The following is a 203482-nucleotide window of genomic DNA, read 5'->3' as shown; positions in this document are numbered from 1 at the left end:
GTGCTGAGAAGCCCAGCAGAACCTTAGACTGGATTACCTCATTCTTGGTGACCTTAGTCATGTTGACAAGGCTCATTACCTGGCAAGGCAAGAATAGGTTGAGAGGTCAGAGAGTATGTCACTGACCTGATGGTCCAGAGTTGCCTTTCCCTCTCCTTTATGCTGTGGGGAGCCAAAGTCCTTTGGGTGTCTAATTACTTAAATAACATTTACTGCGTACATATAAGATACATGTGCAGTGCTGGCAGCGTGTGTGGTGGTGGTGGTGGTGTAGATACATCAGTGAATAGAACAAACTCAATTTTTGTGCTTCAAGTCTTACTTGCTTAGAAATCCTGACTACAGTGCACAGAATCAGGAACACTGGTCGGGGGTGGGATGCATGAGTTAGAGGTGTTAGAGGTAGAAGGAGCACCCTAGCAGTGCTGGGTCTCTCTCATTCTGACTCCAAGGCCCTTAGCTTTTCTAGGGTAGAGTGTGTGGACATAGGATTTCTTCTGGTTAAGATCAGGGCTCTGATTCACTTTAGCTTTCTTCTCCCCACCAATGGCAAGAGTCGAAGAAATAAACGCACAGGTTAGGACAGATAAGCTACTTGAGGTTTATTTATAAAGTAAAAGAATGCACTTACTGGGTTTGGCCTTTAAATTTTTTTTTTTTTTAACTTTTCCTTTGTCTTTTCACTCAGCTAATTTTCTTACTTGTTCTCATCTGACAATTTTAAGCAGACTTCACTACCCCTTCTGCTCTTGGCTGTAACAAGCCAAAGGCCAGCATATCCTTCCCTGGACCCAGGGGGAGGGTTTATTTCCAAAGGCCCGAGGATCCTACGGAAGCAAATGACTGCTCTGGTCAGCTCAGGCCACTGTGGAGCAAAGAAACTGGTGTCCTTCTTGGAGTACTGCCTTCATCTCCTTGAACTGAGCCAACTGGCAAGCCTCATCCAGCCCCAGCCAGCGGTAGGCTTGGTGTTCATTGGAGAGGCGTATCTCCACATTGTAGTCCTTCACTTCTGCCAGCCAGTAAATGACTGTTTTAGGCTTCTGCCAGGCAACATAATTGAGCTCTTTTCTGAACCCCTCAATAATGGTCAGCTGGTCAGCTTCTATGCCTGCTTCCTCCCGAGTCTCCCTCAGGGCTGTTTCCAAGTCATTCTCTCCTGGGTCCACATGGCCTGGTTAAAAGTGAGAAAAGAAGGGAATCTTCAATAGTACCCAAAGCTGGATTTTTCCAGGCTAGATGACTTGAAGATAGGGTCTCAGGGAGCTCCTGGGCTAAAAGAAGTCTAAAGATTGGTAATACCCTACCATGCCTGGGAAGGGGTGCAAGGTAGGTAGGGTCTGGTTCTTGGGATCTGAGGAATCCCCACTTCCCACTCCATTTTCTCTGAAGAGAACAAAACAAACTATGTGTTTGACAAATCAGGTTTAGAATACTGCTTTTGGATGGTAAGCAAGACAGTCTCTCTCAGCTCTCTCTCCTGTGCTCTCAGGGACTCTTCCCTTAGAGACCTTGAAGCAATTTCCAAGGGGCAGTCCTGTTTTGGCAGGATGGGGACTAGTAACAGGGAATACTTCACCTATATTCCAGTGAGGACATAACACTATCTACAGTTAGACCCCGAAGTTCCAGGGCCAACAGACTCAAAACCCTGAAATGCTATACCAACAGCTGTTTCCAAGTAGCCATTAAGGCTTTTTTCCAAATTGTTTTCATCTTTCTTACTGAGCAAGGCCAGATTTCAGTTTCATAGAGAAAGTCCTGATGGGAACTTACACTAAGGACAAGTTGAGAGCCAATTCTAAGAAAATTTGTTGGCGAGACTGAAATTCAAGCAGACAGCTGCCAAGAAACTGTTGTAGGAGAACTTGAGGCTCTGCAGACCAGAGTGGCCCTCAGCTTTATGCCTAGGCCTTTCCCACAAATTTTCAGCTTGCCCCGAGGGGCCCGGAAACACTGGGGAAGGTTCTGGTAACCTGTCTATTCATGGTTCTGGCAAGTTGCTGGGGAGCCTCCTGGAGCTCAGGGGAAGCAGGAACTCTTAGCTGTCACCCTCTTGGCTTGGCGATGGAGCTATACCCTAGTACTTCCCCTTCCCAGGGTCCACATAAAATGCTCATAGTCATTTGCTGCTGCTGCACAGAAAACCAGGAACTTGGCACTTGAGGAACCCATTTTAGCTCTGTACACAAAGACAGATAGGTAATGCACTGAGGGAGCAAAGTGGGAGGATGCTGGTGATTACTGGTGACACTTATTCAGGTTGCTCTACCTCCCCTCAGGGGTGTGGGAGTTTGAGCACATTCCTTCCAGAATTCAATGATATTCAATGATAATAGGATAACTTCTCCCCACGTCCAGGCAGGAAATTATTAGGAGAGCTGTTGGCATACTTTAATGAGAAGATCATGCAGTGTGACTGGGTAATCAGGAGATAAGTGTGAAGATTCCTATTCATAGTATTTGTGACACTTTTCTTTTCCACCTTGTTTCTTCCCAGTGGAACAAAAATGTGCAATTTATTCCTTGTTATCATTTCCTTGTTTCCTTCCAACCCTAGATCCTTGTCTACCCTTCCCTATCCCATACCCTGCCATCTTCTGCCTGGGGGCCATTGACTCGGGGTTCCTTATCCCACAGGGGCCAAAGCCAGTCTGTTCCTGCCCACATGGACCATTCCAATGGTCTAAGTCCCAGATGACTTCTTTCCCCTCTTTCTCCCTACATACACTGGCTTATTTTTCGGGACCATATGAGGAAATGAAATCTCTTACTCTTAGAAGTGAGATCAGGAATGCTAGTGGATAAAAACCAGTCAGCTTACAAACAGATCTTGGCCTATTGAAGATCCCAGACCACTAATCTTTACTGTTCAGCCTTTTAGATAACTGACCACTCTATCCTAGATGCAGAGTGATAGACCCAGGCCATAGGTGGCTGTTCAAACAGCAATCCCAAGGTCTCTTCAAAACCTCCTGGTCTAAGAAGGGCCCTCTGATTCCCTTACTCCTCCACTTCTGTCAGGGACTGCAGATGAATACATAATCAGGGAGCCCACCTTCTCTGTGCTTCTAACTCAAAACATAGCTAGGTTCAGAAACACTCCAGGAGCCACACTCTCTGGATGTTTAGCTCAAAAGTAAAACCTAGTGAAGGAGACACTGAACAAGTACTCAAAGGAACTTGATCAAATGAAATCCAATACAGGGCTGGAATAAAACTTGGAATTTTCTAGTCAACCCCTTCTTTGACAGATGAAAACTCAAAAGCCTAGAAAGGTGGGCACATAGCCCAGTCATGACTCAACTCCAATACCCCCTATTCCCAGTCCAGTGGTTTTCTCCCACACCATCATTCACCACAGAGATCTGGTGAATGATACAAAAACACCAGATGCTGCTTCTGCCCTGAGATGTAATCACAGAGTTCTATTTTCAGCTTTGCTTTGGCCTGCAGACCTTGTACATAGAAAGGATCAAGGCCTTCTGCTTATCCCACCAGTTCCTCCTGCACAGTCAATGGGAAACAAGCTTTAGAGGAGGCCTGGCAGGGTGGATTCCTAAGCAACACTTGGCATTTCCCTAAAGGCCAGGCCCTCTGGTTTCACACCTTTGGGAGGAGTCCAGTGATGAATGCCATTTGATGCCTGCAGCAGTAGAAATTCAATTGAATCGTTGTCCACCTTGGGAATAAGGCGTCTTCGGAAGATGATCAAGCCACATGCTCTCAGGGCCATGATCTATCTAAGAACTTAATAAAGAAAATATAGGACATTGGGAAGTTACAACAGGAGGACCCACAACTGGAAGGTGGCACTGTGGTGCTGGAGAGTAATATACTAACAGTGATCTTATAACTTAAAGAAGCAGCATGCCAAGGGCCAATGGTAGGAATTCAGAAATTAGGGACAGACCTTTGTGTTAACTGCAGGATCCTGGAAACTACTCTTAGTCAATGTAGCCTCTACTTCTAGTCTTCCAGGTGTCCCCATAACATACAGGGCTCATGTGTATTTATGAGTCTAAAGATTGTTAGAAGCAGATCCACTGAAACAGTGATAATGGGAATGGGAAAGATGCAGTGCAAGTATCATCAAACCCACAATCCCATTTCCTTCACACATATCCTAAGCCCCTGAAGTACAGACACCCCAACAATGATGACTCAGAGGGGTCACCTAAGACAGGTAGCTTGGTGTACCATAAAAACTTCTTGTTAGTTTTTTAGTTTTTAATTTTATCCATGTTTTTGAATATGTTATACATTTACATGGTCCAAATTCAAAGTACGCAAGGCACACATGTAGTAGAAAGTCTTTTTTCCTACCTCAGCAGAAGCTAACAGTGGTCAAGAGGATGAATCTGGAGCCTGAGTTCAGGTTCTGGTTCTGACACTTATTAGCTGTGTGACTTCCTGTTCCTCAGTTTCCTCATCTTTGAGATGGGATTATAATAGTTCTATATGAAAGGGTTGCTGTGAGGATTTCATGATTTAATTTTTTATAAAGTGCTTTGGAATAGTGCCTTGTACACAATAAGCACTCAATGGATTTCTATATGTATAGAAAAATGTCTAGAGGGATAGACCTCATTAATAGTGGTTTCTGGAAAATACAATTATGGGGAGACTTTAATTTGCCACTATATATATTTCTGTGTTATTTGTAATTTTACAAAGAATCCTTATTAATTTTAAAACCAGCAATCCAATAAAGATTTTTTCATTAAAAAAGTCAGTAACAACAAAAAAGATAAGGAAGGGAGAAAAGTAAAAATATCTGCACAAGTGAATAGAAAATTCATTATCTGAAGGGACACATGTAATCAAGGTAACAAAAAATACTGAAGATCTTTTACATAAGGCTCTGCTAAAGAAACATTTGTTACTCATTCACTTCACCAATCCTGAGCACCAATTATGTATAGGCGCATCCCTTGGTATTGAAGGGAGGTTGGATCCCTACCCTCAGGGATACCAAACTCTACAGATGTTCAAATTCCTTATATAAAATGCCCAAGGATTTGCATATAACCTATGCATTTCCCTGCATGTTTTATTTTTTAAACGTATTTATTTAATTAATTTATTTTTACTAAGTGGTGTTGGGGATTGAACATAGGGCCTTCAACATGCTAGGCAAGTGCTCCATCATTCAGCTCCCTTCCTCATACTTTAGATCATCTGTAGATTACTTATAGTACCAAATACAGGGGTCAGAGTTGTGGCTCAGTGGTAGAGCACTTGCCTGGCATGTGTAAGGCCCTAGGTTCAATATTCAGCACCACATATAAATAAATAAAATAAAAAAGATCCATTGACAAATAAAATAACATTTTTAAAATACCAAATACAGTATAAATGCTAGGTAAATTATTGTTATACCTTATTGTTTAGTTAATAATAAGAAAAAAAATCTGTACATGTTCATGAGACATAATTTTGAAAAAAAGATTTTTGATCTGTGGTTGTTTCAATCTGTGGATATGGAACCCCTGGATACAGAGTCAACTATACTAGGCACCTAGTAGCTGCCTTTGCCCTAAGATAGCTAATTATCACATGGGAGAGGCAGACTTTAATCAAATAAATAATTTTAAAAACCTGCCAATAAATACTACAAAGGAATAATATATAATGGGTAACCTGACCTTGTATGAAAGATCATGGAAGGTTTCCCAAAAGGGATGTTTCAGGAGCAAAGGATGAATCAAAGGTAAATTAGCAAAGGGAAGGAGGGGAGAGAGTATGTTCCAGGGGGAGGAATAGCAAGGATAAACCCTAATGAGGGATGGCAGAACTGAAAGAAATCCACATATCCCAAATATAGTGAAGGCCTGGGAGAGTGACCCAAGTAGGATAAGACTCATTTTGTGTCAGCAGGGCAGAAAAGGCAGCTGATGTTCAGAGATAGCAGAGCTGATGCACAGAGGGCTGCTGGAGTAGGAGTGGCTATTCTCCATGGCTCTCTTGATGGTGCTCAATGAAGATGAGCTGGAGGCTGTCAAAGGCATAATAAAAATCAGATCCAAACTGAAACCTGTTCTAGGGCAACCCTCAGGATTGCTAATAGATGATAATGTTACTTTAGGGAAGATCAGTTTCTCACCAAAAAACAAAACAAACAAACAAAAAACCCAATGTAAAGACTTTTCCAAATCTTTCTCTCTTTCTCTTTTCTTGGTGGTGCTAGGAGTTGAACCCAGGGCTTCAGGTACACCAGGCAAGTGTTCTACCACTTAGCTAAATCTCTGCCCCTCCCCAAACCTTTCCAAATGTGTAAGTTTTTAAGGATTGGAAATGAACTCAAAGGGGGTTTTGAAATGGTCTATGTTCTCTCTCTCTCTCTCTCTCTCTCTCTCTCTCTCTCTCTCTCTCTCTCTCTCTCTTTTTGGACCAGGGAGTAAACCCAGGGCACTTTATCATGGAGCCACATCCACAGCCCTTTTTATGTTTTATTTTGAGACAGGGTCTTGCTAAATTTCTTAGGGTCTTGCTAAATTGCTGAGGCTGGCTTTAAATTTGCAATTCTCCTGTCTCAGTCTCCCAGGTCGCTGGGATTATAGGCACCACCACACCTAGTTATTCTCATATGCTTTTGGAGAAAGAATAAATTGGCATATCTCCTCAGTAGGGTAGTTTTATAATAATGATCAAGATATAAAATGCACATTTCCTTAGACCTAGCAATGCCATTTTTAGGCACTCTCACAGAAATACATATTTAGGGTGTATAGATAAAGTTCTGCACTACCAACTTATCTTCTGTATCAAAAAGAAAGGACAATATGGACATCATTAAATAAAGTATATTTATAAGACAGAATATTGAAGGCATTTTTAAAAATGGGTTAGAACTAAATGTACTTCTTATAAGAAATTAAGATATTAAGTAAAAAATATATGATTCAGAATAATAAGAATGAGATCTTTTGAGTTAAAAATTCATATGTAAAGTAGCAATAGGTGTCCGGAGCCGGCAGGTCACGCGCCCTGCCTTGCCTCATGGTCACGCGCCTTGGCTCATGGTCAGGTGCTTTGACTCATGGTCACGCCCCCTGCTGCGCCTCATGCTGAGCTAAGATGGCGCCTGCCAGATGTTGGTGGGGCGTGCCATTACCTGTTTACACACCTGGCACTGTGTTCGTTTGTGGAGGTAATAAGGCTTTTACTCAACTGCCTATCAACTGGACTGGACTATGTGTCTTAGCTGCCTTACTCCCAGATGTAGACATTATTCCAGGAGATGAGCCTGTCCCCATACCAACAATTGACTACATTACAGGGCGACCTAAACGCGCTGTCACTTTCATTTCTCTACTTGCAGGACTTGGAATAACTACAGCAGTGGCCTCAGGTACTGCTGGTTTGGGGGTCTCTCTTACTCAATATACTAAATTATCCAGACAATTGATTTCTGTTGTACAGATACTTTCAAGCACCATACAAGATCTTCAAGATCAGGTAGATTCCTTGGCAGAAGTGGTCCTACAAAATAGAAGAGGTTTAGACCTTCTAACTGCCGAACAGGGAGGCATTTGTTTGGCTTTGCAGGAGAAGTGCTGCTTCTATGCCAACAAGTCAGGAATCGTTAAGGACAAGATCAAACAGCTGCAAGAAGACCTAGAAAAACGCCGACGAGCACTGGCTGATAATCCACTATGGACTGGATTCAGTGGACTCCTTCCCTATCTCCTTCCCTTCTTAGGTCCTCTCCTTTTCTTGCTGCTAGTCATATCTATAGGTCCTTTGATATTCAACAAGATTATGGCTTTCATCAAAGCTCAAATTGAGGCTATACAGGCAAAACCTATTCAGGTTCATTACCATCGGCTGGAGATGATGGATTGTGATGGTGCAACATTTGATCAATATTAGATCGCAATAGACCATCACCCCTGTGCGCTGAACTGGTCAGCCAATGACGGGTAAGATTCGTGGGAGCGCATACCAACCTAAGACAGGAAATGAGGGCAAGAGCCTCATTATCCAATGACGGGTAAGGATGCTGCTCTGGCACGGACAACCTAAGACAGGCGCAGTTTCCAAGGGATTGTCACTCCAGCTCTATAAAATAAAAAAGGGGGACCTGTCCGGAGCCGGCAGGTCACGCGCCCTGCCTTGCCTCATGGTCACGCGCCTTGGCTCATGGTCAGGCGCTTTGACTCATGGTCACGCCCCCTGCCGTGCCTCATGCTGAGCTAAGATGGCGCCTGCCAGATGTTGGTGGGGCGTGCCATTACCTGTTTATACACCTGTCAGACTATACCAGGTGCATCAGACTAGATTGCGTGGTGCTTCATGATTGGACCACTACACTTCCTTATTAGAGTTCTGGCGCGAGACTAGTCTTGCCTTCGCGCGCTTTACTCTGATTGGTTTCTGTACTTTATATTAACTGTGTTTATTCCTCTAATAAACGAGACTTGATCAGGCTTTTGTCTTGTCTCCATTTCTCGTGTTTCTTGTCTCACTCAATCCCAGCACCCCCCACCAGGTACCCGTTGATGTCCTGCGGGCAAATAGGCTTTTATTAAACACTTGTGTTCTATTTTCCTGGACTCCTTATTTATGTTGAGAACTTTCCTACTCCAGAAGCTGGAAGTTACTGTTACTGCAGAAGAAAATAGATTTCAAAATTACTGGTTCACAGTTCAGGGTGAAACAGCTAATTGATCCAATGCTCCTCCTACAGACACTCAGAGAGTATTAGAAAGTGAGAGATGTAACATACCTGGCTCTTGCCTCAGGTATAGTCCCACAGAATGATTGTTGGAGCCCATAGATAAGTTTAGGGATCCAAGACTAGAGGATGCAGTGCCTTGCCTGGGATAGGAAGCCCCAGAGTACTTCTCCACACCAATACCATCTCCAGTACAATAATGGTAACATAAATATGCTTGAATGGGAGACTAGATAGATAGGCATTGGGTGGTCATGTGGAACCACTGAAGAGGACAGCAGACCAATATTTTCCTATGTGGTGAGTTGTGGGGGTGGGGGAGAATCTTAGGGCAGCAACAAGGGTACAACCTAGCAAGATGTATCTTGGTGGATGCCAACATATAGGGGTGACACAATTAAGAACCAGACTGTCCAAGTTTTCATCTAAATGGACCAGAAGACCTTGAATTAAATGTTCACTCTCCACCTATGCTTTGGACACACGGAGAGTATAATGCTTCTAAAGGGAGAATTCCTCATTGCCCTTTTCAATTACTTGGCTTAAGCCAGATGTTTGATAGAATTCCTCCATCCCCACACAGGCCATACTTACGAATTCATACTTACCCTTTTGAAGTAGCTCAAATGTCACCTTCCTTGTGAAGCCTTCTGGTTTCTAATCACTTGACAAACTTCTACTATAGAGTTCAGACAGAGAAGCAGAGCTATGAGTAATGGAAGATTAAGAATTTATTATAAGGATTATTCCTTGTAACAATTTTGAAGACTGGTAGAGAAATCCATGCAACTTTGCTAACTCACATCTGCTGTGGGCCTGAAGTCTCTATAGGTGATACCAGCATTTGGAAAGAAAGAGGATGTGAAGTGGAGGAGAGAAAGGACGAACTGAAATCTGTGAGAAAAAATTTAGATCTGAGGACAATTGCAATTCATGAGAACCAACTGACACCTGTCACTATCTCTAAGCTCAGTGACACAGATGACCTGCAGAAGCTGGACCTCCTCTGCCACAAAGCTGAATGCACATGTGACTCAGGATTCAGAGGAGATGAAGGGGAGATTCCATAGGATCTGAGAGAGTCACAGGTTTGGATGTGTCCTTTGCCAATAAGGTGAGCCAGCAGATCAGTGTCAAAGTATATGTACTGACCCTATGCCTGATACCCAGATCTGTCCTTCAGTGTACTAGATGCTACTTTACCTCAGCTTTCCAGATCTTCATAGACTTGTAATATTTCCCTATTCCACATCTTTAATAGCCCTCTGTCATGGTATTCTAAATACAACCCCCACCTCCAGTACTAGGGATCAAATCCAATGGCTCTCTACCATTGAGCTACATCCTTAGTCCTTTTTATTTTTTTAATTTTTGAGACAGGGTCTTGCTAAATTGCACAGGCTAGACTCCAACTTGTGATCCTCCTTCCTCGGCCTTTCCAAATCTTGCCCAAAATTTTGGGATCAATACTGACCTGGAATCAGACAGGAAAGGAATGCTGGGAAATGTAGTTCCAACTTAACTAAAGTAACAGAACAAAGCAATCATAAGTGTGCATACCTCGTACCATAAATCTCTTGTTGGTAAATCTTCCTCTGGCAAGGAAGAGACAAACTGAGCTGTTTCATTGGGATGCAGCACAGCAGCTCTCAACAGATGTTCATTGACTCAACAGAACTTTCTCCCTACCTCCCACTCAAACAAATGTTTGAGTATGTTCTGGGGCTCTGGGAAATAGCCCAGTGTTTTCCTGAAGAGTGCCATTTACATAAAAGTCAATGGTGCTATTGTTGGGGGGGTTTCTGTTTTTCTGGAGACCAGGGAGCTGAAACTGTCCAGGGGTTTGAAAGGAGCCAGCTTTCACACACAGACTCCAAGCCCATTCAAACCTCAGGGGGTTAAAGAACCCAGCATCCAATATGCAAATATGCCTGCAGCCAGGATTGCAGAGGTGAGAACTCCAGGCTGACAGCAGGCAATTCACACTTCAGAAAAGTGGCAGAGTGCCTGAGGTGGTTAGAAAAAACCTGAACAACAAAAACAAAACCAAAAAAAAAAAAAAAAAAACCCCTCAATGTCATCAAAAGATTCCAGAAGCTAAGGAAAAGTGCTTTTGGCTTTATCTATACGTGCAATTCACTGACAGCCTAGGAGGTTTAGAACCTAGGTGCCAAAAAAGAATTTACAGATAAACGGCTAAGCGGATGTGTTCCAATGTTTTCATCAAATTAATCAGAGTGCTACTGCAAGCATAGTTCAACCCCAAAAGCCCTTAGAAGTATACCTTTATTTATTTATTTAGTGGTGCTGGGGATCGAATTCTGGGCCTTGTGCAAGCTAGGCAAGCACTCTACCACTGAGCTACACTCCAGCCCCACAAATATGCCTTTAGATAGAAAGAGCTCCCCAAATCCTCCTGATTTTTTCTCCATAGTCTAAAATGCCTTTGTACAGTGTTTCATGCTACCACGTTGTCAATTAAGCATCAATACTGTGTCATATACCATACAAGGGTTTGACCATTATCATTTCTAATGCTCAGGACAACCCTTCAAGACAAGTGTTATTATCTCTTTATGAAGAAACTGAAATATTAAGAAAGGTTAAATAGCTGGCCTATAAATGAATTTGAATCCAAATCAATCTAACTTCGGTCTGTATTTTTTCCCCTCCCCTTTAAACTGCTCTGCTTACCATGAAAGAATAGGGCTTAGCGCACAAAAAGCCCTGTCAGAGGACATACAAATGATTTATAAAAATCACTTCCAGTTTTGAAATTTCTAGACTTTAATCTCTATTCATCTGGAGGTTGCTTAAGATGCCTCATTGAAATCTTTTCCACCAAAAAGGCTGAAGGTGGGAGAAGCAGTAAATGCAGGTCCTAGTGCCCAAAAAGACTCTGGAGGGGGAAAGTGTAGCTTAAGGTCCTAAAAATGCCTGTCAGTGAAGGGTTTCTATGTCTCTATTGTTCTTTTCTGGAAAGGAGGAACCTAAAACCATATGCTCAAAGTCATAACCAATAGCTTTGGGATCAGAAGCACCAAGTACCGGGCACACCTTTGATGTTACCCTTGGATAAGCACATAAGGATCTAACATAGGGCCCCGATGTCCAGAAAATTATCCCAGGCCACTTGGGGAGGAAGGCCAACTCTGGCAGCTTACAAGCAACCCCATGTGATTACTGAGATTTTTCTCACTTTCCATATAATTGTCTTCTCTGCAGTTCTTCTCTTTTTGGAATGGACAGTAATAATACACCCACATTCATTAATAAAGTTCTCTCTTATAACAAAAACAGCAGCAAAAGAAGAGAAAAAGAAAAATCCTTAACTACATGAGTAAATTTAAACAAAGAAAGTATTTCTTCAACTGTACCTTTCCCTGGACATCTGTCACTTCCTTCTTCTCAGAGACTAAACTGCTGAGTCATTTTGCAATCTTTGCTATCTGGCTAAGGGAGGAAACAGGAGATTCCACCTGTAATAGCATATTGGCTTCTAGGATGAGGCCAAAACCAGACAAGATTGGGATAAAATTTTTTCTAGATTTGTTAAGTGGCCTATTAGTGCCATCTGCTGTTCAATTCTAGAAAGCAGACTGGGGAATTTCAGTATTAGAGCCTGAAGGGATTCCTTTACTGTCTAATGTGTGTTGAACATGTCATATGTGACAGGCAGTGTGACAGAATTGAAGGGTAGATATAAAGCTGAATACGACAAAACACAGATTTGCTAGAGGTTTACAGCCTAAAGTGGAAGGCATTCAAATGGACACATCAGTATGTTTTGTGCATCATAAGAGTATAAGTAAGATGGAAAGATAGCCAAGAAGGATCTTTAGGTCCAAGGAGTATACTCCATAAGCATTTCAAGATGGACAGTTTACCAGCAGAATAAAGGTAGAGGCAAGTGGCACTCCAGGCAAAGGAAGGAGTACAAAGACCCTTAAGCACAAAATATTCTATTGATAGTTTAGCTTGTATTCTGTAGGCAATGAGGTCTTTGAATGGTTTTAGGCAGGGCTGTAATTTGGTCAGCTGACATTTTACAAAGACATTCTGACAGCAAGCAAGGTGAAGAACACTATAAGGAAAGCCTTCAGGCAAAGGGACCAACCAATTATGAGCCTATTTCAACAGTCCAGCTAAGGTAGAGGCTGTGAGAAAGGAAAAAAGGGGATGAACTGGAGTGATATTTCAAATAAAATTGAAAAAAAAAATGATGTTTCATTGTCTAAGAGAAAGAGATTTTATAAATCCAAAGGAAAGGAAAGAGGTGTATGGTTTCAGTGACTGTGTAGAGAAAGGGGTAGAATGAAAGCTAATAATTTCTGTTTAGAACAAGTTGACTTTGAAGGGCTGTAGACTGTCCACAAGGTAACTGGAAAATGGGTCTAAAGTTCAATGATTACTTCATCCCATCTCTTCTTTTCCCAACATGAAAATTTTCTATTAGAAAAAGAAATTGTTCCCATTATAGGTACTACTGCAACCCACTTCCCTTCAGTTTGGGTAAGTTTACCTTTTCAACCTGCCCTTGCAATCTAGTATTCCAAGCATTTCATCCTCTTTCAATCAGAAGCAGAAAACCACAACACAGAAAAGTATGCTGGCTTTGTAATGAGAAAGAGAGCTATTGAATTTAATAGTTGTTACTTAGAGCAAGATACTTCTTCTGTTGTAAAATGAAGTTAACATCTACTTTTCATGGTTGTAGAGTTTAAAATTATATATATATGGTATGACATATCAGAGTACTGAATATATGTTGAGTCATTCATAAAAGATCAAGCTGAAAGCTTCTCTGTTTTAATGGGATACTCTTAGTCTTTGATTGTTGGGAAATGTATTTTCATATTTTCTGTAAAACAGTTGGTATACACTATGTATACTCTTTAAGGGTAAGGACCAACAAGAAAAAAATTTTTTTAATATATATACAAGGAAAAAAATTCTTTTAAAGAATGGATTTGTTTCCTTATTAGTAAGAATTGTCTTATTTGTTTAACTGACAATTTTGAGCTAAACTGAGAAATCAGTTACCAAGTACCATAGGTTGTATACAAGTTGGCTAGTGTATTTATTCTTTTTTTCCCCCTTCCACTGGTACTGGGAATTAAACCCAGGGAGAGCTCTACCACTGAGGTACATCCTCAGTTTTTAATTTTATTGATTTATTTTTATTTTGAGACAGGATCTTGCTAAGTTGCAGAGAGAAGCCTTGAACTTTTTTTTTTTAAACTGGGAGGATAATAACTACCATTTTTTGATAAGTTACTTCTTGCCAGGTATTGTGCCAAATGCTTTACCTTCATTGTTTCACTTAATCTTTGCCACAACCCACTGAGGTATTACCGCCATTTTTCAAGAGAAAAAAAAGAAACTATAGCTCAGAGATGTGTCTGGGTAGCCATTCCAAAATTAGGTCTGCCTGACTCCCAACATCACTGCACTTTTTGTTTTCTTTTTGATGTGATACTGGGGATCCAACTTAGGACTGAGTGCACATTAGGCAGATAACTCTGTCATTGAGCTATATTTCCAGTTCTTTTTATTTTGGGACATTGTCTCCCTAAATTTGCTGAGGCTGGCTTGGCACTTGAGAGCCTGCTTTAGCCTTTCTAGTAACTGGGATTACAAGTGTCACTGGGACTGGCCTAAAACTATAGTTCTTAACGTCCACTTCCATTTTAGTGTTTTACAATTGACCTTGGGATTTCATTCAGTTTTAAGCTGTTAATGCCCCCGCCTTGGTTTTTTTTTTTTTTTTTTTTTTTTTTTTTCCTTAAGGTAGTGGAACTGTCTTGTTGTTTGGTTGTTTTTTAAGATGCTGGAATTGAACTTGGGGCCTCCCTCATGCTAGGCAAACACTCTACCACTGAGGTATACCCCCAGCGGCCCCCGCTTATTTTGCTTTTTTCATTTTCAGACAGGGTTTCCCAAATTGCCTCTGAACTTGTGGTCTTCCTACGTCAGCCTCCAGATAGCAGGATCACACATGCACCACTGCGTCCGGCTTGAGTGATTTTCTCTACTTCTGCTAACATGACCATGATAATATTCATTCAAAAAACGAAGCAATTAGAAAACATAAAACCTCATCTGAAAGCAGGCGAGGTTTAACGGGTGACAACAAAGTGAGTTTGAGTCCCAGGGACTAGAAGGTATAGCGTCCGGGCTGATAGGTCCTAAACTCAAACCTCGCCTGTCTCTGGGATTCTTTTTTGATTCACTGAACACAAATGGGGTACAACTTTTCATTTCTATGGTTGTACACAATGTAGATTCACACCTTTCATGTAATCACATATGTACATAGGTTAATACTTTCTGTCTCATTCTGCTATTTTTCCTTCCCCCACCTCCTCCTGCTCATTGTCTCTGGAATTCTGACCATGCACCCCTTTTTTGCACGCTGGCAAAAAAGGCTCACAGGCCCACTAAGTACCTCCTTCTCCCGGTGCAGACAGGCAAACAGGACCTGCGAGCGGCTATCTGGCCTGCCAGGTCGAAAAAGACCCTGTCCACATCTGACCCTGCAGCGACGACAGTTAGTGGCTGATGCCCATCACTCCAAGACCCAGTTTCACCAGGGAGAACTAAAACTAGATAGCCCTCAGGGTTACTCACCCAAAGCAAGAAGGAGGCAGGAAGTGAGCCTCAACTGAGGCCGGGAGTATGCCGGCCAATCAAGACAGCTCCGTTGCACTTCGGAAGACCACAACATTGGGTAAAAGGAGCTGGAAATGTCGCGAGATCTTTGCTCAGGCGGGCTGATTGGTCAAAGGACAGATTTGGGCGTTACTCCCTCTGACTTCTCAGATCCTCGATTGGTTTTCTAGAGTAGAAGGCAGTGAGCGACAGCGGGTTCCCTGCATGCCCATTGGTCGACCGTGCGGGACTGCGGGTGCGCGGGCGTTCGAACTGGCGTTTGGCGGTGTTGCCATGGGGATGCGGCCTGGCTGCAGCTCGAGGCTGGCTGGTGACCCGACGCTCAGGTCGCTGGCCTTCTCGTTCTCACCAGACGGCGTCGTTTTTTCCTGTCCTGAGATAGGGCTGACTGACGAGGAGGCAGGAAGCCCCCACGGTGAGAATGGCAGGGGGAACCTGGGCGGGACAAGCTTGTGGAGAGCCGCGGTGCCTGCCCTGCCGAGAGGGTGCGCCTGACGGCCGCCGAGCATTTATGAGGGAACTGGGAGTTGGTTCTTCCTGGTTCTTGCGAACGTTTGCCCACTCTGCCTTTCATCCCCATATTTCTGCTTTTTCTTTAGCAATGATCTTGAACATCACCTCTCTCATGACGTCTTTCTTAGTTGCAAATTCCTCTTGCCTTTGAACCCTTACTCAGACTGGAACCTTTCTTAGGTTCGGGTTATTCGGCTTTAAGTTATTTGTGTAATTCGTGAATCCGTGTCCTCCCTTTTCTCATAAAATTTTTGAAATCTTTGAGGTAACGAAAGCTTTTTCACAATGTCTTACACGTAGTAGATTTTCAGGAAATATTTGTTCAGTTGAATTTAATTCACCACATACGGATCGGATTCCCCTTTATTTTTATTCTTCTATAGAGAGGCTCTGTGGTCTACTTCAATGCATGTAACAGCGCAGTTAGCTCCTGTCTTATCCATTCAACAGGTGTCCATGGTAGAATTGCATTACCAAGACTGTTTTGTCGTTAGCTCATGACCTAATTCATTCTCTTGCTGATTCAGTATTCAGTCTCCTTGCTGATTATTCTCATATCAAATTCATAGCTCAATGGTGACTTTAGTAAGAGGATTGGAAAAGTCAGGTTATAGAAGCTCTTATTACCCTCTTATTAAAGTTTGAAACACTATCTTGTAACTAAACTGCAGATCAGTAACGTAGTGGAAACTGGATTGGGGATTCAGAACTTGTTCTTGGCTCTGTCTTTAACTCATTAACTGTAGATGGCTTTGCAAGTCATTTACCCCTTCAGACCTTGCTTTTTCCATCTGGAAAATCAAAGGGTTGAATTAGATTAGAACTCCTGTGACTCTATCAATTATCTGTCAGTAATTGATATTACACTCCCAGCCTTCCAAAGATCGTCCTGATTTCTTTTAGCAGTTGAAAGGAGAAGCTACCATTTATTGAGCATTTTTCCTATACAAATTATTGTATCAAGGTCTTTATATAAACTTCGTTTTTCTTAGCATAGCACATAAATATGCCTCCTAGATAGCATTTCATTAAAAACTTTTACGTCATTAATGAAAATCTTAAAGTTATTTCTAGTATGTTTTTGGGAGAAACTGTTATGATCCTCTCATCTTCTAGTTTAGGAGAAACAGCAGTTTGTTTTTCTGGGCTGCCATTTTGTTATTTGTAAAGGGAAGGGTTGAACTTTTTTCAGATCTCTTCCAAATCTAATGCTCTGTGATTGATCTGTTGATCCAGTTTCTTTATGCTCACTCAGTAAACCTATTTGTAATTTGTGCAGAGTAGATTCTCAACAAGTTTTGTTAAATGAGTAATAGAGCCAGATGCTGTGACATGTGCCTGTAGTCCCAGCTAATTGGGAGGCTGATGTCAGGATCACATGAGCACCAGAGTTTGAAGCCAACCTAGGCAACACAGCAAGATCTCATCCCTTTTTGAGGGAAAAATAAAGAGTTATCGAGTTTTATTTCTTATACTTTGAGTGTCATGATCTTTGTAAACTTTTTGAGTTACTGTCTCAGGGGTTTTGATATTTGTGTCCTGTTCAAGACATCCTTTCCATATGTATAAATGAATTGTAATAGGTACCATATATTGAGTGTTTATCACACACTGAATGTACTACTTAATTTGCATTATTCTACATAACCCTCATGGAAGCAAACATCATCATTATTTTGTGCTTCCTAAATGATATCCTTCTTTCCATTTTTACACACCCCCTGCAGTGCATTCACTGAACTGGCCCAGTGATTTTTAAAGATATATATCAGACTATATCTCTTTCCTTGCTTAAAGTCTTCCAATGACTTTCTGCTTCCTTTAAAAATAAAATTTAGACACCTTTGCATGGCCCCAAAATGCTACCTAATCTGACCCCAACCTTTCTGTCTTCATCTTTCTTCACCTACTATGCTAGCCAGACTGGCCTGTTGATCACTTTATCATACCATGTTCATTTCCACCCTAGGGTTGACATACTCTCCTGGAATGCTTGTTCTCCTGATCTTTATCCCTTACTACTATTTCAGGTTTCACCTCCATGTTCCCTTCTGAATGAGGTCTTTTCTGATCATTCAAGTTAGGCCCTTCCACTCAATTTCTTTAATTTCACTTATCATTCTCTGAAATTACTCCGTTTACATGATTGTTATCTCCTCCCACTAAGATAATAATTGTACAAGGCAGTGACAGTTCCTTTGTTTTGTTCACTGCCATTGTCCAGGACAGGGCTAAGCTCATAAAAGGCTCTCAAAACATATTTCTTGAATGACTGGATAAAAGTTCTTGTTGGAATTGTGACCATAGCTGTGTCCATAACAATTCATTGGAGTAATACAACCTTCCTTCATTTTGTTGCCAGGAGTAGTGAGTCAACTCTGCCAGAGTTTTACTAAGTAATCACGTTAACCTGATACAAGTTTCTATCACCCTGATTACCACTAGTATCAAATGCTTTTGTAGAGTTTTAAATAAAGTGTTAGGAATATTTGGTTTTTTAAAAAAAATTTTAGATATAGATGAACACAATGCCTTTATTTTGTTTATTCATTTATTTTATGTGGTGCTGAGGATCATACCCAGTGCCTCACACTTGCTAGGCAAGTGCTGGACCACTGAGCTACAACCCCAGCCCCAGGAATATTTGTTTTTTAAACAATCTTTGAATGTTTATTATTTTTAGATACAGTTTAGATACTGGGGATAAAACATTCCTTAACCAGAAAGAGATCGTATTGTAGAGGAGCACATAGAAATGGTCACACATAATTGTTACAGAATGTAACTAATGATAGAGATTATTAAGGTATAATGTGAACACAAAGGAAGCATCTGATCACATCTGGGGAATTCAGAAAATACCTCATTTGTATTTTAATCAATAAGAAGTAACTAGGTAAAGTAAGACTTGATGAAAGTGGAAGAAAGCTATTTAGGAGTACATGAACAGCCAGACATGGTGGCACATGCCTATAATCTCAATGGATTGGGAGGCTGAGACAGCCTCAGCATCTTAGTAAGGCACTTAGCAACTCAGTGAGACCCTGTCTGTAAATAAAATATTAAAAAGTGTTGGGGATGTGGCTCAGTGGTTAAGCACCTCAGGGTTTAGTCTTGGGTACCAAAAAAAAACCCCACAAAATACACAGAAAAAGGTTGACTAAACTGGAGAGAGAGAGAGAGAGAGAGAGAGAGAGAGAGAGAGAGATAGAGAGAGAGAGAGAGAGAGAGAGAGTGAGAGAGAGAGAGAGAGAGAAAGAAAAGTTTTAAATAAGGAAGCAGCATGGTCATATGGTACTTTTGGAAGAGTGGTCTGACTCAGTCTGGAGGATGGCCTAGAAGGGACAAAACAGGAGGTAAGGAGAGTAGTTAAGGAGTAATGATCTAGGTGAGAGCAGTGGGGGCCGAATTACTTAAGCAGTGGTGGTAGGAATGAGACTAGGAGAGGGGAAATTTGACAGATAATTAGATTTAATTGGATTAATTTATTGATTAGATTTGGGATTAAAGGGGGTTCTAGGATACTTCACAGTTTAGCTCCGAGTGGCCCCATGAATAGTACTGTCACCTAATCCCCACCCAAAGAGAAAGGTAGAGGAGCAGAGTTTTGTCAGGAGGTAATGAGTTCACAAGTAGTTCAGATGCTTAATCCTGGGATTCTTAACTTTTTTTTTTCCTGTGCACTGCTGGGGATCAAACTCAGGGCCTTGCAAATGCTAGGCAAGCTCTCTACCACTGAAATCTAGCCCTCTACATGTTTTTTTAACAAGACATTTTTGTGAGAATGTTTTACTGTGAAGAGAGGTTACACTGGGATTCTGGAAGGTAACCCACTGATATTAAAGGATATCCAAGCCAAAACAACTAGATGAGATTTCACCAGCATTTAAGGGGCAGTGCTATGTCTATTATAGTCTTAAGTTAGCAATGTATTTATGTTGAAATTTAATTAGTTAAAGGTAGTGGTATAGAATTATGTAGCCAATATGTGGCTATCCATACACTTTCTAAAACAAATTCATATGGCTGTTTCAAAAAATTATGCCTCAGTTTCTTAATTTTTTAAAAAAATAATAATTGCCATCTATCATAAAAAGCCTTGGAAAATTGAGTGGTACAACTAATTACATATTAATTATATGGAACACAACAAATGGAATTATTATTGTTTAAATTGTTCATTGCTTTTTCAACATCATTCTTTTGGAAATAATTCCTGGTGCCATAGTAGCAACTGTTTCTAAAGGGTTATAGTTCTGACTGAAAGAATCTATATATTAAAAAACAGATTGTGCAGGGCATGATGGTCCATGGCTGGAATTCTAGCTATGCTGGAGATTGAGGCAGAAAGATTCCAAGCTCAAGACCAGCTGGGCAGTTTAGCAAGATCCTGTCTCAAATTAAAAAAAAAAAAAAAAAAGACTAGGGTTGTAGCTCAGTGGTAGAGTGCTTCCTAGCATGTGCAAGGCCATGGGTTTGATCCCCAACTCCAAACAAACAAAACAACAACAAAAAACTCTGATCATTATTTTTGCAGTTAAACACAAGAGATATAATTTGTTGAAGTATTTAATAACTGCAAAGTAGTAAAAATCTGCAAATGACAGCTTCCTGAGGTTGAATTAGATCAAGACTTTAAAAATAAAGCAGTGAATTTAAACCGAGTACTGGTCACCACCTGTTGCTAGGAATTCTTTCAGCATTGAACCTCTATATTTAGAGTAATGCTTGGACTGTTTTAAGATAACTGGGTTCAACAATTTTTTTTGTTTATTTTTAGGTAATTGCTCCCAAGCTTTTCACCAAACTTAAGAATGCTAATAAACCCATTGGAGGGAATTTCAGTAATAGCAAAGTATTAGCAATTAAACCATAAATGAACTTGAATTTTTTTTTTCAGTTATAAGCAGAAATAATCTCTTGAAAACCACTTTTTTAAAAAATTGGAGTAACTCACAGCTTGGTATTATAAAATCTACATCTTGCCTTAAAAATTCCATTATCTAGGTGCTGTGGTGCATACATATAATCCTAGCTTTTGGGGAGGGGGATCACAAGTTCAAGGCCAGGCTTGGCAATTTAGCAAGATCCTGTCTCAAAATAAAAAGGGCTGGGTATGTAGCTCAGTGATAGGGCACCCCCAAATTCAATCCCCAGTCCTGCGGAAAAAAAAAAAAAAAAAGAATTCCAATAAGCATATTCAAATTTCTTTGCAGCTGTTCTAAGCAGTTGTCCAGTGTCATTTGTCTTCTGTTGAAATCTGTGGTCTGAATTTCTTAAGTTCTTAATTAGGGATGTAATATTTATCATGAGGTACAAAAACATTTGGATGAAAGTTGAGTGTTGAGTTTATATTGTATCAGTTTCTTTACTTTCCTTACCCCCTTCCCTCTGGTACTGGGGATTGAATTCAGGTTTTTTTTGTTGTTGTTGTTTTGTTTTGTTTTTTTATGACTGAGCCACATCCCTATCCCTTTTATTTTTTTGAGACATGGTCTAAGTTGCTAGAGCCTCACTGAGTTGCTGATGCTTTCTCAAACTTGAGATCAACCTGCCTCAGCTTCCTGAGTTGCTGGGCTTATAGCCATGCACCATAGTGCTCCAGGCAATTTTATCTGTTCTTCAAGGTACAATGGACCCAATGATTTTGTGCGTATTCCATTAACAAGTGACCATTATTAGTTGTTGTCTAGGGCTAGATGGGTTTGGGGCAAATGGGTTTCTTTTGGGGGATGAAGAACATGATCTAAATTGATTGTGGTGATTTACAACTCTATGAACATGCAAAAAGCCATTGAATTTAAGTGTTTGTATGGCATGTGAATTATATAAAAAATCACTATATATACTTTTAAAAGTGATCACTGACAGTTTGATAGAACTCAAAGAAACATTCTTGACAATTAGAAGATATTTTTATCCTTTTACTTTCATACTTTTACAATAATGAAAGTAAAGCTTGATTTCACCTTTGGACTTAACTTCTTAGGTGGACCAATTTAAAGAATTTTCTCTAATACCTGCTAACCTTCCCATGTAGTCCCTCATTTTCAGGAATGGTATATTCATTTAAAACATATATAACTGTACAGTTAGTGGAAAAACAGAAAAATGTTTGAAAAGCCACGTTTACCAACCAAAAATGCATGATATTGGGTAAGTAGACTTAAACCATTCATAGTTCTAATTACCACATAAAATGATGGTGTTGGACTAAATCATGAATCTCAAACTCTAATGTCCACAGGGCTAACCAGTTAATATAAATGAATAAAGTTGATTTCTATAAATCACAAGAAGAAACACAAATACCAGAAAATGTGGGACCATTGAGTGTATAAGACTATATGTTCATTTTAAAGGAGACACCCACTACTCAGTTTTGATCTGTTGTTGCCCTAAGTTAGGCCCAGTGTTGCTATACATTTTAATTTTCAAGAAATGCAGGAGCGGGGTATTTTTATTTATTGAAACTAATTTTAAAAAGTTTTAAACACCATTGAAGCTGAATTGTAAAATATGAAGACAGTCCTCATAGGCCAGATAGTATGAAAAAATTCAGCTATAGATTATGATCTGTTTCCCTGGCTACTGTAGGATTATCTAAAAAATTTATGTGCCAGAAATTTAATGTGGTACATACCAAAGAATATGGCAAAACATATGTGAGATATAAAACATAATACAAAACTAATAAATATCTAAGACCTAGCATACAATTTCCCTATGTCCTTTTCCTGTTCCCTCTTTCCCTGTTCTCCCTTCAGAAGTTTCCATTATCCTAAATTTTGTGTTTAGATACCTTAATTATATATTTTTTGGAATTGTTTTTGAACTTTATGAAAAGGAAAACATTTTCTGGTATTTGTGTTTCTTCTTGTGATTTTTCTGAAATTTGATAAATTATTGAATATAGCTGTAGATTATTCTTTTTTAACTGCTGTATAATATTATATTATGTAAATAAAACCAAATTTCTTCTCCAGTCAGTGGATATTCAGATTATTTTCAGTTTTGTAAATAGTTCTATTATGAACATTCTTGTGTACCTCCTGAAGTACTCATGCAAAAGTTTTTCTATTGTATTTATCAAGTAGAAGCATTTGGTTGTATGATATATAAAGACTACTTCATTAATTAAGGTTGAACAGTTTTTCAGTGTTGCTGATTTAGCATTATGATTTTTACTCTGAAGGTTCTCCATAACTGTCTTCTCTATAATTTATCATGTTATCTTCCACTCTTTTTTCCCCCTTGATGGAAATAATCTGCTTCACTGTACCTTTGTTCTTCTAGTTAACCATGATTCTGCCATTTCAGTAAGAATCTTTTCTTTCTGCCAGGTGCACTGGTGCACACCTATAATCCCAGTGACTCAGGAGTCTAAGGCAGGAGAATCAGAAATTAGAGGCCAGCCTTGGCAATTTAGCAAGATCCTATTTCAAAATATTAAAAAAAAAAAAAAAAAAAAGCGGGGGAGGGCTGGGGATGTGGCTCAATGGTAGAGTGCTCCTGGGTTTAATCCCCAGAACTGCAAAAAGGAAAAAAAAAAAAAAAAAGATTTTTTCTAACATAATAAATAGAGTTGTATTTAAAAGCAGACATTAGCTTTTTACTTTTTGTAAATGTAATTTGCTGAAAGTGCTTTTTTAAAGTTTTTCCAATAAAGTTTCATGGTAAGCCAGGGGATAGCGAGTGGTAGACTGCCTGCCTAGCATGTGTAAGGCTGTGGGTTCAATCTCCAGCAACTCTAAAAGGCATGATGCATAAACCCTTTCAGGTACGGCTATTTTTAATGCTTTCCAAAACCATATTTTACTTGTTCACTCTATTCTTTGTAATAAAAGTAAATGTACCTTTAATGAGAATTGTACGTGTTAGAGGATCAAACCCAGGATCTTCCACATGCTTGGCAAGGTCCTACTACTGAGCTAAATTACTGCCTTTAAAGAGGGATCATTTTAATTAACCTTTATGAGAATAATGAATATTATAGTATTAGATACTATAAAATCCTTGTACAAGTGAGTAAAGCCTTTTTCCTTTTTTTTTTTAAACAGGCAGGTTTATTTAAAATAGGGATAGGGAGTCCTAAGCATCTTAATAAAATGTAGCAGACTTTGGTTTATGTGTTATTATGTTGAATTAGTTTTTAAAACCTATGGTCACTGCACACCCCCCTCCCCCAGAACATGTTCATTTTGCTCTTCTAATTTGTCCAACTGAAGCTCTTGGGATTTTCATTCTGTTTGAAGAGTCTAAAAATCTATTCTGCGTGTGCTTGCTTGACAATGCTAACCACAGCTTAGATTTCTAAGGAAAATGTCAATACAATTTTTCAAATTTTTCCATGGTTAATTTTGTTTTTGATAATTATAGAGTTGAGTTTTAAGAGAGTCTCTTTTAGATGCCTCTAAAATGTAATGCTAGATTTTTTTTTTAAGTGGTAAAAATATTCTAAAATTGGATTGTGGTGATTGATGGTTGCACAACTTTGTACTGAAAACTATTGAATTGAATAAATGGATGAGTTTTATAGTAAGTGAATTATCTCATAATAAAGTAGTTAAAAATGTAATGATATCCTAATAAATTCTAGAAGGATTTATTGATCTTTTTTTTCTAATTCCTTTTTTAAAATTGAAGTATTTGGGATATTGCATGAGTCTGAGACATGAAAAAAAACTTGAATGCCTTAGAACTTAGACCATTTTCCCCTATTTTTTTCTGATTGGACCTTAGAGTTTTCCTCTCCCCATCTCCTTCTCCTGACTCCTCTTTCCTCCCACTTCATTCTTCATCCTCTTCCTTCTTTTTCCTCTCCTCTTCCTGTTCTTCTCTTTGTCCTCCTCCTCTCTCTCTTCCCTCTTCTCCTTCAAAAGTGCTCTACCACTGAGCTATATTCCTAGCCCTTTTTATTTTATTTTGAAACAGTCTCACCAAGTTGCCCAGGCCATCCTTGGAGTAGCTGAGATCACAAGCATGCACCACCATACCAGATAGTTTTTTACTTCTTTATAGTGAAAAAATATTTTTATAAGAAATATTTATGGTAGTTATATGAGTAGGCAACAGATTCTGATATCTACGTTTTTGAAATTATAATAACTGCTCCTGGGTTCATGTTAGTTAGTAAATTGTCTCATACTAAAGGTGGAGACTAAACTTAGTAAAAATATCTTATCTACCCCAAGGACTGCTTCAAACAATTTTTTATAAAGAATACTTTTTCTGAGTCATTGACTATATGTAATTTTTTTCACTAACTTTTTCAGATTGATATAAAAATTTTTCACCGATTTAAATATTCAAATATTTCTTATTTTTACTAGCAGATGTAATTTAGCTCAGTGGGAGGGGGAAGCTATGAAAAATAGTATAATTTTAATTTTGTTCCCAAAGACCTAAGAAAGAAAAATCCATACAAAGTAATTTTTCCACAAAATGGAAACTTTCTTTAGTATCCATATGTTATATAAATTTAGAATAGTGACTATGTGATTTTATTTTATATGAAATTCTACAATTTACAAACCCATCTCTAGTGACAAAAAACAGATCAGTGATTGCCTTGGACCAGGACAGAGAACAGGAGAAGCATTTAAGGAATGATTGATAAAGGTTTTGTTTGTTTTTCTGGGACCAGGATCTCACTATGTTGCCTGGGCCACTTTTAGACTCCTGTATTGAAGGAATCCTTCTGCCTCATACTACTCAGTAGCTGGAACTATAGGTTTCTGCCACCAGATGATACTGTTCTGGTTATAAATTTTTGTTTTGTTTTTACACAGGTACATATTGGTCAAAACTCAGAGAACCATCCACTTAAAATGAATAGTTTATTGTGCATAAATTACATTTCAGTAAAGTTGATTAAAAGAAAATTAAGACCACACACAAGACTTATAATTGCATTGTTTTTGCCTTTTGAGATGTAGCATTTTCTAATATCTCCATGTTATAAGGCATTTGCATCAATTATGCTAATTAAGGGGGGAAGCACTTTTAAAATAGTTTAGGTGATTGATGGAGACTTTGAGGGAGCATGTTATCTGGATTTTATCCATATCCTATAACGTGAATAAACTTTTAAAATTTTATGTAAAGCTGCATATATTCCCCTTCCAGTTGATTTTCTCTGCCATTCGGATAAGAAAGTTTGAATTTCTGCCTACTTGAGTTCTTCCAAGACTCTAATTCTTTCTTTAAAAAAAAAAAAACTTAAAAGATTGACACATAAAACATATTTATAGGATATCAATTGATGTTTCAATACATGTATTCATTATATAATGTTCATATCAGGGTAAACATTTATCTCCTTTAACATTTATTATTTCTTTGTGATGAAAACATTTAAAACTTTTTTCTTCTAGCTTGTTTGAAATGTACATTAACTATATTTACCTCACTGTGCAGAACACCAGAACTTATATCTAATTGTAACTTAGTAACCATTAGGAACCTTTCCTTATCCCCACTATTTTCCTCAGCCTGTGGTAGACACTACTCTACCCTTATCTTCTATGAGATTATCTTTTTTAGTTCACATGAGTGAGATTATGAGGTATTTGTTTTTCTTTCTTGGTTTATTTCATTTACATAATGTCCTCTCCAGTTCCATCTATGTTGTTGCAAATGACAGATATCCTTCTTTTGTAAGGCTAAATAAAATTCTGTTGTGTACATAAACATTTTATTTATCCTTTAATCAGTTGATGGGTTGTTTCCAGTTTTTGATTATTGTGAATAATGCTATGATGTTTCTTCAGCATACTGATTTCATTTTGTTTGAATATGTATATAACCAATAGTATGATTGCTGGATCATATGGTAGTTCTATCTCTAATTTTTAAAAATGTACAAATTTACATTCCCATCAAAAGTGTGTAAGAGGTTTCTATAAACTCACCAGAACTTAACTTTTCTCTTCTTTTATAATAACATTATAACTGGGAAAGGTAATATCTCATTGTGGTTTTGGTTTGCATTTCTCTGATTGACTAGTGATGTTGAACATTTTTCATATACCTGTTGGCTATTTGTATGTTGTCTCCTAAGCCTAATTATGTTGTGAGATTGACCTCAAACTGTCCTAAGTAGCTGGGGCTACAGGTGCATGCCACCATACCTAGCTTTTTTGTATGTCTTCTTTTAAGAAATGCATATTTAGATCTATTGCACATTTTTAAAATCAGGGCCATTGTGGTTGTTGCTCTGATTCCCCTATTTCTCTAATGCCCTGGTCCTTTCTGCTTTAGACTTACTGGGAATGCATAACCTTGATCTGAATTTAGGACTATGGACTGCTACATGTCAAACAGCCATGTTTTCATTGGAGGAAAGCTGAGTTTAGGGTTGGATGGGAAATATACAAGATGAAAGTATCAGAGCCTAAGGCAATTGAGTGAAAACAATGGAATATATAAAAACTCTTAAGTTAATAATGAATTCGACAAACGAGCAAAAACACAAAAAAATCCTAAAAGAACTCATCTGATACCATTTAAAATAACTAGGGCACTAACACTTTGTGAATTGAAAATTAAAAGGAAAGACTGAAGCATTTATACCTATCTTTGTGTACAAAATACTTTGGGTAATCAAATAGCCCTCATTGCCAGGCATGGTACACTGTAATCCTAGTGACTAAGGAGGTGGGAGGCTGGGACAGAAGGAACTCGACTATGAAGCCAGCCCTGGCAACTTAGTGAGACCCTGGCTCAAAATAAAAAGGACTGGGGATGTGACTCAGTGTTCAAGTATCTCTCAATTTAATTCCCAGTACTAGAAAAAACAAAAAAAGTCAAATAGCCCTAGTTATTAACATAAAGTTTTTCTTTATAGGAGAATTCCACAAAGAATAGATAGGATCTGAAAATCACTATTTTGCAACTCCTAATGAAATAATTAAGATGGGCATTGATCATCAGTAGATGAAACCATTGTATTAATTTGGTTGAGAGAATTTCACATCTAAGAAATCAGGCTGTAGTTCTAGCTGACATTCATATGTATTCTGAATCAGATGTGTATGAAGCACCTGCTAACACCTATAAAGTATTTTTGCCAGAATGTAGAAGTTGATTCTAATATAGAATGGCCAAATATGTTATTGCCATATTTGGCCAAAACAAAATAGAATAGTTAAATTTGAATTTCAGATAAACAATGAGTGATATTTTTAGTTTAAATATGTTCCATGCTGGATTTAGAGACAAGGAAAAACAACACAATTATGCTGATGCTTCTGTCGAGTGTAGGGTTGTAAAAAACTGTCTTGCCCTGATCCATTAAATTATATATACTTTTAGCACATACAGAGTTATAATAAAGTTACACCTTTCCATCTTCTATGAGATTAGGGTTCTTCCCAGACAGTATCATGATATTTTAAAATTATGAGCATTTTGTTATTTTTGTTGTGTGTCTTTATAAAATGTATTGTTTGCTTTTGAAAAATAAGATCAATATGTACCATGCTTAGAATATACTGTAACATGTCAATAGAATAGTGAGGGGAGATGTGGGACTGCTTTATTTAAAAAAAGATAAGAAATATAACCAAATATGTGGTACCTATTTGGATTCTGATTTGAACAAAAAGGTGTTTTTGTAAAAAGATATTTTAAAATATTTATTTAAAAATATAAAGATTCTTGAAATGGTTGAATAAATTGGATTAGGGTCTAAACACAGGATATTAAGGAATTACTTTAAATTTTATTAGATGTAATAATCATGGTTATATAAGAAAATATCCTTTAAAAAACATTTAGAGATGAAATGACATGTTATCTAGGACTTACTTTAAAACATTTCAGCAAAGGAAAGCAAGGATTAGAGGAAACAAGTGTGGCAAATTCTGATAACTGAAGAATATGAGGGTGAATTACGTGGGAGTTCATAGTACAATTCGACTTGTTTTTGCAATGTTCTAATTTTTTACAATAAAAGAATTTTACAATAAAAATTTTTTACAATCAAAATACTATAGGTAGATCATTGCTCCTATTTTGTCCCAGGCTGAGTTGAATTATATTGCTTTTGTCTTTAAGAGTTCATACCATACTACAACATAACCATCTTATATCATCTCTGGAACGAAGCTGGCAACAAATTTTAAAAACCCTATCAGTTTTACAACAAAGGCTGTAGAGTCTGGAAAGAAGTCACAGCTCCCTGGGGTACTTAATCTATTCAGTAAACATTATTTATGATAGTGTGAAATATTGTTTGTGATAATAACCAATAGTATGTGAAAATGTTTATGTTAAATTAAAAAGTAGATTGCAGTATTGTTATGAGTACAGTATTATATACAATGAAGAGATGCTTTTTTATTTTTTCTGAACTGGGGATTAAACCCTCAGGGGGTTTATGGCTGAAATACATCCCCAGCCCTTTTTATTTGTTTTATTTGGAGACAGAGTCTCAGTTGCCCAGTCTGGCCTCCATCTTGCCAATCCTCCTGCCTCAGCCTCCCAAGTAGCTGGGGTTACAGATATGTGTCATAGAACCATTTTAGCATATTGAATTTTAAGACAAAAGGACATAATCTAGCTATGGGACTCAGAACTTACGATACTATGTGATATCTAGGCATTGTAAAATGCTTGTTAGTCTTGGAGTTACTACCGATTAAGGGATGTAGTAGAAGCAATGATTTTCACAGTTGAGTTGGGGAACATTTGGTATGTCACCAAGGGAATGAGTGTGTAGATAACAGGATCTTGAAGAGCCTGTGGGAAATAAGAAAACCACATAACACAACTTATTCCTGTGGGTTAGGTGGAGCCATTTAGGGAATACAGCTCCTTAGAAATAGCTTAAAACATTGAGGTCTTATTCTATTTTTGGGTCTGTGCTAGGTAGTGAAGGTTGTAGAAACATAGAAATAGCAATAGTAATTAATTGCCACAACTTACTGAGCATTAAATATGTAGCAGACTTTATGCTGGTTTTATAAGTATTTTCTCCTCAAATTCTAACCCTGGGAACTGTGGGGTGTCTTGCATTCCCATTTTACAGTTAAGAAATATGTGTTTCAGAGACATTAAATAAAACCAGGCATGATGGTGCATGCCTATAATCCCAGTTCAAAACCCTGTGTCAAAAAATAAAAAGGGCTGGGGATGAAGCTCCATAGTAAAGTACCCCTGCACTCATTCCCCAGTACCACTTTAAAGAGAGAGAGAGAGAGAGAGAATGCTAAGTAGGTAACTTGGCAAAGGTCACACACTTACCTCCTTTATAGGATTGTTTAGAGGTTAACAAATACAAACACTTAGAACGGTGCCTGGTATGTATTAAATGCTCAAAAAATACTAGTTGCTATTATTATTACTGAAATAGAAAGAGACATTTATTCCCCTGTAGGGCTCACCTCCCTCCTTGAAGAAAAATAGGAATAGTGTTTTTCCTGGGAAATACCAGTACTGTAGGTAGAAGAAATAGTAGTAAAGGAATTGGTGACCTAGTTTAGCACTACGTAGGGTATTGGGGGTAAAATAATAGAAGAGGCTGAGAGATTAAAGAAAGCTTAATGTTGGGGGGAAAGCTCTTGAGCTATCTTGAAAGGATGGGCATAATTTAGTAGGGCAAAAGAAGGAGTGGGGAGCCAGGTGCGGTGGCACACACCTATAATCCCAGTGGCTTGGGAGGCTGAAGCAGGAGGATCAAAAGTTCAAAGCCAGCCTCAGCAATGGCAAGGCACTAAGCAACTCAGTGAGATCCTGTCTCTAAAAGAGAAAAAAAAAAAAAAAAAAAAAAAAGGAATGGGAACATTTCAGCAAAGGTACCACCATTTTAAAAGACTTCAGAGAGACTGGGGGTATAGCTCAGAGCACTTGCCTACTATGGGTGAGGCCCTGGGTTTTATTCCCAGCACCACAAAAATAAAATGAAAAGGCGCTTGAAGACAATGAGATACTACTTCACACCTAATCAAAATGACCCAAATCCAGAACACTGACCATACCAAGTGCTGACAACAATGTGAAATAACAAATTCTCATTGATGGTGGGAATGCAAAATTGCAAAGCCCCTGTGGAAGACAGTTTGCTGGTTCTTTTTTTTTTTTTTTTTTTTCAAAAATAATTTTTCTTTTTTTTTTTTTTATTGTAAACAAATGGGATACATGTTGTTTCTCTGTTTGTCCATGGCATAAAGGCATACCATTTGTGTAATCATAAATTTACAAAAAAATATGGAACGCTTCACGAATTTGCGTGTCATCCTTGCGCAGGGGCCATGCTAATCTTCTCTGTATCGTTCCAATTTTAGTATATGTGCTGCCGAAGGGAGCACAGTTTGGTGGTTCTTATTAAAGCTAAACATACTTTTTCCATGTTATATAGCAATCACGTGCCTTGATATTTACTCAAAGGAGTTGAAACTTATGTGCATACAAAAACCCATATATACATTTATAGAAACTTTGTTCATAATTGTTGGAACTTGAAAGCATCTAAGGTGTCCTTGGATAGGTGAATGGATAAATAAAACTGGTACATTTAGATAATGGAATGCTTTTAAGCAGTAAAAAGAAATAAGCTATCAAACCATGAAAAGACTTGGAGGAAACAAATTCATATTATTCGGTGAAAGAAGCCAGTCCGAAAGGCTACATACTTTATGATTCCAACTGTGACATTCTGGAGAAGGCACTATGGAGGCATTAAAAAGATGAGTAGTTGCCAAGGGATCAAGAGGCAGGAAGGATGTGTAAGCAAAAATAACCAAAAAGGGGAGCAGACCTCTCGGATTTATTAGACAGCCATGGAATGGCACATGGCACTTTTTCAGGGGAGAAAGTGGCGACTGGTTACAAGAGGGGTCTGCTTTTTATAGGTCTTAATGAGAGTTAATCATAGAAGAATGTTTAGTGTGACTTAATCATTAGAGACTTGGGACTTGCCAGCTGGGCAATGAGGAAACTAGTTGTGCAGGTTAAAAATCTATCTCAGGAGAACGGCTGTAAAAGCTCATGAAACTCATTCTAACTCAAGGAAACAGTTTAAAAAGTTCGAAACTTATTGTTACTGGGATAAAAATCCAGAGCTCAGAGCTCATATGTTTACCTTCTCTCTTCCAGGACATATCATCCTTTGTAAAGTACAAAAGCCCATAGCCCAGGGACTAATGTTTGCCTTCCCCTCCTCCCCTCCTGGATCATGCTGTCCTCCTTTTCTCCCTGGAGTCTGTCATTTTCCTTTTCTTGGGGGATGTTATCTTCCATATCCTTCAGGATGAATAGTCAGAACAGCAGGTTTTTAGGGCACTGAAACTACTTAGTATTTTACTCAGATAGTAGATATATGTCATTATACATTTGTCAAATCCATAGAACATACAACACTAAGAGTGAAGTCTAATGTAAAATGGGACTTTGGGTGATGATCATGTGTCACTGTAGATTTATTAATGGGGGAAGCTGCACATGTGGGTTAGGGGATATTTAGGAAATCTCTGTATGTTCCACCCAGTTTTGCTGAGAACCTAAAATTGCTCTAATAAGTTAAGTCTAATAAAAGAATCTTAAGTGGTACATACCTGTAATCTCAGCAGCTCAGGAGGCTGACGCAGGAGGATTCCAAGTTCAAAGCCAGCCTCAGCTACTTACTGAGGCCCTAAGCAACTTAGCAAGACCCTGCCTCAAAAAATAAAAAGGGCTGGGGTTGTGGCTCAGTGGTTAAGTGCCCCTGAGTTCAATCCCTGATACCAAAAAAAAAAAAAAGGGCACAGAAGTGGTATTGTTATTTATCTACTGCTATGTAACAAACTACCCCAAAACTTAGGGCCTTAAAACAATTACCATTTTAGGGGCTGGGGAGATAGCTCAGTCGGTAGAGTGCTTTCCTCGTAAGCACAAGGCCCTGGGTTCGATCCCCAGCACCCAAAAAAAAAAAAAAAAAAAAGCAATTATCATTTTATTTGCTCAGGGCTCTGTGAGTCGCATATTTGGACTGAATTTAGGTAGTTCTTCACCTGGGGTCACTACTGTACTGTAGTCATCTTGTGGTACCACTGGAACTAGATAATCTAAGCTGACTTCTAGATTTGGTGATGGTGTTGAGTGGGCTTCATCACATAGCAGTGGAAAAATTCTAAGAGAGCAGTAAAAACTGCAAGGACTCTTGATATGTAGATATGGAAGTCACACAGTGTTGTTTCCATAATATTCTACTGGCCAAAACAAGTTAGCCGGCCTAGATGCAATGAAAGGAAAAATAGTCTCCACCTCTTGATGGAAGGACTGCAAAGAATTTGTCTTTTTGACACAATACCTTCATTTTATTTATTCATTTTTATGCAGTGCTGAGGATCAAACCTAATGTCTCACACATGTGAGGCAAGTGCTTTACCACTGAGCCACAACCCTAGCCCTGTCTTTTTCTTCACTTTCCTTTTTTTTGTTCTTTTTAATCTATCACAGGACAGGTTGAGTTTAGGATGTGTTTCTCAGTCCATTTAGCTTTTCTTTTTTTTTTTTTTTTTTTTTTTTTAGGGCCAAGGACCGAACTCAGGGCCTTGTATGTGCTAGGCCAAGTGCTCTACCACTAAGCTAAATCCTCAACCCCCCATTTAGCCTTTTCTTTACTCTAAGTAGTACTTCCTCCAGTTAATTATTTGAGGTTCTTTGATTATATTTATTGCTCTGCCCTCTGTTTCACCTAGAGAGAAGACAAAATATAAATTAAAATGAAAACAGTAAAGTCTTACCAATAACTAATGAATTGACTTTTTAAAAACTGAACTATAAAACCATTTTAAAAAGAAAAAGTGCTTTAAACTTAATATTCTCATGAACTTGAATTTGATTAACAATGCTACGGAAAAGCCAGGCACAATTGCCGCATGCCTGTAATCCCAGCAACTCCAGGAGACTGAGGCCAGAGGATCACAAGTTCATAGCCAGCCTCAGCAGATTAGCAAGGCACTTAGCAACTCAGCGAGACCCTGTCTCTAAAAAAAATATAAAAAAGGGCTGGGGATGTGGCTTGTGCTTAAGTACCCCTGGGTTCAATTTCTGGTACCAAAAAACAATAACAACAACAAAAAGAAAACAGGGCTATGGAGAACTACTCAGAACTTGGCTTTAATAAGAGATTAGAATTATTACATCATTTGTATTTAATAAAATATCTGTTGTTAAAGTCTTTAAACATTTTAATGTGCAACCATTTAAAATCTTGACTTGTATTAATTTCCTAGGTAAATTATTTGATTTATATTTTGTACAGATAGACTGTTTAGAATGATCTGAAATACTGAATTAGTTGATTCCAAATTGATGATGTTTTTACTTCTGAATAACATTTGTCAGTTCTCAACAGATACAAATGCACTTACCTCTGAGTTGTATTAGTATAATCCACTGTGGTCTGCTATTTAATTCTGCTTTCTATTCTGAAAGAGTTCTTAGCCTTTGTTCATTAATCATGGGAAACAGTTGTGCGACATGCCTTGACATTAAGTAGAACATCTAAAATTAGTCCTGCTACAATCAGTGGTTGAGAACAAGGTTTCAGTAGTTTGTGGCATGTGTTAAGTAGACATCGCAAGGTTAGAAGGAACTACCAAGAAACAAGTAAGTGACTTGTGTTATGTGTATGGCCAGATACCTAACTAAATATATAATGGATGATCTCTTTTTATTAAGTAGATGAATAAATTCCATTTATTGCTACAGTCTTCATATGTTATACAAAACTTCTATGCTATGCTGGTTAATCAATTTCAGAAGAGATGTATACCTATTAAAAACTTAAGAGCCACATACAGTGGTGCATATCTATAATCCCAATGACTTGGGAGGCTGAGGCAAAAGGATTGCAAATTCAAGGTCAACCTGGGCAATTTAGCGAGATTCTCAAAAAATAGAAAGGGCTGGGGATGTATCTCGGTGGTAGAGTGCCTTTGTGTTCAATTCCTAGTACTGCTAAATAAATAAATATGTAAATAAATTAACAAAACTGAAAAAATATAACTTTTTCTGCATGTTTGTTTCAAGTTTTAATTATTAAATTTTTTTTGTAGTTGTAGGTAGACAGCATGCCTTTGTTTATTTTTATGTGGTGCTGAGGATCAAACTCAGTGCTTCACACATGTGAGGCAAGCAATCTGCCACTGAGCTGCAGCCCCAGCCCCTTAAGTTTTAACTTTTTAAGTGAATTATCCTGTTTTAAAATATTTTTTAGTTGTCAATGGATTTTTATTTAATTAATTAGTTATTTAATTTATATACGGTGCTAAGAATTGAACCCAGTTCCTCACATATGCAAGGCAAGCTTTCTACCACTGAGCTACAACCCAAGCCCTCAAGTTTTAATTTTTAAAGGAATAATTATACTACATGTCTTCTGTCTTCAGTGAATGACTTTTTTCCCCTTTCTCTTTAGAACTTAAAAAAATTTATTCACAAAAATGGCATCCTGTTTATATGAATGTCTTTGTGAAGCTGAACTTGCACAGTATTATCCTCATTTTACGGCTCTTGGCCTTCAGAAAATAGAAGAATTAGCCAAGGTTACAATGAAGGACTACTCCAAATTGGGAGTGCATGACATGAATGACCGTAAACGTCTTTTCCAGCTTATCAAAATCATTAAGATTATGCAGGAAGAAGATAAAGCAGTCAGTAGCCCAGAGCATTCTGTTCAGACAAGCAGCCTTTACATCAAGCCACGGAAATTCAGATCTGGCCCTCGCAGACAACTGCATTTTGATTCTCCTACTGACAACAAAACCAGGACTACCAGCAACAATGAGTTTGAAATGTGCAATATGTCAGATTCCTCTGGAAATGAACAGAAATCCACTTACCTAAAATTGCTAGATTACATGCTACCAGATGATTACCAGTACCATGCAAAAGCAAGAACTCTGAATGCCACAACTGCTGATTCCTATGTGCAAACAGAAACTAACACTTCACTCTTTTCATCAAATTTCTTTTCTCCAATAATGGGAAATTGTGATATTCCCATTATTCAAAGAGTCTCTCATGTTTCAGGGTATAACTATGGAATCCCTCGTTCTTGTATCAGGTAATAATTTGCCTTTACCTTTTTTTTTTTTTTTTTTTCTCCTTAAGTGAAGGTAGCCTCAGGCAAGGAAAAGTTTCTCCTTGGCCAGAGGAAAGCAACTACTCTTTATTTACAACAGATGTATGTAACATAAATGATAGTGAACAGCTTTTGCATCAATAATAGAAATACCTGTGGGCTGGGGATATTTCTCAGTTGGTAGAGTGCTTGCCTTGCAAGCACAAGGCCCTAGGTTCAATCCCAGCACCGCAAAAAAAAAATAATAATAATAAGGAATTGGAATTTTCCATATGGGAGGAAGATATTTTTCATGTGCATCAAAGAGCTACTACTTGCCAGTATCTGTTGTTGTTCTTCTGGCGGACCCATTTTCATTATTTATTATAGTGTAACATGATAAATCTAGTGCATCTATGAAAGTTAAATGGTTAACTGACCTTCTTCAGTAGCAAAAAAATATTATACAACTCAGGATTTTTTAGGGAATCAAATTCCCTTAAACCAACCAGGAGACTTACAGCATAGTTAAAGATAAAGAACAAATAATTAAGTCTGTCTTTGGAGCAGTTAGTTCATCTGCGCACATTGAAATATCCTGATTTTTTTTTTTTTTTTTTAATATTGCTGGGTCTTGAACCTAGGGCCTTGAGCATGCTAGGAAGCACTTTTATCAGTGAGCTACATCCTCAGTCATCCTGATTTTGAGTGCTTTTTATGAGTCCATTCCTGAATTTTTTAGTGATTTTAAAGAATAAGATACTTTGGGGGGAGATTAGTTTGAAAGTCCAGATAATAAGAAGTTATTTTCACCTAGTGCTTCAAGTTAGAGTTTAAAATAAGATCCCTAAGAGGTGAAATATTGAGTAATCCCTAATATTAAGAATGATATAGGGCAGGGGAGATAGCTCAGTTGGTAGAGTGCTTGCCTTGCAAGCACAAGGCCCTGGGTTCAATCCCCAGCACCGCAAAAAAAAAAAAAAAAAAAAAAAAAGAATGATATAATAGAAAAATGTGTTCTTTAGAAAAATTATATTCTTGTTTTGTAGTTTTAAAACTAATATGTGTGAATTATAGGAAAACAAAATTCATTCATTTTTTTGCACCAGGGATTGAACCCAAGGGTACTTAACCACTGAGCCACATTCCCAGTGCTTTCTCAGCCTTCCAAGCCACTGGGATTACAGGCATGTGCTACTATGCCCAGCTTAAGCCATGTTTTCTTTAAAAAAAAAATGCTGTGCCAGGCATGATGCCATATGCCTGTAATCCCAGCTACTTCAGAAACTGAAGCAGGAGGATTGCAAATTTGAATCCAGCCTCAGCAACTCGTTTTTTATTGAACAATACATAACAATCTAAATTTAACTTATTTATAAATAAGAATACTACTTTGCCTTAGTTAATATCATTGAAGATAGAATGCATATTTTAGTTTAAATATTGCCATTACATTTATTTGACAAATATTAAGTATCTGCTAAGCTTGCCTCTAGATATAATTAAAATATTTGAAGACTCTTAGACTCTCAGGGGACAGGGTGAATGGGAAGTATATTAGAAAATTGAAGGTAAAAAAGTATTTCCTCAATAACCATCAGTATTCTTTTCTCACCCAAACCCTAAATAGTAGTCAGAATTCTGGCACACTGAAAAACCACCTTATTAAGGCTTGCTGTTAGGGAGTCATCCTATCCAAAGCATTCTCTTTGGTTACCTCAAATCAAGTTTTTGCTTTTCAGATATTCCAGAAGTTCAGAATAAATTGCCAGGCTGGAATTTTAATGAAAGTCTAACAAAATTCAGGAAACTACCCTGACTCATTTAAGATCTTGAACTGAGCATGGTGGTACACACCTTTAATCCCAACAACTCAGGAGGCTGAGGCAAGAGGATAGCAAGTTCAAAACTAGCTTCAGCAACTTAGCCAGGCCCTAAGTAACTTATTGAGATCCTCTCTCAAAATTTGAAAAAATTTAAAAAGGGCTGGGAATATGGCTGTGTTTAAGCACCCCTGGGTTCCATCTCTTGTACAAGAAAACAAAAAACAGATCTTGAATAGACCTAACTTCAGTTATCTTACTCTTTTCATGTCAAATAGATAATTTACTTCCCCTAGGGAAGATTGGAATTTCAAACCAGTGCCTAAAACCGTAGACCTTTTGTCTATATGACAAAAGAGTCATAGAGTCCTAGAGTCAAAGAGTCCTAGAGTTCCTGTACAATTTAAAAAAGACTAAACATTTTCTGTCTTCTTTGATTAGCTTCATATGCTTAGATTATTAATAGCAACAGCTAGAGATTTTGACACAAAAACCTCAACGATGCTAAAATAATGTTAAAGTATTATTTTTTCTTCTGAAAAATTAAACATATGCAAAAGAAGAGAGAATAGGACAATGAATCTCCCATATGTCTGTTATCTGGTTTTAATAATTGTCAAGATTTTCCCATATTTGAAGCCAGGCATAGTGGCGCACACCTGTAATCCCAGTAACTTGGGAGGCTGAGGCAGGAGTGTTGCAAGTTCAAAGCCAGCCTCAGCAGCTTAGTGAGACCCTGCTCCAAAAAAAAAAAAAAAAAAAAAAAAAAAAAAAAAAAATATATATATATATATATATATATATATATATATATATATATAGGGCTGGGGATGTGGCTTAATGGTTAAGCACCCCTGGGTTCAATCCCTGGTACCATAAATGAGTGAAGGGGAAGGAAGGGAGGGAGGGAGGGAGAGGGAGAGAAAGAGAGAGAGAAAGAGAAAGAGATTTCCCTAGACTTACCTCAAAATCATAATTCTTCCACCCCAAAAGTACCAGGGATTGAATCCAGAGCCTTGCAAATGCTGGACAAGCCCTCTACTACTGTGCTATGTCCTCAGCACAAAATAATGCTTTTTAAAAAGTCTATATGTTGGTTAAAAAAATTATTTAAAAGATGCCTTAAAAGTAATGCCTTATGTGTTATGCTAGAAATTTTATTTGCTATTTTGTTTCATCAATTGAGATCCTGGCAAAAAAAAAATTTTTTTCCCCTAACCAATTAGAGGATTGAGAAAATCAGAACTGATAGGAAAAAGTTACATGGTATAGTATCTTATGTAAAATGTATTATGAGAGGCTTTTTAGGAGCTATCAAAAGAGAAATTCTAAAGTGTAAAGGAGGGAATAATTTGCCTTGCTAAGGCATTCTAAGCACATGGATCAAAGGCATTGATCCTGGTAAAAACATCTGTTTTCAAAAACCCTGTTTTTGCAAGGCACATTGGTGCATGCTTGAATCCCAGCTACTTGAGACTCTAAGGCAGGAGCATCACAAGTTGGAGGGCAGCCTGAGCAATGAGCAACTTAGACCCTGTATCAAAATTTAAAAAAAAAAAAAAAAAAAAAAAAATTTTTTTAAAGAGTTGGGGCTCAGTGGTATAGCACTCACCTAGCATGTTCAAATCCCCAGTACCTACAAACACACAATTTTCTTGTTACTTAGTTTTTAAACAAGTAAGTGGTTAGTTCTTAGATATATGCACCACCATGAGACTCAGCAAGTAAACCTGACAAATTTTGTATTCTAACTCCAGGAATATTGCCTCATATGTTGGGTGTTAAGTATGAAGCCAGTGAAGGAATGCATCTGAATAGAAGTTTGAATTAGTGATGGATAGGACCAGTCATAAAATTCCTAGGAAGAAGAAATATATAATTGTATTCTAACAAATGAATAAATAGCTGTCAGGATGGGGCAAAAAGAACAAAGTAAGAAAATGGAACACAGAACAGGGCATAATGTATCCACAAGGAATAGGAGAAAAAGTACATTGAAACCTACCACCTAATTCAAGGAATTTAGTAAGCCCTGGTATGATAAAAAATAATTTAGGGGGTCTGGGAATATAGCTCAGTTGGTAGAGTGCTTGTTTCACAAGCACAAGGCCCTGGGTTCAATCCTACCACCACAAAAAAAAAAAAAAAAAAATTAGATTAATGGTCAAGAAAATGGTAAACATATAAGAATAATTGGCTTAAAAGGAAACAAGAAACATAAATTTGGGTTTTGTAAAGACCTTGGAGGAGTAGTGACAGCATATTGCATTAGATTTTGAGAATTCATCATCCTGAGTTGGGACAAAAAGAGAGCATAGACTGTTAGGAGACCACATCTAGAAACAAAACACACGTCTTACTGCTAAAATAACTCTCAGGGTTTTGTTTGTTTTTGAGTTTTTTGTTTTGTTTTGTCTTTGTAGGGCAAGAGGTAGATGGGATACAGATAGAGGTGAAAACAATGAGGATTGCTAATAATAATTTTTGTTATTTTTGACACTTTGTAATTTTAAAAAATACCTTATGCCCAATGTACAACAAAATGTACTGGTGCTTTAACCTCTTAAGCAAACTTAAAAATTAAAATTTATTTATAAACCATGTATTAGACAGAACACCTTAGAGAAAGAGAATCCTTGGACTGAGTTGGAAAAAATCAGAGTCTGTGTTCGAAAACGCCCCCTGGGTATAAGGGAGGTTCGTCGTGGAGAAATTAATATTATTACTATAGAAGATAAAGAAACTCTACTTGTACATGAGAAGAAAGAAGCAGTTGACCTCACACAATATATTTTGCAGGTATGACTTTTTTACCTTTTGTGTTTGGAACTTATCAAGTATGTCTATTTTCTGCTTTTTGTTTGAGTGGTAGCATACAAATTGTAAAATCCAGTTTTGGTTTCAGTGTTGATATTTGTTCCTGATGTGATATTTCAGTAAATCATTGATACCTTAGACTTTCATTTTTTTAAAAATATGGTGTGATGGGGTTTATGAAAACATAATTCTTCTACTCTGTGCAATGGAGCTACATTATACATATCTCAACGCACTTTATGTACTTTTCATTATATATACTTAGCAAAGAGAGGGGAATGAGAGGATAAAAAGAATTTAAATGAGTGACTGTGACCAGTCACTGAACTTATGTATGCCCCAGAGTGATTATGAGATGGTCACTTAGTTGATCTCTATTCTTGCCTGCATCTTGCAATGTGTATCCACTCTGCTGATTTTGAGTTTAATAATGGGCAATGTCTTTTTGAATAACAAGGCACCAGATTGCCAGCCAACTTCTTACTTTGGTTCCCAACTGTCTTGGACTTAGACCTAATTGGTGGAAATTGGACTCTGAGAAGGTCACTGTGTGCAGGGTGATTGCAATGAATAAATACAATCCAGGGATATGTTTTCATATCTAACAACATAAGGGTATAAATAAAACTTTATTAGCTCAGATACATAAAAAATGTTCACTCCCTGTTACAATGATTATGAAGAGTGTTTGGTATTGAAAGGAACTTATTCCAAGCTAATAGATACCCTTGCAGTCACTCTTCATTTTCATAGGGAATCAACAAACTCCTCCAATGGGGGAAACCATACTTTAGTTACTTTAAATTGTGGTGAAACGATTGTGAATAATCTGCCATATGTTAAGATTTTTAAATTCAGAGCTCTCCTTAAACTTTTGTATTATTTTCATTCTCTCTTCCTTTCTCTTGTCTCAAAACCCAGTGACTGGGAGAGAGGAAAAAAAAAATGGTGAGTAATCTGATATGCTAGCAGTTCACCTTAGTCAGCTGAGTTCTTACTCTACTGGGATAAATCCTTTTCAAGTTATTAAGACTTTCTTCCTCTTTCAAACTTGCATTGTTCTTCTTTTTCTTTGGTAACCAAAATTGGTTTTACAGTGACATTCAGCTTATTCCACCAAGTCTTTCTATGGGCAATAAATTACTAGGCCACTGTACAATCAACCCAATCACTTTAACAGCCTTATCGATTGCTGATCAATGCACAGTCTATTAGGTTTCAGTGGAAGGTATTTATTTTGAAGATGGTCTAAATGACCAATTCGTTGTAATGCTATCTAGTTCTGTAACTACTTATAGCCATAGTAATAGCTCTACCCAATCACCATCTACCCAAGATTTCCTTAATGATGCTTCAGTCACAGTAATTCCCTCAAGGAGGCATCATCTTATCTTTGTATTTTTCCATTATCCCCAAACACAATAACCTTACTTCTTTGTCATTGCTGTTGATCAATATTTATTGAATGCCCTTAGTTTCTATGGCATTTTCTCTGATGTTTGAACTTTGGACCTTTGCTCTCATAGGTCAAAGTTCTTACCTGTCAATGCTGCAATATAAAAATATTGGGAGGACTTTTTTTTTTTTTTTCCTCTTTTACTTCCTCAAAGAGCAAAGAAAAGGGAAGTTTGTAGCAAATGTGGTGCTAAATAAATATTGATTCTAGATTCTTTGTGTTTCATTTTTTAATTTATTCAGGGATTAAAGCACTAGGTTTGTGCATCTAATTAAATATAGTATCTTTTCAAATCTTGTTACTTTGTAAATTGATCATATACATGTGGTTGTGCTAACTGATTTAACCATTATGTTTTATGATAACATAAATGCAGACAAGAAAACAATATGAATTGTGTATATATATATGTTAACTATAGTAGTATCTTTCATATTTACACATCTTTCATGAAGAATTTTTATAAAAGTATTAGAAAAAGCAATATCTAAATCATATATATATATATTTACACACATGCACACAAACTCTTTCCTATTGAAAGTGGGGAGAGGCAGGGAGAAATAAATCCTATGAAAGGAAAGATACTGATACTGATTCTGTTAATAAATGCTTTATCAGGTACTTACTTAAGAGTTAAAGTTATTCATGAGCATTTATTGAACGAGGGGACGAATTTCCATATTCTCAGTGAAATAAAAGGAAAGAGAAATATTCCTACATTTACTTGTGTTTTTTTTTTTTCTTTATTTTCTTGCTTAGAGACCAGATATGAGTTAGGTATAAATAATGTTCATTAAAGCCAGATTTTACAAATATATTTAACTTTGTTATTGATCTTTTAAAGTTTACTCAAGGGCTGGGGCTGTTGCTCAGTGGCAGAGCGCTTACTTGGCACATGTGAGGCACTGGGTTTGATCCTCAGCACCCCATACAAAAATAAGCAAATAAAGGCATAATTTCCATCTACAACTACAAAAAATTTAAAAGACTACTCAAAAGTATAATGAACCCTGTGTATCTACCACGCAGCTTTAATAGTTGTTAACATTAGTATTTTTAAAATCTTAGTATTTTTAAAATCTTATCACATTTTTTCCTTTTTTTAATTTAATTTTTTTAAATTCATTGTACACAAATGGGGTACAGCTTTTCATTTCTCTGGTTGTACACGATGTAGAGTCATATCATTTGTGTAATCATACATGTACATAAGGTAATGATGTTTGTCTCATTCCATTATCTTTCCTTCCCCCCACCCCCTCCCCACCCCTCATTTCCCTCACAATCCAACATTCCTCCATTCTTCCCTTACCCACCCCCATTATGTACCAGCATTTATCACATTTTTCAAAAGCCTAAAAGTTCACAGATCTTTTTAGCATTCTTCACAGTTTCATTATTCTCTTACCACCTAACTTGGAGTTATTTTCTAATTGATGAACTTGATTTTGTGGTGTCAGTTTCTTCTCAAATGACTTAGCAAGTTTCCTATGTAATATAATGAATGGCACACAAAGCAATTGAATATGGAATAGAGTGACCCACATTAAATTAGTCCAAGGCCAGTTTTCTGGACCTGCCCTTTTTTTTTTTTTTTTTCCCATTGTAGATGGACACAATACCTTTATTTATTTGTTTGTTTTTATAAGGTGCTGAGGATCAAACCCAGGGCCTCACACATGCTAGGCATGCACTTTACCACTGAACCACAATCATAGCCCCTACATTTTTTTTCTTAGCTGGATATTCAGTGCTATCCTCAAAGGTAGCAGAACATAGGGCCTTATCGCTCATTCATTGTGTGTGGACTCATACTATAGTCAGGCTGGAAATTATTAGCATTTTTAACTCAGATATGGTTGGGTTGCCAATATGGTAAGCTGCTAAATTATGCAAATAATTACAGCTGCTGAATTAAATCTTTCTAGATTCAATATAACAGGGTCTCCCATCTTTCCTTTTCCAGATTACCATGATTTTTTATTCAAAAGTCATCTTGAAATCCCATATCCAGTTGACAGGTTTTCATCTCCTTATTTCCATTATCATCGCCTAATTTAGATCCTTCTACCTTCCCACTGAATTGTTTTGGTCTGTTTTGTTTTTGGTACTGGGAATTGAACCCAGGGTGGTGGGGGAGGCTTTAACAGAGCTACATCCCCAGCCCTTTTTATTTTTTATTTTGAGACAGGGTCTCACTAAGTTGCTTAGGACCTTGCTAAGTTGCTGAGACTGGCCTCAAACTTGGCAATCCTCCTACCTCAGCCTCCTGAATGGCATCACCATGCTCAGAACCACTGAATTAGTACTAGAGTTCCTGTTCCCATCCATTCATATTGTGAAGCCAAATTAATCTTTCAGTAAAATGACTTAGATTATCTTTCTCCTTTGCAATGTTTTTTACTGTCTTCCCCATTTACTGAATTGAATATAAGCATTCTGTTACCTCCTTTAAGGCTGATATTCTAAGACCTCTATAATATAGTCATAATTTTTTTTTCTCTTTCTGTCTTACTTTTCTACTTATAAAGACTCTATATTTCAGACTCCTTGGATTCTTGCTATTCCTTAAACATTAATTAACTGTTAATTCTTGAACTTTACTGCTTTGACTCTTTGCTCATACTTCCGCTGTGCCTTGAATACCTTCTCTCCATCTCTACCTCTCAAATTCTTCTTCTCTCCCATGGCATATTCTTAGTTCAGTCTTTTTTCATAATATCTTTCCCAGTCAGAGACTGTTTTTCCACTGAATTCCACACATTCTTTCTTTTAAGTTTCTTTTACCTTACAGTCATTTGTATGTTTGCGTTGAAGAACTTCTTTAGGAGGTGATCTATACCTTTGGGCTCCTTCAACTACTTATTGCTGTATACATTCTACCAGATGAACAATAAATGTTTATGTAACTAAAATTTAAGCTATATAACCTACAGAATGGAAATCTTCCTAGAATTTCCCCAAATTTTCAAATATACTGACCTTAACTGGATTATAAGAATAATCCCCTGTAGAATTCCGTTCCTCCCCCAGACCTAAAGAGAATTGACTCACTCATTTTCATTTTCATTGATTCACTCACCTTAAATGATAACAGAAATTGTATGTTTTAGTTTTTGTGTTGTAAGAGCATGGCTACAGAGATCTCAAGTAAAAGAAAGCACTATCATTTTTTTTTTTTTTTTTTTTTTTTTTTTTGCGGTGCTGGGGATCGAACCCAGGGCCTTGTGCTTGCAAGGCGAGCACTCTACAGACTGAGCTATCTCCCCAACCCAGCACTAGCATTTTAATAATTATTGATTACTTATTTTTCTGAGTTTGTCATGGTCAGTTACTATTATTTAAAAATGTATTTAGACCTTTATTATATGTTAACTAGAATAGTGGTTAAGAAATTCCAGAAGATGTCTGTTTCTTTAAAAATCAAATTTATTTTTCAGCATGTATTTTATTTTGATGAAGTCTTTGGTGAGGCATGTACCAATCGAGATGTATACATGAAGACTACTCACCCACTCATTCAGCATATTTTCAATGGGTGAGAAAAATTATTTGCTTCTCTTGCTTTTTGTTTTCTATTTTCCATAAACCATATTACTATATAAATATCACTTATGCTTTTCACTTCTTTTGACTGGAACATGAATTTTGTGTTTTGATCCAACTCAGATGCTTCTGGAAAAGTATACTGTCTCAATTTATAGGATTTACCAAGCATTCAGAAATTTCCAGCAGAATTTCCTTTTACACCAATGATATTGTTTCTCTAACAATCTGTAAACAACTTAATTTTATCAAAGTTTTCATAATTAAAAGGCTTAAGTGGTTTGATAATAGAAATTAAGTATTCTGGCTACAGTTCAGTTGATTTTTTTCATCAGAGTAGGATAGATAAGTAAATATCATTTACCAACTTCTCATAGATGTATTTATTTGAAATTGTTATTCACACTTAGTAAACATTAAATGGGGGAAAAAAGAATAGACATTAAATGGGACAAAAAAAGATAGTAGAAGCCTGTTGTATATTTTAAATGTAGGTGCGTATAGAAGAAAATGTGAAATAACCTTATAGAGTCACTAATTCTGCACAATTTTTACCTTTAATTTTATAATTTTTATTTATGTATTTATTTTGCAGTGCTGGGGAATCAAACACAAGGCCTTGCTCATGCCATGCAAGCACTCCACTACAGGGGGTACATCTCCAGCCCTGATTTTTTTTAAATAACTTTGAAAGTAGAGATATGATTTGCATACAATAAAATGCACATATAGTTTTCAGGTTTGATGAAGTTTGATTGTTGTATATACACAAGTAACTAATACCCATACAAGACACAGAACATTTCCATCATCCCAGAATGTTTTCTTATGTTCCTTTTTCCCACCTTCATCTCCAGGTTTTATGTAACTATCAACTTGCTTTCTGTCACTATCAATTAATTTTGCCTATTCTAGAATGTCATAGAAATATAATTGTTACAATACATATTCTTTTATGCCTGGTTTCTTTTTCTAATATTAGTACATTTGTAGTTTTTATTGCTGAGTAATATGGCCTTCTATGAATATATCACAATTTATGTATTGATTGTTTAGTTCACAGATACTTGAATTTTTTTCCAGTTTGGGGCTGTTATGAATGAAGCTATAGGAATGTTTTTATGCAAGCCTTTTTTTTTTTTTAGTTGTAGATGGACACAATACCTTTATCTGTTTATTTTTTATGTGGTGCTGAGGATCAAACCCAGTGCCTCACACATGCTAGGTAAGCGCTCTACCACTGAGCTACAACGCCAGCCCTATGTAAGCCTTTTTATGGGCATGTTTTCATTTACCTTGGATAAAACCTAGAAATGAAATTGCTGAGTCATAGGAGAGCCCTATGACTTATAAATGTTTCTAAGAAAGTATCAAAGGAGTTTCTAAAGTATTGCACCATTTTATATTCCCAACAGCAGTTTATGAGAATTGTAATTCTGCAACCTCACCAATATCTGCTATTAAGATAGGGATTTGGGATAGAGAGAGATGCTGAGATACAGAAAACACTGTGGTAAATCTTGAGTGATGTGCTTGTGTTCTACACTCTTGTAAAATGAAGAAAACACTTAAGTACAGGGAAAACTGGCATGAAATTGTGCAACTCCACCCTGGCCCTACTTTCAGTCCAGCCCCTAACTATCGCCTTTCTATTAACTATTGGACCCCTAGCCCAAGAAGTGGCTTCTTACTCTCAAGATAGCCCACATTCTCCTTTGAATGTGTATCTACCTCCTAATAAACCTTTGTCTATACTTTTGTCTGGCTCTTACTGAAATTCTTTTCCATCAGGAATGCCAATAATCCAACTGGTCCTGAGTTGAATTCCCCCTTGTCTGGAAATCTCTCTTCTCCATGCCAGTATTGTCAGTCTTTTTTATTTTAGCAAATCTTATCATATCTTATCGTGATTGTAATCAGAATTTCTCTAATGCCTAATGGTACTGAGCATCTTTTCATGTGCATATTGGCCATTTGAATATCTTCATTTGCCTATTTTTTGTGTTATCTTTTTATTGTTTTGTAGTTTTTAATTTAAAACATTTTTATAAGCAGACAAATAAAGCAAGATATCTTTCATGTTCAATTTCTTATGCTCTAAAGAACTTGCTTTTTGAGAGAGCAAGTTTCTAAAACAAGTTTGAATTTGAATGTCAAGACTTTAGTAAAACATAAAAATACAGTTGCAAGTATATCCATTCTATAAAATGTAGTAAGATTTTCTTGCCCATATTTGTTGTTTTCTAAAAAGAACTCATCCCTAAAATATTCAGAAGATAGATACTATACTTTCATTCTGCTGGATCTTCTTTAATAAGTTTAGATTTTTTTCCTGTTTTCCTTTTCCTGACTGCATCGATGCCCCTATGCCACTGTGTTTAAACTACCGATGCTGCCAGGTGTGGTGGCATATGCTTATAAACCTAGTGACTTAGGTGACTGAGGCAAGAGGATCACGAGTTCAAAGCCATCCTCAGCAACTTAGCAAAGCCCTAAGCAACTTAGTGAGACCCAGTCTCAAAAAATAAAAAGGACTGGGGATGTGGCTCAGTGATAAACACCCCTGGGTTCAATTCCCATTGCCAAAAATGATAAGTAAAAAAATAAACTACTTATGCTGCTGGGATCCAGGGTTCAAAAGACAAGGAATAATTGATCTCTGTTCCAAGCAGCTTAAATCTGATTAGCTCTCATCTCTTGATTCTCACCCTTCCAAGGTTTCCTTGCACTTCTCAGTTCATTCTTTATTTTCTACCTGACTTCAAGTGCCTTTCTGTGTACTTGTCTCTGCCCACCGCTAGCTTCCTTTTATTCTTACCCATACATAGACTTTATTTCTTTTGCAAGCATCTACTTTTATCATTAATCCATATGATGCATGTTCAAGAGTCTATAATAGCTCTTAATACTAACAAATGTATTCACTACTTAGCACTGTATAACTGGGTCCCATAATACTCAGATAATCTTGGCCTCCTGCTCCTTCTAAAACATACTATTATTGGCAGTTTGACCTCCTAAACTTCCTTCTCTACCTCTTATTCTGCAGTTATTCACACTCATATAGGATGTGTGCACACACATGTACCCACATATAAGAATAGTGATTTTTTTTTTTTCACTTAGTATCATAGGACATCAGGGCTGAAAAGGATTTTAGAAACCAAGAAACTCATAAATTTACTGATGAAGGTGAAAATTCACATTCAGAGAGAAGTAAGGTGACTTTCCTAAGGCCTGTAATTAGTTAATCGCAGGACAAAGACCAAAACCCAAGTTTTTTGCCTCAATATTTGACATGTCTGCCACACCAAATCTATTCTACCACTGTAGTCTGCTCACGTTGTTCCTACTCCACAGTAGCAGCTCACTGCCTTCTTAGTTGGCTTCAAGACCCAGCCCAGTTTCTGACTCCTGTAGTCGTCCTCAGAGAGTTTACTTACACAGATTTTACTTTTGTCTAAACTGCCATAATTTTCATGAGTAGTCACTACTATCCTATTCTATTACTTATTATATTTAATTCTCTATTACTTATTTTGCCAAATTAATCTTTCCAAAGTAAGATGAAATCTTTGCAATTCTCTAAAGCACCTACCATTGGGTCAGAACTCAATAAATGCTTGTTGGCCAAGTGATTTTTTTGTTGTTTTGTTTGTTTGTTTGTTTGTTTTTGGTACTGGGTATTGAACCTAGGGGTGTTCTACCACTAGGCTATAGCCTCAGCTCATTTTTTGTTTTTATCTTGAGACAGGGTCTCACTCAGTTGCTTAGAGCCTCACTAAATTGCTAAGGTCAGCCTTAAACTTTTAATCCTCCTAACTCAACTTCCAAACCACTAGGATTATAGGCATACACCATGCCTGACATTGCCAAGTGATTTTTTTTTAAAGTCCTCATTTCCTTATCATCCAGAGTTATTTTACATAATTGTATCACTTCTGTAAAAAATTCCTATAAGAAAACTCATTTGTTTGAGAATTTTTTGCCTCTTCCTATGTTTTTATAATGTAAAATCTTTGTTAATTATGTTTATAGGATTCCGTTTATACCTGACTTGTCATTAAAAATCTATATGTAAATTAGGACTTCTTTTAATAAAAGTAAGTGATTGAAATTATTCTTCTCCCAGAGGCAATGCTACTTGTTTTGCATATGGACAAACAGGTGCTGGAAAGACCTACACCATGATAGGAACTCATCAGAACCCAGGACTGTATGCTTTGGCAGCCAGAGATATCTTCAGGCAATTAGAAATGTCCCAGCCAAGAAGGCATTTCTTTGTGTGGATCAGCTTTTATGAAATCTACTGTGGACAGCTTTATGACCTCCTAAATAGAAGAAAAAGGTACTGTATATGAAAGGGAAACTGTAAAAAAATCTAATTCATCACTGTTTTAAGCCAGACCTCCACATGAGATTTAATGAGAGGCTTTGGCACATTAGTGCCCTTTTGTGAAATGAGAGTCTCCCACACCAGATACATATTTTTTTTAATTGTTCATTCAGCTAAAGAAAAATATAAAGTTAGTCTACCATTAATATTTTTTAAGTGAACAATATCTTAGTATCTATCAAAAGACTTTCCCTGAGGGCTGCAGGTATAACTAAGCAGTAGAGCACTTGTATAATTATATAGCCTAGGTTTGATACCCAGCACGACGGGGAGGTGTGTGTGTGGGGGTCACATGACACACATTCCCTTTAATTTTGTTCTGTGAAAAAGGTCATAATTCAGATGGTCAGAAGATCAACATGTATTTAAATCTCTTCTTAGTCTTTTGATCTGTTATAGTAGAAGAATGATAATGATATCTCACTTTTTATTGTTTTTTTCTTTTAATAATTTTAGGATAAACTTAATTTTCTGAAATCAGTAAAATGAAAAGCAAATCTTTTTTCTTCACATTAGACTTTTTATTATTTTTTTAGTTGTCAATGGATCTTTATTTGTATGAGGTGCTGAGGATTGAACCTAGTGCCTCATGCATGCTAGGCAAGCGCTTTACCACTGAGCTACAACCCCAGCAACACATTAGACTTTTAACTGTTATTAAATTATTGCCCTTAGAACATAATACAGTAATTTAGAAATGTATTCAGTAGCTCCCATTTTAGGTCCCTATTATGTGTTTCTGGCATAAAGTTTTGTTTAAGTTGAAACAGACAACTTAAACTGAGTAGGAGGCAATAAAGTTGTAAAGGAATTGACTAACTAGAGAATAGGGTGGTGGTGGGGAGGAGGTGGAAGGATAAAAGATTGTCATTACAAAATGAACCAGACCTGGGGCATGTGGGGAGGAATGAGTTAAGGCTGAGCATGGTGGAAAACTAGGGAAACCTAATCAGCTTGAGACTAGAATCCCAGCAAAGGTATCCAGACCTCTACAGAGCTATCCAATAGAATGTTCAAATTTCATATGCTTTATGCAAGCAGTGGAAGGGGTTCCTGTTGGGGAAGCCATGATATGGCAGGCCCTCATCAGAGAGGGGCACTAGGGTACTGAGTAACATAACTGAAGAAGCCAGTGATTAGGCTTAGACCATCATCCTCTGGACTACTCCACCAAAAAAGGGGTCTTTGGGTATGCCACAATTGAGAGAATGTTTAGGTATTTAGGATTCTGTCTAGGCACACAACTGCCAATAAAAATGGTTCTAGTCTGGGGATGCTTTTTACCAGAGTTGCTTTCTTTTTCACCTTTGGTGGTATCAAAACCTAATATTAGCTCAATCATGGCTTCTCTTCCAAGCCCAATGCCCCCATTAAAAACCCTTTCCAGTTAGAATGTTCACTTCTTTTAAAAAACATTTGGCATGAGAGTAAAAGTCACTGTTGTGCTCTGTGTGCCGGGGTCGGGGGTGTATGTGCTTCTTTGGGCAAAAGGACAATTAGGATACCTAGGTTTTTCTGAATGCAGTTCTTTAATGAATTACCCAGATTATCTCCCTGTATATTTACATTCTTTAATTATAGACGGGAATGGGACTATATTAACTCCTGGGTTTGAAGCTTCTCTGAGGCTTACTAGGGAAGAATCACACTTACTACTCTGCAAGTGTCTTGAGCTATGGGTAATTTTGTTTGTTTGATTTTATATCTCTGTTAATTGCCAAATATGATTTTTTTTTCAACCCAGGGGTATGGTACCTGTGAGCTATATCCCCAGCCCTTTTTATTTTGAGGTAGTGTCTCCCTAAATTGCCAAGGCTGGCCTTGGACTTGTGACCCTCCTGCTTCAGCCTCCCAAGTAGCTGGGATTACAGGTTTGCCTCACTGGACCTGGCTTAATATCATCTTTTTGTTTCCTACCCAGTGGGACTTCTGAAATGTTCTGGTCCACTGATGACACTGTTTCCTATTTTTTACAGTTATACTTTATCTTGTTTTTTAATAAGATACATATTTTTCGTAATGGAAGAGCTTTGACAAGGTTTATATACTAAGTCTGGTTTGTAAACTGGAATACACAAAGGTAAAGGATAAGCTGTTTTCAGAGCCTTGCATAAAAAGTGAAGAAATATACCTCTAGCTTTTTGGATATGACATTAGGGCTCTGAAAACTAGATCCTTCTTTCAGAAGGCTGACTGTGCAGTAGTTGCTTTCCAAGAGATCATGGGCATTGGAAATACTGTTTGCAATTTTGGGATCAAGTATAAATTGAGAATTTTTTTCTGTTTTCTCTTTTTGGTAATAAGGACTGAATTCTGGAGCATCTAAAAACTGAGCTACATTCCCAGCACTTTTTAGTTTTTGAAACAGGATTTATCTAAATTGCTGAGGCTGACTTTGAACTTGTGATCCTCCTACCTCAGCCCCGTAGTAGCTGGAATTATAGGTAGTCCACACCCAGCAGGAAAAGAAAAAAAAAAATTTTTTTTTGAGACCGTCATTCTCTACTTTTCTTTCTTTGTGTGTATGGGGCGGGGCTGTAAAGTAGAATTCCATTATTAACCTTAATCAGGATCTAATTAAGGGAGAAAAGTAACCTTTGATGAGTCTTTGATGCTGTTGATGTACCTGGTTTAATGATAATGGCAGTTCATAACCTTTTGTGCCTTATTCACAGGCCTGAGGCATCCAGCACCAGCTCTTCCCTTCTTCCATGGAAGATGCTTCAGACTTCAGGGTTAAGTTATTCCAGCAACTCTGGGATGTTCGAAGGACCGAGTTTGCCTCTCTGTTCTTCAATGGTGTTTGCTTCATCTTAAAACTAGCTCTCTTTTTAGAAAAAAAAAATGTCTGCCACTGCTCCCAGGACCATATGCTTTCACTTTTAGAGAGAAAAGCAGAGCACCTTACCACCAGGCACCAAATAACCAGAGACCGGGACTTTATTTTAACTGGACAATCACTATAGCTGGGAATACACCATCCACTGATTGGCATAGGTCTGGGTCATTATGCTCATTCTTTTTTCTTTCTTTCTTTTCTTTTTTTAACTAGGGATTTGAACCCAGGGGTGCTCCACCATTGCCAGTCCTTTTTCATTTTTTATTTTGAGACAGGGTCTTGCTCAGTTGCCTAGTCTGGTCACAAACTTGCAATCCTCCTGCCTTAGCCTCTGGAGTAGCTGGAATTACAGGCTAGGATTACAGATTATGGAAGTCTGAGGCTGAGGTCAGGAGGGTAGGATTGGGGAGAAGAAGCTATCTATTCCACCCAAGCAGCAAAACTGCTACTTAATGGGGAGTGGAATCATTTCTGGGGAGACAAGAACAAAGTTCGTTACAGTATCGCCATCATACCAACCACATTTTTGCATCTGCAGGCTCTTCGCAAGAGAAGATAGCAAGCATGTGGTACAGATAGTGGGACTGCAAGAGCTCCAGGTGGATAGTGTGGAGCTCCTCTTAGAGGTAATTAATTCTTCTTTATTACTCCCCTATCGCAGCCTAAGTCCAGCAAGGAATTTAGATCTAGGCAAAGGGTAATGACAAGCACACTACTTCAAAATTGTGAAATGTCAGTTCTCTTCTCAGAGAATAGCTTGTTTCTTTACAAGGTTGATGTTCCAATGCTGTGGACTGGGAAGTAGGGAGTAGGGCATGTGGGAAAAGCTAATTCATGGCAAAGTTGCTCCTGGGCTAGTTTCAAAGACTGCTTTTCTGTGGCAGTGACCTCTGGGGAAAAAAAACTTGCTTTTTTTGTGTATGCTGGAGATTGAACCCAAGGGCACTCTACCACTGAGCTACATCCCAGAATTTATTTATTTATTTGTTTTTTAAAGACAGGGCCTAAGTTGCTGAGGCTAGCCTCAAACTTGGATGGATTCTTCTGCCTTATCCTTTCAATTCCCTTTTCCTGAGACAACTAATTTTATTAGGTTTTTGAATATCTTTCCATAGATTGTTTTTCTTTCAGAGCCTCTCATATACTGTGAAGGTACTCTACTCCACAGAGCTACAACCCCAACCCTTTTTGTTTTCATTGTGAGATAGGGTCTCACTAAGTTGCCCAGGCTGGCCTTGAATTTGCAGTCCTCTTGCCTCAATCTTCCAAGTAGCTAGGATTATAGGCATATGCCTCCTTGCCTAGCTAAGAATTTTTAAATATTTTATTAAAAATTATCCTTTTATTATAACAAAAGTAATACTTGCTTATTATTAAATCTGAACGTTATAGAAATACATAAGAAAATAGAAAATAAAGATCTTTTTAATTTACTCTATACAATCACCCTCCCATCCAATCCCTGACTTGTAGTCCTCCTGAAATATCCACTGTTCTAGGCATTTATTAACTTTTTTAAAAAAATATTTTTAGTTATAGATGGACACAATACCATTTATTCATTTATTTTTTTAAATTTTTATGTGATGCTGAGGATTGAACCCAGTGCTTGCTAGGCAAGCACTCTACCACTGAGCCACAACCCCCGCCTCATTTATTAACTTATATATAAATACATTTCCGATAAACTTTCCTTTAATGCAGTGGTCCTCAACCCTGGCTTTACATTAGATCACTTGTTTACCATTTTTTCCTTACTTAGAAAATGATTTAACCTTTTTTAATTGTGAAAGAAATAGAGTACTTAGAAAAATGCATGAAACCTAAATGTGTATAGTATAAAGAAACAAGCACCCCTGCAATCAGCTATGCAGATCAAGAAATAAAACATTGTAGTACCTCAAAGGTCTCCTGTGAAACTTCCTAGTCATACATCCCTATTGCCCTGACTTTTATACTAATCACTTTCTTGTTCTGTTAGTTTTATCACCTATGTATTCGTCCCTAAACTATATAACTTAGTCTTCTCCTTTTTTTTTTGTTTTCACCTGTTTTTGAGATTTGCATGAATAGAGATTTGCACTGTATATACTTTTTTGTCTTCCTTCTTTTGTTCAAATTTATGCTTTTGAATTCCATTTATGATTTTACATATAACTGTAGTTCTGTTCATTTTTATCTGCTTTATAGTATTCCATCATACAAAAATACCACAATTTATTTAACCATTTTGTTAATGGGCAGTGGGGTTGATTCTGTTTTGTGGTTATTTTGAACAGCTGGGAATGTTCTTATCTTTAACATGTATTTCAGTACAGAGCACATAGGTCGTCGGGTTATGAAATGATTGTATCAGAGGACATGCATATCTTCAAATTTCACTAAATGATGCCAACTGTTTTACAAAGAGATGTGGGTGTGCATTCCCACCTACATGGCCTACTTATAGCCTATTACATGACTGTGCCACATTTTATTTATCCATTAATCAGTTGATGAACATTTGAGTTATTTCCACTTTTAGCCATTATGAATGGCTATGAACATTCATGTACAAAAGTTTTTGTGTGGACATGTTTTCAGTTTTATTGTGTTTATGCCTAGGAGTGGAATTGCTGGGACATACTTTTTTGAGGAACTGCCACACCATTTTCCATAGTGTCTATACCGTTTTGGTCTCCCACCAACAACATATGAGGGTTGGTATTGTTGTAGAATCTCCTCAGTGTACCACCTAATAGTCATTCTTCTACTATATTCAACATGTCTGGCTTTGAGTAAAAGGGGGATGGCTAGGATACGCAGGGACCTGACAAGATTTACGTTTAGTACATCTTCAAGTATGCCACTCCAGGGAGAAATATCTGAGACTTTGACCAAGCTCAAGGAACCAGGGAAAGCAGATAGGTTTGGCATTGTAGAATGCCTTCAATTAGCATCAAAATATATAGCTTTTCTGACTTTATCTTTCCTGCTTTCTTTCTCTCTATGTCTTAATAATAATTTCAAATATTTACTGAGTACGATCTACGGAAAACTTGGCTAAAGATTTTTGCAAGTATTATTCCATTTAATTATCACAACATAAGGTAAATATTGTAAAATTCATCTTACAGATGAGAAAACTGAGGATGAAATTGACGACTGACTATCACATAGCTAATGACTGGCAGAACCAAATTCTGACTCAGATTAATCATAGTCTAAAGCCCATATCCATACTCTAAAGCCCTTTTCACTATACTGTACCACCTATGGTGGTATTAGATTATTGATTAGAGATAAATTTTTCTTAAGAAAGTAGAAAAGAAGACACTTACTGAATTGATTAATGTGTTTATGCCAATATCTCCTGTGGTTATTAGCTTAAAATTGAGTATTTAAAGGACTGTTTAACCTCAAAATACAGGGTTTATGGAAATTTTTATTATTGTTTTTTCAAAGCTAAGAGTTGGGACTTGGGTGAGTGATGTGAAGGTTGGCTCATCATTGGTATATTTCTCTTTCTAAGTTTCTTTTTTCCTGGGACAAACAGGTAAGTTTTGCTTACCTGGTGAGAACTGAGACCTCATATTTTGTGATTATCAGATTCCTGTGTCTTAGGATCCAAAACATGAAGATAGCACCTGATGGTGGTTGTTTTAGAGGGTCACTGAGGATCCTTTTTTGTGATTGCAGTGGAAGGCACAGAACAAAAGTGGATGGGACATGTTGTTGGGGCTTCCTTGAGGCTGAGAGCATTCTTAAGTTGTCTGCATTCCCTCCACTGTGGAATCCTAAGAAAATTATTTCTCACACACTTCACTGTGGTTGTTTTCTTCCTACTTTTCCCCAGTCATTCCTTCATTTGACAGGAGTTTCAGGTGAGCCTGGTCCTCATGCTTTCTTTGTCCTCTGGAGATTACACTAATTAAATGGGCCAGGAGTAAACACTATAAGGAAATCCCTTTTCCTTGTCTATGAACCATAATTATGCTAATGGACTGTGTATCTCAAGTCACTCTCTGTATCCTGAAAGAGTTTATAGCATTTTCCTAAAGTATTGTTCCTAAGAAAAGCAGAAAAAAAGTTTGTATGTCAGCAAATTATTGTTTTATCACTCACGACACCCTCAGTCTGCAGAACTTAGTGTTGTATAAGCAAGAAGATAGCTAAGATCAAGATGGAAATTTGATATAAATTATAAATGTCTGACAGTTACCCTCATAAACATTTATTGCCTTGAAACAACACTTGCTAACTCAGATGTCACTGTTTGTGCCCACTCAGGTATTGCCCATATGTTTGCCCAAGTGTCTTCTTCAGGTGGTACTCTCAGATCACCCCAGGCCCACTCAGGCATGGCCACTTGTTGCCTACCTGTGCAGTGGCAGCTTAATTTTTCATATAAGATTATCTTTTCTCTAGAAAATTTCTCCTTTCTTATGTATTGGATTACCCAATCTTACCAATATAGGGACCAGGACTTCCATGCCTTTACAAAGGACTCACTGCTTCATCACATTTCCCAGATTTGGGATCAAGATTTGTGTGTGTGTGCGTGTGTTTTCCAATTTATGCAACTCAGTCATTTTTACTGCAACTGGAAGACAATACATTACAGAAATTTTATGGTAGTCTGGGGGAAAGTGTTATTTCCAATAAATGATGAAATAGTTTGTCTTTGGCAATGTGATGACGTATGAAGAACGCAAAATGCAAGTAGGGTTATGCCTCCAAAGCAACACCAAGTCCCTAAAGTTCAGCTAACTGCACCTATCTGCACACTGCTTCTTTAGGTTAACACAAACACAAGTGAACATCAACTTATTTCTTTTTGGTTCTCCCTTTCTATTCATAATATTGGCAGTTGCAAACAGAAAATACTGGGAAAAAAATTGGCTTCTGAAAAATTATTACTTTTGAACATTAATTTGACTATGTAGGTCTGTCGGCCAGCTAAGGCCAGGTGACTCTACATGTCAGTCATAAACCCATAAACCTCTTGGTCTTCTGATTGCTTTATCACTGTTTTTTTTTTTTTATATTTTTTCTAGTTGTCGATGGACACTTATTTAATTAATTTATTTATATGCAGTGCTGAGAATTGAACCCAGTGCCTCACACATCCCAGTCAAGTGCTCTACCACTGAGTCACAACCCCAGCCCATGCTTTATCACTGTTAGTTTGTTTTTTGGTAGGTTTGTAAGTCATTCTTTATAACTATTTTACATAATCTTAGGTATCCATTCCTAGGACTTCTGATAAACCTGTTTCATGTTTTATCATTGCTTTCTCTGTAATTGGTAGCAAAGACCCATTAACAAGAGCCTCCCCTAATTGAGGCTCAGTTGTATGAGGATGGTAGAAGACTATACTATATATACTATACTACTGAGGTGTACTTAGCAAAGCTGAGTGATTAAAGCCTTATAACCAGATGGAGCTAGTGCCAGTGCTGTGTATCCTTGAGCTTATCCTTTATCTTTCTGAGTTTGAATCATGGATAACAGATAATTGGGTTGGATGATAGAAGGAAATGAGATAATGTACAAGAGATGCTTAATTAATATGGTAGTCACTCAGTTTGTCACATGTATTATTCTAAATTCTCTGAATATTTCCCAGCACCAAAGAATTCAATAGTTGTCTCTACTTTCTATTGCAGTAGGTTCTCATTTCATTACTCATGTAACGTTATAAGGGACCTGGGTACTGAAACTTGTCCAATAGACCTTAGTTAAGGAAGGAGTTTAAGAAGGAAATAGAGGAAAAGGGGGCTTCATAATTTTTAAGGTATTAACTTTGCTCAGTTCCTAGACTTGTATTTCTCCCAAATAAATTGTCTTTTCCTTCCTTCCTTCCTTTCCTCCCTCCGTCCTTTTCTTTCTTCTTTCCTTTTTCTTCCTTCCTTTTTTGTTTAGCTTGTACTGGAGAACTTGTGATAGCCCATATTAATCTATAAAGCTGTATTTTACATTTATGGAAATAAATCATTTAAGTTAGGGAAGTTTACACAAAGATGTTCTTTAGTATCTTTTAAAAAATTAACATTGAGAATTTAGCACATGCCAATTATAGTAGTACTGAGTGCTTTACATATATCATCTTTTGTAGTCCTCATAACTGACCTTTGAGATTCTCATTTTATAGATGATAAACTGAGGCCCTGAAAAGCAGGTGGTTTGCACAAAGAGTAGAGCTGGCATGTGAACCCTGACAATCTAATATTAGATTTCACTTAACCACTGCACTTCAGTTGTATGTCATTTACAAAAGTTTGATGATGTTTGATATTCACAAACTACCTCATTTTTACTCCTCAGAGCTTAACTTCTTTATTCCACAGTTTGCTTTTTTATTTTTTTCCTGGATGTGGGTATTGAACTCAGAGGGTGCTTAACCACTGAGCCACATCCCCAGATCTTTTTAAAATTTTTTATTTTGAGACAAGGTCTCACTAAGTTGCTTAGAGCCTTAAATTGCTGAGACTGGCTTTGAACTTGTAATCCTCCTGTCTCAACTGCTGGGATGATAGGCATGTGCCATCACTCCTATCATCCCAGCAGTTCCACAGTTTCTGAAAGGCATGGTGATAACAAGCAATTACTAAAACTGAGAAAAACTGGACTAAGAACCAGAAATTCCTTCACACCTTCACTGAAAGTCATTCAGCCAGAAAAGTTCACCTCAACATGTTAGGCTTTCTGATACATTTTACAGTTAGTCTTCATTCCCAATTGTGAGTGGGGGGATTCATCTCAAGGGAAGTTATGGGCTTATGATAATCAAAATAACTCATCACTTCCCTGTTCCTACATATCACGCCTCTTATCCTTCATGCCTGCATCCTGATAGAACAGGTAGATGTGATCACTCATTCCTTGTTACATATTTCTGTCCTTCAGTTACTAAGATGAGTATTATGAGACTTTGTTTTGGAGACAAGTATGCCCTGGGAATTTTAGTTAGGCTAAATTCATTGAAGCTATTAAAAAGAGTATATGAGATCAAGAAGTAAATTAGCTCTTGAACTATTGAATGTTCTCCCACAAGATCAGTATTCCACATTGTTTTCATTGCTGTTGAGTACTTATTCTATATGATTGGGCAGCTTTCCACCTGGACAGAAAAAACTGCATCATACTGACAAAATTATATGTCTGGTCTGTATTGTTTACTTGCCAACTCTTTGGAGCCAGAGAGCTTGTTTGCTCCTTGGGGAAGTCAATCTATGGATTTTATTTTCAGGTGATCTTAAAGGGCAGCAAGGAGCGCAGCACTGGGACCACTGGAGTTAATGCGGACTCCTCCCGCTCCCATGCTATCATCCAAATTCAGATCAAAGATTCAGCCAAGAGGACATTTGGCAGGTGAGCTGGAAATATGCAGGGAATTGCATTGTCTCCCTTTTCTTAAAGTGACTTCAAAACATTCGTTATCAACAACAGGACGCCATGCCATCATGGAAGTCTTCGTTTTGGGGGATACAGAAAAGAGTTGTTAGCCCTGAAATAAATCATTGTACTAAAATGCCATCAGTTGATTGACCATGAAATAATGACCTATTGTTGGTCAACCCTAAGTTATTAAAAGGAACATTGATTGCTTCTAACGTAAAACACAGTATCAGAGAAATAGCAGGGAATGCATCTCAGAAAGCTTACAAGCCATAAAAGGAGGTTGGGGGGGACTTAATCCATTCTTCTTGAAAAAGCCATAAGACAATTGGATACATTCATTGCTTCTCTTAGTGCTTAGCAAACACTCTGCCACACTGATGGATGAGCCTATCTCACCTCTGAGTAATGAGTCTTTCTCTTTCTCTCTCTCTCTCTCTCTTTTTTTTTTTTTTTTTTTTTTTTTATCCTGGAAAGCAACCTACAAAAGTTTCTATTTAATTTTGTAAGTGATAACCCAAGTGATTTGTAGTATGGTCATTTAGCCTTATGGGAAGAATACTTTATCAATTTTAGTCATACTTTCTCACAAATGATTAGAACCAACGAAAGTGCCCATTTGGAGTGCCAACAGCAGCTGACAGATCAGTGCTTTTGGAAAGCTGACAGTAATGTTTTTTCTTTCCTGAGGATGGCCAGTGTTAATTACTTCCTGAGGTCACAGAATATCAACTAATGTAAAAATAAACCAAAAAAAAACCCCAAACCTCAAAAAAAGTCATTCTTGCTGTGTCTTTTCTCTAGGATCTCCTTTATTGATTTGGCTGGCAGTGAAAGAGCAGCAGATGCCAGGGACTCAGACAGACAGACAAAGATGGAAGGCGCAGAAATAAACCAGAGTCTTCTTGCTGTAAGTTGTTCAAAAATCTAAAAATCCTTCTTGAGATTTTTGCCTCTTACGTGCAGCCAGAATGGGTGTGAGTGGAGTGAAAGCAGAGCAACAGGCATGCTGTCATCTGGCAAAGGAATTTCTGGACTAGAGAAAAGGCAGGCTCTCAGAATGCTAGGCAGCTCTTCTCTCTCTGCCTTCTCTTCTCTGGTCGATCTCTGCCAAATAGGAATAAAAATATTTCTGCAAGTTGCTAACTGGTTACCTTAGTAAGCTTTTCCCCTTTCTCCAAATTTTAAAATTGTATTAATTCCTCAACATGCAAAAGTGAAATAAATAGCATAATGATCTTCCATATACCTGTTACTCAGCTTCACTAGTTATCAACATTTGAAAAACTAAACAACCCTAGCTTTCCCCTGGTCAAATTATATTAAAGGAAATCCTAGTCATCAAGTCATTTCTTCTACAAATATTTCATTATATACCTCAAAAATAGGATACTTAAAAATATAACCATAATACCAACATCATACCTTTAATGTTATTGACTTTTCAGTAAGTATTGTAATTTCTCCAGATTACCCATAAATATCTTTTTACTGTTGACTTGTTCAAATTAAGATGCAAACAATATCCTATATCAGTTCTCCCTCCCTCTTATTTTTTTTCTGTATCTACCTATTTGTCTAAAAAAAAAACCTGGATCACTTGTATCCCTATGCTGATATTTAATATGTTATTCTTCTCTCTATATTTCCTATAAAGTGGTTAAGATCTCTCTCTGTGCTGTTAAGTGTAGCCAGCCTGGATTTTGAAGACTTAATTACCAAAAAAAGTATGCAAAAGATCTCATTATTTTTTTTATAATTTTTGCATACAAAATTGTATTTTGGATATAGTAGATTAAATATGTGAGTACCATTAATTTCACCTGCCATTAACCATTTCTCCAAGGAACCAATATATTTTTAGCATTTACTAAATGCCAGTCAGTTTAGTTTTCCCAACAACTCTATGAGGCAAGTTAAGCAAGTTCTCTTATCCCCACCTTATAGATTAGAATTCCCAGGTTCAAATGGATTGAATGAATTGTCCAAGGATCTACCTCCTCTAACCAAAAATCTGATTCTCATAATTAAACAATGGTCTAGGAATCAACTATAAAACATGGAAAGAAATATCTATGAAGTCATATAGCCGTTTGTGATTTGACTTTGTCTATTTCACATGGGGAATAAGCAAGCAAAGGGGCCTGGGAACAAACCTTCTAGAATAGTATCAAAATGTTGTGCTTTGTAAGGTATACAAAGATAGCTTTGTTTCTTTCCTGGGTATTTCCCTTGGCTTCTTAGTCTTCAGTAAAGTTTGTTGACCATTCCATTTTGATTGAGCAGGGCTAAAAAGGATCCAAGGACTCTCATAGGTATTGGTTGTACCACTTGGATTTGATTGTAGGTAAGGGATAGGTATAAGAGGCAGGGTTTGGTTATTTCTTCCTTCCTTCAGGAAAATCTATCCAGTGCTAAAATTGGGGGATACTGAATTGATTTTTAATAAAGGAAGATATTGCCTTATACTTTATATTCTACAGCTTCTTGGATAGAGGTGGGGTAGTGATTAAACCATCTGCTAATAGCAGCCACAGCAAATTCTTGAGGCTAAATTCCTACTCTTGGCAGAATCCCTCACTGATACTTCCAAGGGATTACTTCCTTCCTCTTCCCTCCCATCCTTCTCATTTATTGCCTTTTAACTTAGATGCATGACTCAGAAATAGAAGGTCTCTCCTTCCTCATCTTGCTTTCCCACCCTCCCCATCATTTCTTTTATATATATATATATATTTTAGTTGTAGATAGACATAATAACTTTATTTATTTTTGTATGTGGCACTGAGGATCAAACCCAGTGCCTCACGCGTGCCAGGCAAGCACTTTACCACAGAGCCACAGTCCCAGCCTCCCTGCACCATTTTTGATGGGCATTTTGCCTACACATCCAGGTGTGTGCTGACCCTAGTAATGTCCAATGAGCTGTTCTTACTGAGGGCCATGCCTAGGAGCAAATGACAGTTTCTTTCCTTTAGGCCACAGTCCCTGCTCTTTGAAAATAGGAGTTAGCCCTGTTTCTCACTGCCATGCCACCTCTGACTTTCTCTGAATGTCTCCTGCCTTACTCAGACAATTTATTTACAAATCTGCACTTCAATCTATACCTGTAAGTATGCATGTATGAGCAAGGTTGTCACAGCTTCTCTATATATATTGAAAGGCACCTAGCTAGGCAGCCCAGGGTGGTGGTTTCCAGTCTCACTTGGTTTTGTTGAACAAAAAATTACACAGCATTTTGACTTCCCTTTGGAGAATTGCATAAATGGTTTTTATTTAAGAAAAATAATCATCTCTCACTCGTTTTGTGATATTTGACAGTGCTCATTATTCTACTTTGCAGCTGAAGGAATGTATCCGGGCACTGGACCAGGAACATACCCATACTCCCTTCAGGCAAAGCAAATTAACTCAGGTACAGTTAAATGTGAACCTCGATTTTTTTCTGGTCCATTCATTGTTCCTTCATCCATTCCTTTGTTCATTCAGAAGAGCATCCACTGCCAGCAAGGCACAAAGTTAGACATAGTGGGGAGAAGAGAAGTGTCACATTCCTTCCAGGAACATTCAAACCTACTAGTCCTCTAGTGAGGGCAGACCGTGTGCTGAGATATCTTCAGCACAGGGCAGCTGGGGCGTTAGGAAAGCAGCTGTGCCCCTCTGGTTACCACCTTTTTGTTTATTTTCAGTGTAAAGAAACATTGTTGCTCAGTGTGGTGACAATATGCCTATAGTTCAGCTACTTGGGAAGCTGAGGCAGGAAGACTGCTTGAGCTCATGAATTAGAGGTTAGCCTGGGCAATATAGTGAGACCTCATCATTAAATAAACTAACAAAAGAAAAGAAAACATTAATTTAGTGGAGCCTCTGAGCCCTTAAAGAGGGTGGTGTAAGCTGTACTTGGTAATTTCTTGACTGTAAGACTTAAGCCAGTGTTTATAGTACAAAAAAATAAATAAATCATAGCTATGGTTTTAAAAATGAGATTTTCTACATGTACTGATAAGATAGATAACCAAGATCTATTATGATGTTAAAAAGCAAACTGTGGAACACTATAATAATCTGATTGCCCACGTGATCTTAAAGCATTTTTCTACTATATGTGTAGTCACACAGGGGAAAAAAAAGTTTTAAAAAATGCAGAAGCACAGCATTGGATTATCTGGAGAATAACAATGGGGGTAAAGATGGAACTGTAGCTTTTCATGTTATGAGGGTATGTATGATTTGACCATTTGGTGTTTTTATAGTTTTATAGAAATAGGCAATAAGAAAAAAATGACAGCTGGGCATGGCAGCATTTGTCTGTCATCCTAGCTACTCAAGAGGCTAAGGCAGAAGGACCTATTGAGCCCAGGAATAACAACAATATAGCAAAACCCTGTCTCAAAACAAAAACAAAACAAAACAAAACAAAGAAAAACAAAACAAACTACTACAAGCATTAATTGTGATTATTCTTATTCCAAGTGGAGGAAATATTGGTAATTTTTTTCTTGTTTATTTTTCTGTCACGGAAATGTTTGGATCTTAAATTGGCATCCATAATAACTGCAGAAGAGCTCCATAGGGACAGATCTGCCTAGGTACAAACATTTGTGAAGATAGTTGTCTTCCCTGATTGCTTTCAGCACCCTGTATAGTACACATTGGAGACAGACAAGTAGGAGAGGATCTTGGTATGCTACAGCACCCTAGAACATGGGACAGAATCTATAATAACACAACTTCATGCTAGTCAGAATTGGTGTTCTGTGAATTTGATTGTGTCTTAAATATAATTTCTACCAGAGACCCAGGAAACCCTTCAAATAATACTTTAAACAATACATACAAGTACAAAGAAGGTAAAAGTAACCTTAAAATCCCACCCCCAATGGTAACCACAGCTACATTTTAGTAACATTTCTTTTTTTTTTTTTCCCCCCTTTTTTTTGGTACCAGGGATTGAACCCAGGGGTGCCTAACCACTGAGCAACATCCCCAACCTTTTTTATTTTTTATTTTGAGACAGGATCTTGCTTAGCTGTTCAGGCGTTCACTAAGTTGCAGAAGCTGACTTTGAACTTGTAATCCTCCTACCTCAGTCTCCCAAGTCACTGGGATTATAGGTGTGCACCACCATGCCCAACTTTAGTAAACATTTCTATGCCCTTAACTGCATATGTTGATCTAATTATAAGCATAGATGCTTTGTTACTCAAAGATTTAGGTTTATGTGACGCATGCCTTTAATTATAACTACTTAGGAGGCTGAGGCAGGAGGATTGCAAGAACAAGACCAGCCTAGGCAACTTAACAAGACTTTGCTTCAAGATAAATATAAAAAGACCTGGGTGTATAGCTCAGTGATAGAACCCTTGATAGCATGTGTGAGGTTGTGGTTTCATCTCTAGTACTGCCAAAAAAAAAGGAAAAGAAAAAAAAAAAAGATTTACATTTTAAGTATTTTTTATGTGCCTAAGTACAGATATACATAATCATTTGTAATAGTTGTATTCAATTTGTAATTATTTAGTTTGTTTCCTACTTATTTACTCCTAGGGTTGCTTTAGAATTGTTATTATAAGTAATGTTGTAATGAATAGCCTATGTATACTTTTTTTGGTCAACAGAGAAGTCCCTCAGTATAAAAACCTTGATGTGTGACTACCAAACCAATAATGTACATGCTCTTTACCTTTTGTTTCATATTGCTGGACTGCCCTCTGGAAAGCTTGTGCCAGGTCATGGTATGTGGCATATGGCAGAATAGTAGAGTGCCCATTTACCTGGACCCGCACCAGGACAGGGTATTCATTGGTCTTTTTTTAATTTTAATGGTAAAAATACATAACATTTTAAATGGCTCATTTGTATATCTTAGGGGTGAGATGAGTCCTTTTTCTGTGTTTATCGATCATTTTATTTCTTCTTTTGCGAGTCACCTTTTTTGCCTCGGTGTCCTGCACACAAGTAGTCAATATACCTTTTGTTAGTAGACTTCATTCATTGACCCACCTTCTGGTTTGGACAGGTTCTGAAGGACTCTTTCATTGGCAATGCCAAAACTTGCATGATTGCTAACATCTCACCAAGCCATGTGGCCACTGAACATACTCTAAATACTTTACGCTATGCTGACAGGTAAGAGAGAGAGAGAAAGAGTGCATGCATGTGTGTGTGTGGGGGGGTGGTATTAGTGCACATGTCTCCCACATAGGAATCTCACTTTGTGTTCTCCAACCCTCTTCTTGGAGAAACTAGTAATTTGAAGAATGTGACCTGCTAGGCCCTGCTTTTACATTTATGACAGAGGAAGATGATAGATCCTCTTACTTGGGGAGTTGACTCTATCAGTGTCTTTACAGTGGCTACTGGAAAGTGAAATATTAATCTGAGTTGGTCAGTTCAATGAGTTTTTTTGGTTTTTTATTTGTTTTTGTTTTGTTTTGTTTTGTTTTGTTTTGTTGGCATTGGGGATTAACCCAGGGGTACTTTACCACTGAGCTACATCCCCAGCCCTTTTTATTTTTTGTTTTGAGATAGGGTCTTACTTAAGTTGCTCAGAACCTCACTGTGTTTCCTAGGCTAGCTTTGGACTTGTGATCCTCCTGCCTTAGCCTCCCTTGTTGCTAGGATTACAGGTGTGTGCCACTATGCCTGCCTGACTCAGTGAGCTTTTTTTCCTGCTGGCCTCAGCCCTAATTGTAAGAGGTAGAATATGTGTTACTTCCAGGCATGGTGGCACACATCTGTAATCCTGGCATTTCAGGAAATTGAGACAGGAGGATAACAAGTTTGAGACCAGTCTGGGCAACATAGTGAGACCCTGTCTTGAAATGAAAAATAAGGACTGGGGATGTAGCTCAGTGATAAAGCACTCCTGGATTCAATCCCCAGTACCACTCGCACATGGAAAAATACACATTACTTGTCAAGGCAGAATCACTTGGAGCCATGGAGGTCCAGAAGGGAATAACCTGGACCTATATAAACTGAGACCCAGAGAAGGACAGGAACTTTTCAAGAGCTTATTGGAAGTTGGTGGCAGAGCTAGTACCTCTCCCCACCGCCCATCTTTGAGTACTGGGGATTGAATCCAGGAGCTCTCTGTCCTTTTTATTTTTAAAAAAGTGACTGACCTCAAACTTGCAATTATTGCCAGGCACAATAATCCCAGAGACTCAGGAGGCTGAGGCAGGAGGATTACAAGTTTGAAGCCACTCTCAGCAACTTAGACCCCTAAACAACTTAGTGAGACTCTGTCTTAATATAAATATAAATAGAGGGGCAGGCCGAGGATGTAGCTCTGGATTTAAAGCACCTCTGGGTTTAATTCCCAGTATCCCCCACACCCCCAAAAAAGTTTTTTCTTAAACATGCATTTTCTTGCCTCAGCCTCCTGAGTCACTGGGATTATAGGCATTTGCCACCACACCTGACTGATCAGGACTCTTTCTGGATGACTTTCGTATCTGTTAGCATCCCTCCCCTCTCTAGCCTGTGGTCACTTGTGTCTCTTATAGTGGGTAAAACTTTTTTTCTTTTTTCTTTATTTTGGTGCTGGAATTGAACCCAGGGATGTTAACTACTGAGTTACATCCCCAATCCTTATATTTTCTATTTTAAGACAGGGCCTCACTGAGTTGCTGAGGCTGATGTTTAACTTGCAATCCTCCTGTCTCAGCCTCCAGAGTACAGGCTTGTGCTGCTGCACATGGTTGGGTGAGACGTTTTTGATTGTCATAACTGGAAAGATGCTACTGGCATCTAATAGGTAGAGACCAAGGATGCTGCTTAACAACCTACAATACACAGGGCAGCACCCTACAATAAAGAATTAACTAGTGCAAAATGTCAGTAGTACTAATAGTTGGGAAACCTTGGAATAGACAGTAATTTTTCCCTTAATGGAATTTGCACAGTCCTGCTTATTTTTTGAGGTTTTGACTTCTGAAATGCCTAACTGATTTGAGGGAACTCATTTTCCCAGAGGAGCCTGCAAGGTGGTAATTTTCAGAAAAATAGAGCTCTATGGAACTGCAACTGAGTGGTGCATATGAACTCCTGATTTGGCCAATCTTCAAGAAGCACAGCATGGGCCCTGTGTGAACAGTGTAGTTCTGAGACTTGCATCCCTGGCTTGTTCCTTACATGGGGCTGTGTCAATTTCCAAAATTCTTCTAATCATGAAATGTTGGGTATATGCTTATATCCTCAGAGAAGATTTTTTTTTTTTTTTTTATCAAAGTACAGAGGGGTATCTCATGCTAAAATCAAATGTACCAAATGTACCCTTTTCCTCTTATTCTCTCCCAGATCAAAAAAAAAAAAAAAAAAAAAAACTACCAATCCTTACAATTATTTTCTTATTTTGTGTTTTCCCTGAAAACTATAGAAAAGGAATTATAGAATATACAAGAATATACATTTAACATTAAATGTGTTATTATTCACAGGGTCAAAGAACTAAAGAAAGGTATTAAGTGCTGCACTTTAGCTACCAGTCGAAATCGGACATCTGAAAACTCCTCCCCAAAACGAATTCAGAACTCCCCTGTGGCCCTGCCAGGGGACAAGTGTTCTCCAAAAAAAGTCAAGCTGGGGCTTCAGCAGTCAGTCACAGTGGGACCTGGTTCCACAAGGGGGAAGACCCATCCTCTGGCCAGCCATACCTCTAACATCCCTTTTGTTTCTATACCAAAAGTCCCTGGTAAAAGGGGTGGCTCCAGAGGGAGTCCGCCCCAGGAGTGGCTCATGCAGACAAGCCCTGTCAAAGGAACCATGCGGTCTGGACATATGGTCAAAAAAAGGGCAGAAGAGTCAATTCCATTGTGCTCTGAGAAAAATCAAATGGGCAACAAGACCATCCTTGAGTGGGGAAGCAGAATACCAGGCCCAGAAGGCCCAGGGCATGGAAAGCTGCCCGCCAAGTGCAAGAAGGTGCAGACAGTGCAGCCAGTACAGAAGCAGCTTGTGTCACGCGTTGAGCTCTCCTTTGGCAACAGCCATCTCTTAGTAGAGGGCAGTCAGGATGGTAAGGTGAGCATGCCCTCCAGGCCTGCCTCTGAAGCTTGGACAAACATCCCTCCACATCAGAAAGAGAGGGAGGAACATTTGCGTTTTTATCACCAGCAGTTCCAGCAGCCACCTCTCCTCCAACAGAAGTTAAAATACCAACCACTGGAAAAGTTTTTATACCAATACAGGCCCCCAGAGGGTCAGCTCCAGAATGAGACCCCTCCCCCATTCCATTCTTTCTCTGGGAGTCAGGATGGAGCCCAGGCTGAGGACCTTGATGACAGTGATTTCAGTGACGATTCTTTTTCACATGTGTCCAGTCAGAGAACCACAAATCAAAGGAACATCCTGGAGAAAAGTGAAGGCTCATTCTTCCTGCATCAGAAGGGAGGTCAAGGTCCTGAGGAGCAGGTAGCAGAAAGGCAGCAGAGCCTGCTTTTTAGTTCCAGGATAGATGGTGAAGAAAAGGGTCAAACTGAGAGCTGGGTGTACTCCGAGGACCCCATAAGCCACAGAAGAGCAGCGCTCAACCGTAGCCAAAGCCCAAATAAGGTACACTTGGACCGGAACAGAGAGAACTCCACCTCCTCGGGGCCTTTTAGAGACAACCCAGCAGAGAAGCCTTCCTGCTCACAGGTAGATTTTGTGTACAGTGAGAAAAATGGTGGAGACCTAGCCTTAGACGTAAGACAGGATACATTCAGAAGTAAGGTTCCCGGGCAGGCTGAGGACAGCTTGCCATCCCTGGAAGATGATTTCTCTTTCTCACCATCCCACATTGCAGTTTCTGGATCCCCAGACCTAAGAGACACAGTCACCATACCACTGAAAGAAGTCAGTGAAGACAGCCCAACTCAGATGACCAGAATGGTCAAAAATAGTACTCCTTTACAAGAAGTCTCTGGAGGGCAATTAGGCACATGCTGTGAATCTCCTAGACTAATGGCTCCCCTCACTGTGTCCCTACTAGAGACCCCAGATGATAACAACCCTTCTCCTTTGAAACAACTGGCCCAGGGTACTGTGCATAGTCTAGTGGCAGAGAGCACAGGGGGACCAGCTGAGGGCTACATGGCATCATCCAATGATCGAGAGGCAGCCTTGCCAGTGTCTTCAACCACTGGGCACCTGTGGCTCTCCTCATCTCCCCCTGACAATAAGCCTGATAGTGGTCTTCCGGCCCTGTCCCCATCGCCCATCCGTCAGCACCCTCCTGACAAGCTGCCCAACAGGGAGGCAGACCTGGGAGAGACATGCCAGAGTAGAGAGCCTGTACTCTTCTCCCAGAAACATGTGGGTGGCAAGCAGTGTGATACTGATGCCGAGGAGACACAGCTGGATGGTTCCTGGGGTTTCCCAGGAAAGTCCTTCTCCCCCATACATATTGGGGTACCCCATTCTGGACTTGTACTTACTCCACGAATAGGAAGCAGTGATGTGGCTGATCAGCCCTGGACCCAGGAGAGAAAACATCCTACAGGGCTTAGTTGGCAGGAGCTTGGTTTGTCTACCAACTCCATCAAGGTGCCCTGCTACAAAGAGGACATTACGTGGCTCAAATGCAGGCCAATCTCAAGGTGCTTAGCATCGCCAGATTCTCCTCTGGTCCCTACCTGCCCTCCTGAGACCACAGGGACATTCAGTCAGCCCACCCTGGAGCAAGCACAGTAAGTTGGTCTTTCTGCCTAAAACTTGAGCTTCTTTGGCACGTTTACTCCTGCCCCACCTAATGGTTTGTCATGGAAAAAGCTAAGGCCATGCAGAGATGCACGGTGAGGAGCTTGCCTCCACTTTGATTTCTGGAGGCTGCTCTGTGGTCTCTAGCCATCATTAGAGTGTGACAAAATGCAGATCCTTCAGCTTCTGTCTCCAACCTCATGCTCTGGTCTTGAACCTTCCATAGGAAGTAGAAATGAAAACAGACTTGTACCAAGTATGCCAGCTGCAGTGGTCATAGCCTTGAGTCTCTCAGGGAAGCCATGGGAAATGGGCAGCTCCTGTGGAGAAGCAGCACCCAGCCCTGCCCCTAACTATAGCTGACGTGGCAAGGACAGCTTGAGAAGCCCATCTCTCCTGTTATTTTGTTGGTCTCCTTAATACCTTGACTAGTCCTGAGAAAATAACAGGGGAGATGGGAGGGGTGGGGAGCTGGCCCAGGTCAAAGCCTTGACAATTTTAGGCAAGAGGCAGTTCCCAGCTTGGAAGTGAGGGTAAATTTCAGAAAGCTGCCCTGAGAAAATGGGAGGCCAGGAAGATCACAGTTTCCTCTCTGGTGTTCCCAGGCAGGTGGTCATCCGTGCACACCAAGAACAACTGGATGAAATGGCAAAGCTGGGCTTCAAGGAAGAGACCCTGATAAGCCAACTGTCTTCTCATGTAAGTAGCCTTGGTTAGACAATCAGGGGCTGTTGGGCAATTAGCCTGTGGCTAGTTTGATGTGGTACTTGTGGGTAGGGGTCTGCTGCCACACACTAACCACCATCAAGCCTTGTGCCTCCTCTTGCCATTTCTCTGAGACTACTCGAGAGGGCCTGGGCACTGGTGGGAGATGTTGCTACATTTCCTACTAATAGACTAAAAGTTTCCAGCCTCTGTCCTTAGTCATTCTGCCTTCCTAGTGGCTTTTTGGAACCCTTATGACTGAACAGTGACAAGCCTGCTGCCTACAACATACATACAGACCAGAGGTACTTCTACCTCAGTACCCTTCTGCTCTACAAAATACCCCTCTACCTATGAAGTGTCTCAAATGCAGAGAAGTAAGCCCCATCTGGTGCCATAGCAGGTCTCCTACAGGTGTTCCAGCTGGAGTTGGACCCGAGTTCTGAGTTCGTGCAGGAATAGGGACTGGAAATGATCTTGTAGAGAACCAAGAAAGCTCCACTTGTCCTGTGTTCCCTTTTCAGGATTTTGAAGATTTTGTGACCCAGCTGGATGAAATCATGGCTCTGAAATCCAAGTGCATCCAGAGTCTGAGGAGCCAGCTGCAGCTATACCTCACCTACCACAGGCCAGCTGCAACCCCTGAGAGAACAGCAGTGTCCTAGAGAAAAATCTTATACCAAATAGTAGAGGTGGTGTAGGAGCCTGTGTTGGGCTTTTAGGGACTGGTGGAGGCCTCTGCTGCATCCTCCCTGCACATACCAGAAACCACTTGCTGGTCCCACCTGTCCTAGCCTCACATGACCTTAGATGGGGCCCAGTTCCCTCAGAATCAGGCTGAAGAACTTAATGCTCCTCCCTTTTCTTTTGGGTACCAAGAGCATTTGCTTAATGACCCACATCTGTGGGAACACATGGGTCTAAAAATTCTATAGGTGTTCCTAAGTTTGAGTATCAGAGAGTTGGGTGGTTAGTGGTAACCTGGAGGTCAGAGGTCATGAGTTAAGGAAGACAACATGCTGAGTCCAGGGAGAATGTTTATTAGCTGAATTCTGTGCCTTTTGGTCTTCAAAGGAAAGAACAACAACAAAAAAACCAAAAACATAGGTGCTAGCAGGGCAGCAGTAGGGTAAGCTCTGCCCCATTGGCCTTTGGAGATTGGTTTGGAAATTTACTTTTGAAAATGTAAAATGAATAAACCTTGATTTGATGATGTGTTTAACAGTAGATGTGGGGCAGGCTTTGTGTTTAGTTACCCTTTCTTCCAGCACTCCAGTTCTGAAGCAGAAGAGGGTACCCATGTCATTGCATTTTCTGTCCCCATTTCAACCTTATGCTTAGGTGTTTGACACCTCCCTGGTCCTACCTGTGGTAACCCTTTTGTTTCAGTGGCAGTTCCTGGGTGCCTAGCTGTGATTCCCCACTCGTCTCATAGGAAAATTGAAGAGCTGAAAGATCTCAGGCACCCATCTCCTAGGCTTACCATCTTCCAGGACATGCTGGCCAGCTGGTCACTCTTAAGGACTTGTTTTGTTTTAAAATTTTTAGATACACATGATGTGTATTTTGACATTATATATACATGGAGTATAACTTATTCTAATTAGGATCCCATTTTTACAGTTGTACATGATGTGGAGTTTCACTGGTTATGTATTCATATGTGAACATAGGAAAGTTATGTACCATTCATTCTACTTTCACATCCCCTCTCCCTTCCCTTCATTCCTCTTTGTCTAATCCACTGAACTTCTATCTGCCCCCCCCCCCCCAACCCCCATGTTGTTAGCATCCTTGAATCAGAACATTCAACCTCTGGCTTTTGGGATTGGCTTATTTCACTTAGCATGATAGTCTCCAGTTCCATCCATTTACTGGCAAAGGTCAAAATCTTTTTTATGGCTGAGCAATATTCCATTTGTGTGTGTGTGTGTGTGTGTGTGTGTGTGTGTGTGTGTGTGTGTGTGTGTATATAAAATGTTTTCTTTATCCGTTCATCTATTGAAGGGCGCCTAGGTTGGTTCCATAGCTTGGGTATTGTGAATTGTGCAGCTATAAACACTGATGTGGCTGAGTCACTGAATTATGCTGATTTTAAGTCCTTTGGGCATTTATCAAGGAGTGGGATAACTGGATCAAATGGTGGTTCCATTCCAAATTTTCTGAGAAATCGCCATACTGCTTTCCAGAGTGGTTGCACCAATTTACAGACCCACCGGCAATGAATGTACCATTTTATCCACATCCTCATTAACAGTTATCATGACTTGTATTCTTGAATTGCCATTCTGACTGGAATGAGATGGAATCTCAATGTAGTTTTAATTTGCATTTCTCTAATGGCTAGAAATGAACATTTTTTTTCCATATATTTGTTGACCATTCGTAGCCAAGAGCCTATGTTTAGTATCTTGGCACTGAGAGCTGTATAGTTAAGTCTGAGGTATCACACACACACGCACACACACACCCTTTCAACAGAGTTCTTCTTGTGTTATCTTTTTAGCAGGAAGAAGCTCAAGGCAAGGAAAATAAAGTAGCCGCCAGTTGCCCATCACTTCTAGAGGCCACACTGGATAAAACAGATTCATGCCACAGCCCTGGCCTTGAAGCCCATTACCATATGAACAATCCCTGGTAAAGGGTAACTTTGAGGTTTTAAGAGGACTTAAAAGACCAAGAGAAGAGCTAAATAGCAAAGACTGTAGCAGGCATCCTTTGTCAGCCTCAGGCAGGGCTTGATCAGACCACCAGAGGGCATCCTGCTTCCAGCATAAGGCTCTGAAGCCCCTCACATGATTACTAAAAACACTGACTCCCAGCCAAGATCTCCAGAGACTTAGTGGGGCAGTATCAAGTATAAAGGCAAAAAATATTAGGGATGAATTCTGTCAGATACAAGAACATCACTGAGAGCTGGGAAGCACTTAAAGTGAGTCCTGCCAGTGGCACAAAGCATATAAATGCCGGGTGCTGCTCACAGGAAAAAAGGACTTATTTCCTGAGGGACTTCCCTGAAGACCCAGCCTATCCCTACCTCCACAGTCTACCAGGAAGGCATGTTGAGCCCTTTTCCAGCCCCAGGAAATCCCTATCACTCATCCACCATCCACTCTTCTCAGTACAACAGTTCTTGGCAATAAAGAGGTTAACACAGCAGGATACCTTTTAGATTTTTATTATTAGTTCTCTCTGAAGAATCAAAATAGTTAGCAAATTATTTTAGATTCATCAAGACTGTATATCCTTTGTATTTAGATCTTTAATGATGTACAACATAATACAAAAGAAACCAAAGAGTGATTTCTAAACCTAGGTGTTATTCATGTGTCATCCTAAAGAAGGGCTAGAGGGAAGAGGTTGTTCAAGGAGAACAGGGGAAGGTTAGTGCTAGGCCACTGAGTTGTGGCCTGTTTTCTCAACCCATTCAGTGTGCTGGGAAGGGGCCAATGATTACTCAAACTGACAATAGGTTTCCTAGAGCAGGGGCTCTGACACCTTGGGCAGCAGAGGATTGTGCTCCAAACCAAGCTGAAAGAAATGGGCTGGACAGAGAAGCATGATGACTGCCTGGCAGAAGAGGCAAACTGGGCCCCATGGGGAAAAGTGCTTTCTTTGCACCTCAGAGACATTACAGAACCAGTGTAACACTAAAAGACTTTGTTAAACGGGAGAAAGAACAAAACCCTGGAAGAACCTTCTTGTACTCAACTTGGATTAGAATTCAACCCACCAGTGCAGGTAGTGGGAGAAGTATCTAACCCCAAAGCAGCACTAAGTCTAGCCCTCCCCTTTCTCCCCACTCCTGTTGGCAGCTAGACCAGGTTTCTACTGAGGATGAGACCCCAGAAAGACCAAGGTAGTCTCTCTGGAGGGCCAAAAGTGGGAAGGACACTTCTCAAATACAAATACATTTAATATGAAGGAGCCAGGACAAGTCTGGGGCATTCATATGCCCAAATCTTCCCCACTTTCTCCCCAGCTCAGGGCCTAGGCTCACAGAGACTGGCAAGCACAGTCTCCACACCTGATCTTCTAACCCCCCAAAAGAAAATCCAGAAGTGTGCCCCTTCTTCCCCATATGTGGGCTCTGCAGGGCCTCTGGGGGGTGGTGGTTCCGTGGCAGGGCCTGGACAGGGCCTGGTCTCAGCTGGCTCCAGCCCGAGCCATGAGGTCTTCCAAAGCATTGTCCTGGTCATTGTTGTGTAATAGCAAAACTTCCTTAATATCTTTCAGTTCAAAGCCCATTTCCTTAAATTTGCTCATTAACTGAAGGAACTCCATCATCTAAGGGACAGAAGAGAATACAAATTAAATAAAAGGGTCCAGCCACACAAAACAGCTTAGTGTGTACACAGGAATACTTGTCAGGAAGGCATCTGCCTCCTTTAACTGTTGCTTCATGAGCCTCTATGAGGTTTCCTAGCCAACAGAGGTGGGCTGTGGAAGAAGCCACGGCAGGCATATTTGATGCCATAGCCCATCATCCGTCAGGAGCCAGGCCCAGTCCCAACTCATTTTTGCTGACCTCTGTCTGGATCTCACTGCCCCCATCCATAGCTGCTCTCTCTAAGGACCAAGTAATCAGACTAACAATGGCCAAGTCATCAAAAAGGTTGGCTTTTAGCCCAAATCAATCTTCTCTTCCCTGGAATTCTGGATAGTCTTCAACCCAAGTCTAGGTACTTGGGAGATTCTGCCTCACTGCTTCTGTCTGTAGTCACTGTGGCAAGGAAAGGGGACTGTGGGTCAGGGGCAAAAAACAGGACAGACTATTTTGTCCCTCCTTTCCAGAAGGTTCTCATGAAGCATAAAGGTTCCCACCTTTTCTTCTGAACACTGGTGCATTTCCAGAGCCTCTTCCACTAAAAGAGGGTCGAAGCCCTTCTCACAAAGCTGTCCATGTGCAAAGAGATAGTCGAGAATCTAAGAAAAGAAACAAGAGTTGAACACCCTACTGCCATGCCTCTGTGTTTCCCAAGAGTCTTAAACTAGCTAGTGTGAAGTATGCTCCCTGCCACACCCGAGCCATCAGATCCTAAACAGAACTTGATTTGTGCCTTGAATTGTGTCCAATACAGCTCCTTTCTGAATAGGCAGACATGCCCTTATAAACATGAGTAGCCATTTTCCAAAGGAGATGCTGCCAAAACTGACACATCTCCCAGAATGTCAACTCCATACCTGGACGGGAGAGTTCTCTAAGAACCAGTCCAAGTCACAAAATATCTCAAAGGTGTAGGACTCCAGTACCTTGTTTAGAACAACCTAGTTTTACCCCTCAAAAGGGGGGTAACCGGATAAGAGTCCAACAGCTTCACCACTCCCAAGGTTTTCCCTCAGCCTAGGCCTCAGAGCAGACCCCAAGAAGTACTGCTGTTGAAACAGGTGGCTGCCCTTATATAGCACTCTGTCAGTCCCCACAAACCCACAGGAGAAGAAGTGGATGCTACAAGCCTGAGAGGCTCTATGACAGAGGTACTACCCAGTTCTAGGGGTCAAATGCTCTCTTGGTTCACTACCCACTCTTCTGCAGACCAACTACTCACCTGCTCGATATTCTCTCCTTTCTTCTTCATGGCTCTCAGGACATGCTCATATGAGTAGCCCATGTTAACCACTGTCTCCACACACTGCCGCTCACTGGGAGACAGTGTTTGCAGTTCAGAATAGGCCTGGGGACAGCTGGGCATGTTGGGCACTTGTGACACTGAGAAATTTGGAGGGGTGACCTGGTGGTAGAGAAACAAGAGGATCAAGAAAGACAATCTGGGCTCCAGAAGACATACCAATGAGGTGGCCTAATCCAAAAGTTTTCCATTTCTGACACTAATCAAGCCCCAGGTTGAGCAGTCAACTTGAACAAAGTACCAGACATCCTGAAAAGAGATGAGGGTACCAGCCAAGGGAGAGAAAAGCTAGGAAGACACCTGCAACTGTGGCTGCTCTCGTCCCACCTTATAGAATGAGAAAGCACAACAAACAGCCATATGCCCTTCCATGTCCCAATGGGTTTGAGACGAATAAAGTCCTAAAACTACTCACAGGACTGATGTCCAAGCTAGCTGCAACAAATCCTCTCCAGGGCTCTCCTAGGCCACTGTAACTCAATGTCCTGAAGACATCACTTACTCCAAACACTCCCACTTCTGGAGCTGACCCTGTTCCACTGGTTTGGGCAGAGGCTGCAAGTCCTGTTCCCATGCATGGCCAGTTCAGAGCCTCAGAATTTTGAGGGAATTCTCAGAGCCTGAGAATTTTTAGTGTGTTCATTTCCTACTACAGCTGCTGTCCTACAGAGCAGGACAGAGGGAGTATTAGCCTACCTGTCAGGACCCCAAGAACAGGAATGTGCACTCCAGGATCCTGTCCCAGACATCTGATTGGTATACAGGCTCCTTAGTGTAGATCCTCCTACCACCTCTGTTAATGAAGTCCAGGGCACAAAGACAGCTCACTCCCAGGACAAAGAACCCATCCCAAGAATGAAAGAAATATTAGTGTTTCAAAGCTCCTCAAAGGCCAGGTGTGGTGGCACACACTTGTAAACCCAGAGACGCGGGAGGCTGAGACAAGATCTCTAAATGTTTTGTAATTTTATTTTCTTTTTAGAAAAGGGTGAGACAGTAGAGAGTTCTTTGTCTAGAAATAAGTCCAAAATTATATTGCTATAACCAGATGTTCTTAAACTCTGCTAGGGAAAGCCAGGAAGACTACAGCCTTCAAGCCCAGTCTGTTTCCACTTACCCACCTCACCCACAACACTTAGTAGCCTAATCACAGGGTGATCGATAGGTTACAGGAGTCAAGACATGGCATGGGCATGGTATCATGCCAATCTAGCCAATCTGTGTGTCTTCAGGGACAGCCTTTAGTTGGGCTCAAGAATGCCAATAGCAGGGGCTGGGGTTGTGGCTCAGTGGTAGAGCACTTGCCTAGCATGTGTGAGGCACTGGGTTCAATTCGTAGCACTGCATGTAAATAAATGAATAAAATAAAAGTCCATCAACATCTTAAAAAAAAAAAAAAAAAAACTGGGAAAAAAAATACCAATAGCACATGCCTGTAATCAGGAGGCTGCACAAGAGGATTCCAAGTTCAAGGTCAACCTCAGTAACTTAGTGAGGTCCTAAGCAACTTAGTAGGATCCTGTCTCAAAAATTTAAAAAATTTAAAAAGACTGGAGATGTAGCTCAGCAGTTAAAGCATCCCTGGATTCAATTCCCAGTTAAAAAAAAAAAAAAAAAAAGAAAAGAAAATCCAAAGAACAATGCCATCTCTCACAAGAGGGGCCCAGTCAGGATTCAGGACTATTTTTCAAATACCTAACTTTTTCAAAAAGTCTCCTGAAGGCCTCAAGGCTTCTAAAAAATTACATGTTACACTTTTTGAAAGATTTGTATCTTATTTTAAAATATGTATGGTACTCTCACATACCTTGCTCGCAGAAATGCTATTTAGTACTCCAGATAAAATCTGGCACGTTACTAAAGCCTGAGAAATGTTCATATTCTTTGATTCGGAAAATAATAAAAACAAACCAATAATGTATGTATAAGAATATTTATCACAGCATCATTTTACTAAGTATTAGGGGCAACTTAAATATCCAACATAGGGTATTAGGTAAATAAATAATGAACAGCCATACAAGTACTAGGTAGTCATTTAAAATGAGAGTTAATGGGGCTGGGAGGTGTAGCTCAGTGGTAGAACACATGCTTAGCATGTGCCAGGCCTTGGATTCAATCCCCAGTATCACCCTTCCAACCCCCCACCCCAAAAAAGAAACTTAAAAAGCACTGAGTGAAAAAAAAAAAAAAATAGAAGGGTGGTCAAGGAAAGGGGGGTGTGACTGTACATACTGCTCTATGATTATAGTTATATATTTTTTAAAGCTGCATGGAATTTCAAATGTTAGGATTAATGATACTTTCCTGGAACAGGGACCAACAGAACAAATGTGTCCTTCACATAAATGTTTTATCCAAGTGGGCGCTGGACTAATATAGCAGACTCCAAATGGACAATGTTTAAAAGGATCCCTCATTAAAATTATAATACAGTAAGTACTTAGGTTCTGGGGTCATTTGCCAAACCTATTTAAATCCAGGGCACTATTTCAAATATATATAATGCTCTTATAATTAATGTGGATACAACTGTGTGTGTGTGTGTGTGTGTGTGTGTTGCTGGGGATCAAAGCTAGGGCCTTGTGCATGCTAAACAACACACTCTACCACTGAGTCCCAGATATAACACTAAATACCATTATTGTATTCACGGCAGACTTTTGTCATTTTTTCAGTAAAAAGATAAAAAGTTAGTTCTTGGAGGGGGCAAGGGCTGACTCCAGTATAAAATGGCATTTTCATATTCCTTGACTAAAATGTTTAAAAAAAAAAAAAACTAGAAAAAATGAGATTTAGATACATTTCCAAACATTAGTGTTTGAGAGAAAGCCAGCTATTAGGAGGATATGAATATTAGTGTTTCAAAGCTTCTCAAAGGCTAGGTGTGGTGGCACACACTTGTAAACCCAGAGACTCGGGAGGCTGAGACAGGAAGATCTCAAGTCCAAAGCCAGCTACAGCAATTTATTGAAGCCCCTAAGCAACTCAGTGAGTGTGTGAGCCCCAACTCAAAATAAAAAGGGCTTGGGATGTGGCTCAGTGGTTGAATGCTCCTGGTTTCAATCCTTTGTACATTAAAAAAAAAAAAGGTTTCTCTAAAAGTCTGGCTACTAGGCTTCAAAGGTGGTAGTCCTTTTTATAACCCTGCAGCCTTCAGGTCCTACCTCAATCAAGAAGGTTCTTCTGCCAAATCTTCCCAAATACCTCCTTGTAACCCCACACACTACCGGTACATTCCAACCTGTGTTCCTATAGCATTCTGGTCACACTACTGGTGCATAGTACATTAATATAAGTTCCTAGAGATTAGTTAACCATGTCACACACATGTTCAAATTCCCAGGGCCTGGCTTTGGACTTCGCACTTACTAGCCCTAACAACAGTTACAGAATAAATGGAAGCTGAATAGAATTTCAAGGGAGGAAACTAAAATAGTAATAAAATAATTAAAATTGCATTTACCTTTAAGGTCAAAGATATAAAGGAAAAGCAATGGATAATAAGTTTCAGTGAAATCTTAAAATGTGGAAAGCTCATGAAGGGATGGTACAAGGAAGTATGAAGTAAACCAGTAGGAAAGAGGAGAGTCAGTTTAGTGTCCCTCAGTACTCACGAGCTCTAACAGGACTCGGACTTTGAAAGTACCAGGTACTATTGGATAAGTCAAAGGTTCTTGATCAGAGCGGTAAAACCCTCAGGGCAAAACCACCTCCATCCCATCTGCCTCACTCTCTGCAGGAGGCAGGAAGTTTATTTCTTAGAAAATATGAACCAGAGACAAAAAGATAATAAGGACACCATGCACAGTGTAGAGCAGAATGAGGACTAACTAGAAGTCTACATCAGCCACCTTCTTTAGCCCTCAAGAAGAATTCTCTGGAGAAACTAATTCCAAAGACTCACAAGTTGACATTTTGGGACATTCCCCTTAAAGCTCTTTCTCTAGTGAAGCTTTAAAAATCAGGAGCATGTCCCCAACACACATCTTTTTTTTTTTTTTTTTAAAGTGCCTCCTTACTTTTAAACATCAACAGAAGGTCATAGCAATCAACATGAATGACACCAAAACATAAGAGGAAATAGACATGGGAATTTAAAACATGATGAAGGTTTTAAAACAAAAAGATTTTATAAGATAGTCAAGGACAGGGCTGAGGTTGCAACTCAGTGGTACAGTACTTATCTCGTATCCTACGGCCCTGGATTTAATCCCAAGCACAAGATTTAAAAAAAAAAAAAAAGGACGAGGCTACATCCAGAACATAAAACACAAAGAGAAAGAAAACAGAAAAGGACAGAAAATGAGAACCTCAGTCGAGATACAAACATCTAGCTTTTAGGAATTCTAGAAAAAAAGAAAACACAAATAACAAAGAAATACCAAGGGAAAAAAATTTCCAGAATTTAAAAACTCACTATGGAAGAGAGGGTCCAGAACAATGAATAAACAAGCACATCATTGGTAAATTTCAGATCTCCAGAAATGAAGGAAAAAATTCCCAAAGCTTCCAAAGGTACAGGTAGAGAAGAACAAAACAGACCTCAAAATAGCACTGAAATGCTAGAAATCAGTGGAGCTTTTATACTTCCAAGTAAAAAGTCAAACTATCAGGGTACAGTAGCATATACCTGTAATTTCAGTGGCTCAGGAGGTTAGGGCAGGAGGATCTCAAGTTCAAAGCCAGCCTCAGCAATTTGGTGAGGCCCTAAGCAACTTACTGAGACCCTGTTTCAAAATAAAAAAGGGCTGGGCATGTGGCTTAGTGGTTAAGCACTCCTGGGTTCAATCACTGGTATGCGGGGGGGGGGGGGGGGGGGGGGGACGACGACACAGTTAAGATAATCCAGGTGCAGTGGTACACTCCTATAATTCCAGTTACCCAGAAGGTTGAGGCAGAAGAACTCCAGATTCAAGGCCAGACTAGACAACTTAGCAAGACCCTGTATCAAATTAAAATAAAATAAAAAATAAAATAAAATAAAATAAAAAGGTCTGTGTGGATGTAGTTCAGTGGTAAAGCGCTTGCCTGGCATGCAGGAATCCCTGAATTCCTCAAGGGCAGTGGGGAGTTAAATTTAAAAAAAAAAAAAAGGTACAAAAAACCTGAATTTTGGTAAGGGGTTTGAGAAAAAGGAAAAAGTAATTATACCTCTGAACTCAGTAATACCTTGTTTATTTGTTTTTAGTGCTGGGGAACTGAACCTTTGGGTACTTTACCCCAATCCTTTTTACTTTTCACCTTGAAATAGGGTCTCAATAAATTGCTGAGGCTGGTCTTGATCTTACACTCTCTTGCCTCAGTCTCCCAAGTCATTGGGATTGCCAACATGAACCACCATGCCCTCAGTAATACATATTTACCCAAATTTTGTATGAGAATACAGCGGAGGATAAGGGAAGAAGTGAATAGAGTTAGACCCTCAACTACTGTAACAGGAAGAATAAGACCTTCTATCTTTAGAAATGGCAATATAGCATTCTATTTAGAAATATAAAGATAAATCCCAGGAGAAATAGTTCAGCAAAGAGCTGGATGCAATGGTGTGTGTGTGCTGATAGTTCTAGCTATTATGGAGGTAGAAGCAGGAAGATCACTTGAACCTAGGAGTAGAGACCAGCCTGGGCAATATAGTGAGATCCCATCTGAAGGAAGGAAGGGAGAGGGGGAGAGAGGGAGGGAGGGAGAAAGAAAGAAAAAGAAATAGCTCAATGAGTTCAAAATACCTTGGGAAGCAAAACTGAAGAACAGGGTGAGGTACAGATCTGCTATTCTTTTTTTTTTTTTTTTTTTTTTAGATCTGCTATTCTTCAATAAAAGCCTTTTGGGTTTGAGGCTTTCTTTTGTCTGTGTTTGTTTTATTGGGAGATCTTGCAACGTTGCCCAGGCTGGTCTGGAACTCCTAGGCTGAAGTGATCTTCCTGTCTTGAACTCCCAAGTACTTAGAATACAGATGCATGCCACCACACCCAACAATATAAGCCTTTTAAAAGCTACTTCAATTCACAAACTGTGTTTGTATTACATTAATAAAAATAAATTTGTTTAAAAAAAGAAAAAGATTCTATATTAAAGTAATGGCAAAATACAAATGATAAATGGGATATGACTACCTAAAAGCTAAGGGAGTCTATATGTCACAAAGAATATTAGGGCTGGGGAGATATCTCAGTTGGGCCTTGCAAGCACAAGGCCCTGGGTTCAATCTCCAGCCCGGAAAAAAAAAAAAAAAAAAGAATTTTAAACACAAATTTAAAGGCAAATTAGTGCTACTCTTCAATAGTAAATTCAGAATTTAGAAGTATATAGGAAAGACAGAAATATTCTCCTGAAATAACTGAAAGTTTAAGGAATGTATCCATACCTGGGAAAGCAGAACCCAGTAGCAGAATTAGCCTAACTCAAAAGCAGAGCAAAGCCTCTGAAGGGCTGAGAGGCAGTAGGAAGAGACACTATCAAAATCAGGCAGTTCTAGGTTAGATTCCGAAGAAGGGCAAATTTCAAGATTGTTCCTCTCAGCTGGGCACAGTGGCGCACACCCTGTAATCTGGAAGTTTAAGAAGGATCACAGTTCAAAGCCAGGTTGGGCAACTTAGCAAGATGCTGTCTCAAAACAAAAATTTTAATATACAAAATGAAAAGACACAGTGGAAGAAAATATTTGTGGGGCTAGGGATATATTTGTGGTAAAGCACTTGCCTAGCACATGTGTGGCCCTAGGTTCAATCCCCAGTATATGATGGGCTGGGGCACTTGTTCCTCTCAAGATGAGCCTATGAGTTTCTCAACTTCTAAAATCAAAATCTGAAAAATGAAACTGAAATACCGCACCTAAAATAGTTAACAAGAACTCAATTCCACTAACACTTCCCCAGGATTAGTACATGAAGAATGTACATAGCCCAGATGACCATTACCACCCCTCCGATAGGCACTATTCTCTCACTAGTGCTTCTCTCACTAGGAAAGGTTCTCACTGGGGGCTCCAGGTTGCACACTAAGAGGGCCAGGATGAGAATCAAGCTCTGCTCCCCAGGGATAGGATCATGACTTCTTTAAAAGAACTCCAGCTCTGTTTATATCTGTACATTCAAAGCAGCAAGAAGCAGGTCCCTTCCCACCTAGAGAAAAATGGGCCAGAACAATCAAGTTAATCAAAGAATGTAAAAAGTGTTCTGGTTTAAGAAAGAGCTTTGCTGTTATTTCACTGGCTTTGATCTCTAAATGTTTAATCTATCTTTAAATGGGATGGGAAGTATTGGCTGAGGATCCCTTATCTTTTCCAGGGTACTTATAATCCTGTCTAAAGCATACAATAAATCATGAAAAGAAGTATAGTGCTGACCAGAGCCCAACAATGACTAGGAGGAATTAGGATGAAGTCCACTCCAAGGATATTAATATTGATATTCTGCAGTCTATCATGTTTATCTGGGTCAGAGTCCAGGAAGTTTATAAGCAGCAGAGAGTTCTATGACAATGAAAGCACTCAAACAGATGATCATATAGCATGAATGCTATTGCTGGAAACTTGCACTTGTAAAGCAAACCAAAGTTTCATCTTTTTACTAATAGCACGACTGTTATGATATCTGACAGACATCACACCAATACAATTATAGGCTCCTTTCTGGCTCTAAATAGTATCTTGAGGTGCTGTCATTTTAAAAAAAAAAAAAAATCTATGAGCTAATATAGTAAAGTTCTTTGACTTCTATGATTTCTATTCTAGAACGCAATAGTGTGTTCTGTGCTGTTTAAACAACTATATCAAGAGGTAAACCTATACTTTGTAACAATAAAGGAACCTCACTGCATCTACAATGTTTTTGTGTGGCAAAATCAGATTTGATTTTCTTCAAGATAATACAAGTTACAATTTTTTTAAATCAATCCATTCCAAGCTCCTTCCTCCCTTCCTTTGATGAAAACTGCACAATTCTTAATAGAAAGAAGAAAAGAATTACATGATTAAAGTCTTCATACTTTTTGAAAGACCTTTCAAAAATTTCCACCTTGTGCTTCAACTTGAATACAAACTATCTGCTGGTTACTAAGGAACCCAATATGAAAGAATGTAACCTCAAGTTAGCCAAACTATGATAAAAAGAACTATGTAAGAAAGAAGAGGAAAAAGAGGAGGAAGATAAAGAAGGAAGAGAACAGTAATAAAATGAAGTTAAAAAATATAAGACAAGCCATTAAAAAATTTTTACAAGACATGACAACACACACAAAAACTAAGTGATCAGACAGGAAAATACCATTTGCAAGATCCACATCATACCTTATCTTTGTGAAGGAAAAGACCCAAAGATGCATGGAGGAACTAGTGAACATTAACCAAGTTCAGGCTGGGAGTGGAATTCAGTGGTAGTATAGCTACTTGTCTAAAATGCTTGAGGTTCAAAACTCATAATCCTGGTCCTCAGAAAAAAAAACAGAATTTTACATGAAGTTATATAACCAATCAATCTGCCATACCACATCTTGCCCTAAGCCTTAAAAAGAATATGAGGAAGGCAATTGCTAGACAGAATTTAGAAATCTTTGGAGCTGGAACCTAGTAGAGGCATGGGATTTAAAAGACTTACTGTGGGACCTGTATTTGGAGGTGATGATTCTTCTGTGCACACAGACAAGACAGACAGGGAAGGCATCTGGGAGGATGTCAGGGTTGGCACCTCTGTGCCACTGTCCAAGTTCAAAGCTGAAAGCCCAAGAGTATGGTCCCCATTGAGCTCACTGGCACTGCTTTGGGTGGAAGGCTTTAGGGAATTCCGGAACATGCCACTGCGGAGGCAGGATGTGCTATGGAAAGTGCTTGCCAGCTTGACTGTCTTCTGATTGCTGTCATCAGAGTCAAGTTTCGGGAAGGACAGAGATTTGATATTGCTTACTGCAGGGATAGGGGGCAGGGACACTTTGGAAGACAGCGACATCTTTTCACAGTTGCCCAACTGTGGTAAGGTTATAAAGCCATTGGGTTTATGAAGAGGCTTGAAATCTAGGGTTGCCCGCTCCAAGGATGCCAAGACCTCCTCATCCTGTAACACAGACCCAGAGCCTCCTCTGGGCAAGTTATTGTCCAGTAACTGAGCCATAATGGGTCCAGTGGTCCCTACCAGAATATTTCTCAGCTCTTCCTTCTCATCAATAGTTTTCAACTCCAGATTATCAAATGGGTCCTCTTCACACTCGAAATCAGCAGGATTGAAATCTGCCTTTGTGTGGGGTGGGCTGAGAACTTTCTGTTTCGTGGCACTACTGCTGACCCGAGTTGGAGTGAGGATGCTGTTGTGCTGTAAGCTGGCGAGGATAGGGTTAATAGGAGGTGGCATTGTGGCTGTACTGTGAGTTTTGGAGAAACTCATTTTACTATCACCCTCTGGGCCACTCTTAGAATTCATTTTAGCTTCTGCTTCCTCGGCCTTGCGTTCTGCTTCCTGTTGGGCTTCTTGGATTTTCTTAATATCTTCAGCCCACTCAATGGTTTTCTTTTCCAAGGAGAAGTCATACTGCAAAGATACAGCAGAGAAAGAAGATGTGAACCCATGGGCTGCCCTTTCCCCATCAATTCACTCCTTCCTCACTCTACACAAGGTAAATAGGCCAGCAGTATTTAAGTATGTGGGGTGATCCTTGCTCAGGAAGAGAGACTTCCAATGTCTTTATATGACTTAACCAAACTACACTCCCAAATCACTACAAGAAATTAACAGAAAGGATTCCCACCACCCCCTAATCCTACATACTAGGCCAAATGAATTTTGCGACTTCCTTTGCCTCTCTCCCATCAGGCCATTTCTTTCCCTAGAATTTTTTGTGGCTCCAACAGAGTTTAGTCACCTCCTCTGTGAAACTTGCCTGGTGGCCCATTTTTATTCTAGAATCTTATAACATTTATCTCCATCAGTCATCTGATTTGGAGAACATGTGACTACATGTAGCTTTAATCTGTAATCCCGAACACCCAACAATATCACAAGTCTCCTATGGGCAGCAATCTAGCTACAGACCCTCTTTGGGTCTCTAACTATCTAGCACAATATCCTAAATAGATCCCATTATCAGTAATGCCTTCTAATATTTAAGAACACAGTGGCATACATGATTCTAAGCACTCTATGTATCAACTCTCTAGATTTTCTTAACTAATTATTGTTACCCCTTTCTTAAAGGGGCTATGCTTAAGGTCATAAAGCTGGTTAAGTGTTGAAGTCTGGATTTGAACCCAGGCAGTATGACAATTCTATTCTCTTAAACCACCATCAGATTATAATGAACAAGTTATACTCAAAATGCAGGAAATTTTCTTTAAGAATCCAGAGGGCTGGGGTTATAGCTCAGTGGTAGAGCACTTGCCTAGCAGAGCAAGTCCATGGGTTCAGTCCCTAGCACCTGAGAAAACAAAAACAAAACAAAACGAAACAAAAAACCAGAAAGTGTAAGAACTCTAGATAATAGCCTGGGGGTAGACTCAGTGGTAGAGCATACATTCATGAAGCTCTAGGGGAAAGATGGGAAGGGTTTGAAGAAAGGTAAGAAAGTGGCTGGAAGAGCAAGACTACACGTACTCAGATTGATTATACAGAAACAAACTGAAAAGGAAATCTGCTTCATAGTTCCTTAACAAGATCTTAAAGTAAAGCTCAATTTTTAAAAATTTCATTTACACACTTAAAAGAAATATACTATTATATAAAGCAAAATTCACACAGAGCAGAAGAAAACAAAATCTTTTAAGGTTGGAGACACATGAAAGATATAATAGGAGAAGAACAAAGGAAAGCATGCTAAGACAAGCATTTCAGACTAGAAGAAACCTAATGAGCTCTGGCCATCCCCAACCCTTTCAGCTTCAAATAACACAAAAGAAGCCTAGAAATGCACATGTCAAGAGGCTAATTTGAATCCCTGAACCAGGTGTTGTGCCCCAGAAAGACATGGGGGATCACTGTGCTTCATTTCTATTAGTTATGGAATAATGAGAAAAGAGCATTGGGCAAAGATTCTGCAAAGATTCTGCTGCATCCATCTGGAGGAAACCCAATTTTGCAATGTTTCCTCTAATAAAAACTGGCTATAATCAATTTACCTCTGCCTATAAACACAGTACTCTGAAGTTTAACTCGAAGAATAATTGTAAATGTCTTTCCTTTTCTAGCAAATCTTCACTGGGAATTTGTTTTTTAATTACCAAAGTAATGTAGAATATATGGAACACAGAGGAAAACATAATCAGGATTTTAAAAAAGCAAAATAAGAACATTGTTTGAGAATACAGTAATAAAGATTCTAGCATTTATGGAGTACCAGGAAACAGTAAGCATTATAAATGCATTACAATCTTACAGTTTCTGCAGTTTGCCTTTTTGTAGTTTTAGTTACTTTTAATAAACTACAGTCCAAAAATATTAAATGGCAAATTCCAGATATAGATAAATCATACATTTCAAACTGTGTGCTGTTCTGGGTAGCACAATGAAATATGGCACATTCCCTCACTCAGTCCTCCTGGGACATGAATTGTCATTTTGCCCAGCATATCTACACTGTATATGATACCCACCAATTAGTCACTTAGTAATTATCTTGGTAATCAACTCCACTGTTTTGGCACTAGAGTACTTTATATAGAACTCAGTATTATCTTAGGTTCAAGCATCTTCTGGGGGTTTAGAAAACATCTTTCTTAGATTAAGGAGGATGCTACAGTATAAATGTGGTTTGTCCCTCAGGGGTTAATGTGCTGAAGTCTTGATCCCTAGTGTGTCAATGTTGAAGTACTGAAACAATTAAGAAGTGGAACCTAGTAGGAGGTGATTATGACTTCAAAAGGGATTAATGCTTTTCTTTCAGGAAGATTTCTCAATCTTTCAGGATTTCCTGAGAGCTGGCTGTTTTCAAAGACTCTATTGCTGTGCTGAATCATTCTTGCTTCCTGTGTAATCTCTCCTTCCTCATACATGTGCCCCTTTTGCACACACTGCTGGTTCCCTTTACACTTCTCCATTACCACTAAAATGTAACCAGAAGGCCTTTACCAGGGGTTAAACAGATGGAGCCACCCAATCCTGGACTGTCAACCTTCAAAACTCTGAGATAAATAAACTTCTATATTAAAAAACCCACCCATCCTTGAGTATTTTGTTACAGAAAAACAAAACAGGCTAAGACAGGGAACTAAGTATGTTATTTAATCCTTGCAATAACCATAAAAGCTAGTTATCGCAATTTTCCAGATGAGGAAATGGAGCCATGAAGAGTTAAAGAAATTTACATAAAATTATACAGTTAATACATGACAATTCCAGCCCATGTGTAAGTGACAGCAGAGACTGTTATAAACCATAACACATATGGCTACCCCCACACTACTATGGCAGCCACCACATATTCAACAGAATCTTTATGGACCCTAGATGCAAGAGCTGCATGTTTTACTGGCTCATTTCAATGGAATTTTAACTGAAAATTTGAGTTTGTGTTTCAATGCAACAACAACTGTGATGAAGTCATAGGACGTTTCAAGCCATCTAGCTAGGGCGCCAGGTCTGACTATTCTCTAGGTAGGAAGGGAACCAGCACCACTACCACAAACAAATCCCATGCAATCAAAGTTTAAAAGGTACTTTGTACAATCAGGAAACAAATAAATTTCAAATGGCCTACAAGGAATAGGGACCAAAAAAGCCTTGATGTCTTTGGTTATTAGTGGGTGTTATGAGCATAATACCATGCATTTATCAGTGTATCAAAATGATCAAATAAGAAATGCCCAGCAAAACCTAAAATGGTAACAATTTGTGATTCAAAACAAGTTTGGATTTTTTTTTTTTTTTGGGGGGGCGGGGGGTACCAGGGATTTGAAACCAGGAGCACATCCCCAACCCATTTTTATTTTTTATTTTGAGACAGGGTCTTACCAAGTTGCTTAGGGCCTTGCTAAGTTGCTGAGGCTGGGTTTGAACTTACAATCCTCTTGCCTCAGCCTCCTTAGTCGCCGGGATTATAGGCATTCGCCACTGCACCCAGCTCAAAACAAGTTTTCTGAATTCATCAATGCAGCAGTGAATAATATCAGAAACAAGATAGAGGTGTTTGAGGCCAGCCTCAGCAACTTGGCAAGACCCTGACTCAAAATAAAATTTTAAAAAAGGATGGGATTTGAAGCTCAGTGGTAGAGTTCCCCTGTGTTCAATCCCCACACACAAAAAAAATTCTAAGGCTCTAGCAATCCTCTTGCCTCAAACCCCACCCCCCACCCACAACCAGTCAGGACTAGAGGCATGTATCACTGCATCTGGCAAAAATTATCTTATCTTTTGGTTTGTTGTATATTTTTTAAAACTCTTTTGTCTCCCCTCCTCCACTTTTTTCTTGTGGTGCCAGAGATCAAACCCAGGGCCTCATGCTTGCAGAACACACATTCTACAACTGAGCTACATCCCCAGTCCTAGAGGTTATTTGAAAATCATATTGCTAATAGTATTGTATACACGTAGAGAGGTTCTTAATGACTCTCTATGATACCAATAAAAAATTATTAGGCAAATGAACAAGGAAAAATTTTTTTAAGGTAGAGCTATCTTCTGGTCGAATAAAGTCTTCTTCATACACAAAGGAACATCAATTCCATATTCAAAATTACAATAAGATGTTAAACATCAGTCTTTAGGGAAATGCAAGTCAAAACCACAATGAAAAGATAACATCACACTGACAAAGATAAAGATGTATATATAATCAAAAGACCCCAGGCATGGTGGTACATGCCTATAATCCCAGTGACTCAGGAGGCTGAGAGGTGGAGAATCGCAAATTCAAGGGCAGTCTTGGCAATTTAGTAAGACCCTGTACCAAAAAATAAATAGGGCTGGGGATGTTGCTCAGTGATATCTAGTACCCCTGGCTGAATCCCCAGGACTGAGGGGAAAAAATGTTAAGGGCTGGGGATGTAGCTAAGTGGTACAGCACTAGACTACCATGGATAAGGTACTGGGTTTAATCCTCGGCTTTGCAAAAAAAAAAAATTAGTGACAAAACTTGGCTGGGATGTGGAGAAACCAGAACCCTTCTATAGTGTTGGTGGGGATATAATATAGGACAGTAAGCCTTTGGAAAATAGTCTGGCAATTTTTCAAATGTTAAACACAGAGTTACCACAGGACCCAGTAATTCCACTCCTATGCATATAACCAAAAGAATTGAAGACATATTCCATAGAATAACCTGTATACAAATGTTCATAACAGCATTATTCATAAGAGTAAAAACTACTAAGATGTGTCCATCAAGTGATGAATGAAAGAGAATATGATTTGGCTTATTAAAATGAATTAACTAATACTACTTCATTCATACAAATGGATAAACCCTGAAAATATGATATTAAATGAAACTGAGGCAGGAGGATTATAAATCTACTGAGTCACTGAGATTACAGGCATAGACCACCACATGCAGCATGGATCTCTTTTTAGTGAAATGAAAATGTTCTAGAATTAGATAGCAATGATGCTTACACAACTCTGAATATACCACTTAACCACACAGTTTTAAAGGATGAATTTCATGGTCTGTGAACTATATCTGAACAAAGCTATTTAAAAAAGTAACCGGGGGAGATAGCTCAGTTGGTAGAGTGCTTGCCTTGCATACTCAAGGCCCTGGGTTCGATCCCCAGCACCACCAAAAAAAAAAAAAAGTAACTGAAGCAGATGTGGTGTCTCAGGCTTACAATCCCAGTGAAGAGGCTGGAGGAAAAGAATCCCAAGTTCAAGGACAGTCTCAGCATCTAAGCAAGGCCCTCACCAAATTAGTGAGACATTGTTTCAAAATAAAGAATAAAAGGACTAGGATGTAGCTCGGTGGTAAAGTGCCTCTAGGTTCAGTCCCCAAAACAAAAACTAAAGTTGGGCATGGTTGCATACACATTATATCCTTTAATCCCGGATACTGAGGCAAAATAATCAGAAATTAGGAGGCCAGCCTAGGCAATTTAATAAACCCTGTCTCAAAATAAAATATAATACGAGGTGGGAATATACAGTGGTAGTGTGTCCTGGGTTCAATCCTCAATAGTGCAAAAAGAGAAAACGTAACTGAAGTCCTCCTACTATAATTACTCATAGTATATAGACTATGGAAAACAGAATACTTTCTAAAGTAACATGGTGATGACTTAGTGAATCCCCCAGAAACAAAACATCTTTTCCAAAAAGTTTTTTAAAAATTTTTAAGTCACAAAATGAAGTGCTTTGAGTACCATCCTTACTTCACTGTTTTCTACGTGAAAAACTATGAGCAACTTGAAGACAGTGATTAAGGCATTTATCTCTATCCTCAGTACTAGTAGAATACTTCTCAAAAGCAGACACTGAATAAATGTTTACTAAAGAAAGGAAGTTACATGTAGCTATCTGCTGCTTTCAAGAAGTAACTCAGTTCCTTTATCTGTAACTGAGCTTTAAAGATGAGAGGGTTGAGAAAGGAGCCCTTGAGGAGATGGCATTTAAGCACAGTGTAAAAGAATGAATAGATCTCAACAGAGAGTGTTAAGTACAGTAAGAGAAGAATATTTCCCATAGATATAGGAGCTTACAGAGAAAAGCAGAGTAACATACAATGTGTGTTCAATAAACTGCTGGTAACCTGGCTTGGAGGGAACACCCAGGATTGGGCTAAAGTGCTTTGTCATAACCTTATGTCCACACTTGATTCAATAATGATTGATGAATCACTAAAACTATTAAAAATTAAGTGTTTTGAAGAGAGGTATGACAATTTACAACTTAATAGGATTCTAGGGTAGGAGATGGGGAGGGATCAGAGAAGTGCTGGGAGTGATATTGGTCAAATTATATTGTTATATTGTGTGTTGTATGCATGCATGAATAGGTAACAACAAATTCCATTAGTCTGTACAACTATAATGCACCAACAAAAAGTGTAGAAGGGGCTGAGGTTGTGGTTCATTGGTAGAGTGTTTGCCTAGCATGCGTGAGGCACTGGGTTCAATTCTCAGTACCAGATACAAATAAATGAATAAAATAAAGGTCTATCAACATCTAAAAAATTTTTCTTAAAATATAGATGAAAAAAGATTATTATTCTAGAAACATGGAAAATAAAAGCAAAATGCTGACAGAGGTCACTTAAAGAGGCTACTGCAAAAGTGCAGGTGAAAAATAAGGCAGGGCTGAAATGGAGTATAAGACAAACAAAAGAAAATTATTACCTAACTTCAGTAACTAAGAAGATAATGTGAAAAAAAGAGGCAAATAAACAAGTCAGATGGGCAAATGAGGATTTGTTTTGTGCAAGGCACAGAGCCCCAGAAATACACAGTCTCAGAAATGAACAAAAAATCTCTGGGTATATTTGTGTACAAAACATAAATGGAAGTATGTCTGTAATGATGTGAGCCAGGAAATTAACAGGAGTTATAAGAAATACACATAAGAAATGTAAGAGTGGGGTTTTTGTTTCCATTTCACTATACATCAAATTCTTATCCTTTAAACTTTTAAATGCACTAAACTTTAACTGAAAAACACCACTTACCTGTACTTCTCTGACAACCTGCAAACAATCAGGCAAGGAGAAGCCAATAGGTAGCCCAACTTTAGCTGGTGTTTTGAATTTGTCTCCTATCTTAAATGGGACATCATCAAGGTAACTGAAAGTCCCTATAATCAAAAATAAAGTAGAAAATATCAGTAAAGAACTTTATTATTTGTTTTCCTATAATCTTAAGGCTAGGAGTTACAGAAGTTCCTTCTCCAACTGCTTACCTTCTCCTGAACCTAGATCTGAGAAGGAAATCCAACATCAGACTACTTAATCTTGTTAAGGTTTATTTTCAATTCTACTTAGTGTAAAAGCCAAAGTACTCAGAGCAGCCTAAAAGGTCTCCCCACACCCCACAACTGTTGTGCCTTCATATCCCAAGCAGTCAACTTCTAGTTCACTGCACTAAGTCATGAGCTCTCTGTTCTCAATGATTTTTTTTCCTTGCAGTTCTAGGGATTGAACCCAGGGCCTCTCACATGGTAGGCAAGTGCTCTATCACTGAGCTACTCCTCCAGCTCTGTCCCCAACAATGACAGGCTCAATCAGCCTCAAAAATCCTGTACTGGCTATTCCCTCTATCTAGAATGCTCTTCCCTCAGATATTTACATGATTCACTCCTTCACTTCCATCAAGTTTTTGTCCAAATGTTATCTTCCCAGTGAGGTTTGCCCTGACCCCTACTTAAAATTACTAACTCATCTTCATTATAGCATTCATATATATTAAATCTAACTCCCCCCCATAGCACTTATATTACTTTATAACATTAAATAATTGACTTTTTATTATTGTCTGTCTTATCTAATGCAAAGTAAGCTCCTCAGGCAAGTTAATTTAAGTCTACCTTATCCAAGGTTATATTCTCAAACTTATAGCACTGCCAGACACGTTTAATAAATACTGCTGAATTTATGACAGACACTACACAAAAGAACCTCTTTGATTTATAGTTCTCTACTTTAGAATCACTCTTTTCTGTATTTTTTAATTGGTGCATTGTAGCTGTACATAGAATTATTTTTTAAATAATACAAAAAGTTAACCTAGATTAAAAAAAATCCTACTACATTTTAGAACAATCTGGGTTTTTATTTTTGTTCATTTGTTTTTATGATGCTGGGAATCAAACCCAGGGCCTCACACATGCTAAGTACAAATTCTACCACTGAACCTCCCCAAATGGGGAAATATTTCAGCAGTACAACACTTATAAGAAAAAGGGAGGTTGGGCATGGTGACACATTCCTGTAATTCCAGCAACTTGGGAGGCTGAGGCAGGAGGATCACAAGTTTGAGGCCAGCCTCAGCAATTTAGCAAAACCCTGTCTCAAAATTAAAAAAATAAAAAGGGCTGGGGATGTGGCTCCAGGGTTAAGCACCCCTCACTTTAATCCCCAGTACCCACCCCACACACACCAAAAAAAAAAAAAAGGAAAGAAAGAAAGAAAGAAAGAAAGAAAGAAAGAAAGAAAGAAAGAAAGAAAGAAAGAAAGAAAGAAAGAAAGAAAGAAAGAAAGAAGATATAACCAGACAAGATCATGGGAATCTAAACAGAATTATCTGGAGACATATACAATATACAACTAAACTGCTTCAATCCCCTAATGGTTCTGTGCCTATCATAGCTGAACAATACAGAAAGATCAGGACATGATCACCAACTTACAGGGTCAGAACAAAAGGGAGTGTTTCTATACACTCTGACTTGAGCCATGATTTCTTTTCTGAACCAATTCTGAGAGACCGGTGCACTGGCAGAGTCAACATGGACAATAAAACAGTTAATAAAATAAATTTTACTTTTTCAGTATTAGCATCTAGTTTTTTAAAAAAAGGCTTATCTGTGAGTCTTACACAACCATATTTTCTTGAGTATTGATGAACACAGAATAAAGCAATTACTCTTCCTTCCATTGAGAAATCTTTCATTCTAAAAACTATGTAGATCTCAAGATTTATCAAGGTCAGAATATACTGGATATCATGTCATTGTTCCCATTCCCTGAGGTATGTATTCTTCCAATAAACCCAATACCCTTTTTACCAGGAAGAAGGCCTTGTTCTCCTGCTTGAGGGGAATTCTCTCTCTCCTATCTAACTTCTAATCCAAATTAAAACATTTGAACGTGTCAGGCATGGTGGTGCACAGCTGTAATCCCAGCTACTCAAGAGGCTGAGGCAGGAGAACTGCAAGTTCATGGTCAGCCTCTGCAACTTAGCAATACCCTGCTGTTCTACCAAAAAAAAAGGACTGGGGAAATGGGGGTGTGGCTCAGTGGCAGAGCACCTCTGGGTTCAATCCCAGCAATGCTGAAAACTCTACTTCACATAACTAGCAAATTAAATCCAAAACTGCGTTCAATTTAATAATTTTTCTGTGGTATAATCAAAATTATTAACCCTCTAAGAAATTTTCCAAATGTAGCCATTCTTTAACAGGTGTTTTTTTTTTTTTTTAAAACTAGCAATGACTATCTCATTGCTAATTTAATTTACAAAAGGAAATTATTTATACTACTTTAAGAATAAACTCAAGAACAACTCTCAATCTCAGAACACAGTTTTTACAAATTTTTTTAATTGTAGATAGACACAATACCTTTGTTTTATTTATTTATTTTTATGTGGTGCCAAGGATCAAACTCAGTGCCTCATATGTGCTAGGCAAGCGCTCTACCACTGAGCTACAACTCCAGCCCCAGAACAGTTTTTTTATACCACCATTTCAGGACTTACCACTATGTATTGTTTAGTAAGCTGTTTCCTAGAGCTGGGGGTATAGTTCAGTGGTAGACTGCTTATCTAGAAGCAAGAGACTCTGGTTTGGATTCCCAACACAGAAAAATAGAAATAAAAAGTTTATTTCCTTATTCTTTCCCTAGAGACTCTAAGCATGAATTTGAGCTAACAGTGTAGAAATGTTTCATGTCTGCATCTCCCAAACACACCATAATGCCTAGCAGTTGAGATTTGTTCAAAAGAGAAAAAATGAAGAAGACCTGGTTTTATACTTCTTTTGTATTCAACTCTAACCCCTACCCCAACTTATATATGATTGATATTTATTAAAATTCAAAATAATTTACCCAAAATTATAAAGTCAATCATAAAAAATGTTTTTTGGTTTTTTTTAACAGAACACTCATAGGAGATACATATCTAAGATTCTAGACAAAGAAACAAAAATGTACCAGGTGCCTGTCCTAACACCACCCAAAAAAAAAAAAAAAGTCAGATGCCTTCACAGCTGCCAAGAAAACTACCCGTTACAACATGTAAACCCAGACTCATAAAATGGCCTGTAAGAAAAAGATGAAAAGCAAAACACAAGAATCGACTTTCAAAACTTTTTATCTGTTTTCTGTAAAAACAGATGCTCACATGTTACTATGGCTGGTACTCTGATAAAATGGAAACCAGGCTAGAACTTTTACCATTGCCTAAGAATCACTGAAGAGATGTACAGCCAAGTTAGCAATCAAAATATTAAGTCTTCTTGCTGAATAAAAAGATTCATTTAAATAGGTTAATTAAGTCGGTGGGGTGGTACATGCCTAAGATCTCAGGGACTCAAGAGGCTGAGACAGGAGGATCATAAGGTCAAAGCCAGCCTCAGGAACTTAGCAAGACCCTGTCTCAAAACACACAATGAAAAGAACAGGAGATGTAGCTCAGTGGTAAATCACCCATGGGTTCAGTCTCTAATACCACAAAAAGAAAGAAAACAAGGGAGGGAGGAAAAATATCCACATTAATACTAACTAAATTTTCTTAAATGAATAGTTCTATTGCAGTTTGGTGCTAAGAGCTGACTGGAGAAAGTGGGAGGCTATCTACAAATGGTACTGGGCTAAAGATTATCTAAACCAAATGTGTCCTTCCAAGAAAGGTATTCCATTTCCTCACCTACCTTTCAGCTAGGAAACTATTACACACGTGTGGTGAAATACACTGACAGACTCAGTCTATAAATGCAACTAGGCCTAGGGTTAGGTACAGAGAAGATTAGATAGAACACCTTTAAACAACTGCTGCTTCCATTTGTTAGTACCAATTACAAATACCGGCTTTTAAAAGCAGTTTCCACCCAGCACAGTGACACACATTTGTAATCCCAGCAACGTGGGAGGCTGGGAGGGAAGAATCACGAGTTTAACAACCAACCTCAGCAATTTAGTATGGCCCTGAGCAACTTAATGAGACCATGTCTCAAAATTTTTTAAAATTTTTAAAGGGACTGGGAGTCAGGCACTGTGGTGCATGCCTGTAATCCTCGTAGTATGGGATACTGAGGAAGGAGGATCAAGAGTTTAAAGACAGCCTCAGTGACTTAGCAAACACTGTCTCAAAATAAAACATAAAAAAGAGGTCTGGGGGTGTGGTTCAGTGGTAGAGCACCCCAGGGTTCAATACCCAGTACCAAATAAATAAATAAATAAATAAATAAATAAATAAATAAATAAATAAATAAATAAATAAAAATAAAAAGCGGTTTCCTTTCACTAACAAAGCTAATGCCAGGGTGACTTGGCATATCCCCTAAACCAAGGTCTTATTTAGCCCTTTTAAAAGGTTGGTTAACAGAGAATGAGCAAACTGTGTGGTTACTAGGAAAAAGTGGTAGGGATAAAGGGCAAAAAGTTACATAAAGACATGAGAGCAAACACAAAATCTTTTGAAAAATGGAGACCACCATAAGTACTATTAATGATGCTGCTGTGAGGATTGCAAAAAACTTTTTCCCAAAGGTAACCAACTATGTTTTAGGAATTATCCATTTTTATTCAACACATGAGGATATCTACTTAAAAGTTATCAACTTCCTTTCTAAATACATTTTATTTTTTCAAACAAATTCAATAAAAACTCAATAGCTACATGGCTCACAGAATTAAGCAACGTAGCTAACAATTTTGTGACTCACCCCAAAGACCTTTTAGTTTCATTCCCTATTTCTGGGAAACTCTTCCTTAAATAGCGGAACCTATTTTCCCAAGTTCAATTTTAAAAAAGGAAGCAAGTTGGTAAGGCTGCAAATTAGTGCAGCCACTCTGAAAAGCAGTGTGGAGATTCCTTAGAAAACTTGGAATGGACTCACCATTTGACCCAGCTATCCCATTCCTCAGCCTATACCCAAAGGACTTAAAATCAGCATACTACAGAGATGCAGCCACATCAATGTTCATAGCTGCTTAATTCACAATAGTCAGATTGTGGAACCAACCTAGATGTCCTTCAATTGATGAATGGATAAAGAAACTGTGGTATATATATATACAATGGAATATTACTCAGCTATAAAGAATAATAAAATTATGGCATTTGCAGGCAAATGGATGAAATTGGAGAATATCATGCTAAGTGAGATAAGCCAATCTCAAAAAACCAAAGGAAGAATGATCTCGCTGATAAACGGATGATGACACATAATGGGGGGTTGGAGAGGGGCAAGAATGGAGGAAGGAGGGACTGTATAGAGGGAAAAGAGGGGTGGGAGGGGTGGGGGGAGGAAAAAAATAACAGAATGAATCAAACATCATTACCCTATGTAAACGTATGATTACGCAAATGGTATGCTGTTACTCCATGTACAAACAGAAACAACATGTATCCCATTTGTTTACAATAAAAATAAATTTAAAAAAAAAAAAAAAAAAAAAAAGCAAGTGCATATCTGATTGCTGTGGCAGTTTCTTGAAGCCAGGTTCTGCACATACCTTTGCATTATGCTATGGTGAAGGAGACTGGGCTAACTGTGTAATGACTCAGGATAAATTCTGGGAGGACTTGGTTCTGTTTTCTTTCTAATTTACTGGTATGTTCATGACCCTCTCTCTTGCATGTTTTTTCTGGGGGGAAAAAAAAAAAGGTACAATTGCAGTAGGGAGGGATTCCCACTAGAGGAAAGCAACTGGATTGTTTAAATTCAGATTTTATTATGAAGGGATACAGAGAAAAGTTTTTGAAAAAGAAGACTACATCAGATCAAACCTAAAATTAAGTGGAAAACTAATTTCATAACAAGATGTATCCCATTTGTTTACAATAAAAATAAATTTTAAAAAAACTAATTTCATGACTAATCATCACTATTTTAAAACCATAAGTCAGGTAAAACTTGCAAAATTATAAAACATTAAGATATCTATTATCAGATGTGAAGTCACAAGAAAATATTATACCCTAACAACAAAACAAGCCAAATGACCCATAAAATCAGCTTTTTAACATATTGTCTGGTATTTATTCAAAAAGTCTAAGAAAAATAGGCAAGAAAAATGTAATCCATCATCAAGAGAGGAAACAGGCATCACTCCCAAACCCACAGAAGCCAAGTACTATAATTTTCATACAAGAATCTTAAAATTAATATAATAAATATGTTAAAGAATCTAATGGAAAAGATAATCATGTGTGAGCAGATGGGGAATGCCAGGCAGAGATGGCAATGTAAAGAGATATATGGAAAAGCTAAAAGTGAAAAATGCAGAATCAGAGATGAAAAATGTTAATGGCTCATAAATTATGCTATTCAAGAAGACAAGACCTACCAGAGGACTCAGTAGATGTGAAGTCAGGTCAAAAGGACAACCAAAAGGAACCTCAGAGAAAATAAAAGTTAAAAAAAAAAAAACAGAGTGCTAAGACACATCTGGAACAATACCAAACAACCTAATGCATAGGTGACTGAAGTCTCGAAGAGAAAATGGGGCATAAGAAATATGAGAAGAGGGGTTGGGGTTGTGGCTCAGTGGTGGAGTGCTCGCCTGGCATGCGTGAAGTCCTGGGTTTGAACCTCAGCACCACATAAAAATAAAATGGAGGTGTTGTGTCCACCTACAACTAAAAAATATATTAAAAAAAAAAAAAAGAAGAAATGTGAGGAGAATGAGAATTTTCCAAAAGTAATAAAAAGACATCAACCATGCAGATCCAAGTTAAACCCAAGTAGAATAAATATACAGAAAGTCGAACAGAGGAAATGTTGAAAACAAAAGATAAATGGGGAAAAAACACGTACAATGGGTAGGAGGGATGATACATTACTAGAAAAATTATTAGGATGATGGCCAACTTCTCCACATTAAACTATGAAGCAATTAAAGATCAATCTACTTTTTAAACACTCTACAACAACTGGGCTTGGTGGTAAGCACCTAATAATCCCAGCTACTGAAGCAGGAGGATTGTGAGATACAGACACTCTAGCTCTGTGATACTAGACACTTAAACTAAAAGATCAAATGGCATGTGACACCCTAACTTTAATGGCCATTTTTGGCCCTGTCTACACAAGTAGGCAAGAATCCAAGTCTATTAACAGAAGAATAAAAATGTAGCAGTCACAGAAAAAAGCAGTGTGAAAAAACTAAACCGTTTCCCAAGAAAAGGAAATAGCCTTAGTTTCCCGGTTCTCACATTTCAGTTCTTGTAAAACTATTCTGAACTTGATTTCCTGTACTCATTTGCCTAGAAAATTGCTAGAAAAAAATTCTTCACCTATTCTCTTTAATTTCTATTCCTTAAACTACCTGATACTTAAAAATATATTTCTTTTACTGTAAAAACCCAAACCAGTCAGGCAAGGTGGTGCATGCCTATAATTGCAGCAACTGAGAAGGCTGAGGCAGAAGGATCACAAGTTCAAGGCTAGCTCGGCAACTTAGCAAGGCCATAAGCAACTTAGTGAGACCCCAGCTCAAAATAAAAATGAAAAGGGCTGGGGATGCAGCTCAGTGGTAAAAGCGCTCCTGAGTTCAATCCCCAGTACCAAAAAAAAAAAAAAAAAAAAAAAAAAAAACCCGACTAAAGTCACTGAAATTAAACCAAGAGCTCAACAAGCAAAGCCCTATAGAAACAGAAGAAACTTAAGAGAAAAAGAGATAATCTTTTCTTCCAAATTTTATTCAGGTTGAGGATTTCATTTAAACTATGGTTAGGAATTTAAGGAGACAGAAAATTCTTTTGTAAAAAAATGTTGTTATCCGGCTGTCTTCAGAATTTTAATTTTTTCTCTGGATTGTTTAGATAGCACACATAACCTGGGATCCAACTGATTTTCACTCTAATCAAAAAGAAGTTTCCAAGGATTGAAAGTTTATCTTTTGAAATAAGATTGTAGTTTAGAGTTTTCATTTCTGCAATTTTCTCTCTAGTCCTTTCCTCTGTTCTTGGCTCTGTCCTCTCCTTTTCCTTTGAAAAAGTGATCCACAGGCAACTTCAGATGTGCCTCTTTATTATCATTTGAATATGTGAAATGGCCTTACAATGAACCTTAAACAATAGGAGATAGCTTAACAGGAAGATCTGGTGCCAGACTTGCTGCTAATTTCAGAGGTTGGGTAACTTAACTCCATAAAGATTTAATAAAATGTATGCAAGTTATGTATATTGGTATATGAATAATGGCAATTCAAACTTTTAAAGCTGTTGTATAAAATATACAAGCAAGTTAAAACCACAATGACTGCTGGGCACAGTGACACACACCTGTAATCCCAGCAGTTTGGGAGGCTGAGGCAGGAGGATGGAAAGTTCAAAGCCAGCCTCAGCAACTTAGTGATGCCCTCAGCAACTTATCAAGACCCTGTCTCTAAATAAAATAGAAAAAGAACTAGTGATGTCGCTCAGTGGTTAAGATCACCTGAGTCAATCCCAGGTACAATTAAAAAAAAAAAAACAAAAAAAAAAACCTACAATGACTGCTGCATCATCCTGACTTAGTTGAGTAATTACTATCAAGCAACTGCTTTTTAGCTCAGAAAAACATACTAACGCATGTTGCTGGACAGTCTTGTAAATCATTCCTATAACACTGTGATACCATTTTTAGAATGAAGATCAGCTTTAAAACAATTTGTGTTGTCTGGATATTTCTAGCGTATAATTCTTCTACTGTATAAAAAGATAGTCTAACTTAATCATTCTTAGACGCCCCAATTTACCCCAAATGCAGCTAATAAAGTATTAAGATTGAATTACATTTTGAAGGTTATATCTTAGGAAAAGATGATATAGAAACTATAAGTTTCAAGTACAAAATTATAATTACTACCATTAATATCACTGTGATAATAGTGATTCCTAGTATATTACTTCCTTTTGTGGGGTAATGGGAAAAATAAAAACAAATTATTAAAGGATTAAAATTTTTCATACAAACAGATGGGAGATGAAGAAAAGTTATGACCAAGGAATGGGAATGGCAACTACCTCAAAACACTGAAAACAACAAAAATAGGCCCATTATTCATCTCTATTAGGTTCAACTACAATAACCAGAAAGAATCTAAATATCCATTTGAAGAAATACTTTAGTTATCTGAAGACCCTGGTATGTATATGTTAAATGTTATACAATTTTATTTTCCTCAACCTTCACTTAAAGAGACAAAAAGAGGGGTCAGCACTGAAAATTATGCTAAGTGATTTCAAATTATCTGATCAAATCATAACAAACCATGATATTTAATAGTCCACTTACCATGAAAATCTGCACCCAACTTCTTAGAAGCCATTTAGAACCTGAAAAACAAGGAAATATTTCTTAGGCACATGATGCTTTGGGGGAATATAAACAAATAAGAAAATAAAGACAACAAAAAAGAAACCAGAAGACCAATTTCAGGACTGACATGATCCTCACAGCTCATTCTCAAAGTCCCATAAAAGGCCCAACATGATGGCACATGCCTGACATGCCAGCAACTCAGGAGGCTGAGGCAGGAGGATCACAAATTCAAGGTCAGCCTCAGCAAATTAGCAAGGCCCTAAACAACTTAGGGAGACCCTGTCTCATAAAAAGGGCTGGGAATATGATTCAGTGGTTAAGCAACCCTGAGTTCAATGCTTGGTACCAAAAAAAAAGAGAGAAAGAGAGCGAGACAACGGGTCTCTAAAGTCCCATAAAAGATAAATGGAGGAAAAATAAGTTTTTTAAGGAAAATTTAAATATTTCTTAAGTCTACAGCTAAAAAAAAATAATAGAGGAAAAAGTACACCAGCCACTGACCAATTAATTTATATGCTCACTACCAAAATGAAAAAATTACTGGGCACATATATTCCTGCTAAAAATGACTAATATGTAAATACTAAGAAAAAGATCTCACTGTATTCACTAAGCAAAAACTAGCTATTATTTATAATTTAGATAGAAATTTTTGAAATGGGGAATGAACAATAAATAATCTTCTGAACCATTTTAACTTTGTATAAAATTCAAAAATAAAAAATAAAAAATGAAGAGGAAATTCCTATAAGACCAGACATTTAGTTCAGTATTATTTTTGTGCTTTGTTCCTATAAAAACACAGTGGCACACAACTAAAATCCCAGCATCGCAAGAGGCAGAGGCAGAGACAAGAGGATCCCAAATTCCAGGCCTGCTTTAGCAACTTAGCAAGATCCTAAGTAACAAAGAGAACCTGTCTCAAAATAAAAAGGACTAGGGATGTAGAACAGTGGTAAAGCACCCCTAGATTCAATCCCCAGTACCAAAAAAAAAAAAACCACCCAAAGTCCTTTAATGCATATACAAAATAATATGATGTTTCTACCTTTTTTTCTTTCATTTATTTGGGGGGAGTGGTACTGGGATTGACTCCAGGAACACTTTACCACTTACTTACATCCCAAGTTCTTTATTTATTTTGAGACAGGCTCTCATTTTGAGGCTGGCCTGGACCTTGGGGTCCTCTGGTCACAAGTTGTCACAAGTTGCCTCCTGAGTAGCTGGGATTACAGGCACACACCACCACGCCCAGCACATGTTTATATCTTTAGTTTACCTAAAACATAAACAAGAAAAATATTAAGCTTAACTACATGAATTTATGGTTATGGTGTCTCCTAGCCTGCATCACAGTATACTACGAGACATCATACAGAAACAGTTTTATTTTCTACTGTAAGTAAAAAAAAAAAAAAGTACATTACACCCATCTTGTGAAAAGTGATTAAAAACAGAATTAAAGGGTGTGATAGTGTAACTCAGTGGTAGAATGTGTACTTAGCATTCTCCAGGTCCAGGGTTTGAATCCCCAGCAACAAGCAACAACAAAATACACATACACACACAAATAAAAAAATTAAAATCCACACAGGAAATTGACAAACTGACTTTAAAACTTACATTAAGAAAGCAAAGGAAATAATAAAAAATTTACACAGAAAAGCAAAAAAAAATAAAATAAAATAATGACACATTTTTAAAAAAGAGTAAAGTTGGAGGGGCTGTGGTTGTAGCTCAGTGGTAGAGCACTTGCCTGGCATGTGTGAGGTACTGGGTTTGATCCTCCGCACCACATAAAAATAAATAAATAAATAAATAAATAAATAAAAGTACTGTATTCATCTACAACTAAAAAACTTAAAAAAAAAAAAAAAGAATAAAGTTAGAGAACTCACCAACTAATTTCAATACTTACTACTGAGCTACAATAATTAAAACTGTGGCAACAGCATAGGAAATCATATAAATCAAATGAAAAAAAGGTCAGAAATAGATCCCTACAAATAGCATAAGCATAGCCAATTGATTTTCAACAGAGATGAAAAAACAATTCAAAAAGGAAGGGATAATCTTTTCAACAAATAGTGGCATACATTCATATGCAAAAACTAAGTAAACCTCAATAAATAATTTGCACCAACAAAAGTTAACTAGGGAATGGAAGGAGTATGGTTTAGGTGAAAGTTTCTTTTGGTGGTGATGAAAATGTTTTAAAGTGAATGTGGGAATGGCTGCACCTCTGTGAATATAATCAGACAGACTCTGGGTGAATTTTATGGTATATTAATTATATCAGTAAAACTTTTTTAAAATTAACCCAAAAGAAATCAGTAACCTAAATGCAAAAAACAAACATAACTATAAAACTTATTAAAAATCATATGGCTGAAGTCTCATAACTTCAAGTTACCTAAGGGAAATTAACCTACACACAAATAATAACAACAAATTTATTTGTACTTGCCAAAAACTGGAAATATGCCAAATGTCCTTCAAATCAGTAAAAAGATAAACTGAAGTGATACAGAGATAAGATGAAATACTGCTTAGTAACAGAAAGCATGGAACCACAGATAGAAACACCATCACAAGGCAGAACCTCTATATCAAGAAAGTAAAATACAGAGGGCCTACAACTGTAGCTCAGTTGGTGGACCAGCATGGGTGAGACCCTGAGTTCAATCCCCAGTACCTCAGAAAAAGGAAAAAGAAAAAAAAAAAAAAAAAGCCAGACTCAGACTGGTGTTTTACAAACCATCGGTGTGGTGGCACATGCCTGTAATCCCAGTAACTTGTGAGGGTGAGGCCAAGGATTGCAAATTGCAGATCAGTCTTAGAAATTTATCAAGGCCGTAAACAACTCACTGAGACCATGTCTCAAAGTAAAAAATAAAAAGGGATGGGAATGTAGCTCAATGGTTAAGCACTCATGGGTTCAATCCTGAGTACATGCATATACACACAGAGTTGAAAAATTAAGATTTGAAATAACATTAATACTATATTGATGTATTAAAATACCTTCTGAATTCAAGCAGACATAGAGAAATTCTAGATGGGCCTGGATCTATTCTAGATCTGTTCTAGATCTGTTCTAGATCTATTTCTGACCTTTTTTTCATTTGATTTATATGATTTCCTATGCTGTTGCCACACTGTTTTAATTATTGTAGCTCAATAGTAAGTATTGAAATTAGTTGATGGGATTACAGACACCTGTAATCCCAGCAACTTGGGGTTGAGGTAAAAGGATCGCAAATTCCAAGTCAGCATAAGCATAAGCAGCATAACCCTGTCTCAAATTTTTAAAAAATTAAAAAGGGCTAGGGATGTAGCTCAGTGGTAGAGAGTTTCTAGATTCAATGCCCAGTTCCACAAAAATAAAGAGCAAGAGAGAAAATCTAAAACAGTTTTCAAAATGCAGTCATCTATGGTAAGCAAACACTGAATTTCTTTTTAGGGTGATAAAAATATTCTAAAATTGATTGTGGTGATGGTTCTAAAATTCTATAAATATACTATACATTACTGAATGGAACATTCAAATGGATAAGCTGTATATAAACTATATCAATACTGTTGTTGTAAAGGTTTCAGCAAGGCATGGCAATATACTGTAATCCTAATTGCCCAGGATGTTGAGATACAAAAACCGCAAATTTGACCCCAACCTGGGTAACACATAATCCCAGCTACTCAGAAGGCCAAGTCAGGAGACTCACAAGCTCCAGGCCAACCTGAGCAATTTAGCAAAACCCTGTTTCAAAATTAAAAAAAAAAAGGACTAGACAAAGCTTTTTTATTTTTTAATATAAAAATGCTTACACAGCTTTCACTTGGAAACAAACTCTTAATTGACTGTATTACTAAGCAAAGACAAAGCTGAAGCACAAACACCCTTCTTGTTTAACATGTATTTGGAGAAAGGTCAGAAGACACTACTTGGTACTTGGTTTTTTAAAATACTAACCTTCCCTTAGGGCCTGATCGTAGAAGTGTAAACAATGTAAATGAATCCACCATTACCAGTAGTCCTATCATATCTATGTCACCTGTGGACTCTGAGATCACACACAAACCTGCCAATATACTTGGGAAGTGTTGCTATATTACAGTTACACTTGATTTCTTGGCAGGTAGGACTGAGGAGGAGTAATCTGGAACAAGTTTTACAATCCTATTTAGAAGAAAACACTAGTATTTCCTTAAGTAACAGGTTACAATAGAAAGATACTGCCTGGAAGTTAACTTTACACTTTGGGTCATCTTAAGTTTTTATGATTTACAGAGTTGTTGATTCATTTGCTTATAGTACAATCCTGCCACAAAATGTTAAAGCACAAGATAACTATTATTCCTTCAGCATCTGCATTTTTCAAGTTTTATACTCTACACATCCACAATATGTCAGCATATTACTGACTTAAAAAATACTTTAAAAATACTTTAAAAAAATAATAAATGGATAAAACTCTTCTAAAAATGCAGATGTCTGTAACTACAATAGTACTAAATGGGAAGGAGACAATGAGGGAATGAAAAAAGCGAACAGATTCCATGTGCAGGGAATGCGGTTCAAGTCTTTGGATTTAAAAACGAGTTCCCCCAGAGAAGCTGACTGTCATGGAATTTCCAGAAAATTTCCTTTGCCCCCCAAAATGGACCTGAAAAGCCTCAATCCAAACTTTTGAAAACTATAGTTATGAGATGCTATACATGACAATCAAAGCAGTCAGAGGGAGAAGGATCCATGTGTCTTCCATTTAGCTACAAGCTGTACCTCCTTGGATTTTGGTGGATTGGTAAAAAGCACTGAAATATCAGAAGTGCTTTGGAGCACAGGGGTAAAAGTACTGAGCATATTATCTGTTTAAATCAGTAACAGGACTTCATGACTAGGAACATTTTTTAAACAGTAAAATAACTCCAGAATAGATGGATCTCTAACACTGAGTATAGCAGAATTAACAAAATGAAGAAGAAGAAAAAAAAAAAAAAAAAAAAGATTTACAAGTAGACATAATAACAGAAAAATACAAGGCAGAGAATACAAAAAGATGAAGTCAATACTATAGGTTCAACAGTATTTCATGAGGCTAAAAAATCTGTTAACTTTGAAAGTCCTAGGAAAATATCACTCGTTTATAAATCATATGATCACACGTTGAATCCTTTTTCTTTCTACATACTGAAGAATCCTACAGTCAACCTTTAAGCATTCTGCATTTCTTTGTCAATCTTGTAGCTGAGTATCTTATTCCCATCAATTTTGGTGCGGGTAACTGGAAGCTGCCAGCACAAGACTTTGAATGTGGTGTCTGACATAGTTTGGTAGTTTTCACTAATTGCAGTCTGATGTTCGTTTTTTGCACTATGATTATAATAAACTCCTTGGTAGTATGGACTTCATTCGAAACAGCTACAAAATCTTGTACATCTTTATGACTAACCAACTGAACACTGCCATCTTCAAAACAGTGAACCTGAATCTTGAGCACTCTAACCACCTGAGCTCTAGGTGGTATAATAGTGAACTTCCACTCTGATGTTCAACAACCATTCCAGAAGTATTTAGGCTGAAACTGGTGGTTTTTGATACATGCATCTATAGTTTTAAAGGATAAACAGTACAGAAGTCGTTGGAATAATGATCTTTCACATAGGCTCTTAAAGCACAGTTACAGGATTCTCTCCAAGACTTCAAACCTCCATCTACTTCCTCTGGTTGAGGGTCACTTGCTTCTTTCCATAAGCGATCAAACTTAAAGGAAATTTTGTTTCTTGGATCTAAAAATCTGCTATTAACGCAGGTCACCATGCTCTGTAATTTAAGACCTAATCTTCATATCCTTCTATCTTCACAGGTGTGAACTGGTCCATGTTATATTGGGCAAATGCATGTGCTGCTTCTTCCCTGAGGAGATTGTAATTGTTGGGTAGTAGCTGGACATCATTGAATACTTCATTAAAATCCCCTGGGGGTGCATGAATGATGAATTTAGCAGCTACACGTACCTTCTCCTCATCTGACACCAGATCCTCAAAGTCAGCCACCTAGGGTTGCTCTGACCAAGCCTGGGCACTTGATGGTAGTGTGTTGCTTCCCTGGTATGTGTGAGGCTCTGGATTCAATTGCCAGTTACACACGCTAAAAATTTCATTATTATTATTATACCTAATTATTCTTCAGTTTGCATAGCTTACCAAATTTAGAGCCACCGTCTCCTTTTTTTGCAATACAGCAAATCTAACCCAGAGCTTGATGAATGCTAGACAAGTGCTGTACCGCTAAGCTACACCCCTAATCCTTTTTTAAATGGAAAACATAAAGACAAAATTAACAGTAACATATATTCTTAATTCATAAACTTTTTATACTAATAAAAGTTGGAGATCCTTGAAAGAACCACATACTTAACAGCAGTGCTCTATCTTTTGCAGCTCAGTCTCACTTCAGTTCAAATAATACAGGAACAAAACATGATAATTAAAGTTTAATTTAAAGTCTGATAACAGACATCTAAGAACAAAAAAGATGGGGAAATAGGCAACAAGAAGAGAAATGTAGGGAGAGGAGAAGGAGAGAGAGTGAAAGAACTGGAGACAGGCTAACGAATGGAGAAAAGAAAAGGCACATATGTCTGTAATCCCGGCTTGCAAGAGGCTGAGGCAGGACAATTACAAGTTTGAGCCAACATCAGCAATTCAGCATGTCCCTGAGCAACTTAGATTTTATTTCAAAATTTAAAAAAATAAAAAGAACTGGAGATGCAGCTTAGTGGTAAGGAACCCCTAGGTTCAATCCCCAGTACAAAAAAAAAAAAAAAAAGGAAAAGATCAAGAGGGTAGGGGAGAGCTGGGATTGTAGCTCAGTGGTAGAGCATTTGCCTAGGACATGTGAGGTACTGGGTTTGATTCTCAGCACTGCATATAAATAAATAAGTAAAGTTCACTGACAACTTAAAAATATTTTAAATAGAAGAGGGTAGGGTAATAAACATTGGAGTAGGAGTTCAGGAAAATGAAAACAAACACCTTAGCAAGGCCTAGGTCCTTCCATAAGAATTCATCTTTATGTTCTCATTTTTCTATTTCTTCCTATTCCCATATCATCAAATAACTATAATATGAAATTACACTCTATAAACAACTTCCCAATACAAACAATAATTCAGTATCTCAGTAAGCTATCAGTCACACTTCTACAATAATAGTTGCAATCTGGAATTTCTCAAGATACAAATTAATCTAAGAAATTATCCAATTTATAGAAAAATGACTTTGAGAATCATCACATTTCAAGTTGGAAAACAAAGTTAACACCCCTACAACTCAAACCAACAAACATATGACAAAAATTACATGTGTAATCACTATTAATAAATACTAGGCTATACTACATTCATAAAAGAAGGTTTTTTCCCCTTCTGAGATCTCTATAATGAAGGAAAAAATTCATATTTCCAAATTAAATGCTAAATATTCAAGGTAACTGATATGATCAACCATTTGCTATACACACTACCTTTTTTTTTTTTTTTTTTTGGTTCTGGATTGAACTCAAATGGCACTCAACCACTGAGTCACACCCACAGGACCTCCTATTTTATTAAATTAAAGACAAGATCCCACTAAGCTGCTTAGGACCTCAATAAATTACTAAGACTGGCCTCGAACTTGTGATACTCCTGTCTGAGCCTCCTGAATTGTTGGGATTACTGGCATGCACCATCACACCTAGCTCAGAGTAACATTTTTTAAATGGACGAGTAAAAAACTGGCAACCATGTTAACCTCCCCGTATTTTTTTCTTATTGTTATTTATCCCTGAAACTAAGAAACTGGAAACCATTTTCTCCTACCACATGTAAAATAACCTCAACTGTTAAGTCTCATTAAAAACAAAACATAAATGAAAACATTTGTTTGCATACTGCCTGTCATACAGTAAGAGTTCAATGTAAGTTGAACTGAATGTAACTTACAAAAGAATAAACCATTCTCCAAGCACTCCAACTACTACTAAACTAGTATATCTATACGAAAAGCTTAAATTTTTATTTGAACATTGACAGTATTAGAACTGTGAATTAAGACTGTGATTGTGTGAAAACTAGAGTTTACGAGACCTTACATTCAGTCAGTACTAACCTGAAAATTAGATACAAATTTCATAATCAATCACTCTACAAACTGTTTTGCCAAAGTAAGCCCTCTATTACTGGATGCTGAATGAACATCAGCATATTTGGCTAAAGGTAGAAGGCTAAAAAATAAAATCAACAGTATCCTGATTCATACTTAATTACTGGGGAACACTCAATGACCCCAGAAGAGTTTTTCTTTTTTTTTTTTTTTTTTTTTTTTTTTTTGTCTAATACCAGGGATTGAACCCAGGGCCTCACACATGCTAGGAAAGAACTATAACACTAAGCTACACCACCCAGCACTATTTATTTGTTTTTTGGTATTGGGTATTGAACCCAGAGGCACTTTACTCCTGAATCTACATCCCCAGCCCTTTTAATTTTTTTTATTTTGAGACAGGGTCTCGCTAAGTTGCTTAAGGTCACACCCAGTTGTTGAGGCTGGTCTCCAACTTGCAATCCTTTTGTCTCAACCTCCCAAATTGCTGGGATTACAGGCATGCACCACTGTGCCGCCAGTCCTTTTAATTTTATTCTGATACAGATTCTTGCTAAATTACCCAGGTTGGCCTTGCATTTGTGATCCTCCTGCCTCACTCTTTAAAAAACTAGGATTACAGCTGTATGCCAACCCATCTGGCTCAGGAAAGTCTTTTTATGCATTAATTTCTTCTTTCAATTCAGGCAGACTACTGCATATTCAGATCTTTTCTGAGCACCACTGTTTTATGGAGAACTACAAAGGAAAATTTGAATCATTAACCTGCAGAAACAAGACTATCCTGACATTTTGGAAAACAGAGGGGTATGTTTATAAGGATATGGAAACAAACTATGTAAACATATTGGTGGGATTATAGGTTGGGCTTGTGATTTTTCCTTTTGTGCTATTTGTTTTCCACAGATAGCACCCATCTATACATGTATCAACAGATCAGGATACACAAACATACTTTGTAATGACAGTGAAAAACCAGTAAGAGGGCAAAGAAAACAAACAAAAAAAGTACCTATAAAAGGACCAAAAAAGAAATATAAATGGCCAGGTGTGGTGGTACATGACTGTAATACCAGAGACTCAGAAAACTGAGGCAAGAGGACCCCAAGTTCCAGACCAGCCTCAGCAACTTAGCAAGGCTCTTAACAACTTAGAAGACCCTGTCTCAAAATAAAAAGTAAAAAGTGCTGTGGATGTAGCTCAGTGGTAAAGAACCCCTGGGTTCAATCCCCAATACCATCCCCACAGAAAAATGTATAACTAAACAAATAAAGTGAACTAAGGAAAAAAAAAAAAAAAAGGAAGAAGAATAAATCAGTGGTTCCTAGACCAGTAAAACTACCTACAAACACAAATGAATCTAGCTTACAGACTACATGGAGGTATAATAGATGTTTTGCTTTATTAATGATGCAGGATACAATTCCATGATGATGAAGGACCAACAGTTAGTTATGAATTGTCCCAAATACATAACATCACCACTCATAAAACAAAAACTATAAGAAACAAGTTGGCAGCAGTGGTGCACACCTATAATCCCAGCTACTCCACAAGTGAAGGCAGGAGGATCTCAAGTTTGAGGTCAGCCTGGCCAACTTAACAAGACCCTCTCAAAATAAAATCTAAAAAAAGGACTGGGGATATAGCTCAATGGTGGGGCACTTGAAGACCCTGAGTTTAATATGCAGTACAACGCAAAATTCTTTTAATCTTTATTTTATATTAGATGGAAAAAATAAAAGGTATAAAAAGTCAGAAGAGGGGCTGGGGTGATAGCTCAGTCGACAAAGTTCTTGCCTTGCAAGCACAAGGCCATGAGTTCGACTCCCAGCACCACAAAAAAAAAAAAAAAGTCAGAAGAGGAATCATTTCCCAGACAGAACAGTAGCACACATGGGTAGTCTCAGTTGCTTGGGAGTCTGAGGTGGGATGATCACTTAAACCCATAAATTAGAGTTTAGTTGAAGGGTACGGGAATTACTAAAATATGAAAATCTGATATAAACTAAAGCTATTATTTAAAATCTTTAAGTGATAGAAAAACTGGGTAGGTACCTAGAAAAAAGTAAAATCGGATACTCACCTCACACTCCACACCAAAATAAATTCCAGATGGATCAAAAGTATAGTAACATTATGCAACTAACCAAATGTACAGATCCTATTTTCACACTACATGAAAACTAATGGGCTAAAATAACTTTCTAAGACTTATGCCTTATAAAAAAAACTCAGAAAATTAAGGTTATTTTTAAAAGTCAAGATGGTGTAATAACCCAAGTTATTAATTATAAGACATACTCAAGACTAAGAAAAGGGCTGGGCATGATGGCACATGCATACAATCCTAGCTTCTTGGGAAGCTCAGGCAAGAGGACTGAAAGTTCAGGGCCAGCCTAGGCAACTTAGTGAGACCCTGTCCCAAAACAAAATTTTAAAAGAGGGTTGGTGATATAAGTCAGTGGTAGAGTGCTTGCCTTGTATGTTCCAGACTGAGTTAAATACTCAGTACTTTCGGGGCAGGTGTGGTGTGTGGACGACACAACAGACCACTACACAACCAAAACCAAGAAATCCAATTAGTGACTCAACACAAATATCATTTCATACAGTTCACTAAAAACTGATTAAAGTTGTTGCATCTCACTAAAATTTAAGAAGTGACAAATAGTACATACAAAGATAGGCAAATTATTGACCCATCTAGATTTTCCTTAACTCTGGGAAACTCCTCTTAATCCTCCACATACCTAGTACAGTGTCTAATCTTTAGCACACGGGCTTTTCATATTCTAATGCTCTCTCCTCTCAAATTTTCTGAAAATTTAACTGATAAGCTTAAAAACTAATCATTCTAAGTTATAATAATTTAGAAATTACATGTTAAATCTATTATTAATAACAAATTCTGGCTAATATAAATTTGGAAATACAACTAGACAAAATAATCCCCTTAAAATGAAAATAATAACAATCCCTTGTAGTTACCAATAAATATAGTCTAAAATTATAAATCCTGTGAGACTAATGAACATATGAACGGGAAGTGCTGACTAGTTAGTTAAAAGAATGGTAGCTGGGCACAAGGGCACATGCCTATAATCCCAGTTACTTGGGAGGCTGAAATAAAAGAATCACAAATTGGAGGACCATCTCAGCAAATTAGCGAGGCCCTTAGCAAGATTTATTCTGGAAAGCAAATAACAGAGCAGGATACACACTCAAAGGAAAAAGGAATTGGTACTTTCCAAGAGTTAAGATGCACTTTTGGACTATGGGTTCTTCTTTTTAAAGCAACTACACATACTGAACACAGGAAGTGCATAAGGGATGATGTCAGCCTGGTGAACTCAAATCTTTTAAATCATGATGCATGGTGGTCTAGGTTTTTCAGGATCTGATGTCATCCAGTCAACAGGTAGTTTGGAATATACCCATATCAAGTCTCCAGCAATATTTTCCCTTGGTTTAATTTAGGTATAAAGAAAATACACTGGGCTGGGGATATAGCTCAGTACATACACTGCTTGCCTGTCAAGCATAAGGCCCTGGGTTCAATCCCCAGCACAGCAGGGAAAAAAAAAGAACATATACTGTATAAGCTTGCAATATACAAAAATTAATTAACTAGACTCACAGTACTCTCAGATTCAAGGGTTTTAAGACTATTTCTGGAGGAAAAAGTTTGGGGAATAAAGGTGAGGATGTTCATGAAGCTTCCCAAATTTAAAATTATATTTTTCTTTTCCCTTCCTTGTTAGTCTCCTTTCTACCTATCTCTCCTACCTCAAAAGTTGAAGAATCATTTGTTTCATTCTCAGGGCTGGGGACACAGTTCAAGGGTAGAATGCCTACCTAGCGTATGCAAAGCCCTGGGTTCATCACCACTGCCACACACACAAAAAAGAAGTTCATTATAAACATTTCTGGGTGGTAAAATTAAGATGCTGTTTTCCTTTTTTGCACATAATAACAGCTTATTCAAGAAATTAAAACAACAAAAGCTGATTAAGATAAATGAATGTGCCCCACCTACCTTAATTTAACTGAACTGGCTAAACTGTGAAAAATACATTACTTCGATTATAAACTACCTACTTGTGCTTGTACTTGATCAGTAACCATTGAATATTCAGTATGAGAAGCTGAAGATGTAGTTCAGTGGTAGAGCCTCCAGCACCATATACACAAAAAATGATGCTAATGTAAGTACCAAATTCTGATTCAATAAACATTCCGACCTAACTACAGAGGAAAGATGAAAAAAAGGAACAGGAAATGAAGAGTACAAAAGAACAAAAATGGGCTTGGGATATAGCTTAATGGTAGACTGCTTGCCTAGCATTCAGAAGACCTAGGGTTCAATCCCTAGTATGATAGAAGGTGGGGGCATGGATGACACACTGATGCAGGGCACATGCCTTTAATTCCAGCTATTTGGGAGGCTGTCAGGAGGACTGCCAAAGTTCAAGGCCAGCCTGGGCAACTTAGTGAAAGCCTGCTTCAAAATTACAAAAAAAAAAAAAAAAAAAATCAATACTATGTATTGAACCCAAGGGCACTGAGCTACAAACCCCATTCTTCTGCTTCGTTTTGTTTAATTTTGAGACAGGGTCTCCCTAAATTGCTGAGGGTCTCACTAAATGGCTGAGGTTGGCCTCTAACTTGCAATCCTCCTGCCTCAGTCTTCCAGGTTGCTGGGTTTACAGGTGTATGCATGGCTTCAAAAAATTTGCAAATGAGCTGAGGATTTTTCACAATGGCAGAGCCCTGACCTAACATGAATGAGCCCTGGGTTAAATCCCAAGTACTAAAAAAAAAAAAAAAAAAAAATTTCAACAAACTAAGAATAAAAGGTACATTACTCAACAAAGGGCATATATAAAAAAACCTACAGTTAAAAATCACACTTTCCACTGGTCACACAGTGGCACACATCTATAGTTAAAATCACACTTTCCATTAGTCACAGCAGCACACACCTATAAACACCTATAGTGGTTTGAAGGTTGAGGCAAGAGGATCACAAGTTCAAAGCCAGCCTCAGCAGTTTAATGAGGCTCTAAGCAACTTGGTGAGACTCTATCTCTAAATAAAAGCATAAAAAGGGCTGGGGATGTTGTTCAGTGGTTATGTGCCCCTGGGTTCAATCACCAGTACCAGAGGTGGAGGGAAAAAAAAAAATCACCCTTTCCCATTAAGTTCACAGATAAGGCAAGGATGTTTATTCTCATCACTTATTTTCAACATATAATGGAAGAGCTAGTTAGTGATAAAAAATAAGACAGAAGATATTCAAATTAAAAACATAATAATAAATTATATTTATTCACAGATTACATGGCCTGTAGAACTCTAGTATAAACTACAAAAAAGTACTAGAACTAATAAATGAGTTCAACAAGATGGCAGGATATATAAAAAATACATTTTATTTTTGGTACCAGGAATTGAACTCAGGGGTAGTTGATCACTAAGCCACATCCCCAGCCCTATTTTGTATTTCAGTTAAGAGACAGGGTCTCAATGAATTGCTCAGTGCCTCCGCTTTTGCTGAGGCTGGCTTTGAACTCGCCATCCTCCTGCCTCAGTCTCCCAAGTCGCTAGGATTACAGGTATGTTTATAGTTTTCATTGTACAAAGGTTTTGTATTTAATTTTTATCCAACATATCCCCCTAAGGGTTTAATAATTTTCGGTGCTACTGTAAATGGTTATTTAAATAACAAATAACTTAAATGACCATTTACAATAGCACCAAAAAGAGAAGTTAAAGACCTAAATAAATAGATGTGTCATGCTTATAGGTGGGAACACTAAATATGTTAATATCCCCCCCCCAAAGAATCTACAGATTCAATACTCTCTAATCAAAATCCCAGCAGGCTTTTTGTAGAAATGTTCCAAGCTAATTTTAAAATTTATATGAAAATGGCAAAGGATCTGGATACTCAACAAAATCGTAAAAAATTCCCTGACTTCAAAATTTATTATACAATTTCATTTATCAAGACAATATGATACTAGTATAAAAATAAAAAGATCAATGACTAGGTGAGGTAGCAAATGCCTAAATTCCCAGCTACTCTGGAGGCTAAGAAATGACAATCACAAGATCAAGGTCAGACTGGACAACTTATAGGAATTCTGTCTCAAAATGAATAAGAAATAAGATAAAAAGAACTGAGGATGAAACTCAGTGGTAAAGCCCCTGCCTGGCATGTGAGCCCCGAGGTTGAATCCCCAGTACCAGAAGGGGTGTGGCAGGGCATGGGTGGAGATAAAGAGAACAATGAAAAAGAAAATAGTCCTCCAAGGCTGAAAATGGTGACACATGCCTATGATCCTAACGCAGGAGGCCAAGGCAGAAGGATCACAAGTTCCAGGCCAACCTCAGCAACTTAGTGAGACCCCGTCTCAAAATATAAAAGGGCTGGAGCCAGGCATGATGGCACACATCAGTAATCCCAGAAACTTGGGAGCCTAAGGCAAAAGGCTAAAGGCTAGCCTCAGCAACTTAGTGAGGCTCTGCCTCAAAAAAAATAAAAATAAAAAAAGGTTGGAGATACAGCTCAGTGGTTAAGTGTCTCTGGGTTCAATCCCAGGTACTGAGAAAAAAAAGAAAAAAAAAAGAAAAGGGCTACGGATGTAGCTCAACCATAAAGAACTCCCAGATTCAATCCCCTGTACTGGGGGGCAGGTGTGGGAGGTGGATAGAAAACAGTCCTATTATTATCAATGGAATAGAACAGAGAGCTAGATACAGAACAAAAAATTTTATATATTTTTTCCCATATGTACATAGTACACACACACACACACACACACACACACACACACACCTACCTTTTTTAGGGGGGAGGAATAGTACTGAGAATTGAATTCAGGGCCTAGCGAGTATTCTACCACTGAACTATACGCATAGCCCTTTTTATTTTTGAGACAGGGTGTTGCTAAATTGCCTAAGCTGTCCTTCAACCTGGGATCCTCCTGTCTCAAGACTCCCAGTAGCTGCAACTGCAGGCACGGGCCACCATCACCATACCCAGAAGCAATAAGACTTTTTAATTACTAGACGTCTAATAATAATGTATTTCAGAAATAGCACATAGAACGAACGTTAGAAACTCCAGGTACATTCCCCACTCTCTAAAAATGTAGAGGAAAGAACTGAAAATAAGTCAAATATTAATCTGTGAAAGCTATCCAATTAAATCCACGGGAGTTAATTACACTATTCTCTTTACTCTTTGGTATGTTTAAAAATTCCCCCAATAAAACATCCAAAAAACAGAAAAGTCTAACAGATAAGGCAACAAAAACAATAAGGAGTGTTAACTAGATCCAAGACTAAACAAACCATTTTGCATAATAAAGAATTGAGCTGACTTTTAAGCCTGATTCCTGAAAAGTACCTTCTAAACACTTGGAGTTTCCCAGGAAAACACTGCTCAAAATTGTGCCCTTTGAATCTATCATGTGTGCATGACAAACATCCAAAACTCTGAACACCAAAGCTCAGGTACCACCCCCCTAGTTATGCATACACTATTACACACTGATGTGTTAGAGTGATGGGTCCTGACTCCACAGGGAGGGGACACAGAAGCTTCATGGTTGGACCTTGAGAGCTTACAGAAGTTCTAGCAGGGGAGTGCAGTTATCATATACCCTTGACTGAAGAAGGGAAGGTCATCTTCTTCAACCAAATGCACAGCTTCAGAAGGGACCCACATGGAATGCTGAGAAAGGAAGAGGTTACCCACCTAAACAGCCAGATCAACTGAAACAATCCTGGGGATCAATGGGGTGACAGATGTCACAGCCAGTTTAGCCTCACATCCTCAGGTTTGAAATCCTCCAAGAAATCACCCTACACATCATCCCTTCTTTTAATTGGACCAAACTGGCATCCTTTCTGTCTTTTTTTTTTTTTTTGAGGGGGAGGGGATTCTGGGAATTGAATCCCAGTGGGCTTTACTATTGAGCTACATTCCCAGCCCTTTTTTAATTTTCTATTTTGAGACAAGGTCTCACTAAATGACCCAAGCTGGCCTCAATGATCTTGTGATGCTCCTATCCCAGGCTCCCAAGTACTTGGGATTACAAGTATGTGCCACTACACCTGACTCCTATTTACTATTAAAAAAAAAAAAAAAAAAAATTGTGGAGGCTAAGACAGGAGGATCCCAAGTTTAAGGCCTCAGCAATTTAGCAAGACTCTGTCTCAAAATAAAAAATAAAAACGGCTGGGGATGTGTCTCAGTGGTTAAGCACCCCTGAGTTCAATCCCTGTTACCTAAATAAATAAATAAAATCGAAATAAAAATTTTAAAGGGGACTGGGGATGTAGCTTGATGGTATAGCACTTGGTGAGAATGTGAAGTCCTGGATTCAATCCCCAGTACCAAAAAAAAAGTAAATAAATAAAAATAAAATTAATTCTAGGGCTGGGAGTGTAACTCAGTGCTAAAGTACTTGTCTAGCAAGGTTCTGGGTTGATCTCAAGCACTGTAAAAATAATAATAATTCTAATAAAGTGGGACAGAGACAGATACCAAGTTATAAAAGTAATAGGCCAGGATTAATGGTCTACACCTGTAATACCAGCTACTCAGGAATCTGACGCAAAAGGACCCTAAATTCCAGGTCAGTATGGACAATTTAGTGAGATCCTGTTTCAAAATAAAATTTTAAATAGGGCTGGGGGTCTAGAGTTGTTGCTCAGTGGTACAGTGCTTGCCTAGAATGTGTGAGGCACTGGGTGGATTCTCAGCATTATATATAAATAAGTGAATGAAATAAAAGTCTATCAACATCTAAAAAAATATTTAAAAAAAGGGAAGGCTGGGGACATAGCTCTGTTAGAGCACTTGCCTAGCACAGGTGGACAAGGCCCTTGGTTCAATCTCCAATACTGCATAAAAAAGAAAAAAAAAAAAAAAAAAGTAAATGAAGGAGCCTAAAGGTACAGCTCAGTGACAGAGCACTTGCCTAGCCTGTGTGAGGCCCTGGGTTCAACACTCATCACACCGGGGGGGGGGGGGGGGGGGGGGGGGGGGGGAACGACATAACAAAGGAAAAACGTTACTGAGAATTCCTGGATAAAATCTATTAGCTTTAGAAAATATGTCTACTGTTAGGTTACAGTAGAAAAGAAGAGGACTAGAATCCACACATTCTATCAACCACAGACAAAATACTCAACAGTCCTGCCCATCTGTAATCCAGCAATTTGGGAGATGGAAGCAGGAGGATCACAAGTTTGAGACCAGTGAAAACAACTTAGCGAGAACCTGTTTCAAAATTTAAAAAAAATAAAAAAGACTGAGGATGTAGCTCAGTTGTAAATTGTCCCTGTGTTCAATCCCTAGTACCAAAAAGGAAAACAAAATATTGAACAATGACAACAACAAATATAACTACACCTGTATCAAATGTGTTCAAAATTTTCTTATTGTCATTATTTCCTAAAGAATAAAGTATTACAACTCACCAGGCTCAGTGGCACACACCTGTAAACCCAGCAACTTGGAAGGCTGAGGCAGGAGGATTCCAAATTCAAAGAAGCCTCAGCAACTTAGCACAGTCCTAAGCTACTTAGCTAGACCCTGTTTCAAACTAAAAAATAAAAAGGGCTGCAGATGTGACTCAGTGGTTCAGCACTCCTGGGTTCAATCCCCAACACCCCCCCCCCCCAAAAAAGTTATCATCTATTTGCAGAGCATTTACATATTAAGTATTAAACACAACCTAGAGGTGATTTGAAGTATACTGGGAGAGTATGTGTAGGTTACATACAAATATTATGCCCTACTTAAGGAACTCTAGCATATAAAGATTCTGTTATCCTGGGGAAATCCTGGAACTAATGCCCCTTGGATATAAAAGGATGATTATATTAGGCTTCTAATGAAGCATATAGTTTACAGTTTTCAAAATTATATGTTTCTGAAGACTACATTGTTTTCAAAATACCATCATAGCTGGACCACGGGTGCACCCTATAATGCCAGTAACTTTGTCAGTAACTCTGGAGGCGAAGGCAAAGGGATGGCAAGAAACCAAACTTGGCAACTTAGCAAGACCCTGTCCCAAAATAAAAAGGCCTGGAGCAGAGCACAGTGCAGCACACCTGTAATCCCAATGGCCCAGGAGGCTGAGGCAGGAGGATCACAAGTGCAAAGTCAGTCTCAACAACTTTGTGAGGTCCTAAGCAACTTAGTGAAACCCTGTCTCAAAATAAAAAAAATAAAAAGGGCTAGGGATGTGACTCCGTGGTTAAGTGTCTCTGGGTTCAAGCCCCAGTATCAAAAAAATAAAAACAAAAAGGAATGAAGATATAACTTAGCGGTAAATTGGAGTTCAATCTCCACTACAAAATATATATATATATAAATACACATTATGTTATGAGCCTCATATGCTATGAACTATAATTAGGCATTACTACTTTTAAATAAATTTAAAAGATCAAAACTAGGTTTGAGGATGTAGATAAGTGGTAGAGCACTTGCCTGGCATGTGTGAGGTTAAAAGAAATCGGTTTTTAATCGGGAAAATCACTGTTCAGAGTTCTATCCATTACAATACAATCTCAGAGCAAAAGATACTCCTTAGCTGGGCAAGGTGATGCATGCCTATAATCCCAATTCCTCAGCAGACTGAGGCAGGAGGATAATAAGTTTGAGGCCAGCCTGGGCAACTTAATGGGACTCTGTCTCAAGATAAAAATTTTTTAAAGGGCTTGGAATACAGCTTAGTGGCAGACCACCCAGTACTGGCGGGGGTTGGGGGGGGGACCTACTACTTCAAAAAAGTTTATAGTACATTAATTAGGCAATATCTCATAGAAAGTCCTCAAATTAAACTTTCTAATACAGTAAACTCAGGCCAAGGCCTTTATCCCTAGAACCTCACTACTTAAAGTATGATCCTAGGACCATTGATGGTACAATCTGGAAACTGTCAAGAAACAAAATTTCAAACACACCCAGAACTAATTAATCAGAATCTACCTCTCAACAATACCTTCAGGTGATCTAGACTCACACTAAATTTGTATGTCTAGATCACACTAAATTTGTGTGTCTAGATCACAATTCTATTGATCTAGAATAGCACCATTCAACCGAGCTTTGTGATGATATAAATGTTTTATTATCCATTGTCAATGTGGCTACCATAATGCATAGGTCAGTTCTTGACATCTCAAAGTAAAACTGTGCCCCAAAATAAGTTCTTATAAGCCTCCATTACTCTAACATGTATACTTTTCCACTAAGAGTATTATCTACAGTAAAACATCTAGACCAAAAACAAATTTTTTTTTTTTTTTTGTCTGTGCTAAGGACTGAACTCAGTGTCTCATACAAGCTTGGCAAGCATTCTACCACTGATTAGAACCACCCAGTCCCCCCAGAAACTTTTTTTTAACAAAGACACAACAAAAAGTACAGCAACCTAGACACTTCTGGAATAAGCCCAATACATATCACTTAATGGATTGTACTGACTATTACAGAAGGCACATTTATTAAAGATTCTCACTTCATAATCTATAATTTGTCTAACACAGGCTCTCAAAGAAATATTTTTTTTTTCCTGGTGCTACTAGGGATAGAACACAGGAGTGCTTTATCACTGAGTTACATCTCCAAACCTTTTTATTCTGAGACAGGGTCTCCCAGTTTCTGAAGCTCTTGCCAAATCACTGAGGCTGGCCTCAAACTTGCGATCCTCCTCCTTCAACCTCCAAAGTTGCTGGGATTACAGGCATGTAACACTAAGCCCAGCTCCATTAGTAATTTTTAATTTGGGTGACATTTCACTTTGAATTCCCCCATGGAAGTGAATCATTCCTCTTATGAAGTATGACAGGAGGGATAAAGATCCATCAGGAGGAAATGTTGAAGTTACAATCCATATCCTCCCCTACCAAACTGTAGAGGGAAATGTTAACACACCCTATAGAAAGATTTATGATTAAGAAGATTCCATTCCTATCAGTGAGGGGAGAAATGAGAAGGATGTAAACCAAGATCATGATGATAAGATTCAGAGGCAACACAAGACTGGCAAAGCTAACTTCATTCTGAGTATCCCAAAAGGGTATAAAAGAAGCTGGGAATGAGTCAGGCAGTAATAACAAAGTAGGGAGCTAAAGGCAGGTAAATACTGAGCCTTAACATTCAAATCTTCAGCTTTGTTGTTCTATTTACTCATTGTCTTAGTCTGCTTTCCATTACTATAACAAAATACCTGGAGTTGGGCAATATGGAAAGAAAGCTGCACATGGTAGTGAGCACCTTAGTCTCAGCTGCTACTAAGAAGTTGAGGCAAGAGAATCACTTGAACCCAGGAGGTCAATACCAGTTTGGGCAACATAGTGGGACCCTGTTTAAAAAAAAAAAAAAAAATTATAAATATTAAAAAGAGTTTTATTTAGGTCACAGCTTTGAAGGCTGAAAGTCCAAACAGCATGACACTGACTCTGGTGAGGACCTCATGGTGGATGGCACCATAGCAGAAATGAATGCCAGAGAGAGCTAACATGGAAAGACAGGAAGCCACAGAATGGAGAGAGAACAGTCTTGTTCTTTTATGGCACCCTACTGTGTAGAAAACTAACTGATGTCCCAGAACAACTTAAATCCCTTCCAAAATCAATGTCCTAAAGACCAAATCCCCTCCCCCTCCCTCTCAGACACCCCCTTTTTTTTTTTTTTTTTTTTTTTGGTGTGGTGAGGGTACTGGGGATTGAACCTAAGGGCACTTAACCACTGAATTACATCCCCAGCCCTTTTTAATTTTGAGACAGGGTCTTGCTAAATTGCTGAGGCCTCAAACTTGGGATCCTCCTGCCTCAACCTTCTGGGTTACTGGGATTACAGGAGGACACCACTACACCCACTAGCCTCCACTTTTTAAAGGCTCCACCTCCTCTCACTTGGACACACTGCAAACCAACCTTTCAACACATGAAGCTTTGAAGGACAAACCATAATGCAAACCACAACAACCATCAAACTAATGGTAACTAAAAACCTGGTTTTATATATTTTGTATATATTTATGTGTATATAAATATATATTATATATTAATATATAACATAAATATAATATATAATTTATAATATATAAATTATATATTAATACATATTTATATGTTAATATATATTTATATATAAATATGTATAAAATACTTTTAAAATGAGGGACATTCTAAACTATGGTAGTTATGCAAGGATTCCCAAAGCTCTAAGAACATGTCTTTGACAAATGTCAAAGGTTTACTGTAAATGTCTACACAGCATTTACAATATATTTATTTATTTTTGTAGTAGTAGGAATTAAAAGGGGTGCTCTACTATTAAGCTACACCCCCAATCCTTTTTATTTTTTTTATTTTGAGACAGATTTGGCTAAATTGTCAAGGTTGGCCTGGAACTTGGGATCCTCCTTTTTCAGACTCCTGAGTCCTGGGATTACAGGCATGGACCATATGAAAAATAAAGTTCAGTAGTCTATTTTCAGAATATAGCATTTAGCCTTAAATGTAAAATTGGAATGTAAGAGCCTATTATAGCCATTTTGAGTTTCCAAACTGTATCCAATCATAACCATTTTAACTATAGCCCTTCCCTTTGCTCGCCCTGATTTTAAAATTAGCCAATCCTGTAGACTGTAACCCTGAGCTCCTCCTATCAGAGCAAGGGGCAGTACGGAGTCACAGATATATAAATATAAGCAGAATGGCCACCCAAGTGTGCTTGCTTTCCAGACTATGTTGGGTAGCACACCCTTTTACAAAGGTAAAGTTTGTCTTGCCAAGTAACTTTTGAGCACATGTCTGATTTCTTGCAGTACCCCAATATTTCTAACACACCACCATATCTAGCTTCTAGTATATTTAAGTCTAGTGGTTGTTTCATATTTCAGTGTCATGATCCTTGCTAGCATGGAACATTCCACTCCTCATAATACTTCCTAAATTCAAAGTAAGCACTGATCTTTTATTAAAAAAAAAAAAAATTGGGGCTGAGGATATAGCTCAGTTGGCAGAGTGCTTGTCTCACATGCACAAGGTCCTGGGTTCAATCCCCAGCACTGCAAAAAAAAAAAAAAAAAAAAAAAAAAAAATTAAGCTGTGTGCAGTGGGTGGCACACTCCTATAATCCTAAAATGTTGGGAGGCTGAGTTGAGGGGCAAGGGGATCCCAAGTTCAAGGTCAGCCTCAGCACCTTAGCGAGGCCCTCAAAACTATAATAAGATCCTGTCTGAAAATAAAAAATAAAAAGGACTGGGATGTAGAACAGTGGTAAAGCACCCCTATGTTCAATCCCCAGTAACAAAAAAAAAAAGTTTTTCTAACCAAAAGACATGAAGAAATAAAATACAAATCACAAATTGGGGGAGAACATTTGCAACCCATAGATGAGCAAATATCATGAATATATAAAGAACTCTTGGGCTGTGGTTTTAGCTCAGTGGTAGAGCACTTGTCCAGCATGTGTTAAGGCACTGGTTCAATTCTCAGCACCACATATAAATAAATGAATAAAATAAAGGTCTATCAACATCTAAAAAAATAAATTATATATATATAGATACATATATATATATAAAAGAACTCTTATAAGAAAAATAGAAATAGACAATAACATGAATACACACACTTCACTTCACAACAGCGCAAAAGACCAATGAACCTGTGAAGACGTGCTCAGTTTCAGGAAATACAAAACACGTCCTTTTTTTTTGGCTCTATTAGGGATTGAAACCATAGCCTCATACATGCAAGGCAACTGCTCTAGCAATGAACTACATCCCCAACCCTTTTCATTTTTTGAGACAGGATCTTGCTGAGTTGCCCAGGTTAACCTCAAACTTGCAATCCTCCTGCCTCAGCCTCCCAAGTCACTGGCATTACAGGCATGCACCTCTGCGCCCCATAACATTTTAAGCCCATCAGATAGGAATATGTAAAAGTGGGGCTGGGGTCGTGGCTCAGTAGTAGGGTACTTGCCTAGCATAGGTGAGGCACAGGGTTCGATTCTCAGCACCACATAAAAAATAAATAAATAAATAAAGGTATTGTGTCCATCTAAAACTAAAGAAAAATATTTTTAAATAAGCAAACAAATAAATAAATACAAGGTATTGTGTCCATCTACAACTAAACAAAAAATTTTTTTTAAATGTGTAAAAGTCATCAGGCATGGTGAAGCACACTCATAATTTCAACAACCTGGGAGGCTGAGGTAGGAAGACAGTTCAAGACCAGTCTCAGGAATTTAGTGAAAATAAAAAATAAAAAGGGCTAGGGGTGTAGCTCAGTGATAAAGATCCTCTGGGTTCCAACCCTGGTAACAAAAAAGAAAATATTTGGGGCTGGTGTTATGGCTCAGCAAGAGTGCTCACTTAGTGCGTGTGAGGTTCTGGGTTCAATCCTCAGTGCCACATAAAAATAAATAAATGAAAATAAAGATGTCCACCTACAACTAAAAATATTTAAAAAAAGAAAATATGTAAAAGTCCCATAATATCAAGTGTTGGGGAGGAATGAAGCTTTAAAAAAACATCACACACATTACTTACTCTTGCTTGACTCAGTAACCACAAGACTGATAATTACCATGAGCTAATTCAGTGACTCAAACACCAGTAGTGTTCCGTAAGCATTAAGTAACTGATAATGACCAATTCAGCATTTTGAGAATACATGCAAATTACTGCCAAATACAAATTTTGACTCTTAATGAACTAAGTTCAATCTGACTCACCGATACAAAAGTGATTCCAATTTAATTACTGAACCCAGGGCCATGTGCATTCTAGGCAAGCACCCAACCACTAAGCTACATCCCCAGCCCTTTAGGAAAAAAGCATAGGTAGAGAACTCTTGTCTAACATTCGTGAAGCTCTAGGTTCAATCCTCAGCACCACAAAAAGAAAAGTAAGTAAATAACAGAATTCCACTGTACTGTAACTCATTTAAAAAAAAAAAAAAATCTTATCCAGCTGATTTTGTGAAGAACAAAATATTCGGGTATTCATTTCCTCCTAGAATATTAATGACGTCATTTAAAAAATATTTTTAGTTGTAGATCGACACAATAGCTTTTTTCTTTTCTCTTTATTTATTTTTATGTGGTGCTTAGGATCAAATCCAGTGCCTTACAAGTGCTAGGTAAGCATTCTACCACTGAGCTACAACCCCAGTCCATTAATGACACAACTAAGTGACTAAAATTTCAATGAGCCATTTTCATTCCAGTTACAGTATTTCAGTGAAAAGGAGTAGTTTTAAAGGCATTACTTTGTAACCAGTTCTTATACTTTATAAGAACTGAAATGGCCCTGTGATCATTTGATGACTCATGTGCAGCATGAGCATTCAAATCAGACAGACTAGGCTGGAGTTGTAGCTCTGTGGTAAAGTGCTTGCCTGACATGTGTGACCCACTGGGTTCAATTCTCAGCACCACATATAAACAAGTAAAATAAAGGTCCACTGACAAAACATTTTTCTAAAAATAAAGACAGATCTGAATTTACACTGTATCGTTTTACAGCTATAAACTTAAGTTACTTCACTTCTCTGATCCTCAGATTCCCCAAAACATAAAAGGCATATACTATAATCAACCTACCTACCCCCCAAACTGTTACAGATTAAGTGAGATTATGTAGTGTTACTGGCTAATTTATACCCAAGATCAAGATTAGCACCTGTTACAGATTAAGTGAGATTATATAGTGTTACTGGCTAATTTATACCCAAGATCAAGATTAGCACCTTCGTTTTGTAAATCTTGTCCCTCACCTATTTTTTCTTTTCCTTTTTTTTTTTTTTTTTTTCGGGGGGGGGAGGCGGCAGGGAAGGAGCAGTGCTGGGAATCAAACCCAAGGCCTCTCAGGATAGTAAGCAAGCACTCTACCATTGAGCTACATTCCACAACCCTCAACCCCCCCCCGCCAAAAATACTTTTTCTCCCTTGGGTTGTACTGGGGATTGAACTCAAGGGCACTCTATCACTCAGCTACATCCCCAGCCCTTTTTATTTTGAGGGGCAGAGTCTCACTAAATTGCCCAGATGGGCCTCAAGTTTGGGATTCTTCTCCCTCAGCTTCCCTTGTCACTGGAATTACAGGCATACACCACTGTATCCAGCTCAAACATATTATTCTTATATTCAAGTTATTTCCATTATTACAAGAAACTGTACACTACTGGTTGGAAAAGCAAAACATTTTTCTTCTTCTAACTGAAAGTACTTTTCCCATTAGAAATTCTCAGTGACTCACTGTGTGAATACCTGCTCCCCATTATAGTGTGTACTGTCCCTTTATAATAAATCTCTTGTTCTGCTACTCATTTAACATATATATATATATATATATATATATATATAGAGAGAGAGAGAGAGAGAGAGAGAGAGAGAGAGAGAGAGAGAGATTGATTCATTCATTCATTCACTCATGATACTGGCCAATAATCCCAAAGGCTGAGGCAGGAGGATCACAAGTTGCAAGCCACTCTCAAAATTTAAAAAAAAAAAAAAAATTTTTTTTTAAAGGGCTAGCCATGTAGCTCACTGGTAAGATACACCTGGGTCCCATTATTATTTTCTATAAAAAAATCTGGAAAAAAGGATGGACCTTCAATTTCCATGCTGTGTGGGCAAGAAAACCCAAATGATTTCTAAATTTCTTTTCAGCTCAAATATTCTAAGAAAATCTTAATGTTGTAAACTAAGATTCTTAGAGAAATGCATTTCCTTTTTTATTGGTGCATTATAGTTATACATAAAAATGGGATTTATTGTTACTATTCATACATGCACCCAATACAATTTGGCCCCTATTATTCCCTAGTCTTTCTCCCCTCCCATCCTCCTGGTCCCTTTCCTCTAAGATCTCTGATTTTCACGAGACACCCCCGCACACACCTACCTTTCTTTTGCTATTTCCTCTCTAGTTTCCACATGAGAGAAAACATGACCCTTGACCTTCTGAGTTTGGCTTATTTCACTTAACATAATGGTCTCTAATGAGAAATGTATTTCTTGAGAAAGACTGTCTAAAGAAAACCGTCTGACTAATGATCAAAAAATGGTTATCTTTTTTTTCTGATTAATTTATGGGAGGACAAAGTTCATGTTGAAATATCTACATTTGAACAAACAATGCACTCAACACTATAACAAGAAAATCTGTAATACTGGTATCACAAACACAATGCATTTAACACTATAATAAGAAAATCTGTAATACTGGTATCGACACTCAAGTTATGCTAATTCAAATTATTTGAAAAGAATTTTAGTCACTGAAGGACCCTCCTTTTAAATATCTTAGTAAAGAGGATAAAAGACACACAAGATAAAGTGATATTTGCCAGTCAAAAACTGTGCAATAACAATCTTTGATGAAACTAGTCTACAGACCTAATATTATCTTACCAGGGTACTGTTACTACCCTCTTCAAAGTAAAATGAATAATATCAGACCAGGCATGGTGGTGCATGCCAGTAATCCCATTGACCCAAGAGGCTGAGGCAGGAGAATCACAAATTAAGACACAAGTCTGGCCAACAAAGCGAAACCTTGTCTCAAAATTAAATAAAAACACAAGGATAGAGGATGTACATAAAAGTTAGAATGCTCCTGGGTTCGCTCCCCAGTACTGAAAAAACAATGACATGTTACAAACATATAATATGTCATAATATGGTAATGAGTCTTAAATACTAAGAAATTCAGGACGTTTTCATATTCATATACTTTAATTTTCTTCCTTTGCTTTCACTTCTAACACTCCCCCCCCCCCCCGCAAGAGGCCATAGCAAGTTAATAAGTTATCTGCTGTGCTTTAAGAGATGCTCACTAGAGAAACATTAATTTCCCCACTTCCCACTTCCATAATTACAATGACTCATTAATGAAGCACAGAGTAGGCATTCAATAAATAAGAAACACAATGAATAGACTAGAAGCAAATATTTAATTTATAAAATTCTTGTTTTAATACAAAATTCTACTTTAATGCAAACAATGTAATTCGCCTAGACTCTGGACATTTCACATTATTTCCTATAGTTTAATATAAAGTTTTTCAGTTTAACTAGGTTGGGACATTAACTAGAAAAAGCTATCCATCCCTGAGAACTAAGTTCCTTTTCCCCCCATCAAATATAACAAAATTCAACTGAGAAACATCCATCATGTCTATCCAAATTCTCAGATACTAATAATGAGAACTGAGGAAAGAGAGAAAAGCATTACAATGTAAGATTAGCACAGAATATGTTTAGTAAGTAAATTACCAAATCTGGTTTTGCCGCACTCCGTAGTGTATAAAGACTCTAAAAATGTTAATCCAGTTTAACAGAAAATCTGTTTTTACTCCCAGCCGTACTTTTAAAACGTTAGTCTGAAAACAATTACATGTGTCAAGAACACAAAGGTCAGAGATCGCAGATATAAATCAAATATGCGAACTGTAACTTGGTTTCACAAGAAAGATTTGAGGCTGTTCCTGAGGCCCAGGTGGACTGTTGAGGTAAATGTCCACCAGCGAAGCAAACAGAAAAGATAAACATACCTGGAGAAGAGTAGATGCCAAAGATATCCCCAAAGAAAACCACTCACCCCGGGTCTGGTCTCCATTTCTCCCTAATCTCACTGCCTCACAGAGAACTAAATCTACACATTTCCAGCTCACCCTCAACTCCCCAGCGCTCAGCTTCTTTACTAAAACCTGGGTCCCCTCTCCCCTACATCCTCTATTTCCCACCGAGTTCTCCCTTCAACCCGATAGGTGTCTACTACGCCCATCTTCCTAGTAGAGTATTAATGCCTGTAATCCGAACTCATTTCCCCACATCTCTTCTGCCCTCCGCCCCTTTAACTCACGTCCCGTCACTCCGACCCTTCTCCCAGAATCCTCCCCAAGTCTCGGATCTCGGTCTAGCCCCTTCTTCCTCCCACCCCTTTACTCCAGTTCTTTTCACCCCGCAGGGTCTCCAGCCCTTTCCCCAGTTTTCCTCCTCCGTAGGTCGCTCGTACCGGCCCCCTCCCCCAACTCCGCCCCTCTTTCCTCCTCCCCCAAAGAGAGGCCCCCTCACCTGAACGCTGCTGCTGCCGCCGTCCCAAAAGCCGAAAGGTTCTGGCACCAGCCGACCTCCCAGGCTCAGTCCCCGCTAAGCTCCCGACGCCCCTAGGGCAAGTGAACGCCACCACTTCCAACTCTGCCCGCCCTGGGCCAGGCCGTAGCCACCGCCAGTACCTCGGCCGCCATGTTGAAGTCCTACTTCCCTCCTCCTTCCCTTCACCGTTCCGCCCCTTTAGGCGTCGGACGTCATGGCGCCGCGCTCCACCCGCCGGGACCAATGGGAGGAGCCGACGGTGACGTGACTAATCCCTTTTTCTAGAGCTGAGCAGTTCCTGCAACCTGGAGCTTTGAAATTGAATGGGTGAACCGTGCTGACCCAGGCAGAAAGAAAAAAGGAGGGGTCACTAAGTGGGTAAGACTCACTTCTCGGGAGCCCGAGAGCCTTGACTCGCCAAGAGTGCACAAAGACTTAGCAATGAGTCCTACTTTGAAATCAAAACGTCTAACTTATGTTCCAGAGTCAACGATCTGGTGCAAATCATACCCTCTCTGGGCCTCCTTTTCCTCTATAAAGGAATAAATTAGAAAATGACCACTAAATCTTTCTCCGAGGGCCGGGAATGTAGGTCAGTGATATAGTACTTTTCTAGCCTGAGCAAAGCCCTGGATTCAATCCCCAGTCACAAATAAAAAAGAAAAAATCTATCTCCAGTTTCGACTTTCCATGGGTTTAAAACAGACAATCCAGTCCCAAGCTTTCACTGCCTTCTGTGTTTATTGACTGTCTGCTGGAATTAGGTGCGTGGAGGATTCATAATTGAATAAGATGACTCTTTGTTCTCAAAAGTTGCTAATCAAAGGGAGAAGTAGAAGCATAAATAATTAAATTCAGTAAAAGTCAGTAAAAGTGTATCAGGTGCTGGAGATCAAACCCAGAGCCCTGCGCATGCTAGGTAAACTCTCTCCCACTGAATTTCATCCCCAGCCCCCATCTATTGCTTTGAAAAATTTACTTCTGCCTAAGGGATTAGGAAAAATTTCCATCACTACTGTGGGTGCAGAAGGCATGTATATACTCCCATGTCTACTTCTCCAGTCTATTTTTGAACTTAAGTAGCAGAGAAGATAATATAAAATGCAGCAACTTTAACTCTGAATGCAGCATTCCAGAAAGGAGGGTCAAAGTGAGCACAGGACAACAATTCTGAATTATTTGCCTACTTAGTTAAGCAGGTAATGGACAGGCACAAGTTTATGAAAAGAACAGTGAACTGAGTAAAGGTTTTCATCATGAGAATCAAAATGGTAGCAGGGAATAAAGTGGATCATTGGTAGACTTACATTGAGTAAAATATTCACAGCTAAACTAAATCAGAAACAGTGGGTGATGGAGACTAGGGACTGGGGAAAATCTAGGAGATAGACTCAAGTAGGTTTAGAAATCTGCAATATAAGAGGGGAAAGGTGATGTTTTGAGGATCTTTTATTAACAGAAACAAGAATCACCTGGAACTGAGGTATAGCTCAGTGGTAGAGCCATGCTTAGGTAAAGGAAATAATGAGTTGAGTTCACACCGGGATTAAGATAAGCTGTAATGACAGAGGCTCCAGAGGCTGAGGCAGGAGGATTGTAAGTTCAAAGCCAACCTCAGCAACAGTGAGGCACTAAGAAATTCACACCCTATCTCTAACTAAACACAAAATAGGGCTGGGGATGTGGCTCAGTGGTTGAGTGCCCTTGAGTTCAATCCCCAGTACCCCCAAAATAAAAAGATAATGTCAAAACTTTCTGGAGGAATGTAAAAAAGGGAATATGAGCCTGGAAATCAGGATAGAGGTAAGGAATAGATGGGTACTGTATTGGTACTCCTTAAACAAATAGACTTCCTTCATTCACTCAATAAATACTTCTTGGGCTGGGGATATAGCTCAGTTGGTAGGGTGCTTGCCTTGAATGCACTAAGGCCCTGGATTCAATCCCCAGCACCGCAAAAAAAAAAAGAAAGAAGAAAAAAAAAAACCTATTCTTATAGAACTCATTTTCTAGAAGTAGATAGCTAATACATAAAAGTGATGAGTGCTAGAAAGAATAAAGCAAGGGAAAGGAGATAATATTCATGGTAAATTTAGAAATGGCGACAAGGCCTCACTGAAAAGGTAACATCTAAGTAAAGACCTGAAAGATGCCAGATGTGGTGTCCCTTGCCTGTAATCCCAGCAGCATGGGAGGCTGAGACAGAAGGATCATAAAGTTAAAACCAGTCTCAGCAATTTAGCAAGGCTCTAAGCAACTTAAACCCTGTCTCAGAATAAGAAGTGGCTGGGGATGTGGCTTAGTGGTTAAATGTCCCAGGGTTCAATCTCCAGTTAAAAAAAAAAAAAAAAAAAACCTGGAAGAAGTAAAGAAATGAGCTATGCAAATATCTAGAAGATAATACCAGGGCAAGGGAACAGCAATATAAAAGGCCCTGAGGTAGAAGCTCACCTCCTATGATGTAGGAACTGTGAGCAACCCAATGTGACTGGAATGGAGTAAGCAAAGAATAAAGTAATGAGAGATGAAATCGGAGCAATAACAGCTAGCTGAAGAAGAAGGTATGATTAAGGATTTTTTTTTTTTTTTTTTTTTAAGACAGAGTCTCACTAAGTTGTCCAGGGTGGCCTCAAACTAACATCCTGTCTCAGAGAGGAGCTGGATTAAGATCTACACCACCATGCCCAACTATCTTAAAAATTTTGACTTTTCAGGACTGGACTGTGGCTCAGTGGTAGAGCACTCGCCTCGTACCACATAAAAATAAATAAATAAATAAATAAATAAATAAACAAATAAATATATTGTGTCCACCTACAACTAAAAAAAAATTTTTTTTTAATTTTTGACTTTTACTTTTGTTGTTTTGTTTTTTAGTACTGGGGTATTGAACCCAAGGACCCTTAAACACTAAGCCATATCCCTAGTCCTTTTTATTTTTTAATTTGAAACAGGGTCTTGCTAAGTTGCTGAGACTAGCTTCAAAGTTGCAATCCTCCTGACTCAGCCTCTGGAGTCACTGGAATTACAAGTGGTCACCACTGTGCCTGGCTTGACTTTTACTTTGATTAAGCCAAAAGCCACAGGAGAGTTTTGAGCAGAGAAGGGACAAGATCCAAGTTTTTAACAGAATCACTGTTATGGTTTAGATGAGGTGTCCCTCAAAAACTCATGTGTGGGCTGGTGGTGTGGCTCAGTGGTAGAGTGCTTACCTAGCATGGGTGAGGCACTGGGTTTGATTCCTAGCACTACATAAAAAAACTAAATAAACAAAATAAAGATGTTGTGTCCATCTACAACTAAAAATATTAAAAGAAAAAAACTCATATGTGAGACAATGCAAGAAAGTTTAGAGGTGAAATGATAGGGTTATGAGAGCCTTAACCGAATCAGTGCATCAATCCACTGATATGGATTAACTAGGTGGTAACTGGGCAGGTAGGGTGTGGCTACAAGAAATAGGTCACTGGGGGGCGTGCCCTTGGGGTTTATGTTTTGTTCCTGATGAACAGAGCTCTCTTCTTCCTGATGACTACATTCTGAGTTGCTCTCCTCCACCACACCCTTTTGCCATGATGTTCTGCATCACCTCTGGCCCAGAGCTATGGAGTTGGCCATCTGTATACTGAGACCCCTGAAACTGTGAGCCAAATAAAATTTTCTTCCTCTAATTGTTCTTGTCATGTCTTTTGTTTATAGAGATGAAAAAGCTAACTAGAACTATCATTCTAGTCCCTACAGTGAGAATAAAATAAAGAGGCCAGAACTGGGGTAGTGGCTCAGTGGTAGAGCACTTGCCTAGCATTTGGGAGACGCTAGATTCAATCCTCAGCACCACATAAAAATAAATAGAAAAAAAGTAGTGTGCCCATCTACAACTAAAAATATTTTTTGATTTTTTTTTTTTTTTTTAAGAGGCAGAGCAGATGGAAGAAAGGCCACTTAGAAGTTATTGCAGTAATCTGGGCAAGAGATACATGCACTCTACCACTGAGTTATGATTCCACCCTATCTTTAAGGCTTTAGATTTGAGTCACATTCTACCAGGATTGACTGAATGAGTGGAAAATCAGATTAGTTAAAACGTCTGAAAGGTAGCTCAGTGGTAGAGCACTTGCCTAGCATGCATAAGATCCTAGGTTCAATCCCCATACTGAAGAAAATAATTCTGAGAATGGGACTGGAACACTGACACACAGAGCAAGAAAAGAGAAAAAAATGGAGCAATAGTGGCTACAGAAGCAAAAAAGAAATCAGAAGACTTTTGTGCCAGGAAGGAATAGGACAGGAAAAAAAAATTCAGAAGCCAATACTGTGCCTCTCTTCTCAGAATTAGACTCCCTAAAACCAAGGACAAGCCTTCCCCACCAGACAGGGGCTTTCTGAGACTCCCTATCAGCCTGTCTCCTGATCCAATAATTTTTCCTTCTCTGCCTTCTTGCTTTAAGTGAGGTCCAGGCTGCTAAGCACCTACTCTTGAGCCAGGTTGCTGTGCACCCCCACCACCCTCCATGGATTTTACCTACCCTTAAGAAACTGAAAGAAAGTGGAGGCATGGGGTAGAGTTCAGTAATAGAGCACATGCTTACCATGCACAAGTTCCTGGGTTCAATCCCCAGCACCAAATGGAAAAAGGAAGTGGGGACATTTGCCTAAGAAAACTAATACCAGTCAGATGTTGTACATACCTAAAATCTCAGCTACTCAGAGGCTAAGGCAGAAGGATTACAACCCCGTCGCACAATGAAAAGTTAAAAGGTCTTAAATCTATAATTACTGGGGCTGCGGTTGTGACTCAGTGATAGAGCACTTGCCTAGCATGTGTGAGGCACTGGGTTTGATTGTCAGCACCACATATAAATAAATGAATAAAATAAAGGTCCATCAACAAGTAAAAAAATTTAAAAATAAATAAATCTATAATTATTTCAAAATAAAAAGTTTTTTTAAAAATTAAAAGGTCTTGAAAGCTGGAGTTGTGGTTCAGTGGTAGAGTGCTTACCTAGCATGTTCAATTCTCAGCACCACATATAAATAAATGAAAAAAAAAAAAGGCCTATCAACATCTAAAAATATATTTTAAAAAAATTAAAAGGTCTAAGGATGTAAATTGGTGATAGAGTGCTCCTGGGTTTAATTCCCAGTACTAAAACAAACAAACAAACATACGAACAAACAAAACAGATACCTCTTGACCTTCCTACAAGTGATTCATACTTCTTCAGTTTCTAGTGAATCCCAGGTAACTCGCCTAGGACCCAAAGAGACTGAAGAAAATGTCAGTCCTCTGTTGCTGACCTGCAATAGCACTTCATACCAAGGAACACCAGCTTGAACCCCTCCCTCTTTCTCCCTTTATTCTCTCTCCTTTCATACACTATGCATTTGAGATGTCTAAGGACAGACAACTACCTGTAATCTTTTTCATTCATTTTCCATCCAGCATTCACTAAATCCTACCATGTGCCAGGCACCATGCATGAGTCTACAAAGATACTGCCAGTGAGGGAATTGGATATATGTATAGATAATGATGGTACCTGACAAAAAGTCTCTTGAGCTCTTTAGGTAGCACATTTCATGCCCAAGGACTAAGAGGAAGTTCAGGCAGACTTGAGAAATCAAGGGAGACTTTATGAAGAATTGAAGCATTTAAGTTAGGTTTGAAGGACAGGTGGAATGAAGGGTGCCCAGTGCAGTCTGAGCAAACACATGGATACAGGAAAGTTTTAGGAAAATTCAGAATCAGTAAGTAGAACAAAGGATATATGTAGAAGAGCAGAGGGAGATAAGGTTGGAGAAACCAGGAGGGACGTGGGAGGAGGGTTGGCTTGGGTTTAACAGTTCTAAGGCTATAAATAAAGGCACTGGCATCTTGGCAAAGGCATCTTTTATCTGGGGAAAACCAAGAGAAAAGTCAGAATGAATCCTTAGAATCTTGAAGGTCAAGTTGAAACTTGTGCCCTTCCCAGAAGCTCACAGTTAAAATGAAGGATTCAGATCTCTGGTTACCTCTGAATGATTTCACCTCCAAAAAAATGAAGAAAAGTGATTCTAGGCCAGGCCTGGTGGCTCAAGCCTGTAATTCCAGCTACTTGGGAAGCTAAGGCAGGGGGATTACAAGTTCAAGGTAAGCCTGTACAATGTATGAAGACCCTGTCTCAAATTAAAAATAACTGGGGATGTATCTCAGTAGTAGAGCTCCCTGGGTTCAACCCCAGTACTGAAAAAGAGGGGACCACTGTTTTAAGTCCTGGAGTTCTGATGTCCAAGGTAGGAGATGAGCATGTCCCAATTCTCAGAGAAGAGAGAACAGAGCCTCTCTATTTGTCTCTCTAGGCCTTCCTGGATTGGTTGGTACTCATCCATACTGAGGGCAGACTTTTTCATCTAGTCAACTCAAAATCACATGCTAATATCCTCTGAAAATACCTCAAAGACACACCCAAAATAATGCCTTTCGTGTTTCTAAGAATTCCATAATCCAGTTAAATTGACACTTAAAATTAACCATCAAAGCCAGTCAAGGTAACACACTCCTATAATCCCAGTGACTCAGGAAGCTGAGGCCAGCCTCAGCAATTTAGTGAGACCCTGTCTCAAAAAATAAAAAGAAATGGGGATGCAGTCCTGAGTTCAATCCCTCCCCACCCTCACCCCTATAAAATAAAATAAAATCACAGCCAAGGTTGGTGGCACACATCTATGATTTCCAGTGACTTCAGGAAGCTGAGACAGGAGGATTGCAAGTTTCAGGCCAACTTTGGCAATGTAGTGAAACCCTATCTCAAAATTAAAAAAAAAGGTGGGGGGGCTGGTGATATAGCTCCATGGTAGAACACCACTGGGCTCAATCTCCAATAGCAGAAAAAAAAAATTATCACATTATCTAGTCATGACACTGAATCAGAAGCCAAAAAGGAAATAGTTGGTATATATGAAGTGAAAAAATAAACTGGAAGAAAATATTTGCAGGTCTGGGGATGCAGCTCAATGGTAGAGTGCTTGCCTACCATGCTCCAGGCCCTGGGTTTGATAACACCAAAAAAGAAAATAATATTTATAACCTATGTAATAGGAAAAGGGTTAATTTCCCCAATATATAAAGAACTCTTACATATTAATAATAATAGAATGACTCAGTAGAATAAAACACAGATGTAACTTTTCAAGAGGCAGATTACCAAAGAAGAAACACAAATATCCAGTGAAAAAAATATAAAGTTGATCCACAACACAGGTGACTTTAAAAAATGAAAAAAGACCCCAATTTTCACCTAATAAACAAAAGCTAAAAGGATTAAGTATCTCAAATGCTGGCATGGAGAGAGAAATAAATGTCCTTATACAGTGTTAATGGCACTATGAATTGGTAGAAACTTTTTGTAGAACAATTTAGCAATGACTATCACAATATATTGTGAGGTAAAACAAGTTGCAGAATGATGCATATTTTCATTTTTGCAAAAAGAAATGTGTGTGGATATTACATATAAAGATATGTGTTTGTGCATAGATAAAAGACTGAAAGGCTACACACCAATCTGTCATGGCTTTGGAGAGAATAGAACTTGACTGAAGTAGGGTAGGTGACAGGACCTAGGACCAATAAAGAAGGGGAAGTGGCAACCCTGTAGGAGATATAGCCCCTGCTAGAACATTTTGGACATTTCCCAAAGTCAAAAGAGAGAAAGAATTACATTGACTTCTCCCTTCCTGCCACCTCCAGTCTCCTGCCAGTGCTTCCCATTGGCTCAGACAGTACACATTCACTTTGCAAAGGAGTTGAGAGATGAAGAAGAGCAGAGAATGGGTATGAAAACAAGATGCAGTAACAAACCTCTAAAAAGGTACTGAGTAGGGCTGTGATATAATTCAGTGGAAGAGCAATTGCCTAGCAAGAAGACCTGTGTTCAATTCCACAGTACCACACAAAGAAAAGGAAAAAAAAAAAAGTTATTGGGTAGTTTATAGTGAGATGCAGAACTAGATATGAGAGATAAGAGAAAAACTAGTAAAAGAAAAACAGGGGGACTGGGATTGTGACTGGTTGGTGTGGCACTAGCCTAGCTTGCATAAGGCCCTGGGTTCTATCCTCAGCACCACATAAAAATAAAATAAAGGTATTGTGTTTGCCTACAACTAAAACAAAAAATTTTTTAAAAATATTTTTTAAAAAAGATCTTTAATGTTTTAAAAATCCACCTCTCTGTTCAGTGCTGGTCATTTCGTGGACATTCATGAAAATGAAAAGGAAATTGAATCCCCTAACCAAAGTTACCTCTACTTAGTATTCTTAAAATTTTAATCTCATGTGGCATGGATTTTATCTGCTTGGTTCACCACTATATTTTCAACATTTCAGCAAATGAGAAAAAAAATTAAAAAATTTAAAAATAAAAAAGGAAGACTTTTATTAAACTGTTGTTGTTGTTGTTGTTTTTGTTTTCATTAGATTTTTGTAAATGGAGTAAGTAGATCGTCCTGGCAGTAGGACAAAAGACCCATCTGTAGAATTTTATTCAGCTTAATATAAAGAGGTCTACTATGCACCAAGCCCTGTGCTGCCGAGGAACAAAGGTTAAACAAGACTAGGTTTCAGTCATCAAGAATCTCAGGAGGAAGCACAAAAACACACACTTACAATACAATTAAATAATCTCAGTGAGCTCCAGAAGGAGACCAGTCATTAGACTAACATATGCCTTTGTACATGACAGAAAAAAAAAAAAAAATCTGGGTAGATGCAATGCCAGGGTATACAGCTTGGTTAGCTGACTGCAGCTGGATTTCAGTCCTTCTGGGACCCCTCAGTCAGGCATGTTTATGCAGAGTACAAAGTGCACATCCCTAGCTGCCTTGTTTGAGGAAGAAGAGACTGACAGCTATGGAAGTTGGGTGGGAGAATCCAGTGATAACCCTCTCCTGGTCAACAAAAAGTTCTGAGAGCCCAGCCTCCCAACCCACAACATTATGAGAGACCTCAGTGGTTACTTTTGCTTCTGGTGCCACTAATTGTGACAAAGAGTTGACAAAGAAAACTCCCAGAAATTTGGAAAGGCTCTTTTGGAAGGAAAAGTTGACAGATGGTGTTTACAGTTTTGTTTTGGTTCTCCTATCAGGGTGAATGCCAGATGTTTTCTTCTGGTTTCAAGACAGGATTAGATCTAAAAGTCTCCTTTGCCCAAAGATGGTGAAATGTCAGTATTCACAGTTAAGTGTGAATACATGGCAAGTGAATCCTGTACCAAGTGAACAAAATTTTATTTAATTCTATGTGAATCCAAGGTTTGGACTTACCATTCTAGTCTTAAGTCATGTAACTTAATGTCTACCAGTTTTCAATAATAAAAGATTGACTGAATAATCCACTATCACAATGTTATGCAGTCATTAAAAAGAATATTATAAAAAAGGCAGAATTTGACCTGGGGTCGTGGCTTACTCGAGGTCTTAGGTCGATCCCCTGTACTACAAAAAAAAAAAAAAAAAAGGTAAACAGCGAGAAGATCAGTGGTTGCCAGGGATTGAAGAGGTGAAGTATTGGGTATTTTTAGGGTAGTTAAATTATTCTGCCTGATACTGCAACTGAATGTGTGATACTATTCATTCGTGTAAATCCACAGAACTATATAACACAAAGATAGAACTTTAATGTAAACTATGGAATAAAGCTAATGTTAAATAAAAATTGCAGGAGGCCGTTGGTTTGGACTATGCTCCTGTCATAGGCCCCAGACTAAAAACTAAAGTAATCACTCAGCCAGGCGCAGTGGTGCATGCCTGTAATCCCAGTGAATCAAGAGGCTGAAGCAAGAGAATTGCAGGTCCAAGGTCAACCTCTGCAATTTAGAGACCCCCTGTTTCAAAATAAAAAATAAAGCCAGGCATGGTGGTGCTTGCCTAGAATCCCAGCAAGTCAGATAACTGAGGCAGGAAAACTGCTAATTCAAGGTCAACTTCAGCAATTTAGTAAGATCCTGTCTAAAAATTTTTTTAAAAGTAATTAAAAAGGGCTATAATCCCAGTGACTCAAGAGGCTGAAGCAGGAGGATGGAGAGTTCAAAACCAGACTCAGCAACTTAGCGAGGCCCTGTCTCTAAATAAAAATTTTTTTAAAGAAAGAACTGCGGGGCTGGGGTCGTGGCTCAGTGGAAGAGCGCTTGCCTAGCATATGTGAGGCAGTGGGTTCAATCCTCAGCACCACATAAAGGTAAATAAATAAAATTTATTGTGTCCATCTACAACTAACTAAAAATTTTTAAAAAGGCTGAGGATATGGCTCAGTGGTTAAGCACTCCTGGGTTCAATCCTGGTACCAAGAATAAATAACTAAGTAGTTTTTTTTTTTTTTTTTTTTTTTTTTTTTTTTAATAAAGAGGGTTGGGGATGTAGCTTAAAGGTAGAGCACACCTGGGTTAATCCCCAGTACCAGAAAAAAAAAAAAAAATAGAACTACTATGTACAACATAGTCTCACTTTTGTAAAATTCTATTTGTTTGTATATAAATATGTGTATATTTATATAATTTTGAATTTGAAATTCTTAAAGGATATCCACCAAAATATTAACAGTGGTTAACTACTGATGGAAACATTGGTTATTTCTACTTTTTTTTTTTCTTTACCCTTTTTCATTACTGGGTATCTAACCCACAGCCTCAAGCATCCTCAGCAAGCATTTTATTTTGTGACAGGGTCTCACTAGATTGCACAGGTGGGTCTGGAATGTGCAATCCTCCTGTTCAGCCTCTGGAGTAACTGGTATTACAGGAATGGACCACCATGCCTTTTTCCTCATTTTGCTTATGGTTTGTTTTGGTTTTGGGTTTGGGTTTTGCAGGGTACTTTAGTGCAGGGGATTGGACTCAAGGTCTTGTACCTACTAAGTATGTATTTACCACTGAGCAACACCCCCAACCCTGTTTATGCTCTTAAAAACTTTTTGTTTTTTGATACCAGGATCGAACCACTGAGCCACATCCCCAGCCCTTTTTATTATTTTGAAACAAGATCTTGCTATGTTGCTTAGGGACTCACTCAGTTGCTGAGATTGGCTTTGAACTTGTAATCCTCCTGCCTCATCCTCCTGAGCCAGTGGGGATGTAATCAGGCATGTGGCACTGCCCCCAGGCTGAAAACTTTTGTCACCAGGGTGATTGCACACCAGTAATCCCAGCCACTTGGAAGGCTAAGGCAGGAGGATTTCAAGTTTAAGACCACATGGGCAACTTAGATCCTATCTCAAAAAAAAAAGAAAAAAAAAAATTGAGAGGATGTAGCTCAGTGGTAAAGCACCCTGAATCCAATCACCTATGTTGAAAAGAAGAAAAATTTAAACCAAAACTTTATCATACAGAACTCATTGCTTTCCCATTATGAATTTTTCAAGCAATAGGAATTGTACTTTAGGAATACTATGGTGTGTTCCCCAGATCTCTACCTTACAGAACTGAAGCCTTCACTCCCAGGTCAGGTTGCTGGGAGTGTTAATTGCTGTCAACTGTCAGTTAAGCATGCCACACAAAGTTAAATGAGAAGGGGCATAAAGACCCAATTACCCTAACCCCAATTAGGGACAGTTTTGAAGGGTGCCTTACCTCCAGTGTTCTGTATGAAATTAAGATTTTTTTTAAATAAGAGAGGGGAACTATTTATTTTATTTTTATGTGGTGAAGAGAATCAACCCAGTGCCCCTCACACGTGCTAGGCAAATGCTCTGCCACTGAGCTATAGACCCAGCCCAAATTAAGACTTTTTTGTAAATGCATTGCAACCTAACTTTTCCCTCAACCCAGTTCTGATCCTTTTCCTCTTCCACAGATGTTGATCCTGAAAGCACTCTCAAATAAACTCAGATGCTGCTTCCTGGGAAACCTAATTTATAATAATTAATAAATAATAATAATTATTAATTATTAATAATATAATTATTATTAATAATAATATATTATTAATAATATAATAATAATTATAATAAATTGGTGTCAGGAGTGAATCAAAGAAAACAAATTCTAAAATGGTATTTGGGACCACTCACCAGTCTGTTGGCAATGAGGATACCATCACTAGAGGTAGGTGGACCACTGTTAGCACCTAGCATGTAATAGAAACGCTATTGTTAAAATTTTCACCAGTGGTAATTAGGATGTTTTGCCCAAGGAAAAGAATGCATGGGGGTGGGGGAGAACAGTGTATCAGATATTTGAGAAGTAATAGGATGTTTGTTGTTGGGAATAATAGATCCTCTGGAGAAAGACAATCAAGACAAAGTGTGACAGTCACAGGGTCTTCTTGGCAGTGTATATATAGAGACTGTGTCTCCTGAAACCAGAGGACAGAAAAACCTGTGGCTCATTGCATAAATAGACCTTAATTGTTCTGATTTGCAGAGCTCCAGAAGAGGCTGAATTTTCAACCCTGGCAGGTTGGTTACACCAAGGCTAGGGTCCTAAATGAGATGGAAAGTGGAGGACTGGGGATGAATCTTAGTGGTAGAGTCCTTGCCTACCATGAGCAAGTTTCTGATTATTTATTTATTTAGGAATTTATTTATTTATTTGGTGTTGGTTGAATTACCCAGCACCTCACACATTCTAGGCAATTACTCTACCAATGAGCTGAATCTGAATCCACAGCCTGTTTTTAAAAAATTTTATTCTGAGACAGGGTCTAGCTAAGTTGCCCAAACTGGCCTCAAACTTGTGATCCTCTTGCCTTAGCCTCCTGAGTAGCTGCCCAGTGAAGGCCCAGATTTTGATCACCAACTCTGCAAGGAATAACAATAAGAAGTAGTAGTAGCAGTGGAAATGATAGACATAGATTGGCAATATCTGGATCAGCATACTTGAAATCTCTTTTTTTTTTTTTTTTTTTTTGGCGGTGCTGGGGATCAAACCCAGAGCCCTGTGCTTGCAAGGCAAGCACTTTACCAACCGAGCTATCTCCCCAGTCCTGTGCTTGAAATCTTGACTCACCAGTTTCTCTTGTATCTCTGGGCCTTTGTAAGTTGCCCATTCCTCTTGTTAAACATTAGCTCTCCCCCTTGTTTTAAGATGATGAAGAAATCTGTCTTACAAGATGTGTGCCTACCATCCTGGTTACCACCAAGTCCCAGCCTGGCCATTATGCTAAAAACATCATATGTTATTATGATTAAATAACATGAATGGCCGGAACCTGACAAGGGAGGAAAGGTACTACAGTGAAATGAGGAGTAGAACTTAAACAACATTTACTAACAGAAGCCAGGAGTGTATAAACAAATAGAAATGGATTCTGAAGATCCTGCATCTCCATCAAAGCAGGAAGAGTGGATTGATTGACACTTTGCCATTAGCTATATCCTCAACTCTTATTTTTTGAGGAAGGGTCTCACTAAGTTGCATAGGGCCTCACTAAGTTGCTGGGGCTGACCTTGAACTTGAGTTGTTGGGGTTTTTTTTTGGTGGGTGGAGGTACTTGGGATTGAACCCAGGGGCACTTAACCACTGAGTCAAATCCGCAGTTTATTTGAGACAAGGTCTCACTAAGTTGTTTAGGGCCTTGCTAAGTTGATGAGGCTGGTCTTCAACTTGCAATTCTCTTGTCTCCATCTCCTGAGTCACTGGGATTACAAGTGTATGCCAGTGCACCCAGCACTGGCCTTGAACTTGTGATCCTCCTATCTCAGTCTCCCCAGTTGCTGGGATTACAGTATATGCCACCTTGCTCATCTTTCGCCCTACCTCTTAATACTATTACATTGAATATTATTTCATTGGGCATTTTGGAAGGACACAAATATTCAAACCACAACAATCACCATATGGGTCATATGGCCCAAATAGCAGGGCCATTTGTACCCCAGGCTGAACCCGCAGCAATACTTCCCTAACTTGGTTCCACTCATAGCTGATAGCCTTTTGTGCCACTCAGTACATGGGTTGGTGTGGCATTCTCAAGTGAGGATTAATATTTTATCTCCAGAACAAAGACATCTTAGTTGAAAAGAAAAGGAAGAGAGAAATGCAATAACTTGTCTTTTACTTCAGAGGGAATTTCCCAAACCACTAGATTCCCAAAGGCTTCATCTTGACCTTTGTAGGATTATCTCCCACCTTTGAAAGCATGCATCTTAAAATTTTTCTAATAAATTTACCATTTTTCTCTACATCTTGATTAATATTCTATACTCAATATAGAAATGAACATGATGTTCTGTGGTACATCCAGATGGTCTAAGTCCTTTCATAATATATTATAATGGTGTACATAAAAATTAACATAGTTCTGGGGCAAGACTGTAAATGTATACTATTGTTCACTTCAAGTAGCAATTAACTATTTCTGATTCTCCTTTTTCATAGAAATGGAAAAGAAAGCATTCACCAGGTCTGTGTTCACATATCAAATCATATATTTAAGGAAACATTAATCTGCTTTAGCAAAGATACCAAATCTGGTACAGCAACTGCAATTAGGGCTATATTTTTATTTGCCATGGTCCACTGATATCCTCTAGAATCTATCTAGGATTCTGCTGAATCAAAGGAAAATATGATAGGAAACAATTCCTCTGCATGTTTTATATACTTTTTTTTTTTTTTTTTTGGTGTTGGGGATTGAACTTAGGGCCTCATGTGCTCTAACACTGAGCTATGCCCACAGAACCCTCTGCATCTTTTAAATCTTTAAGTATACCACTGATTTTGGCCATTTCCCAGAGGATATGATATTGATTTTTTTTTTTTTTTTTTTTTTTTCCAGCACTGGGGGTTTAAGCCTGGCTCTTGCACATGCTAGGCAAGTGCTCTACCACTGAACTACATCCCAGTTCTTATTCATTTATTTGTTATTTTGAGATAGGATCTCTCAAAGTTGCCCAGGCTGGCCTCGGACTTGGCATCCTCCTGCCCCAACCTCATGAGTAGCTAGGATAACAGGCATATGTCATCATACTTGGTGATGATTTTATTTTTTCTATTAGTATACTGGCTGGGTCAGAAGAAGTTTAAGAGGCTTCATTTTGACCTTTCTCATTATGATAGTCCTTACTTCACAGGTCATGGGGCCAATGTGGTAGTTCTGTTAACTACAAAGTAGGTCAATTTCATTTATATACTTGGGAACTGGGAACATTACCATTAGGAATGTCCATGCACACAGTGGATTTATTGTGAACTAAGCCTGGGCCAGGACTCCATTTATTAAATAGACTGCATATGCCCCCATGCTAAGTGGGGAAACTGATGATGTTTTGGGTTCTCTGGCATCAATTTTGTTTCAGACCCTGTACCTCATAGTCCTTGAATTGCTTAGATAATATTGCCTTTTCTCCATGTTACGTTGTCCAAACAAATGGTAGCAGACCTCTAACTAGGGAAGTCATTGGTATGTACGTTAACTGTGGGGCCACAGGGTCCTTCCTTCTGAAGACTAGGCCTCTCCTTCAGTCACTGGGTTCCAGGTCTAAAAAATGGTTCTGGTCCAGAAACTCGGCAATGAATCATGACTCATTCTCTTGGTCATCTAGCCTTGATTTCTTTTGATTGTCTGGGTAAAATAATATCCTTTTTGGCTCTTTTACCTTTAGGTACATTGTGTACTATTAGCTCTCTGCTGGTCAGGATTTTGGGTTGTTTTCCAACCTTCTAACTGATTATGATAAATACACCTATGTTGCTTCTAAAGGTTAAATGCTGCCTTCTGGCCTCTATTATTTGGGGATCTAATCATTTCCATTATTATCATGGAGCCCTGTTCTAAAAGTGTTCTAAAACTCAGCTACCACTGAATTTCTCAGATATACTAATGCCATTTTCATCAGAGCACTCCTCAGTCATTTCCTTGTAGAAAAGAGTCATTTGGTGAGTTTATGGTTTTATGTGGTATAGTCGTTCTAATTTTCCTCTTCACTGAGCTCTTTGATTCTGACTTTCACCATTTCCTAGAGCAGTTCTGGCATTTATTTCTATTTGTTTATTGGGACCCATCACTTCCTCTAAGTTCTGAAGAATCATCCTAGCAATGTGTTAGGACCATTTCTCAGAGCTCTTGCCAAGGTGTTAAATCCTGCATCCCAGAAAAGCCTGCAATCAATCCCCTCCCCTCTTCCCATTTCCATGGAGACTCAGAATCCATATATATATATATATATATATATATATATATATATATATATATATATTTAGTGGGCTAGGGATATATAACTCAATGATAGAGCAACTGCCTAGCATGTACACAGACTTGGGTTCAATCCACAGTAAGGTCAAAAAAAAAAAAAAAATGGGGCCTTTCAGATGTGATTAGGTCATAAGGGTTTGTATTGGTCAGTTTTCCATCACTGTAATAGAGTCCTGAGATAAATCAACTTATAAAGAGAAAATATTTATTTGGCTCATAGTTTTAGAGGTTCCAGACACAGACACATTATTCTGGGTCTTTGGTGGGGATAGTACATCATAGCAAGAACATGCAGCAGAGCAGAACTTCTCCCCTTTAGCCAGGAAGCAAAAGAAAAAATGAGAAAAGAACTAAGTTCCTAATATCACCTTCCAGGGCCTACTCTCAATGATTTGAAAACTTCCCAATAGGCCTAACCTCTTAAAGGTTCCACCACCTCCCAATATTGCCAAATTGAGGACCAAATATTCACCACCTGGGCCTTTGAGGAACACAAAATTCCAAGAATGGGATTAATGCCCTCATAAAAGAGGCTTCACACAGCTTTCAGCTTTTGTTGCCCTTACACCTTCTGCCACATGGGGAAGCAAGTAAGGGACATTGTCTTGGAAGTAGAAATCAACCCCCATCAGATTCCAAAAAGCCAGCACCTTGTTTTTGGAATTGTGAGAAATAAATTTTTGTACTTTATAAAGTACCCAGTTTCACATATATATGTAAATGTGTGTGTATATGTATTTTGTTTGTTTGTTTTGTTACTGGGGACTGAAACTAGGGACACTTTACCACTAAGCTACATCCCTAGCCATATTTATTTTTTATTTTGAGTCAGGGTCTCATTAAGTTTCTTAGGGCCTCACTAAGTTGCTGAGGCTAGCTTTGAACTTGCAATGCTCCTGCCTCAGCCTCCCAAGTTGCTGGGTTTACAGGAGTGTGCCACCATGCCTGTTACCAGATATTTTGTTATAGCAATACAAAAGGACTGAGAAGCAAAAGATATCATGTGGAGTTTCTGACAAGCTTCAATAAGAATATCAAAAATCCATGTTGGTTGGATTTTTTTTGAGTATTTTTTATTCTTTTTAGATATACATGACAGTAGAGTGTATTTTGACATATTATACATACAGGGAGTTTATCTTAATCTAATTAGGATCCCATTCTTGTGGTTGTACATGATGTGGAGGTTCCACCGTGGTGTATTTATATATGAACATAGGAAAGTTAGGGGTTATATTTTTATTTTCATGTATTTATTTTCTTTGCAATGCTGGTCATCAAACCCAAGATTGTGTGCATGCTTGGCAAGTGCTGTACTATTGAGCTGCATCCTAAGCTGTGGTTAGATTTTTTAAAAAAATTCTCACAGGGGCTGGGGATATAGCTCAGTTGGTAGTGTGCTTGCCTTGTAAGCACAAGGCCCTGGGTTCAATCCCTAGCATTGCAAAAAAAAAAAAAAAAAAAAAAAAAAAAAAAAAAATTCTTACAGGACACACATCCAAAATGTAATAATACCAAAGGTTTTAAAGTAAAAGGGTATTAAGGCAATAACATTGCTAATATTTAATGGAATGAAATATGCTATGGTATATTAATATCATACAACACAAAAAGCAAATCTCATACCATTTCCTAGGATTGAGATTAATCAGAGTATGTTCTTCATGAGAGTATAGTTTAACTAAAAATGAGTAGGAAAATTCCTTGTGTTTAAAAATACCCTTTTAAATAACCAATAGGTCAAAGAAAAAAAAAATCATACTATCAGTTTTTGTATATGAAGCTGAGTGATGGAAATACTATATATCAAAAGTTGTGGGCTGGGGATATACTCAGTTGGCAGAGTGCTTGCCTTGCATGCACAGGGCCCTGGGTTCAATCCCTAGCACCACAAAAAAAAAAAAAAAAAAAAAAAAAAAGTTGCACAGCTGTAGCTAAAGCTATATAACCCTAAATGCATACTTTAGAAAAGAAGAAAGGCTAACAATCAGTAAGCCAAGTAAGTATCCATCTCAAGAAGTTTGAATAGAACAGCAAATTATACTCAAAGAAAGTTTAAAAAAGGAAGGGGGAATAAAGATCAGAGTATAATTTAGCCACTTTATGAAACTATTACTGTCTTATAAATGAGCAAGCTTATATCCTCCTAGTATCTATCAGAAATGCATACATATGTATTACAGTATTTACACAATAATTTAAAGCAACTTTGTTCATAATTAGAAGGATTACAAATATCCAACAGAATGTATAAATAAATTGTAGTTAACACTCAGAAATGAGCAGGTAAGAGTTTTAGCCACCATGTGGAAGAATCTCACAAAACATAATATTGTATAAAATAAACCAGCCATAAGAGAAGTCACACTCTTTATTTATTTTTGTATTGTTGTTTTTTTATATTGTTTTTGTTTTGATACTGAGATTTTAACACAGGAATGTTCTACAACTAAGCCACAAACTCAACCCTTTTTAGTTTTTATTTTGAGGCCGGGTCTTGCTAAGTTTCCGGGGCTGGCCTCAAACTTGTGATCCTCCTACCTCAGCCTTTGAGAATCACTAGGATTACAAACATATATCACCATGTATGATGAGGTGACCAGCACCCCCACAGAACAGGTTCCTGCTCAGGAAGTGTGAGCCACCTGGGAAAATAAAGTCTGAAATAGTAAGAAATAAGACAAAGTCAAAGATTAGATTTAAAAGCAGAGTGCTGATGAGTCTTTCAGTCCTGACAGGAACAGGAACTGAACAACTGAAAAAGGCCCCAATTCTTTATTTAGGAGGGAGTACATCAAAGGCAAGGCTAATGGGATAGGGCTGGGGATCAATGATAGTGCACTTGCCTAGCACGTGTGAGGCCCTGGGTTTGATTCTCAGCACCAAATAAAAATAAAATAAAGGTATTGTGTCCACCTGCAACTAAAAAATATATTTATTTTTTAAAAAGGCAGGGATAAGGTTTCAGCGGGAGGAGTCTTGTTTTTTTTTTATTTTTTTTTATTGTAAACAAATGGGATACATGTTGTTTCTCTGTTTGTACATGGCGTAAAGGCATACCATTTGTGTAATCATAAATTTACATAGAGCAATGTTGTTTGATTCATTCTGTTATTTTTTCCCTTCCCCCCACCCCTCCCACCCCAGGAGTCTTGTTTTGGTGCTTGTTTCTCTTGGTGTGGCAGGGGTCTTGCAGTAAACAGGTTGATTGGCAATTGGCAGGCTACACCCATCTCCAGGAGGCTGTTTGATCCTAAGGTTGTGAGTTAAGACAGGGGCCAGGGTAATCTGGACATTCTCGAACTGGGGGATTTCAGCCCAAGTTGAAAGTTCCAAGAGGAGCAGCCTTCCTGCCTTAATGGTTCGAACAAACCATAATTTTATTTATTTGGCCTCCAACAACCATGTTGGCAAGAGTAAAAAAATTTTTGAAAAACAGCATCTAGCCACGTTAGAGTTGGAATGCCTGACTATAGAACATTAACCACATAGACAGTACAATCCATCACAGTTTATCAGACCCACCAAGCCATAAAGTAAGTAGGTTCAGAAGCCAATTCCTTGAAGTTGGAATTGATACATTCAGGATCAGACACAAGATTAGAGGACCTAAGCGAAGGGTTATGGAAAGTAATATTCCTGCAACATAGCCCCTAAAAAAATGGAGAGAGGTGCAGCTTGGGAAGAGAGGGGAAACTATCCAAGGAACAATGGGCCCTGGGGGAAAGGGGCAGATACTGAATGCTGGGCCCTAAACCATGACCTTCCCCCCATGGCTAATTAGTTCTAAACAGAAGCACAGTAAATACCATGGGCAAGATTTGAGTACTCATTCCTGGGATCTGGACTCTTATCTCCCCAAACAACACTGAGTTTCAACCTTTTTACAACTACCTTCCTAAAGTAAAGTTTTAACATGTTCAACTAGCCCCTGACTGTCAAAACTGCATGTACACAGCTCCCAATGATTACATCATTGTACCCTATAAAACCAAAATTCCTTCTGTAACTGATGGCCATTTTCCCCATCTGGAAAATGGGCCCCAATGGCACCCAAGTCCGCAAAGGAATAAAGGTTTCTCTGAATGTGTTGAGGTCTGATTCCCACCCTTTCGCACTTACATTTTGGTTCCCTGACCAGGAAGTGGGTGTAAGGTAAAACTGACCCTTTCTCCTTACCCTGCCCTGAGATCCCGCCTTTTGGCTCATGGGACCCTGGAGGTCCCTCCACCATTGAAATTGGGGTGAAGACATTTCCCCATTTCTGGTGACACTGTCCAGCTTGGTGTTGGAAAGAATCCAGGGGACACATTGGTTTCAATCTGACACCCCATTCACCTCCACACAACATGGGAATCAGTCAGTTACCTCAAAATCAAAAGCCTCATTAAGCTCAGCACTCGAATTTGGCCACATACAAATTAGATAATCTGTACCAATGGCCCAAATATGGAACATTTGATCAAGAAATTCCCCCAAAATTAAAAAATCATTTATTGCAAAATGACAAATGAAGTGAGGTTCCTGCCCAAAGTTATGTAAAAAGCCTATTTCAAGCCCCTACCCTCGACTTACCTATGGAGCAAAAATTTAACCTGTTTATCACTGAGAGAGGGAGAACAAAATAACCTTAACCACCCCAACAGCCGGTGGCATGTCTTAGTAAGGAGTATGACATAGCAACCCCATTCCTGAAAAGTAGTGGGAGATAAGTTTCATAATTTTCTGCATCCAAACCTGACGTGATTACCAACCAAGGGGAAAAGGGTTAAAAAGTCCTAGGCAGTAATTTCCCTCCCTAGCCTTGTTGAAGCCTACATTGGAATGTAAGCCAGCAGGCTCAGTGAGGGATCACCCTGAGACTGAAGAAAAAGAAGTGTCATTTTAAACTTCTGGGCTGCAACACAGAAAAATGATTTTAAGACTCCCCCGCTTTCTCTCTCTCTCTTTTTCTCTCTCCTTCGCTCCCTCCCTGTCTCTGCCTTTTTCTCTCTCACTCTATCATGCTATTTTACTAAAATAGTAAATGACCATTATCATTTTTTTCTTTTAGGACTCTTGTTTTATTTTGTTTTTCTTAAATGCTATATATATCTGGAAGATGGGCCCCAATGGCACCCAAGGAATAAAGGTTTCTCTGAATGCATTGAGGTCTGATTCCTGTCCTTTTGCACTTACATTTTGGTTCCCTTGATCCTACATAGTTAGGTTAATGTTTTTTCTGATCAGTTCTATTTTTATTCAACTCTAGAGTTTGTTATTTTAAACATCTATGACATTGCAATGGAGATTCACCTGCAAAAAGCTATAAGGCCTTTGCTTTTGTTATGTGTATTTCATGTTGTCTGTCTATATGTGTGCATGTGTCCATATATCATGTACATGAAACCCAAATCAGCCTATAACGGTTGTTCAAAATGTGAACAAAAAAGGAGTCAAATAGGAAAGAGAAAATAAAAGGTTCTAGGTATGGAAATATATCAGTAGAAGGAAAAAGAAAATGTTTCTGGGTAAGAAAGTTCTTGTGTGATGAAATACACAAGGGTCTAAGTAAGTGCTCATGAATTAAAATTTTAAAAATGGATCCAAGTACCTTTAATTCACTTGATTCAAAAGGTTCAATTTACATTGGGTACACAAATGACAATGTAAAGATATAGATCCATTATTTCTAGGATTTTTCTTCAACAAGGAAGAGGTAATGCTGTCCAATACACTTGTCAGATACCTTGATTGTTATAGTTAATAAGTAAATTAAATTTGACATATGTGGGATTAATCTTCATAGATGTGTTTGTTAGAAACATCTAAATAATTTACAAAGTTAAAATGCTAACTGTTAAAATATAACATCGAGTACTCTTTACTCCTTAAATTCCATGGGGTAACATACTTAACCATTATTGGTATTTTCATAGATGGGTAAATAAAAAGGTTTTAAAGTTGCTTTGTGTCCTCACTAAAAACAAGGTTACTAAGAGTTAAGTCCTAACAGGTACAATTCTATATACAAAGGGATCCAAAAGTTTCAACTGTGTTTCAATTAGAGTACTACAAATAACATAAAATATTTTATCTTATTAAAATGGAATAATTTATCTAAATTCAGTAATTTCATAAGGGTTGTTCAAAATGTGAACAAAAAAGGGGTCAAACAGGAAAGAGAAAATAAAAGTTTCTAGGTATGGAAATATATCAGTAGAAGGAAAAAGGAAATGTTTCTGGGTAAGAAAGTCCTTATGTGATGAAATACACGAGGGTCTAAGTAAGTGCTAAGAAAGTCTGTGTGTAAGTAAAGGGCAGATTTCGACAAGTTTGTGTGTAACTAAGTTGGTTATATGTATGTGAGACAATCAATTAAAGCTATTTAAGCTTTTTCCTAAGGTCAAATACTAATGTACTGATATAAACCAAAGTTTAATCCATATGTTGAACTGACAAGGATTTCTTCAAAACACTTATTTACTCTTAACACTGTGTCTGCTAAGTTTTATTCTTTAAAACAATTGGTCTTAAAGAAATTGGGGTTTATACAATTATGGTTAAATAACAACTGTTAGAGTATTATGCTACATTACAGAGTCTAAATTTCCCTTTAAAGGCTAAGCTTGGTTAATATAAAAACATCAGTATGGTATACTAAATGAGTTCATATCCTCCAGGTATAAAAGTCTTTAAAGCAGAAAATTTTAAAGAATATTTTTATCAAGCTGCTGTTCTTCAATATAAACTTGTCTGTATTGGTAATTTTAAACTTATAAGAATAGAAAATTTTATTGGGGATTTATTTATATCATTTAATGTTCTGTAACTGGACCCAAACTTTGTTACCTTCTACACTGGAATAAAAACATAAATATATTTCTAAAAGATAATGAGAGCTTGATCTGTTTAAAGGTTTATATCATGAAACAGGAAAGCATTTTGCCACTTTGCCACACAAAGGAAAGTTAAAAGTTCTCTCAGTCTTTCTTTGATTCATGTTTTAGATATAATGTTATATTGTGTTACTAATGTTCATATAGACTCAGGAAACAATATATGTAAACTTCTTAAAATGACATTTAAGAAAGAGGCAAAGATCAGCATCAGAATAAGAACACTTTACCTAAGATTTGTGAAGAGTCCCACCTTATCTGAGATAAGTCTCTGCCTCCCACCTCACTGCATGTTAGAATGACTCCAAAGTAGGTCAGACTCCAGCTCATTTAAAGTTGTAGTCAAAAGATTTATTTTTATTCTGATCTCAAATAGGGTATATAATGATGTTCAGTCAAGATTCAAGATAGCTATCATGCAAGCTGAATATATTTTTACTCTTATTATTTCCATAATCTAAGGGTGCTAGGGACTCAAACCCTGGTCTCCAGCATGGGAGGCAGGAACTCTATGTGATGGGCTATATCGCCAGCACTATTTTTACTCTTGATAATTTCATTTTGTAAAACTGTTACCTGTTAATGTTTTGCAGAGGTACTACTTCAAGAACACACAACCTAGGTTAACTTGAGATGATAAGCCATCACCTGCAGGACATATAGTATATAATGGTAACTTCTAGCACTAATACAGACTCCAGTTAAATAAAAGGATAAATGACTGTAAGGTTATAGACATTAAAGTTAAAACCCAGTACTCTTACTTTAAGACTGGTGAGAGACTGCCTTGCTGGATGTTTAAGATCAAGTTTAAGATCAAGATTAATACAGAAGGGCCAAGAAAACCAGTATTTGACTCTTGTCCTCAAAGTCGGCCTGCACCCAGAGAATAGGAGAACTTCTCTAAGGAGCTTTGCAACTCTGGGCCACATGACTTCCTGATCAGGGAGATTAATGAGACCACTGGAAAACAGAAAGCCAATCAGTGCACCTGCTGCAGAGAAGGGTCATTGAAAAGGGAGACATCCCTGATGCTTCCAAGGGAAGCCTCCTCATCAAGGAGACCCTACCTTTATTGCCTTGCAAACGGCACTAAAAGATCTAAGAAGCTGCTCTGAAGTTCCCCAAGAGTGACCCCTGTGGGAACTCAGCTGACTCTTAATAGCAGATAGAAAAAAGGTCAATTTGACCAGCTTGATCTTGAACACCTAGCAAAAACAGTTACAACCAAAATACAGTCATAACTGGGTTTAAAAGGAAAGACAATAGTTCCTTTATTAGAACTTAAGACTTATACTTTTGTCAGTCCCACAGCTCTGATGCCCCCAAATTCTGAGGCTTTTTTCCTTTGGGAGACTCATATTTATCCCCACCTACCAAAATTACTCCTCACACTGACATTTTACCCCACAACCAAAACCTACCCATTCCAAGAACAGGACATACCAGATGTAGGAGCCCCCCCCCCCCCGCAAAAAAAAAAAATTATTCCCTTACTCATAGGACTAAAAACATCCACCAGGATTAACACAGGAACAGCAAGGTTAAGAACCTCTATTTACTATAAAAATAGCACAGGTCTTTGCAGATATTCAACAGGTCACTGATTTGTTACTGACTTTACAAATTCAATTGGACTCCTTGACATCTGTCAATCAGGGAAGAATGCTGTTTTGATGTAAACCAATCAGGAGTATGAGAGAAAAGGTTGAACAGCTCTAGGACCACCTGGAATATGGAAAATAAGTCTGACTCAGGAGCCTTTTCAAATTTCAAACAGTGATTTTCAATATAAGTTTAAAATGTTACCCATCTTAATATTTCCTTTCTTCAGGAGTCCTATCTCCTTTCTTAAAGAGTCTATGTTTTATTGTCTGGACTTATTCAAGTACAATATGATGCCTCACAAAACATATGTTAAATGTGAAAACTGTATGTTACAACAATATGTCAATCAGAGTATATGATAAAGTTCAGGACAAATTGTTGATTCCAAAATGCCAGTAGCCACTTGGTTCCCTGTAAAAGTGCTAAGTGTTTTATCTGAGAGCTAATAGCTGACATTGTTTTCTTGGCTGGGATAATCACCTCTGCATCTACTGCAGTGGTGGCATTGCACCAGCAGGCACCACAACTCATTTCCTTCAACAATTTCAAAAATTTTACTGAGACCTGACAAACTGGAGTACATATTGATCAGGGACTTGATCCATTTCATAATGTCTCTTTGAATGTGTTAAAATTACAATCTGAAGTTCTGGTTATGGCCCATGCCAATACTTAATAATGAAGAAGTTTGGGGCACTTTAGTTGAAGAAATTTCTTCTCTGAACCCTTTTAAATACTTTATTACACATGTAGCTGGGTTACTAGTTATAACTATACTGTTAATTTTATCTCTGTTCTTGTTTTGCATAGTTTGTCAAGCAGGATGGAGATGGTTAAAACATCAGGAAATTATGGTTCCAAAGTTAATCATGCTTGCTATGCTTCAGAGGACCCAAAATCCTGAAATCATGAAGATTGCACCCTATATTTAAATGGGGCACAATGACCTTGATTAAAGAAAATAGGGTCCCATCTATTTTACCTATGTGTATGATTCCTGGCATTTTAGAAGAATATGCCCTGTTTTAACACTGGAAAATTGTTTTCCTAGCACTAGCAAATTAATTAATGCTCACCTTTCTTATAATAACCTTTCTTCTCCCTATTCTTAATTTTTTTACAGAAGTGGTTTCTTACTGAGGTAACCTGCTCGGTTCAAACTGCCCCTCAGAATGTACTTCTCCCCAGTCACAGCCTGACTTTCTGAAACCACAAAAGGAGGAATTCGCCTGTGATGACCTCAAGGTCCCCTCCCCCACACCGCTCCCCACCAAGGTCTCCATGCTTGGTTCCAGAACTCTTGAAAGAAGGGGTCCCCCCCATTTTGCCCTTTCTCAGCTCAAAGCAACCAGATCTGACTCAGCACCCCAATTCTTTCTCCCCTTTCAGAATCTGGAATGAAGAGTTAGGGAAAATAATATCCCTGCAACATAGCTCCCAAAGAAAAATGGGGAGATAGCTCAGTTGGTAGAGTGCTCGCCTCGCAAGCACTAAGGCCTTGAGTTCAATCCCCAGCACCGCAAAAAAAAAAAAAAAAAAAAAATGGGGAGAGGTGCAGCTCGGGAGGAGAGAGGGAAAACTATCCAAGGAACAATGGGCCCTGGGGGAAAGGGGCAGATACTGAATGCTGGGCCCTAAACCATGACCTTCCCCCATGGCTAATTAGCCCTGAATGGAAATACAACAAATAACAATGGCCAAGATTTGAGTACTCATTCCTGGGATCTGGACTCTGTTTTTTTTTTTTTTTTTCAGTGCTGGGGATTGAACCCGGGGCATTTTGCTTGCAAGGCAAGCACTCTACCAACTGAGCTATCTCCCCAGCCCCTGATCTGGACTCTTATCTCCCCAAACAACACTGAGTTTCAACCTTTTTACAACTACCTTCCTAAAGTAAAGTTTTAACATGTTCAACTAGCCCCTGACTGTCAAAACTGCATGTACACAGCTCCCAATGATTACATCATTGTACCCTATAAAACCAAAATCCTATAACTGATGGCCATTTTCCCCATCTGGAAAATGGGCCCCAATGGCACCCAAGTCCGCGAAGGAATAAAGGTTTCTCTGAATGCATTGAGGTCTGATTCCCATCCTTGTGCACTTACACCTAAGGAAGTTGCATGAACAGGTGGCACAAACCCCTAAATCATCTACAGCTACTTCCTTGATATCTTTCACTCAACTTATCTCTATTACCACATTTACTTTTATGACCATTAACAGAGGAAATTAGCTTCGTAGGTGTAAAAATACAGGCAGAACATACCACATAGTAGTGACGCTAAAAGATAGTGGTTAGGAGAAATCCTCCCAACAGGGGAGATTTGGCAGGTACATTATACAGTTCTGATAGAGAAGTATCCTAAGGTTAAGATTCATTCAGAATTGTGGATAATGGTAAGTGACTTGGTAGCTTCCTTAGAAACCTTGAATGAGAAAGATTTAGAAAATCAAGAATAAGGAGGTCTGATGACTAAGCATTTGGAAAAATGGGGAGGAGTAGGTGAAGTTGAAGGGAAATTGCTGCTTGATGACAAAAAATAAAAAACAAAAAGATGCAAAACTTAAATCAACTTTCTCATTTTCCCAAACATCCTATAGTCTATCTCATTCTGGAAGGTAAATAGGAATCTGAAAAATCCATTTTTTGCTAATGATTTTTCATATTTTTCATTACATTTTAAAGTGGTTCAAAATGCCATCTTTACCAGAATTCTGCTATAACATCATTAATTTGTATTTAAGCATAACAAAAATATTCTCAGGCTCACCCTCATGACTCAGCCTTGAACTTAAGTCAGGTCTGCTAAGTGGAGATAAAATTGCAAAATTCTCCATGGGGGAGGAAAACACTTCACTCCTCTTGACATGGTAGGTTTCCACCCAAATGGATATTGGTTGGTAGCCAAGGATGGCTGATGTCAAACGGTCCTATGATGATTGCCAGTCCCCAGGGTATCAGGGACACAGATGGGTGGGGAAGGTTTTGGTCTTGAGCTACATCTCCCAGTTCTACTCTCTGACAAAAGTGATCCCATAGCCAGATGGTTGGGGATGGGGAATAAGGAAGACTGAAGACAGAAAGGCCTGGAGATTAGCGCGTGGTTTCCTGGCCAGAGCAGGGTTCATGCACCAAAACCAGGCACAGATGGTCGTCCAAGTAATTAGATAAATTAAATCTCCAGCATATTTTAATCCCCATACAGTCACACTGCAAAAGAAAGAGAGGGAGAGAAAGAGAAATGAGGGAGGGAGAAAAGGAAGGAAGACACATGAAAGGTATGAAAGATCCTTGAATCTCAAGGTCTGCCTTACTTCCCAGAAGTACTAGAGTCTCCCATCTCCCTCTTTTATAATTTTATGAATCATGTTTCATCTTTTGCCTCTTCTTGTGATTGATATCTGTCTCTCTCTCTCTCTCTCTCTCTCTCTCTCTCTCTCTCTCTTTCTCTCTCTGTCTCTCTCTCTCCCTCCCTCCCTCCCTCCCTTCTTTCCTCTCTCCCTCTCCCTCTCTCAGCTGACTCAGATATTAAGGAGAACTGGCTGAAGTAAGATGTCTTGACTGGAGCCAGAAATTTTTCTTTTATGGACTCTTGCTGATGACTGAAGCTGAATTCCCATCAACTGTTGAAAAAATTCCATTATCAATATATTTGATGATGTTAAGCTTGACCTGGGAGACTGGAGTAGTAATTACTGCTTGATTCTGATCCAACCCATTACTAATTATGAAGGGTTAGGAAGCTTTTGATTGCTAACACCAACTAACATCAACATTCATGTTAGTATAGGTGTCAGAAATATCCCTTGATCTTTGTCAGAGAACAGGCATTACAAAGGCACTACAAAGGACCAGAAGAATATGACCTTAACAGAGCTATCTATACCTAGGATGAACTTCCTATTATGTGATGCGACTTTATGAACATTAAGTCCACCATGACAGAGAGTAAAACATGTCCCTAAAGTGGTGTTGCAGAAGAAAGACCATTGAATTAGGTAATGATTTACTGTTATTCCTGCATCTCCCATATTCACAGTGTGACTTTTTGCAAGTTGCCTTACTCTTTGGCTCAAATTCCTCCTCTGTTGAATAGAAATGATATTGTTTATTTCTCTGGATTTTTGAAAAGCTCCAGCAGAATAATGCTGTGATAGTGTTTTGAAAAGCATTAAGGGATGCTGAGCATGGTGACACACACTTTTAATCCCAGTGACTGGGGAAGCTGAGGAGGAGCATTGCAAGTTTGAGGTCAACCTCAACAATATAGCAAGGCCATGCATAAGCAACTTAGTGAGACCTTGTCTCAAAATAAAGTTAAATTATAACTATAATTATAAATATTTTATTATATATATTATATGTTTTATAACTATATTATAAATTATAATTGGGGATGGAAGCTCAGTAGTAAAGCATACCTGGGTTCAATACAAAAGAAAAAAAAGAAGAAAACAGAAGTATTAAGGGTTACGACATAGAATTGAGTATGTTTTTATCCACATTATCCCCTAAACATTCTTTTATATTTTAAATGTATAGATTGCTCCCTTACCCTAGATTCTTACTAGTATACAGAAATTGAACAGGATTGTGTGATGCTTTCATAAAACACCAAAGGCAGTGTGGATGGAAATGAATTTGAATATTTCCTGGAGTAATATGAAACATAAGTACAATTTTTTTAAAGAAACAACTGGGTAGGCATAGCATCTGCCAAAATGTTATCCCCTGTGGCTTAGTCAAAATTCATTTGGTTTCAAATAACTATTCAAACTGAAGAGGTTTCCAGATAGTGTCATCAAGGTAGACTTTTATAGCCTGGCATGGTGGTACACACCTGTAATCCCAACAACTCAGGAGGCTGAGGCAGAAGGATCTCAAGCTCAAAGCCAGCCTCAGCAATTTAGGGAGGGCTTAAGTAACTTAGCAAGGCCCTGTCTCAAAATGGGCTGAGGATGTAGCTAAATGATAAAGCACCCCTGGATTCAATCCCTGGTACAAAAAAGGAAAAGAAAAAAAGACCTGGAAAGAACTAGGGGATTATGAAAATAGAAGGGAAATCAGTAGAGTTGAAGTGGAAGGTCAAGGGGTAAGGAGGAGGAGAGGTAAAAGGGAAGAACTGGGGAATTAAATTGACCAAATTATGCTGTGCACGTGTATGACTATATCACAGTTAATTCCAATTATATATATAAATGCAAGGTACCAATTAAAACAAATAAATAAATAGAAGGAAAACCAATAGAGTAGAAGAAGAGGGTCAGGGGGAGGAAGGAATGGAGGAAAATAGGAAGTACTGGGATTGAAATGGAAGAAAATTGATTATGTTAAAATGAACCCCCATTATTATGTATAACTATAATACACTAATAAAAAAGAAAAAAGAACTGGGGATGTAGCTTAGTGGTTAAGCACCCATGGGTTCAAAAGGCAGGAAATGGTGGGTCAGGCCTGTAATCCTAGCAATTTAGGAGGATCACAGATTTGAGGGCAGCCTTGGCAACTTAGTGAGGTCCTAAGTAACTTAGTGAGACTGGTCTCCAACTTGAGATTCTCTTGTCTCAGTCTCCTAGAGTTGCTGTACTACAGGTGTGCATTAACATGCCCAGCAGATTAAGTGTAGTTTTTTGTTTTGTTTTGTTTTGTTTTGGTACCAGGGATTGAATCCAGGGGTACTTAACCACTGAACCACATCTCCAGCCCTTTTTTATTTTTTATTTAGAGACAAGGTCTGGCCAAGTTGCCTAGGGGCTCACTAAATTGCTGAAGCTGGCTTTGAACTTGTGATCTTCCCGGACTCAGTCTCCCAAACCATTGGGATTACAGGTGTGAGCCACTCCACCTGACAGATTATGTATAGTTTAAGGAGAGATGTGTGTAGGTGCCAAATTGACAAGGGATAGGCTTGGGTGATTAGTTCTACGTATCATCTTGGCTAGGCTATAGTGCCAGTTATTGAACCAGACACTACTCTAGGTGCCCTGTGAAGGTCTTTTGTAGATGTGGTTAACATTTCACAATCAGTTGACTATAAGTAAAGGAAACCCTTGATTGTGGATGGGATGGCTCCTGAAGGCAATTAAAAAGCTAAAAGAGCAAAATTGAGAAAGAAGAAAACCTGCCTCAAGACAGCAACTCTAGTTCTTGCCTGAGATTTCCAGTCTGCCCTACAGATTTTTGGACTTGCCAGCCTCTACAACTGCATAAGCCAGTTATTTGGAATAAATCACTATTTATATACCCATAGGTATGTTCTGTTGTTCTGCTTCTCTAGAGAATCCTAATTCACAGCCTAAAAACCCAACAGTAATTCATTAATAAATCATGGTACATTAATTTGTTGAATTATTTTTCACTATTAAAATTATGTCTTTTTTTCCTTTTCCTTTTCTTTTTCTTGTTTTTTCAGTTTTTTTTTTTTTTTTTTTTTGCTTGTTTATATTGTTTTTGTTTTTTTGTATTGAGGATTTAACCCAGCAGCACTTTATCACTGAGCTACATTTCCCAGTCCTTTTTATTTTGAGACTGGGTCTCACTAAATTGCAGATGGTCTTGTTAAATTACTGAGGCTAGCCTTGAACTTGCTATCCAACTGCCTCAGCCTCCTGAGTGACTGGGATTACAGATACCATGCCCAGCAGTTAAAATTATGTTTTCAAGAGACACACAAATAACATGAAGGGAGTTTGGTGTGGTGGTACAAGCCTGTAGTCCCAGCTGCTGGGGAGACAGACAGGAGGATTGCTTGAGCCCTAGTTCAAAACCAGCCTAGGCAACATAGTGTGACATAGTGGGAGTGGAATTCTCGTGTTATATGTTCTATTTAAACAATAGGGAAAATTTATGTTTGTAATTTTATTTCAAAAAATAAACATACACATAGATGAAAGAAATTTATACCCAAACAGAATGAAAATCAGAATATTTATTGCATGTATTTCCTAGTAATGGTTTTAGGAAATATTTCCTAGGGACTGGAGTATAGCTCAGTGGTAAAAACTCTTGCCTACCATACACAAAGGCCCAGGTTTGGTCCCCTAGCACTGCAAAAAAAAATTTCCTGACGTTTGTTGTTTATGTTATCAGAGTACAAATGTTATTATCTAATGATGAGAAAATCTTTGTTCCACTTTGTAAGTCATTTTATTGTTTAATAGTTGAAGCCTACTCTTTTGTTTTTATGCCAAGATTGACTTGCAGTTGACTCAAAGATATAACTGGTAGAAGAATCCTCAACAGAATTGATAGGTAATTCTTTTTGAATTTTTCTTTTATTTTCCTTTTTTCTTTGTTTGTTTTGTTTTTTGAGATAGGGTTTCACTAAGTTACCCAGGTTGACCTTAAATTTGTGATCCTACTACCTCAGCATCCGGTAGGCATTACAGTTATGTGCTAGCAAACTAAAGTAATTTGTTTTGAAAAAATAAATGAGAGGAAAATAGCTAACTGAAAAAAAAAAATACACCTCATCATGTCATTCTGCTTTTTAAAATTTTTTTCTCAAATTGTTCATTAGGGGTTAAATATAAACATAAGAATTCTCTGGGCACAGTGGTGCACACGTATAATCCCAGCAGCTCTGGAGGCTGAGGCAGAGGACTGCAAGTTCAAGGCCAGTCTCAGCTACTTAGCAAGGCCCTAAACAATTTAGAGAGATCTTGCCTCAAAATAAAAAAGATAGGGTTGGGTGAGGATGTAGCTCAGTGGTAAAGTGCCCCTGGGTTCAATCCCCACTACCAAATAAATAAATGAATAAAAGGGCTGGGGATGTAGCTCAGCAGTAGAACACTCCTGAGTTCAATTCCCAGTATCAAAATAAATATATATCTATTTTTATAATATCTACCACCTTTAATTTGCCATGCCTCAGATCTCAGAAATATTTCCACAGTGGGTGAAGAAATTACCATCCCCATGCCCAGGAGACCTCTAACATCTCAACATCATCAGAGAGCAGTTATTGAATACTTAACCATCTGTGACAGTTCATGTTCCTCTATCCTCTAGGTCTTTCTCCTTTCTATATTTTTATTATGTTTGTAGGGAATTAAAATCCCAAATTCTTTTTCCTAAAAAGGATGCTTTCCTCCTGAGCTCTTATTTGACTCTTTGCTAGTAAAGATAGTTAATAAGTTTCACGTTAGGAAGGTTAAAATTCTACAGGGAATCGTGCTAACATCTGCTTTGTTTGTTTCAGGAAACCAGTGCAAATAAACCAGGAATTACTGTTACTAAGCAAAGTACTAAGAAAGTATAACATAATTCAATTTGTCCAAAGTATTTTATAGAATTTATTGTTTATTCTTCCTGGCAAAACCAAATCAAAGATAATGGCCTTGGTCTTGGATCTCCAGCCCATTGATGGGCCTCTGGCAACACACTGCATTGTAATGGAATGGTGACAAGGACTGAATTTAAGGAGCAGGGGTGGATAGGATTGGAACTATAACTATAACAGTGATCCATTTTATGCTTTGAGTATAGTCCTTGCTGCTCTGCCACTGCAATTTATTGATTTTTAGAATGGACATGTTTCTCTCTCTCCCTGCTCCTCTCTAATCTCTCCCTCTCTCTAATCTCAGGGGAAACAGGATTACCTTTTTTTAGGTAGATTTATCTGTCCAAAGTACACACCCACCCTAGGAAAGAAGTGATCCAGACTTTGGGGATGGTACCAGATCTTAGAAATGACTATCTCCCAAATTAATAAGTGAATTACAACTGCAACAGAGAACATGGGGAATATACCCTTCGAATCACCTCTTTAAAAGCCCCCTGTTCCTGCTGATGGGCAGAAACCCAGCTTCTGGGATAAGAGTCGCCTGTATTAGCTTGCAAAGCAATAAACTTTCTTTTTCTCAAAACCAGTGTCATTACTGGATTGGCAGAGGGGACAAGGACCAAGCTTTCCATACCAGAACTATTGGGTTTTAATTTAAAGCTATAGGCCACATGTGGTAGCATGTGCCTGTAGTTCCACCTGTTTTGGGGACTGAGAAGTAAGATCACTTAAATTCAGGAGTTCAAACTCAGCCTGGGCATCACAGTGAGACCCTGTCTCAAAAAAAAGGGGGAGAAAAAACACCCCAAAACTACAACTAGTATTGGAAATTATCTTTAAAAATGTTTAGATATGGCTATCTAGATACTGACACAGGTACATATGAAAAAGAACTGGAAGATCCTACTTGAAGATGTAAGCAGTGTAAATCTCTAAGAGTGGATTTGTGGTAATTTTTATGTCTTTTCTTTCCAAGTATCTACTTTGAACACATATTTATTTTGTAACTAGGGGGAAAATCTATTTTAAGTAAGTAAACAAGCTGGGCATAGCATCACTTGCCTGTGATCTGAGCAATTTGGGAAGCTGGGGCAGGAGGATCACGAGTTCAAGGCAAGTCTCAGTAATTTAAGGAGACCTAGTCTTTTTTTTTTTTTTTTTTGGGGTGCTGGGGATCGAACCCAGAGCCTTGTGCTTACAAGGCAAGCACTCTACCGACTGAGCTATCTCCCCAGCCCCCAGGAGACCTAGTCTTGAAACAAAAATGAAAAGGGTTGGGGATGGAGATCAGTGGTAGAGTTCCCCTGGTTTCTATAACCACTACTGCAAAAACAAAGGGGAAAAAATGCTGAAAACAACACAACATAATAATAACAACATGTAAGTAAATAAATTGGTCAAAGTGGCACACACCTGTAATCCCAAGTGGGAGGCTGAAGCAGGAGGACCAAGTCAGAGGCCAGACTCAGAAATTTAGCAAGACCCTAAGCAACTTAGTGAGACCCTGTCTCAAACTAAAAAATAAAAATGACTGGGGATGCTAGGTGCAGTGGTGCACACTTGTAATCCCAGCAGCTCAGGAAGCTGATGCAGGAGGATCAAAAGTTCAAAGCCAGCCTTAGCAACAGTGAGGTACTAAGCAACTCAGTAAGACCCTGTCTCTAAATAAAATACAAAATAGGGTTGGGGATGTGGCTCAGAGGTTGAGTGCCTCTGAATTCAATCCCTGGTACTCTGCCCCCCCTCCCCCCCAAAAAAAGGCTGGGGATATAACTATGGTAAATACCCCTAGGTTCTATACCCAGTACCAATAAATACATAAAATTTAAAAATTAAAATAAAAAAGAATAGAGACTTAACTCAGTGGTAAAGTACCTGAGTTCAATCCCAGTACCAAATAAATAAATAAATAAGTAAATAAATAACCAACCTAATCAAGATTCTGGAAACAGGTTATTGCAACATTATAATCATCACTCAATCTCTTCCCTATATTTTAGTGCTAACCCTACTCTTAACATACCTAGAGTACTTTGTCAAAACCACATCTGACATAATCTTCAATCATTCGACATTTAGTGACTGTAAAATAAACGAGATGCCTTCCCAGGTGCTAGGGATTTGGAGACAAATAAGGGATGTCCTTTTCCTCCAAGAAACTTCTAAACACCAGGCTCAGTGGTGCATGCCTGTAGTCCCAGGTATTCAGGTGACTGAGGTAGGATGATTGCAAGTTCAAAGCCAGCCTTGACAATATAGCAAGACTCTGTCTCAAAAGAAAAAGAGCTGCAAGTATGGGTCAATGGTAAAGTGCCCGTGTGTTTAATCCCAAGTCCTTAAAAAAAAGAAGGTGGGGGGTAGGGAAGCTCCCAAGCTAGTGGGAGAGACATGCATGAAAACAGACCATTATAATATGCCAAGAGAAGTTCCCACAGGAGCACAGAGGAAAAGTATCACAGAAAAGGTTAAAGGTGGGCTGGGTTTATGACTCAGTGATAAGAGTGATCGCCAAGCATGTATGAGGCCCTGGATTCGATTCTCATGCAACACATATAAGTTAAAGATCCATTGACAACAAATTTTTTTTTTTCTAAAAGGTCAAAGGTGGGTGATAGTAGGGGGAGCAGCTCACAGAAGAGGCGATGCTTGAGTCCCCAAATTTATTTTAAGCCAGGTGTGGTGGTACATGCTTGTACTCCCAGCAACTCGGGAGGCTGAGACAGGAGGATCACAAGTTGAAAGTCAGCCTTGACAATTTGGCCAGGCCCGAAGCAAATGAGACACTCTCAAAAAATAAAAAGGTCTAGGGATGTGACTCAGCTGTTAAGAATTGCTGGGTTCAATCCCATTATCCCCTAAAATTTTTTTTTACTAGATGCTCGAATGAGTGAACAAGGAACATTTCTTAACTTTGGAAGAAAATTCATTCATTTATTTATCTATTTATTCAACAAAATTTAATTTAGGGCAAGCACATATAACAGATACAATGGCAGCAAAAAGTCTCTATTCTGAAGCAGCTTATATTCTAGCAGGGGAGACAGGTGTTAATCAAAAACTAAAAAAATGTAAAATTCTAATTGTGGTAAGTGCTATAAAGGAGAAACTTAGAGTGCTATGTAACCTAATGATGGAAGGGAATTATAAGTAGGTCGGGGAACAGTTCCCTAAGGAATTAGTAACTGAAACCTTAGGGATAACTAGGTATCCCAAAAGCAAAAAAGAGATGGAAAGAGGGTAAGCAGAGGTAAAGCTGTGCCCAGGGACTGTGGCAGAATGAAGCATTTTGGTTAGAAAGTGTTTTGATTGGAAGAGAGTTAGTGCAGCTAAAGCTGAGAAAGAGGAAATACAAGAGGTGGCTGGAGTCAAATTTGGAGTCAAGCAATGCAGAGTCATAAAGGCCAGATTAAGGATTCTATTTACTTATTCATTTTTTTGTGGTAAGGAATTGAATCCAGGGCCTCACATATGCTAGGCAAGTACTCTATCACTGATCTACATTCTCAGCTCCCTATATTCACTAATTATATTTAGGAATTACTGCTTCATGTTTTTTTTCAATCAAACACTGTTAAGATTCATCCACACAGGGTTGTGTAGTATTGCTGTGTAATATCCTATTGCATGAATAAATAAACATTTACTTTTTTTTTTTTTTTTTTGCTGTTGACATTATTTCTAGTTTGGGTTTATTATGAAAAAAATTGCTGACCTTTCTTATCAACGTCTGTTGGTGGACATAAATACTCAATTCTGTTGGGTGTATAACCCAGAAGCAGAACCTCTAGATCAAAAGACACACGTTTAGGACTAAGGATGTAGTTCAGTGGTACAGTGCTTGCCCCAAGGCCCTGGGATCAATCCTCAATACTAAAACAAACCAAAAAAAGTTAAGCTTCTTTTTGACAGGCAACTACCACGGATATTTTCAAATTGGTTGTACTAAATTACATGCCCACTAACAAGCTATGAAAGTCTGTCATTCTACCTCTTCAGCAATTCTTAATATTAGTATTTTACAAAACAATCATGGGGCTGGACACAGTGGTGCAGCGACTTTGGGAGGTTGAAGCAGGAGAATCGTTGATTCAAAGCCAGCCTCAGCAATTTAGCGAGGCACTTAGAAAATCAGGGAGACAGTGTCTCTAAATAAAATACAAAAAAAGATGTGACCCAGTGGTTAATTGCCCCGGGATTCAATCCCCAGTATCAAACAAACAAAACAAACAAAAAAACAATCATGGGGCTGAAGATGTAGCACATTGGTAGAGCACTTGACTAGCAATGTGCAAGGCCCTGGGTTCAACTCCCCAGCACTAGCAAACAAAAAAAATTGTAAACTTTTAAACTTCCAAGTGAAACTTTATTCTGCTTTATTTCCACAGAAATGGTGAACTCTGTTGTAAGGTACATCCGCAGATGGTTCCTGGGATGACAAGATGAAACACTAACTTCAAACATGAGCCTGCAGCAGTGCCCAGTGTGTCCCTGTGATACAGCCAGAGGAAACCAGAAGACAAGCCCATCCCAGCCTGAGCCTAGAGAGTCTTAAAGGATTCCAGACTCTAGCCCAATAGTCTCCTGGGTCATCCAAAGCATTGTGAGGCAAGACAGAACTAGAACAGACTCAAAAAGGAAACTGACCCACTCCTGACCCATTCACTGTGTGCATGTCTCTGAAGGAACAGACCTGACCAAGAAAGATGGGGCTGCCTTTCCCAAGGTGGCTTTAGGGGTTAGTGGCAGTGCCAACTTGGGATGGCGGAGGACCCTGTCTCAATCTGGTCTTTGGTTCAGCTTGAAAAACAAATCCAAATCTCCTTGTAGGCAGAACTTCAGATGGGCCAACAGAGCTCCCTGGAGGTATGAGGCCGAAGTTTGAAGGGACCAGCAGGTAACTGGGCACAACAGCCAGAGGCCAGTCAGTCTCAAGAGCATCCTGATTCCTCCAAGGGTTTCTTTGCCCGAGGAAGCTGGCACTCAAATTCTTCAGGATCTTCAGAAAATGGAGGCAAGGGTGATCCTGGAAAAAAAAAAAACCAAAAAAAAAAACCCTATGGGATTGGGGGTATATCTCAGTGGTAGGGTTGCTTGCCTAGCATGCTTGAAGGCCTGGGTTCGATCCCCAGCACCGCAAAATAACAAAGAAAACCTCTGTTTAGTGACCATTTCAGCTCCAACAGAACCGACGTGCCAAAATGGCAACTCTTCCGTGAATCGGAACTTCATTCAACCTTCCCAAGGGGAGACAGGACCTGGGCTCCAAGAGAGGCAGGCAGTGACAGATAAATCACAACGTGAGGCCTATTTTCTAAAGCACAAAAGACAGTGTGGCTTCGATGGCAGGTCATGGGAATCTTAACGGGGGCGAGGTCGCACGGTAAGGGGCAGTTAATTGAGGGGCTGTTGTAGTTCGGATCGGAAAGAATCAGGAGTGGGAGGGCAGAGGAGTGAGGGAGGCCACCGAGTGACTAGAGCCTGAAGGCTCCCCAGGGGTGGGGAGAGGGCTGCCAAGAGTTCCGCAGGGCGGCCTGGGCTGGTTGTGCTGTGCAGGTTCTCGGCGGTGGGAAAGTCTAGCCATGCTACCCTGGCTTCCGAGCCAAGTACCACCATGAGGCTGGGGGTGGAATGGGGTGTGTCAATATCCAATCCTAGGTGCCCCGACAGTGTGCTGGCTCGGGGAAACGTGCGGTGCTAGGTGCTAGGTGGAAGGTGACCCGTGTAAGGACAAGGGCGTGTGCTGGGAGGGATTCCTTTCCTGAGCAGGGCAGGTCATCTTCATTTCCGGGTGCGGGCAGATGGGCGGGCTAGGGTCGAGGTCCGCGGCCAAAAGCCAGATTCTCTTAGCCCCAGCAGGTCCAACGCCCGCCACCGCCAAACGACAGTTGGAAAGGGGAGGGCGCAGGCTGACAACAGCCACAAATTCTCCTCCGAGCCCTAAATCCCTCCCCTCTCGTGCGTGCAGCGTCTCTGCGGCGACGCACTGCGAAGTGCGGCTGCGCAAGGGTGACGGAACGCGGGCGAGGGGGGGAGGGGGTGTTTTGGTTCTTGCCGCTCGCCGTCCTTTCCAGAGTCGGTCGTCGGAAATCTGGTTTCTACCTTTCCTTCCCCTTCCTAATCCCCTTCCCAACCCCGAATCTCCCTTCCTCCTTCCCTTCTGTCCGCCTCCCTTTTTTCCACTGCCGCCCCGGGTCCGGGCCATTTTCCGGGCCGGGCGCACTAAAGCGCGCGGCCCCGGGGCCCAGTATATGACCCTCTCTCCTGCTACCCCTCGCTTCCCCCGCCCCATGTGGCTGCGGGGCCGCGGCGGCGCTGCCCACTATGGCCCGGAAAGCAGTTAGCAGGAAGCGGAAAGCGCCTGTCTCTCCAGGAGCTGGGAGTGACGCTCAGGGCCCGCAGGTGAGGGTTGAGAAGCGATGAGGCCGAGACACCAAGACGGGATTAGGGTCTGCAGATGCAGGGACAGGAATCTGGGTCCAAGGTCCGTCGTCCGAGCCAGGACAAGACCAGGGCCTGGACCTGCCGAGTCAGGGCCAACCCCTCAGGACCTCATTGGAAAGCAAATAGGCCAGAGCAAAGGGGAACTTAGAAGTGGGGCCTTCCTTAGGAGGCCTGAACCATGAATAGGGCCAGAGGAGAAACCAGAATCTTGGCTTTGTAGGAAGAGAAAACAAGTTATGAGGAATCGGAAACAAAATCAAACTCCCAGAAGTTAATGGGAGGGAGAGGGAAGTCCTCCTTCCAGCAGCATAGCGAAGCGGGCCGATTACTTCCTCATCCAGGAAGTAGTGTCACTAAAGATACCCACACCTGAGTCGGCCTTCTGGCATTTGGACCCCTAGAAGAAACAGCAATTACCAGGTGTCATCCTAATACCGGCCCCTTTGAAGGGGAAGGCCTTCATGAACTTGGGTTCAGACTGATTCCCCGAGCCTTCTACCCCGTTGGTATTTGATTTTTCGAATTCTACAACTGCCTAGAGCGCGAACGTAATGCAGGGGAGCCGCCATTGGTAGCACATCCCTGGAAGACCTGGGACCCAGTCTGGCCACTTGAGCTACATCCTCTATGTTCCTTGGGGAGTACAGGCTAAGAGGGAGAAGGGGGTTGGGTAGAGATGCAGTCCAGGTGGGTATGGAAGCCACTGGTCCTCTCCTTTGCTCTCAGGAATAGGTAAAGGATATTTAAATTCTTCACTTCTAAAAGGTCTAGTAAACCTTTTTTCCCAAGTCTTTTTCCACTTCATTCTCTATGTAGGTTTTTTGGTTTTTTGTTTTGTTTTGTTTTGTTTTCCAGGTACTGAGGATTGAACTCAGGGGCACTCCACCACTGAGCCACATCCCCAGCCCTCTTTTGTATTTTATTTAGAAACAGAATCTCACTGAGTTGCTTTTGCTGAGGCTTGCTTTTTGCTGAGGCTAGCTTTGATCTGTGATCCTCCTGCCTCAGCCTCCTGAGCTCCTGTGATTATAGGCATGCACCATCTTGCCCAGTTCTCTATGTAGGTTTAACTATAAGCAACATCATTTCATTGCTGTAAGGGTTAAGCAACTTTCTGGACTACAGTTCTTGTTCTGTTATTTGTATTTTTAATTCTGTTGTGTGTAAATCCTGCAGGATGAGTTCTTGGTTATTTTGCTAATACAGTAGAATCTCTTATTCAGAAGAAAAGTAGACGAAGTCCTGATTTCTAATGTTGCTTTTCACAGTTTGGCTGGGATCACTCACTTCACAAGAGGAAAAGACTTCCCCCAGTGAAGAGATCCTTGGTGTACTACCTGAAGAACAGGGAAGTCAGGCTACAGAATGAAACCAACTACTCTCGAGTGTTGCATGGGTATGCAGCACAGCAACTTCCCAGTCTCCTGAAGGAGAGAGAGTTTCACCTTGGGACCCTCAATAAAGTGTTTGCATCTCAATGGTTGAATCATAGGCAAGTGGTGTGTGGCACAAAATGCAATACGGTAAGTGTCTGGAGGTTAGAAAACTTTCTCCTAGTTCTCTAATATATAGCTCTACATGCTGCACAACCTCTCACTGCTCATTTTCCCCATCAGTTTCTTTTGGGAAGGAACCGTCTTAACACTCCTTTCCATGCCCCCTTGTTGACCACTTCCTCTCTCTGCTCTTTTTCTCAGAACTACTACATCTTCTGATGTCTTCAAAGTAAAGAATGTCTTTAAGCCCCATAATACTCTGTTTATAATGCATCTTCTAGAGTTAAGGTTTGGCTTTTGGTTTGTTGTGTTTTTTTTTTTGTTTTTTTTTTTTTTTTTTGGCAGTGCTGGGGATTGAACACAGGATCTTGTGCTTGACAGGCAAGTACTCTATGAATTGAGCTATATCCCCAGCCCAGCTTTTAGTTTTAATACTAGGGATTGAACCAGGGGCACACAAGCTACATCCCAACCTTTTTTATTTGTTTTGCGATAGGAACTCACTAGGTTGCTGAAGTTGGCCTCAAACTTGGGATCCTTGTGCCTCAGCTTCCGCAGTATATGGGATTATAGGTGTGTGCCATCACACCCATTTAAGGGGAGTAATTTTAAAAGAGTTACAGTTATAAGCTGGGTGTGGTGGTGTACTCCTGTAATCCATCAGCTTGGGAGGCTGAGGCCAGAGGATCACAGGTTTGAAGCCAGCCTCCACAACTTAGCGAGGCTGTAAGCAACCGTGAAACCCTGTCTCAAAATTTTTAAAAAGGGCTAGGGATATAGCTTAGTGGTTGAGCGCCCCTGGGTTCAATTCCCAGTAACAGAAAATGAGAGAGAGAGACAATTATAAATGAAGGGGGACATTTTTCAGTAAGCTATGTAACCCAACACAATTATATCAAGGATAAAATAATTTAAATAGTGAATACGATTGGAATGGAAGGCTACAAATAGCATGATGTCAGAGGAATGGCAAGTTGAAAAGAGGCAGGATCTGGTGGTGGGTAATGAGTAGGACCAGCCGCTCCCTCCATTTTCACCTCACCCTGTGTGAATAGTCAAGTAATGTCATAATGGCTGAGTAAATTTACACTAGAGCTAAAACTGGAAGAGTACAGAAAAGAATAAGAATAAGGGGGATGTTTGCAAGGGCCATGGCTTGAAGAGAAGGGTGTGATGTATGCAGTTTGAGTTATTTAATTAAATTAAATTTTTCATTTTTTCATTTTTTGTTTTGTTTTAAGTGGTGGTGTTGCTAGGCATTGAACCAAGGGCTTCATGCATGTGAGGCAAGCACTGGACCACTGAGCCATATTCCTAGCCCCAGCCCTTTTTATTTTTTTATTTAGAGACAGGATTTCACTAAGTTATTGAAGATCTCACTAATATGCTGAGATTGGCTTTAAGCTTTGGTTCTTTTGTGTTAGCCTCCCTGGTTGCAGGATTATAGGTGTGTGTCACCGTGCTCTGGTGAGGTATTTAACTTTTTTTTTTTTTTTTGTGGTGCTGGGGATTGAACCCAGGGCCTTATGCATGCAAGGCAAGCACTCTACCAACTGAGCTATATCCCTAGCTCTTAACTTTATTTTTATTTATTTATTTTTCCTATATGGTGTTTAGCTTTAGCTATGAATTCACTTTCCATGATTATTACCCTCTAGCCAAAGACACCAGGGAGCCACCTACAGTAGAATAAGTAGATATATTCCTCTCATTTCAGAGAGGGAGAAACCTAAACTATAGACAAAGGAAGCAGCCTCTTAGAGGTTGTTAGAAAGGACTTAAACTTGGGACTTCAGTTGGGTGTCTGGAGGAAGTCTTGAGGAAACAAAACTCTTGGCTCCAGATCAGATACCATTTGAAAATATGTTGAGGGGCAAGGTTCCTTTGTTTGATTATCTTAAACTTGTCTAGAAGGAGGTTAAAGCTGGAATTGGTAATGATGAAGCAGTCATTCTTATTAGCCAGGTTTGATCTTTTTGTGGTTTAGACAGTGTTCATATTTCAGTCTCTGTTCAGATTTGATTAGAGTGACCTTCTATGGGAGCTGAGGTAGTAGTTCAGTGAGAGTGCTCACCTAGCATTCATGAGACCCTGGGTTTGATCCCCAGCACCACAAAAACAAAAAAAAAAGGCGGGAGTGGGGAGGCCCGGGTAGAAACCTGGTATGGTGGTGCACACATGTAATCCCAGTGACTCGGGAGGCTGAGGTGGGAGGATCACAGGTTCAGACATAGCCTCAGCAATTTAGCGAGGCCCTAAGCAATTGAGCAAGACCCTGTTTCAAAACAAAAAAGGCTGGGGATGTGGTTCAGTGGTTAAGTACCCTTGGGTTTAATCCCTGGTACCTAAAAAATAAAAATTAAAGAGACAGGGTCACCTTGTCTGATGCTGGTGTTTTGTGAAATTATTTTCACCATGACACAGAGGCCTAGCTAATAATATCAGGCTTTCTGGTGTCGGGACTGCTTTTTTCTTTCTCTCTCTCTCTCTCTCTCTCAGAGAGAGAGAGAGAGAGAGAGAGAGAGACTATATATAGATACAAATATAGATATAGATATAGACTATATATATAGAGAGAGAGACTATATATATATATATATATATATACACATATAGTTGGGGGACACAATACCTTTATTTATTTATTTATTTATTTATTTATTTTTTAGTTGTCAATAGGTCTTTTATTTATTTATACATGGTGCTGAAGATCGAACCCAGGGCCTCACACATGCTAGGTGAGCTCACTACCACTGAGCCACAACCCCAGCCCTATTTTAATGTTACATTCCTGAATTTACATATTGAGATTCCTGAAATCCTGAAGGCAGAATATAGAACTCACCTTGATACTCAGGGAAGCAAAATATGATTACATGTAGGAGTTTTGCTCTGGCCAGATTTTATTTATTTCACCTTGTCTTACTATTTTATTTTCCCAAAGGGGTGCCACTATTTATTTATTTATACATACCTGGGATTAAACCCAGGGGTGCTTTATCTCTGAACCACATCTTCAGCCACTTTATTTTCTGTCTAAAAGAGATGCTCAGATTTATCCCAGAATTAGTCTTTATATTATATTCAGAGTATTTGGCTATTTGAGAGGGAGAGAGAATTTTAGAGGTAGAAGTGCATTGGCAAGTTCCTTTTGCTGGGGCACATAATGCAGAAGCATATCTAGGTTGGAAATAATTGTGGCAATATTTCATAAACCCTAAGGTTCTATACAAAGTTAATTCCTGTTGTTAAGCTTTAGGAAAAGCAGGAGTAAGAATGACTTTATGCCTCTTGTTCGTGATTATACTAGAGTTTTTTATTGCTCCTTTTTTGTCTTTGAGACGGCATTGCTTGGATTAGTGAATTACCACAGGTGTGGACCTGAGGAATCCTGTTTAGGGTGATGCTTGACAGATTTTGGATTATCCTCTATCGGTATGAGGAAGTTAATGGTCCAGAATGTTAGGGCCTATCAGGTGCAGTGGCCCATGCCTGTAATCTCATAAACTCTAGAAACTGAGATAGGAGGATTGCAAATTTGAGGCCAGCATCAGCAATTTAGCAAGACCCTGTCAAAATAATAAAAGGGATGGGTTGTGGCTCAGTGATAGAGAGCCTCTGGGTTCAGTCCTCAGTACTGGGGCAGAAAGGTTGGGAATTTAGGGTCTGAGCAATCCTAACAGAGTTGATTCAAGATTTTATTTAGGGCAGTTTTTCTCAACAAGGTTGTGGATGGTGTTCTTTCTTGTCTGGAACTTAGCCTCATATTGCAGGATATTTCACATACCTAACTTCTGCTCTGTAGAATGGAGAAATGTGCACATCCTCAGTTATTGTGACAGTCGGACATGTGCATATGTACATGCATGCATTTTAAAACATTTACACTTCCAGGTGACAACCACTGTGGAATTTGAAATGATCTGAATGATCAGATCTAAAGTGATCTGAGCCCTTTATTTCAGGTCAAGTCTATTTGAAGCTTGCAACACTGGACAGTGAGCAGAGGACCTTGTATTTGCAATTTTTTTTCCTAGCTGGATCCTTGATAGGCATGACAGTCAGAGAAAATGGGTTTTATTTCTCAAGTTACCATAAGAACTCTTTTCTGTTGGAATGAGATCAGTACCTAGATCTGGTAAAAGATGAGAATTTAGGGACTTGAGGTGTAGCTTAATGATGGAGCAGTTGCTTAGCATGTGTAAGGCTCTGGGTTTCAATTTCCAGCAGTGTGGGGAGGGATGAGCCGGACATGGTGGTGCTCTCCTCTTATCCCAGTGACTTAGAAACTGAGGCAGGAGTATTGCAACTTGGGCAAGACCCTGACTCAAAATAAAAAGGGCTGAGATGTAACTCAGTGGTAGAGAGCTTGCCTAGCATTCCCAAAGCCCTGAGTTCAGTCCCCAGCCCTGCATAAAAAATAAAAATCAGAACAAAACTGTGTTGGAATATGAAAATATTACTTAATCTCCTGTTTAAGTTAATTCTCCAAGATGATGAGTTAATCAGCTAATGCAGTGGCACACACTTATATTCCCAGCAGCTCATGAGGCTGAGAAAGGAGAATCACAAGTTCAAGGCCAGCCTCGGCAACTTAGTGAAATCCTATCTCAGAATATAAAATGGAAAGGACTGGGAACAGTGGTGAATTGCTCAGTGGTAAATTGCCTCTGGGTTAATTCCCAAAAGAAGAAGAGGAAGTACCAGTTTTTCCTTTCCAAAGCCTAGAACTACATCATATGTACTATGTGGATCTTGTCCTCTGCTTGGCTTACCTGGGGCATATAATACGTAGCCACATACAAATTTAATTATAACATAAATGGCTTATCACTTCTGCAAACCATGAGTGCTTCTAGGAAGGAGGAGTCATTCACAGGTAGGGTATTAAGAGACGATTTCCTAGGAAGGAAATCAATTGGTTGAAAGAAAACAGGTGATCCATCCATGCAGAGTCAGGAAACTACGGGAAGTGTTATGGGATTCTGAATAGACTTGTTTGGCTGATGCAGGGCAGAATCTACAGGGGAAAAAGAGAACGTAACTGGGAATTGAATGGCTTTCAGTTATTTTTCTGGAAATCAGGGTCTCGCTCATGCTAGGCAAGCACTCTATCATTGAACAATGTATCTCAAGCCCTTCTTTATTTTATTTTTAGACAAGTTCTCCCTAAAGACCCAGGCTGGCCTCTAATTTGTGACCCTTCTTCCTCGGTCACTCAAGTAGCTAGGATTTTAGGTGTGTACCACTGTATCTGGTCTGAATCACTCTTGGATTTGTTTTTTTCCCTTTTTTGCCTTTGATTCATGTGTACCCTTTATTAATGAATAATCCTGTTAAATACTGTTCTTTAAACAGCTAGAGTTAACATGCTTAATAGCATGGTGCCAGATAAATTTAGGGTTTGTTCCTGCACAGCCCTGTAGCTTTTTTTTTTTTTTTTTTTTTCTTTTTACCGTACTGGGGATCGAACTCAGGGCCTTGTACTTGCAAGGCAAGCACTCTACCAGATGAGCTATCTCCCTAGCCCTAGCCCTGTAACTTTGAGGGATGAGCAAAAATGAGAGCAGAGCTTTGCTGGGAGGTACTTTATAGACCATCTACCTTTGGAAAGTTTTGTAGTTGTTTTGTGTGTGTTATACTGGGGATCAAATCCGTAGCCTCTCACATGCTAATCAGACACTCTACTACTGAGCTCACCCCTAGCCCAAGTTGGGGAAAGTTAATAAAACAGTCTACTTAAGTTGGATCTTGCTTTCTCTGGGCTCTTGTCCTGCTCTGTACCGCCAGGCCGAGTTACCTGAAATGCTGCCATATCATCAAAGGAAAAAAAAGTTCTGTGAGCTAATAAATGTGGCTCCTTTTACCTACATTTTAAATTAATACATCTTTGATTTCTAGGGGTTTAGACCTTTGTTTTCCAAGCTTAGCCCGTGAATCCCCAGCATCACAATACTTGAGATGTGTGTTTAAAATGCAGATTCCTAGCCTAGGACTGTAGCTGGTACCTGTTCTCCCAGCCACCCAGAGACTGAGGCTTGAGGATCACAAGTTTGAGGCAAACCTGGGCAACTTGTCAGACCCTGTCTCAAAATTCGAAAAAAATAAAAAGTGTTAGGGATATATCTCAGGTATAGTACCTCTGGATTCAGTCCCCAGTACCAGCTGAGCATGGTGGTACATGCCTATACCTGCAGGAACTTGGGAGGCTGAGGCATGAGGATGGTAAGTTTGAGGCTAGCCTCAGCAACTTAGAGACTGTCTCAAAATAAAAAGGGTATCAGGCGTGGTGGTACACACCTGTAGTCCCTGTGGCTCAGGAGGCTGAGGCAAGTTCTAAAACCAGCCTCACCACTTAATGAGAACCTGTTTTAAAAATAGACAAAAGGGCTTGGGTTGTGGCTCAGTGGTTAAGTGCCCCCTGGGTTCAATCCCTAATACCAAAAACCAAAAAAAAAAAAAAAAAGCAGATTCCTGGGGTTGGGTCTACCTCAGTAGTAGAATGCTTGCCTAGCATGCGTGAAGCCCTTGAGTTAGATCCCCAGAACTGTATAAAATTCCTTTGAAAAATATTCATATGCATGGCTGATGTGACCCTACAATATGTACAGTCAGAAAAATGAGAAATTATACTCCATTTACATATGGTTTATCAAAATGCATAAATGCATTCTGCTGTCATGTTTACCTAATTAGAACAAATTAAAAATTAAATATAATAGATATTCAGGGCTGGGATATACCTCAGTTGGTAGAGTGCTTGCCTCGCATGCACAAGGCCCTGGGTTCAATCCACAGCCACCACCACCACAAAAAAAAAAAAAATTATATATTCATATGCATGTATATATAAAATCTGCTGGAAAAAAATGGGGAATAATAGGTCCCTACCCTAGTACTGATGCAAGGTTTCCTTCAGTGAGACCTAGGAATTGGCTTGTCAATTTTTTTTGGAGGTAGGGGCATACTAGTGATTTAACCCAGAGCCTCAAGCATGCTATATCCCCACCCCTTTTTTTATTTTATTTTTTAAGATAGGGTCTTGATAAGTTCCCCAACCTGGTCTTGAACTTGTTTTTTGTTTGTTGAGACAGGGTCTTGCTAAGTGCTGAGGCTGGCTTTGACAATCCTCCTGCATCAACCTCCCAACATACTGGGAATACAGTGTGCACTGCTGTGCTGGTTGTGAATTTGTGATCCTTCTAGCTCAGCCTTCCCAGTAGTTTAGGATTATAGGCTTGTGCCATATTGCCTGACTGAGGAGTCTTTTTTGGGGGGATGTACAGGGATACCAAGGATTGAAACCAAGGATGATCTACCACTGAGCTACATCCCTAGACCTTTTTATTTATTTGTTTATTTTTATTTTGAGATAGGGTCTTGCTGAGATTGGCCTCAGACTTACAGTCCTCCTGTCTTAGCCTCCCAAATCCCTGCAATTACAGGCATGTGTGCACATTCAGTTCGAGGAATCTTTTTAACAAGATAATTATTGAAAACTGTTTCATCTAAATTCTAACAATATAATAATTGTGGTAGATCAAGTCCTTGTAGTTTTATGCAGGCATTAACATAATTATAGCAACTATAACGGGCAAAGCTTTTGATACGTTAAATGAAATAAGATACAAAATTTTGTCTGCCTAATATATGCTTGTGGTTAAGCACTAAACAAGAAACCTGATGTATGGAAATTTTTTAAGGAGAGAATTCTGAGTGATCTTTCTCGTGTTTTATTATTATTGTTGTTGTTGTTTATTTTTTGTTGTGGTACTGAGGATCGAACCCAGAGCCTTGCACATGCTAGGCAAGCATTCTACCACTAGGCTGTATCCCCATGCCACATTTCAAGATAGGTTCAAAACAAAATCAGTTGTCCAGGCTGATCTCAAATTTGCAATCTTCCTGCCTTAGTCTGCCTAAAAGCTGGGAATATAGGCATGTCTCACCATAGCCAGCTGGAATTATGTTTTAAAGAGGTGGGGGTTTTTGTTTGTTTTTGGTTTTGTTTTTGTTTTTCCCTTAATACTATAGCATAAGGAGTTTTTTAGTGTTCTTTCATGCTTTTTTTTTTTAGGAGGGTGGGTAACCAGGGATTGAACCCCAGGGGCACTTTACCACTTCAAGTCCTTTTTATTTTTTGAGGCAGGGTTTCACTAAGTTACTCAGGGCCTTGCTGAATTCTGAGTCTGGTCTTAAATTCGGGATCCTCCTGCGTCAGCCTCTGGAGTTGCTGGAATTACAGCCACTGCACCCAGCTTATTTTTGATTTTTGATATGTATTGTCTGAACATTTTCTCTTTTGTTTCTTGGTCTTGACTCTCTCCCTCTGCTCTTTCCCACTTTCTTCATTTGCAAAGGGCCTGGGTTCCTCTACTTTGATGTCAATTGTCTTTCCCTGACTTTCAACATTGAGGCTGCCCCACCTGTCTTTTTGTTTTTTAAATTAAAAATTTTTTTTTTTTTTTTTTTTTTTTTTTTTTTGGTGCTGGGGATTGAACCCAGGGCCTTGTGCTTGCAAGAAGCAAGCACTCTACCAACTGAGCTATCTCCCCAGCCCTTAAAAAAATATTTTTTAGTTGTGAATGAATCTTTTATTTATTTATTTTATATGCGATGCTGAGGATGGAACCCAGGGCCTCACACATGCCAAACAAGCAGCTCTACCAGTGAGCCACAACTCCAGCCCCTGCCTTTTTATCGTCTGACTGAAATATAATTTATTTTAATGTCTGAGTGACCTGCATAAAGTTGCTTTCCTTTCTCCATTAGGTTCCATTCTGTAATACTCTCGAGTTTTAGGAACTTTGTAAAACTCCCTTTGTTTCCTTATATTGGGGCCTCCTGCATTCTAGGCAAGCACTCAACCCCCAGGCTATATCCTGAGACCTTTTTTGGATTTTATTTTGAAACAGCATCTCAATAAGTTGTCCAGACTAGCCATAAATGTGGACTTTTCCTGCCTTAGTCTCCTGAATAACTAAGATTACAGATGTGTGCCACCAAGCTTGGCTGCCCTTCCTGTTGTTTGTTTTGTTTTACTGTGGATTGAACCCAGGGACACTATTTCACTCAGTTATATTACTAGACTGGGTCTAGTAATTTTGAGACAGTCTTGCTAAGATGCTGAGGGTCTCACTGAATTGCTGAAACTGGCCTTGAACTTGGGATCCTCCTCTGTCAGCCTCCCAAGTTGTTGGGATTACAGGTGTACATGACTGCACCTGGCTTCCCTCTTTTGTTTTTTTTTTTTTTTTTTAAAGCTATTTTGGCTTTGAGGATAGCATTTACATGTGTCTGCATACCTATACATGTATGCAGAGATACTGTCCTTACATCTTCCTGGGCAAACAGTCTTTGGTTGTTTTTTCCCTGTGTCCTAGAATGTAAATGCAGAGAGCCTGAGCCTCAGGCTTACTTACCATGCTGCAAATTTCTGGCAGGATTCCCAATAGGTTAATGTGGAGCAGCCCAATTCTGGGATGTGTTAAAGTAGCTGCAAGAAGCCTTGGCTTCTTGTCACAGAACAAAGAGTGATTTGGTGCCATTTCAACTACATTTTTGTTCCTTAAAGAAGCAGGAAGACTCTATTCACAAAATACTTGCTCATTCCTCTATAATCGTGAGAGTGTGGATAAATTCTTATTTTCCTAATCCATCTGTAGACACAACTGTTCTGTTTTTCTTTTCTTCTTTCTTTTTGTAGGTTTTGTTTTTTGTTTTTCTGGTACTAGGGATTGAATCCAGGGTTGCTCAACCACTAAGCTGCATTCCTAACCCTTTTATTTTTTATTTTGAGACAGGATCTCACTAAGTCGCTGAGACTGACCTCGAACTTGAGATACTCTGGTCTTAGCGTCATAAGTGTCTGGTATTACAGGCATGCACCACCGTGCCTAGCAGGGTCCTATAACTTTTTAGGCCTCTTTACCAACTGTGTAAGCTATATATATTTCTATAAATTTTATTTTTTGTAGTGTTTTGCATTGAAACTAGAACTCATATATGCTAGGGAAGCACTCTACCACTGAGCTGTACCCCTAGCCTCATGAGATAGATTATGTGAGTAAATTTTATAGATACAAAATAAGATTCAGAAAGATTGGTTAAGGAATTGTCCAAGATGAGACTACTAATTGGTAACCAATATAGAGTTCAAACCTAGATCTCAGCAAGAGATCTGTATGCCTGTAATCCTAACTGCTTGGGATGTAGGAGTACCAAAACTTGGAAGCTAGTCTCAGCAACATAATGAGACCCTATCTCAATAAATAAAAAGGACTGGGTTTAATCCCCAGTACAGAAACAACAAAAACAAACATATATCTCTTCCAATTCCAGAATTGAACTGATTGAACTTAGAACTTTCTTTGATGAATAAATGAAGCCTTTCTCCTCACCCATTGTGGATAGCAGGAATGGAGTCCTACCTTAAAGTAAAAGAAAAGGACAAAGATAGTTCTAAAGTTTCAGCCAGCCCTCAGATTCTACAGGAGAAATTCATATTTTTTCCAAGTTGTAGGTTATAGTTTACACTTGTCTTTTTTTAAAAATATTTTTTAAGTTGTAGATGGACTCAATACTTTATTTTATTTATATGTGATGCAGAGGATCAAACCCATTGCCTCACACATGCTAGACAGGCCCTGTATCGCTGAGCAACAACCCAAGTCCCTATACTTGAGTTTTATTACACTCAACTGCTTTCTGTGTTACAGAGCAGATTCTCTCTTAAGTCAGTGCTCAAACTTCAGTGTGCCTAGCAGCCCTGTTAAGCTACAGATTCTGATTTAAGTAGGTTTGGGGCCGGCCTGAGAGTCTGAATTTCTAACAAGTTCCTACATGTTCCTTTTCTCTTTATTTTTCTTTTTTGATATGGGCGTCTTGCTGTGTTGCCCAGATTGACCCCAAACCTGTGGGCTCAACTGATCCTCCTACCTCAACTTACTAACTAGCCAGGACTCCAGGCATTGGACCACCACATCCAGCTTCCACATGTTTTTTTGAGCACCAAAAGTCCAGATCAGTAGCTCTTAAACTTGGGAAGTCATAAGATTTATCTGCAGATCCTTGAAAAAAACCAATCTGTTTTTGTTTTGCAGTGTTGAGCACCAAACCAGGGACTCAAGCATGCTAGGCAATTATTCTACCACAGAGTTATAATCTCAGCCCCCCAAAAAAGAATTCAAGTTTGGAGTACTGGGGATGTAACTTTGCTGTAGACTGCTTGCCTACCATGTGAAGTGCCCATAATTCAATCTCCAGCATCACCCAAAAAACAATTTGGTGACAAACTCAGAAATTTCTAATGTAAGAGTTGTTCTAGGGTAGGGCCTAGGAGTTGTTTTTTTTCATAGGGATTTTTTTTTAAACCATATTCCCCAGGTTATTTCAGTGACCAGTTTGGTCTAGAAGCCAAAATGTGAATGCATCATCCTTTACAACACAAACAAGAGTGGGCAGTTATGCAGAAGAAACAGTGCCAGGTATGGTGGTGTGTATTTGTAGTACGAGCTACTTGGGAGATGAGATGGGAGGATCAGTTGAGCCCAGGGCTTCAATACCATCTTGGACAATGTACCAAGATATCGCCATCTAAATAAATAAGTAGAGTAAGAAATTCATATTTATTGGAAGGACTAGTTACTAACTGCAGGAGAGGAAGTAGCCCTGGATCTTAGAAAAAAAACAAACAGGAATTGGAAGGCCAGTAGGAACCAGAGGTGTTCATGCTTACTTGCCTATGTCTTCTTTTCTCTGAGGACTGGCTTTGGTAAAAAATAGCCACCCCAACAGTTTGGTCTGGTGTCATCAGCCAGTTCCACATCCCTGAATTTATTTATTTTTTTAAGTTGTAGATGGACACAATACCTTTATTTTATTTATTTACTTTTATGTAGTACTGAGGATCGAACCCAGTGCCTCATATATGCTAGGCAAGCACCTTACCGCTGAGCTACACGAGAATTTGAAAGACCCAGGTTAATCTAGCCTTTGAATTGATTCACCCTAAGCAAGTAGATTTCTCTAGACTATATTATGATCTGGGAATCTGGGCTACATCAGATAAACAGCTATGGAGCCTCACCTTTACAGTGATATTGGAGCCTCCCAGAGTAGTTAGGCAGATTGCCTAAAAGGTAAGTACTATATGCTTATAGGTAGCTTAGTTTTGCAGGGGAAGGTTATAGAACCAAGTAAGATACATTTTATGCTCTTGGAATTGGGAGGGAGTCATTAGCTTCATAAGAAGACAAATAAGTAAATGAAATATTTTGTCAGTGTGGTAGTGTCTCATCCTCCTGAGTAACTGAAACATAGGCATGTGCCACTTAAACTGGTGCTAATAGGATTTTAATTCATCTTCGTAGGCTATGCAGTACATGAAGGCATAGATTATTTCTTTCTTTCTTGTTCTTGGTTGTATTCTTTTTTTTTTTTTTTTTTTTTTTTTTTTTTTTGCAGTGCTGGGGATCAAACCCAGTCTCTTGTGTGCTAGGCAGTTGCTCTACCCATGAGCTGTGCCCTCAGTCCCCTGTAGTAATACAAATGAGTGAGTGAATGAAGGATTGAATCACATGAAGAGTTTAATAATAGATTCAAGCCAGGCATGGTGGCATACACCTGTAATCGTAATGTAAAATACAAAAAAAGACTGGGGATGTGGCTCAGGGGTTGAATGCCCCTGAGTTCAATCCCCAGTACTAAATAATAATAATAATAATAATAGAATCGATTGGGAATGCTCTTTCTCTTAAGACTGATTTTTTTTGTTAAACATTTCTCTAAGTTGAATCTTGGAACGTAAAAAGGATTTAGGTTGGTAGAAAGGTAGAGGAGAACTTTTTAGGCAGAGGCAACAACATGAGAAAAGTCAGGAAGGTATAGAACAGAATAGTGTGTGTAATAGATATATCTGGAGTTATTCCAGAAAGCCTAGTAACATTAATTAGTATGTTTAATGGTGTCTGCGAGATGCTCTGGGAATTGTGTTTTGTTTATAAGTTTCTGTGCATGGGAGGATTAGATATAAAATATGTGACAGAAAACTTTTTTTTTTTTGGGTACTAGAGATTGAACCCAAGAGTATTTAACACTAAACCACATCCCCATCCCTTTATTAGATTTTTTTTTTTAATGTGGTGCTGGTGATCGAACCCAGTGCCTCACACATGCTAGGCAAGCAGTCTACCACTGAGCCACAACCCCAGCCCTTGCCCAGCCCTTTTTATTTTTTATTTTGAGACAGGGTTTTGGTAAGTTGCTTTGGACCTCTGTAAATTGCTGAGGCTGGCTTTGAACTTGTGAGCCTCCTGCCTCAACCTCCCAAGCTGCTGGGATTATAGGTGTACACCTCCACCCCCAGCCAGAAAACTTTACATTGGTCTGATTGTTTATGTCCATAGCCTAATGCAAGTTCTGTTGGAAATGTTCCTTGTATTCTGGACAGAATTTACTGATTCCTAATCTCTGTTCCAGTAGCAAGTTTTACTTATCTCTAACATTATATTTACTTGTTTTCATTTTTGATTTGACTGTCCATACCTTTAATAATTCCCAGAATCAGCTGGGCACAGTGACTCATGTCTGTAATCCCAGCAACTCAGGTGACTGAGGCAGGAGGAATGCAAGTTCAAGGCCAGCCTCAGCAACTTAGTGAGACCTTAGGAAACTTAGTGAGACCCCGTCTCAAATTTAAAAAGTGGGGGGAGGTAGGCAGCGAGATGTAGCTCAGTCTAAAGCACCCCTGGGTTCAGTACCCAGTAGCCCTCCTCAACCAAGAAAGAAAGAAAGAGAGAGAGAGAAACAAGGTCTGGGGGTGAAACTCAGTCCCAAAAATAAATAATTCCCAGGATATAATTTGTAGTAGACTTTAATTAAATATTTGATGGAAGGCTGGGGGTGTAGCTTGGTGATAGAGCACTTGGCTAGCCTACATGAATTCAATCCTTGTAACAAAAAAAAAGAAAAAATATCACCCAACATCAACCACATTAAATATGTTCAGCTTGTGTGTTACTTTTGTTTTATAGTTATTTGTAGTGGATGTCCAGACAAGCCAAATCACCAAGATCCCTATTTTGAAAGACCGAGAGCCTGGAGTTGTGACCCAGCAGGGCTGTGGTATCCATGCGATTGAGCTGAATCCCTCTAGAACATTGTTAGCCACTGGAGGAGACAACCCCAACAGTCTTGCCATCTATCGACTGCCTACACTAGATCCTGTGTGTGTGGGAGATGTAAGTTTTCTCAGTAGCTGTAGTGAAACGACCTTATTATTATTATTTTTTTTTAATGGATCTAGTAAATTACATGAACCTTTGCCTATCTGGTAGAGGGTGGTTTCCTCTAGGCTTCTGCTGACTGTAGGGAAATGGGGGTGAGCGTTGTGTGGTGGTAGTGGATTAGGGACTGAACTCTCATAGGGCTTATCAGGTATGTTGACAGAGGGTGTATATCTGATAAATGGATAAGAAATATACCTTAGGGATCAAATAGTAGTAGATTGCTCTTTCAATCCACAGTGTGCATATATCCCATTGCCCCAAGTCAGAGAGCAAGTATATTTAGTCATTCATTCAGCAACTATTAATAAGTCTTTTATGGCCAGACATTGTTTTAGACCCTGGAGGACACAGTAGAGTGGATAAAACAGGTAAAGCCCCTTACCCTCTCGAAGCTTGCATTCTGGTGAAGGGTGACATATAAACTAGTTTGTAAGTCATGTAAGCAAATAAGTGTTTACCAGTAATATGTCACAATGTGATGTGTGCCACAGAGAAGAGTAACAGCAGACTAAACGGATAGAGGGAGAAAATGCTATTTAAGAGGATAGAGAAAGCCTCATTGAGAAGATGACATTTGAGCAGGGAGACTTAAAGGAAATGAAGCGTAAGCCTTTCCATGTATATGTTTAGACAGAAGAGGAGTCCCAGATAAGACATCCATAGGTAGAAGGCCAGAGTTGTGCATCCTCTGGATGTGTTTATTACCCACAGTAGTGCCAGTTTTATTCCAGTTTGATACTCAAGAAAGATTGTGGGATCATGCCCACTGGGTTGAGTTCATTAGAAACCACAAGAACTATTTGTAGTCAGATCTGTATGCTCTTCAGGAGAGTTCATAATAATATTTAAGTCACTAATTTCTTTTGTTTTTCTCCCTGTACCTATCATTCTCTCCTTTCCAAGGATGGACACAAAGACTGGATCTTTTCCATTGCGTGGATCAGTGATACTATGGCAGTATCTGGTAAATTTACCCTTTTTTAAGGAGCTTTTGGTGTGGCAGCAAGGGCTACTGGTTGAAAAGTGAATAGTATGATAGGAAATAACCTTGTAAACACCATTGTCCATGGACCAGGAACTCTTAGATGGGACCTAAGTTACTGAGGTTAGCCTCTAGGTCATCATGTTTCCAATAATGGCTCTTCTGTGACTTATACCATGTAACTTTGGATAAGTCATTTCCCTCATATCTTAACTTCCTGAAGTATAGATATATTCATTTATTATTCATACTCTTCCTTATTCTATAAAGCGTGTAGGGTAACATGTTAGCATAACATTTTTCTGGGACTTTATTGAGATAATGTTTATGCAAGTGTTTTGGAAATGTTGATGTGGTCTTCAGAGTACTACAAGCAATTATTATTATTACTTTTTTGATTGCTGTTCTGGGATTGAACCCAAGGCCTTGCACATGCTAGGCAAGTACTCTACCACTAAGCTACATCCCCAACCAGCCAGCCAGCCCTCCCTCCCTTCCTTCTTCCTTCCTTCCTAATACGTTTTCACTTATATTTCTGTACGAATTTATGGTTAAGTATCTTACTGAAAAAAGCTGTACAGGATTGAGGGAATTTCTTTTTCAGTGGTTGGAACAGAGCCAGATTTAAAAAAAAAAAAAAAAAAAGAGCTTGGAATGGTGACTCTCACTTGTGATCCCAGCCACTTGGGAAGCAGAGGCAGGAGGATCCTAAGTTTGGGGTTCCCTATGCAACTTAGTTAGTGAGACCCTGTCTCAAAATAAAAAGAGGCTGGGAATATAGCCCAGTGGTAGAGTGCTCCTAGATTCAGTCTCTAGTACTCCAAAGGGGGGGGGGGGGGGGGGGAAGCATAGAGAAATTAACCTAGAGAATTACAAATGCTTTCTGACTACCTACAGCAATGTAGAAATATGATTCAGAATGCTATCTATCTTTGCTTGGCACCCATAGGTAAAAAAGTACAATACCCCTCATTTCATATTCCCAAGAGACATAATCATAATAGGCACTAAACTACTTTATGTGTCATATAATATTCAAAACAACACTAGGTTTGCATTATTAGCCCTGTTTCACAAAGAGGTTATAATTTATCATAACCTCTACTAAGAATACTAAGAGGTGGAGCATGATTTGAATTCAAGTCTGTGGTTTGTTATCGTTTGCAGTCCTGAGAATTGAACCCAAGGGCACTCTACAACTGAGCTGTAGTCCCAGGTCCCCAGTCCTTGTTTATTTTTATTTCTTATTTTGCTAAGTTTCTGAGGTTCTTGCTAAGTGGCTGAGACTGGTCTTGAACTCTTCTTGCCTGAGCCTCCCGAGCAGCTGGGGCCTATAGGTGTGCCCACTGCATCCTACTTCAGGTCTGTCATTTTTTGTTTTGTTTGTTTGTTTTGGTTTTGGTGCTAGAGATTGAATCAGAGGTACTTAACCAAGGAACCACATCTCCTTCCCTTTTTTATTTAGAGACAGGGTCTCACTAAGTTGCTTATGGCCTTGCTAAGTTGCTGAGGCAAACTTTGAACTTGAGATCCTTCTGCCTCAGCCTCTCAAGCTGCTGGGATTAGAGGCATGTGCCACCCCACCTGGCCAAGTCTGTCTTATGTTAAAGCCCATGCTTAGAACTGCTACTTACAAAGCTAAGGGAAAATGAATGTTTCTTCTTTGGGTTCTTAGTAAGGCAATAGAAAGCATCCAGAAGGGAAAGTATATCTAATAAACATAATCAAATGTCAGAATTACCCAGAAAGGGGGTTGAAAAGATTTTGGATTCCTGTCATTTGGTCTCCCCAAGGAATGAAAGCTCCTTTAAGGCAAACACTGAGTCATATCTCCTTTATGGGAGACCATGTCTGTGCTGGTAGCTTGCACTAAATTTGGTTGTTGAGGAGTTAGCTTTGTTTTGGGAACCTTCTATCTTTTCCTTCAGATACTCTGTGATTGTCTTGTGTTCTCAAACTGAGAGCTCCCACATCTGCATTTCCTGAACATTACAGAAGAGTTCAAAACATTGACTCTGGCCAGGTACAGTGGCACACTTCTGCAGTCCCAGTAGATTGGGAGGCTGAGGCAGGAAGAATTTCCAAGTCCTACTGGCCACTAGAAGTCGGCTATAGATATATGCCAAGTGTCCTAAGCATTTAACCTGGAAAATTACTGGATTTTTCAAACTGTTTAAAATTCTCTTTTTAAAAATCCCTACTCAACAACTCGGGAGGCTGAGGCAGGAGGATTGCAAGTTTGAGGCCAACTTCAGCAATTTAGCAAGATCCTAAGCAACTTAGTGAGATGCTGTCTCAAAATTAAAAATAAAAAGAACTGGAGATGTAGCTCAGTGGTAAGTGCTCCTGGGTTCAATCAGTCAGTCCTCACTAATCATGTTAAGCTGAAACATGATGTATTTTAATTCCTAGGCCTTAATGCTAGCTGGATGTAGCTCAGTGGTAGAGCACTTGCCTAGTGTTTATAACACCATTGTATTCAATTCCAAACAGTGAAAAAGAAAAAAGAATGGGGGAAAAAAAAAAAAAGGAAAAGGTATAAAATGTATAAAATTCCACCTGGCATTCTAGATCAGTTTTATGTATGAGGATGATGCTATGAACTTCAAAAAACCCATCTTGACTTCTGTAGAATTATCACATGGAGAGTTGAACATATCTGACATCTGTGGTCTCTTCCCTGCAGGCTCACGTGATGGTTCTATGGGACTCTGGGAAGTGACAGATGATGTGTTGACCAAAAGTGATGCAAGGCACAATATGTCAAGGGTTCCTATGTATGCTCACATCACTCACAAGGCCTTAAAGGACATCCCCAAGGAAGACACAAACCCTGACAACTGCAAGGTCCGGGCTTTGGCCTTCAACAACAAGAACAAGGTATGAAATCACCAAGGGATCCTTGAAGACACTTCCTTTTGGCTCATGTCTTGGGAGGTACATTCCACTTTCCTTTCCCCATGTTACTGCTTGCTTACATAACCTGGTTCTGAACCTGTAGAGGCACCTCTTTTTTTTTTTTTTTTTTTTTTTTTTTTTTTTTGTGGTGCTGGGGATTGAACTCAGGGCCTTGTGCTTGTAGAGGCACCTCTTAGATTCTGAGGGATGCTAGTGAGAAATTTTAACTAAGTCTGTGATAATTTGCCTTTGGATTAATCTCTATGTTATTTTTCTAAGTGGCCCATATTTGTGGGTCAGCCTCAGAGTTTTTCCCCAGGGCCACTCTGATTTGATTGTCCCTCATTTGCACATCCTTTAATAGGTACTCTATTTCGGCCATGATTTTCATACTTGCCTCTAAAAGCAATGATTTTTTTCCTCCATTATTCAGTTCCCTCTCATTCTTCACTACCTTATTGGCCTTCATGCTGCCACCAAGTCTTGCCTAATCATTGTGTCGGATCCCTGACACTGAGGCTTTAAGGAGAGTGTAAAATGTAGACCCAGAAGCCAGGTATGGTGGCACATGCCTGTAATTCCAGCTACTCAAGGAGTGAAGCAGGAAGATCACAAGTTTGAACAAGCTTTGTCAACTTAGCAAGAACCTATCTCAAAAATTTAGAAGGGCTGGGGATATAGCTTAATGGTAAAGCATCCATAGGTTCAGTCCCCAATACCATTCAACAAAATAAAATAAAAATACAAAACTCATACATACAGAAGAATGTAGACCCAGAACCAGAAAAGCAGAAAGACTTCTGCAAACTCTGAACCAGACCCACAGGTGGTGGCACATGCCTATAATCCCAGTGACTCACTCGGAGGCTGAGGCATGAGGATTGCATGTTCAAAGCCAGCCTCAGCAATTTAGTGAAGCACCAAGGAATTGGGGATGTGGCTTAGTAGTTAAGTGCCCCTGGGTTCAATCCCTGATTAAAAAAAGTGGGACAGGGAGCTGAGGATGAAACGCAGTGGTGGAGTGCCCTGGGTTCAATGTCCAGTACCATTAAAAAAAAAAAAAAAAAAACAAGCGAGGGCACACACCTGTAATCCCAGTGGCTCAGGAAGCTAAGATAGGAGGATCGCAAGTTCAAAACCAGTCTCAGCAACTTAGCAAGACTCTGTCTCCAAATAAAAAATAAAATGGGCTGGGGAGGTGGTTCAGTGGGTTAATCGCTCCTAAGTTTATTCCCCAGTACAAAAAAATAAATAAGGGACTGGGGATTTAGCTCAGTTGGTAGAGTGCTTGCCTTGCAAACAGGAGGCCCTGGGTTCAATCCTCAGCACCACCAAAAAAAAAAAAAAAAAAAAAAAAAAAAAGTAAATAGATAAATCTGAATTAGGCCACAATTTGAAGGATGGTTCCCTTGGCCTCCTATCTTCCATCTATTTTCTTGGCAAAGGAGTAGATTTCTACCTCCTAGATTCTAGATTCTCCCCTCTACTTAAAAGTTTCACATTGACATTTAAGAAACTCTCCTTCACTCTACCGATCCAATAGGATGTTGTGAGAATGATGACATAAGTTTGGTTTTTTGGATCTTGGTTGTTTGTGTGTTTTTGCTGGAACACTATATTTATTAAGTCAATAATTTGTTTTTCGCAGTACAAGTATAGAATATATCACAATTCTGTATATCACAATTCTAGTTACAAACATACTTAGTATGGTTTAATAATTACAAATGATGGTAAGTACTATAAGTTATTGAGAATGATATGAAAAATCATTCTGATACAATGAACTGTCTTCCAAAATCTATTAATGACCTTAGATATTTCTGTAAAAATTACTGTGGCACTAGTAGGAAAGAATAAAGGATGTTAGTGATTTGTTTTTAATTTTCCTTTAAGAACTTTTTATTTTGAAGCTATTAAACTAAAATCCCCTCTTGCTTGATAAATACAAAAATAGCACTGACCTGGTAATTATTAAAATGTAGCATGCATTCATTCACATCATAAAAATAAAACTAAGTTGAAAAGTTTTTAGTTACCATGGCAACATCTCTTTCCATAAAAGAAATAATCAGAAATGAATGTTATTACACAAACGGTTATTTATATGATCCAACAGTTAACTGTACACCACACAAAGTTTTCTAGATATCTATATATAGCATATATATATAGTTAATCTTAAATTTTACTTTTGAAATGTGCACTTCAACAAACTCCTTGAGGCCACTCATTCTATAGATAACTTAGGATTTCAAGAATAATATTATTTAATAAATCCTAAATACTCCTTCATATCATGAAGGTAAACCCAGCTTTCTGCCTAAAATGTTCCTGAGATTTGTGGACAAAAGAAATAATAGTGTTCAAGTTGGAAATAATCCAAATATCTTTTTTTTTTTTTTTTAACTTCCTGGTAACTTGAGGTCCTCCAAAGCCAGAAGGTGGAATATACATTAATTTTTAAAGCAAAAATAAAACTCTTAAAAAATCAGTACTTATTTATAAGTATTTTTCCAGTAGTAACTTTGCCATCCAGAAAAAGAAGTTTGGAAGCACCTAGGCTACAAATCCTGGGGAAAACATTAAAAAAATTGCTAATTAACAATACCTGTGGGCTGGGGATGTAGCTTAGTTGGTAGAGTGCCTGCCTCGCAAGTGCAAGGCCCTGGGTTCAATCCCCAGCACCGCAAAAAAACAAAACAAAAACAAAAACAAAAAAACCCTGCTGCTTAGCAAAACATTCTTTAAATTGGTAAAGTGTTGTCCAAAAGCTTCAATCATGTTTTAGGCATGTGATTAATAGTAAGAACTTTTTTTTTTTTTTTTTTTTTTTTTTTTTTTTGTAAGGACTTTTTGAACCATAGGTTCCTGTGTTGTTGCCAGAGCCTGGACTGACTTCTTGCAGTTTAACATGTTGTCTAGTGATGGGCTGATAATTACTGGCACTTCTACTGGCATTATCATGGGAGAGGAGTAAACAAGAGGACCTTTAGGATCTTCCCCTGCATACCTGTCATACTTGTTTGCTACAGATTGGACCGTAATCTGTTTTTTATTGCTCTTGTAGGAATTGGGAGCAGTATCTCTAGATGGCTACTTTCATCTCTGGAAGGCTGAAAATACATTATCTAAGGTATGATGAACTTTATTTTACCTAATAATTCACCTTATTATTAAAATACTCAAATTCTCAGGCCTGAGGATATAGCGCAGTGGTAGAGTGCTTACCTAGTATGCATGAGGCCCTAGTTTGATCCCCAGAACCACAAAATAATAAATAATGATAATTCTTCCTGAGCCTTTTCATTCTTGTCTAAAAACACCTATTCTCTGGTGCCCTGGGCATATTGCATAGTTATAGGCATGTCAGCATCTGACATGCCTCTTGAAGGAAAACCTTTAAAGAGATGGAGGTGTGGGGGGATTCAGATTTCAGGGGTTTCCTGAGACACTCCTTTTACTAGCAATTTTCCAGCCCACAGTGCAGTTAAGCAGTTGTTTATAGACTACTTCACATGGAATAAAAGCAGAAAAATCTAAATGTTAGGAACCACTTGCAATTGAAGATTAAATTAAAATAATTGTCTCTGAAATAATCATGTAAGGGAAAGAGAAAGTGGATTTAATTTGCAGTATTTGCAAGTAATTTGATGATGACATTAAACCAACATATGGATTATTTGCCCTTACCTAGTTCCAGAGGCCTTTGCTGCTTATTATTTCTGTAATAGGCTTTTTCTTAAGAGGTAGCAGAACTCTAGGAATCATTGATTCCTTTGAGCTCCTCTGTTCCTGCTTGGTGTCTTACGTACAGTAGGCACCCACTGAAAATTGCTAACACAGGATCCAGGGTTAAAGCCAATTTGGATTGTCTGGGATTAAGTAATTCCTAAGCCTATTAGGAGTGTGCTTTCGATAGAGTACAATTGCTGTTCAACTGAAGAGTTGGACTGAAGGTGGCCAGGAGTCAGCCCCTTTCTCAAAGAGCGGTGGGAAGGTTAGTAGCTCTTCCTGCAGAAAGTACAGGGTGAAACCTTGGCTTTAGTGCCATGGTGTTATTTCTGGAAATAACCTGTGCATCTGGCCTTTGCTGCCACTTCTGAGAATTTAATTCCAGATTAACTGTTTTTCCTAACCAGGGTCTTATTTCCTTAATTAGGCCTTGCCTTAATCTCTGACTATGTGGCTAGTGTATGAGGAAAGCCCACATAGGTGGGAGTCTAAGAACAACACCTTATGCTCTCTGGGTGTCATGGCGGCACCTCTCTCTTTTCAGCTCCTCTCCACCAAACTGCCGTATTGCCGAGAGAATGTGTGCCTGGCCTATGGTAGTGAATGGTCAGTGTATGCAGTGGGCTCTCAAGCTCATGTCTCCTTTTTGGATCCACGACAACCATCGTATAATGTCAAGTCTGTCTGCTCCAGGGAGCGAGGCAGTGGTAAGACCTGGTGTGCCCTTTGGGCTCAAATCTGCTTTGCAAATGGATTTTTACCTTGTTTATGTGTTGTTTTCCAAACAAGTATAGTGATGTGTATACTTCCAAAACAGGGAAATATTTGGTGACAAAAAAGAGGAACCTAAATACCTGAGTATCACAGCAGTTTCAAACGTCACAAATGTGAGACCTCTAAAGCCTGTGATAGAAACCATCAGTCAGAATATTAGCAGTTTTTGTGGTCATCTCAGTCCCGCCCCCACATTCTATACCAGCCCCCCAGAGGCTCTCTACCACTAAGCTATACCCCTAGCCCTTTTTTATTTTGAGATAGGGTCTCTACTGAGTTGCTGAGGCTGGTCTCAAAACTTGGAAGTCCTCCTACCTCAGCCTCTTGAGACACTGGGATTATTGTGTGCTTCATCACACCTGGCCCTTTTCAGGTTTGTTTGTTTTTGTCCCAGGTTTAAACCCAGGGGTGCTTAACCACTAAGCCACATCCCTAACCTATTTTATTTTTTATTTAGAGACAGGGCCTCACTGAGTTTCTGAGGCTAACTTTGAACTTGTGATCCTTCTGCCTCAGCCTCCTGAGCCACTGGGATTATTAGACATGCACCATCATGCCCTGCCTGTGGTCATTTTTTGCTGGAGCCCTGCCTGAAGTAAAATTGTGTTTAAGGAGTGACATGGTGGGGTAAGGAGAAGTTTTCAAAGGGCATAAATATATCCATTATTTTGAATGTGATGATGGTGTTATGCATTTACATATTATTAGACCCTCAAATAGTATACTTCAAATATGTGCATTTGTACATATAATATGTATTATGTGACAATTCTATCTTAGAAGTTAAAGAAAATTTTGAATTCTAACCAGTAGATGCGTTAGGCTTCAGCTCCAATCTTTGTTCTTTTTAGGTGTCGCTGGCTCTTTGCGGTACAAAATCCGTGGATATTTGTCACCGCTTGCAGCAACAACTTGCACGGGTCTTATGGGTGGTGGACTGGAAACTGAGCTACTTCTATCTTTCTCTTTAGTGCACTGCTTTCTTGCTTGTTTGTTAATAGAGGATAGAGGAAATGAGGTTTACTTGCTTTGAGAGGAGAGAGAGAGAGACTTTGCTTATCGGAGTGAAAGAGACTTTGCTCAAGAGAGACTTTGAGAGAAGGAAAGGCTTTGCTTAGAGCTTAGAGGAAGAGAGACTTGCTACGCCTCATTTAAGTTCTACTGCTTCTTACTGGTGCGTCCTGCATCCTGTGAACTAAGGGTACGTCTACCTAAGGTGTTTTAGTGATGCGTCTCAGTTCTCCGTTCTGCGATCTGCCTTCTGCCGCTGCCCCTACTCGCTGCTGCCGCGCGTTTTTCCCTCTAGCTGCTGCCATGCGTGTCTTCTTCCTAGCTGCTGCCGTATGTTTTCTTCTAGCTGCTTTTCTGCTAATGGCTGCTGTGTTTTTTTCTGTCTCGCTCCGCCTAAGCTTATATCACCTCCAGGAGGCGGAGAGCAGGGCCACGCCTCTTACGCAAAGATTAGGCCAGATGCTCTGAGCAGGCAGGATTAGGAGTGCTTGAGAACACATGCGCATACACTGTGTGCGTGGATGATAAATCACCTGAGTGTGCTTATGTCAATTAACCTCCTGGCTGCCAATGTGATCAACATGGCACAGCCGCCAACATTTAGGTATACGTGACAGTAGAGTATACAGCCTCCAGTCTTTTTTAGCATATTCTAAGAGCACCTGTGTTCTTTATTGGAGGAAAAGACTTAGGTTTATAGTATACGTTGTTTCAGAATATCTTTTTCTGACATATTTCATCCTACCAAGAACCTCATGGAAAGCAGATAAAAAGAGTGTTAAGAGTTTTAAGTGTTGGGGCTGGGGTTGTGGCTCAGCAATATTGCACTAACCTAGCAAGTGTAAGGCACTGGGTTTGATCCTCAGCATCACATAAAAATAAATAAATAAATAAATAAATAAATAAATAAATAAATAAATAAATAAATATTAAGGCATTTTGTACATCTACAACTTTTTTTTTTTAAAGAGCTTTAAGTGTTAACACCATTGCTTAGATAAGACTGAACTCAGAGTGCTTAAATAAGTTACCCAAACCAGATGTGGTGCAAGCCTGTAATCCCAGAGACTCAGGAGGCTGAGGCATGATAATCACAAGTTCAAGACCAGCCTCAGCAATTTAGTGAGACCCTGTCTCAAAATAAAAAGGGGGACTGGGGTTGTAGCTCAGTGGTAGAGTGCTTGCATAGCACATGTGAGGCCTCAGGGTTCGATCCTCAGCACCACATAAAGATAAATAAATAAAGATTAAAAAAAAAAAGATACGCCCATCTACAACTAAAAAAAAACCAATATATTTTTTAAAAAAAGTCGGGGTGGCTGGTAGGGGCTGGAGTTGTGGCTCAGGAGTAGAGCACTTGCCTGGCATATGTGAGGCCCTGGGTTCAGTACTCCACATATGAATAAATAAATACCACATATGAATAAATAAAATAAAAGATACATTAACAATTTAAAAATAAATAAATAAAAGATTTTTTAAAGGGAGGGGCAAACTGGGGATGTAGCACAGTGTTAAGTACCCCTGGGTTCAGTCCCCAGTATCTCACACACACACCAAAAAGGGGATTGTGGGGAACTAGGGTATCACTCAGTGATAGAGCATTTATTTGCCTTGCATGTGCTAGACCCTGTGTTCAGTCTCCAGCACTGCAAAAAAATAAATAAGTAATGCCCAACATGACACAATTTGATGCAGGAAGTCAGGTACCTGAAGCCAAAGTAACATAGTATTTTCTTCTTACCGTGTCCCCCTTTCTTTTGCAAAAATTTGGCTACGTGGGGCTAGGGTTGTGACTCTGGTAGAACACTGGCCTAACGTGTGAGGAACTGGGTTCGATTCTCAGCACTGCATATAAATAAATAAATGTCCATCGACAACTAAAAATATATATATTTTTTTAAATTTGACTACTAATCCTGAAAACCTAAAAGGCATAGTATAGATTACACTTAAACTTGTTTCTTTCAAGTAGCATTTATTCCTCTGCAGATATTGCCAAAGTTGCTTTTGTTTCCAGTTTGTTTTTAATTATAGTTAAGATATTCATATTCTAGATAGAAAACAATAAATAATAATGAGAGTAGGAGGGTAAGGAGTAAATAGATTTAGCCAGAATGATGTATGCAATGAAAATTTTAAGAGATTAAGGGAATATGGTTCCACAAATATTGAGTTCCTCATATATACCAAGAGATATTTTCATTCATGTCCCATGCATTTATTTGATATTTGATCCACAGATGTATTTTCCCTATGACCCAGAGGGATTAGATAACATGTCTGAAATTCACACTGTGAGAGAGAGACTCACAGTGGTGCCGAACTCAGTGCCACCCTCGTAATACACTTAGTACCAGATAAGGTCTTCTTGCATACTAATGGTTTTAGGTCAAGTACAGGAAAGTCCTTGTTGATGCAAAAATTTGTAAATATTCAGATTGTCTTGAGTTGCAGTATAGGTTGGAAGCATAATGGAAAAGAGCTTTGAAATGACTCCAGAGTGACTCAAGGGGGTCAAAGAAGTTCCCAGACACAGGTTCTTTGGCCAGAATCATCTTAGGTGTGATCAGAAATCTGGCCTTATGGGAGAGTCAAAGGGTTCCTATTAGTGATTATGAGCTGTATTTACCATTAGAATTAACATTTTCTAATACTTGGGGATGCAGTGCAAACTCGATACTGAAGAAATTCAGTTATAGCAGACTGCCAACATGTACTCTTTCTCCTCATTGCCATTTACTTTTCTTTCAGGGATCCGGTCAGTGAGCTTCTATGAACATATAATCACTGTGGGCACAGGGCAGGGCTCCCTGCTGTTCTATGACATCCGAGCTCAGAGATTTCTGGAAGAGAAGCTTTCAGCTTATTATGGGTCCAAGCCCAGGCTTGCAGGGGAAAATCTAAAACTAACTACTGGCAAAGGCTGGCTGGTAAGTAAGCCCCGACCTGAAATTGTTGTTGAACAGTGACAGAAAGATTATCTTCCCTCACCCCAACCCCTGCTGACACACCACCTGCTCACACTTTTCCACCTAGTAAGAGGCCGTCCTTTATATGAAGAGAGGCACTTTCTCCTGGTTTTGCTTTTGTTCTGCATATTGCCTGTGGGAAAACAGAGGCCCAGTAAAATGTACTGGTTGACTCAGGATTCCCCCCAAAGGAGAAAAGAACAGGAAGGATGAGGAAACTTTTGCTGCAGCTACCACTGAATTATATAATTTAGTTCCAACTGTCCTCCTAAGAAGATCTGAGCTTTGTGTATTAGTTCTTCATCCTACTCAATTCTTCTCTAATGTTTAGTTGGAAAAATGGGCCCAATTCCCATGAAAACATGTCTCCTGACGTCAGGTTATGGGTATAGGACCCTCTTCCTCTTAACGGAGACCAGAAAGCATTCCTGTCCTTTCTTCCTTTTTCTGCCCTATGACTTAGATGTGCTAACAGTCTCTTTCTCTTTCTGTAGAATCATGATGAAACCTGGAGGAATTACTTTTCGGACATTGATTTCTTCCCCAATGCTGTTTACACCCACTGCTACGACTCGTCCGGAACGAAACTCTTTGTGGCAGGAGGTCCCCTCCCTTCAGGGCTCCATGGGAACTATGCTGGGCTCTGGAGTTAATGACAACTGTCTCCCAAAATGCATATTTACACTAACTTCCACTTTCAGTTTCCTTGTTTCTTTTGATTTTTTTCCCCCCAATTGTGTGAAGCTCTCCTATTTTCGTGGGAACACCATTTTGCCCATGGTTTAGGCACTTAATAGGAAGAAGCTCTGTACAGAAATCAAAGGGTGTTTTTGTTTCATTTTGTTTGTTTTTTGTTTTGTTTGTTTTTTGGTAATCAGAATTTATCTTTTTTTCCCTCTGGCTTCTCAACCAAATGTTGCAAATCCCTATTTGTATTTTTTCTTTAAGTGACACACACTCTTTCCCTCTCTGGCTTCTTTAGGCTGAAATGACGTAGTCATTCTCACCCTTCACTCTTCAGAGGTTGGGCTCCTTTATAATTATGTGGTAGCTGTCAGACTTTCTATGAAAGTTTGGGAGCCGTATGTATGTGCGAATGCATGTGAACTTGTGTGCCTGTAGGTAGTGTGTGTCACTGAAATTACCTGGAGTGAGGATTACTTGTAATTAAAATATTTATAAAAAAATTTATTCACAGAGTCCAGCTTTGGGACTAATCTGTATCTTGTTTTTTAAAAGTCTAACAACATGATTGTAGGAAGTAAAAACAAAATTACCACAGGGAACACCTTTGAGTTAAGGTTTTAGACTTCTTGGGGCCTTCTCTGCCAGGACTCCAAAGTGATCCAGGCTTACCTTTCTTTTTACCTTTGTGTCCCCCAAGTGAGAACACTGATGTATGTGTCACTTCTTCCCATCCTCCCATCTGCTTAGCCAGTGGCAACTTTCCTAAAACAACATAGGACTTGGTAAAGGGAACTCCATCCCATCCTTCCTTTCTCTCTTCTCAAACAACCTCACCTGGCGTTTAGGAGCCTAGGGCTGGGCTCACAAGTCTGCTGAGGATCCCATACACAGTCCCCTCAGCTTAAGAAACTTCTCCTTTGTTGTTCTTTCAATCTCCCCAGTGGATTTTCCTGCTGTTTTCTAAATTAGGTTCAGTCCAGGAGGGTGAGGGTCAGCAGTAGGTTCATCTGTGTGTAATGAGTGTTTCATGTGTGGAATATTTGTTTTCTCAATGCAGTGAAGCTTAGGATTAAAGCCACGTTTCCTGCTCAGTTGGCTCAGCCCTGCGATGGTGATGGGATGGTGATGGGGTGGCCTTGTAGCCAGCATCATTGTGCATGTAGCAGCATCGATGTGATTAGTACTTTATCTGTTCCTCCCTTGAACCGTCTGTTTAGTCTGAGGTTTTTAAACTTGCAGGCAACTGACTGTGATATCCAGTTGTTCCCTGCTTTTTATGCATCATGTCGAAGGTAACCGCTGTTCTCACCCACAGATTCTTTCTGAGCACATACAATGCTTCTCTATCAAAATCCCATCCTGGGGAAAGGAAAAGTCATATTTATTCCTGCACCCCAATTTCTTATCCCTCTCTTCTATCGGTGTAAGTGGGGAAATTGGAAAGAGTACCCTCCTCATAATGGTGGGGGTGCTGCAAAAAGAAAGTCCACCTTGACTTGGTATGCAGCATACACCACAGGTTCTATAATTCTCATCTTCTAACCTAGAGAAATAGGTGCTATATACAGGGAATTAAGCAAAATGCTGGATGCTATAATCTTTTGTCTTAATTTTTTTTCTACTAAAACTACAGGCTGTAGATTTCTTAGTTCTCACAGAACTTCTATCATTTTAAACTGACTTGTATATTTAAAAAAAATTCTTAAGTAGGATGTTTTGTACTGTTGCGAGACCCTCTTCTGTGACGGGTAATGCGTTTGATTGTTTGAGACTTTCTGTTTTTAAAAATGTAGCACTTTTTGCCAAGGAAAAAATAAATATTATTTCAGTGCAGAGTGTTTTGAATGATTATGTAAAGAGCTGCAGAGAAAAGGCATCATGATTTGTTGGAAGATGTGCCTCAGGTTAGTGACAAAGATACAAATACTAAGACCTGCTCGTTTCCGGTTCCCAGCTCTGACCTAAGATTGGTTGCTCTGAGGTCTATTTGAGGGTGGCTGTGTCCAGGGGAAGTAGTGTGGTGCATGAAAAAATCACTGGCTAAAGATGGGGAGGGAGGATGCTAGTCCATTTTGTGACTATGGATTTGAGCAAGGTGACAAGCTCCTCTTAAATTAGGGTTAATGACAGGTCCTGTCTGCTTCATTGGTTGGCTCACTGACCATGAAAGACTGCACAGTGCCCTGGGAAGAACATGGCACTTCTTTGCAGTTGGACCTTGTATGGAGAGGACAGGGTGACCACACTGAGTGATGAGCTTCCCAAAGCCTATATGGGCCTGTAGCTGAGAGAAAAGTAGGCTGCTGAGTCATACCACCCTCCCCATACAGCCCACCAGGGCTGGGTCATGGACTTGGCAAGACAGTGCTTATTCCTCTGCCACATGGCATTGTTCCTTTCTAGAGCAGGCTGACTACAGCTGCTTTTCACTCCTTCCTTAGAGACTGACTGATTCAGAACATGACTCACACAGGGACCTCTATGATCTAAGGTTACATAAGGGGAAATGAGTTGAAGCAATTTGAGAGGGCTTCCTAGAGGAGGAGAAGCTACATCTGGGCAGGGACTGAAACTAGCCTTTCCTAAAATGAGTTTAGGATATTAAATCCTAAACTGTTTTGGTGTTTATACAATACTCCATGATTTGGGGGAAATGCAAAACAAAAACAAAAAATCACCTTTATTCATGTTACATGGGGCATGCTCAAAAAGGTGACATAGGGGATGTGGGATGGATCTGGTCAGGGCTTCTGGCCTCCATGGAATCTTGGCTTTGCTCCCATTTTCCAACAAACGTATCACAGAAGGGCTTTGTGAACTTTATGGTATCCCCTCCTGCCAGGAGTCCCTTCTAAGGCCACGAAAGAACTTCCTTATTCATTGTCAAGCCACATACCACGTGCTTCATTTCAAATGATTTCTCCCATTCTTTGGGTCCTTATATAGAGGGCTGTGGAACTGAAGTGAATTCCTAACCCTTCAAGCCTTGTTTATGTTCTAGTTTCCCTGCCATTCTTTGTTAGCAGGTTTTGCTGTGTTTCTCACACTGGTCTTGAACTCATGGGCAGAATTGATCCTACTGCCTTACCCTTCAGAATAGCTGAGACTATAGGTGTGCACCACCTCACCCAGCTCCTTACTACTTTTTTTTTTTTTTAACCATAGTATGATTTTGTAAAATTGTATTCATATACTTAGAAGAAAAATACAGAATTCTAATTAAAATATTTATGCATATTATAATCCTATAGTGTCAGTTTGCAAGAACGTCATGATATACTCTTCAATATCAAAGCTCATGCAGTTGAACAGATTATTGAATTGTTTAACATGAACAATGATAAAAAGTTGGGATGGTTCTGTTTTCTTTGGAATATCAAAAATTGAACATGCACTTCCATATAGTAATAGCCCAGAATCCATAAATTGGGTGGCAATAACTCCTTGCCACTCTTAAGAGGTGATTGTTGATCTGTCTCTCATTGTTCCTAGGACTAAAGACTACTCCCAGTCTAATCCTCTTGGACCCAGCTATCATTCAATTTCTAATGCAGGTACCCAGAAATAGCAAGTCATGACATCAAGACCCCCCCGTTTTTTTATGGTGGTGGTGGTGCTGGAGATTGGACCCAAAGTCTTATGCATATTAGGCAAGCACTCTACCAACTGAG

The 203482-nt window shown here is 38.8% G+C and overlaps 4 protein-coding genes and 1 pseudogene across 10 annotated transcripts; 2 read left to right on the top strand and 3 right to left on the bottom strand.

Moving 5' to 3' along the window:
* Positions 1 to 595: 595 nt before the first annotated feature.
* Positions 596 to 15437, bottom strand: NUDT2 (nudix hydrolase 2). The gene is made up of 4 exons (XM_079113285.1): positions 15311 to 15437; positions 9289 to 9386; positions 3610 to 3750; positions 596 to 1174 (listed from the first exon to the last, which is right to left on the bottom strand). Exons 3-4 carry the CDS (start codon positions 3734 to 3736, stop codon positions 858 to 860), a joined length of 444 nt encoding a protein of 147 aa, XP_078969411.1. The 5' UTR covers positions 3737 to 3750; positions 9289 to 9386; positions 15311 to 15437; the 3' UTR covers positions 596 to 857.
* Positions 15438 to 15588: 151 nt separating this feature from the next.
* Positions 15589 to 72736, top strand: KIF24 (kinesin family member 24). Of its 4 annotated transcripts, none has more exons than XM_079113225.1 (13): positions 15590 to 15767; positions 35271 to 35918; positions 40348 to 40537; positions 45455 to 45552; positions 49693 to 49908; positions 53334 to 53421; positions 60027 to 60148; positions 60980 to 61085; positions 63519 to 63590; positions 66195 to 66304; positions 68620 to 70848; positions 71464 to 71557; positions 72088 to 72736. In XM_079113225.1, exons 2-13 carry the CDS (start codon positions 35296 to 35298, stop codon positions 72226 to 72228), a joined length of 4089 nt encoding a protein of 1362 aa, XP_078969351.1. In that variant the 5' UTR covers positions 15590 to 15767; positions 35271 to 35295; the 3' UTR covers positions 72229 to 72736. The 4 variants fall into 4 exon arrangements, with proteins under 4 accessions (XP_078969354.1, XP_078969351.1, XP_078969353.1 ...); XM_079113227.1 differs by lacking the exon at positions 15590 to 15767 and adding an exon at positions 28938 to 29053; XM_079113226.1 differs by lacking the exon at positions 15590 to 15767 and adding an exon at positions 34371 to 34459.
* A 481-nt stretch (positions 72737 to 73217) lies between these two features.
* Positions 73218 to 131707, bottom strand: UBAP1 (ubiquitin associated protein 1). Of its 3 annotated transcripts, XM_079113259.1 has the most exons (8): positions 131569 to 131706; positions 123745 to 123832; positions 103260 to 103300; positions 93766 to 93890; positions 85791 to 86714; positions 77113 to 77295; positions 76388 to 76489; positions 74633 to 75850 (listed from the first exon to the last, which is right to left on the bottom strand). In XM_079113259.1, the coding sequence occupies exons 3-8, from the start codon at positions 103291 to 103293 to the stop codon at positions 75710 to 75712; spliced, it is 1509 nt and encodes a 502-aa protein (XP_078969385.1). In that variant the 5' UTR covers positions 103294 to 103300; positions 123745 to 123832; positions 131569 to 131706; the 3' UTR covers positions 74633 to 75709. The 3 variants fall into 3 exon arrangements, with proteins under 3 accessions (XP_078969386.1, XP_078969385.1, XP_078969384.1); XM_079113258.1 differs by lacking the exon at positions 123745 to 123832 and having other exon boundaries at positions 74634 to 75850; positions 131569 to 131707; XM_079113260.1 differs by lacking the exons at positions 85791 to 86714; positions 123745 to 123832 and having other exon boundaries at positions 73218 to 75850; positions 131569 to 131707.
* On the bottom strand, positions 108236 to 113764 carry LOC306644885 (F-actin-capping protein subunit alpha-1-like; annotated as a pseudogene). Its single transcript has 2 exons — positions 113739 to 113764; positions 108236 to 109437 (listed from the first exon to the last, which is right to left on the bottom strand). The product of its transcript is annotated as an F-actin-capping protein subunit alpha-1-like (transcript).
* Positions 131708 to 170514: 38807 nt separating the features above from the next.
* DCAF12 (DDB1 and CUL4 associated factor 12) lies at positions 170515 to 201644 on the top strand. The gene is made up of 9 exons (XM_079113261.1): positions 170515 to 170926; positions 172237 to 172491; positions 186498 to 186704; positions 187656 to 187716; positions 190421 to 190614; positions 193703 to 193768; positions 194912 to 195074; positions 198907 to 199085; positions 199619 to 201644. The coding sequence occupies exons 1-9, from the start codon at positions 170849 to 170851 to the stop codon at positions 199775 to 199777; spliced, it is 1362 nt and encodes a 453-aa protein (XP_078969387.1). The 5' UTR covers positions 170515 to 170848; the 3' UTR covers positions 199778 to 201644.
* The last annotated feature ends 1838 nt before the right edge of the window (positions 201645 to 203482 follow it).

This window comes from Sciurus vulgaris, assembly GCF_902686455.1.
Source record: "Sciurus vulgaris genome assembly, chromosome: 15".
In the NCBI taxonomy this organism is placed as follows: domain Eukaryota; kingdom Metazoa; phylum Chordata; class Mammalia; order Rodentia; family Sciuridae; genus Sciurus; species Sciurus vulgaris.
The sequence above is the reverse complement of the archived record's forward strand: the minus strand, read 5'-3'. Positions and strand labels throughout refer to the sequence as shown.

Coding starts and splice junctions, on each gene's coding strand:
- NUDT2 (XM_079113285.1), bottom strand. CDS start 3,736: ATGGCCCTGAGAGCATGTGGCTTGATCATCTTCCGAAGACGCCTTATT. Junction 1,175..3,609: donor TCACTGGACTCCTCCCAAAG/GTGTGAAACCAG, acceptor ACTTTTAACCAG/GCCATGTGGACCCAGGAGAG.
- KIF24 (XM_079113225.1), top strand. CDS start 35,296: ATGGCATCCTGTTTATATGAATGTCTTTGTGAAGCTGAACTTGCACAG. Junction 63,591..66,194: donor GGCAAAGCAAATTAACTCAG/GTACAGTTAAAT, acceptor TGGTTTGGACAG/GTTCTGAAGGACTCTTTCAT. Junction 66,305..68,619: donor ACTTTACGCTATGCTGACAG/GTAAGAGAGAGA, acceptor TATTATTCACAG/GGTCAAAGAACTAAAGAAAG.
- UBAP1 (XM_079113258.1), bottom strand. CDS start 103,293: ATGGCTTCTAAGAAGTTGGGTGCAGATTTTCATG. Junction 86,715..93,765: donor AGGTTGTCAGAGAAGTACAG/GTAAGTGGTGTT, acceptor GTATCTTTGCAG/TATGACTTCTCCTTGGAAAA. Junction 77,296..85,790: donor CTCCAAATACAGGTCCCACA/GTAAGTCTTTTA, acceptor CTCTACCACCAG/GTCACCCCTCCAAATTTCTC.
- DCAF12 (XM_079113261.1), top strand. CDS start 170,849: ATGGCCCGGAAAGCAGTTAGCAGGAAGCGGAAAGCGCCTGTCTCTCCA. Junction 170,927..172,236: donor GTGACGCTCAGGGCCCGCAG/GTGAGGGTTGAG, acceptor TGCTTTTCACAG/TTTGGCTGGGATCACTCACT. Junction 199,086..199,618: donor CTACTGGCAAAGGCTGGCTG/GTAAGTAAGCCC, acceptor CTCTTTCTGTAG/AATCATGATGAAACCTGGAG.